The 264,273-nt window shown below is 38.8% G+C and overlaps 6 protein-coding genes across 8 annotated transcripts; 3 read left to right on the top strand and 3 right to left on the bottom strand.

Annotated features, from left to right (window-relative positions):
• Positions 1-55,892: 55,892 nt before the first annotated feature.
• TEKT5 (tektin 5) lies at positions 55,893-82,942 on the bottom strand. The gene is made up of 7 exons (XM_009808142.1): positions 82,382-82,942; positions 81,077-81,160; positions 79,310-79,380; positions 77,450-77,593; positions 74,607-74,829; positions 59,466-59,620; positions 55,893-56,106 (listed from the first exon to the last, which is right to left on the bottom strand). The coding sequence occupies exons 1-7, from the start codon at positions 82,940-82,942 to the stop codon at positions 55,893-55,895; spliced, it is 1,452 nt and encodes a 483-aa protein (XP_009806444.1).
• Positions 82,943-87,150: 4,208 nt separating this feature from the next.
• On the top strand, positions 87,151-92,937 carry NUBP1 (NUBP iron-sulfur cluster assembly factor 1, cytosolic). The gene is made up of 11 exons (XM_059826238.1): positions 87,151-87,184; positions 87,270-87,371; positions 87,483-87,619; positions 87,930-87,998; positions 88,533-88,565; positions 89,326-89,416; positions 89,775-89,929; positions 91,025-91,135; positions 91,257-91,359; positions 92,092-92,175; positions 92,771-92,937. Exons 1-11 carry the CDS (start codon positions 87,151-87,153, stop codon positions 92,821-92,823), a joined length of 972 nt encoding a protein of 323 aa, XP_059682221.1. The 3' UTR covers positions 92,824-92,937.
• Positions 92,938-93,389: 452 nt separating this feature from the next.
• On the bottom strand, positions 93,390-105,109 carry TVP23A (trans-golgi network vesicle protein 23 homolog A). The gene is given in 7 exon segments (XM_059826239.1): positions 93,390-94,086; positions 94,503-94,632; positions 95,921-96,046; positions 99,134-99,223; positions 100,158-100,302; positions 104,893-105,010; positions 105,013-105,109. Coding segments are annotated over 7 exon segments (726 nt in total). The 5' UTR covers positions 105,068-105,109; the 3' UTR covers positions 93,390-94,024.
• A 21,964-nt stretch (positions 105,110-127,073) lies between these two features.
• CIITA (class II major histocompatibility complex transactivator) lies at positions 127,074-146,736 on the top strand. The gene is made up of 18 exons (XM_009819461.2): positions 127,074-127,221; positions 128,892-129,020; positions 129,443-129,502; positions 130,829-130,912; positions 131,519-131,578; positions 134,550-134,699; positions 135,916-136,056; positions 136,224-136,280; positions 138,438-138,503; positions 138,941-140,645; positions 140,759-140,932; positions 141,817-141,888; positions 143,232-143,312; positions 144,012-144,104; positions 144,451-144,534; positions 145,351-145,434; positions 145,923-146,006; positions 146,664-146,736. The coding sequence occupies exons 1-18, from the start codon at positions 127,095-127,097 to the stop codon at positions 146,734-146,736; spliced, it is 3,324 nt and encodes a 1,107-aa protein (XP_009817763.2). The 5' UTR covers positions 127,074-127,094.
• A 14,357-nt stretch (positions 146,737-161,093) lies between these two features.
• DEXI (Dexi homolog) lies at positions 161,094-161,382 on the bottom strand. Its single transcript, XM_059826660.1, has one exon. The coding sequence runs from the start codon at positions 161,380-161,382 to the stop codon at positions 161,101-161,103; it is 282 nt and encodes a 93-aa protein (XP_059682643.1). The 3' UTR covers positions 161,094-161,100.
• Positions 161,383-163,562: 2,180 nt separating this feature from the next.
• Positions 163,563-245,538, top strand: CLEC16A (C-type lectin domain containing 16A). 3 transcript variants are annotated; one of them, XM_059826371.1, is made up of 24 exons: positions 163,563-163,642; positions 170,743-170,871; positions 172,204-172,337; positions 173,124-173,272; positions 173,956-174,061; positions 175,577-175,582; positions 175,925-176,048; positions 176,949-177,123; positions 178,686-178,739; positions 181,263-181,376; positions 186,664-186,892; positions 188,322-188,451; positions 191,232-191,332; positions 195,596-195,718; positions 197,751-197,860; positions 198,359-198,403; positions 199,868-199,918; positions 202,185-202,313; positions 206,070-206,190; positions 221,355-221,506; positions 222,203-222,407; positions 223,818-223,988; positions 234,396-234,542; positions 245,040-245,538. In XM_059826371.1, the coding sequence occupies exons 1-24, from the start codon at positions 163,563-163,565 to the stop codon at positions 245,378-245,380; spliced, it is 3,126 nt and encodes a 1,041-aa protein (XP_059682354.1). In that variant the 3' UTR covers positions 245,381-245,538. The 3 variants fall into 3 exon arrangements, with proteins under 3 accessions (XP_059682354.1, XP_059682355.1, XP_059682353.1); XM_059826372.1 differs by lacking the exon at positions 175,577-175,582 and having other exon boundaries at positions 186,664-186,844; XM_059826370.1 differs by lacking the exon at positions 175,577-175,582.
• Positions 245,539-264,273: the final 18,735 nt, after the last annotated feature.

Below are 264,273 nucleotides of genomic sequence, written 5' to 3'. Positions count from 1 at the left end.
GGATCAGACAAAGCTGTTTGCCAGTGCCATGATCTCATCATGAGAACTTCTTAAAAGCAGTATTTCAGAAAATGGTTATGGATGATGGTAGCAAAAGCATTGAGTCCAGGGGCCTTTAAGTCAGGAGGGTATTTTGATGCTGTTGACTAGTGGGTCATGTCTCTTTAGCCCATTTGCAGAGTTCTTCTATTTAGTCAAAAGTTGTACGGACAATGGTAAATTAAAAATTAGCTCCATAACTGGATCTAGCTATTAAAATTCTTTAATGTTAGGATTTAACAACCCGAGCTTTGTTTGGAAAAGGAAAGGAAATAAATTGGCAAGGACTAAAGGCAAGCTGCAACAAAAAATAAATTGTGGAGCCTCTGAAGTACAGTACAGTATGTCAAGGACTTAATACATTACAAATAAACCTGTACATTTCTTACCATCCTGCCAAAACAATTGCAATAGCAACCCAACCCTCTAAACATATAGCTTTACAAATCAAATACATAAGAAAACAACTTTTAACCAGTCACTCTGCTAGAGATATGACTACAGGAGACTAAATCTTGTTATTAAAGAGGGATAATAAGGACTTGGCCACAGAAAACTTACCATTGTTTGAAATCTGCAGGAGTGTGTGGTTAAAATGGCAGGCCTAGGATTTCATTGTACAAACAAAACCCAAAACAAGGTCAAAGTGCCCTGCAAGAAAACACTATTTTGAAAAGTAGCCACTTGTACTGCTTAGAGGAATAATATATTTTGTCACTTTGGTTACTGACCTTGTCATCCAAAAAAGCACAAATCTTTAATCACTCACAAATTATTAAGAGTGAATTAGAAAATATGCCTGTTTGCTCCCCCAAAAGAAATGCTCACTCTCAGCACATTTCAAATAACATCAAATATTTAGAATGTGAGGAATGAATAAATGACATTTTCATCTGATCTGTAAAGTAAAATAAGCCACTTAGCATTTTTATTTCTTTTTGGTCTCCAAACACACAAGGAGACTTACCCATTTGCAGCAAAAGGTGACTGACAAACAGCTCCACCAGTGAGGATGCTATCTTTCTGTACGAATCTGTTCTGCAAAACACACATGTAAATAAACAGCTCTAGACTCTGACCCATCTATAAGATGGTTCTGCTGTCCTCCCCATGAAGCAAACCACAGCATTCCTGCAGCTTTCTCCCTTACATAGCCAGCCTGCTGTGCAGATACACTTCTCTCCATATAAATTTGTGCACACATACACATGTACACTTCCAAATATGTACGCATAAAAATTCAAATCCAAGAACTGGGTCATCTGAAAAGAATTTTTGGATTAGCGTATTTTCTGAGGACTAGCACACACTACAAAGGCTCTTATTCTGTACCCTGTTTGGAAATTCATCATCTTTGTTTATTATTATGATATGTCTCCATGCATGTAAGTGTTAGCTCCTTCTAAGGCTGTCTATTAGAAGAACACAATATTGTTATTCCTCCTGAATTCTTACCCAAGTTTAAGTCTTTTAATGAACACTTAACTACATCTCACAGGAAAAGCATTACAGAAAAGGGAGAAAACTCAGCCTCTACAGATTTTAACACTTGCTGAAGTCAGTAGAATATGCATTTAACTCTTCATGGGAGCATTGGGGTGCTGCACGAGACACAGACATGGCAATGAACCAGATTCTGCCTGCATATACGCATTTTTTAATCTCATTGATTTAAGTGGATGTTGCCACAGGCAGGATTTGGACCTGCGTACTCTTAAAGTGGAAATTGTTTTCATAGTGATTGCAAGTATTAATGCTAAATGGACACAGCATGAGCCCTGTCGTTAATACGAGCTTAATTGTTGCTGAATTACAGGCAATTTTAATAAAAAATATAAATTAGAATTATTAATGAATCTTACAAATTTTACATTTTTACCCCTGTTACATAAACAGTACATAAGGGTATCAGGAAACAGCAGTGTGTTGTAACTCTTGCAACATTATTAGGAGTCTCAAGGCATTTAGTGTTTTCTCAAAAACAGTCATAGGAATATGAGAAAGCCTTTTACCCTCATATAAAAAAGAAAAGAAGAAAATATATTTGTCACCTAAAGGAAGCCTAAAATTCATTTTTTGAAACCTATCATTTTTTAAGCCAATCATAAAATGTATTGTGACCCAACTCATGGTTTTTGAATGTAGGTACTTGCTAATACTAAGATGTTATCATACGGGTCTTTGTCCAAATTAAAAAAAAAATTAATAATTTCACATAGCAGGTGAAGCTGTATTGTAATAGCTCGACCTGTATATGTATTCTAGTTTTAAGTAAACTTTGGGAGGGAAGTAAATGTTGCAGCATTGTAGCAGACTGTAAAAATCAGGTTGATAGAAAGGGAATGAACAACAGATACTGATTAGTCCGAACAAAAAGACTTAATGACTGGAAGAAGATTTGAAGCTGAGAAGGAAAGTGCTAATGAGAGAGTTAGGTCTGTCTGTACTGGGCTTGCAGACCTGGATGTGTACAGCCCTCCTGCCTTTTCCCTCTGACCCACTCCCTGTTTCCACAGGAAGGAAATACATACATGTAAGTCAAAAGGAAGTCCAAGTGTGCTCCACCAGGCTGGCTGGTTGTCCAGGACTGACATCTGCCCTTCATTATAGGTAATGAATTAGTTGGGCAATTTGAACAGCATCATTGGGAGTAAAATGAACAGTAGCAGGATTTAGATCAAGGAGCAGGACTTTGTTGAAGGCAGGAGTATCATAAATTTTAAGTAGAAATTATTAAAGCTGTGTTTTTATTTTTAATTTATAAGAGAAGGTATCATTAGGATGGTCAGGAAGCAAGATAAGGCAGAGTATGGGATCTGTGCATATAAGTTTTAGATAACTGAAGGAGCATCAGAAACGTGCCTACAAAAGATGGGGAGAACAGCAGTTAAGGGCATAATGTGGTGTTTTGAGTAGAAGCAGAAAGATTTGAGTGAGATTGATTTGCATGACTTGTGCAGTAGCTGCGTTCGGGACTTGGCTTTTCAACGTGATCTGCACGTACTTGTGTTAAGAAAGATGGAGATGTATTTGTCTAACAAAGAGGAGAGCAAACTTAGCTAAGCTGAATTTCACCACTGATGGGAGGTGAAGTGTCCTCTGGAACCAAGTGCACTTCTGGGAAAATTGTTTCTTTCTCCCTCCTGCCTTCTTCCAGGACTTGAACACTTGTAACTGTTCCCTTGCCAGGCAAATGTCATCCACCACACAGTTGGATCCACTTCTTTGCTTCTTGCATTTATCCTGTGATCGGTCTAGACTTGTCTAGCATTGCTTTGCATTCCTGGCAATTTTAAGGAAACATATGTCTTGCTGGCTGCATGTGAGCTGCTCAGATTGAATGAGCTGTGGCTGGAGTGCCCAGGCTGGCCTGTTTTCAGGAAACCACAGCAGCTTCATCTCTCTTCCTTTTAAGAATTCCATCTAAACTGTGTTGTGTTCTTTTCTTCATGGTTAAAACGTCATGTAGGATGCTGTTTACAATCCTATGTGTGGAAAAGCATATTCTCATATGACATCTAGGCTTGCAGTTCTTCCTCTTCCACTTAACCTGAGTGGCTAATAGCTACTAAGATTCAAGGAGGGGCACTAAATATTGAGAGAATCTATATCTTTTTTTTTGTTCCTGTACAAAACTGTTTTGTAGGTATGTATTCATAAAGATTTAATGGCGGATAAAATCCCAAATACTTCAGAAGGAAAGGAATAACAGGAGTTCACATGAGGTTTTGCAATTTATTTCCACATTAATTATGTAAATCACTTGATCTCTTTAGCCTGTAGAGTAACCAAAGGGCCCAAGTGCATCTCCTGAACCTGTCCTGAAGATAAAACGCTTGGTAAAAGGGCACTTGCAGCAATGATTAGAAGCCTCAAAATCAGATTATGATGATGATGATGATGATAATGATTATACTTTGAGATTGAGCAGGTAACCAACCCCCCCACCTGGGGAGCTCATTGAACACTGCAGAGGGTTTTGGAGATTGCTTCTCTTCTATGGTAAATTATTCTATTGGCTAGAACACAAGTTTAAGACTGCAGAGCCTTTGCTTGCTTTACTCTTCTCATAATGCTTAGCTGGTGACTTCACTTCTTCCCTATGAAATGGACTTTATACTTACCTGCCATCCAGACTTTTTATGAAGTTTAATCAGCCCATGTATGAAGAATTCTATGAACTTTTCAAGACAGTGGTTATGATAATTTCCATAGATCCGATATGGTTCTTATTGTAGTACTTTTGCATTACTTTCATGGTGATCCAAGATCCACTTGCATCTGAAGAGTGATATAGTCAGAAAAATGTTGGTAGGAAGACTGAGAGAAGCTTGCCTGGCTAAGTATTTAAATCCTCCAAGGGCAGAAGTCCCACCACCTGTCTGTCAGCCTGTCTCAGTGCTGCACTGCCCTCCTGGTAAAAAAGGTTTTCCGAATGTCCAATCTGCACACTCAGAGCTGCAATTTGTGGTCATTGCCCTTGCTATATTGTTTAGAACTACGTAGGATAGTTTGGCTCTTATGTCTTCACAAATCCCTTTCAAATAGTTGTAGGCAGTTATTAGAATTCCTGTTAGCCTCCTTTTTGCCAGCCTAAACAAGTACTCTCTTTGTAGGACGTGCAAAATTTCCTCCACAGTACAGAATGAAACCAGCAGGGACAGAATAAGCAGGAAAGCCAGATGAGAGTGTGGTGCCACAGCGGCTGCGTCTGGTGAGTAGCACTGCACCACCTGCAAGGGAGAGGTGCACAATGCTTTGCTATGAACAGTTCACCAGAGAGTATCAGGTATTGAGCATGCCAAGAAGTTTCTTAGCAATGACTTTATTTAATGATCTAAGGATCTAGTTATGTCATTAGTTCCCTATTTAGTCAGGTTTTAGGCACAGAAAAGTGAATCATTATATACATACCAGGAAGTTGAAAATTCTAAAAATGACAGCTATTCATAAAATGTGAATAGTATTCACATTCACACATTCACATTCCCTACGATTTCTGTTGAATGTGTTCACATGTGCACAAATTACTCTGTGAGCCTGCAGGGCCCATGTTCTGGAGACCTCTATGTGAAGAGACGAATATCCAATATAAAAATCTATCAGTCAGGACATATGGTAATTCACATTTTTGTATAACCTACAGTTTATCTTAGGAATGAAGAAACTGTGGCCCTCAATGACACAAGAACAAGATTATCTTTCTCCCAGTTATGTATAAATTAATCATTTAAAGCTCTGTGTTTCTTTGTGTATGTAATAGTATGCATTTGGAAATTGTTCCCTGTGGCACAGGGCCATATGTTAGCACGAACGCACTAGAAGAAAGTTACAGATTATTTGTTTGGCTTGGTCTTTCTTTAGCTGAAGCTGTCATTGTGTCAGGGTGAGAGAATATTTCAGTTTTAGTAAAGTTTACACGTTTAAATTGTGTTTACTTTGTCCCTATGCCAGTATGGTTGGTAATACATATAATTCAGTAAATGAAAGTGTCTGCCCTAATCTAATAGGGTTTTGAGAGTAGAGCAAAATTATTTGTTTAAACACAGCACAAAACAAGGAGAATATAGGTGAGATAGTATACTGGAATTGACTTGATGTCAAGGCATATATAAATAATATAAACTAATATAAACTGTATAATAATATAAACTAAACTAATATAAACTGTATGTTATTTTTCCAGTATGTTCTAGTGATAAATTTACAGAAACAGGTTACCTTTAATGATGATTTGGTGTGGAACTGTCTTTGCTCCTTGAATCTCACAACATTCAATGTGAAAAAGTGCAATGGAATAAGTAGAGCTCATAAGTATCAGCTGTTTTTGTTGGAAAACACTGAGAAATCTTCTCCTCTATGCCCTAATAAACTTTCATTTAGCAAGACCATAGTCCTAAATAGCATTCAGTCGTTCTGCTTCGTATACCTCTATCATTTTTGACTGAGAGCTATCCATCTGCCATTTTGTTTAAAGAGCAAGAAGCTCTTTTATTATTTATCTGGCCCATCTACTATATTCATAGATTTTTTTCCCCCCTTCATGCTGGAGGGGTGCTCGGAAAGAAATGCACCAAGATCACATCACAGAGCAGAATTTCTCTCTAGATAGCAAGACTGCATAATGCCTAGTCTGCTGTGGTGCCTGACAGCTGCTGTCAGACAGACTGCATTGTTGAGCAGAAGTTGGAAGAGATTAGACAATACAGGGAATAAATAATAAAGTGGGACATGGACTAGCTTCTTTTTTTTCCCCAGTAATTTCTGCTTTCTGCTGTTGTAATGGAGAAGTGAACATAGAGAATGTTTTAGACATTATCCATCTCCTTTATTCCACTCAAGGAGATAAGGCTGATCTGCATACACAGACTGAAAGGAAGAGTATTGCTGGAAGATCAGACTGTATTGGCATTCAATCTGGTCATTAATAGTGCAATAAATATAAAAATTTAAAATATTTAGATATTGTATGGTAAAATGTCTGATTTTAGCAATGCTATTAATCTACTACCAGTTATACTACAGTTACTACTACAACAGTTCATTTAACCTTCAAAAGGCCAAAGTTCTTCCCATTCCAAAGCTGAAGAGGTTATATCACTTTCAAAGCTCTGGCTATTTTGTAATACTTATTTTAGAACCGTGGATATTGCTATTAATAGAATCATCTAACCCATTTCTGAGTCCAGTGAAGCAATAAACATCAGTGATGTTTTGTGACAGCGAGTCAGCTATGCACTGCTGAAAGGTGTTACTTTTTCCAGCTCTGAATTTGTCACCTCTTCTAAAGTGCATATTCAGTACTCATAACACAAGAAATGTTGCTGAAGTACATTAACTATGTAATTCACTAGATTGTTTACTTTTATTCTGTACTGTCTATTCATCTTTCGATGAGCTAGAGACTCATTCTTTTCAAGTGTCCTCATTCAAGATGTTTCCTGTGCCTTGATTTTTGTTACCTATCTCTGCATTTCTTCTTTCTAAGAGCTTTTACTAGGTAACAAAATCTGGAGTCAAATGATTGTGTGGAGTCTTTCCGTTTCAAAAAAAAAAAACAATAAAAAGGGATGAGCTGTTTTTTTTTTCTCTCACCTGAACTAGCAGCAGATTCTCATGCAGATAAATGTATATCTGATTGAGAGCCAGGCACTGAATTAAAATAGGATTTTACTTAACCTTTCTCTTCCTTCTAGTTTCCTCCTTAAAACAAACAAAAATGTTTTGCTCAGAGAAGTGGTGGAGTCACCATCCCTGGAGGTGTTCAAGGAACGTTTGGACAAGGCATTGTGGGACATGGTTTAATGGGCATGGTGGTGTTGGTTGATGGTTGGACTTGATGATCTTACAGGTCTTTACCAACCTTAGTGATTCTGTGATTCTGTGTGATTCTGTGAAACTATGCGTAGTAATGACCACTTTATACATACCTCTACCAGTTAGGGTTGTCTGTGAATCTGCATCTTCACAATGAACCTACAAGTTACTGACCTTTGTCAAAAATCTTTGGGCACTTTAAGCAGACACACCGTAGGTAATCAGTATTGGGTTATGCTTTGATTCTGGATCTTCTGTCACTTGTAGACTATCTCCATATCCATAGCAGATCCTTGGATTTTCTTCAAATCTTATTCTCCATTTTTTCCTATTGCCTTCTCTTTCTAGTTTGTAAGCATACTTTTCAGTAGTGTTGATGTACAAACTGTGGGTGAATGTAACCTGAAATTCACACATTTGCCAGTCTCCACAGGCTATTCAGGAGTATGATAATGTATTTCCCTTTCTTTGTGAATTTAAATTTTCTCTTATCATCAAGGTCTGGGTAAACTTGCTTTTATCATCTCCTTGAAAGTGAGTGAAGGCTTTTCAAGTGGTGTTTTGTGAAAGAGCTGGGAGTGTTAATTCTAACAGTTTCAAAAGATTAGGGCTGTGCTAAAACACCTTTGTCCAATCTAGAGTACTAGGTAGATACTTTGGGGTTTTTTGTAATACTAGTTTTGTTGGGCTGGTGCAATATCTATCTATCTGATTCTTTTTTCCTCAGTAAGTAATATTAATGTCAACAAGTGGCTCTGCAACAAAGGTAGGAATTTCTAGATCTTTTATCAGTGGTGTCTGAAAGGTAAATCTTCTGTAAGCTAGAGATGGAGCTGTAACTTGTATAGCTGTGTCTATGCTAGGCTGAACCAGTTAATTGGGGTACAGAGAAGGATAATTATGATAGCATACAAGATGGGCTATTTAAGTTAGCTCTGGACCTAGGATATTGAGTACTTGGTGTTTGAAGTCTGAGCAGGTGCTGTTCCTATGCTATCAGGGTACCCCAGCTGCATAGTATAAATCCATCTGGGCAGGTTGAGGTGAGTTGTAGGCTGGGGAGAGGAGGAGAATCTTAATGTCTGTAGCTTGAGTTGATCAGTGGAATGTTAGTAAAGTAAGTAATTTTTTTTTCCTCTCTGTCTCATATGGTGAATGCTGGGAAGGCAGGGGTGTGATAGTAATGTTCTATTAGATATGAAACTTGTGTGAAGTGTGCTTGCTTATAGATTCAGAAGTAAATATTTCCTTTCCTCTGATTAGGAAAAAGATCATCCCAAACATGATGGATACTTTCCAAACAAGTGATGAAAGAGGCACATCCAGGAGCTTTTCCATCTATGAAGCCAGTCATCTTCAGTTTAGTGGTAGTATGGCTATTTGTTGTGTTAATGTTCTACTCATCAGGTAATTCATTTAAAGCAAGTTGGAAGTTTGGCATCTATCATCTTCTCTCAACATAGGTGATGCAGTATTGTATGGAGAAACAGTGTTTTTTAACTGTTGGGGTAAGTACCCCAACATCCCCCTGAAAGAACCTACTTTATAACACAATTAGGATATTTAAAATATAATCTTATGTTTCCTAGAGCAGTTATAGACATATAAATTCACCCTTGCACAGGAATGAGAGGGTGGAGAAAGCTACACCTTGGACAAATGTGTGTTATATACTATTAATTTCTGGAGAGCTTTGTTTGGCTTGAGGTAGTAGAGAACAGTGTCTTAACATGTCCAGAGTCCATGGCACCATTAAGATGTGTCAGGTATTTGGAAGGATGGTGACAGGTAATCCCCAAAAATATTGTACTTGGGGAAAATTCCCCTTAAAGCAGGAGAACAGAATATTTCCTGTCTATCTGTAAGGCTGTGGTCCCTGAAATTCTGCTTTTTCCCGGATTGGGTTGTTGGTTGGTTGATTCTCTAGCTGGAAGGGAGGGAATATTCTTTGCTTTCTTAACCCTCTGTTTAGTTGAAAGGTAGAAGCTTTTCATATTTTCTCAGTCCCTCTGTTTTTTTCCTCATCACAAACAGGACAAATTAGTTTGTTTCCTTACTCTCCCACAACCTTCTAGGACTGCTCTACTCTCAGTGCAGTACAGCTTTGCAGAAGGTGTTGGAAGGTAAAGGTCTTGTCCTTAGCAGCCTTTTATGTATGTGGAAGCTATTGTAGTTAGCAGATCAAAACAGACTTTAGTTGTTGTGAGAATACGGACGTAACAATACTTTGTAGGTGCAAATGGTTGTGGGTTTTGCGGGATGTAGTAACGTTCTGTCATCAGCATTGAAATTCCTTGAGCTCAAAAGCTGTATGGGATTTCTGAATTATTCCTGAAAGAATATGTGAAGTCTGTTGGGATGAGTCATTTATCCACTGTGTTCTCATCTGAGTTTCCCCATTAATCACATCCACTGATGTTATTTGTCTTGGGTTTCTTCATTCAGTTCAAGATGGCACTGCAGAAGCTCCTGGGGAGCTTTTTACCACATATAAAGAAAATGTTGCATTGGCTCTCAGTTTGCAAACTTCTGTTTCTAGGTGCATTTCTCTTTTCTGTTTTGCCAATCTTTGTCTGGTTTAACACAGGATGGATTGACTGGAGACTAGATTTTTGTGTGTTAATTCCTCCCAGTGGGCCCCTGGTCGGAGTTGTTTGTATCTGTTCTTGTGCACGTGTCTCTGATGCAGTGGTACCTGTTCTGCTTGAGAGGCTGCTGTCACAGAGAGGTACCTTCAGTCATTGTCCCAAAGGGAATCGGTTCCTCTCCTGCTTCACCCCACATGTCCTGTTAGCCACATGACCAACTTCTAATCAAGCTGTGATGTAGTTGGGGAGGAAGCTAATGCTACCCATTCAATAAAGAAGCTCTGCTGATTTTTTTTTTTTAAGGATCTAATTGGCATTAAGTGTAGCTGGTATTCTGCCATCGCTATGAACAGGTTTGACTCAACCCAGTAAGAGCAGCAGAAGGGCCTGAATATGAAAGATCCTAAAGCAGCGTTAAGTTTCTTTATATATTCTCTTTCCTTACCTGTTCCAGGCTCTTTTGAAATAGGCTGTTTCCCTTATGTGATAAGAGCAGAATTCATTCTAGTCAATGTGTTAGGAAGACAGTACTGAAGTTCAAAAAGATCTGGGGTCTTTGAGAACTTTGAGCCTTTTATGTTACTGAAGTCTTCTGAATGAACCATATCAAGCAGTTTATTCACCTTACATAGGCTGCCTGTTTCATAGCTTCTTAAATCATAATTGAAAAAATATTCCTGTATTTTCCTCATTATTCCTTTATTAATTATACACAAACTTTCTGCCACCATAGTGACTTATTCCCCCAATTTATCAATACATTTCCAATAATACATAATTATCCTCATTTAATTGCTCGAATATATATTCAGTTCCTCTTGTGTTTAACCTGTAGCATTTGTCTAACTCCCTTTCCTCTCAGGTTTGCATAATTTAGTTGCTGACTGCTTGTCCCACTAGTTACAGCCCAGGAGTAAATAGCTGATCACAGCCGCTGAGACATCCTGGATGGATGCTCTGTGGACAGCCCAAGCACCTCCCTGCCTTGCTTGCTCAACCGGGTGCTGAGCTGGCCCTGGCAGCAGCCTCAGGATAAACAAGGGGTGAAAAGGAACCTGCAGCCCTGAGGTAGATACTAAAGAAGAGGAGACAGTGAGTCCACTGAGGTACACAACACTACTCACTTTCTCCAGTGAGGCTTGACTATGAACAAGGATCTCTACTTGCTAGGACTGCTATCAGCATCTTAAAAATCAGCTTCATCTTTGGAGTTAGCTGCACTTACTGCTTGCTTCAGGCACTAACTTAATCAAAACATGCACAGCGAGAGATCTTACCTCTTTTGCAAACCACAAGATACTGTACAGTGTCAGTTTAACTTCTTCAGCCCAAAGCATGCTGCTGTGTGCTAGCAAGGTGCACTTGTAAATAATTATTTACACCTGAGAACAAAACCAACTTCAGTTACCCCAGTAAGACAAAAGTACAATACTTACAGAAAAGGAGGAAAAAATGCTTTAAAGAAAACATTTTTCCCATAAATAAAAGTCTAGCTATGAGTGAGGGCTGTTGTGAAGTTCTGAGTCCAGATTCATGTGCATTTTAAATGTCAAACTGCTCATCACATTCTCTACAAGATGATTCACTTTTCCCAGCTGCTTCAGTGTTGCACATATGGAATCTGTTGTATATTGTCAACCAGTACTGCACTAGGTTTCATCCCCTTGTGTATATAAACCATGCTGAGTCTTTCAACCATTCCTGTAGTATTCTTACTTCTGCAGTGCTCCTCTTGGGAGATAGAAAGCAAGGCTTTTTGATGTTTTATTTTATAATCCCAATATGGGATCTAATATATTTAACTTCATTGTAGTAGCTACTACAAGGATACAGAAGATTACTTGATGCTGTTTTAACTTGAACAGTTTGACTTTAGAGTGCTTTGCTTGTGATCCTAAAACTGTATTCACTTTTGAGATTGTAGGTGATGGGTAGTTTTTTTAGTCTTAACAAGATTATATTTGAGTTTTTTTAATCCCCTGCAAGTTTTGACAGTCACATTTTTGTAGAAGATAAAAGCTGCTTTCTGTGCTATAAGGCCTTCTCATCTGCCTTAACCTTTCAGTGTTTGGCAAATGAGATTAAAGCTTTGACTTGAATCAGAACAGAAGTTTAATCAGCTGTCAATAAACTTGTTGGCAGTTGTTCCAAAATATTCATAATAGTTTATAGATTGCTATGGCTGATTGGCAGTGCTTGCTGAATTCCTCAAGAGGGTGGAATTGGAACTAGACCTAGTGGGTGTGTTGCAAGGAACGAGGGGGCCACATGGATGTGCATCTTCTCATTTCTCCTGACATCTAACCTGGAACTACAGCAAGCTGTCTTTTTTTTTTTTTAATCAAACCTTTGGATGTTAGAGTTTTGGGGCTTTTTTTGGGTCTGTATGCTAAGTGATAGCAGCATCAGCTTTCAGATTAAGCCTGGTTTTTCAAATTTTTCTGTGTGACTAGCCATTGCAATCTCCTTCCTTTGGCTTATGCTTGTGACAAGTGCTTCAAACTTCTTGTAGCTCTGTCCAAACAGGGAATTCACAAATACATGCTGTAAATTAAGGCATAGCATAATGAAATAACTCTTAAAATATTGAATCTCTTGTGTTGAAAACATTGGGGACTGATTGAACTCATGGAAGAGCCAGGGCTGAAGAGTCGTTCCCTCACCCTCCTCTGTCACATGCACCCAAAACCAGCCTGACAGGTGAGAAACAGGCTTTCTGGTGTGGTTTTTCTGCCTGCTTTGATAGTGCCTGCAGCTCTGCCAGGTGCAAGGTGTGGCTGCATGGGAGCTGAACTGCCTTATGCTGAGTTGTTTATCTTTGGTGGGAAACCTGCATTTACCAGCTGTGGTAGGGAACTTGGAGTTTAGATGTTTTGCTCAAAGACCACCTGTGGTGAAAGCAGCCCTGTCTGCTGCAGTGGAGGTGTGTCAATTAATAGTGAATAACTAAACCCATAATGGAAAAATAAGAATTTGTCCCTTTATACTATCACTTTTTTGTTTTTGCTAATGGCTAAGTGTGAAGATTATAGGATCCATGAGAATCTGAGGGAACAACACTCTCTACCCTTCCAAAAGCAGACATGTTACTTTGTGAACTTCCTATATTCACAATGTTTTCTGCATATTTTGAATAGTAGTGATGTGTTGTTGTTTTCTTAAAAAAAATCCCACAGTGATAGTCTGCCTTGAAGGCCTCATTTCACAGGCCCATGACCAGTAGTATAACCAGCTGAAAAGCAATTCCACTGTATTAAACCCTGTACTAAACTACTGCAGTAGCTTTACTGTTGAATGGGATATTTGCATGTGTCAGTAGATACTGGAATGCAAACTCTTATTTCATAAACAAATTCAGTTTTGATAGAAACAGTTTTCCATGTTTTGTTGTGTTAATGGGCTTGAGGACGTTTTAATTATTTTCTCCTTTTTGTCATCTCTGGGTTATTTGTGTCCTGTCTACCCTCCAGTCTCTCCTTTCTTCTCTCATGGAAAGATAGGATTACATGAGAATCAGAGTTTTCATTTAAGAAAAGAGAAAGAAAAGCAACCTTGTCTGGCTTTTCAGAAACATGAGGCAACCAGCCTTATAGGTTCATTCAGTAGGTGAAGACATAAACCACTTATTTATAAATTACTTTATGTAATGTGAAGAACTGCAGGAGCCTGTTTCTTTTGAAATCTTGCAGAATGTGGTATTGCCTTTCAGATCTTGAACTTGCAGTAGAATACTAATATGAGCTCTTCTGGGGAATTTTCCTAATGGCTTTACCCAAGATGACTGCTTTACATAAAATACATAAGGGAAAATACTGACTTGTCAAAATTCAAATAATTTTGTGGGAACAAATAATTTTCTTGATTTTTGACAGGGAAGGTTTCTTAGTTGAACAAGAAATCTTCTACTGCATGTCCCCCTCTCCATTGAATTTGGCTGTTCTTAAGTCTCTGCTAGCAGTTCTGCTGGCAGCCTTGCCTGGTAACTTGCATCAGGTTTTTATTCTCTCCTACTGAAGTTGTTTCATTTCTTATTTGTGTTAAATATCCTTCAGGACAGAACTGAGACTGACTGACTGTATGTAGTCTGCTTAGGCAACTCCCTTGGTTCGAATTCCTGCACTGCTGTTGCTAGTATATGCCCTGGGAAGTGTTTGCCAATCATCTGGTGGTTGAATAGAGACAGGCTGAGGATAAAGCTCCTATTCCAAACTGATCAATCCAATCCTTACCTCAGAGCAGCCTGTCTCTGAGGCTGTTTACCCTTCTGGGCTGGATCAGCATATACATGTTTGTTTTCTCTCCTGTCTTCCATAAAAAAGCTTAGTGATACCTATTTCATCTGCATAGAGAACAGGGTACTCAAATCATGTGGCATCATGGGATGCAAAACTGTTTCCCTTTCTGAAATGAGCATGATTCCCACCACCTCAGTCCTATAGAATTCAGTAGGATGCTATCAGAGTTTAATTCTGTGCTTTTGGACTCCATCACAGGTCTGAATACGCAAACTTTTTCTTACAGTGCTAGTTTTCAAGTTCATAAAGGTAATAGCTATGCTGTTTTTCTCTTAATTGAAGTCATGTGGTAGAATATGTTCAATAATTTAGGACTGCCTGATACTTTCTGGCCTTCCAAGAAAGATGCAAGCTGTTGGAATAGTTTGACTTCCTGTCAGGAGGACCGGCCAATGAGCTGTTTTATACATTTCAACATTTCAGCATCTTATGTAAAACCACAAAATGGAATTTTTTTCCCCCCTTTCTTGGATAAATTCAAGTCACACACTTGAAATGAAACCAAAGCTAAGGAATATTAAAAGCTGACTGGAGCAGGAGTGTCTGCTCTCAGTTTGTTGCTTCCTGTTCTGATCGTGAAACTTGAATCAAACTTGATTTAAAGATAACAGCAATCCCATAAATCAGTGTTTGGTGTAGCTATGTCTGCTAACGTGTCTTTGAAGAATGGATCACTTAAACTCTGTCTTGTAGGGTTTTTTAGTACAGTTAAGACATTTTGGTTGCCAAGATCATAATTCTTGTTCTACTTTTTCTTTTTTCCTGTTTTGAATCAAGCAAAGAATGAGTAAGTTCTACACAGTTCTCACTAAAACTCAGACTAAGTGTTTTCCTCTTCTGGGAAAAAGATGGTGAAGATATTAGTCTGAAACAAAATTATATTCTCCCTGCAACTGACTTCTTGATTATATTGAAAAATAGCTTTAAAAAGACCTATTTTATGAATATTTGATATTAAAAACTCCATTGATTTGCTTAGCAAGATTCTTATGTTGCACTTTAAAGTGTTTCTAATCAGAGAAGACTTGGGAAGTGATTCTAAAGAAATGTTAATATTTATCACAGAAAAGTGAGAATCCTACGAAATGTTTTGTGGTCGTGAGTGTCGTGCCTCGCCCCCCCCCCCCCCCCCCCCAATTCATAGGCATTTTTCTTGTAGGGTCATTTTAAAAAGTGACTTTGAGTTCTTTGCTCAGCAAGATAAGAGTATAACTTTCTAAAGGCACGTGAATAGGATTAAACCCAACATACAGTTCTCTCTAGGTGTGTGAGAAGACACTTGACTCACTAATTCTTTAACTTCAGTACTTTCTTTGACCATGGATTTAAAAATTCTGAAGCTTAGAATGAAAGATTAATTTGGCCATAACAAATTCTACTTTCAGAAACTTTGTACTTCTGCAGGGTAATCTTATGCTTTTAACTAAAAATCAGTCTGCCCTGCTTGTTTTGGATAAATCCTTGCAGCTCTGTTCCTCTCCCATCACTATGGCTATGAGGAGTTTAATTTGCACTCTTGAATTGTTGCATTTGAACACCTACTAGCTGCAAATCAAAAGTTCTGTAGTGATAACCACATCCAACTTTCACTATAGACATAAAGGCTTGATAAACACCAAGGCTGCTTATGGTTTTTTAAGTGGAAGGGGAGAACAGAACTCAGCTCCTTTTATTGTATGACAATACAGAGTAAGTCTTCCTAAGTGGATCTATGTTTAAAAATTATCCAGGCCAAAGCCTGCTGGCTTTCAGCTGCTGAAGCACATCCACAGGCTATTAGATAGGTTGCAGGACTGCCAGAAGTCCTTTCTGCTTCAATTCCAAGTGTCTTTCTTAAATGGTACATCATCATATTTGAGCTGAAATGTGAGTGGGTGTGGCAAAGTGGTGATGCCTTTCTTATCACACAATGATCTCCAAATATACAACTTAACAAGGCTTGAGCATAGCTCATGGTACCTTCTCAGTACAGAATGTGGTATTAGAGTGTTTTCTGAGCAGCATGAGCTTTTTACCTTTATCTCCATGAGATTTAATAGGACTTTGAAGAGTGAGCATCCTCAACCATTCAGGTATGGAAGCAGAAGAACAAGTAGTGCTTTTGCTAGATGAAGCACAAAAATAAAATTATGTAGAGCAGGACTCCTGCTTCTCCTTTTCACCTGTATGTGTTTTGTGGTTCTAGCCATTTGTTTGAATTTTCTGTAATGGCATATGTGTCTTGGTAGTTATTTTGCAATAACGGAGACTTCATAATTTCTGGAACCTCAGCTTTTGCTTAAATATGTGGTAAAAGATTTGTCCCTGCTGTTTTCTGGTATTATAAATCAGAAGGAATGTGAATATGGTTTCTCCAGCCCAGTGTGAGGACACTGAGCTGTTGACTAAAAGATATGATGATAACAGACTCTTTTCCTGTTCCTTCTATTGATGAAACTGCTTCATGTGTTTTTATCTTTGGCTGAAACTGATTTTCAGTGTTGAAAACTCACACTGGTGGAAAGTTATGGCATGACACTAATTAAAATCCATAGTGTCAAGACTTGATGTGTTTTGAAAAGAAAGCCTTGCCAGTTTCAGCTATGATAACTTTAGTATTGCTGTCTTCCTTTTTACACAAGAAGAATTGGAGAAGATGAAGTAATAAAGCATAGTGGTTGAGTTCTGGGTCTGTAAATCTTTCTGTTAGGCAGGTGGTGCAGCCAGACTCTTCCACTCTTCTGATTTTCTAAGAACAAAAGGTTGTTGGAATTCCTGCTTCTATTTAACTACTGTAAAGAAGAAAAGTGAAGGCTGAGTTTACTCAGTTCAGTGGGTGGCCCACTGGCCCCATGACCCACACCCACCCCTGGGGTTGCAATGCCAAGAGGCTTTTTCAGTTTCTACTATGAAGGAATTAGTTTAAAAAACAAATGAAATAACAGACACTAACTGTAAGTATCCTGCTGTGCAATGCACCGGGCTATGAATTAATAGGAACAACACTTGGATGCCTGCAACTATCCATTTCGCCAGTTGTTTTGTCCTATTTGTTGGTAACTATTAAGTGTCCTGTTAAGTGGTAACAGTAAACAAAAGGTAAAAACAGTAAACAAAAGGGTAATGCATGTCTAAATACAAACAGTAGATCACCACTAATGCAGTAATAACCTTTGAATAATCTTAAAAGAAGACATCTAAATTAATTCATTGTGAAGACAGTGTCCTATAAACAATAAAAAAAATTTGTCTTTATCTCTAACCCAGCTGGCTTCTAAAGTACTGTCATCCTTCTGCTATTTGTAGTCTTTGGTAGTGTCCAGCTTTTTCAGGTCAAGTTCTCCATCTTGCCAAAGTCAGTGACTGGGCTCCGGTCTGTGTTGCAAAGGCCATGTTTGATTTTGATTGTGTGTGTGACTGTTGAAGGACTGGCTTAAACAGCAGGTATGCAATTCCTGAAGGAGGGAACAGCATTAGTATCAAGACTCCTACTGGCTGGTTTCTAGATAATGACTTGAGAGAAAAAACTGTCTGTCATTACAGGAGAGCAAAGAGAGTGCTTCCTTGCTGCTTGCCAAAGCTCCCTCAAAACACTTCCCTCAAACTTAATTTTTGAACAAATCTCTGTATTAAGCTTAATTTGAACCCACAGTGAAGAAACTTAAGCCATGTGTAGCAGTGCCACCTAGTGTAGTCTGTAAGTTCTTGGTTTCCAGGGTTAACAGAATGTTACTCCTGTTGTGTCTTGAGTCAATAATGGTTTGGGAAAACAAACATTACCTCTTTGTTGTAGAAAGTGTTCTAAAGATGAGTCTCTTGAAATCTGGGCCAGAATATCTTCTTACATGACACAAGCTCTTACCTGATAGCTTGTTTCATTCTTCTTCGCAGAATTAATGACAAAATATTTTTAAGTAATCCATGCACAGCAGGTAATTTCCTTTTTGTCATGTCTAGCTTTTAAAATGAAACGGACAGGTCGGATGGAGCAGTGGTTGGATACTACTCTTGCTCAAGAAATATCAGCTTGATATTGTGGATATTCATTGAGATCAACAATATTTTTGTAAAATTATTCATGAAATAAAGTAGCATTTATGACCAAAATTGGTAGAAGTTTTGCTTGCCAATCTACGTAAAACTTGATTTGGGAAGCGGAGGAGTAGAAATAAGGATTAGATTACAGACTTCAAACAGTAAATGGTTTATCCTGTGTGAGAATTCTGACACGAAATGGGTTTAAACTTGCTGTGGCTCTTAGCAAATTGTTGTAATTTAGAACTCTTAGCCTAACAGCTGTTATTGCTGCTGTTTTGGCTCCTAACTGGCAAAGAATAGCCCCCACAAGTCTGAACCCTGTTATTATGACAAACAAAGCCATGGAGTGGATTTTTAATTTTGCTATAATAGCTCTGAAGATTGACTAATAAAATCTAGATAAGTTTATCTGGATTTTCACCAGTTTTAAGGTAACAATTTAGTTCTATGTACCTCTAACCAAGAAGAATTTCATCACTGCATCTGGAGCTGCTGGGAATTGCATGTTTTTTGGAGTCCCAAAGGAAACACTGTCAGCCAAAGTTAGAAATGGCAGGAGGACAGAAAGCAAAAAGCACAACTGCTGGATTTATACTTACATAGAATTTGTGCTGCTTAGCCTTCTGACTTGGCTGCTGAAACTCTTTTCCAGTTAAGAATTGTAGTTAAGAATTGTTTATCTAGAGCTGTCTAGTTCAACACACAGACACCTCTGAGGCTACCCGTGGAACATGAAAAGTCCTGTCTTGAGTTCAGGTGTGCAGATATGCCCTCTTTGTCTGCTGATTCCAGACATGAGAAGGGGAGAACTCTGCAAGCAAGATCTTTGAAGGGAAGATTTATATGAAAGGATACTACTGAGTGGAGAGCTTAGAGCATATCAATCCTCAGAATCTTGGGATGTTGTGCTGTATGAACAGCAAACTGCTCAAAGATATCTCCAGGGAATACTGCCTTAAGTCCTTTCTTTGAAGGGAAAATGAGATTGTGACTACTCCAGTGCCAAGACCCAACATCACCTGATACAGGCATGGTGAAAACTAAGTGAGTGGGTATAACCAACACTGTCTTGTACATGGAGATCTCGCATGTTTCTCAAGAAAATTAGACTGGGGACTTAAAAATTTGGGCACTCCCTAAACTGCTTTTATTCTTAATAGATGATGAGACAAATATGTTCACAGTACTTCTCTAACCATAAGGGTTTTCTAGTATTATGAGCCAAAAAAATGGTAATTAACCAAGTAAATTGGAAACTTACTAGGTTATCTTTTAGATGACTATTTCTCTTATCTGTTCTGATACACAACAGATTTTGTTGAGTCCAGTCCCTTACAATTGAATTCGCCATCAACAGCAGAGTAGTACATATTGCTCTTTGCTTCACAACAAAAGGATCAAGAGGTAATTCAGCAGTTGCTTCAGCTTCCAAGATGACTACTCATAGCAGGTATTACTATATGAGCATGCTTCTTCAGCAGCAACTGCTGGGATTATTTCACTGCTGATGAAGACCCCTTAGTGTGCTGGAGACTGCAGAACCACCTGTCCCAGAACTATCTTGAAATATTGCCTCAAGAACATGCAAGACTGCACTGTGTCTCTTTGTTTTGTGTTTTTACTGAAAGATTCCTTAAATATTTGTATGCTACTTCACATTTCTGAAATATTGTAGTCACTGAGCCTTGCAGAGAGCACTAAATGCTGCTTATGTAAATTAGATTTCTGTGGAACTCCCCAAGTGTTCCCTGTTCCCACAGCATCTTATCTTCCCCTTTCCATGTTATATAAGACAATGTTTGAAATAAGCATGTCACTCCCTGTCATCTACTTTCCATTCTTTCAAAAAGTCCTACTGCTATAACTCGGCCTTGCATGTGCCTCAGTATGGTTTTTGCTAGTTTGACCTAATTTGGAGCTTTGTTTCTACAGCACTTTGATCAAGAGAGTCCTATTTCCAGAACTTTGAGCTGCATCCCCCCCCCCCCCCCAAGGGGATCATTGTTTTGGCTGTTCTCAGTGAAGAGACTGGATAGTTTTTCTGACTGAGCTGAGTTCGGTATTTCACTCACATCTATATAAGGGGGTTTTTATTATTAGTTCCCATACAGTCCATTAATGTAGTTGTTTTGGAAGCCCTGGAGTGGAAGGGCATCCAGGTAGCTTCATGTTTGTATAGCCTGAGTTACTTAATTTTTTTAAAAGTACATAACATGAATTAAGATATCAATGGCCCTGTAGTTGGTGATTCTGGGCAAATGTTATCGATGGCAGGAGTATTTCAGAGTGCTTTGTAGTGCTGATAGACAACTGATGGCTTTGAAGACCAAGGTCTTCAGGTGGAATCTGAAGGATACTGGAAGAAGGGAGACCTTTGCTGTTGATAAATGTGAATTATCTTACTCTGATTTTACTCACTAATCTAGTGTGGAGTAATGGCTTATACAGAAAAGCAGGTGATCCAATTCCTTCCATTATTCTCTGTTTATTTTCTTCTGTGATGTGTGGGTTTTATAACCAACTAATGGAGGAACATTTCAGGGGGCTCCTTGTTAACATGTTGGCATTGCATCACAAGTGCTTTTTTTCCCCTTAAGTCATGCAATAAAAAGTTTTGGAAGTGTAGCAGAGGTGATCCTGATGGCCATGTCTTCCAAAACTATAGTAGCCAACCTGGTTTGTTTTGGTGCCACAGACTGCATTAGGTCCTTCTGCAGACCCCTTCAGGGCAGTCTTCTGCCACAGTCAGCAAAGCCAGTTAGCTTTGGAAGGTGATTGTTTCAAACCCTATCTCACAGCTTTGCTTTTATTCTCAAGGGGCAAATCAAATGGTAAAGGTACTTACATGGTTCTCTTAGATCCAGGGTACACTTGTGGATGCCAGACTGACTATACAGTAAGAAGTATGTGTTTTGGGCCAGGGCAAATAAAAACAAAACTAAACACTAGCACAAGTTGGGCAGCCTTCCAAGAAAGTCCAAAATAATGACTGGTACATACAGTATCTCACTGGCCTTGCATGACCAATGACAGGACATTGTACAAGTTACTGTGAGGTGGCATTGCGCTGAGTGCTACTGTGAAGACTTCACCTGGTGGAATATAACTAAAATGTTTGTTTTAGTATTTTGCAACCTTAAAAAGCCTCCATGGGAACCTAGCAGGCATCTTGTGATTTGAGAAGTTACCAGGTTGTCAGGTATTCCTGAAAGCTGGAAAAGAAGTTTTTAATTTGCTTCCTTCCAGATGAATGTTCTCTGTCCATTTAATTCCTGCTGGTGGGTTGGGCTTTGTGGCTTTTTTCCTTTTGTTCTGCTGTTTTAAGTGAGAGCAAAATACTGATATAATCATATCACAGTTGTAGGGCTTGATTATTTTTAAGGATTTTAAAAGAAAAGTGCAGATAATATGTAGACATGAAGGTGGAGTGTGGCTGTGGTAGAGCTGAATTGGAGTGGACATTTATCTTTAAGGCAGTGACGGGCTTTAAACAGGGAACCTGTGTGGAGCTGGAACTTTGCCATATGCAGTATGAGTGGCTGTGTTATAAAACAGGCCATTCTTACCGAAGGAGTGACCAGTAAAACTCTGACTGCAAATGGAGCAAAGATGTAGAAAACAAATGGCCTATGTCTACTTAACAACTGTACTTGAGTATTTCACAAGCTGATCAGAAATCTGGTCACTTGTAAGAAACTTCCCCTCATAGTCTTCTCAAGTTCAACACTTAGCATAGCTGTTAATGTCCAAAGAGCAAAGTGAATGGTCCTTTGAGGCTACACTCACTTATTGATTTTTATATTTTTATAAGCTTATAAATGTATATAAAAATGTTACACATGTTTATATGTTTTGGGAAAGGGAAACAACTTTGTTCTGCTCTTGTCTGAACCAATTTTTTGCATTTTGAGAAAATATCATTCATTAGCTCAGATATTTGGATGAGGGAATTAAAAGTTTTGAGAGACTTCTTTTGTTCTAGTTCAAATATTAAAGGAAGCAGTGAGAAAACCAGTAGATCACACTGAGAAGGAGAGGAACTGCAACACCGTCTCTAATTTGCTTTTTGAAATCCATGCAATTTCCTGTATAAAACTGGGAAGGGGGATTTTTCTGGAAGAAAATTGCTTCCTATTCAAAAGTCATTCTGCAAACAGCAGGTTTTTTTGTCTTAAAGATGCTGTGAGCTCTACTTCATTTTGATGATAGACTAGGTGACAATATTGTTCAGTCCATGCCATATTTTCTTCTATCGTAGTATAAAATTCCAAAGCTTCTCTAGATTGTTAATAAAAAACATAGACAAAATATCCCTTGTACTTTAGAAAGAAGTTAAGGTTTCATACCAAATAAGGCTGGAAAATGTTTTAGGCTGAAAACCTGATCTTGTTCTCACACTTGTAAGCAGCACAAATGCAGTTAGAAAACTAGACTGACATAGACAGAGAATATTTGTCTTTTGCTGTACATCTAAAGCAGGAATAGGCATAAACAAAAGGAGGCAGTGCCAGTACCTAGAATGCACCTCTTTCCTCTGGCCACATTTGTTTTTTCCTCTGGCTGATGCTTTGATAAGAAATGATTATAATCAAGACCTCATGCTGACTTCAGAGGGAGCTGCCACAATCCATGTCCTTGGCTGATCTTCCATTGCCCCAGCTGGGCTGTGACCTGAACAATTTGACTGTTGCATTTTTTTGAGTGAGCAGAGCTATGGCATTGATACTAGGACTGTGGATAGACTTAGCTGTGTATTGGCTCAAGCATCAGTATTGCCTAGACATAAAAATAAGAGTGGAATGAGGTGAAGCTGGATCAGTCTTCCCTCTGAGTTGGCATTACTTGCTTGCTATGATACCAAAGTCAGCTTTAAACCGCCTAACTTGGGCATGGCTGTGCTTTGATTTTTTTTTTTTTGGCATTACCATATCCTTAGTCACAGCATCTTACTTAGAGATGCTTCTATGCATTCCAATTGGGTGTAACTAACATTAAGATTTTTACTTCAACTTAACATCCCTAGAGGCTTTAGGGTTTGAAGGCTTTCTTTAATTAAAGAATTACAATGCCAGTCAAGCAGTATTTTCCCAGGCTGTCGACTGCTGATGCAAAGTGGCACGCTCAGTTTGCACACAGCATAGAGTAATGCCCAACTAAAGGAATCGCACAATTCGATAGTAGAGACTGAGGAGCACCTTAATTATTAGTCATCTATGTAGTGGGAACTACTTGGAATCTTGACTGCTAGTCCAAGGAACTACTTCAAAAAAAAAATCAAACAAACACCACCACCCCGGAAAAAAAAACCCAACACTCTTACACAGAGAAACCCAGTTATGATATTAAGTAGGCAGAGTGAAAGTATTTTGACTGCTGCATCATGACTGGGTAACAGAATTGCATTTGCACTTTTTTAGTTAGACAAACACAGTTATGTCTATTCTGAGTACAGAAGTCAATACACTTCAGGTTTCTGGAATACATTCAAGGATTTATATTCTGTGCAGAAGGGTTTAAAATGAAATCTGCTGCTTGTTAAAAGCAGCCTATCCCAGTTCCCACTACAGCCAACAGTCCAGAGCAGTGGAAGCCAAAACAGTATTACTGGGAGGAGAAAAGAGGGAGAAATCTAAGTAACAGAAATGCACGTGCAGGATTATGTTGCATAATACCAATGAGAAACATCTGTAAGTAAAACAGAGTTCAATGTAGAGTCTTAATCATTAAGAAATGTTGACACACAATCCCTCTGAAGGAGGTGTTATCCTACATACTGGAAAATAGATACACTCTATTCCAGTCACTGAATAGCACAGCAGGGATGGAAAATAATGTCCACTGTTTATTCTGATACTTAAACCATAAGTGCAGTCTCCTGTCAATAAAAATATTTCTGAAAAAGTGCAACTTTGTCAAAATGTGGATAAGATGCAGGGTAAAAGGAGAAAAGAAATGGAGAATGGGAAACATACATAATCACACACAGGCATTTGGCTTGTTTTGCATGTCTTGACAGTGTAGTTATGTTACTAGAGGTGGGTAAATGTAGTTGAGTCTTGTGAGACCATCCATGGTCAGTCTTAAGTTGTGTCAGTTCTCCTTAGATCTTCACTCTGTCACTTACTTGCCTCTAATCTTACAGGAGATAGGGAGGGTTTCTGTGGGAAGTTAATTTTAATTTTCATGGAAAAAAAAAGTAGGATTTGAACTCAAACTTTCTGGCACAGTGCCAGAGCTGTGAAATCAACTTTGTTAGGATTTACAGGAAACAGGAGTAAATGCAGTCATAGAAGTATGCTCAAGCATTGATGAAGTCAGATTTTCATACCTCTTGTTTTTTTTTTAATCTTATATCATTAAAAAGACTGGAAAGATATATGGGGGAGGGGGGAGTCCTCTTATGTGTATAACATGTCAGCAATCTTCCTATGAGTGAAGTATCTGCATTTAAAAAAAGCAAGCAAACCTATATAGAAGTGTATGTTATAAATGAGATTTCCCTAAATTGCAAATAGGACACATGTTTGTTAATGATGAAAATTAATCCAGTAAAGGTGACTAACCTAGTAGAGTACGTTCCCAAGGTAGTGAACGCTCTCATTTGCCTTTTCGAGTAACTTGTGGAGAAGCAGCAGGAAGATCTTCTGAATGTTACATAAATCTACAATGGACTAGGGCAGAAAAATAATTTAAGGGTTTTTTATTCTTTTGCCTTGCAATACTTCTGGACAATGTGACTTAGGTAAGTTTTGGAGTTTTCACAACTCTTCTAAATGTTTTAGTTAGTAAAGTCCCTCTAAGATGATTCTCTTCAAGTTCTGCAGTTTAAAATGCAAGTAGTTCATGGCTTTTAAGAACACATATATAATGCAATAATAAAATGCTTCTGTCTTCATGTGTACTTAAGGAAGTAACAGCAAAGTAACTCTGAGGCTTCGAATTTGGATTCTTGTTCCTGTTTATTGTTGTAAGTTGACCAGCCAGTGAACAGTTTAAGTTCATTATGCTGATGTATGGGATGTGTTGAGAAACTCTTGATGTTGTTTTGGAAACTAGGGCCCGAGTACTTCTCAAATTTCATCATCACTTTCCAAGAGAGACCAGTGGCCAAGAGTTATACAGAAAATCACTGGTAGCCTATTGTTCAACCTGAATGCGTTCAAGTTCCAACAGCACTGATGCTGCTGGATCTTAATTCTTATTTTTGTTTTATGGCAATACTGTGACCTGTGCTGGTTATTCTGAGAGCGCTCAGTCTGGGCCAGTTGAAATCGTTAACAGATTTTAATAAGTTAACATGAAACCAATGTTCAGTGTTCAAATGATATAGGAGATGGAGGGAAGTAAAAGATAAATCAGCAGTAACTATTCTCCATTGCACAGCAGCCTTGAAAATCAAACTAGATTTTGACTGAGGGGATTCATACTTTTTTTTGGAGGGGGGAAAGCTGGGGGACTTATTTTACTTTGCTTACATCTTAGAAGAACTAAATCTGTAGCTAATCAAAAGAAGCAGGTGGCTGGTCTTACAGTATTAAGTCTTTTTTTGCAGTTCATTAAGGACTATACTGGACATGACACTTGCATGTGCTGGGAAAGAGAAAATGTAGGAACTGCAGTACAACTGCATTTTCACAGTCTTAGTTCCACTTTTCTGTCTTTACAATTCTGTGCGATGGGGCTGAGTACTAAAGCCTCAAGCAAAAAAGTTATGTTTCACTTCTGTGTGGGTGTGGAAGGACCTTGACTGCCAAGGAAAGCATCTAGAACTTAGTAGTGATGGTTTACAGGATATCACTGGTAGAACAGAGATGGTGTCAATTAGATTTGTGCACTTAAGATTGTTTTGCAATCAAGTAATTGCCTGAGCCTTCTGAGTTAGGCTAGAAGAGTTTGGCTGGACTTCATGAAAAATCAGAAACTGTCCCTATTGCCTTGCAAACCCTTGGGAAGACTTTGCTTAAAGACACATGCAGTTGGAAGTGTGCCAACTAATGAAATGAAAGGCTTTTTGAAATGGAAACAGGGAGTCTACTGTATATGTGCTCCTACCCAGCAGTCTTGTTACCAGACATACCCACTACTGGAGGGCTTCTGACAAGTCCTGCCTGCTTTACAGCCTCATGAAAGAAGTTTGTCTTTTAACAAGTATCTCATGCTTAGACATCCCCCACTTTCATGCATAAGTAGGAAGATAGAAGCTTATAAAACTCCCCATGGGAAATGTCACCAGAAGTGCCACAGTTGCTACCAAAGCATTTAAATTTTTAATCTGACTTAAAGAGGAAATTTAAATATAAATCATGCTATATTCTTCAGCAGAAAGAAGCTGTGATGGAACTAATAGTTTAAAATAAATCCTGTTGCTCACAGTAATTACCCAGACAGTATATTGTCTGTGCAAATGCACAGTCGAGGGCCTGCAGCAACTTCGTAGGATATATTATTTCTGTTACCGTCCCCATGCTCTCTTCTCCTAAAAAAAAAAAATTCTAACATTGGCAAACTGCTTCCATATCTTATTTTCAGCTTTAAACACTCGATTAAATTAAAAATGCATTTTTAACACAATAGTTAAATTCAGGAGCTGAAAGGAATGGGTGGTTTTGCTTTCATCAGCACAGTAAATTACTTTCTCATTTCTGTATTTCTTTATTTATCTTTGAGATTCTGTAGTTCAAGTAGAATTCTATTATTCAATTAATGGACTCAAGGCAGCATACTTAGTGTACAATAACTTCTTCCAGATGATACGTGCTTTAATGACCTAGTTAGTGGTGACTTGTTCCTCTGCCAGATTCCTTTGCCACTGGCTCTCTGTTGCTGTTGATGAGCAAGAAAAAGGCAATGGTTTGAATACTAAAGTCTTCAGAGAATAGCAAATGAAAGATGTGCTAGAGTGTCCAAGTAGGAACTGAGGATAGAGGCCAGAGAAGAAGCTCCAAAAGCAACTGAACTAGTAATTGAGAACACACAAACCCTTAAATAAATCACTGTTGGCTTGGTACCGAAATGGGACTCTGAACAGCAATTATTAAAAACTTAATGCTTTAAACATAGATGTATCAATCTTTGTGATTGCATTGTCAAGATAAATGAGACATTCATAACCTGCATGTTGTAAAGGAAAAATCAGCCAGTTGCCAGTGAAAACAAATTGCAGTGCAGTGAGATAAATCCCCTAAACTCAGCACTCCTCTCATTAAGATTAATTAGTTGCCATCAAAACCATCAGAGAACAATGTGCATAGGCTCACTTAGGTCTCCAGGGCATGTGGGAAGATTAGTGGCATATATTAAGTGTAATAATTTTTGTTGAACAAGAAAGAATGTTCTTTATCAGAACAGTGATCCACCTCTTTCTTTACATGATCTCTCTCCATGGACTCTTAAGCAGTTTCTTCCATCAGTCCTGTTCCACCTCCACTAAGAAAATGAGTCTTGTTCCTGTCTCTGCTACAACTACATGCTAGAAGAGATAGTTCTCATATTACAGCCAGTAGCTAGATTACATTTTTCCAATGTAACTTTAAAGTCCATCCACTAGTATGCATCCAGTGCTTTTGGACTATCAAAGGTGGAAGCTGCTATGTACCAACAAGAAGCCAGTTAATTTCTTACTATGTAACTAAAGATACTTATTTTTAAATGGTTATGAGTTCAATAGATCAAATTACTGCTTATTCTTCCTGTCTCTTGCCAGGTTCATTCAGTATAAAACTACTGTATTGAACTTGTTCATCCAGATACTTAGTTAAGGGAATAGACGTTATAAATATTTAAAAACATCAGGTTTATGTTCTCCTTCATTAATAAACTAGCAAATAACTTTAGATGTACTCTCCTATCAAGTGAGATGACTCATACCAAATATATGTTCTTCTACAATCTACATCTCTATGCATACAAAAAAAATTCATTATCAAATAGAAGCACTATGAAATCTTAGTTCAAGTTTGTCTTCCATGAGTAGATGACTCCATGGAACACTTGGCTTCTGTGTACTATTCTCTGTATTGGCTCCCCTTGAATACAAAGCCATACCAGGCCAAAGATGTGCGTGATAACCTTCCACAGGGTTAGTCCAAGTGCCTAAATGTTCAAAGCTCCAATGATGGCTGCACTTTGGAACTAAGGAACTGCCAGCCATCGTGGGGAATGCTAAGATAAAGAGAGAAGTGACTTTTCTGAGAACAAACTTAACCTGTGAATAACGGAGAAGCAACTGGTTGTGTAGCTTTAAATGACAGGTCAAAATTTATTTCTATCACTTTCAAATAGGAGCTTTTTTGTAGCAGCTAATTAAACTGCTAATCAAAGCAACATTGTCCCCACCATCTAATGAAAGTTGGCAGTGCTACTTTGAGTGATTGGAATATATTGTCTTTAACTTCTCTTCATTTAATAGAAGATGTTCTGTGAAGAATAGTATAGTAGGGAATAATATACTTAAACATTAGTGTTAATTAGTAGGGAATAATGCACTTAAAAACTGTGGCTGTGTATATTGTATTGTTGAATTCAAAGTGGCTTTATTTCCTTTTTAATTTTAATTTGTTCATGTTGTTCTTGACCTAGCTACTGTTATCTTTGTTCACTAAAACAATCCCTTATTATGCAAACATTAGTAATGGCTTTTAGATGAATAAAAAAAACAGGTGTGCAAAATATTCCCAAAAAGCTGTTAATATTTCATGAAAGGAAGTCAAGGTTCAACTAGGGTTGTTAAGGAACAAAGCCATCATAGCATTAAAAACACATAGCTGTAAGACAGCACCTGAAGTGTTCAGTTTGTAGGGAGTTGTCTCTTGCCAGTAGTGGATGTAGAACTGTAATGTGTGAATGAAATCAGATGGAATAAGGCACACTAACTGAAGTGATCTTTGACTTGCTGGATGGGGGTACTTTTTGACTAAGAAAAGAGGAAAAATCATTTAGTTGAATAAAGCACACTCATATTTATGGGATTGGAGATACGGATGGAAAGTACCTCTGGGCCAGCCTCTTACATGAAGCGGGGCTATTGCTGTCACTAGATCAGATCAGCTGTAGCGGAGTTGTGAAAACTCCAAAGATGGGGATGTTTCTCCACTCCCTCCAGAGGAGAAAAGATGGCCCTGCTTGAGCAGGAGGGTTAGACCAGATGACCTCCAGAGGTCCTTTCCAACCTCAAACATTCTGTGATAGAGAAAAGTGGAACACATCTTAATTGAAGGCTCATTCCCTTAAATGTTAGTTGTGAACATGTGTTCCCTCCCTAAGTGTATCATCTATATGATTTATGTTGTATAGTGACCTCTCTGAAGATATGACATACTAAAATGTGTTCAGTTAAAGAGTAGATAAACTAGTAGGTAACTACTAAGTGTTGCTTATGAGATGTGACTTAAAGTGCTGTATGAGCCTTGAAGAATGTTATCACTCTTGAAGATTCCCACTGAAGCTAAAAGAATGTACAAAGACAGACTGTAAAGTCAGAACATCACCCAGGCAGAGAAAATATTAATGACATTGAAGTTGGGAACAAAAACGAGGAGGAAGAAATGGATGTTGCATGAAGTGAAGAGAGTAGTAGCTTCAGCTCTGAGCAACCTCAGCAGAGCTAACTCTCTAGTTCCACAATAATGTGAGGTTATTTCTGAAAGTCAAAACTCGAGATTCAGTACAACTACATTACATCTTCTCCAATATCTGCTCCTGGGACATGACTCAGAAAAGTCTTGAGACAGCTGTGAGAATTGAGCTGTTTCAAATATGCTCTGTGTCTGTGTTGTTTTGTTTTTGATAACTTTTTAGTTCCTATTTTGTAATCAAGAATGTAACCCTCTGCTTTGCTAGACTAAACTTACTTGCCTTTTTGGATTTGTGTAGCATTAATCATAGCCTCACACAGTTGTGCCAAGTATAAAGCATCTTGTCTTTTTCCCAAAATAGCTGTATTTACTACAGTGTAATAGAGAACTTGAAATCCAGAAAAGGTTCAGGAAGCTAATTCAGGGTGACTTTCCCACCAAGCTGTAGGGGTTGATTTGATAGCCAATGTGACTAAGAGTTGAATACAAGAGAGAAACACCAGCCAGTAAACATTCTCTGACAAGGACCAGGCAGAATACAATTTCTGACTGCCCCTTCATGTGGCAAAGAGGGTGGTTAAAGAGGGTTGTTTTCATCTTCCTTCTCTTTCCTTCTCCCTTATTAAGATTTTTGCTTATCCTCTAATTTCAAGGCATGTCTCAGTGTATAAAACCTGTTGTGGGAAATAAGCAAACAGCATGCTTACTGTTTGCCTGCAGTTGTGCATTCAGTGGTGCTTATATTAGTCTAGGCACTCAGTTTCATTTTTTCCTCATTAGGCTGAATGTATCCCTTCAAAATTAAACGTAGGCACTCAGCAGGAATGCAAATCTCTGCTATGTATTGGGGCTGCAGGAGGGATATCCCTGTGGAGGGAGACAGTGTAGGTAAGACTGCGCTGAGTTCCAAAGCATAGAGGAAGCACGTGAAAGTCTGATATGTGGTTAGATGCAATGACTCTTAATTTTTGAGGCCCAACCCTTCTGTAAGCGCAGATGATGGAGCAAAATATATCAACAGATATAGGAATCTATTCCTAGCTTTTTGGGTAAGATTTTGTATTGTTCCTTGCAAGCAAACCTGATGTTAAATGTGACAAAATTTTCAGTGTAAAAGAAAAGCCCATGGGCTACAGGTTGAAGTCCTGAAAGACAGCCTGTCAAAATGGCAATGAGAAAAAACCCAGTAATTTTCTTTTTTTAATTTCCTGTGTGTTGCCCTTCTTTTCCTATTGTAAATATGCCCATAGAACTTACACTTGTGGTATCCTGTAGTATCACTAGATAGGTTGTAATATTAACTGTAGCATTTTGTGTGTATTAGTGCTAGTAATGGAAATTAAGGTTCCTGCTCTTTCTTTTTAAGAAGAAATTTAACCCATTTGATTGAAAGGGAGCACCTGGATCAGGTCAGCCTTGCAGTTACAGGTTACAGTGCAGAAATAGCCAGTTCAAAAGGGTATAAAGGACTTAAACATGTAGGCCACTGAGCTGCAAAATTGCTTTTCAAAACTTTCCAGAATGATACAACAAATCCTGTATTGATAAAGAAGATCCCGAAGCCACAGACAGCACAAGAGGATGAGGTTTACCACAGGTTTTTGGGCCATTGCAATAATTATGGTATTTGCTAAATAAAAATTCAGAATCTTCCCAAGAAAGGACATTTCCTGTGCTGGAGAGGACATCTGTATGTCTTTCAAATCCCAGCCTGAAGTTCCAGATTTGTAACCACAGGGGAACTTAGGGATTTTGTTGTACCTTCTGTGATTTTTTTTTTAAACATTAAACAGATAAATTTTTGACTTGCATGTGACCTGCTGTATGTTGGGGGCCTTGTATGTGACTGCTTTTTCTGTTTTCAGCTGCAAAAGGAAGAATTGCAGTCTATAATACTTCGCTTGCAGCACCTCAGTTTGAGTCCTGGAAACTGTGTATTATTCCTGCCAGGTCATGCAACTATAACATCATGGCAATCAGTAACAATACTTCAGTTGTTTGAACTATGAGGTTTTCAGACTGTTAGGAATGCTGGTCTTGCTGCTTCTTTTAGTTATTTAACCTTTTCCTAAGTCAAAAAACAACTTACATTTGCTGTATACTGAAAAATAGTTAGAGGATGTTTATATAAAAAAGTGTCTGGACTGGGCATGGATTTGTAACAAACTTGCAGAGTTGAGCACTACAATACATGAAAGTGACTGAAATCTGAGTTTGGGCACAGACCCAAGCTCACAAACCAGTACTGCTTCTAGACTCTGGAGTTCTAGTATGTGCCTGAGCTCATTCCTTACCTGAGAAAGACCTTAATACCCATGAGTTCCTTATGCCTATAAAAAAATATGTTTTATTTCAGAAAACTGATTAGTTCAATCATGAGCTAATTTTCCCCCTTCCTTGATTTGCCAGAGCCTCTGTAGCTTTTAGAGAAGAGGGTGCTTCTCTCTTTGGGGAGAGGGGTGGTGTGAGGAAAGGTATTATGTGTTTGGGTTAATGAGTTATGGTTCTGTCTGAAATGACCTTGGGTGCATGAGACCTGTGCGCAGGGTGGATGGAGACTGTGATGCAGGACTTAAGAGACTAACACCTTTCCAGAATGGTAGTAAGAGGCACAGTGGGACACTGCACAGAATAAATGACACTTAGGAATACCACGTGTAGGCAGCTGAATCCTGGTCTTAGTGTTTGGTTTGAATATTGTCTTAGCTTGTGATGCTCCTTGGAGTTTACAAAGACAGTAGTGTCACTCTGGAAATAAACAAATGTATTTCAATTTGCTCTTTTTCATTGGGTGCATTGAGTGATGTGTCTGTTTGTCATTTCATAGATTTTCCTGTAAGTATTGCACTTGTGATCTGTTAAGCGCTTTTCTTTTATGTGGGTAGAGCTTCTTTATGATCAGAAAGGTATGGTAGGCAGCCTGGAATTGGGCCCTGCTCTTCTAGGTTCTGCTTCAGATATCTGTGGAGATCCTGACTCAATGCTTATGTGTTTGTCCTTTTCTAGTAAAACCAGTTGTCTCTACACTTTCTCTACCGACACAAATCCTGATGTACAGGGAGCAGCAGTCAGTAATTTAGGGGAACCAAAGGGAGAAGGTAAGATTGCAGAAGCATTGGGTTTATAGGATTTGTCAATAAAAGAAGCAGGCCAGTCATCATAGCCTGTCAGTATAGACCTACCGAAGAGGCTTTATTTGGTTATCTAATGTGTGCATGCATAATTGTACCACTGACAATGCTATCTAGAGGCTAATTTTGATTTAAGGTTCTTCCAGTGGAAAAACAAAAGATCTAAAGGGTTGGTTTGCTTGACAGACTATGGTTAAGTGATGTGCTGTTAGGATTTGCATAGGCGTATATAGGTAATATGTTGGAGATTGCTTTGCCTGAAACCTTCTAGTGATATGTACTGACTCACTCTCTTATGCTGTTAGCAAGTGTGCAGGAATTTTAAAGGTATGCCATGTTTCTCACCTAACCATTGCGTATCTAGCAAGGGTCAGCTTGCAAGCAGCTTTTATCAAAGGGAAGGTAGGTAAGAGTAAGCTTACTTAAAATGGGTGGGTGAACAGGAAGGAGGAGAAAACAAACCCTTGCTTAAGAAGGGGTAACTTCAGGTGTGACAAGATCTGTGAGGCTTCAGATCTGCAAGACATAAGTAGACCCCAAGTAGTACAAGGGGATGGATTCATATGGCTGGTGTGTAAGAACTGGTTTTTAAGCACAATCTAGACACCATCTATAATACTGCTTTGACAAACTGGATGCCTCATCTCAGGGCTGTATGTGTTAGCAAAAGCAATTCCACTTAAAATATATCTAGATTCAGTCTCGCTGCTGCTTCTCCAGCACAATGACATCCAAGGGGCACAGATATCCACTGCCACTTGGCAGAAAGTCAGCACTGACATCTGGGAGAGGGGGCAACGCTACAAGCAAATGCAGACAGTGCTCTGCTCAGCAACTTGCTTGCTTGACCTGGCTGCTGCTGTGGGAGTGCAGACCTGACAGGTTCCTAACCTGGCTCCCTACTGAAGCACAAACCTGTTATTAGCCAGGACTCTGCATTTTACCTGTAAGCATGACCTAGTAGCAGTCCTGTAGGCAGAGCTGGAGGGGAGGCAGAGGCCATCACAAGCCCAGGCCTTGGGAGATGTGGAAAGCTGCTAGGTTCTCGCTGCTGCTTGCTCACCAGTGAGTCATGGCTGGATGTTGTCCTCAGACTGGCAAGGCTGCATGCTGTTCCAGTTTGGTCTGAGTGCAGCCCCAAGTAGAGAATTACTTTAAGGGCAATGACTGATTTTTTTTTTTTTTCTTTTTGTAAGCTTTTAATGCTCTGTATTTAGGGTTTCCTTTTTCAGTTCCATTTTTCTTGTTGTAAGTAAAATACCTCTCCTCTCTTTGCTCTCTATCTCATGAATTAAGCATCATATTTTGTAACAAAATTAATATCCAGTTATAAATTGATACTTGGATAACAGTTAACAGGAAGAGCGCTGAGTAAAATGAGTAAAACTTCAGAAGGTTTTTTGGGTGTAGAACAAGATCCTAGTTAGTGGAAGGTGTGGAAAAAAAACAACACTGGTTTTAACTCATTTTAGTTGTGAGTCTTTCCTAAAAATAACCAGATATTAACAGAAAACAATATTTGACAAGACTATTATAGTATACATGGTGTAATAATCATAAACCTGAGTCTAACCTCAAGATCCTGTCTGAGTGAGAATTGAGATTTTTTTTCGTAACCTTAGCCATTAATACTTTCAGCTTTGTGGGTTAATATCAACAGAGTCAAAGCAGGCTTAGAACCTACAAAGACATTCTGAAATAAACAGAATTTGGACAGTGTGAACCAGGAAGGGGGGAGGAGAGGCTTCAGTTCCTGATGAAGTGCTGAGCTGTATTAACAGCCACAAGGCATAAGGCTTCATGATATCTAATAAAACTAACACAAGTAGTAATCAGTTAGATATGTAGCTCCTGCAGAGGAATGCATATATAGCAAACTTAAGTAGAAGGGATGTTTTGGCTTGTGTTTCTTCAGAGGAATGCAAACTTAAAAAGGAGGAAAAAAGGTGTTAAACGGCAAAATCGGAGGTTTAATTTTTCCTTTTGCTGAAAGTCTTTACCAAAAGACTGCCAAAGTTTTTTGTCTCATGAGGCTGTGATCTGTGCTTTAGACTGACTAATGCTGCTAGGGCTTGCTTGTTGTCTTCTAAATTAATAATATGAAATACCTTTGTTCAGAAGTTTCTAATACGCTTTATAGATGGAACTTTAGCCAGTGCAGCAAAGGCAGAGCAGAAGCCTGCTGGGGTGTCAAGCATGTATATAGGTGCTAAATGGTCAGCATGCAATCTGAGCATGTCATTTTGGGACATTCAAGATCTTAAAACTGAGGATTAGCTCTCCTTTTATGTTGTTGAAGGTGGGATGTAATTAACCTAAATGCACCTGCTGCTTTGTTACCAGAGTTAGCCTTATGGCTGTGCTTTTCACTACCTGAAAGGTTAAGTTTCATTTCTCCTGTGCTCATGGCAGTGTGAAACAACTTTAAGCACATAGTCACCTCCTGTCACTTTCTAACCCTGTGACATTCATTGTTTTGCAATAAATGAAGCTTGCATTAAACCTGTGCTCATTCTTTGTGCCTGTCTGCATTAATTCATGACAGTGCTGCAGAGTTTGGGAGGACAGCCTGACCGCAGAAATAAGGAGGTAACAGGTATGTGCACACATATAGCTGAAGACATAGCATAGGAGGAGTGTATTTTTTCTAAACAGTGCATTCATATTTTCTTTATAGTCATCTTTTTGAATTAAAATTAAAGCATACAGTCAGATCACCTTTGTGGCTTAAAATTAGAAATTGTGGTAGAGTGCTATAGAAATCAAACGGGATGACATGATTTTACTGCAGTGTATATATAGCAGAATATTGTCTGTCCCCCCAGTCTGAGACAGAATTAAGTGGCTGAAATAATAAAAAACTTTAAAGTCTTCAATGAAACACACATTATACAATGTTTCATGAGATAAGTGGGATGCTATAATAATTATTAAAAAGTAGGTAATAAAGAATGAGTGAGGATTGGCAGGTGTAATATTTGTATGTTAGCTCAGTCTAAATCCTATAAATCTGCTTTTCATTCTACTGAAAGAGAATTTTTTAAAAATATGTCTGGGGGTTGTCTCTTTCCCCTAGCCAACCGATGACAACAGCTCTTGGAATTTCTCTGTGCAGTCCTAGAAATTTTTCTGTCAGTGAATTTTTGTCTAGCTTACTTAACCTGAAAAAGAATTCAAATCTCACAGTTTAAAAGTAATCAGTAGCATAGCTGTTGTCCATTTGACGTTAGGCTCTAATAATAACTGAATGCAAAGATGAGGAGATAAAATATGTAGTGAGTAGAAGGAAATCAAACAAAGAAAGCAAAAGAACAGGGCACCCTGCTGTGTGTAAACCAGATTATTGGGGAGGCAGTGAGACTTCTTCCTGAGGTGTGACAGTCAATTAGAAATTTTTAAGTAATAGCATGGTACTGAATGATAACTTGCCTAGTCTCAAGTAACTGCGGTCTCTAGGAAGAGGAGAGTAGTCATCCATTCAGGAAAAGGAAACTTGATTTTTATTTGTAATTGCTTTAGTTTTTAACTGATGGTAGCTGTTAACATCAGTGTCCTCAGGCTCTGATAGTCCATTAAAGAGAGCTCAGTGGAATGGCTAAAATAGAATTGCAGCTGGGAGGAGTATGTGGCAAGACAGTGAGGACTGCCAAACGTCGTGTAATATCATTAGTGTGGCAGCTTCCGCAGATCTGCACTGCATTCTAAAATAGACCCTTCAAAACAAATTTTAGCCCTCGCTATAAATCAGAAGTAGAAATGTGGACAAATGAGAGCTTTTATTTTGTTTTCGAGCCAAACGTATCATCCCAGAAACTTGCTGGCTCCTAATATTTAGAGGAGTTGTTTGTGCTTTTTAGTAATGTGACGTTCTTTCCTCTTCAAGTATACTACATGGTGAACAGCTGAGTTACATAAGTTTCCAAGACATGTGAAGTCTTAAAGACAGCAATGATGGCCTGTAAAATCCAGTTTGATAGTGCTAAAAACACAAAACTACCTGCAAAAAAAAAAAATACTAATTCCTCCTCTCCCATCTCTAAGTTCTGGATTTCAAGACAGCCAAGAAAGCATTCCCAAGAGCTTTCCTCAAAGTCTGAGTCATTTGCAAACCTGTTTTAACTTAACAGATTTAAAATAACTTTTGAGACTATGCATCTGCTAAAGAACACATTGCAATAGTTCATATAATGTGGGTTTTTTAAAAAGGTTGATTTTTTTTTTATCTTGCATGTACAATACTGTGGCCACTTTATGTGGGAAATGGCATTGGAGTACTTGTATTTATCATTGCAGGAAGCCAAATACTAAGAAAACTAAAATTGTAAAACTGGTATTTTATTATATACGCGATAGTAATTAGGCATGTTATGCTGGTTTATGGTTAAGTTTTCACTCTGAGGGCAATTTGATTCCTGAGGGTACCTGTAAGCACAGGCAGGAATTAGGTTCCCAAAGGTTTGCTGACTGCTTGAATTCTAATAAACAGCCAACTTCCAACTTTACAACTATCAGCTATTTGAAAATTAGTCTTTTCCTAGCAAAGAAACATCCTAAATGTTTCCCACTTAAACTGTTATATAAATATTTACATTTCTTCTGTGATGCATGTTCAAATTCACATACTGCTGTTCTAATTACTTAATGTAATCACGGAATTTACATAAAAGTGCATGAAGGGCAGTGCAGCTCATAATTTCCTACTCTCACTGCATCTAACATGCTTTAAATTTGTGTACCAGGAGAGAAATGTATACTTCATAATTCCTGTTAAGGAGGGTATGTTGGCTGGTCTTACATGACTTAGGGTATGGAGGCAGGATTTATAGGCTGCTCTTGATCTGTGTTTATTTGGATTACTTATTGTTAACTGGTTCTTTGTGTAGAATGCAATGTAGTGATTTATGACTTCTGGCCTGCCATATTATAATCTCATCAAGATTAAATAGCATGAAAACACTTTTTTTTCAAAAAAGCCAAAAACTGAAACAAAGTGGGCGTCTGAGAGACTGGAACTTGTTATACCCTATATTAAGGAAGAATTGTACTTTCTGGTATCACTATGGCAATTGGGTTATAAAGGATGGCATAAACTAATATTAATATAGTTACCCAAAGAAAATTATTCCCGTAGGATGTAATGACTGAAGCTTTGTTGAAAATTTGAAGTATCTCAGTTGCAACTTATAAAATATTTCAGGAATCTGTTGAACTAGGGAGTGTGGTACATATTGATAGCTATGTCAGTGGTATAATAAGGGGTCAAAGTGTGAATGTTGAATTTCAACAGCTAAAGTTTTGGGTCCATCTCTGAACTTGCACCTCTTTCATTGTCAGCAACAGCAGAAAACTCTGCCTTGACTATAGTATCTTTAAGGCAAGAACTGTAACCTCCTGAGGCAACTGAGACAGTTTGTACAGTGGGCTAAGTGACTAAGGGGCCATTACAAGCACTACCACAACAAAAATAGATTTTCAGCTACATAAACTTCAGTTTTGACTGAAGACAGGGGAAAGTGGGGGAACAAGGATGTGGTTTAGTATCATATGGGATGAATCAGGTCTAGGAGGACTTGCATGTACTTGCATGTGCCTCCTAATCTGTCAGTTTAATGTCTAGCCTCAGTGTGTGTGTGTATTATAGTTTTAATATAGAAATACTACATTTCATGTTTCTGAAGAGTTATCATGCCTCTGATCTCACTGCTTTTAGTCTGTGTGAAGATGGAGGTATGGACTTGTTCAGGTCAGTCTGACTTTCAGAAATTTGGCTCCTGTCTGTCACTTTTTTCTTTTTTCCCCCCCACCCAAAAGACTTCATAGATAAATAAGCAACTACATAGCTCCTACTGTATCTGCCTTTACTCTGATAATTCTAGAAGAGAAAAAAGACTAATTGTATATTGACTATGTGCTATAGTTTGGTTTTCCTCAGGAAGACGAGAGAATGATCTCAGTTGGGACTCATTCATTGTCTGAGTGACAGTATTTCTGTAAGTAATCTGCCTACCAGCTTTGTCCAGGCAATGGTTATCTTTTATAGTGAACATCTGAAATTATGTAAGGGAGTTAAACTTTTTCTCTCTTTGGTACAAAGCCCTGCTTTACATTTGACTGTGGCAACATTTTAAAGGGAGCTGCGGTCCACTGTTATTTGGATCATTAGTAACAAGTATGTGGGAACTGGGGAATGTGAATCAAAGGAGAGCCCAGCAAATACATGCTGAAACAGTCTGGACCCATTTCAACTCCTTTTCTCAAGGTTCAGTAGCAGTCCAGCCACTTACATATCTCAAAGACCTAGGAAGTGTGGTGTAAAGTAAAGAATAAGGCAGTAAAATGACGTTGAGGCAATGGATGTAGTTGATCCAGCTTAACCAAGTAATGAGCAATAGGCTGAACTGGACTCAAGTAGGCTCTGTATGTTGATGTCTAGTTGCTGTGCTGCTGTTGGGAGGATGGTATTGAATCAACATAGCTGGTTCTCTATCCTGCAAGTTTTATTAACCTGGGTTTCATGCAGCCTTACCAGGGAAGTCTCTTTTTTTTTCTGTGAGTGTAGTCGATGTTATGCTGTACTCTTGTTTTCAAAATGGCAATAATATAAAGGGAATGTACAATTAGTCCATGGAATGTGTATGCTATCTGCTTTCCTTCTTAAGCCTGTGAGGACAGATAAAAGGCTTTTCTAAACTATCAATGGATTTGTTTGCCAGATGCTTTCCAGATGAGTACAGTGAGGGTGGAGAAAGGAGGACTTTTTGGCTCAGAACAACTCCTTTGATTCCTTTCATATTTCTTTCAAAACAAGTTTTTGTTTGTTTTTTAAGGAACAAGAAAAAAAAATCTTGGCAAGTAGAAGGCTTTTTAGGGGGAAGATTAGTTTGAGTAGTATTGTATAGAAGCTTTGGGGCATCTTTAGTGCTAGAGAGATGGAGGAGATTCCTCCAGGTTTTTTTAGATTCTCAGAAGGATTTTATTTTTAAATAAATGGGTGTTAGCTTTGCTAATGTTGAAGAATGTTCTGTATGTGAGAAGTCTAAAAATAATGGAATTGACATTTTAATTACTTGCATAATTTTTTTCCCCACTGTGTCCAATATGTAAGAGGCCGCTTATTCAGTACACTCTGGGAAGCAAAAATGGAAACAAGCTACTACTTTGTTTTCTGTTTACACCCTGACATTTCTAAACAATAGAAGAATGCAGAACACTTGTAGAAGAGATTATTTTCTCTTAGTTTTGCAAAAAAACAAATGAGAACTTTGATTTTTATTTGGTGATGATATGGTTTGAGAAATATTGAGAACAATTAGAAATGCCTAGAAAGTCAGACATTGTAAACCTCTCTACCCAATATAAATCCCAGACTCTTTCTTTCTTCAGAAAGAAATGTCACTCACACTTTCTGTGTGTGACAAACTACTTTAGCATTTGGACTACTGATGAACTAATCACATAAATCATAAAGATTGAAGTGTCCTATGGGTAAAGGAGCAATTAAAGAAGCAATTGACTAATCATTACTGTCACTACTGAAAGTGGGGCACACTTAGGCAAAAAACTCACCTTATTCCTGTATAAGCTTGTTCACAGGCTTGGTGCTGAAAGGCTTTAACAATAATAGAACAGGACTTTCCATCACAAAAATGTGTACCTATAGTTATGGTACTAGAGCCTATTGCATCCAGAATCAATATTCAGCAGTTGGGAAGACAGACTTCTGTAGGGTGGCTGGCTGGTTGATAACAAACATCAACAAAACTTGTTTGTGAGTGATTGTCACTGAGCTATCAATGTCATTTCCTTCTGCTCACAAGGGAAGGATACGTGTTTCTTTCTACAAATTGTACTCTGTATGATTGGCTGACTGCATTATCCAGATCTTCAGCTTCAACAATGCCTATGAAAGTGCTTTAAAACTAGCATTCACCCAGAGCTGTAAACTTAAGTTCAGTGCAGCCTGATTGTTTTGCTGTGAGGGAGCAGGCAAAAATAATTCAAATGTTGGTTCCCCTTCAACATAGTTTCCCTAAGTCTTTCCAAAGGACAGACTTGTTCTTCTATAGTGGCCTGGGAAAGAACTGTAAAACATCTCAACACAAAGAATCATGGGCTAAGAACATGATCTGCTGTTTACTGTACAGAAGCAGGCAAGTGAGGGAACAGGGAGGACATAATAAAGCACATATGGGTTTGCAGTGAGGATGCTTAGCATAACTGTATACCACAGACTGAATTGCAGGTCTGGAATATCTCATTGTCAGTGCTTAAGACTGAAAAATCAGTATATTTAGGCTGTAGCTAATGCAGTTCATTGCAATTCTTTTACTTCATTACTGAGAAGCTGAAAAGCAAAGGTCACAATTTGCTTAAGCTGCCATTGCTGAATTTGTCAGGCAGGAAGGAAATGCCTTCTGCAAGAAAGAATTTGGATGGTAACTACTACATTCTCTACTGGACAAAATTGTGCTGATTCCTGTAACTACTTTTCGAACATCTTCCCTGGTCCCTTTATTGCCAGTATGTTTTCTCCCCCCTCCCTGCCCTTTACAACTTGTTCCAAATTACTCTTCCCAGTTCATGAGATCTGTTCTTTTCCTACCACTTGTCCTTCAAAGGTAGCAGTGTACCCATTTCTTTCTCTCTTAAAAGCCTTCTCAACACTTTCTATGCTCTGGGTGGCAGTCACTGCTTGTTTTGCAAGGACCATGTGCCAGGGAGCAGCAAAGTAAGTGCATGGCTGCAAGTTAGTGATGGAGAAAAAGCGTGTTTTCCCTGATTTGTGACTCCAAATATTAGCCCACTATTAAATGAGTAGGTCTCAGTCTTAACACCTGAGATAAAATGAGCTTGCAGGAAGATGCTTGTGAAAAGCTGTGGGTGGGCAGTTCAGATTTTGAGTCCATTTCAATGTCAGTAAGAAAATTGCAACTACTGTTCTTTTGAATAGTAAAATGATTGGAGGCTAAGAGAAAGAAAAATCTGTGGCACTTCATATGTGTAACTTTAATAGCTTTCTTCTCAAAGTCATAAAGACATTTGCTGAGCCAAATAATGTTACCTTTGATTATTTTTCCCAGTCAAGTCAATCTTTAGGAAAAGGCCAGGTAATGTGATACCAAACACATTCCAGACATCTAAGGTCCATAGCTGTGTCAGTACTGAATTCAGTGGTCATTTTTCTGTGCCTTTTGAATCTTTCTGTGCTCTGTAAAAGAAAACAGTAAGTTAGTCCTGCTCTTGTAGTCTGTATTTGTTGATTACTACTTTTCAGCTGGAAAGAGATACTGATTCCAGTGAAAGGAATCTTAGAGGAGGAAGGCTATGTAGTTGAAGTAGAAACTGTCTTTGGCCAACTTTAGTAGTCTGTATTGGTGTTTTGAGACTTGCACAGCTCTGCTGCTATTGAATCTTAATAAGAGAGAATGTGATGGTTTTAGAGGTATCTTTAAAGTGTGAAAACTTAATCAGCAAACGAGGGAGACTGGTTACTCAACCTCTGTAGGGGCACTGTAACCTGGATTCTGAGCTATTTTGGGAAATCTATTTCAGCTGTTTTGGGAGTATTTAGTCTTGCTATAAGTAGTTCTTCTGGTATTGGGCAGAAGTCAGTCAGTGTCTAGTTCGTTGAAAATTATTTGTAGCTTAGTGCTTCACCATTCAGTACTTAACACAGCTATCCCATCTAGCTCTATGTGAATGTGTTCCTGATAGTTTGGTTTCAGAAACTCCAGTGTGTTCATGTTTTTCAAATGAAATCTTAAGATTTCCATTCTAAGATTAGCACTGAAAAATGAAAGTCATCTGAATTTGGAATGAAAAGAAAAACTCTTGTTGCAGAGCTCTAATTTCTGGGTTATTCTTGGAAAACAATTTTGTATAAACACAGTGCTACTGATGCAGGACTTCATTTGTTTCAGTTTACTGCATGTTTTATTTGTTGGGTTGAATTTTTTCATTATGAATTATTTTGGAGGGTCTTTTTGTGGTTAATTACAAAGCTGAAAGTGTTAAAAGTAGTTTTCCAAAACATGCTCCAAGAGGAATGGTGAGAATAGGTGCTCTTCCTGTTGCCTGATAGGATCACGGCATGCTTATTAGCTCATGCTAGAGTTAAGGCTTTTACTGGCTTCTCTAGAGTATCTGCAGCTCCGTCAGGAATCACACCGTGGGATAAAGCCTTCTCCCTCACAGTAACAGCTAACAGAGTCTTCCTCTGAGCAGAAGTACCAAACCGCCTGATGTAAAAGGAGATACTCTGAGAAACGCCACAAGCTCCACTTCATGCTTTTTAATGCCTACAATATAGAGCAGGAATGCAGAAAAGCAAAGAAAGCCTCACCCAGCAAAATTGATAAAAGCAGATACAAAGGCAGGCTTGGAGCTCTCTTGGGCTACTCCAGCCTTCATGCTGCTTAGTTGATGGAAAATTACAGGAAATGACTGTTCACTGCAGTCCTTGCAGATTTTTTTCTGGAGTTCTTCTAAATCAAACAGTCTTTGCTCAGAAATAAAGAAACTGTAAGGATAAAATGTAGAACAGTTCTAAGAAAGTTCAAGCATGTACCGGGGAGGGTGCTGGTGGTATGAGGAAGATACATAGCATGATTCTGATTAAGTGACTTCTAGGCAAGTACCCAAACATGAAGGAAATCATTCATTCCAGAGGATGCATTCAGGCAACTCAACACTGAGTTATTTGACCAGTTGTTACCACTGTGCCATGGTTGGTTGATCATATGCATTTCTTCTGGGTGGGGGAGAAACCAGATTGGTCCTTGCCTAGCAGCCCAGCCAAGGAACTAGCGGGAGTAGGAAAACAGCAGAGACAAGGGAGGCAGAGTGTAGCATTTCACTGTAAAGCTCTTCATATTAGTCAGCTCCTTACCTAACAATTCTTGTATTATTGCGTATTGCATTCAACAGAGTTAATTCCCCATGAGTTATGAAGTGTTATACCAAAAACCCAGATAGGCTAGATCTACTATATTTCCCTAGTTTAAAAGAAAAAGAAGTTGTCCTCTCAGGGGAAGAGATCAGATTACTGGATGCCTTCTGCCTGTGGTAAATCTGTATCATTTAGTCCTCTTTTCAGTTGCGCTCATATCTGTAGCTGTTCTTTTTTGGACCCATGTTCTAAAGCCCTGTGTGTTGCTCAGCTTAGAAAAACAAGTCTGTCACTGTCTCTTCATTTGTTCCCCCTTCCCCTCATCTGTGCCTTGAGTATTCCTCAGTCAGAGAGCCCTGCCTTTGCTTTGCTCAAGGTATTAAACATCCTTGCCACCAGGCTCAGTGCTATGTGCCAGTGGGCTCTGCAAGACTGACAGGTCTAAGTACAACATGATGGCCTTAAGCAGGGATATCTGGCTGCATAAACTCTGTAAATGTTGTCATACCAAGAATAGTTCTGCTGCTGCTCTTGGAATATGAAAGCTAAATGAACATTAACATACTGGAGCTATCTACTAGTAATAAATCACAGTGCTTAAATGCTTATGTATAGAAATTGTGGAGCTCTCTAATGCATAGCTATAACTTAACTGCAGCTGGGGAGAACCAGGTAGCAGTTATATTTTGCGTAAGTGCTTTCAGTTGAGGTACAAAAAATAATGTATCATTTAGGGCTGTCTGCTTGGCAAGTCTGTCAACTTCCCTGCATAAACTGCAGATGAGGGAAAACAAATATTTTTCCACCCATCCTTGGATGACCTGTTTAGTAGCAAAGCCTTGTACATCACTTGCAAGTTAATGAACAAGCCAAACCTGCTCAGCAGTCTTCCCCTGACACTTAACTTCTCTGCTAGGCCATGTTGTTCCTGAGTTTTTCGTTGTATAGTGTTGACTTCAGTGAAATGCTGTTGTTAGCTTAGGCACTTATTGTCTGTTCAGTCTTGAGGACACAGGAAAACTCAGCTATGCCAAAAATCTTTCATGAAGTATTCAGAATACACTTTTAAAAGATATTCCTCCATCTAGCTGTAAACCTGTACTCTCTCTGCTCAGACTAAGAAACATGAGGAGAAATACATGAAGTTATATTTTTTTGGGGGCAAATCAGTCCATTCATGCTCAATCCAATGCACAAAATTAATTCTGCATCTAAGTAACTTATACAGATTGAGTCTTCCTTTTTTGCAGTAGACTTAAGGAATAAGCTTAGCTTTAAAGTTCTGGAAGAGGTAGAAATATCTTGTGATGTGTGATACAGGGCATTCATTAGTAGTTAGTCATAAAACTCTCTGTTTTGAACATGGGTTATATGTCACTTAATTTCCGTAGCACCCCTGAGCCTGTGTAGCTTGGGGTGGCACTTTCTAGTTGAAAAATTCAGCTGGAAAGCTAATCACATTTTGTGATTTCTCCTCTTCAGAGGAGCCTGTATGTCTTTTGTAGACACTTGGGAGGCTGCACTGTGCAAACAGCACTTGTGACACTGGCATCTAACAGCATTTTCCCTGAGTCTATTTGATATGTATTTTCCTGCATGAAATGGAGGCATGGTGGTGCTGTTTCTTTTGTGTACTGGATGGTAGGAGGGAGGGGCCTGGCAAGGGTTATGCTCTCCCATACATGAGAAAGGTGAAATGGGGACACAGAGCCTGAGCAAGCAGAAAGGAATAGTAGCAGCAGGAAGAAAAGTGCTTGTGTGTTGTAGCTCCCAAGGAGAGGGTACAGGGTAGGATGCATGGATAGGGAGCAGCAGTGGCATAGATTAGAGCTTGCTAGAGGCAGGTTAGAACAAGTAACTGTAATTTCATCAGCCAGTTCAACCAAACTAGACTGAACCAGCAAGAGCACAACCCCAGTTCTGCAATGGCTACATGCATAACTGAGCTTTCTTAGCAGCTCCTCGCTATTCAGGCATGGCTCAAACTCTAACAAGAGTGTGAACAGCAAGAGCATGCCTATCCCCCTCCACCCCAACCCTGCAGAGAAAGATTCTTGTTCCTTCCTTCAAAGGGTCAGAAGTAGGATGTATAGCAGTTATCACTAATTCCATTCTCATTTGAAAAGCAATTTCCTGAAAGGTGGGTGTTTGTTTCAGGTACATAGCTGATGCTGACAATTTAGTGGTGAACAACATTCATAACAAGTCTCCATCGTGGCTAGAACTGTTGACCTGCCAATACTAAAGCAGTTGTCAAGGTATCTGAAGTAGCTAACCAAGATAGCTTTTGTTATCAGGAAACCAGCTGTCCCTTTCGGTACTGTCATGGTTCACTCAAATACATACTCTGCTACAGGAGGATGAAGAGAGGTTTGTTGTTGAAGTCCATGCAGATCTGATGCATTATGCGAAAGTTCATGAGCGCATGTCTCCAGACACCAGTATGTAATTTTGTGTTCAAAAAATGTGTAGATGTGGCATTGTGGGACATGGTTTAGTGGGCGTGGGGTGTTAGGTTGATGGTTGGACTTGATGATCTTACAGGTCTTTTCCAACCTTAGTGATTCTGTAATACCACTGTTCCTGCTTGAGCCATCAGCAGTAGTGAAGCAAAAATTGCTGTTTTCCTCCAGATGAGGTTTTTCTGGTGTCTCTTCACGAGCCACTTCTTGTACCTTTGCATAATTCTGCAAGGGTGGTCACAGTTAACCTTGGCATAGCTGAATTGTAAAAACTTTGTCATAACCAATGGGGGAACTGTCAGCCACTGCAGATCCCTGAAGTACTCTGCATAGTGGTGTGTGATGCTGTGCAATGTTAATGTTGACAGGCTACTGAAAACTAGGACCTATAGCTCAGCTTAGCAATATGTACAGATTGCTCATAAGACAGGCAAGCTCCAAAAGCAACAAAAAGTGCATGCCAAAAAAATTATTTGTGTATGCAAGTATGTATTTAGCCAGTTAGCCAATGTATCTTGCAATCTAGTAAAATGCATGTAACGCATAAAGGATTCTTGTGGGTAGTTCAGTTTGAATTCTACGTGCTTGGTTTGGCCAACCAGCTATTGATAGACCAGCCTTGTGGTTGCTGCCTCTTGTGCTTCCTTAATAAAGGATGTCTGGCTGAGCTCTGCAGCTGGCCCTTTCTGTTCCTCAAAGGTGTGGGATTAGGAATGGACCCTAGAATCAAGGAATCTTAGGGCCAGTGGAGAACAGCAGGACTGTTAGTGCCAGTTATGGGTTAGGATGTTTGAGGTCTAGAAAAAGCTGATGCTGGAGGAGTGGCCAACAGGACAGACTGTAACAAAAGCATTCAGCAATACTGCAGCTGGTGGAGATAATGCAGTAACCATAAGTAGTATGGGGCTCAGTTTTGGTTGTAAAACATATACAAAATCCTTGGTTAACACTTAATCAGCTCAGTCCATGGGCTGAAGTCACAGCAGCATCTGCAGTGCAGATGCTATCCAGCCCTGTGTCCGGGCAGTTTGTGATCGGAGCTCCCTGAGGACTGAGCAGCAGCACAGTCCTTCCCTGAGAGATTCAGGAGTGTCAGCATGTTTAGATCACTGTGCTTCTCTGCAGTGTATGCAAATGAACACGATAGATGCAAATAAAATTCCTGAGTCCATTTTCATGTTTACCTTGTTTTCCTGTATGGCGTGTTTGTAAATGCTTGCTAGTTAAACACAGCTAGTACTGCGTAGGAACATTAGGGGATCACGTACACATTTCTGGCATCATGTCAGGTGCTGGGAGAGCCAGAGCTGAGACAGTTATAGGTGGAGCTGTCTGAGATAGCTGCAAGTACAAGTTTCACAGACTTCTGTCAGAACATTGCCTGCAGGGCACAGATGTGATATGAGGGGATGAATACACTCCTTTCTTTGTTGCATGTTTGTAATAACATGACTGGTTTTGTTTCTGAAGCTGAGCTTTTAAAACAATGTTGCTCTTCCTCCTACAATGCCTTAACTACATGGTAGTGTACGAACTGCCTGGATGTTTAGCCTGAGCCCTACTGTATCAGATTGCCCGTTCAATAAACGCTTTTCCTTCTTGCGTGCTAAAGCAAAGGACCAAACCGGAACACCTAGCCACAAGGAGCATTTTGCAGGGGTTGCAGGATGCCTGTGATGTAGGTGATCAGCAGTGTGCGGGATGGATCTTGTGACCATAACTGAAGTGCAGTTCAGTGTGCCAGTCTGTGCTACTTGGTACTCCGCAGTGTCACTGTAGCTCCCTGCTCTTGCTGTGCCAGCTCTGCTCGCTTGTGAAATAACTGTGATGAGCTTTTAGGCTCTGGAGAGAAGGGACCCACTGACACTCATTGTCCCACCACCTTCCTGACTACGCTTTGCTTGCTGCTCTCTGATCTGGAGATGATTTTCATCACTTTGTTTGGTGAAACATTATTTTCACTTTTGTTTGTTTAAAGCCTGGTTTTCTTGTGCTGAATTTTCTTATGAATGTTTGTTTCACAACATTAAGAAATTTCCCACCAGAAGACAACCTCTGCCTTGTTTATTTAGACATTTCCCTTTTGATTTTTTCCACTTTAAAAGTTCTATTCAATATTTCGTGATAGTCATACAACAGTAAATGCCTTTAAAAACAAAAAAAAAAAACACCACAAAAACCTCCCACAAACAACTGATTGGGAGCCTCATTTGTATAGCATAGGTCTGCCTTATATTAAATATACCAGATCATCATGGGTATTTCATATAAGCTTGAATTTCTTTGCATTAGCAACCAGTGAAGGACTGGTTTGGTGTTTATAAATACTGAAAGAAAATCCAAACAAAAGTTCAAACCACTGTGTTGTCTCCTCTACTTATTTGTCTAATATGGATACAGGAATGTTATCTGTGTTTTTTTAAAAACAAAAATATAAGAGATCAAAGGACATCATAGGAAGACTGGATAAACATTTATGGATTTCAGTTGGAAAAATAACTAGAGCTATGAAGTCCAGATAGTTAGGAGGGTATTTCCTTCACTAAATAATATTTAGACCAGTCTGACCTGTATCTTATTCTCCTGACTAAGTTTTAATAGAAGGTTTGTTTTATAGAATGTTTTTCAGCACGCCTGAGGCCAGAGAACAGATCTGAACTGGTAACGCACGTATTAAGGAGCCAGTGGTTATTTTATGACTTGAGGAGAGCAAGCATGTTCTTACATGATGTGGGATCATAATTCAGTGGTACTGAAATTTCTACCATTCTTTAACACTTCAAAGCAATTTGCACTGGAAGAAAGATTTGCTGTTTTACATCCTCTATGAATTCAAATTCTTTATTACACAGTAAAGCATTATTTATTTGTTACTGGTTATTTATTTTTCATTGTTGGAATTGGTTGTGCCTTTACTGTAAGAACTGAATCCCTTGGTTTAAAGAAGCCTGTAATCTACTTGGGATGGGTTTCCTTCTTTAAAACAGAATTTGGGGGGGGAAGAAATGCAGAAATAAGCCGAAAATTTCATGGTAGTTTGTAAACTACTGCTTTGCTGTCGGAATCCAGGTCCAGAGCCATCTGCTTTTGCTTTTGTTTGTCACTGGTATATCTACTTCTACTATGTTGCAAGTCTCCTGTTCTCATAAGTCTCTTCTATAGAATGTGTTGCCCTGTATTCTTTATCTCGCAGTGATAGCAGAAAATGAGCCAAAACCGTTGTGTGTAGTGACAAGCATGTATCATAGCTGACTGTGGGTTAAAAACTCGATTATCTAACAGAAAATTCTCTTATCAGGATTCAAGGAGACAAAAATTTGAAATCTTATATTTGCTGAACATAGTTTAGATGCAGGCACTTTTGCCATTATTTCCAAAAGCTATTAGGAGTTGTGTTTTATTAGAGAAATGCATGATCATGCTGCTTTAAATTCATGCCTATAATTTCTAGGGGAGAAAAATTCTTTTTGGTCTGTAGATCTGTTGTATTGACGAAAACAGGCTTGGAGGTCAGTTATGCTGAATTGGTGGATCTGTCTTAAAGAAGGTACAGCATATATTCTGAAGAAGAGCATGGAGAAGCGTTCTGAAGAACAAGCTCCAGTCACACTGCTTCACCAATAAAAAAGAAAAACTGTTCGGAAAAGGAGAGCATGAAAGGGGAGGGTTCTCCAAGTTCTTCCACTTTAATGATACCCACCTCTGTTCTTGTGGCGAAAAGGAGAGAATTAGTATTTAAGGAACAGACTTAAATAATGTCTAGGGGTTTTTTTCTGTAGCATTACCATCAGGGGAGAGTTAACTTCTCCTTATGTTTAATTTCAGAGGTTTCACATGAGAGATCCAGGTTGTGGGTTTTCTTATTCCCTTCTTTCAAGGAACATAATTCTGAACATCAGGCTCTGAAAGGAAACAAGACAAATAGGGCTTCAGGAAAGCAGACTTTGGCCTGTTCAGGAATCCTATGGGATATGGTCCTGGAGAGAAGAGGGATCACTGAGATCTTACTGATTTTTTTTTTTTTTTTTTTTTGAGGATGACCTCCTCTGAGCTTGAGAATGGCCCATTAAAATGGGCAGGAAATAAACCAAAGGTGGCAGGAGGCCTACATAGGTAAATGAAGAGATGCTGACAAAGCTCAGGCATGAAAAAGATGTGCATCCAAGAGGTGGAAGCAGTGTCAGGTCACCCAGGAGGTGTACAGAGACACTGTCCAACCATGAGGGGATGGCCAGGAAAGCAAAAATCTCGCAAGGGACAGGTAGATGCCCTTCTTGTAGCTCTTCAAGTGTATCAGCAACAAAAGGAATACTAGGTAAAATGTGGGCCTACTGGGTGAATGGGGCAGGGGACTCAGTGACAGCAATTATGGAAAAGGCTGAGATACTCAGTGCTGCCTTCACTCTTGGTCTTTACGGGTAAGGTATGTCCTGAGAAATCCCAGGTCCTTGAGACTAGTGGGAAAGTTTGGAGCAAGGAAGACTTAGGCTTGGTAGAGGAGGATCAAGTGAAAAGACAGGAAATTCTACTTACCTTAAAAAACCACTTTTTTTTACTATGAGGGTTATCAAACACTGGAACAGGCTACTCAGAGGGCTTGTGGAGTCTCCATCCTTAGTAATACTCAAAACCTGACTGGACATTGCACTGAGCAACATGCTGTGGTTGACCCTGCTCTGAGCAGGGGCATGGCTGGACTAGATGATCTCCAGAGGTCCCTTCCAATGTCAACAGTTCTGTGATTCTGTGAAATCAGTGTTGCTGAAGCAGTTGCAGAGTGAAGACCTGAAGGTTTGACTTCAACTTCATATCTTCAGATTGAATATTGCAGAGGTCTAAGTTAGTGCATATCCTTACCCAAGACAGTTACTTACCAAACTGTTGGCATATATTCTTCATTTGATTTGGGATTTCTTATTACATCAGTAGGCCTGCATGTGCTGTAAGTAAATACAGAACTGGACATTCCTTGACTTTTGGTAAAAATGGAAATGCCAAAATGCACCACTAAGAAGGGGAGGGGGAAAAAACCAGATGTTGAGGTGCCTGCCATGGTGTCCCCCTTAATGAAATTGAAATACAGTCATCACAGAATCACTAAGGTTGGAGAAGACCTGTAAGATCATCAAGTCCAACCATCAACCCAATACTACCATGCCCATTAAACCATGTCCCACAGTGCCACATCCACACATTCCTTGAACACCTCCAGGGATGGTGACTCCACCACTTCCCTGGGCAGCCTGTTCCAGTGTTTCACCGCTCTCTCGGGAAAGAAATTTTCCCTAATATCCAGCCTGAACCTCCCCTGGTGCAACCTGAGGCCATTTCCTCTTGTCTTATCACTAGTCACTTGGGAGAAGAGACCAACACCCACCTCTCTGAAACCCCCTTTCAGGTAACTGTAGAGAGTGATAAGGTCTCCCCTCAGCCTCCTCTTCTCCAGACTGAACAACCCCAGCTCCCTCAGCCGCTCCTCGTAAGGCTTGTGCTCCAGGCCCCTCACCAGCTTCGTCGCCCTTCTCTGGACACGCTCCAGCACCTCAATTGTGCAGCTGTATTAGCAAACTGTAATGGTATTTTAATTCCCAAACTCAGCACTCTCTTGTCTCCATAGTTAATATTCCTTATGTCCTGTTATTCACACCTTAATATCCTGTGCTGGAAGCATATGCCAGGTCTTACCCAGGTGAGTAGCTATACTGAAAAGACTTGTCATATGAGCACCATCACAGGTATTGACTGGGGACACCACCTGTAAATTCTGTGTGGCAAAACGTTTAATCTGTACATGACATTTGGCTTCCTTGCTGTGATTTTAAATTTAAAAAAAAGGAATAAACTACTAGTAGATCTGGGTAAAATAACTACCTTTGCTATAATCGGTAACCTTGTGGGACTGAACTGGGATTATCATTAGTGAAGATACTTAGATCCATTGTTTTCTTACTCTATTTGGAGGTTGAGTCCATAAACTTTTATGAGCTATAGTTTAGATAATGTTAGGAAACAGCTTGTCTGGAACTAAAATTATCTCATTGTTTGAAACGGGCAGGGATAGATTTTGGTCTTTTCTGCATTAGTCTATTTGCTATAAAACAGATGTTATCTTTCAAGTATTGTGGAACTGCTCATTAAATTTCTGGTTTTATACATGGAAATAAAGTAGATCTGGTTTCTTGATGTCTGTGGCTGCATGGAAGTACAATAATTATCTATTCCATAAGAAGAGAGATCTGTGGACAAAAAGCTGAAAAATGTTTGTATTCTGTTGGGTTTTTAAGAGATTCTCAGGTCTATCTGGGTGAGTATCTTTATGATTGTTAGACATGTGTATCCTTTGACGTATTCCCATCACAACTGGGATTAACTTGCATGTTGGAGGCTGAGTGTAAACTCATTTGTGCAGTACATCAGTGACGGAACAAGACTACAATCCAGATTTTCTGCATTATCCATCTATCTTGACTTCCAAGAAGCAAATAGTGACTTATTTCTAGCCTTTTTGCATTTATATAGGTTTATAGCTAAGTCCATGGAAGTCTCCTCCTTTCTGAGAGCTTTAAGAAAACTGTTTGCTGACAGTGTACATCCTCTTTTTAAAAGTAAACTGAAATGTGCTGCATGCATGGATACCACTAATGAAAGACAAGAGCACTTTCTTCACTGAGGTCTTTTTCCACTAGGACAATATACTTAGTATCTTCTGGTCAGTTACAGTTAGGGAAAAAGATGATTTTTGTACAGTGTGATTTCTGTAGTACTCAGTGAAAATTTATTCTTGCTGATGGTAGCTGAATCTCAGGGAATTACTGTTCTCATGCAAAATGATACTCAAAGAACAGTTCTGTCATAGATCCATGGGTTTAGGCAGTCACTCTTAGTAGGAGTTCACACTGTGTTCAGACAAGTTCAGTGTTGTTTGCACTGACAATGTACCAAGTGAGTACTCCACCCAAAAGCAGAGCTGAGGTCTTGGAGAGAACATGCTGAACAAAGGCACAGTCAGGAGCTGGAATCTGTGATGTTCAGAACTGTTGTTCAGCCCCACCATCTCCATGCCAAAGCCCCTGAATTTTCAAATTCAGGGCTTTGATTCAGGCTGACTTTGCGCTGATGTTGATTGATTGTTTTCAGACAAAGATTTTTTCCTTTTTTCCTCTTCTGTCAAGAACTGTTACAAAATTTCAGCTCTCTTAGAAGTGCCCCTCTTATGCTATGTATGTCTTAACTGAGTTCTTGGCATAAGGAGGGGAGAAAATATTTCTAGCTGTTAGAGTAGCTGTGTGAACTGGGAAAGCCTCCAACTTCAAGAGATTTATTTAAAGGCTTGAAGAGGATCCAAATTCCTAAATAACTTTTACTCCTTTGCTTGGTCAGCTGTCAGTATTTGATAAATAGGGTGGGACTATTGTCAATATTTAACAGCTCAACCCAAATATTATTCATACATTGTAAAAATACTATATGAAATGCAAATGAAGTGCTTTATTCTACAGCTTGGTAGTAACAGAAGCAAGTGATAAAATCTCCCTTGCCTCCATACAAAGGCATAGAGAGGGAGGGAAATGTTACCAGTGGTAACAATCTTCCCTGCTGGGAAACAAAACAGTGAGATTCCTCACTCCTCCCACCTAAAGTCATGTCCCAAGGGGGGTTCTGTGATAGAAGTTTGTTGTGAAGTCTTTCCGAGTAAGAAACAGCAAGGTATGGCTATTAATGCAAACCAGATTACCAGTGAAGGTCTTCAGTAACAGAGCTCCTCCCATCTCCAGTGGCATATCACCAGGACCCCTTGAACTGCTCTGCAGTCATATATTACAATATAAACACAAAATATTTCTGGAACTTTCCCTACATTCAGAGAAATTCCTACCAAAAAGCCACTATTTGGTATCAGCTTGCTGGATGGAGTAGCCTGCCCTGTCTACAGTCATGTCGCACCTGACTATGGTGTTGTCCTCATCTAGAAATTCAAGATGCAGTGTAGCCAATGTGAGATGGGTTTAATGACGATCAGAAGTAGGCCTGGATGTCACTTCCCAATTGTGTGTTCCAAAATGGTTTCCCATAATATTAAATCTTTAGAAACATATCACTATGTAAATGGTTTGACACAATAGCTAGAAGATACTACTTTTTGAACTGAAGGAGAGAAACTGACTGTCAAATGGCTCAGCCACAACCATGCTCAGTGAAAACTGAGGTTAACTCACAAGGAAGTATCAGCACTGCTCAGCTTGGTGTGCCTCAGCAATGTTACTTCTATTGGTAGCTAGATTAAGCCACCACCCACACAAAACAAAGGATAAGGAACAGAGCCAGTTTATTCAGGAGACTTTCAAATCTAGCATTGTTTTGGATTTGGCTTTGGTCCAGTGTAAAATGTGTTTTGTGTGTTCCTAGAGCTGCCCTGTAGAGAGGACCCTGAGTTAGCAGGAAACAGCTCCGTTATTAGAATTGTAGTTTGTCAGTTACTCTGTAAATGAGTGTGAGTAAATCCAGGAAAGAAACATAAATAACAGTAAAACGTTATTACTCCTTTTTGTCCAAAACAGTGAGACTGCTTTACCATTAGTTAAAACTAGTTCTTCCTCAAATACTTTATTAGGATTAGTGTACTATTAATGTGTTTCAACCATCATCCAGAAAAGTCAGATCTCAAAGCCCATTCCATCCCTCTCCTCTCCACCACACTGAGTAGTGCTCCATTGAGAACTAAAAACTGAGCAATCCTGACTTAGACTGAAGGACAACTTCAGCGCACTTTAAGCACGTCATGTTGCTGTACGCTGGTTCCAGTTCCACTTTGTCTTAACTTTCTCATTAGTCACAACAGAGCAATGGTTCTGTCTTTGCTCATAAAGTCATTTGAGATCTAATGATAGACAGTACGTATTTATAAATAGTTAAGACCTTTCAGACTTAGGAATATATCACATCAGTCACAAATAGTTCATATAAATAGACAAATTTTCTTCATACTTAATGATATGAAAAATCAAATTAAAGGAAAAAGAGGTAGAGATGGAAAGATTCCTTCTCAGTGAATACAGGCTACATGTGTACCTGAAGTGGTTGCACTGAAATTGCCCTTCATCTTCTGTGAATCAAGTTTGTTCAACCTTCTCTAATGCTAAACATCAAATCTAGCATTGCTATACAGGAGGAGAGTGTGTAAGGAGGGAGTAAGCATTTAAACTGGACTTATCCAGACTAGGACTGAAACACAGATGGCACATTATCCTCAACAGTTAAATCCTGTATTGTATTAATTCTGTTGAAGTATGGCGTTTCGGTCTAATGCTTTCTCTAGCTAGTAACTCACATGTCTTGCAATATTTGTCTGGTTATTTTAGTGTGGTCTGATTCTGTTAGAATGAGTCTACTAATTGTGTTTGAATTAGTAGAAGCTACAGCTGAGAATATGAGGTTGTTCAAAAGAAAGAGGCATGATATTAATTTTCATTGGTTTATTTCTATAGGACTTTATTTGAGAAAACAGAATAATAATTTCCTGAAGGAAATATCTGCAACCTTTGCAACTTCTCTATCATGCACTAAGATATCAAAGGTTACTATTCAAGTGTAGCCAATGAGCCGTGGGGTGCTGGGGAAGACTTTGCGCATGTCCATACACTTCCTGTCAATGAAGAAGGAGTTTGCCTTCACAGAAATTTCATGTTCCAGCTCTGACTTGTTGAGGATCAGCATCTGCAGAGTATCATGGGCTTCTTGCAGACATCGCTTTAGGGTCTGTAGCGTGTCATCTATAGTGTAAACTTCAGTGACAAGCCTGAAAAGAGAAGGGGACAGGTTCTCAAGTAACTTTAGTGGTCCCTCACCTCATTCCTTTTTTGGCAGCAGACAGGTCACTCTTTTAGGCACAACTTGAACAGCTGTCTTGAACTGAATCAATATGAAACCTATTTGCCAAACCAGCTTGCATAGCGCCTATAAGAAGTGATGATTTCTTGCTTGTGTTGAGCTTCAACAGCAGATTAAACCACTCTGCTTTGATATATCTTTCCAATTGCTATCTTCACTTGCAGCCTCTCATTTGTGTAGCCTCTCTAGGGCTAGCATGGCTGTGTTGAGCACTTACCGTATATTCCTGTAGAATACGTTTGGGATGAATGTTACTGGAGAGTGTTGGTGTAGTTCATGATAGCTTCAACTTGTGCAGCAGGATGTGCTACACAGTCTAGAACTAGCACAGAAGCCTGTCAATCAGTACAAGAATCACTTGCCAGAATAATCATTACATGTGGAGCTCCGAAATCAAGGTTTTGTGTGAGCTGGTATTAGCCACATTTCTTCCAGTGGCTTATCAATGGAGATGTGGCAAATCTTCTTGTACAGTCACTGAGCTGGTAAACTCTCTTTAATACTGTTAACTTTGTGTTTTGTCTAATGTTCTATTAATTGCTTAGTGCACTATAGACTATAAGAAACATTGAATTTTTTTATTATTATTATTTTTCCCCAGAACCCACTTTAACTTGTTTTGGGTTAGTCCCAGTTGTTTCAGCACAGAAAAACTAGACTTTATTAATTTGTTTTCTGTCTAATCCCTTCAACTACAAAGTTGGCAGCACACACAGAGAACAAGTGCCAACATCAGCACTTCCTTTTAAATAAACAGCACACTCAGATAACATTTACATGTTACAAAGAAGTGGTTCATTTGATATTTTCTTTCCCTATTACAGTTGAGCTATTGGGCTGAATTCCTTCTTGCTTTAAACCACATGAGAGAAATATACTTAAGCATTTTTTGCTTTTAACTAATTTGTTAAAAAGTGAATTAGCAAATGGTTTTACTTTTTCAGATAGGATTTTTGTCTCTCAGAAAATACAGTTTTATTTGAGATGTGATCTCGGCCAAAAACTGTGATTGGAAAAAAGTATCCAAATTTCAAATACCCTGTCAGAATTTCTATTTCTAATTGTGGTTATGATGAGCACATAACATTCAATGATTGGATCAGGTAAAGCATCCAAAATAAGCAGGTCTGGATTAGGGAGCTGTGATAGAGCAAAATTCATATGCATTGGAGGAAGCAGAACAGAGGATGGTAATTATCTGTCAGTATAACTACATCTAGTAAACAGTGTACTTGTATAAACATTTTGGTTAAAATATTAGAAATCATATTAGATTGACAAAAAACTTGTGTGTATGTTAAGCCTAAAATACCGGTGAATAGCTGTGCAACAGCTTGTGAAGCTCTTACAACCTATAACCTAGTAGGAGTTAGATTAACTCAGAACCCCTACATACTTTTTGTTTTTAAGTAGGTCACATTTATGTCATTTCACTCTAACTGATGAAAATATTCAAAGACATTCTGATGTTCCAGTGACTTCAAATGAAGCTTCCAAACTTTGGAAAATCAACAGCATCACTGGCAATTGTGGGAAGGAGAAGGGATAATGTGACACTCTGCTTCAGCACGTTTTTGATCCTAAATCAAACAAGCGTGTATCTTGGGTACATGCAATCCTGCTGACCAGACTGATATCAATCATAATGCTGCAGACATTTCTGTGGAAGACATCCTCAGGGAGGAAATAGAAAGAGAACAAGACTCAGAGTGAGTATAAGACTGGAGTTGTGTATTAATAATTAAGGCTATCTTGTTTTGTTTTGGGTTTTTTTAATAAAATGCTCATATAGCTTATTTGCATACCCAGTTGATGGTGTGGTGGTAACTGAAGTGGCAAATTATCTGCTCCTGTAGTAATGGTAACTAAGTGAATGCTACAGTGCAATCAGAAGTTCTTCTGGTTTCTCACTGCTGAACTCCTGTATCTAGAACAGGTGTGATTTATGTGATATGAAAAGCCATGTGAATAAAACTATCCAAACAGATATAAAAGAATTCAGATCCAAAACAATGTTTTGTGACAGAATGGATGTGGAGAGCAGAGTGTGAAGTTGAAGAGATCTAATATATGGATATGCCAAAGACAATGTCAAGATCCGATTAAGCAGGTAGGTATGAGGCTGAAAAAAAAAATATATTGCATTGTACGATTTATGGTTTAAGGAGTTAGAAAAAGTGAAAAGATGCCAGTACAATAAACCATGATTTATTGCCCCTTCCTTGTTTGAATAGGAAAATTAATATAAATACTCAATTTAAGTGTTATGTACTTCATTAATCTCACTGTATGTGAAGCTGTTGTACACAGTGGGATTTTGCTAGAGACAAAAATAAAAGGGAATAGTTTTCTACTTTTCATAGAAATATGCAAAATTCTCTTACTGGACTATGAAATTCATTCCAGCTATGGAAGCAACCCTGGTGCAGTATTTCTTGAGAAACACCGCCCCTTCCCCCCACCCCTGAATATTTTGAAGACAGTATTTATTTAAAATAAGATACACTCAAATAGGGTTATTTTGGAACACTCAGGTGTTCCAAGTGGATTGGAGGGAGATAAATGGGATTAAAATTCACAAGACCCTTCCTCAGTCGTTAGGGAAGGAAGGCTGGTATCTCGGACATCTTGTACATCTAGAAAGACACAATACACACTATGCAGTGGGGCATAGCACAGGGATCACCAAGCTGATGCCAACATGTGCTGGGAAGCCCCCACAGCTATATAACTAAAATGTATGCCGAATGAGCCGACCTGTACAAAGATGATACTAGAGATGATATATAGTTGAAAATTAGGTCAGGCAGTAAGAGGTCCTGCCTCATTCTTATTTGCAAGTAACTTTTTAAGGAGCTTGACCATTAGATAATATTTTGCATTAAATTTTTTTCTGGGATAACTTGTTTCTAAAATCAGGTATTTTCTGAAGTGAAATCTTATGTTTCATACAGAATTGAATTAAAATCAATTCCTAAGTCCCAACTTGGGCATGAGACTGAATGCCAAAAGATACCAGCCACCAACAAGCAACTGAGCTTTTAATTGTCCTAGGAGAGGAATGCTAAAGGCAACTACACACACAAAACATTAGATGTTTTGGCCTGTTATTTCAACATAGCTACTTGGATTTTACTAGTTCCAGAATTTGTTTCGCAATGTAATGAAGGCAATTCTAATCTCATCAAACTGATTCACGCTGTCATTAATTTCCTGTTCTTGAGTGGCTGATGAAGGAAGGGACAGAGTAGTCTGGCCTTTACTTACTGAAACTGAGGTGCATCACGGCAAAGTTCTATATTGGGTCGTCTAGTTCTTCCCTCCAGGCGGGTCTGAGCCACTTTCAGTGGGTACTCCTTTGCCTTTATGGATCTCTCCAGTAACATGATTGTATCTTCTGTCTGGAAGATTTCTTGAAGTATCTGAACAAAGCAGAATGTTTTTGTAAGCCTTATGTGTGTACAAAATCAGAACTCAGCTCTGCTTTTAAGCACTCCTATTGGAACTGCTTCTATTCTGGCATGTCATTTTGCTTAATTTAGGGGAGGAGATTACTATAAACTCACATCAATCGAATGTATTTGTATAATATGCTGGCTTGATCTTGATATTTCTTTAAAAGGATATACAGTAATCAAAGCTCACAGGAGAGCTAGAAGGAGGGGGCCCATATAATCATACATGAAATGAAAGTATTTAATGAAGTTGTTCCTGGAAAACAGGTAAACAGCTTCCACTAAGAAATGCACCATCTCTTTCCTGTTATAAAATTAAGAAATTTGTAGGCAAATTGGAATATAAATTTATTACAAACAGAAGAGAAGCAGTGAATTATTGTGATGGGGGAATTCCAACTGTGGTTTTGTGATAAAGCCATTTTCATAGGCAGTGCTTATAGCTCTACAGGAACTTATTTCCATTTTGCTTCATTATCTAATTTTTCTTAGAAATGAAAAAAATCTGCTTCTTGATCTATAAATATTTTGCAAAGGTAAAATTCCAATGAACTGCCATTTTCATTTAAACCTTCATTCAATTCTCATTTCTTTTGGCCTCATAAAAATTCAAAAGTAATCAAATATGTCCCCTCTTACATTTTTTTTATACTCTAAGTGTTTTGGGGACACCTGCTGCAAGAACATATGAACACAAGTCGTATTTTCATACTGAAACTAAATTCTCAAAGTTTTTTGAAAACTCCACTGGGAACTGTAGAGGGAAGACCAACTTCCTTTAACAGCTTATTTTCTGTAAATGGAGAAGATATGGAGTGAAACATCACCAAAAAGGAGAGGCCCATGGAATTAGTATAGCATAATTTTTAGTTGTAGTGCATGTTATTATATAATCATATTATCCCTGAGAATCCTGTAAGTGCTTCTTATGTTTTAATCTGTATGAAAAAAATGAGATAAATTGCAAGGGAAAAGCTTTGCTCAATCTTAAAAAAGAAAGGACGGAGAAAATGTTTATATTCAGGTAACATTTCCCAGCTAATTGATTATTATGTTACTTTCATTTATCAGGATTCATTACAGCCAATGCAGTGAACCTATTCAAGCTTTTCCTATAGACAGCTTTAAAATGGAAGAGAACAAATTGAACTAATGTAGTTTCTCAGCCAGTCTACTAAAATCAATGCAACTTGAATTTCAACATCCACTAAAAATGGTGTGATGTGATTTAAATTATGCTGCTATTTAGGTCTTGCCTACCCACTAAGTTGTACCAGGTTTGCTAATGATGTGTGTGGCTTGAAAATTCAATTAGTTCCTGCTGCTGAAAAGTTATTTATAGACAAAACCCAAAGAGTTAAGGATGCCAGGAACCTGCACCCCAGTCCAAATCCTTAAGGGCTTGTTGATGTTGTATAGTAGAGCAATGTGAAAGATCGCCTGGCTAGCACTGTCCAAACCAGTTCAACCCTTACAGCAATGCAATTTTTCCAATAGATGAGTCACTTGGACCCTGAAGCAGCAGCATATGAACATGACTGTACTGATTTCAAGCCAGGTCTCCACGCTGTACTGAGCCCTTTGGGTCCAAGGCTGGCTCTCACAGAGCTAGCCTGAGAGCATCTTCACCCAAAAAGAAGCTCTAATTGCTTATAGACTGCAGGGGAAAAAAAATCTGATTTGTTATGAAGGGAATGCAGTATGGAAGAAAGTGAAGCTAAGGGTAGTAAATTTCTCCCTATAAATTTTATTCTGCAGTAGGACCTTCTTAATTAATTAATCACTGTAAACTAGCTGTGTTTTACAGGGAATATTTATGCAGGTAATCCAGCCATTTGTTTTGCAGAGGAACTACTTAAGAGTGCATTGTTAAATACATGATTTTACATCTTGTCTACAATTTTACCCGTTAAACATACTTACTGTTAGATAAAAACCAAGGGAAAGAGACTTAATAAAGTTAAATGTCTTCATTATGTGTCAAGCCCACATCTTTCCTTTTCCCTGAAAACACCAAGGATTTGAGTCTTCTGCTACTCAGAAGCAGAATTTGAATAGTTTGTGCTGTTGTCAAACTTTCTTTATAACTTCCCTAAGAGAATCCAGTGTGTGGTCATTTGTACGTGACAAAGGTGAGGTCCAACTCCTAGGTAGGCTGCTGGTGATTAAGCAGATCTATGTCAGGGAGTTTTACAAGCCTGTCAATCCTATCCTTTGCTCCCACTGTTCACTATCATTGCTAACCAAAAACATCAACCTGTGGGGATGTAATAAGGCTGTGAGGCAAAGAATACACAGTGCTTTTAGAGGTCACCCGCTGCTTAGCAGGGTCCTCCTTTCCTGTGTTTATGTTGTAGCTTCTGTCATTACAGTGGTGTTTCCCATGCTACGCCTTACTGCGTGCAAGTGAGCCAAATTCACTGTGGCGTAGTTCTGTTACCTGCAGTGGGGTATTGTGAGGATGTTGGCCTCTTACATTAATTCTACTTAAAATCTGGAGCAAGTTGTAAGCAGATTATTTCTTCTATTAAAAAGTGTAATTCAAAGTAAAAACAATGAAACAAAGCAGCACATATCTCAGCCCAATAAGAATTGGGCAAAGTTATGTCTCAGTTTCGGAAAGGATTGAGTGGGTTATTTGTTTTCTATTTATGGTGGGACAGAGGATTTGCACTCCCAGTTCAGATCCTGGGTAGGACCTTTGTGGTTCAGACTTTGAGCTTTATTGGTAGTAATACTTTCTCTCTTGGGCAGCAGGTAGAAATGGTGATTCACCTTTGTGCAGCAAACCTATCAATGAAACAGCACAATTAAAGCAGCCCAGAGCACTTGCTTAGAAATGAACCATGACTCTGAAACCAGCTCCCCAGAGCAATGCTGCAGTTCACAGATGTACTCATGTTATGGTAAGCATGTAATGTAGTCCCTGTGCTGATACTTTCTGTCCTGTGATAATATGAGTCAAAACAATTTTATTTAGTGAATGGAGTTAGGTTACAAGCTCTTACGCTGAATTAGTGCTAATTGTTCTAATCAGGTTAGAGAAGAGGATGAAATTAATATTTTCTGCAAGAAATCTTTTCCTGCTCTCTTTTTCTTTGAAAGCAGTATAGGTATCTCATGTTTCAATAGGTATCAAAGGGGATGCACCATGTACATGGAAACATACTCAGCAGACTCTGGAAGCATTACACAAATTTAGAAGAGGGCCAGGAAAGAAATTTAGTAGTCTTCAGTATTTCAGGTAACAGTGCCACTCCTTTGCCACAATTCCTTATCATATAAGGCTTGCCTATAGCAAACCATGGCTATTCCAGTGCTATGTGACAATGCTTCTGTAATGGTTGGGTGCCCTTTACTCTTTCATTCTGCTTGCGTGAAAAAATAATTTACATATCGGATGTTTTTTAAGATGCAGAAGGAACAAGCCGATTCTAGTACAGACAATGTTGAGCAGATTGCCCATGTATAAACTGTCCTCAGACTCTTGGAAAGGCCATTTTCATTAAGCTTGGCTAGCAGAGAACTTTAGAAGAGTGGTTTTCTGAAACCACACTTTTCTCAAATCATCTTCTGCTGCATTCATATGTGGCCACAGTGCAAGTACAACTGCCAGACCACAAACCCATGTATTTCAAATTCAGTAATAACACTTCAAGTGCATGAATGTTGGTAATTATCAAAACTGAGGTTTGTTTCTGTTCTCTTACAGCACTTATTGCCTGCTGTACACATAGCAAACAGACAGGTGTTCCCTTAGTGACACAGCAGTTGTTGACTGTATTGTCCTCTCTTAGAACAGTCGTGTATGCACTTGCCTCATAAATAATGGCATATAACTGACATAAGACAATAGTAGTCTTGTATCTAGAAGTGACTCAAAGTATTTAGAGCTTACACAGCCCACAAATTCACACAATGTTAATGTTTGAAAAGGGCAACCTCTGAAGTCTAAATAGAAAATGTTTCTCTTTATTGAGAATCCAGTAGTTCATTAGTTGTGAAAAGAGAGCTTTCATCTAAAATTCACTGAAAAATCAGTTTTATGTCCAACTCTTGTAACACTTTGTGTTGGCACAATGTGCAGTAACTACACTCTCATGCCACACGACTTCACTAGGTGCTCTGGTGTCCTGCTTATAAAGGTCAGAGTAGTCTGTGAGCACATCATGCACAACCAAGGCAATTGATTAGTGCTACTGAGCAAACCCCTCATTCGTTCACTAAAAAAAATACTGTTTAAACGTGCCTCTGAACTCAAAATTCAGAAGTGAAACTATGCATCCATCTTTAAGCCCTGCTTGGCTGCATGTAAGTGGATGTGGTTTAGGTTCATTGTGTGTTCTCAATTTTTTTCTTTTTTTTTTTATAAAGCACTGTCATTTAAGACATGCAAAGAAAAATGGCCTCGGGGGAACCACCTCCAACATATCGCAGAAGCTTTGTACAAACAGTTTTTTCAATTACTCATTCTGGCCACACATTGGATAAAATGATTTAGATAATTTACTATACATAAACGGATTGGTGGAAAGAATCACCAGATAGTGTTGCACCAGTCTACGTCATTTCTGGATGACCTCCAAAGGCAGGAAGCAAAAACAACAAATGCTGAGCAGCATGTTGCTAAGAGAGCATGGTGAGGCATTGGCTCAGGCAGCTGCCCATCCGGAAACATTCCCTTCCAGGACATGAGTAAAGTTTTGTGCTGCAGCATTCTTGAGCTGGTAGAAAACTGCACTCCCACTGTTCTCTTACTTCACCAAGGCCATGATTTTTACAGGCTGGACACAGTAAGACCAAGAGAAAGAGCTGCTGAGGTCACACATGTTTCATAATGTAATCAAGGTAGTCTTATGTACAACATAAACATTTTGAAAATGCTTCAGTCTGACAACTATTATTTCTTTGTTGTTTCCAAGGTTTGCTCAGTGTTTAGTATCCAAATGTAAAAAGCACCAGCCTGGTAATATGGTGGGAAGAACATTCTTGTGCCTCCTCATCTTGTAAATTTCTTTTAAAAAAACTGAGAGGCAAAATATTAAACTTTTTTCATTCGTGTTTCCATATTTCATACAAATTATTTTGTAAAAGTTACATTTGTTGAGGTTATCATACTTAATTGAATAAATAGTGTAATTGTGACTGATGTCACAATTAAGTTTAGGGTATATGACCGCATTATTTCAAAGTAAAACTATGATATCTTGCAATCTTGGGATTACAAGTATAACCCAGATCTCGAACCTGAAGTGAATTTGGACCTGACAGTTTTTACTGTCATGTCGCAGACAAATTCTTGATAGACATTACCATGTCCCTTCCTCCTGTTTCTAGGGTTTGTTTGTTTCTTTTGATGCTTAATTGCAGGTCACTGTTTTATGATTTATCGAGTTTTGTTTTTAATCAGTGGTGGTGAGGAATAGTCCAGGAATCTTTTAATTTAAAAGAAAAATCATACTTAACAAAATGTGACACCAGCAGGTAATGCATTCAGATGGCTTAACTGTGTTGAAGCAGAGTTAGAATCACTCTGAGCAGTAACTTTTGTGCGTTTGTTATATATACTGATATGGGATGACTGAGTTTCATAGTTAAGAGAAGCAGCAGTTTAGTTTGTGCCCAGGGAAAATATCTTCAAACCAATGCATTGCACAATTCATCAAGCATATCAGGAGTGGAGAGATTGCTCTGAACTTGGGAATATTGCAAGCTTTTATTTATAAAGCTTTACAACAATGGGAACAGGGCTGGCATAAATACAGTCAATAGATCTGAAAGCTAAAGCATACTGTAAGTTCTATGCATGCCAAAGGATACTTACAAAATCCCCAACATTTTCTTTATAACTGTCTTAAACATGATAGTTTCACAGAAAAGAAGAAACTATCAGAATGTAAATACTATACTTTTAAAACAAAGAAGGCTTTAAATACACATCTGGACATTTAATCAGTGTTCTTATACAGATTGATCTATTCAGCATAGATTTAAACAGAGGACCCAGGGATGCTGAGCCTTTCATTTGGTCAGTATAACAATTTATAATCTTACAAAAATCTTCCTTCCACTGCATTTTTTTACTTTAATCTTTAAAAATAATCTAATCAATTTCACATTTATATGTAATCAGTTCCTATTTAACTTTTCCACTGGTCCTAAAAATGTACAAGATGTTTATTTTAAAACAGTTTTATTAAAATTAAAGGGGGAGAAAAGCATGGGATCATTTGACTTGGCCTGGATTTTCCAAAATATTTTTAAAATAACAGAGGAAGCGATAACTATATGCAAGGAAATGCTTAACTCTTTGCATACCTCCTTGCTACACTTTTAACTATTGAAGAATAAGAATAAGCCTCAGAGTTCTGTTGTATTTGCCCTCCATTTTACACTGTACCATGCTTTCAGATGGTGTAGGACCAGCAATTTTAGAGTGCATCATCATTTAGCAGAACAAAATTAAGTGCTATGTTATTAATGTATTTTTTGCTAAACCTGGTGAAAATAACAATAAAACAGGCAGTTTGGGCTTTGTGTATGCTCTGTTTTGTCTCGAGTTACCTCATCTGAGAAGGGTATACCTCCCTTTTAACAGAGAGATGTCTTTAGAAAGAGGTGGTGCCAGAGAGAAACTGCTATGGCTCATGCCGCTGCTCTATAATACTGTTTCTTGTCAGGAATGAGATTTTTTTTTTCTAGTCATTAATGAAACTTCAACCCAGTCATGGTAAGATAAATTTGCCCTGGCTATAGAGTCAATGCAATGCATTTGTCTCACGATCCTTTGGAGCCTGAAAATGCTTCTTTTCTAGACAAGCTACTACATATGTTCATTTCTGTTTCCTGCATGACAGACCTTTCTGAGAATAAGGAACAGTTTTATAAATATGAGTACTGCTGCCTTGAACTAAATCCTGTTTCCTTTGCCGAGTTTATATGAGTTGCCTGAGTGCAGATGGGTTGCAGGGGAAGGAGTGGTAATACTAGCAACTACCTCAGTCTCTCACATGTAAATGTTGTGGCAGAAAGAAGTTACCTTCTATATCAATGACAGCCAAGTCTGACATCCATTCAATCCAGGCTGCCTTTACTTAGCAGCTGTGTGTCCCTCAGTGTTAGAAGAGATTTCATTTTGCAAATAAAAAGACTTGGATCCATGACAACCTGAATACATCCTATTGTGCAATGGCTGTCACTTGATGATAACTCTAGCCTTCCTCATTTCATGTTCCCTCTAGGCTAATCTGAAGTGGAGCATTGCTGCATGGCATGCTGAGGAGCCAGGTTCCTCCACTTGCCCATAGTTTGTAATCTGATGTCGTCTATGCAAGTCTTCATGATTTCATGAGATTAAGCAACCATTTCAGGAGAGAGAAATCTGGTTTTGTCTTTAAGTGAGTGCCTTAGCTTTCATCTGTAGTTTCTCTTGGTTTGTAGGCAAAAGTCTATTCCCCCTTCAGAGGTTTTTCCAGGCAAGTTTGAGCTGCCTACACCAACCAGCACACACCTTCCCAACCACTTCTGAGTCACTCTTCATTAATCATTTGAAACCTTTACTCTCAAACAAGTTCCAATATTAAATAAGATTAACTATATACCCAGTCACCATGAATGGGCATGAAAAACTGTAAATAACCTGAGATTTTAAGGCATAAAAATAGGAACGGAAAAAAGCAATCAACAAAAATATATTTTAAAAGTTATGTGAGGATATACTGGGGTCTGAGATGAAAGCCGTTTTGTGGCAAGTGCCCCAGGAAAAGTATTCCCTCTGCTATACCCATACTCCTTCCTGCTGCTCACAACACTGCTGCACCTCTCCTACATGCTGCTTGCATGGGCACCTCCCATCATATTTTAGTGTTTCTTTATGTACCTGTTCAGAGGAACAGGCTGTGTCCTTTTCAACAGCTGTAGGAGAGCTCCTTTCAGAACTTCTCAGATAAGAAGTTTGAAAACTATTTCAGAGGCTGGTAGGCAGTTTCTGGTTTTATTGTCACTGAGGTTTTCCTGGCTTTTGTTCTATATTTTAGGCTAGTTGTAAAATTAAGTAGGTTCATCCCTTGAATTAGAAGAAAGTTGTGTAAATATAAAATGTATTCAATTCTTCTAGCCACCATATAAACATACCAATAGTCGCTAAGACAAGAAAGGGTTTTTTTAAATTTATAAGAAATTTAATAAAAATAATGTGTGAAGGATGGAGACTCTGAGGGAGTAACTTACTCTATACCTGAAGAGCCTACAGTATTTTGGTTTAGAAAAAATATACCAGGCAAAAAGGAAAGTGAAAGTTAATTTCTACCGTATATTGATGTAATATACTGGCTTTTTGCACCCCAGGGTAAGAAAAAAGAAAAGAGCTGTTTCTGAAAGCACACATTCTCAGTGAACTGACTGAAAATAGTCAGTGTCATGACTACTCATTTATTGGAATGGGTGGTTATTTTTTCCTGAGTTTACTAAACATGTACCTGTTTTCCTAGTATCTTTCTGATCCCTGTGCTCCTGGGTAGTGCGATAGCAAGGCTTGCAGGAAGGGTGGTGCTGGGCACTCTACCTCTGGGCATAGAAACAGTTCTGAGCACAGTACAGGTGTTGGAGCTGGCAGGGATAATCTGGTATTTAAGTATGGTATAAATACTGGCCTGTGTAAACATGGTCTGACTGATTCCCAGAGCTAATGTAAACATCCTACCCTATTGGTTATTTCCAGGAGACTGAAGCCAAGGTAATTATTTATGTTACTATTAACTTTATGGAAAAGAGATGCAAACTTACTAATGAGGGGCTGGCACCATGATTAAAGGTTTTCCTTCTTTTCCTAAAGGTGTAAAACATATTTACCATAACATCTCTTGGCATAAACTGAGTGTTTCTTGAGGCAATACTGAAGACAACATACCATTCACTTTTACACTGAATTGCGTACACTATTTTCTGTTCACCAGTCTAAAAATCTGGTCCTAGAGCAGCTCTAAGCCTCACCAGGGTCATATGTTGTGATTAGATTCTTGCAGAATATTTGCATCCCTGAACAACCACATGCTCTGTGAGCTCAGTGATGATGAAACACAGTGGAGCTGTAATACCTTCTTTGGTTTGTGATCTAACCCTTGCCAAATACCTAGCTAGGGCTTCTGGGTTTCTGCCTCCAGCACCTCATGTTTCCAGGGTTCTGCTGTCCAAATTCTGGATGAACCTCACATTGTTATGACCAAGATTAATGCCAGAATCAAGTAAGATAAATTAATCATAGACTTGTGCAGTTGGGACATGAAAGGAAATGGTATATTTTCAATCTTAGGGTCAGAAAGAAGTCTTAGTTATGCACTAAGTCTGCACTGCCTGCAGGTCACTAGTCTATCCTGTAGAAATTCCTCTTTGTAAGCCAGTGCCTATAGGGAGATCAAAGCTTTCAGGGAGAACAGGGATCTTGATTTTGAGTTTCTGATGCTAATGAAGCCATCTATATGTGGTAAGCTGTTGTAGCGATGAATGCCTTTGCTCTGAAAAATAAGTGCTTATGTTTTCCATCTAGATTTGACTGGCTTTTGTCTGGCCGCTGATTCTTCTTTTGGTTTTGTTTGCTTAAACAAAAAGTCTTCTATTATGATTCTTTTTTCTTCTGTATAGATACTTTATGGATTTAGCAAGTTCTCTGCCCCTACCCCAACTGTTATTTGGATAAGCTAAATAAAGCAGTGTCATCTACTGCTACTAACATCACCTTTTTCAGCCTGCTAAAGAGAAAGTTGAGGAACTTATTCTATCAGTTGCTTGCTTTCCAGTCCTTCAATCATTCTTGCAGCTGTGATGACTTCCAGGCTTTGGACTTGCAGTAGGAAATGCTTTATACCACACCCTTGCTCCCACATACTCAGTTTGATTGCCACTGTAAAGATGGTAAATTGTCTCAGTCCTCTGGAAGAAAATCAAGCAAGAGTGGGCAGGGAATGATTTTACATAGAAGGTCTACAGCAAACTGGACAGGGACACTTAAAAACCAGGTTTTTAAAGACAGCATTTCCCTTCTGCATTTGATAGTTTGCTGTTCAAAATTATATAAAAGCAATTTAGTCCTTTTTTACTGTTCCCCTATGCAAATCACTTCCCAATCTTCTGATATACTTGGGGTTGTCAGCCTGACCAGCCCGTTTCCCCAAAAGAAGTGGCAGGCAAGAAAAGCCAAACAGCAGACAATGAAAATCTGAAGGGAAGATAACTCAGACAATTTCCTGAATACATCAATGAAGTAACAGCGAGAGCACACAGTGGCTGGACTGAGAATGCAGAAAAGCAAGTGGGAATCACTGACAGCCAGTCCTCTTTGGAGACTTCCCTTGTGCTGTCTTGGTTACTTGATCTGAATTTGGAGCCTATTCAGTATTGGGATTTAGAGCAAATTCCAATTAGAATAAAGGGTAAAAATACATCTGACGTGCCCCAAGACAAGACATCTGTAAGTTGCTAAACCATCCCTCTATCTAAATGCAAATTGTTGGAGGATTATAGTAAAAAAATGTGATGGGACAGGCGATATCTATTATAAAATGTTAGCATGTGCATGTTTTCATCATGTGTGTGGTCTGATGACTAGAAATTGAAGGCATTTGGTCTTGTTTGGACTGTTTTAGACATGAAAAAGAGGCAAAGGCTGTGTGCCAAACAGCTTGAATGTTGGTGTTTGAGAAAGCTATTTAAGGAGAAAAAATCTGTTTTTCAAATGCCTACCAGGCAAAGTTCTTCGGTGCATCTCTTGGCTTACCTGGAGTGGAAAGTGTGTATAGTTAAGGCAAACTAGCTGAAGTCTTCTGAAGATTGTATTTTGTTCACGGGCTTCTAAAAACGATGTGTGAACACTCTGTAGTGTGAACCTAGGTTAAATTCTATGACAGAACCTCAATCAGTTACAACAGTAAAATTGTTGGAGTCTATTATTCGGTTGTATTTCAGTAACATGTTCCTGCACCATTTACCTTGAATTAGAAACTGAGGTGCAAGCCCACCAGCAGTACTAGAAGCAGAAAAACGCTTATAAAAACAGATGGACTGCTGTGCAGTTATTACTCTGAGACTTGTACAGTTTGTAACCTGAAATGGAGGCATCATGTCATTGAGGGAGGAGGTCTTGGCAAAACTCCTGGCATAATGCTTGATGGAAGTAAAACCAGGATACCTTCATCACGTAAATACATTCTGTGTATCTTTTGGTATATAGAACACACTTGTCTAGGCATTAAGGAAGACAATATCCTAGAATAAAATTAAACAGAATAATGATGGCTCACTGGTTTTCTTTACATTTTGTTTATATGGGAAATAGAAATTTGGTGGTACTTAGGAGGAGAAGGAAGCGCTGGAAGGACTGCTGTAGATTGTTCATACAGTGCCTTTGATAAACATGACTTATCAACTACTGTTGAACTAGAATATCAACCTAGCAACCTTCTCCCGAACAGCAGTCTTGTGAAGGGCTGCTGCAGACAATAGCACCCAGGAAAGGAGGTATATGATGCAATATGTGCAAATGCCTACAAAGGGGGAAAATCCTAGCTCTTTAGAAGTAACTAATATAGCACACAGCACATGGAATTCCTCAGCTTGCCTGGGTAAATTCAGAACTGACTAAATCTTGTCAGTTCCTTGTATATTATTATTCCTGTTTATTGTTTTCCAAACAATAAATGAAAAGCACTCTGCTCATATAATCTCACATGTGATAAAATACTGTCATCGAGCAAGGGAAAGAAAGGCAGTAAGAGAAAGGCCCTTTACTGTTGGAGTACAGCAATGCCAGAATGTTCCAATAGATCATTACCAGAGCAATGCCCATGTTCCTTTTGGTAGTGGATTTCCCTGAAGAAGTTTGAAGCAATGACATTCTTGCACAGCAAGTCAGGACTGTAAACATGTGGCCATAAAGCCATTATACATATAGGCAATATAAACTAAATATGAAAAAAATTCAGGCCAGGAGAAACACTTTAAATATGTAGATGACAAATGCTAACCATAGCACACAGCAAAATTGCCACCACAGTATCAATGACAGACACTAGTACAGCATACCGATCCCAGACTTTAAATCTAATTAGATGAGTTTTTATAAAAAGCTTCGTTCCAAAGGAAAACTAAATTTTTCTAGGGCCAATAGATGAAATCTACAATGTAAGACAAACTGTTCTGCCTGCTGCTCTGTGTTGCTAAAGAGCATGCAGTGGACCATGAGCTGAGGTATTAGGCATTTGGTTTGTAATTTTAACCAGCTGATCTTTTACATACAAGTGAAATACAGAAGAAAATGTGCCATTTCAATATAGGATAATTTTTAGATCATCATCATCTTCACACTATTTACTCTTTTATGTATTTTGATTCTTTCCTTTTTCAGGGTACTGATTTAAGAAACAAATGGTTGCAGGACGTTCCCTGTAGTTTTGTCTAGGAGAGATTTTGCTGTTTTATAAATTAGAAAAGTATTTTTCATTCTGAAATGGGCTCCAGATCTCATTAAATTAATAGCTTTTCCCAGTTCTAAGATAGCTAATCTTTTCTATGTTCATTTTCCTCTCATTTTATGGAGCTAGCCTGCTTATCTAGGAAAATAATTTGGCGGAAAGAAGGATGTCACAGAGTGGCATTCATTGCTTGAGAAGTCAGTGCAAAAACAGCCTTTGAAAGATTGACTGACTTTTTTAAACACAAAAACCAAAATTGTGGTACCCATTGTCTAATTGTTAAATGTGAAGGGAACAGGAACTGTAGTAGCCACATTTGACTATACTTACATCCTAATGGAGGAACCAGAAGTGTGAAAGAATTTGAGACAGCCATTGGCTGTCTTATTAAAGCATATGCTAGCAATATTTTTTTCTTCAATTATTGCACGCTGTACTGCAAGCCTGGAGAAAGAAGTAAGGGTACTCCGTTATGCTTACCTATAGATAGCTTTTAAATGAGCACTCACTCCTTACTCCCTTCTGCCCTCACTTGCCTTCTCCTTTCTCTTGTCCTTTGAGGTATGGTCATAAGCAAGAGAATTAATAGGATTTCTACCATACAACTTCACCCACATCTTAACTAGCAGTGGTTTTGCTCAGTAAACCTATTGTATTTTCTTTTCCTTTGACAACACTGACCAGCCTGAATTACTCCTCACCAGTATATGCCGTTTTCTTCTCCTCTAGCATTTTGTTATTCTGATGTAATGACATTACTATGGAGCTTGCGATGAGTAAAGTATCTCTGCTATATATGTGCTAACTAGTAACCCAGCAGTAACAGCAGCATTAGTTCAGAGTGCCATCTTATTTGATACTTTTTTTATCTGTGTATACCATACAAACTAATTATTCTTTATACAAATATGATTACTCAAGTTTCTCCAGATAGCTTATCATTGCTATTTAATGGTGTAACAGTATAGGGACATAAACGCTGTTGTTTCCCATTATATACCAGTTGTCAGCAGTTATGTCATCGTGTCAGCTGGACTCCGTGACAAAAAAATCACTGCTCGTATGTTGGTATCTCACCATGTACTTTGTGATTCCATATGTGCACCCTGTTCTACCTTATGCTACCTGTTCTTTGATAAAAGGGGCACTAGAAAAGGTTAATAGAAAATGTGAAGCAAATGTTCATAGATTTAAATGCATGAGAAACTTAGATGGATGGACAGGGATAAAGTGCTGTAGTTGGTTAGATCATATACAATCTAAAACACACAAAAAACTACATTCAACATCCTTCATGCTTTATAAGCAGAGGCAGGGTGCGGGGGGAACATTATGTGCTGTGACTTCACACATATTTACCTGGTTAGTTTGTGCTTTCCTAAGAGTCCCTAAAAATAGACTGAAAATGTCTTAAACTACTTATGGCAAATCGAATGGCAGGAAAACTCTATTGTTTCCAAATGTGCATTGAAACAAATGAGTGAACATAAGGTTCCTCTTAAGAGAAAGAGTCTTAACAGAAGAACTTACTGAACTCTGACTGAAGTCATATGAAAGTAGTAGTGAGTCTTGCTACCTTAACAAAATTTTATCTGTCAGTACAAAGGCAGCATGTCTTGTTAACTTCGGAATGTATGTTTCAAAATTCAACCAATACACTTACACCATTTCACTTATTTCCGCAAAAACTTACTGGAAAGGCAATACAGATAGAGATTAATACAGGTCTGTCTCCTTCTGTGCCATTTCTGCTTTGTATAATACGAAGACAAAGGCAGAACAAATGTTTGAAAAGGTCACTGTCTGACGCACTCCAAAACATCAGGCTGTTTCCAACCACAACCAGGCCAAAATTCAGGTTAAAGATGTGGAAATGTATTTATCAAAAGGAAAGGAAAACTTGCAACTTAGGTGTCAAAGGTAGACTAACGACATTCTATATGTAAATTTTAGTTAATTTAGGGCTCTTCCCTTGCTGCTGCAAAATGAAAGTGCAAAAAGTTAGTCTTCTCTCTCCTCTAAAACAGATAGATGTGCTGCTGTTTGTGGGCATTTTTATTTGCACACTTTCCAAAGTTAGTTCACTGTTTAAAAAAAAAAGGAAAAAGAAAAAAAGTAATTCATGTACTATTTCTGTATCAGGAAAGGGCCAGGGAATATAATCTATAAATGTAAAATAGAAAAAATACCATCTAAGATATCTTTCCCCACTTTAAACATGTAAGTTGCAAATGAAAATAAACAGTGTGTGATTGTGGACAGATGTTGCATAGTTCCTTGTAAAACCTTGTCATCTTGTCAGTCTGCCTGTCTCCGAGTGAGCTGTTCTCAGGCTGTGTGATTCAAATGCACTGTTTGAGGACAGGTAATGCAGGTATATCTTTTGAGGAGGTGCTTATTCAGGAAGGATGTAAACACTGGAGAAGATTTCTGTGCCTTTCAAATACAACTAAGATAATATGCAGCTGCCAACTCTTAGTGAATCTTACCTTGGCCAGTTGTGCTTGGAGTTTGTTCTTTGCATTAGCTACTTCAGCAATACGATTGTTAAAGGCCAAGTTGGTACTGAGGAAATGATTCCACATCTCCTCAGATGCGCTCTCCAGTCCAAACTCTGCATCCTCTCGAAGCTTGACAGAGTTGGCCCTTGCATGTTGAGAGCACCTGATATTGTCTTCACTGTATTTAGCCCATGTTGCAGGAACTGAAACGCTAATAAGAAATTTAAAATAAGAGGAAAATTTAAAAAATAAAAGCTTAGGCAAGCTATTTTCTTTCAGTGATAATTACACTGAATTACACTAAGTGTTCTTCCATTGAACTGAGTTGTGTGTCACCAACCACCAGGGAACATGAGAGCCCAACCTAGTTTAGGGAAAACGAGCAAGAAACCAAAGGAGAAGGATTATTACACAGCTCTTCAGACAGCTCTGGTCTGCTATCAGAGCAGCCCTACCTCGTCAGATAGGTATGACTTACAAAATAAAGCATGTGGCTCTGACCTCAAGTAACCTTCATCATCAGAAGGAATGATAGCAGGAAAATGGATGAAGCACTGACTTAGGTGTAAGGAGAACTGAAATTTTCTCCCAGCCCCAACACTGTCCTGCTGTGTCATCTGGATAAGTATCTCCATCCTCTTACTTCTCTATTTATTAATATGAACACCTCTGCTTCAACTTATAGGGCTATTACAGTTAAATTTAGTAATATTTATGAGACAAGCAGAAATGGCTCTATTATGGCAAAGCCTATGAATATACAGAGAAAGACTGAATAGAGGGCTCCTGCACTGCAAAATGCCACCCATGAATGTTCCTGCTGCAATGTCCTGTATGTAAACAAGCTTTGAGATGCTTGGTTTCATGTCCAAGCTTCAAAGATGGCCATCACTATCATAATTAGTTGAATACAAGTCCTGCATTCAGATCTTTCCAAACCAGGAGTCTGTGGGGCTCTAAACTTGCAGCCTGAGCCCCTGGCTTGAAAACTGCTGATGCAGCATAAGCTGTTCTCTTTGGAGATAAATTCACTACTGAAAAGGTACAGATATTTTGCTTGCCAAATTGAAAGGCTGAGACAAACTTCTATCCGCATTTAGACTTCTTTCTCCACACCGAACTTTATTCTAAGAACTATGCCTGTATGTTAAACTCTGCAGGGATGGGTCACTATTTTTTTTGAGTTTCACATTTACTCTAGATTTTAATTGAACACAGAGTAAATATTAAGGGATGCAAAAATAGAAAGTTAATTTTGTCAGTGCTTGCTTTCTCAGTGGCCTTTTTTTTGGTTTTTCATAGGCTATTCTTCTCTCTCTAAACTGACGTACTGATCTTCCCTAAATGATTTGGAATTCCTTAGCGCTACCCATTTATTTAGGGAGTTGCCCTGAAAAGTTTCAGGTAACCAACCTGATACCATAGTAAAGTGCATAAATCAGTGTACTAAACCTGAGCTGACATTGCTTACAGCTACTGATCCAGACAATCTCAGTGTACTTTCTGCAGGGTATTTGGTTTGGGTTTTTTCCCTGTATGGTCTGATGGATTATATTCATTTTTTCATCAGAAAATTAAATTTCCAAGGTTTCCATCTTGACTATCTGAAATACTTATTACTTAATCTGTTCTTTAACATTGCTTTTTCAGACTGTCATTTATCCGGCTGGCTCTGCTGAGGCAGACGACACCTGCTCTGCTCCTGAGTGCTGCAGGTATGTCTCAGTCTGCCAGATGGTTTCAGGAAAACGTTAATGAAAAAATGGCATTTCTTTGGATAATGGTTGGTGAGAAAGAAAAAGGGCTGTAAAACTTATCCACATGAATCTGCTTTTTTACTAGAGCTGACAAGAATAATTTTATTTATTGCTAATCCTAAAAGTAGGTAGTGTTATTAGAGTCAGCAGAATGCCTGCTAAGTTTCCTTCGGATATGCCCTCATTTCAGTAGTGAATGAGGTGATCTTTTAATGAAAAGCAGAACATAAGTAAACAAATAATACTGATTTTTTTCTCTCCTTCCAACAAGACAGAGTTGTTATCATTTGAGATTGTGAAGTACATCCACCATTCAAATACTGCTACATGATAAGGGAACTAACAAGTTGTTAGCACAAAAACACTGCCCTCTATTGCAAGCTGCTTTTCTTCTGCTGTTGCTTTTGGATTGGATGCATGTCTTGATGAGGCCACTACTAACAAACAGTTTTAAAACGGTATACAAGTGGGACATTTTAGTTCAGTCTGTAATGCTAAAGCTCTGCCAAATCTTTTTGATCATCCTGTTTAATACATATCTCTGTACAGCTTGATGGACTAATTTCCAAATAATCCAAGCTGTTTTTACAGAAAATATATATAGTCCTTGATATACACTTGCATGCTGTTTACCACATTGCGCTTAACTGCACACCTTAGCTGAATTTTAATTTGATTGGACGTGGTTTTGAAACCTGAAGGCCACAGAACAGTATAAATCAAAACCAAAGGGAGACATCTGTAGAAAGGAGCTTGAGAGCAAGGAATGAGCTGCAACATGGCTGTAAATGATTGTCCTCACTGAAGAACACAGCTCACCACACATCAGTGCGGTAGGTGCTGCAGATTGCCAGATTCTGCCTGGCCTCCAACAATAGCAGCTGTTAGGAGGCAGGGAATAATTGAGGATGATGGAGGGTTCCACACCAAGGAAAAACAGGGCCATACAGAGAGAGAAGCCACTTCTTTCTATCTCACTTCTCAAATATAAGGCTAGAACTTGTCCTATAATCAGGCCCCTACTTACAGCAGGGAACAGGCAAAGAGAAAGCTACAATAGCCACTCATACTTACGTCCCATCTGCTTTTTCCACTCCATGGTAAAAGCTGATGCTGTCTGATGTGTTCCTCAGGTTAAAGCACTTCTCATCAATAAAATGGGCTGAGTTTTTGTCAGAAAGATCCTGCTCCAGGGCATGCTGTGCATTTCTGTTGATGCTGTGAAGGGGAAAGAATTACCTTAATCTGAACCACCTTTAATGCTGTTGTGCTAAATAGCTAATTGCTTTCATTAGCTTCCTACAATGCTTCATTTTATAGTTTGTTGGCATTTACAGTGGCTTGAAAATGCTTGGTGTTGTAATTTAGCTAGAGGGAGCTGCTGTCCCATTCATCCCTTTTAGCCTCTAGTGAGTATTCCCCAAAGAATTGCATTTAACTCACTGCATTTAATAATGTTTGTCATTTTCATCACAGGCAACCGTAAGGGTGAAAAACAACAGGTAGTTGTCGTGTGGCATGAAGAAAAGCCTCAGAGCAAAAGGGAGGAGGTTTTCAGTGATAACCTTCATGTTAGCAAAGCTGTAAGTGAGAAAGAAAAGGGTAGACTAGAGTTGTGGTTTCCCATCTCTCCTGATTTGGGGGACAAATACACTTAGCATAATTCAAGTTGTACGTCACTGGAAAATATGTTTAAATAATTCTGCTCATCTTGATCATGAGGAGGGAAAAACATTGCTCCATCTCTGCTTTCTTACCCACAAGGAATTTTTGGAGTAACTTAATGTTCTTTGGCTCTTCCAAAAGGGGGGAAGGCCTGGCAGACCTTGGGCTAGAACGGGAGTAATATGGATGAAGAAAGAATCAAAGTCTTGCTTTCCAGTGCATCAGGAACACAGCAGACATACCGAGATTTTTTTCAAATATTGCTGTTTCCATGAGGCACTTGTCAATTAGCATTACTATTGGCCTGCCTGATGTGGTGACAGAACTGAGCCAAAGAAAACTCAGTCAAAAACTGAGACAGAAATGCCAGCCTAAAGAGCTAGACAGAGTTCATGCCACCAAATATGAACTTAGCTTTTATCTGATCATATACCCAATCTATTACAGTAGTGGGATGAACTGCAGAAATGCATCTAACCTGCCTCATATGAGTCCTGAGTGCCATCAATAAGAGCAATCACGTATAAAATCTACTTATGTCTTTTTCTCCTATAATCTGTTAATCAAGAACTGTACAATTTTATCTTCCTTGTGAGTACTTTAACTGTTTCTTTTGAGAATTATATCATGTCATAGAAACATGACTTTTAAAATTTGTATCAGTTCTCTGTAGTTAACAGAACACTGTATTCAGAATAGTTTTACCTAATTAAATGATAAGACTTAAATATAATTTGCATTTACTAGGATATTTGTGTACTCTCAAAGAAATAAAATAAATTCCAAAGCCTCCTATAACAGAAACCTATATAAATATATATTAAAATAATTTAAGCCCATTCCATAACTCATCTCATACCTTATGATGTGCTTTGATTCCTGTTTCTTTTGTCAATAATAATTTTCCTTTGAATTTAGTTTTGTAATTAAAAAAAAAAAAATTTCCCTTTGAACTTCTCTCCAATGTGCCACATAGCAACATTGGCACAACTAAGCTATAATTTTGGTGTCCCTAATTTTAATGAAGGATTTCAGATTAAACATGACTAAAAATTGAGTCACACTCATCTTTAAATGGTAAGTATTGCTCTTCTGCAGTTTAACATACGAATTCTCTCATTGATAAGAATTTGAAGTGGAGGGCAATGAACATCTAAGAGGCTAGGTCTCTGATTGTGCCTTTGCTATTTTCAATCTGTCATTAGATACTAGCCAACACTGAATTCAGCTTTGCTGTCTTTAAGACAGGAATTAAATATAAAGTCTTACCCCAACTGTTGAGTGATTTTCTGGGCAAGTTTTGTCAGTATTTCTTGACAGTCCTTGAATACATCAACCTCCTACAGTGGAAAATATACAGTGTCAGTGCATTCATCAAACTTCATTTGTTTTAGTGAATTTACCCTTTTTATTCTGCATTCTTGATGTTGCAACCGTCTCACATATCTAAAATGCAATGTAGGTCGAGAAAGGATGTGTTTTGGTCCCTTTCTTCCTCAAGTGCTACAAAATTGTATCTTTTGACTTGGTTTTGTATGTCTTTTTTTATTATATCAAACATGTTTTATTGGATGGAGTCATTCTCATAAACATAAAGTCAAGTTTTGCTTGGCTTAAGTATAATGACAATACTTGAAACATGAACCTTAATCCATTAAACTACTCTTCCTAACTACTTCTACATTTTCCTAGAACAATAGAAATGTTTTGCTAATAATGGAGTAGTTCTGATATATATCTGATTTCAGAAACAGAGTCCCTAAGGAAGTATATTGTAATATTCTTCAAAACTGTAAGTATTAGCCAAAGAAATTCAAAGCCAGGTTCCACTCAGCTTAAAATAAATAAAAAATACTCAAACCAACCACACTGAAAACTATGCATACACAGTAATTATGGTCCCTCAAACGACGTTATGATGTTCCAGCCTCTTTCCTTTTTAAAAACTCTGGTTTAGCCCAACATACCCTCTTACCTAAGTGTGCACAGTTCTGTGAGTTTTGAAACAGGGAATAAAGTGTTTTAAGTTACTTGGGAGTCATTAAGACACTGCAAATTTAAAAATGCAGTCTCTGTCTCTGTACTTGTACAGTATGTGTAGGAGTGACAGCAACTTTAGAACTGGCTTTCCTGTTACTACAAAATGAGCCTTTGTTGTCCTTTATTGTCACTATCTAGCTTGCTCCATAATCAGGGAAGTGCATGGGGAGATCAGGCAAATAGCCTTTATTTTTCATTTTGAAAAAAAATTTTTTTCTCATCTCTTCATGTGGAACATTTAGTGGTATTTCATCCTACCCTGAATTCTCATGCTAAATTAAGTGCTGAAAGACTTAAGCTTATATATTAGCTCCTTGATTCTTCATTAAAACTCTAAAACTCCAAGTTGCAGGCTCTAGGCTCTGAACAAGCATCTCGGTTATCCAAGTGGTCTGCACATCCTTCTGTAATCTATTAATCCAGAAAAGTGCTTGAAGCAATGCTATTGTCCCATAATGTTCTTTCCTAGTATTTTTGTTCTCATACACATCCATACACATCATACACATACACTTACAACTTCTTTCAAATATGTTAGCAAAATGTTGATATTTTTATTTATTTAAAAGATTTAGCAATCACTACTATCCATCTCATTTGCTTTGTTCAGTAACACTAGATATATACAGCAAGGCAGTAAACCAGCATTTTATATTGTAAGCCCTAAGAACTTCTGAGATTTTATAGACCATGGCCCAGAAAACAATCCTGAGAAATGTTTCTTACTTGTTTTGTAGGATCAGGGAAGATAGATAGAATTGGACAAGACCTCACAAGGATGCTAGGCTATTCTTTTTGCTCCAGGAAGGATGAATAGAACATTAACCATCCCCAGTATATATAGTTTTACCAAATTTCTTCTTCTTTCGCCCCGCCCCCAGTCTTCCGAATGAATGAAAGGAAGAAATTATTGCAATGTTTTTACCCTGATAAATATTTAGTTAGATTTTAGTTATTTCCACAGTTTGAAAAATCAGCTGGTAAGTCTGATCTTACCTTGATGAGGTTCTTTTCCACATCGTCATGAACTAAGTCTATACCCTTCCGCTTCTCACGGTGGTATAAGCATTCTAGGGCTACCTGCAAGCAAACCAAGGAACATTTGAATAGGCTCAGTACAGCATTGTGGAGTGAAACCTCGAATTTTGCTAAAGGGGCCACCAAGCTGACATGTCAAGTAATGACTATCTATTGAGGGTGGAACGGAATAGGAGGTGGCTTCGTTGTGCTCAAGTGATCCATCTTAGTGGTTCATTCCTACTTACTTGTTAATACATACTTCTAAGGATTAGCTGCCACTGTAGCAGCCATTTGATTAGCTGCTTATTAATGTGCAGGAAGGTCTACATCTCAACATGCCCGAGCTTTGTTGTAAATTGTGTGGATTAAAATACCTGTGTTGTTCTACACTCATCCATAGCAAAATCCTTTAATCTCATCTCCCCTCATCCTCCCTTACCCAGTGTCAAAGTTTGAAAGTTTCATACCTATACAAGAGAATGACTGCGTAACTACAGTCATCAAATAGGGAATTCAGTTCACTGGCCCCAGCAGGTTAACTTTACTGTTAATGTTTCACCCACTTGTTTAGAACCATACTAATAAATTAAACAGCATTAGCAGGCACAAAGCCTTTCAGCAGAAATGTTCCTGAATAGAAAGCATCCTCAGCCTGCCACTCTGATTCAGTACAGATACAGACAACGGGAAGAGTCATTCTTGAACACTGAGTTTTGGTTTTGTATTTGTACTTGCCTAGAAACATTTCTGATACACATAGCTTCCATCAGCAATACTCCAGATGTTTGTGAGAGAACTTTGACTCTAGTTTTTGCATGTTTTGAGTTTTTGTTAGCATCATTCATTGACTCATATTCTGTTGCAATTAATTTGCCTTTAAGATTCTGGAAAACTTCAAAATGTAAACAAATGATACACCATCCTAAGTGAAAATATTTTCACCAAGTAATAGCAGAAAATTCAGAGCTAGATAAGAATATCAGGATATTGCAGCTTAGAGGGCCATCTGCTCTCCTGTAATGTACTAAGCTGACCTACCAGTGCCTGAGGGAGACTCAGCCTCCTGGACCCTCAAGTAGAAAGGAAGGAAAAGAGGGCATAGAAGTGTCTTGATAGGTTCCTTTGTTGACTTTTATATCCCTTCTTACTGAAGTTAACGTTTCACCAAGATCTGTCTTGATACTGACAGTAGAAGTCATACTAGTGTTCAACAGAGTTAAAGCCATTTTCTTTACCCATTCTGCAGTACAGTCATGAAATAACTAGCTATGTTAAACCTACTTTCAGTGGTCCTTGCATTTCATCTACAGCACATTCGAGCCGCTTCTTTGTGGTTTCCAAGGCTTGGGTCTCTTTCAGCAGGCACTCTAGCTCATAGGTGAGCTCAGATCTCCAGAAATCAATGTTAGAGATCCTCTCTCCCAGGTTTCTTCTGCTGTCTTCTTGCATCTGATAAGTCAGTTGATCCTTATTTTGCATCAGTCTCATTGAATCAGCGTTCAGTCTACCAGCACGGCACCTGGAGGCTTCAAAGCCTTTTAGTTGAACCATGTTCGTATGGTGCCAGTCATGAGTGCTGTAGCGGGCATGCAGACTAGAGCGTAATGCAGGCAAAACAGTGGGTGGTGGCCTAGGGTGATTAAATTGCTTGTCAGAGCTCGGAGGGACCGAAACCACTTTGCGAAGCAGACCGGGCCTCTGGGAGCTAAGGTAGCGGTAGCCTGGTAGGCAGTAGGACTGATAGGTGTCCTTGGTGGTGCTGGTGGGAGCTAGATCCGGGAACAGGCAACTCTTCTTTGTGCTGCAGTAACTGGCCAGCTGTGTGGTCCCCAGAAACTCCATCCTGCACTGGGCTCAGGCAGCCGCCCTCGGGCTGTCCAGCAGCCGCTCTGAGCAGCCCCAGGGCTTCTGCCACCCTTCTCGGGGCTGCGCAGTGCCTTGTGACACAGCAGAGGTGTCACAGAACTCTGAGGGCTGTTCCACCCCACCAGCAGGCTGAAAGCCGCCTGGGTTCCGGCATTCCGGCAGGCCTCTCTGTTCATACCTCCTCTCCTAGGGCACGTTGTTTTTCCTGCAAAGAAGCAGTGCTTTCCCCTGCAGAGCAGTGCTGTGCGTGTTGGCACCCGGAGGTCTAGACACGGTGTCAAACCATTTGCTTAGAGTGCAGAGGGGTTTGCTGAAGGGTCACTCTGGATGGGTGTGTGGGTTTACCTTCGGTGAGCTTACCTTGAGCAAAATGAAATAGAAATTTTACTTCAGAGTGGTTCACGTATATCAGTTAGTGGCTGCAGGGAAGTGCAGCAGTGGAGACAAGTCTTTTGAACAGAAACACAGACTCTGGGAGTCATCTCTTACGATTGTCTAGTGATCTCTGCAGATGGTTTGGTCCAAATGGACACAAAAAAAAGTATAACTATCTCAGGCTTTGCTCTCCCCCTCAACTGTATTCGTCTTCCATAAAAAGTATAAAAAATGGGAGAGACCTTCCTCTGATGATGATTTTTGTCCAGTTTAAAATGTTGAGTAACTTCTTAGATAACTTTTCTAATTTTTCCTTCCAGCCTTCTGGCCTGTCTGGCAAAAAACTTTCTGAAATTCAGCGCTCTAAAATTGCATTGTGACCCATCTTCTATGCCAAGAATTTTGAACTTAAGTAATTATTTGTAATTAGGCGCTGTATTTCACTATCCTAAGAGTTCTTAAATCAGCACAGATTTCTTCTAGGTTGAATGCAAGACAATTGCAATCGTTTCTTCTTCTTCTCCAGATCTGTAACTATGAAACAGCTTGTTAATCTTTTTTTCAACCTGGGGAAATAAAATATACATGTATATATGCATTACATTACAGCATATCTTGTCTCAGAACGCTAGCATGACTTTACACCGAAGCTAAGAAAAGTAGAGGTAATTTGTAAGGTCATTGTAAGTTAGCTTTATCTTCTCATGATGTTTAAAATATATACAAATGTAAGTGCTAACTGTAGGGAGGTGAGGTACGGGCAGTGGAGCCACACACAGTGGACAGGCATGAGACTGGGGTGTATAAACAGGAGAAGATTGATGCTGCAAATGCTCATGCACACAAAAAACTTTCCACTTGCAATAACTGATGGAACTAATTCTCAGCAGCTGCCCAGGAGGGTAAAGTTATTCCTGAGCATGAGAGATTGCAAGAGTGCTGGCAGAGTTCACTGCTGAGTTCAGCCTGACTCGAACACTATAAAGCCTATTTTTTGCCCAGATATCCCTGCCCAAAGAGCCCTTGCTGGCTCGGAGGAAGAGGGGTGCTGAGGAAGAGATTTACTTTTCCCTTTTGGTGCTTTTTGTGGGGAATGTTCTGTATAGCCTTGGGAACAGGAAGTGATCTGTTGGCCCCAAAAGAAAAATATTTGAACACGTACCTCAGCTTAAAATGTGGAAAGGCCTGCTGACATCAGTGAATCTAATCCATGTGTTTGAAAGGAAGCACGGACCTAAAGTGCTGTACTGAGCTGTGGTCTAAAACAGAGCCAAGTTTTTCACAGGGAAGGTACAGGATAAATTTCTCAGATACATCTTACTGGCCAGTTCCTCCACCCCAGACATTCAAATTTGCTTAAACATTTGGATCCACTTCCACATAACATTTTTTTCATTAGTTTCCCATAGAAGATAATTACAGAGCAGTAAGTACAGAAGTTGTACAAGCATCAAGTGGTGATGAGCATTTACCTGAAGGTAAATATACTTGAAATGGAAAATGGGTAATAGCCTATTTATTAATGACCGAAAAACAGAGGCCGAACTCCTCAAATACCTTAACTAAATGTATTTTAAGAATTTTTTTCCTAGGGTTTTTTTGTAGGTGGACAGTTATTCAGAAGTTTTTGTGTTTCAGGTTTTTTTTTTTCCCCCAGAGTGTTCTTTCTAAAAACCTTGCAGTTGTTGAAGAGGAGAGTGTTCATAAAACGATAACTTTGCAGTATTTTTCTCTCAAAAAGACAGATTTAACACCAGGATGTGCTGGTACCTTTCCAAATACTACCAGATACTCTTTCCTATATATTGTGCTTCCAAGGTGAGACCGCCTTAAATAGTAACTTAAACACTTGTATGTTAAAACAATCAAGTTTGGGGACTAATCAGTTAGTAAATGGGACTACTTGAGACTTCTGAATGTGCTCAAATCAGAAAAATAAACTTTTAACAGCACCCTCAACCAAAGCAATAGGAGTCTCTGCAAGCAGGAAACATGCCGGTTCACTCACGGTTCCTCCAAAACCACCACCCGGGCCTGCCTTTCTCTCAAGCTTGAGTTGCCATCAGTGGGTTTTTAACTCAAATTCACGGGCCCTGCCTCAGGACTAAGTCAGGCTGTCTCACGGGAAGTAACCACGACAAGAGGGATTGTGGTTTTCAGGTTCATGCCTGTTATATGCATCTCCTGGAGAAAAACTGGAAACTTCATTAAAGGGCGTGAATGTATTGTATGCATTTTCCAAAGCAAAGTGGTTACACTATTTAATGCCTTATTCTGAACACCTAAGTTTTACTCGTGTAACAGCCATTCAGATGGCCCTTGCTGCATCTACGAGGGTTGGGACTCAGCACTGTTTTAATCATAACAGTATTGTGAGAACTTTATACATAGGTAATGGGAAAATGAAGGGGGGGTGAAAAGATTGTCAAAGATCCTGGAAAAACATTTGCCTCCTCGTAAGACTAAATACGGTTCCGTGATTTGGTGCTTATTTCTGTTCAGAGTGGAAGCACTGTGTTTGCTGGATGTTGGTAAGGTATCCCCTGTTGGGGACTCTCGGTTGGTCTCCTTAAGTGATTCAGTTTTACAACTGCAGTTTACACACGCAGCTTTTAGTCAGCTGTGCTGTCAGCTTGTGCTGGGGTGATGAGCAGTACAAGGAGCGATCTCTGGTGTTTGCAATCTGTGATTCAGTTCTTTGGCTGCGATGTTACGCATGGAAGAGAGGACAAGGCCATGCTCAGGAGAAGTCACGGGAGAGACAAAAAGGGAGCAGCGATGGGTGTAAGGTGGCCAGTAATAAGGTCCAGATTACATCACAGGCTAGTGCACACTTCCTTGGGTTGGAAAATTAGTTTATTATTAATTTCATTAATTTTTATGTACCAAATACGGTGGCTATCCGATTGGTCAGAAGTTGATTGGCCAAGTTAAGGTAGAATAATCTTCCAAATGAGTGTACCCATTAAATTAACGGAGATTGTCTACCAGCAAGGTACAGAGATTCATGTAGTCAAAGCAGCTGTGAAACATATCAATGGCATGATTTTACTGAAATGCTACCTGACCTCCTGGGTATAAAACCTCTCAAACGCAGCCGTGTGTTGGTCTGTAGCACTTCCCCGGCGGTTGTCCCACCCTGTGCTGTGAAGTTAAGCTGACCGAGCTCTTGGAGTACACCTCCTTCTAGTGACTGACCCGAGCGCGGGGCACCGAACCCGCACGGCTCAGCGCGGAGGACGCGCGGATCCTCCCGTGCACAGCCAGATGTGGGTACCGGCACAGCTCTGCGGCACTCCTTGTCAATCGCTTCTACCTACGGCGGGTCGAGGGGAGAAATTTCCCTGCGGCATTAAAACGGTGCCGCTGTCACTAAGGAATCTCGTTGAGCTAATGGGCCAGACACCTGCGCTGCTCTCGCCGTGCCGTGCCAGCCGGTTGCCGAGGCCGGTGCTCTCCGCTGGCGGAAGGGCCGCCCGCGTGCGCGCGCGCCCTCCGCAGCTGCGTGCCGGAAGGCGCACAGCCGACCTCACACTCCCCGTCCCTCCCGGGGAAGGCTGCGTCAGGCGCCTGTTAGTGCTCAGCCGCGCTTCCCCCGCACCGCTCCCGCTCCACGGCCGGGATGCGGCCCCGGCCTGCCGGCGGCCGCGCGCACCGCCTCCGCCACACTCCCGCCGCGGGTCGGCCCCGGCGCGGAGCGCCCCCTGGCGGCAGCGGGTACCGCCGGCGCATGCGCGCGCGGCACGGGGCGCCCTTTCCGAGCCCCGCCTCTTTCGCGCCCGGCGGAAGTGACGCAGCGGCAGGGGGTCATGGCTGAGGCGGCGGCCGGGCCGCGGCCGGAGGGTGAGGGGCGCGGCGCGGCCGTGCGGGGCGGGCGGGCCGCGGCCGCCACCGGCACTCGCGCTCCAGCTAACGTTGTCTGTTGCAGCCTGCCCAGGGACCAGCAGCGCCCAAGCGGGCAGGGCCGCCGCCTGCCAGGGATGCCCCAACCAGAGGCTCTGCGCTGCCGGCGCCACGGCCCCGGACCCGGGTGAGGGAGGAGCTGAGGGGGCGGGCGCTGAGGGGCGGGGGCGGGGCTTGCGCGGGGCGGGGCCTGGGGCGCGGTCGGGCGGCGGCTGACCGCGGCCGTGTCGCCCCGCAGCAGAGGCGGCCGAGCTGCGGGAGCGGCTGCGCTCGGTGAAGCACACGATCCTGGTGCTCTCCGGGAAGGGCGGCGTGGGGAAGAGCACCTTCAGCGCTCTCCTGGCTCACGGGCTGGCGGCGGACGAGGCCAAGCAGGTGGGCCGCGCGGGGCGGGGCGGGGCGGCGGTTTGAAGGCGGGAGGCGGAGGGTCCCCGAGCCGCGGGCGGGAGGAGCTGGCAGGGGCGAGCACCTGCGGGTAGTGCCCCCGGGCTCCGGCCCTGCGGCCCACCTGGGATAACCAAGCAATGGTGTGGCTGCGCTGATCGAGTTCCCCTTCTCCCTAAGGGTTTGAACACATTTCCCGCATTAAGTGTGCGAGAGTGCTTTTGTTGCGAGATTTAGACTTTGGGAGCAGCCCTGTGCAAGCTTGTTTCCAGTGGGGTGGGTTGGTGTGTTTGTTTCCCAGGTTGCTCTGCTGGACATAGATATCTGTGGGCCATCAATCCCTAAAATGATGGGTCTAGAAGGCGAACAGGTAAGTGAATGCTTGAACATGTTGTTTAAAGGATTTCTGCTCAATTTGTCATTAATGTGTTAGGGTTTTGTGGCCTTGAAGCTTCTAAAAGGACAGCTTATTGGGAAATGAGTGTGGCAGTGGGTAGGGAGATGATGAAGATGAGATGGAGAAGTTCAGCGTAATTTGGTTTGTAAAAGAGTTATCTGCATTCAGGATGACCAGTTCTGTAAATCAGCATTTGCTCCGTATCAGCCGCATATTTGTGACTACTTAAAACTTAAGTAATGTTAACATGATTCTCTTTATCAGCCCTAGAATATTTTATATAAATATATAAAGTCATGGGTAAATTTCTTGTAAAAGGGTTAACAGTTGTTATTCACTTACAAATGGAGGTCTGGCCCTTCTGAAGTTTTTAACTCAGCTGCTTTAATAAAGCAGTGTTGTACCTATAGGCAGGACATCCGTTTAACCAGTTTTGACTTACGTTTGTGTTTAGGTAACGTCTATATTTATTTCTAACCTAACTTTATGCATCACTTCAATTTTCAGGTTCATCAGAGTGGATCTGGATGGTCTCCAGTGGTAAGCTGGTGCTGGTGCAACTGTTTCAGAAAGTTTGTTGGGTTTGTTTGGGTTGGGCACTGCCTTCCAAGGTGAAAAACGAGTGAGGGAGGAGCAGGGGGTACTTCTGTTAATTCTTTTTCTAATGACATAAACCTATAGGCTACATACATCAGAGTATTAAATTTCTTTTGTTAAACTTAATAATACTACATTCCTAAAAGAGTTTCATTATTTTAAGTATCTCTTGTTTAGTGATTTTCCTACTATACTATGGGCAATAAATATAAGTTACTTGATTTCATTATTTTTGGTTGTCATGCAGCTGTACAGTGTGTCACCTTTTTTGTGACAGACAAAAAGTATCTTACACCCAAGGAGAACCTCATTAATCTTTAGAAAGTGCAGGGGAAGTTTTGCAGGAGTGTTGTTGTCTAAAGATCACCTTTAGTGTGTATGCTGTTAAAAAGACAACTTGATGCTGAGAGGGAAAGCTGCTTCTATCCTTACGCTGACTCCAGTGATTCTATAAAACACTGTCAATCCTACTACAACTAGATTTTTTTCAGTCTGTGAATGTAGTTGGTGAGCATTGCACAAAAATTGTAGTTTTTAATGCCCTTGGATAAGAGAGAAGCATAAGGTTCTCCGCCTTTATTTTCTTAATGTCTTCCCCCACCCCCCAACTGCTTTTTCTATAAAATCTGGGTTTAGAGTTGGTTTCTCTACTCTCTCTTTACTGTTTGGTATGCTCTACTGAGTTTCTCTACTTTTCTTTTAGTACGTTGAAGAAAACTTAGGTGTTATGTCTGTGGGGTTTTTGCTTAGTAGCCCTGATGATGCTGTCATCTGGAGAGGACCGAAAAAAAATGGTATGTATCAAGTGGTTTCAACAACAATTTATGTACTTGAAAGATTTCGTATCATGAGCTTGTTTAATTAATAGCATAAATATAGTATAGTAAGCTATAGAAAAAAATGAGTGAATGGTTACTTATTTTCTTTAGTTGAACATAACCATTTGATGAAGTTAACACGTCGAATGCTGTATTGGGTTTGTGGTTGGTTTTTTTTTTTTTAAAGCTTTGGCAAAACAAACAATTCTGTGCTTAAGTTGACAAGTCAGAAGAATCTGCATACCTAGACTACAAAATTTGAAGTAGGCCCTAAAATTTGAAATATAGGGAGATACTTTTTTTTTCTCTTCCACGTTCTTATCCTTTCTCTTAGGGTTGATCAAACAATTTCTTCGTGACGTGGACTGGGGTGAAGTCGACTACCTGATTGTAGATACGCCTCCAGGAACATCAGATGAACACTTATCTATTGTGCAGTATCTCAGCGCAACGCACATCGATGGTGCTGTTATAATCACTACCCCTCAGGTATGAGAACTTAATTTCCGTTGGTAGAAGCATCATGGCAGTTAAAGCCAATCCTTGGTTTAGAGTCTCTGTTTAACTTCAGAGAAATGGTGGTGCAGAAACTAAGGGAATTGACTTTCTTGTTTTGTGCCTACAGCTGGCCGGTTTATGAGTTAGATGGGTGCCTCAGTGGAGTCAGGGATCTGAGTGGTTCACTAAACCGCTGAGCAGTTCACAATCAAAAGCTGTGTGGTAGAGAGAAATGCAGTATTTCGCTTCCTTCTTAAAGACTAGGGTTTGCATCATTGCAAATTTGTAATTTACTCACCAACGGCTTGATGTTCAGAAGTCAGTAAGAAGTTCAGTTTTTAAGGGATAAGATGTGCACTGTTTGACACAGCGTGAAGCAGCCTGTTGCCCCCAGTAGGCAACTTTGTGATGTGCATTTTTAAAAGAAAAATCAGCCCCTGGAGAGCTGAAACTCAAAATAAATCAAATTCAAACGTAGGTTTTAAAGCCTGGTTTGGAAAGGAACAGGAGCTCAAACTAGCAAAAGACATCTAGTATTTCCACAACAGCTGAAAGAATAAAATGTAAAGGAAGTGAAACATTGAGGGCGAAATCAGATAGGTGGTGAGGGAAGGAGAAGGGAACAGGAGAACTGAATGAGGTCAGGCATATATGCGAAAAGTCTGAGGGGATGATAAGCTATTCGAAAAGAGGTAACAAGCGTAAGCCTGGTGGTTCTTGCCCTTGCCTGGTCTATTAAGAATGCCAAGGCCTTCTGTAAACTGAAAATGTGAAAAAGTTACATTTAAAGAACTAAAGATATGCGATTAATACAGGAGTAAAACATAAATACGGCTGAATCTTTACTGGACTCGAGTCAGATTTCAAAGCAGAACCACATTCAGTAGGCTAGAGCTGCTGTACCTGTTCTGTTGCTACTCAGAGTTGTTGCTATGGCACATAACACAGGTTTACGTTCTTCAAAATACAAAGAGAGCGCTAATAATTCATTATGAACTTTCTTTAAAATAGCTCTAAGGATGTAACTTAATGGGTTCAGCATCAAAACATTACAGTCAAAATAGCAGTGTTTCCTAATACTTGTAGGAAGTATCGCTTCAGGATGTTCGGAAGGAGATCAACTTCTGTCATAAAGTGAAACTGCCAATCATAGGTGTTGTGGAAAATATGAGCGGCTTTATATGTCCAAAGTGTAAGGTAAGGCTATCTGCATCTTACAGCATTTTTTATCTTGACGTTGTTTGTATATAAAACATTGCTCCAAAAATGCCTTGCTCTCAGAATTGCGATATTTTAACTGATTTTCATGTTGTCCCAGAATGAGTCTCAGATCTTTCCCCCAACTACTGGAGGTGCAGAGAAGATGTGCCAGAACTTAAATGTTTCCCTCTTGGGTAAAGTGCCTCTAGATCCTCAAATAGGTAAAGTTACTGTATTGTGCTACATTTAAAACAAGTTTTTCCTCCTATACTGATGTTACTACTGGAAAACCCTGGCTTGGACACTGATAAATTAGAATATTAAACATTTTATCTCTTAGGTAAATATCCACTTTTAGACAGAACATTTTTTTTTGAATCAGAAGTTACTGGAACTGTGACATAACACGGTGTGAAAAGAGGGAAGTGCTAGGATAATTTTCTTAGCCTGAAACTTGATTAAGATTAGATGGTGCATCTTTTCAGCTGTATAATCATACTGGAAGTACAACATGTCTTTCTCTTTGCTGTAATCACCTGCAAGTGCAGACTGAATAAAATCATAACCACTATGAAGAATAATACCTTGTAGACGTTAAGCATTAAAACTAGTGCTTTAACTTCACTGTTACTGGCACCACCCAAATTCTGTTGTGGGTAGTGAGAAGGCTTGGTTCCTTGCCCACCAGCTATTAGCAATTAATGCTTGATTTAGTGACATCAAGGAACAGGTCAGTACTTCCAAAATAATGACTGAAGGTTTCTGCTAATAGTATCCTTTGTAAAGCTGTAAGGTGTAGTTCTAGTTATGCTACTGACATAAGGACTTCTCAAAAGGAATAGATGCAAGTGGCTCTTTGGAAGGATATAACTGGTAGCGGGATAAAGGGTAAAACAAAGAAAACTTCATCTTTTCCCGTTGCTTTGCTTTCATGTTTTTCCCTGTCCTTCAAGGAAAAAGTTGTGACAAAGGCCAGTCATTCTTGTCTGAAGCACCTGAGTCTCCAGCTACATCGTCTTACAGGAATATCATTCAAAGTAAGTCTGAAAATCAGTGTGCAGATGAATCCTCTCGGTTCTGAGCACTTCTGCAATATATGAAGGTGCTAAACAGAATTATGTTATTCTGCCAGAAATACTAAAAACAGTAGATGTGCATAGCAGTTTTGAAAGTAACAGATGCAAATACAATCTTCCCGTCTTCTGGGCATCAGTTACGACAGGCTTGTAAAGGGATAAGGAAATTGTATTCAAAAACTGGTTTTTATGTTTGGCTTCAGTCATTCCTTTTCAGAACAGATGTGTGTGTACTTGCTCTCACAGAAAAGTTCTAAGGTTCTCAGGCAGCCCTCTTGAGGGGTGCTCACTATAGCTGAGGGCAATACAGCTGGCTAGTTACTGCCTCCGCTTCTAATTGTAATTGCACAAAAAAACATATAAAAACTACCTAAGAAGCCGGTGATGTGCAGCTTAAAAATACAAACAGCTGGGAAATTCCTAAAGCCATTTTCACTGTGATAAAGGCCCAACTTGTGATATTTGTGCCAACAGGGGACAGAGTGATGCAGCAATAACGTAACTCCTGCTGTGCAACTGAAATATTATTTGTATTACTTTTTCCCTGTCTTCACAGGAATTCAGGAATACTGTGACCAACACCATTTTCAAGACGAAAAGAATATCTGATCTACGAATGGAATAAAAATGTAGTTTGTGTTTAATTATAGAAAAGTAACTTATGCCTTGATTTAATAGAAGGAATGTATTCTTTTTGTATATTGCAAATAAATTCATAATATAAATGTTCTTGCCTTAGTTTTTTTCCGTAGTTTGAGATTCTTGTAGTTTACAGGTGGTCCCAAAGCTTGCTAGAAAGCTATAAAACTGCGTCTTCATCTGTTTTACCTAGGTGCAGTCTGCATCTGGTGTCATAGTACTAACAACCTGAATATGAAGTTGCTGTTTGAAGACATGCGTATACAAGATTTTATTTAGGAAGTTGAATATAAAATATGCTTTGCTGACATCGGGAATTGTGTTGAATGTATCTATAGTGCAGATGTCATAGGCTTTGTCCTGCCTTCTGTGCTAGGATGAATTGTAATGCCCACTCTCTCTCTCTTACTGAATAACATCATTTAAGTATCTTTCCTTTCAGTGGAAAAGATCTAAATTTAGTGTAGTATTGTCTCCCTTTTTTATAATTGACATCAGTTTTAAAATAAAAACCTACCAGGGTTTAGGCAAGTTAATAATAGTAGAAGTACAATATTTTATTTATTACAGATACCGGAATAAGTTTATCATACTTTAACTATCCATACGTAACTGGCTGCTTCACACAAGTACTGTGTGAATGTGCTACATGACTTCTGTTCTTTCTTCTACTTGACCCTAAGCCTGAACACTAGAAAATAAACATTCAGTATCTTTAAGAGGCCCTTTATGATTGTAATTCCTCTTTTTATTGAGGAATTAAAGCTTTGAGAAATAAGTATTGTGTAGAAGAGGGAAAGGCAGTTTGATTTCGTTCACTGTAGTTCCAAATTAAACTAATGAGCATCATCTTTTGATTACATTCTAATTCTTGGTTAAAGTAATCCAACAGTTTCGGGTTAGTTGACAGATTTTTTTTCTTAAGGAAGTGTGCTCTGTATAAACCATAAGCATAGTCTTTGTGCCTGTACAAACTGCTTTTTGATGAAACTTAGGTAAGTAACAAAGGCTCTAAACCTTTCAGAATCTAAAGACTCAAACACAAATGACATAAACCCCTTATTATTTCATGCAGGCATAATTCTAGAAGAGCTTTACTTAAATATCTTCATATGAAGAACACCTTTCGTAAATTTTTTACTGATCCTCCTTTTAGTTCTTCCTTATTTGACTATCTAGTGCCTGTCTTCCCATGTTCTTCAACATGGTCTTCTGAAATTCTCCTCGTCTGTCCTGCAGAAGGAACACAGGAAGCGTGGCCGTTAGCATAACCTCCTATGTGAGAATCTCTTACAAAAAGCAGGGAAGAGCCTGGGGGTTGAAGATAGCTCTCCCAGCTGTGCCTAGGCAGAGGCGTTATAATACCTCCAAAGGCATTCCTCTGAGGATTTAACTTTGAGGGCATTCCTCATGGGGCTTGGAAGCAGCCCAGCTGCGAAGCTTCAGCAGGCTTCTGAACACAGAGCAAAGTGACATGGGGCACAGCCTCCCCCAGCGAGTTCTACAAGAGAGGCTTATTGGAGAATCAAGAGAGCCCTGCCAGGAGTCTTTAGGAGCTAAGACCTGGCAAGAGCCAAACCCAACGGCATGAGGCAGGTCAGTGTGTGATACTTCATGGGCTGTAGCTGCCAGACCAGCTCAGTACTTACTCTTGGGAACACCTGCTGTGGCAAAAAACCTTGAAGTTACTCTGCTGATGCTTTTTTGTCCCCCTAACTTGCAGTGGATGTAGCCATATAAATTAGCAGTCTGAAGGGAGATCCCAGCTATCACAAGAGCCTGTGGACAAAAAAAAGTTCAGCTGGGACAAATACACCACTGTATATAGACTGTATGTCTAGAGTATATATACACATGTATGTATATATATGTATACATACTATTTAGATAGATATACATGCTATAAGTTGGGGATATTCCCTCCAATAATAAATGACCTTCAGAGAGATCTTATCACGTCAAACTTAAACACAATAGTTCCTTTCTACAAAATGCCTCTCTTATTAAAACACTGATACAACTATTTTTTGTCATTCTGTATCTTGAAAGACTTCATAACTTTTCCAAAACACCTATTCAAAAAAGGACCTATTCAACAGATTCTGCAATCACTTCACTTTGTTTAAGCCTGATTTGTATCTAAAAGTTTTGCATCCAGATACAGAGCAAACCTGCAGGCTTGTTTAGCTGACAAATGCCTTATTATATACAAATAAGATCCTGTAACTTCCACATTTACAAAGAGCATCGATAGATGTGAATCAATATCTGGCATTAACAGGCAGCAAGTAACATTCAAGTCCCAAGGAGTGACAGGACTAGAGGAAATGGCCTCAAGTTGCGACAGGGGAGGTTCAGGCTAGACATTAGGAAAAAGTTCTTCACTGAGAGAGTGGTGAAACACTGGAATAGGCTGCCCAGGGAGGTGGTAGAGTCACCCTCCCTGGAGGTATTCAAGGAGCGTGTGGATGTGGCATTGTGGGATGTAGCTTGATGGACATGGTGCTGTGTGGTGTTGGGTGGGTTGTGGCTTGTTATTGTTGTTGTGTGGCGTGGGTTTTTTGTGGTTGTGTTGTGTTGGGTTTTTTTTTTTTTTTTTTTTTTTTTTTCCCCCCCCCAGGTTGGACTCGATGATCTTACAGGTCTTTTCCAACCGTACTGATTCTGTGATTCTGATTCTGTGATTCTGTGAAAACCTGAAAACCAGCATCACTGGTTCATTTTTTGTCCTCTCCTATACATTTCCCTTGACTGAAATAAGTTGGGGAAAAGTAAGTTGCTACAATTAAAAAGAAGTCCGTAATTTTGCGAACCACTTAAGGTTCTCAAGTTAGATGAAGGAGCTGACATCCGATAACCTAGTAGAAGTGGGGCTAAAAACTACTAACCTGTTCCAGAGTGCAGGGCTTGACTGCAGAAAACTCCTCTGATTTGTTGAAGCTATTAGTGCAATTTTTGTACTGTTGGAAGAGTTGGTTCAAAGACTGTTGCAAAACTAACAGATCTGGCTTTTCCCTCTACTAACACTGTCTGTCAGCCATAGGTCTTTCAGTACCCCCAGACTTACCAGCCATTTCAGCTTCAAGGAGAACAAGGTGCTAAAGAAAAATACTGTCCAAATAACTGGACAGATAATGAGACCAAGCCAAAAGATTCGAGCTTCAGCTTCAGTTGAGGCAGCTATTGTAGGCACCTACAAGGAAAATTATTAAAACTACTAGTCACAAAGACAAAATCCACAATAAATAACAAATCAGCAGAGGAGGAAGAACGGACAAAATTACTTCTTTACCTAAATTTCACTTATTATATGCATGGAAGGAAGACTGAATAAGAAGAGGAGTAGTTTTCTGCCTTCTGCCCTACTGTACATGACAGCATTTTCTTTTCAAAATGTTCTGGTCTCTGTTCACATTTAAATGAAATAATTATTCCTTTTGTCAATAATAGCTCCCACTAACACTACAGGTTAGTAGTATTTTAAAGTCAAAGTTCTGTTACACTGACAATTGCTTTTAAACTTCAGAAGTACTAAGTTAACTTTGAAATTAGATTCAAACTTTACCAAGGCCTTAGAGAAGTCTGAAACAGAAGACAGTGTTACAAACAGAACTTTAGTGCAAGTACTTCACTGTCTGTAGTGCAGATTCGTGACGTGTCCTGTTCACAAATCAAAAGTATGTGGGAAAAAAATAAGTCCAGTATCAGAAAAGCTATTGTATCTAATGTGGAAATTGTAATGAGCTGTTGCAAGTGCTAACAAGCAAACTTTAAAGATCGCCATCAGTTGGTTCCGGTTCAGACAATGGAATTCTCACAACAGCGCCCATTTCCATACATTTTCCTAAAAACTTGCGGTATCTTCGCTTAATTTAAATCTTATGTGAAGCTTAGTTTTCTATTATGTAAACTCATACTTCAATTTTGCTTATTAAGTCCACTGATATTCCATAAATTAAGAACTGTGGCTGTGAAAATGCCTCTTCTGTAATACCAGTGTTGGACACTATAGCAACTGCTGGTATCTCTCTGAAAGAGGCATCGTTATTTACGGTGCTCTATTTGTGTTCTTCGGAGAGAGCAAAAAAACCTCAAAAGCAGGCTGCAAAAAGCCCTGGTTGGAGATTTCTTCAGGTCAGCACAACTCATACATCTCTATCTACACTGAAAGGCTCATTGTTAACTCCCAACACTTAAGAGAAATTAAAGAAAGAGAATTGTTCAGAAGGTTCTGATCTTTCCTAGGAAACCAGAATTCAAAATCTCACTCTAGACCTCAGACCACTCAACCACCACTAGTGCTAGCTTCTGAAATACAAGCTTCACAAGTGGAAAAGAAAACCCTGTAGACTCTTCCACTCTGAAAACTGAAAAGCCTTGTAGTTCATTTTCAGTATCTTGAATTCTCCATGTAAAAATAACTCATCCAGCCATCATGAAGCAGACAACGGCATCCAACTTGTAAACATGGTTAAGTTATCTACCTTGACTAAAAAACAATGTGCAAGATGCAATAATTACAAGGTGTCTTTAATTTTTTCACATACCCTCTAAACCAGCTGTCTTGCAGAGGTCCAGAGGATAATGTTCTATGCCTTTGCAGTTACAGAAAAAGACAGATGTTCTGAGTCAGTAAAAGGGTTTAATCACCTGTATCCCAAATTACTGACAAATTACCCAACAGTGACATTGCACTAGCACTAACTATTTAGAAGAAAAAAAGTCAATACACCTGAGAGTGCCTAAAAGACCTAATTAATTTGATGAGCAAGATTACAAAAGGCTGCAGTCGTCCTGAAGAGAGGAGAGGGGGGTTGTGATGTTTGGAATCTAAGTGTAAGAATTACTTTTCTTCTAGCAAACCTCAGCAGAAGATAGGATTTCAAGGGTGAACTTCTGTTACATCAGCAGCTCCCTGGGATTCACCTGCCTATTGTTGGTGAGTGACTTGGAATATTTCTAAGCAAATTCACCCATAAAGGAAGAGATCTTAAAAAGTTGCCAGAGGACTGGCAAAGGAGGTGGGGAATGCCTGACTCTGGAAAGTAAGAGAATTGCAAGTATTCTAGGACCTTGCCATGACAAAGTACTTCTCACGGATAAGCCATGACAAAAATACAAGCCACTATAATTGTATGTTCCTTCTTGTGGTACTATGATTTGAGCATTAATCAAGCTGCCATTTGGCAGAATTTTTGGAAGGCTTTAGCCCATACAGATAAATCAACTTTGTATTTTGAGGCTAGAATTAACAAACTGTAACAGGTGGGCTGGGCTTGCTCCTTTCACAGTGATTTTGAGACCAGGAGGTCATGTGATGGATGCCATTGCTTTTAGGTATTAAGAAAGCTCTTTTTTACTGTCTCGACTTGAGGGAACTAAGAAACTCTGAAGGTCTTCTAGTTTCTTGGCTTTCACGCAGGCTGGCCTATATTCTCTCTTTAGGTTTCACTCAGGTTGCAGAAGAACGTTAACATCTGTTCCCCTCTCGACGGGGCGGCCCCCCGCCCCGGCTGCGCTCCCATTGCAGAGGGCTGCTAGAGGGCACCCCAGACCCGCGCGGGCCGAGCGCTTTGGGCTGCGCTCCGCACCCGGGCTGGCTGCACTGCTGGATTGGCTTGGAAGGAACGTCCCGGGGAGTGGGCTTGAAGTGCTGCTCTGCCAGGCTCTTGCCTGAATGGGGCTGTGGAGAGAACGTTAGCAAGTGAAAGCAAAAACCTGCCGGCCTGCCTCTGGTAGCGATGCCAAGTGACATTTTATCGTGCTTTTGCTCAGGGTGTTTGGGGGAGCACTAGCAGTGTCAGAATGCTCTGTGATCTGGGTTCGATTCCCCACCGTATTCCATCAGCGTGAATAAAACATTCTTTTTAAAATGCTGAATGGGAACTATTCAGCATTGCTTTCAGCATAGATCTTTCCTGAAGAGGATTCTGTGTTGGGATTAACTATGGGAAGATGTGTTTCTTACAAGATGTTCTCGCTAGAAAATAAAATAGAACTACCAGAAACGTTTCATACCAATAGTACCATGCTATGAATATTTATTCTGCTGATGCATATGATGACAATGTTGCGAGACCAGTTTTGTTCTGAATGCTTCCAGGATGTGACAATCCGGTGCGCTTGCAACTGAATACTTACATTACCTTCTATAGAAGCTGGATAAAAAGTAACTGTTACAAAGGTGCTCTATTTGTTACTTTATTTGACTTAGTATCAGCTTTACAAGCCTTCCTATGGATTCCGTTTGTCCTGTGCCTACTCTTATTGACATACTTACCCTTTTTGCTTCGAACACCCAGTGGCTTTTTCCATCTTCATCAATCTGGTTCCACCAACGCAAACCAACCAAGAGTCTTCCTGTCACGTTCTAGTGACAGAAACAATTATTTGCATTAATCAGTTGCGTAATTCACTTGTCAGACTAACATTAAAAAAAAGACAAGCATGTGTGAAAATCATATTCTTTTATCAAACACTAAAATCGGTTCTAAAAGCTGTGCCAGCTTGAGCACAACAGCCATTAAGAATGGATGTTACCACAAATTTAGAGGCCTGTTCTCTTTTAATGTGACAATTAGCACAATAACACTGATTTAGGAAAGAAATTACAGGATGTATCTTTTCTAAGTTAGTCAGTTGGAGAAGCCCCCAATAAATGAATTTCCTCAGTAAGAGAGGAGAACTGTGAACAAAACCACACTGAAGAAATGAAAGATTAATGGTGAGCAAGTAAGCTGCATGGAATCAAGCAAACAAATTAAGAAAATAATTCTGCACCTGAATAAATACTAGAAGTTTTCAGTGTACTGGACATGCATCAATGTATCACTTCCACAAAACAAAAGCCTTGTTCCACATGTGGAGCCTCTGGGATTCTGGGCTGGCCTGACCCACCTGCCTGCATGTGATTAGGGTACCGGTGCCATAGCCGGGCTTCCAGAAGCCTTCTGCAGCTCCTGAGTGCTGGGTCTGGGCACAGTATTGCAGCTTTGGACATCCATTACTGAAAGCCAGTATTACTTTATTGCTTTTTATTTTTAAGGGGGAAAGCATACAAACAAATCTACCTATGGCAAGGCAATTTTCTCACCATATTAGAGCTCCCATCAGCCAGAGAGAACATGGTGATAAAAAGTAACAGTAAGTGAGATATGTAAATGTCTTAAAATGGATAGACATTTAATAAATCAACAGATCACAATGTTTTTGTCACTTTTGTCAGTATACATATTTCCTTTTTTGTTTTATTTAATGGCACACAAAATATTTTCAAAGGTCATTACTATTCAGGGTCATCTTACCTTAACTGACCAAAAGTCAAAGGATAGAAGGAGAAGAATAGTGACAAAACAGGCAACAAAGCTGTTGCTGAACCAGTCACAGAACAAGTAGGTAATAATAGCACTCACTCGGAAAAACAGGTGGAAAAAGGTGGCCAGTGGGTGCCTAGAAAAAAAAACAAACACACAGAGCACTTAGGAAGTTATGGGACAAGAAGAAATATTGCAGTATTTACTAACAATGTAGTATAACACAACTATTCCTAGTCTATAATGGTATTTTGGTTTGTAGCAGCTATTATAGCATATCTTGATGTATATCTTCATTATCAAAGCAATAGTATTTCCAATAGCCAATCTTCAATCTAAAGCTAAAAGATGGAATGTGTTGTTCATGTCAAAACTTTCTCAAAGATAGAACAAAATCTAGAGTCTTACACCAGTTTCTTTGGTACTGCATGAAGGAATTTAGTGGTTGTGTTCAACACCGTACCCTAAAATCCTCACCATTTCATGAAATAAATCAGCATTGCAAGGCACAAAAGAATTGAGATAAAAATAAATACAGCTGTTGGGTATAAGTCAAAATGAACCTTCATCTGTAATGGCTGAAACCAAACGCTTGCTTTTACAGAGGGAGTACGATTTGGGAATCTAACAGTTCTTATGAATGAATGTGCATTACTTTCACTAGATATTTCTGCTTTGCTCATCAAACAAAATTTTGTCTGTAACAAAATAAAGGGGAACTTCAGTGGAAGAAGTAACTATGTGGCATGGAATATTGGCATGTACAGTAAGACAGATGGTTTGGGGAATGCTATAACAAGCACAGTGCAATTTTCAGGGTAATATGCCAAGTACAAAAACTTATTCTGTACAGTTGTGTTTGTGTTACTTAATTTAAACTGACAATTAACTAGAGGCTATTGCATTTAAGTAAACTCTTCCCTTGAAGGTGAGTGAATAAAACTTGTTTTCTGAATAAGATTTTTTTAAGTCAGCAATTGTCTCATTAAGCTCCTCTACCTCTGTAAACAATTAACAATAGTACAGCCTAGGTCATAATTAACTATTCAACTATTAAATTAGTTATTCTATTCTGTATAATAAATTATTCAGTATAATAAAATGATACATGTAATATACACAAATATAATTGTTTATTATAAACTTAAATTATAATTACATTTAAATTATAATAGCTATTATATTTATATCTTTATTGTAATATTATCATTCTATAGCCGTTTAACTGTTGTAGTTTATTCTATAATGGCAATATTGTGCTTATAGTACTACACACACGACTGGAGAAGCAAGAATGACACACAGCTGTAGCTTATATTTACTCCTGAGTATGCCCATGTTAACCTCAAACTTTGCAAAAACTACTTCTGACTTAAAACTAAACACATGACATCTTAACTGAGAGGTGCTTTTTCTGCCATAAGCAGACGGGTGCGTGGGTGGACGGTGCGGAGGGAATATTGTGAATTGTCAAAAACGGGTAGTGTCTTGCTACTTAAAGTCTTGATCTCATTCAAGAAGTTCTAAGAGTTCATTACATAAGTGGTATCTTGTGTCAATACAAGCTATTCATAGATGACAACCCTAAAGCACATCAGGGTGGACCAAGCTTTTAACTGTAGCAGTGCTTCAAATGTGAAAGTAACTTTGGAGAAGTAGTGTTTCATTTTGGAAGTCAGATGATGAATTACTGTTTGGATGCTGAATCTGTTCCAATATCAAACTTTGAAGAGTGTTTACTAAAAAAACAGCATGTGGGCAAGAGGCTCACATTTATTACAGCACTAAATACTTTATTGAGGCTACGGAAGATCAGTCCTCTCACAAGGATATGGCTAGCCAAGCCAAAGACAGACTTGCAGGTTCTTGTCCTAGGTGAGGAATATGGAGATCTATCAAAACTTGCACATCATTCTTTGGACAACTCAATCTCAGAAAACATCCACCTATTTATGCTTAAAAAAAAAAAAAACCCTGAAACTAACAGAATCTGGTAAGTAAACTCACTTCCTCACTTAACAAACAAATGTGTGGTTTTTTTAATTCACAGCCATCAGATGATAGTTACAGCTCCTATCATATACAAACAGAGTTTTTAATATGGAGATAATCCCAGATAGATAACATTGTCTTTTAAAACCTGAAGCTAAACCATCTGCAGCCTTTTTGAAACAAAAAACTTTACAGCTTTTCTTAAGTGAATGCATTTATATTGAATTCAACTGTACTATATAATATTTTTTAAATGCTTATTTCCAGAAATATGATGGCATTAAGAAATCATTTTATAAACTAACATGATTCTTGTACTAATGGAAGATAGTATAGGCTTTAAAACATGATAACTTTTCTCCTTTTTTCTTTTTTTTTTTTTTTTTTATTCAAATCCAATAAAGGATAAAGGTAACTAAAACACTGCACTGGGTCTGCTTGGCATGTATTTGTTCCCAAAAGCATAGCAACCCACTTGCTTGGACTTTTAGTTATCCTGTTGCATCTAAACATCCATATAGTGTAGAACTGGAGCCTTGAGGCTAAATGATTACCATTTATCTTGTTACAATAACCTCCGTTCAGTTTGCAAGTATAATGCCTGTTAGGATAGGAATGAGCTGTTGTGAATTTAGTTGCATCCCACATTACGGAATCAAACTGGGTCAACCCTAAGGTACACCACTGACCCACAGGAGTATCATTCCCAGTACCTGCTCGGAAGTGCCACGGCAGCACTCTACATGCTGGTTTTTATACCTCTGTCTGGTACTTCAAATGTACCTAGGCTCTCTAGCTTGATCATCTTGTGTTACCTGGCTGATATGAAAAAGGTGTGATCATATGCTCCTAACTGTTCCAGATCAAATGTTCTGATACTGCAATAAACTGCAAAAATGGTGTAAGTTATCTTTTTCCTAACCTTTGTATGAAAGTAGCCCCTAACTAAATCATTATCCACATACCTTTTGCTTTTAAGGAGCACTTGCATATACCTTGGAGAATCACAAAAGCACAACTTGTCATAGCTTATGCAAATTCTAACCAAGTTCAGGATATATGAAATCAGGATAAAGTTAAAGACAAATGATTGAAACATGTTGTTATGCCCTCTAATAACACAACAAAATTTTGCAGCACATGGGTGTGTTCCAGACTTGTTTGCACAAGATTCTGCAGAAATATAAAACCAAACTTCTCTTTGAACAATGTAAGGAGTTTCATTTCTGTATTCTACAGCAGAAGATTTTTCAGTATGAGATTATCTTTTAGTATTATCACAATCAGGGCAAGAAAGAAGAGCAGTCTCTAATGAAATAAGTATCTACACAAAGTGGATCAACTAACAGTATGGTTTGCTGATACTTTGCCTGTCTATATTATGATGTAGCGTGAACCAGTAGGAACAGATCTCTAGAGTAAAGTAACTGGTGCTGTGGATATCCTACAAACACTTCAGAGTGGTTTCACTTCACGCTAACTCTAGTCTGGTCCCATAGACTGAATTTGTGGCTTGCATGCTCAGGATGCACTCCTAAGCTGTATTTCCCAGTTTAGTTTAATCCTTTAGCCGTGTTCTCCAAGACTGCACCAAAATATAAACCTTCCTTTAAAAGATGTGCTGCTGCTAAAGCACAGAAACAAAGCAACTCTGGGACTGTTAATTTGTGTCATGGCTGACTCATCATGTAGTTGCAAAGTTCAATGCACTGGAAGGGCAGAAATGCTTCACCAGACAATAGTAAAACAGTAATTGCACTGTAAACCTATGTGATTGCTTGTTTGCACGTCTCGGATAAGAGCTGTTAAGCCTGACATGAATGTTATTTTTCTTTGTTTACACCTACAAGAAATACTAACATTGTAACAGACCAGAGTAAACTGGGGCAAGGTGGAAGGGAAGAAAGCAATAAAAATCAAAGCTGATTATATACATTATTGATGAATGCATGCATATGTATAATTCTGTTTGACAGAAACTTCTTCCTCGACAGTCTTTGACTGGAGATTCTTCAAAAGGCACTGATGGAACAACAGCTCTGTCGCCTGGGTCCTCGGTGTGGACAGAGCTGCAGCGTGACACCTCTGGTAACATAAGGGTAGATGGATCATTGGGTTGGGTTTCTTCAGGTAACAGCTACAAGGATGAGATATACTATGTTCCACATAACATCACATCCTGTGATAGGAAAACGTGACAGGTTTATCGCAAATAACCGGCTGTTTCCCTTCAGCCGGGCGTGCAATGCAAGGCAATGCCAGAGCACCCTGCGGCACAGCTTGTTTTGCTGAAGACGAGAGCTCTCCCCACTTCTCCAGCTCTAACAAAAATGCCGTTTGCTTGGGGCGGGGGGCTGGGTTGTGATATGTTGGCTTTGAGTACGTAACATTTCTGTTTCCCAGGGCAGGACGCCGCTGGGCCTGCCGAGCAGCGGGGCTCGGCGCGGCTGGGGGGGCCACGGGCCTCGCCCGCTCCCGCCCGGGCAGCCGGGGATGGCTGCCCAGCACCGAGCGTCTCCCGGACGGGCGGAGGCTTCCCAGCCTCCCCAGGCAGCCTGTTCCGGCGCTTGACCTCCCTCCCTGTGAAAAATGGGAATTAAGCGTTTAAATGGAGTTTCCTGTATTTCAGTGCGTCAGTCCAGCTGGAGCGGTAAGGGCTGCCCGGGCCCGGTTACCTCAGGCGGGCGCCGCGACGCTGAGGCCTCCGGACCCGCTCCGCTCCCCGCGCCGTTACCTGATCTTTGCTTTCCGCAGCGCCAGCTCCTCCTCGCTCCCGAAGTCGAGGGACACATCCTCGGTGTCATCCACCAGCGCCTGCGGCGGGGAGCCCGTCAGCGGGGAGGGACCGGGGGAGCCGCGCCGCCGCCCCCCCGCCCCGCACCGCCCGCCGGCGCCTCTACCTGCTTCATCCTCCACCTCAGCCGGCCGGCCCGGCCCTGCAGCCCGGTTGCCAGGCGCGGCGGTTGCCAGGGCCCGGGAGGTGTTTCAGGGAAAAGGGTCCGGGCTGCCGCCTGCCCGGCGTGAGCCCGCGGCGGGCCCGGTCCTGCCCGGCCCGGCCCTGCCGGGGGGCCGAAGCGCGGGGCTCCCCCTCGCCCAGAGGCCGCGGCCGGCTGCGCCTCACGCGGGCCGCGCTCGGGGCTTGGCAGCGCCCGGGAGCTGGGCCACCCCAGTCAAACTGGTGCTAGTGCTGGGCCTGGCGGGGAGAGTTGCCTCCTCCCTCGCGTCCCTGTCGCTGAGGTGCCTGTAGCTGCCACCCTCCTCCCCATCGCGTTTAGGCTCCCAGCGGTGGCCTTGGCCGAGGCCAGGGCGGCCGGACGGGCTTCCTTAGTGGGCCATGCCGCAGGCGAGAGGGGCCGGAGTCCCCCGTGAGCCGGAGCCCTTTGCTCAGCGTTTTGAGGTGTCTGCTCCGCTGGCAACAGCTGCTCGCTCACCAAACACCCCAGCCTGGACCGGGCTTCTTAGGTCCTGTGCTGAAGATAAACCCCAAAAGGAAAAAGTCCTGGAGAGAAAGGTGAGCGTGCATGTGTGAACGTGATACACACCTGCATGTCTCGGTTGAGGACTGCAGCTGATGCCAACGGTCTGTTGTCCTGTCCGTGCTGGGCCAAACCCCGTGTGCTGTCCCCTGCCTCGCAGTGGGCCCTGCGCCCCTGTTGCGATACGGCTTCTGGGGGGCAGTCCGGTATGACTGTAATACTGTGGATGTACTGCTGGTGTGACGCGGGTAACTCAGCCCTTTGGTTAAAGATTTCTCCTGCTTTTATTTAAATTGCAGATGGATTATGCAGCGGAGTTAAGGAAGTGGGGAAAGTGAAGTGAGACCACTGAGCTTCAGGATATGGGTAAGGGTTTCACAATAATGGGGGGAAATAGTCCAGTCAGCTAAGTATGAAGTGGAGGATCAAGGAAGATCTGATAAATCACAGTCATCTGTAGATCTGACTAGCTACTAGCATTAAATAAGCCTGCAAAATAGCAACTTCCTAGTCTTTTCTGAAACATCTAGCTAAACCAGAATGTATCTGTTGAGTAAGTACAGAAGTTACTAAGGTGAACATTTCAAAAACATTTATTGGAAAATACCTTTGTGCAAGACCTGTTATTAGAGCAAGACAATACCTAATGCATCAGAAAAACTGGTAGAGCTGTTCCTAGTAGGGCTTGTAATTGCGGGGGGGGAAAGGTGTATTTCATGACTAATAATTTTAACATTGTTGTAGTCGTATTTTGGCCTTGGTAGTGTTAAAACAACACTTTATAGTGGGTCAGTAAGTACAGCAGACTTGCACTAAAAAACTGAATAGGCAGTCTGTAATTTGATGGGATGGCTCACTATAGCCTACAACATTAAAATATTTAAGTAGACTTTCACTCCCAAAGAAGATATAAACTCTTTCAGAGCTATCATGAGATATAATTATTACATAATTATGTGCATACTTGAAGCTGACCTCTACTTCGCTTACTGTATCAACATGCACTTCTGCTTACAAGCAACATATTAACAATAACTCAAACAGAACCGGCTTCTGACTCAGAGGCAGTTCCTGGAATTGCACTGACAGAAGCATTAAGCAGCGGAGGGAGGTCTCGCATCTTCTTGACTGCCAGATTATTCATCTCAGCTACTGTATCAGCTCTTCTTTCACCTCTCAGCACAGTTCTGCTAGCAAGTGTGATGGCTCAAATTTTCTAATTCTGTAACGTTGCTGTATTGTCTGAGCTGTTTCATTTTTGTTCTAAGGCACAGAAAACAACTGTGTGCTATGTTCCTTATCAGATAAAACAGGACTTGCTTCTATGGGAGGGGTGACAATTGGCCTGTCACCACATTAGGTGTCTGATTTACTACTCTGGTGCTGCTAACTGATTTCATTAGAGATTAAATGATATAACTAGAAAAGAAACAGAACATGTGCTTTGTTTTTTAATTTTAAAACAGATAAATGTTTGTTTAATTTTCCCTCCTTCCAGTGCTTGTCTCCATTGATTCACTGTGGGGATTATCTGTTTTCCTAACAAACTCTGTTAGATAATCCCACAGAAGATTATCACTATACCATGCAAATTGTTTTAGTAACATTCCCTAAAAAGCTGCGTCAAATTATGTTGTATGATTATTCAAGGTATTGTATGGGTTATCATTTTCTTTCAGAGCAAATTAAGAGCTAGCAAGAATCCTTGGTCAATAGAGGAATTGGTCAAACCAAGAATTTCTTCATTTTAGGATCATTAGAAAAGCATTCTTCCTTGTTTTAAAATAAATACATCCAAGCGAAACCTCATTAGAAGTTTCCGGTGTCTTCTAGAATTTTGCAGAACAAACTGTCCTATTTTCAACGTTTTTTCAGTGTTCTAACTACAAATTATTTGAACATTGGAAAGATTAGCAACACCCTAAAGGTGACGTAAGTCCTCAGATACTGCTTCAACAGCACAAAATTTAAAGATAGGTACACTGAATTTATGAATTGTGGTTTGGTTTTCAGGTTTGTACACAGGAAAACCTTGAACGTTTATGAAATGTATTAAGATTTCATTTAATTGCTAACTGAAACTTATAGCATAAAATAGTTCAAAACTGTACCATTTGCTGCTGTTACTTTACAGGCAATCCTCTCCCCAGAACAAGTAATGGCCTTTTTATCATAGAGCACTATCAATGCCAAAGGCTTGGTATGAATAACTGAGAGATCTCTCTCGCTCTCTGTTTCAAGAATAAATAGAACCTCCTCTAAGACGAATATGGTGTTTTATTCACGCGATTAACATGAAGTCAGCTGATTTCTCTTTTTCTTTGGAGCGTTGCCTGGAATCTTACACTGGCATGGTGTCAGAGACTTGCCCTGTAAACTGCACAAGGATGTTTTTAATAACTCGACAGTTGTTGCTCTGGTTTAAGTATCTCAGTGGTGTTCACAGTTAAGTATTCTGTTCCTCTGAATATCGGAAAATATTGTTAATCCAAGAATAACTCTTAGCTGACTCGCATTAGATACACTTACAGGATTTGTTGGAGGTTCAATAAAATGTTTAAATATTGAGGAGATAGGCCAGCTTAGAGAAGGTGTTAAGGAGATAACTTTCTAACAAACAGCATCGCCTTCTAGTTAATTTGTAAAAGATGATATCCTGCTTTGGCCCAGAACCCATTTCTGTGGAATTTTTTGGTTGTATATACCTGAATTGTTGTAACCGGCAGCTCTGTATTAACAGGGGAGAAGCCACAGCGTTTACTTGACAGATCACAATAGTGTCTTTTAGTTGGGTGATATGTAGCAATACGCTCTCAGTAGAGATCAAGCTCTGCCATCAGTAAGAAATGGGTAACCAAAAGATATGTCAAAGCTGATAGAGGTTTGGGCCCTAAATATAAATGGAGATTAAAAAAAAAAAAAAGGTTGTATGATCCTTCATTCAGTTATGTCTAAAGAGATGAAAAATATTTTTTTTAGTATCTTAAGAGAGGCGTATAAATACCCATTATTGCACAGTAACTGGTTTTGATTCTAAAAAGTGCAGTAGTATCTGTATTCCTTTCAGTTAGGAAAAAAAATCAAGAAAACATTACATATTTTTATTAAATAGCTTATTTTATCCTCTGTATTCACTGTGTGGCTTTAGGCTGTATTTAACTCATGCTGTAGGAATCTCTAGTATGGTTACCTGGGAGACAAAATGCTTTGCAATTACTAATGAGTTTTCTTTGATATCTTTTCCTGATGAGGCTGTGCAGTGGTCACTTAGAAACAGCCAAAACAAAGGCAGACCAAAGCAAAGTCATCAACTCTCTTCCAGCTTGGGGTGCATTGCTTCCCAACATTTGGATGCAGACTTCTTAGTGTGTTTAGCTTTATCTATCTCTTGTTATGTTCAAAGCTTCAGTCATTCTTAGCTGCAGTCCTTGGTACTTGTTACTTCTGCAAATCATCTCTTATTTATCAATTTGGGAACTCCAGAAATAAGGAACTTGGGCTGTTTGGACAACTGTCAAAAGTTTGGTTTAAGTGACTTCATAGATCCACTGTGGTAAGCAGGGATAGGATCCATTTCCCAGTGTGGCAGTCTTCTGATTTCACCAGAAGAGGTGCTTGGGGTCCCTTCCCTCCTTTGCTATATGAATTTAAAAGGCCTGTACACACTCACATAAGTATCCAATACCTTTCCTGACTTAAGCCAGTTGTCTATAGGCTTGCTGAGGAAAAAAAAAACCATATAAAAGTAATCTAAACCTATTAAATAAAAGACCCTAACTGTTATCAAACAGTTAAGAAACATAGTACAACAGGAGGTTAATACAAAAAACTGAGTACTGTTTTTTCTACTGTTTTCTCTGCAAAAGTAAAAGTTGAAGTTGGATAAGAAGCTTATTGCTTTTATAAGCATTAGCTTTTTTTTTTTCCTTGCTGCTAGTAATATCTATAGGCTTGTTCAGATCCCTGAGGTGCTTGCTGGACAATTCTTCAACCACTGCTTTCACTGGCAATGTCTACTTCATCTTTTGTTGTGGAAGCTGTGGTTAAGCAGCTTTTGCTATATCTGCTTGCATTTGTTGGTCTTATTTATTCTAAATTGGTGTCAGAGGCAATAACTTTCTCAGAAAAAAAGTAGAATATAGACAAAACACAAAAAAGACAAGTAAGAAAGGGTTCCTAATCTGGTGATGCAATGAAGTGAAAAACCTGTACCTACAGTTCTTAATTCTTTTGACTTGCAGATTTTTGTGAAGCAGACTGTGGTCCCTACTTCTACAGCATTATTGTTTGATAGTATCTTTCTTTAATTTGTTAATCCATTTTTTTTTTAGGTCACTGAATAGCTTCAGCTCCCTAAAATTCCTTGTACTCAGCCACAGAGAACTTGAAGGGTTGTCTGAGGAACTAAAATTCACAAAATCCATACTGTTTCTGTAGGCCTGAATCATACAAAGAGGTAGAGGTGCTCAGGATTGGTCTTTAGGTAGCTGGATCCCCATATAAGCCACAGGAACATTAAGTGCCTTGGAACGGGGTCCAGTACATTGACTGCATGTTTTTTACAAGATATACCAGGTGCTACTGGAGATAACTCACTCTATACGCAGTACACAGCTCTGAGCCTCTCCTGGAGGTAGGGCCCCAACTTCTTTTGGCAAAACGGAAAGCAAGGTTCATGTCTGTGGCCTATGAGCCCCTTTCACACTGGAGTCTGTGCTCGGGAAGAGACCACAATTCCCTCTGCTGCCTGAAAGGTGACAAGCCTCAACCTCCCGGCTTAGGAGAGGAGGAAGCTCTGGGCTGTACTGGAGGAGGTATCCACAGCTGTTCCTGTGAAAGCTGTTCTGCCTGACTCCCCAACTGGAGGGTGAAGCATTTGTTTCTCCTGTGAATGGGCCTGAATTCATGATCCACACATCTTTAAAATCTTTAAATAATCACCAATTAAAAATACTGACATGGAAGAAGGACAAGGACCCAAACCTGTTTGTTTCTCAGAGAATGCACTAACTGTCTGGTTTTCATCCTTCATGCAGGGTAGAGCAGCTTCAGCAGAAGGGTTTGAGAGTTCCCCTTGCCGTGGCAGAGCAGCCCAGAGACCACACTGCAGGACTGCGGAAACACAGACCTGAAGCTCCTGAAAAAGAAGGCGGTGTGACTGTGTCTATGATACCACATTCACTGTCTGCAGTAAGAATAACAGCACAGCTACTGGGATGAAAGTCGTGATAAGTGCTGGGGTATTCAAGTGACTAAAGGTAGAGCTACTGTGTCTGATGGGGATTTTAGTATCTTTTGTGTCTGATGTGCGTTTTAGTTGACAAAAATCAGAAATGCTCCAGGGAAGCCCCTAAAGTACATGGTTTCTTCAACCGTCAGTGTGGTTTTTTTGCCCAGTTTTCTTGCCTCCATCATTCTGAAACTTGAGACTGGCTGTGGTTTTGCACACATCATTTTCCTTGTTCGTTTGGGTTTGCACTTGTATTCTGTTTCCCATTCTTGCTCTATTTTATTTCAGTGTAAGGGGAACTACAGGGTTTTTTGTCACATGCTCCAATATACCAGTATACACAGGTTTTTTCTGTCACATGCTCCAGTGTACTGTACTAGTTATATGAAGTCCAGTGGTGGTGACAGAAAGGTTATGAATTTCTTTTCTTTCCCTTTTTTTTTTAATTGCTCTCAGCTATAGATAAGTGACAAGCCCTTCTGTTAACAAGATGAATACTGTTGTGCACTGTCTGTCCCAAAATTACTGCTAAGAGATCTGTGCATTTGTGGTGCTCACAGATTTCTTGAAAGCCAAGGGAAGGATTAAGAGCTTTTCTCAGTGTCTTTTCCTTGTCTGTAGGCCAGGCAGCAGCAGGTCCTGGTGCTCGTGGTGTTCTTGCAGAGCATGCAGCTGCAGCCAACTGCTAGTGAAAACGCTTCACACTCCATCCTTGGCTTCCTGATGAAATACCTTTTGCTAATAAAAATAGAATCATAGAATGGTTTGGGTTGGAAGGGACCTTAAAGATCATCTAGTTCCAACCCCCCTGCCATGAGCAGGGACACCTCCCACTAGAACAGGTTGCTCAAAGCCCCATCCAACCTGGCCTTCCAGGGTTGGGGCATCCTCAACTTCTCTGGGCAACCTGTTCTAGTGCCACCCTCATGGTGAAGAATTTCTTCCTAATACCTAACCTAAATCTACCCTCTTTCAGTTTAAAGCCATTACCCCTTGTCCTATCACTACGTGCCCTTGTAAAAAGTCCCTCTCCAGCTTTCTTGTAGGCCCCTTCAGGTACTGGAAGGCTGCTATAAGGTCTCCCCGGAGCCTTCTCTTCTCCAGGCTGAACAACCCCAACTCTCTCAGTCTGTCTTCACAGTGTAATAAGAGAAAAGCATGGTTATATATCAGCAGTGTTTTAGCAAAATATTGCTAAACCAGCAATATCTTGTTAATTTTCAGTTGTTTCAGGTTTTTTTTCCACTGGGAAGTTCAAGCATACACCATAGCACAATTATTCTAGTGCCAGTGAAAGTAATGAATCACTGGTATTCAGATGAGGAAGAAAGTGGTGGATTTCAGAGTTTAAATGTGGGCCTAGAAACACAAAGGTAGTTTAAAAAAATATTTGATACCCTGCTGCTGAAACAGCTTCATGTCTTTGTCTTCATATATCTGCCTAGTTTTCCACAGAGAGCTTTGTGGTAGCTGTGTTCTCTTGGCACAACAATGAATCTGGACTGCACAAGCCAGGCTGGCAAATTGATGTTGTTATGTTGTTACTGTTATGTATGTTACTAAGCTAAAAATGCGAGGGCTATGAATTTTTAAACTCTAATGTTTCAGAGAAACAGAAGAATTCCATTGAATGTTTATGGCAGACTGGCAGCAAACTTGCATATCCCAGCCTGATAAAAGTAGAAATCAAGGTCATTTCTGCAGGAATGCCTTTTGAAGTTAGGATTTTGCAAAGCAGTCATCTAAACAGGTCTTTTGTTCAGCCTGCCTTGCTCCATCAGCCTTTTGTGAATGCTTGTCCAAAGTTCTGTGAGATTCTGAATGACCACAAATATTTGAGGCCCTAATCTTTCTTTGCACCTACTAGCTTGAAAATTCCCAACCTTTTGAGTTCCTAACCTCACTTGAGAAAATTATGTTCTGGGGAAGCTGCCAGTATGACCAGCAGCATTACAGTGCATTACCTTGGTCTCTGTGCCATGTTGCACCTGCAGTGTTCATGCTGCACTACTGAGGCTCATCATAGTGTTTGGGAAGCAATATGGTAGGTGATACTAGAAGTGTAGGTATGAAAGGACTTTTATGCATCAATGGAAGCACAGCTAGTTTCTGAGGTGAGGGATCAGGGAAAAGATTTGATCAGACAGTTTTAAAAACAAGCTCTGGGGAAAAAACAACTACTCCACAATCCAGAAGACAGACCTTTTATGTTCAAAACATCTTCCGTAGTGTCACACCTTTACTTTCCTACAGGAAGTAATTTTCATAATAGACATAAAAGATTTTACATTAAGAGCTGTAAGCCTTGGCAGAATTACTTAGGAAATCCTGTGTGAGTGTGTACGCACGACCAAAGACGCAACACTGGTAACCAAAGTCTCCATTCTAAGATTTACCCAAAGTAAGTTCCTGCGGTCCAGCTTTGCAAAATCTAACAGAGTTAGGAGATAGGCTGGTAATTAGATATTCACTGAGAGCAGCATTCTCTAATGCTCATGGGCATTGATGCAAAGTCCCTATTGATTTCAGTAGATAGTGTATTATGAATGAACTGTACTTCCTTGAAAATTCCTTTCATGATGTCTGAGCTGTTGGCTCTATATTCGAGCTCTGGTTTTCATCAGCTAGTGTCTTTGGCCTCTCTGGCCATAAATTGGATTCAATACCAGAATTTTTGTCTGGGACTCCTTCTAGCCAGGCTGAATAGCTTTGACGTACTGCTGGTTGAGCAATTTTTCATAGACTGGAAAGTCTATTTAACAAATTTCCCTACTTTCCTATTGTAATAACTCAAGCCTGTATAATATATAGGCATCAGCGTTTCAGTACTTTGCTTCACAGATGAATGTATGTATTCAACTGCACAACTTCCCTTCCTGTTCTAAGGATTATATTTAACTGACACACAGCTTAGGTAGATAAGAGTGATATTTCATAGCAGTTGTATCTCTTTTTAAGGATCGTCATTGTAGTCTTCCTCTCAAAGTCCAAAGGAAAAGACATGCCTTAGCTATAGAAAATGCTAAACAATAGCAACACAAGAAGCAACAAGTAGTAGAAATGTACAGCCTGCCTTAGTTCTCTTTTTCACACACATTGTTTATGCTATGATACATTTTAAAGAGGAAAGTTAGTTAAAAAGGAGAACTCGTGCTTTTGATTTCTCTGTGTTGAGGGGAAGTATCACTTCTAAGTAAATACGATGGTGTCCAAAGCCTACAGCTAATTTTGAAATCCAAATAATCTTAGTAAAATCTTAGCAATTCATTTCACTGTTTTCCCTAGGGACAGTGAAGCAGCTGAAAGTTTACCAATGTAGGCCAGGTTATGTCCTTCAGTACCTGGCATCTGGGTATGTCATGAGCCTTAGTAGATTTTATCTAGTGTCAAGACAGTAAGAATTTTTTTTTATTTATACAGATGCAAAAACAAAAGCAGAAATAGAAATCACATTTAATTATTTTCTCAAAATTGCAAATTAGGACTGTAGCAGCACTAGAACTCCTAAAAGTTGTCAAAGCTTAAACCACTGTAGTCCCCTTTCCCTTATTTTGGCCTTAGCTATAAGATAATTAGTTTTGAGGTTAAAGGCAGAGTACTTCTAGCACATTATTGCTTGGTGTGTTTGCCTATAGCCCAGCAAAAGCCAGGGACAGCTGTATAGAAACCATGCTTCCTCCCAGATGATGATCTTGCAGATCTTTTTGGAAAACTCCTCAGGAATCCTTAAAACATGTGGGAAGAGTAAAATGGGAATCAAATTGAAATCTTTGTATCTTAACACCTATGCAAAGGCAATCCCACTTTTGATCTGTCTCATATCTAGACATAACAGAAGAAACAATACCGTATTTGGGTTGAAAAGCCTGTAATCTCCTATTCATGATGAACTTTTCTGGGCACATTTGCAGGTGGAAATTGCATAAGGTGTGAAACACTTGCAGAAAATCTGCTTTTCTCATGCTTAAGTGGCAATCATGACGACATATCACAAGGTATTAGCTCACTTGCTTGTCTGCTTCTGGAGGGAACTATCCTATGGAGGGGAGTTCTTTGCCCACAAAAAGAAATCTACCATTTCCACATTATTATATCCCCTCACAGTCAAACACACGCCTTGGAGCACTGAGCAAGGCTTTCTGTATCTGGCTTTTGCAGGGCTAAGGTGCAGCAGGGCTAAGGTGCAGCAGGTCAATAAGTTGCAGAGACTGGCTGAGGATTACAGTTTAAATTGAGTTTCTTCTTTTAATACACAGCTTCTCATGTGGCTTGAACTCTCCACCTCCTGTCAGTCAGGAGAACTGCTGCCTAGAGGGGCTTTGAGTGTGACTGATGTGCTGAGAAAGGTTTCTGAAAACCTCCCTGGCCAAATAATGGAGACAATACTTTTTTTTTTTTTTTTTTTTTTTTTTTCTTCTGTTGAACCCATTCAAGAGCACACTGATTGCAGGAGAAGCTGAGATTGAGACTGTCTCTCTTCCCCAAGCTGTGGTAAACTCATTCATATTTGCCACGATAGCAAGCAGTTCTCAACTTTCTGGAAGGCAAACCCCTAGCTGCTTTTGGCATGTCTTCTGCTCCACAAGGTGGTGAAGTACAAGTGGAGGCATCTTATTCAGTGCAGTTTCATGTTGATAAAACAGAAGGAAACAGTCCTTTTCACCTAATACCCCAGGAGCAATGCTACTCTGAATAAGCAGGAATAAGCTCATACTTCCTACCTAACAAAACTAATGTTTGTCTTCCTATGTCAACAAAACTAATGATGGTTCTTCTGTTTTGAGTCAATGTGGGCAGCAACTTTAAAGGAACATACGTTTAAAAGACAAATTCTGAGTGAGATAAGAATACACGTGAAAGATCCAAGGGATTTACTTTTCCATAAGGGAAATAAATTAATCTGCTTTTCTCAGTTGCCATTTATATAGTTACAGTAAAACTCGTTACCTACCTACACTGCAAGTCAAAATCATACTATTGGATAATGAAATAGCTTATTTTTCCAGTGTTTTGCATGCGCTTCCTGATACTGAACATAAACATGAATGTTTGGAAAAAGCAGCAAATTCTTGTTATTCTACAAAGATATTTTGGATCTTAACCAGAATTTGCAGTAGTGTACTTAAAAGTTTTATAAAGATTTAGAAAGTTCCTGTCAGTGCATTGTTTCTTACTAGGTGGAATTATTGCTCCACTTTCAAATGTGTCCAATGGTGAAAAGAAATCACTGCAATATCTGAGGTAGTAAAACCTAGTAGCAAATAAAGAGAAAAATAATTTCGATTACATTTGAGTACTTATGCTGTACTCAGCCTACAGGCTTGTTTAGGCATCCATGTAGCAGACTAGATTTTAAAGATCTCTTCTGTAAGCCCCCAGACAGCCCTAGAAATTTTGCCCCAGTATTTCTTTCAAGGCTGTAGATTCTGCTATAACAATCAGGTATCTAAAAGCAAAGTAGAAAAAAATCTATAGTGTAAAGTGAATTGTTAGTAGTTGGTAACCATTTATTTAGCCACTGCCATCTTTATAACGCTGTTGCTTCTATTCCAAAACACTGAAGTACTCTTCCTCAAACAGTAACAGTGCCTAAACACAAGCCATTGCAAAACACTGTACAGATCATTAAATAGAAATTTTTAATTAGGCATGAGGAAAATAAATCAGAATTAGGAAGCACTGGATAGAATCTGTTTAATTTTAGATATTAATTTTTATATATTTGAGCCTCATAAAACATATTTTCATCATCAAAGATCTGGAAATGTAGAACATACTGCCTTCAAAAAGTTGTATAGATGAGAAAATTAGTTTCATTTACACTATTTTTTAGATCTCAGCAAAATTGGTAGTTTACTTTGCATCTTTAACAAATTGTTGTGAGCAAATGTAGCTACTATGAATAAGAACCATGTTAACAGAATGTAGTTAACCCAGCTCATAGATTATATACCTTATTTTTGCTTACAACATGACTGATGTTCATATTTGGCTCAGAGGTGCTTATGTTAAACACATTAATGTTCTAGTAACTAATGATATTCTCCCTTTTGATGTTGGCTTTGTAGATTTATTCGGTGTTGTGCAAGCAGTCACAATATAGAAGACTGGTTAATAATCTTTGCATTCTTAACAAGAAAAAAAATACTTGTAGATATACATTTTACTGATCTGATCAAGATAAATTGCTGTGTTCCTTACTGAAAACTTGGGGGTTTTCTTTTTAAAGTTATCCAGTCTGAGGGCACCCATTCTTTATTTTACTCCCTGTTAAAAAATATTCTTATGACAAAGGTAAGACACTATTGATTGCATTTAGAAGTCTTTGAAGAGCCCTAATTAGACTGCCTAGTCTTGAGCTCTACAACAGAAGAGCAATAAATGACTCAAAAAGGCAATATTAAAAAAGACTTCTTAATAGTTTTGAGCTGAATTGAGGGCTCAAGTTTTAGTAGGTTTGGAGCTGTATTTTAACATTGTCTTTAGTGGTATGGAAGATTTGCTACTTATTTAAACTGGGGACTTGAAAACTCTTCTGTTTAAGGGATTTAACTTCAAGTGTCTGCCCCTTGGAATATAGGTATGTTAACTTTGAATAAGAATATATGGAAGTCACGTCCAGCTTGTTTCCTAGGTTTTTTTTTTCCTAATAACTTCAGATGTGGCAGAAACCAGAGCCAGATTTGGGACAATTTTTTACCCCAGAGCTTTTATCCTGGTTCTAACCCATTTGACTTTCATGAAAGCAGAATTTATTCACAACCTAATCTCTAATCTTACACTGGAGTCTCCAAGTTTTAAACCCGTACCTCTTGCAGAGGATGTGTTTTGTGCTGAAGCTTTTGGTACTGTTCTGATTCAGCAATGACCTTGCGGAGCCCACTAACGGGCCCAGACTCCACCTTGGTGAGGACACAAAGATTCACCTATAGCAATCCTTCTTTAATGGGATAAATACTTTTTTAAATTATTTTTTCAGGTGACCATGTTGCTGATTGGAAAATTGTGTTTTATGAATGCTTGGAAGGATTGTGCTGTTGTCATTTCATCAAGAAGATATTTTTTGTTGGAAATGTTATTTAAAGGCTTAATCAAATGAGGAAATACCTCTGCTATCACAGGCCAAAGTCTCTTAACTTTTTTTTTTCCACTTCATCTTTTTGATGATGACTGAGTGGATTTTTTTTATTTTATTCAAACAGTTCAGATTTTGCTCAGACCTCCTTCAAACATCTTCAGATGCAGGTATGAATCTCTTTAAAGAAATCCTGCCTGAAGTAAGGAAGATTCTTTCAACTGCTACAGCTTCTGATGATCACTCATTGCTTAACCTCATGCTGAAAGAAGATGTGATATCCAAGGAGTACCATGCTCCATGAAAAAGACAGAGAGGACCTTGCAAGGAAGATATCTCTGACATTTGTGGAAAAATGGGACCTGTACTTGAACACTTTGGTTCCCCTCTGTTGTTTAAACCTCTATGGCACTAAATCTCAAAACATGACAGATAATGAGCCAACAGGAAGCAAGTACATTTCTGGTAAATCAGCTTTTTTTTCTTTTTTGCTTTGTTAAAGATTTACTTTTGTTTATTGCATTTTGAGATTGCATTGTGGCATAGTGCAAAGTACATCAGTGGAGAGCAGGTGGGGAAGAGAAGAGAGCAGAATGTAATGCAAGAGCAGCTAAAAAGAGAATCACCCATTCAGGGTAGCTACCGGATACCCATTTTCATAGCCAGGCCATAATAAAACCTGTTCTTTGCCACCTTTTGCAGAACGAGAAATGCAAAGTAGATTAAAGAGACCATGATAAGGTCAGTTTTTTCTCAACCATTGATAGTCTGAGTAGCATTTGTTCATGGCACATGCTGGCAACTCATGTAGGGAAATCTCTTATCCTTTTCAATCATATATGGGATGAATGCTCTCCACTTTAAATTCCAGATGTCTACAAGCAACAAACTTGCACTGTCTACAAGTGACTGTTGCAGATTTAAGGATGGGACATACTTAATGACTTGTGAGGCTGGATTCAAGACTGTTGAGGTTTTTAGCAGGCAGCAGGAGAGATAAAAATGCAGACACCTTATAATTCTGAGGCAGTAAACTCACTTTTTTAGTCTGACCCACCAGAGGATTAATGTATATGTTGGAGAACAGGGATAGCTCTGGGACAATCCTAACATTATCCATCCTATGTAAAATGACAGAACCCCAGCTTAAATAATAGCATTCAGAATTACTTTTATAAAACCAAGCAACTATAAAAGGAGAGTAAAAGAATACTTAGTAGAATATTGGGGTAGTCCTGTAAAACTGATTCAAGGACCTTGGGCTGCAACGTAGTGAGGGGTATAAATTTTTTCCTCTCCTAAAATACAGTATTGGACATAATTTCTCAAGACATGGAGGAAAGTACGAAAGGAAATGCTGGAGTAAAAATTAAGATAGTTCACGAGAGTGCAAAATACTGACCTGGAATATTTTAGCTCTGTTATTACACACATTCAAATTAATGCCAGGAATTCATATTTTAAATGTAGAATATCATAGCAAGTGGCCTAGTGTCACTTGTGCTGGGAGTATATACAGTCTGGTTTCTACTTTTAATTAAGTCCCTGAAGTGCTTGAAAAGGTATCTGCTCCTTCTCATTTTTGTAATGGTAGCATCTAAAATCTCTATTCAAAGACCTTGATCCTGTCATGCCTGGCTCTGCATCTCTGTCACAAAGTCTGCATTTATTTGAGACATGACAGAGGGAAGGTGAAGTGCATCAGAAGAAGCATTAGTCTTCACCCATCACATGTTCAACCATTGTCACTGTTCTCTAGATTTTGTAGTAGAGATGGGCTTAAAAAAAGTGGTTTCAAAGACATTAATTCACCACAAAATGACACAAGTTGTGTTAGAGACTTCAGCTTCCTTTGAAGCAAATTATTTTCTGACTTTCTTTTTGAAATTTGTTATTTTTTCAGCCTTATGTTCAATCATTGTTTCACTCTGAAGAAACCTTGCAAAGAAAACTCAGGTCAGGAACAGATTGACATCAGCAGGTTTCTCACTGCTTAATAGTTTTGCAACTATTTCTTCTACCACAAAACAGATATTTACAATTTCTGGACAAAAAAGTCCCAGCTTTCCCCTTATTGCAAAGTGCACTATTGACATCTGTTTTGCAGTGCTTCCGATACTAATCAATATGTTCTGTTTCCTCCTTTTGGAGTAGGGCAGCATACCAGCAAACATTGAAGCAAAGAAGCTGGTGGTTACCTGAGAGGCTTAGGCAGTTCTCAGCTGTCTCACAGCCTCTTGTTTTCCAGTCTGCTTTTCCCTCTGTCTCTAAGACCATCTTTATAGACTAGTCCACTAGATGAACCAGTACTCTGATTTGCTCCAGCAATTCCTTTCTGCTGTTTCTAAGCAGCTGTGGGTGTTGTACAAAAAGTGGACAATCAGTCTTTGCTGCAGTTATGAACTGGAATCACAGTAAACATCTGAACTTTTGTTCCCCAAACTTCCATTCTTGAAGGAAAAGAACACCTCATGGGATTACAGCCTCACAAGGTGGTAAAGAAATCTGCATGCAGGGCTGGTAAAGGAGCTTGTAACTTGTGGGGTTGCGCTGCACATTAGAATAGGGCTAACAAATAACCCTCATAAATTTTGTAGGGGTTTCTCATGCAATGATTGTATTATTGTCTCCTATCAAAACAGAGCACTAAAATACAGAATCTGTATTTGTGCAGCCTTTCATTATTTTCTGCTCTGAATGCCGTTATACCGAGATGTTGTTTTTCTTCTAATGCGTGTATAGGAATTCCAAGGACACAGCTGCCTGGCTGGTTAGAGAGCCTGAAGAGGCTCGTGCTCTGCATTGCGGGCTGGGCGCTATATCTCTGTAAATACTAGGAGCAGATCAGCCACTCCCAGGAAGGAAACAGCTTTATGTCTTCTCAGTGAGTGTGTTCCCGTGAAACCTGGTGGAAGTGGATCTCCTCTGCAAATAGAAAAGGCTTACACAGGTCAGCAGCTGCTTTGTTTATAGGACCTGCTGCCTTGTGCAGAAGCTATTTGTTACCAGGCAGCTGACTAAAAACTTGCCTTACTGCAGCAGCAGGTCCTGGATGTCATTGACTTCATCAAATCCCACTTCCTTCCTTTCCCCTTCAGACTCTGGTGGAACTTTTATTATAAGCTATAGCCAATGGAATAATACTACAAAAAGTATTTGCTCACTTGAGAATATATTATCTTTCATAATTAATTTCTAATTTGTATAGGTCTATGCATGATAAAGAATGGAAAAATAGGCAAATAAGCCTGCAGAGCCACACAGAAGCAGCTAGAGGCATCATGATAGGAACGCTCATGAATGAAGTTGGTTTTCAAAATGTTGTTTGTCTTAACACCAGGTAGGCACTGGCAGGGTAAGCGATGATTAGATGAATAAACATTCTGTCAGATGCAGCTACAAGCAAACCCTGAACACCATGTGTAAGCCAGACAAGAGTTACGAGCTCCTGTTTCATAGAACATCCTACTTGTCATTTTGGGCCAATGGCAAGAGACGCTGGCATGAGATACCAAACTAGTTTTGTATTGGTAGAGTCTGTGAACATGTGAAAGAAGTATTTTCACTTCTGTCAGACCAAATGGAGCTGCAAGGTTAGAGTGTCTGCATGCGGCTTGCTTTATTCTCACCGATGGACTGTTTAACAGCATGACTTTGGGGCAGATTTGAACTGGAATAAAAAAGGAGAGGAAGAATTCCGGGGAGCACCGGAAATTGGTACAGCCGGCTCTCATCCAATTTCGGTTTCCAACCGAATAAATCAATCTGTTCCTAACTCGCGACAAGTGCAAGCTTTTCGTAGTGGTGACAAGTGACCGGTACAGGTAACAGTGCTTATTATACAGGGGTTGCTAGAAGGGAGGTTCCTCTTAGTTTTCCTGTTTGGAATTCCCCCTGAGCCTTTAACTTTTCAGTTTGCAGTGACTGGTCTGGCTTATTTCCTCCTTTCTGGTGTCACTTTCTATAAACCCTGGCCAGTGTTAGCAGCTCTCCTCGTTTTTTGGTACTGAATCCAGACTGAAAGAAAAGGAACTGTCCGGTTTCCTAAGGTCAGTTTTTCCTCAACTCTTTAATGCAGTGCTTTTGTCATGGTAAATTAATCCTATCTTACCTTTTGTACATGTTGGTGACTACAGTGTGTCAGTATCTGGACTTGTATTGCTTGAAATATTAGTAGGATGAAGTCTGAATGCGGGTGAAATTTTGGAGAATTTTTAGCGATTTTGTTCTGTGGCTAGCCCTGTTACTTGCTCAAAAGGTTGCTGTAGTTTGTTTCAGACTTTGTTAAAGATGTACTTGGGTTTTTTTGTATAAATGTTACTCCTATAGAAAGTGAAACTGAGGATCACTGGAAGAAACTGGCTTATTTCCAGTTTTTTCACAGATCTGGCAAGACAGCCTTACTTTCCTATTTAGGAGGGCTGAGATTCTGTCTTGAAGAAAGTCTCTGAGTGCAAATGTACTTTTTCTGCCAAAAAAACTTATAGGCAAGGTGTCTGCTGTGCTGCTTTATTTCATCTTACTGCTGGGATGGGAGAGCTAGGCACAGCTGTGACACATGAGGTGATACTGGGTATGAAAAGGCAAATTCTGCTCTCAAATCACAACTCTGACACCTGCAGGACAGTCTGCCTGAACTCAGCTGTCCCCAGCGCAAGGCTAGTAACATTTTTTTTATCTGTTGTGTCGGTCACTATACAACTAAGTTTATTGAAAGGCAGAAGCTCCTTTTACCTGATATTTATACTTTTTCTAACTTTTTTTAAACTCATCTCTAAGGGAGACAAAGGAGAATGTGGCAGGATATAGAGCAGCTTTTTTTCCAGCATCACCTCTCTTCTTCTTCCTTTTTAGACTATAAAGCCCTTGGAAAGTAACACACCGCTCCATCAGCAAGATATAGACTGTCGGTAAAAGTAGTATCTTCTGTTACATCGGGTAATACAACAGGAAATGTTAAACTGGCTTCCACAGAGCTGAAATAGAAACTAAAACCTTCAAAGCAAAATATAAATTGAGCACCGTTACTTGCAGTTTACAAATAATCAGGCCATGTCTGAAAGGAAAATCTGTTTGGTACCTGTGGAGCAGAGGAATTGTTAGTGATGGATGGAGAGGAAAGGAAGACACGTGACTGTAGGATGGAGGGGACTTCATCCCCCCTCGCTGTTGGCTTGCCCCCTCCCAGAAAGCATTGCCCCAAAACACTGCCTGTGGCAAAAGCCAGGAAACACATCCCTGCCTTCTGGTGTGTGTATTGTGCACAATGACATAACCTTTGGTGGGCACAGAAGAGAGACTTTCTAAAGTTGTTTGAAAAAAAAAAAAAAAGGCTTTAAAATTGTGGCTGATGATGCTGAGCTTTTAGCTCAAAGTACCAGTGTTTCATCTGACTCCTTATTTAGAGTTTGATACAGTTTTTGTGAGCTTGCTTCACTCAGATTCATGTGTAGCACTTAATGGGTCTAGGGTGTTGCACATTTCTTCAGCAATCTTTCTGTTTCACTTTTCAACCTCCTGTCTTCACAGCAGTCCTGCTCTCTTATTAATGTAATGTAATGTCATCCTCTTGTTAAGAAATGTGTGATTTGCATGGCACTACTACTCTTTTCTGTGAATTATCCTCAGCTTCCTAAACTGGTACAAAAATTAAATTGGGGGGGTGGGGGGTGGTTCCTCTGTTCCTGAAATGACTTTACATATTTTCATTTTCTTAACTTCCATACTCATGTGGGAGATTATTTTATTACCTGTCAATTCAGATGTCAACAAAGTTTTGGGAAGGAAACCCCCTAACAAATCTCCTTAGAAGCATCCACCTTATTTTTGGAGTAAACGTTACATTATTGTCTGTAAAATCCTTCTCCGTTCTCTTAGGTACCATTTGATTTTAGTTAGTAGCAGACCCTATTGCCTGGAGTCTTTAACATGTTGTTCCTTTAAAATATAAGACATGGTTAAATCAAATTATTGGGGCAAAATTATAAATAACAACAACCTCCCTTATCTTTAGAAATCCAAAGTGCCCCATCTGACTCTTAAGACTTGTATGTGATTTGAGTGAACACCTACTCTTTCTTTAACTGGATTCTTTGTCCTGGTACAGTGATGTTTACTACTTCCTCTACCTCTTTTTCAGCATTTTTAATTTATATGGTATCACTTGGACTCTAAAAGAGCACTGAAAAAAAAACATTGAGAGTCTTGGGAATGAATCACACTGTTATGCTGTATATGCAGAATACAGTGCTAAAACAAATGCATTCTGAGTAGTAACCTTGCTGTAGCAGGTATGCACGGAATCACCGCAGAGGTAATACAAAGGGAACACAGGTCTACCGAATATAGCAATGCAGCTGGAGTGTATAGGCTGCTGGAGAAAGCAGGTGCTATTTAAAGAAAAAAACCTGTCTTAACCAGTGTCCAAACAACGAAGTATTGAACTTTCTAAATGGCACAGAAATATATTGGGAAGTACATCCTGTCTTCCCCCCGCCCAGCACATGCACTTTGTGCATGGAGGCCTGCCGCAAAGGAGAGCGCAGGCATCCCTGGGGACTTCAGTCCTTTGTCTTGCAGGTCCGTGTGGGGTCTGTCTTCCTCCTGCTGAGAGCTGGCTCTAGCGTTCACAGCCCTAACGCAGAAATTATTATGAAATTTTTTAGTCCTCTGATGTGAAAATGTGCCAAACGCACATTTTGGCAGCACTGTATGGGACACCAAAGGGAATGTATTATCAGTAAACTAAGTTAAAATCATGTATGAAACAACAGAGAAAGTGCTGAGCAGTATAGAGATTATTCATCTTTGGTCTCAGACAGGGAACTGCTGGGATCCTGTGAGAAAAAAGGGGAAGCCCTGGGAAAGGAATTGCTGTTGTCAACAAGCTTGGTAACATCTGGTTTTGTTTTGTGTGCTTCAGTTACAGCATGCAGCAAAACACTCTCTATCCCTGAGGTGTAATTCTCCTTACCTCTGGCGCTCTCAGTGTAGAAATTTTCATCTTTCAAAACCTCACTTCTTTTTTCCTGCACCCTTGGACAGAGTGCTTTCCACAGTGGCACCATCATTTTAATGCAGCAAAGCACGGCTGCTATTAAGAATTTGTTGGTGCAGCATCTCAAATCCAGTGTAGTCAATAGAAAGACAGCTATGTTGTATAGATTTGTGTCAAAACCAAAGTAATGAAGAAAAAAGAGGGTAAGCTGAGGGCCATTCAGACCGGTGAAACAAAAAAGACAAGTAATCAAGTTTTTAATTCTTGAAAGAGTGGCAATCCTCATTCTTCCCAAGGTAAAAGGCTATGTTTTTCTCGCTCCTGCACTCCTGGATTATAGCACCTTTTACGTTCTAATTTTCAGCTCTCTAGCCGGGCTTGGCACCAACGAGGCTTCCTCTTGGTTGCTTCCTGACTTCTTGACCATTGTAGCTGAAAACATTTTGCATTACTTATGTATTAATCCACAGGGAAATGCTATTGAAAGAAAGGTTTAAAATAACAAAAGCTCTTACAACTATGACTTAATTAAAGCTTAGTATTTCCATGAAGATTAAGTAGGCCTATTTAGTCTCTATCCATAGGACTTGCCCTTTTCTTTGTCTGCTGTAATCAAGCAGTTTACTAACCACTAAACTTGGAGTGATGCATTTGTCGGTCTTGAATTCCCCTTACAGCTTCTGCCCAATTACTTCTCTGTCTCTAACCCCAAAATTATATTGACTCAGAGATAATGCTTCAACAGCATTATTCACAAAGTCCGGCAGCCTGGCATTCTGTAAGGCCCAACTCTGTTTAGATTTTATGTTAATTCAGTAAAAGGAAGGGGCAAAGCAGAACGTTGCAACAAACTGAAAATTTAATCTGGTATGTTTATAACCTCATTCTTGGTTCTCATGCAGGCTTGTCAACTTCTGCTTTCCATTTATAGTACAGCAGGCAATAATACCAAATTTTTGTAATCTTGGTAAAGTAATGAGGCCACACAACATGAAAAAGGAGAACTACCTGAGTGTAGGTTATTCCTCTTCATTTCATGCTGGCATCTCAATATTACAGTGGAGTAAATTATGTGAATCACCAGCGCAGGTGGCATTCATATCAGTGATCTGTGAACACTGAGGAGCCAATATTTGTTTTTGAAATAGTTTGATAAAGATGATGAATAACCAACTAGTGTTATTCCACTACCTGTGGAATAGCCAGGAGGAATGTATGAGCTTATTCTAGTGCCTGCTGCAGTAACTGGACAGAAATAGAAGGGATTTAAAATGAGGTGGAGGAAGAGATAAACTTTTTATCAAGAAATGTAGCTGCAGCAGTCTAAGAATTTCTCATATAAACATGGGTGACTGGAGCAGGGAGCACCTTGTATCAGTCAGATTTGTCTGGATAGTGCATGGCACTCTGCTTGAAAGGCTATAGCAATTCCCAACTCATGAGTAGGTATGGACATAAGTCCTGAGGGGGAAAGAAAATTGATTAAAAAATAATTGTGATTGATAGATTCCAAAATGCCAGTGAGTGCCCTATTACCAGAAACTAATTCCCAAGGTGACCGTGCCATTCTGTACACAGTCAACCATATGGTTTGAGAAAGAATTATATAAAATAAGTGTTCCGCCTTTCACTGTTCCTTCTTGTGCTGAGGGGATGTCTCCTAGCGCCACCTCCAGGGCTTAGGAACTGGGTGTAGCATCCCAGCCAGAAGCTGCTTCCCCTGAGAAGAAATTGTCCTGACAGTAAAAAATGGGATTCTTTTTCCATCTTCTTCACTGCAGTCTTCTCATTTTCCTGATACCTGCTGGATCTGTGCTTGCATCATTTATATCCTGATAAAGATACAGGAGTTGCAACTTATTCAAGACTTGGTACTTTTGGTCCAGGTGGTCAGACTGCAGTATCCCACTCCCCTGATTGGAGTAAAAAAATAGATAAGTCTTATTGCAAGCTGTATCTGGATCTATAAGTTTAAGTAACTCGGGGTTATCACTCAACACAAGACTTGGTAAGCAATACCAGTTCCACAGCCTTAAGATCTCGATGTCTTATCGACAGAAAGCCACAGTGCGGGACTTGTAGTTTTGGTTGACAAAAGCTGTGGTTTTGTCATAACTAACTGTTTTGCAGTTTGATTTCAGACAGCAAGAGACAAATCATGGATTCAGCATTTGTGTCTGAAAATGGCTATCTTGATTTGCTGCACAGTGATATCGATCCATTGCATCTGTATACTCTCCTTGATCCTAAGTCATCTGGAAATGAAGAAGGTAACTTCTCTGCAGGTTAGTAAAACACTTTAAAAATGCTTGATTAGTTTAGTCATCATGCTATAAGTTATTACCATCTCCTCTCAGTTATGTAGCAATCTAACAGCAGTTTATCATGGTGGCTGGACTAAATTCAACAGACACTGGGTGTTAGGATATGATAACTTTGTATGTAAAATAGTGACTGCTTCCAGAAATTTACATGTTTTTAAAACTGTACATATTTACAGCTTCCTGCTCAGTGAGTCTAACAAAACATACTATACCTGTCACTCATCAAGGTGTGAGGCTAATGTCTTTGGTTTGGATATCATTGCTTTAAGTAATTTATTTGCAAATGTTCCTCTCATAAGCTGGTCAAGTGTAGTTGTCAACACTTTTGTAGTTTCAAGCCAAAAGCTTTGCAAAACAGAGACTTTTAGATGAGTTTGTGATGAAGCCAGTCTGCATGCAAACTAGCATTTAATTTCCTTCTGAGCTCCTAAGGCACCAACACAATGGACTTTCATTACCAGATGCCATTTTACATCTTTTGGGGACACAGACCAATTATTTTATGATTCTGTGATAGAGGAGGAAGCAGAAGGGCCAGGGTGCAAAGATGATAGTTTCTTGCATGTAAGTTCCTACAGGTAATCAGATTAGGAGGTTGCCCTGGCTCTCAAACTTTCTGCTCCTGAATTTGTCGGGAGGTTGTGGAACGTTCTGCTCTCTCTCTGAGTTTGCTGGCATAAAAGTATGAAAGTGTATCTGTGCTGCTGACTGTGTTGTGGAGCAATAGTTGAGCCTATTTTAAACAAACGAGCTGGCCTGTGGCAATGAAAGGAGAACAGATGTATGTCCTATAGCTCTGTGCCTGATACGTATAAAACGTTACTAAATTGGAGCATACCACCTCGCATCCTTGTTGCTTTCATGAGTGACCAGTGTCAGCAGATACATGGGCAAATCAGGGGAGAACTGAACACCAGAATCTGGAATCATCTGTGTGATTAATTATTTCCCAGGTTGAGCTTTGCACGTGCAGGAGTGTTTCTTCACTCCCATGGCCTCACTTGCTCAGTGACTGAAAGTAGGATGAATTAGGGATCAGGGACTGACTCTTGTACCACTGAGATATTTCACTGATTTGAGCCTTAGCAATATCTGAGATAATGTAGATAAATTGAACATTGTCAGGACATGGTGCCAGTTATTGGAATCTGGACATTTCTGCCGTGAAGGTGTTAGCATGGTCCCTAGCATGTTTTTAGCCTTGGCCAACTAGCAGCTTCACGGGCAATTTGTAGCTGCAGTTCAGGGGTTAGCATGGACCCAGCATTGTTCTGAAGAGGGAATTTGGATGGCACCACCATATCCTGAAGAAGAAGAAGAAGAAGGTTTAATAGTATGGATGAGTCTGGTCCATGTGTGTAGGCTTTCAAGTCATAGAACGGGTTCTGGAACTGTTTTATTTACTAGAAGAGATGAAGTCTTAGAGTTTAGCAAAAGAAAAGTCTTGATTTCTGGGAGACTATAAATTAGTGAGAGTTCAGTTCTGTTCCTACTTAGCCAACATACAATAAAGAGCCAAAGCCGTACGCTGAAGTAACAAATCTGCCTTTTCTGCATGTCTTGCTATCTGGTGTTTTCACTCCTTGGTTATGGTATTCATTGAACCAATGCATACTCCTTTTTCATTCTAGATCCTGAAGTTGATGCCAGCAACTATGATCAATTCAATAATATGGATTTCCTGTGTACAATTGAAAATGGTGAAAATGGGGATGAATTGTATCTCTGTTCCAACACCATAGAAGCTTATGCTAGAATAGGTATGAAAGCAATTTTTGGTTTTTAAATCATTATTTTCCAATCACTTGCTATAGCTGTTTCTTACAAACTCTATATTCAGTGTAAACCAGTGGCATATACTCAAGTGGCCTGTTCCTCATGCATGGTAGATCTAGCCAGGTACCTAAACTTGTGTATCGTGTGGAAACAGATGAACTGTAGCTTGTGGTTGTTGAGGGAAAATCTCTCTATTAATGGCTCCTTCTGCTTAATACTTCCTGTCTCAACTTCTCCTTTCTCATGTTCTTTGTTTCCTGAACAACAATTTACAAGAAAAACTTAATTTAACTCTTCAATTTCAGTTATAGTGCAGCATTCTGTTAATGAGGGTAAGCTTACAAGAGTTTTATTGTGAAATTCATTGTGTCATTACGCTGTTCCTTTCTTTTTTCCTCCCTGCTAGCTGAATTAGCAGAATATGTCCTCAAAGATCAGCAGGAGAAGCAGGTGGAAGACACTTTTGGTAAGATTGATGTGACAAAGATTTATTTTCTCCATGACAGTGTTCTGGCTAACATCTGCACTGTACTTCATCTCCACAATCTGAACACTAGTAAGGTTTCTATACATCTGGTATCCTCTTCTTTCCCTCTGGGAACTGTGTCCCAGGATTTTCTTGGCAAACTTTGAGGATTTTCTGTATTTTCACAGGCCTTTCTCAAAGATGGCAATTTTATCTCTGACCAAGTTGCTGATCATGTCACCATGGCCATAGTGTAGGCACAGCTTAACTGTCTAGTGCAATATATGCCCACAATTAGCATCAGACTTATTCTGAGCACAACACAGATGATATGCTTAAGTTCATTAAACCAGACCCACCCAGAGGACTTAGCATGCGTATAAATGCAGTTCATGCACACTTATTTCTGTCCAGGATGCACAGAGCTGCCTGAGGAAGTGCGTCAAATTTTACTTCTCTCCCTGATCAATGCAGCAATGATATAATATACATGTAGCAAACGATTCCTTCACTCAGTGCTTGACCAGAGATAATAGCTTTGCTTTTGGTAAAGAATAATTGTTTCGGTAGTGACACAAATGCAGCTGTTGGGAAAATCCGTAGAATCAGAAAGATTCACAGAATATCTGTACATCCTATTTTATGTTTGAGCAAAGTAATTTGGAATAACTTACCAAAGGTCAGTCCTTCCCTAGGACAATTCTGGCTACAAGAAGCTCACATGACTTTTAAAATGCTTTTTACTGCTCCCTGGTGTGTTTAGAATTTGGGGGGTTTTGCACCTAATTTATATTGGGTTTAGAGGCAAAATTTATATTGGTTTTAGAGGAGTATTAGTATTTAAGTATTTGCCAGTAGAAGAATGGTATGGCTAATTTCACAGTTCTTACAACACAAAATATAAAATCTGTTTAGAACCCTTTAATCTGTCTCTTAAAGGATCTAATCCTTTTTGTACATAAAATGAGTAATTAACTTTACTAGTACTGAGACCTCACTGTGATACAGCTGGGATGTTTTATCCTTTGCTCATTAGAGCATTGAGACGTATTTATGTTTTATTAACCACTGAATTTATGGCAGTAGATTAATATTTTGCAGTTCAGAAGCTAACACAGGGTGACAGAACCTGCATTCAGAGCTCTGTGGGCTTTGTAAATCATGTCCATCTGGATATATGGTTTATTGCATGATTTGTTTTTTATCTTTTATTGGAGCGCACTTCATCTTTGCTGCCTGTTGGTGTGTTTCTCTTGCTTTTACCTCTTTCTATAGTTTTTCTAGGAGAACAAAGGTTGACATTTGGCAATTATTTCATGTTTTTAGCAGGGAACCTTATTTTGGATGAAATGGCTGCTGAAAACACTGAGAAATTTACTGACATAAAAATGCAGAAATGTCACAAACGAAGTAAGTGAAAAACAGTGAGAGTCTGAAGGGCTGTAGTGTTTGAATTCTAAATTTGCATTACGGTACTTTGGTTTTAACACAGCCTTAATGCATCTCTCGTGTAGTTCTTCACTGATACAACCAACCAGATGTACTTCCTCTGACTTTGCTCATCCTGTGTGGCTGGAAGCGAAAACAGCTCCCCCAGGCACATTATTTACAATTCGCAGAATTTGTTTTCCTGTAACATGACATTAAGCATGTCATATTTCTTCCCCTTTTTTATCATCTGTGTGACAGTGTTAACTTTGTTTTCAGTGTGTCTATAGCTTAGCAAGCATTAGCTGAACGATTCCTTCTTTAACTGCAAGAACAACAGCAAAAATCTTTGATTACTGGCACAAAAATCTTCAGCCTAATTGAAAGTTCATGGTCAGAGTAAAATAATATAAGGATTTTCACATTCATGTTTTATACAGTGGATCTGTACAGTTCTGAAATAGCTGAATTGAAACTGATAACACCCCTTTCTACTTTAAAAAGTTAAAATAAGTTTCCATGGTGGAAACTTATAATTATCAAACTGTTTCAATTTTTGTCACTTACTATCACCTTTCTTTCTTTCAGCCTTCTTAGGCTCTGCAGAGAGTTGCTCTGATGCTTCAGAACCCAAATACAAGAAAATTGGTAAGTTATTGGCTGAATAGGAAAAGATTATTGAACATATATTGTCTCTGGTAGGTATTGTAATTCTACCTGCTAGGGAAAGTTTACTGTCATAGATTGGATGATACAGCATTGTTGTGCATTTTCATGTTTCTACTTCCAGTAGAGTAGAAAATACTGTAGAATCACGTTCTTATACACCTCTGACTAATTCATGATGCAACAAATCCGTGCCCTCTTACCACTAGCTATTAAACAGTGCATCTTAGGACCAACTGCATGGTAGCCTGGGAACAGCTGGATCCTTATGCTTCAAAAGCACATGTTCCTGCCAGGTGATAGAAAAATTTCTTCCTTAGCATCAGCAGAGGCATATGTTGAACACATTCACAAGTTCACATTCAAAAGTTCACAGTTGACCTTTTCTAAATCCATCTGAGAGAAGAAAGCAAAATGGTGGAGAATTGGGTCAGCGCCAAATTTTCTAATTTTTATCATGTACACCTTTTGTTTATGATGGGTAATGTGACTCAGGCCATAGTTTGGCATTTCCTGGGTTTGATCCTTTGTTCTAAGTGTGACACCTTCCAAAAATCCAGTGAAACGTCCTAGTGAAAATAGCAACTGTGAAGAGAGCTTCTTGGCCCAGCCCATGCTATACAGTCCTTTAAACCAAAGTAAGAATGAGAGGAAGGGAAATTTCTAGGTGTTGCATGCTGTTAGACCATCTACGAGGCAGTGCCTGTGGCCAGCAGGCAGGCTGTAACTTGTTCCCTAGGTGTAAACTGGTGCTAAATTTCTTACCCAGCTGTAGCCTAAATGGGTGTCTCAGACATAGCTAAACCAGCAAAATATCCTCCCAAAATCCATGTGAGAGCAATCACCTTTGGATGAATATATTACACTGTGTTTTGAAGTGACATGTGTTACTGTATGCTAGCACACTTCCCAAGCCTCCTAAGGGGAACTCTGTAGCAAACCCCATGGGCCGTGTACATGTCAGGGTGGGCAGCCAAAACCAGCATGTAACCTAGAAAGCCATCCAGAGAGTGCTTGGATCATGGGACTGCACCTCAGCAAAATTCAGGCTGGCAATTGCCCAGCAATTGCTAAGGAACTGCCAGACTGGACGAAAGTCATAGAGAGCACACATATGCACTGGGACTGTGACCCAAGTTAGTTTTCCAATGTTCATGTGGACTTCTGTGGGGGGATTGAGCAGAACTAGCTGTGGAAAAAAATACATTTGCTGGATCTGGAAAGGTAATCAGAGTTCCTACTGAACTGGTACCCGCCGGTTGTAGTTATTCAGACACAGATAAAGTTCGTGGCAGTTAATACCCATTAAAGGTGGATTACCTTCTATCTGCTAAAATTCCTTTTTCGATTTGGTGCTTTTTAAAGCCTATGTTTATGCCACACTAACAATGAGAGTTTTCAATAAGGAAATGGCACATCAGTTCCTGATTTAAAAAACAAACCAAAACAGTAAAAATGCCTCACCCTACATAACTTGCATTCCAGTCTACAGTATCATCATAGAGCTAACAGGTGCTTTGTAAAGCTGCACCTATCCTTTTCCAGAAAGTGCCCAGAATATTATCACTCTCTCTACCTTACTTGACCCAATGAAGGTGCTGAAGGAAGGAATATATACGTAAGGCGGTATAAATACTGGGTACAAAAAATCTAATTGACAGAAAGATGAGCTACATGACAAAATCAGGAATTTATTTAACCTGTCATAAAATGAGTATCACAGTATGATCCTGCAAAGGCAAACACAGAACTCTTCAGAAGTGTAAGACTATCTACAGTAAAGAGGATTATGTTCAGAGTGGTAAGCCAAGGATGAGATTCTTTCAAATGAATTTAATTAAATTAAACTTTAGATTTGCTCAACTGTTTGTGGCTAGCTATAACAGTACCTGATCTTATCTGACTGTAGCAATGCAACAATCCTTGGATAGGAAATTACGTGGGAATTTCACATGCTGATTTACACACAAGCTGAAAAACACTTTTTAAAATCTGTTTTTATACCACAGTAAAAAGAGAAAGATTCCTATAACAAAGTAATACATCAGTTACTGATAAATAACGTTAACACATCCCACCCTAAAGAGTGTGATCCAGACGGTGGTGTACGCTACAATGGCACAAAACCCGCACAGGTTTGTAGCTCCTGATAAAACATCAGACTGTAGAAAATGATGAAATAGAGACTTAATTGTTGCTGCTAGGCAGGAGGGGAAAGGAAAAGCAAAACCAACTCTGAGAATAAGGGTGTGGCAAACCCAAGGAAACTAGCAGACTGGTTCAAAATAAACAAGTGTATCTTATTGATTTGTAAGAAACTGTCAATAAGCAGATGAAAACATACAATGCACATGAGCCTCCCTCCCCATTTATCCTCTTCTTAAAAAAAAACAAGTTCTGCAGGCAAGTTGCATATTTTAAAACTCAGGTGTTTGTGACTGTTCTTTGGGAACCCCTCTTAACACAGACTAGTTATCCTTACAAGCACTGTAGTGTCTAAATAGAGAGTCAAGGTCCTCAGTTTATTGTACTTGGGCCTCTCTAAACTTGTGCAATATTAAGGTAACAACCCGTGCTTGGGAAACTTAGCACAGCCAGTGTAAGACCTTGTTATATCTTCTCTGTGAATCATCCATGTGTAAGATCATTTACATCTAAACACATCTGAAGGTTTCTAGAAAGAAGACAGGCCAGGAAAGATGAAGAAAAAGAAAATTAAAAGAGTGAGCTACTGGAAAAAAGTGTTCTACCACTGAATTTCATAAATATATTTTAGATTTTGAGACCTGAGTAGATTTCAGAAAGCTATTATGAACTGTTCTTGCTTTTGGAAAACCAGAACACAACTGATCAGAATCAGGTGGTTTATGATATCTGTTGAGACCTCTTCCTTGGGCCCCTTAACTTCTACCAATGAAATAACTTTCTCTTTTTGTTTTGCTTTTTTTTCAAGTGGAAGTCCCTGCAGTGTCTGCAGGGAATGGCAGTTTCTTAGCTATGCCTCTCAACAGCCATCCGGCTAGCTCCACCTCACTAACAAACCAGCACATATCCTTTTCTGTTCCTGCTACCAACGCATTGGAAAGAAGTTTTGTAATTCCTGGTATGTACAGTACAGCTCTAGGTGTGCACTTCCACACAGGTTGATTTATACAAGGGGAAAACTCTTGTAAATCTGGTCATTGACCATGAACAATGGTGGGGAAAACAAGTGTGGTAGCTGTTTCAATCAAGCACTTAAAAGTGTGGCACTCACTAAAAGAATGAAAAATATTCAAGGGAAATTAAAAGTGCATTGCCCCTAATGAAATAGAATGAGTCTTCCATTTAATTGGTGAAGTGCAGGTTAATAGAGAAGAGAACAGAGTTATTTACTGTATGCTAATCTAAATAATTACTTACTTGTCTTAAGAATAGGAAATCACAAAATTTTCATTAATAAACTTTGGCTTAGTTCCAATTTCTTTTTCATCCAGAGGCTTGTAAAGGACTGCGGGATAATTATATTTGCAATAGTGGAGCAAAATCTAGGTTGGAATTTTGTTCACAAAAACTGAATACTAATCCAAGTCATGGGCTGTGTAGCCACCTTGCCTTGATCATGTTGTGTAGCAGAGGGTGCTCACAGTACACTGGCAAGTGCTAACGACAAAGACACAATTCAACACCTTTCACTGTTAAATCTATGCTGGAAAGGAACCAAAAAGCAGTGGATAAGTTAGAAGTCTTGAAGTATCTGATGCTAGCTGAAACAGCACAAAGTAGCAGAAGAAATTCTGTCACACTTAAAGAAACTCAGAGCTATGGCTGATTAAATTGCAAGCACTGCATCATCAAAAAAATTTCCCAGTGCGGGTTCAGAGGGCTGATGCTTGCTAGCTGCTTGTACAAGCTGCATGATGTGCAATTATGTGGGAAAGATGTAGTGCAAAGGATGGTAAAATTAATTCAGATACATAATATTTACACATTTTCTCTCTTCTAGATCTCTGGTCCATACATTTACAGACTTCACCTTAAGCACTTTTCCTTATGTTAATAGAATTTCTCTTTAGACTATTGAAAACCAGTGGTCACTAAAAGCTGGGTAATCCCTTGTATTTCACATTCATCGTACCCTTGAAGAGTTTTTGTTTAATGGATTCTGTAGATTTCATGTGATCCTATGAATTCTGGTTCATAAACTCTCCACTGGGAATATTTGCCCAGAAGCTGCCAGGAAGGATAAGTAGCTTTTAGAAATCTTTTTCTTTCTTAGAAACCTTTAGAAACCAGGAACCTTTAAAAACAGAAGAGTAATTATTCTGCACTCATTTCAGGATCTTCAGCACCTTTGATTCCAGAGTGTCTACCTGTCAGTGTGAAAGGGAGCCAAGAGAATACAGGCTTTGCAGATCCTCCTCAGCAGATACTTAACTTTGTTCTTGGAAATGGCACATCTGATGTTATAATATATCCAGGTAAGAGCAATAACCTTTTAGCCACATAAATAGGCAGAAAGTACTGGAAAATCAATGCTGTCAACAAAGTACTAAGGTCCCTCATGATAGTTTGATAGTTTTCAGCTTTCAACTGAAAGTTACTGATAGCTATGATAGGCTGAAAACTATCATTTGTTTCTTGTCAGTGCTGACTTCTGCCACGAAAACATTGATAGCCCCAAGTTTTCCCGTTAGTTTATGTGGTAAGTAGAAAATGAATTTTTATATATACAGTACTTTGGATTGGGAGAAGGAGCGTATAGCTTCTACCCAAAGCCAATTCTCCTCTCCAGGCTTTACTCATATTGACCTTATTGAGAAAAATAAAAATTAATGGCATTTCCTTCTTTGTATTGATCACTGTCTGCTTAGTCTAGTCCAAAATACAGAGCAGATAAGGGGTTGTAGAGCTACAGGTTCAGCTATGTATTAGCAGCCAATCCACTGTGTTTGCTATGAACTCCAGTTTCTGGAAGAAGTCTTCTTGTCTGCTTAAAACAATACAAAAGCCCAGTGTGCTTGAGCACCATCAGAAGTAGAAGTTGTGCTGGTACTGGCATGGCCTGAGCATCTTAAATGCTCGGTGCTGGAAGCCACACTGCAGTCAGCTCACATGGAAGCCCCCAAACCAAAGTGATGACGACTTATTTAACGAAACAATACATAAGCCTTATATACAGAAAAGCTTATAAAGAAACCAGAGCCTTCGTCAGAGTATAGCAGTCCTGCCTGTGGTAGCAAACTTTCCTCAGACACTTTTTTCCCAGCCCTCACAGAGCTGTTAGAATAGGGAGTTTGATTTCAGTGGTTATTTAGTTTCTGATCTCTGTGTACCCTGGTGATTACAGCTGCTTGCAGCTTAGTACAAGTGTTTTGTTGCCCTCTGGTGGGTAACACCACCCAAAATAGCAAAAATTTAAGGTGGAGATTAATAGGCAAATACCCCTAGGTTTGGGGGAGTATTTGTAAGTGATACATACTGTTTGTGTGAATACTCAATACTAACCATTTCAACTGATGTACAGCACTACAACATGTGTGAGTATGTCGCAAACCTCAGAATTCCAAATGCAGCAGAAAAATCAGGACATAAGCTACCAAGCCAGTCTCTTTTCCACTTTTAAAAATTAACACCTGATTGATTTGACCAGTGCTGCTTCCCATCTAAATGTCTCTTGACAGCTTTTCTTGGTTTTCCATTCTGTTGTTTTTATTTAATAAAATAAATAGTAAACCAAAAACAGATACTTTCCTGAAAACAGTCATGTCCCCTCTTTATTTAATATCTTTCGTTGATTTTTATTCTACAAGGAAGAGAACTATCTCTATATCAAATATATTCTTTCACTGGAAAAAGGAATTGCTTATTAGAAGTCTGTGGGTGCTTCCCTGCTAGAAGCCACTCTGAACTCTAACCGTTCCATCTGTTGCTGGCATGCAGGGTAGGAATTGATTTCCAGATCTCTGAAACTTTAAGATTTGTATTTTTTTTTAAACCACATTCTACATCAAGATGTACCAAATATTATGGTAATAAATACATTTGTACAAATCTAGGGAGATTAACCTGTTTTGTTTGGGGTTTTTTTTCCACATCTCTGCTGTGTGGTTACCATGAGACTACCGATGAGGTTTCTGTCAATTCAAATTCTTTTTTTCTGTCAATTCAAATTCTGTCCTGCATCTGCAAAGCTCTTCCTACCAAAAGTTTTGTCAAAACTGATACTCTGTCATTACCAGTCTGTAGAAAATATGCTTTCTCTGAAAAATTCCCAATTTCTTTGTGTATGGCAGACACTGCTCATCTGACCAAGTGCAAAAGCCTGCAGTAGTTTGAAATCAAACAGGCAAAAAGAAAGAAAATTGGACAGTGACGGTACTTTGTCAGGAAGAGTAACAGGTAAATTCTGTTACCAACAGTCACTACTCTGTGACTTTCATCCTTAATGCTGGGTTACAAGATGTAGAATAACAAAAGGAAGCTATTGCTTTTGGTGACATAAAGAAGTCCTACATGTGAATGTGAATTTATGCAAAACACTGACATTTGAAAAGAACAATGGATGTCACCTTGTTATGATAGGTCTTCTGCTTCATACAAGTGTCGGAACAGCTGTCATCTTGTTTGGTGTCATACTGCCTGCAACAGTTCATGTCAACTGAATTGTACTTGTGTGAGGATTTTTTTCCTTTCCCTTGTAAAATAAACAAAATATCTCTTTCTCTGGATGATACTATGGGATGATAATATATGTTGCAATGAACTTGAAAATTTGCATTAGTCTTATTGTTAAAATTAGTGAAGCTGAATCAATGACTATCTACGTGTCTTCCTCAAGTATATTGTTTTGTTTCTCCAGGTTTAGAAATGTTCAAAGAAGTCCAAGTTCCCATAATTCCGCCTGAAGAACCTTTCAAAAGACCAAGTGAGTTTAGATCTCTTGAACTTAAAACGTCCAGTATTTTTTGGCTAATTTTTCTGGTTTTGTTTCCATACAGAAAAGCTACTTGTTGTAGGAATTGTCTGAGTGTCTGAGCACAATTCGTGTTTTTAAGATGTTAGACTTGCCTACGTTTAGATATCTAGCTGTAATACCTACTTAGAAGGTCAGTGTACTTAGCTGGTTTTATCATATGCATAGATATCTCCAAAAGTATTCAGTTCATAGGTCTAACAGGGTCTATTGTGCCTGCACTCCCAATTTAAGTACCTGCAGTTACATGGAATAAATCCAGACCTACATGCTTTCTGGGAACTGATATATTTTGACCATATTACAATTATGTACTTAAACCACTGTGAAGCAATGTTGTAATTTGTGGACCGGTTTCTTCAGTTTGTGTGTGCTTTTTATTTCTCTAGAGCCAGTGGAAGCTTTCTGTACATCACTTATGGATTATTTCCGAGACGTGTGCAAATCCGTGGCCATGGAGCGTGAAGTAACTCTTGATCACCTGTTTATTGATGGGACATTTGTTCAAAGCCAAACTGAAACCAAGACTGGGAAAAATAACGTAAAAGCAATGGAAAAGGAGCTGGTAACTTGCAGTCTGCAAGGGAAGGAAAATGCAGCCCTTAAAATAAGCCAAATATTTCAAATCCTGGGAGGTAAAGACTTAGAGACTAAAGTGATTGTGGTGCTGGGAAAAGCAGGAATGGGCAAAAGCATTCTTGTTCAGAAGATCTGCCAGGACTGGTCCAATGGAGAGTTTTCTCAATTTGAATTTGTATTTTGGTTTGACTGCAAACAAATAAGCTTGCCTGAGAAGCGATACAGCTTGAAGGATCTGCTTCTTGAATTTTTTGTAAAACCTCAAGAGGGAAGCAAAGAGATCTTTGAGTACATATTGCAAAATCCTGCTAAAGTCCTTCTGGTTTTTGATGGGTTTGAAGGGTTGCATGATCATGAGAATTTTCCTCGTTGCTCAGCCAGCCAGCCTGAAAAAGACTTGTGCAGTATAAAGGAGCTGCTTTCAGGACTCATCCAAAAAAAGATACTCAATGGTTGTACTTTATTACTTACAGCAAGACCAAAAGACAAGGTGTACCAGTATGTATCCAAAGTGGATAAGACTATTGAAATAGTAGGATTTTCCCCTCAGCAGAGAGAATTGTACATAACCAAATACTTCAAAGGATTACCCTACTGTGCTAATGCACTGAAATTAATCAAAGACTCTGAGTACTTGTTCAGTCATTGTTACAGCCCTGTTATGTGTAGATTTATTTGCTTTCTCTGTGAGAAGGTACTTGAAATAGGAGACAAAAGCCTTCCTTCAACTCTTACTACAGTCTTCCTGAAATTTGTTCAGCAAAAGATAATACCTATGCAAACAGATGTTACAGCCATGCAAAATCAAGAGAGTCTTGCTATGCTAGCCCGTATAGCCTGGTATCTTGGAGAAAAGCACCAAAGTGCAATGAAAAGTGATCTTCCTTCTAAGGAAGTTAAAGAGTTTGCTCTGAAATATGGATTTTTCCTGCCATTTGCATTCCCCAGACATTCAGGTAGTGAAGAAGAGGAATTTGGGAGCACATTCTCTGATTTTGTCATTCAGAATTTCTTGGGTGCGCTTCACCTTATGTTAGCAGAAGAGATCAAGGATAAAAGTCTAACAAAGTACCTGTCTTTTCCATCCAAGAAGAAAAAACCTTATAACTGGTTAGATTTAGTGCCTCGATTTTTGGCTGGCTTGTTGTTCCTCCAGGATGACCCCTACTTCTGTTCCCTTTCAAATAAGGATGTAAAACAATCAACCAAGAAGCAGAAAACACTCTTGAAATATATTAGAAGGCTGCAGATAAATGAGCTCTGTCCAGAGAGGTTACTTGAGCTTTTACATTGTATTTATGAAACGCAAAGCAATTATCTTTTGCAGCATGTGGCTTTAAGGCTCAAGCCAGACCTGTCTTTTCTGGGCGTACTTCTTACACCACCTGATGTCCATGTGCTGCACTCTATTTTAAAAAGGTCAAGAAAAGAGTTTTCTTTGGATTTGCGAAACACCAGCATTGACATGCAAGGGCTGAAGGACTTGGTTGGCCTAAAGAATGTGGCATCGTTCAGGTTGGTCATTCTTTGTAGATAGTAGTGTCATTCATTGGACTGTATGTAGATGACACTTTCATGCAACAACAGCAGTCATATCTGTTGATTTCATATGTTTTGTCACTTCACAGGGCCTCCCTCAGTGATACAGTCAGGCTCTGGAAATCTTTAGAACAGACAAAAGACTGCGAACTGCTGAGAGCATCAACAGAGAAATTTGTTCTTGATCCCTTTAAGGCAAAGACAATGAAGGACGTCAGTGACCTTTCAGATCTTGTAGAGATGCAGGAGAAGATGATCAATTGGTAGGCTCATTATGATCAAAAGTCCTCTCAATATACTAGCAATTTAAGAAAATGGGGGTTCACTGACAGTGCTGGAGAATGGAGTCCTCTGCTTGTCCAAAGGAGAAGTCACTAAGGCAGTGCAAGCTCTTCTGTGATCTCAGAGTGTTCTCCTATGCCAATGTGTGGTGCTTGTCATGGCAGGGGGGAGCAGTGACAGCACTATGCAGAATATTTATCAAAACTGCCAATAAAAAAGCCAGCTGTTATTTTTCCTTTGGATTCCTTTTTAAGCTCCAAGTATGCTATCTTCCAATTGCTTTCAGTTACATAACTTGGGTAACTGATTTTTCCACCCTGTGGCACCTGGGCCATAGATGAAAGCTTATTTTGCACCGGTCACAGACGACTTGAGTCAGTCCTTTAGCTCAGGAGGTAAAAGCTTGTGTTATGTGATCTATAAACCCTGTGTTTCATCCCTGCTCATGATGTGGCTAGGGGATTGGTTGCAATTAAAAGCATGCATAAATAAAGTATTTTGGTTGGGTTTTTTTAAAATAAAAATGGTGACTTCCATTTTAACACGGGCAGAGTATTTGGGTTAAAATATACACAAAATAAGTTTTGTGTTCAGCCAAAAATACTTGATTTAGAAGAATGTATTTTTAAGTTTTATTGGAAAAAGAGCAAACAACTGCACTGTGAAAGGCAATTATCAGATTGAAATTAATTAAATGAAGAAAGGTTGGAGTAGAAGTTATCCTGAAGTTTCCTGATTCCTCAGTTAATGCCGCAGTGGTTTATTTCCTGTAAAAGTTTACCAAAAAATTATTTTTATAGCACTGTTTTACTTTAAAAATTGCTAAAGTATTTATCATACTCTGGTTCTACTATGATTTATTTAGTGTGCAAGATGCATCTGGTTGCAGCACCTATGAAATTCCTGCCATCAAAAACCTCAGAAAACTGGAATTTGCGTAAGTCATACGCCTCTCTGTTGATTGATATATGATTACATTTAAGGCTGAGAAGAGTCATGGATATTGGCTACAGTCATTGAATTGATGTGTAGTTAGTTTATGGTAAAGCATTAAGTAAACCCCGTTTATTGCTATTTTGCTTTTCTCAACTAGATTTATTAAGTCATGGCCAAAACTCAAAAAACATCATTTCTGGCTCCTGCGGTGATACAGATCAACATGGTTCTATCAGTTTTGTTTGATTTTACTACAAGTTAGCTCCTCATCACCAGATGTATATCTTGTGCAACAAGCTATAAAATATCTTGATTGTGATCTAACTACCTGGGAAATATTTTTTCCCCAGAAATGCTCAACTTTTCTATCTGAGTCTTCTGATGTAATTTTATGTCCTATCAGAGCTTAGGCCATGAGAGAAAAAGGTCAGAGAATGCCTCTCAAATAAAATGTTTATCACCATTTTCCTGGAAGAAGGAAGGTTGACTTGGAAACACTGACTTTAAAAATGAGGTGTAGTAACATTTCTGTTTTCCTGCAGACTGTAAGCAGCCTCCAGGGCTGTTCTATTGTTTAGAATATCCTGCCATAGTATGTGAATTAATTTGAGCAGAAATTGCCCCAGTGCAATGGAGAACTCTCATCAGGTCTTCATCTGTTTCCTGCTCTTCGTATCTGACCCAGTCTAGAACTGCTGTGCTTGGCCTCACTTCTGATTTTATGCTGCTTTCTCTTCTCATTTCCTCTCCTACTTTCCCTTTGTTTTAAATTTTTGGTTAAAATTCCAATCCTCTTAACTAGGCTGAACTTGTTCTAATACCAAGGAAACTCCAAACAAGAGGTTAGCGTCTGAGGGACAAATGCTTAGAGCTGCAATATTAAAATTCAATTTATGTTTTAAGCTGCAGTAAAATGTTGATCTTAAGTTAGTCTGAATTGCCAGTAGTTGGGGGGAAGAAAAAAAAAAGATAATTTTTTTCATCTCATTTATCAAGATTATAATACTTAAATGAAAAACCTGAAAAAAATAGAAAAAGAACAGAAATACAGGAATCTAAAACAAGTGAGATGAGTCTTGCAAAGAGTAACAAAAAAGTGGCAAATGCATGTACCACTGCTTCCATGCAAGCAGCTCTGCTCTGTCTGACGTTAGCTTTGTGGGGTCCTCATCCGGAGGCTTCAAAGCAGAAATCCTTGCTACAGATTGTAGGGAATGGCTGCTTCTGAGGAGTGTAAACTAGCTTGCATTTGGGGCTGCAGGGGAAGAACTTAAAAATTCATAACTTTTGCTGTTTCTGAGCATGTGAAAAAACTGCTGCATGTCTGTATTTGCTTTCTTCCAGGCTGGGTCCAGTATGTGGCCTTCAGGGATTCTTAAAACTCGTGGAAATTCTTGCAGCATTTCCATCACTTCAGCATTTAGAGTGAGTAACACTAAAGATTAACTTTGCTAATGTTGCTTCTCAGCAGCCCTTGATGATGGGGGAGCTTAGGTACCCAAGAAACATTTTATTTGCCAGCAAGACTACTTGCTTTGATGAACAAACTAAACAACAAAGACATTCAGAGAATGTAACAGCAGACTAAAAACTAGTGCTCTTCATCCTCCCTTAAGACACTTGGTAGTCATTTGTTCAGTACCCCTTCAGTCACTTCTCCATGTGTTCCTCAGTGGTTAAAAGCTTGTGGGAAAGGTTTAGTGCAGAGTCCCACTGGGTGCTTCCACTTCGTGCCACGGCACTGATCAACACTGCCTGCAGATTATTTGTTTCTTCATTCAAGCTCCACAACGTGCCTGAGCCCCACGTTCCCTCGTGGTGAGGTTTCTGAGGGACTCACGGTCATGTCTGCCCCAGGAGAAAACAGGCTCCCTCCTTAACCAGAAGCAGTGTTAAATTTGGGGGTTAACATCAGTATTTGTGCTGTTGCTGTGCACCTTCCAGTAGAACTTGTAAGAGATTGAGCTTTGTGGATTTGATTCATATAACAGATACTTCTCTGCAGTAGCCTCTGCAGAGGCTTGAGAAGGAGCTTCTCAAGTTAGATAGAGTGGTCTCTGAGGTGAATACACTGCAAAAATTTAGATTAAAAGGGAAGCTAATTCTCTCTTTGTCGTCACCCAGCCTTGACGCTCTGAGTGAAAATGGCATAGGAGATGAAGGAGCAAAGAGTCTATCTGAAGTCTTTCCAACCCTGACTTCACTGGAAACATTAAAGTAAGTGCAAGGTTAACAGTTCTGGGGAAATTTGGAAAGAAATAGATTAAACGTAGAGCCTTAAGGGACTGTGTGTTAACAATTATGGGCACAACTAACTAACCCATGGGCCTGGAAGACCAATGAGTCTAAGGACATACTTAATCTGTACATTCATTAGAGAAATAGGTTAATCCTATGGCAATTCCTCATTTCCCTTCAAGGGCCGTAATTTGTCTTTTTCCCTGCATTTGGTCTAAACAGACTGTCCAAATTATATAAAAAGACATCAAAAATTAATTTTGCCCACATTGTAATAAATTAGAATAAATGTGCTCAACTAACAAAGCAATCTCACTTTCTGTAGCTTATCACAGAATAAGATAACAGATGTGGGTGCAGAGAAACTAGCTACAGCTCTTCCTTCACTGTCTTCATTAAAGACACTAAGGTAAGTAGTTGTATCCTGTTCAGTTGTTTTATACAACAAACTTTGCTATCTCTGTCAGAAATTACTGAACATGGAACAAATATGTACACTGTGCAGCAGCCAAGCTTTTGACTTCATTCTTGCATAAAGCCTTTAGAAAGAAGTTAAGAGGAGAGAAATGTATGACCCAGTGTAGGCATACAGAAGGATATCTCAGGAATATGACAAGGACTGTACTGATTTTTAAATCTAATCCATAATACCTGGTTATGAATAATATCCTGTACAAATGTGCACCCAGGGTCATGATCTACTGCAAGCTTATGCGGAGCTTGCTAAGCGCAGTGCTAAGCCCTAAGCCAGCAACAAGGTGGTATGTGTTTGCTGATATGGGACCAAAGGTCCATCCCACTTCATTAAAATGTCTGGCATAGGCCTGGATGAAGTGTCTCAGTAGGGAATGCAAGAAACCATGGTGTGCAGTTGTGGAATAATTTACTCATGTGGCAATCTTTTGAATGCTGTGCCCCAAATCTTTGAGCTTCATTTTCTTGCAGATTTTTAATTTGATCTAATGTAGAGAGAAATGTTCTCATTATTCATTAAGAATCTAGACCTATTTTTGCTGTAGCTGTGCTAGCTGAAGAAGGGATGTGGCCATTTGCATTACTTGATACAGAAAATACGAAACCGTGTTTTAAACATTAACTGCAAATAGACAAGGATAAATTGGAAGTTAAGATGTACCAACCATATCCGAAATTCCTTGATATAATGTATAACCTGTTTACATTACCCATTATTCAATTGTGACTGTATCGGTTTGGTTTTCTGCAGCTTATACAATAATAGCATTTGTGATTTTGGAGCAGAAAATCTTGCGAAAGTTCTTCCAGCGATGGCATCTTTAAGAGTGCTAGAGTGAGTATGAAATCTTTTGAGATGGTCCAGGAAAGCTTACTTGCTTGGATACTGAAAATTCAAATCTTCCGTGCTCAGGAAAGAGGAGACAGAAATTGAAGAAGAAAATGTCAAGGAAATTTCACATGGAAAATGTGCTTATGCAGAGTCCAGATAGTCAGTGGTTGGAAAGGATTAAGGAGCAGTTCACCATAAAAACTGAAAAATGGGTTTTAAGATGGGAGAATAGGATCATGGGGAGTTGGAAAAGGACCTCAGGTACATAGAATAAGGAATCCCTCACATGAACTAACTTAATGAAGTTCCCATTTGACCCTTTGAGTATTTTATTACAGGTTTTTTGAATCAAGGATCTATTTTGTTTTTTTTTAATTTTCTTTCTTCCCCCATCTGCAGATAAGCCCGTATAGTATTTTTGATTTTTAATGAAATGTTTGATTACACCACTACATGATGTGATCTGGATTAACAGGGTTTTTTTTCCTCAGAGTTCAGTATAACAAAATAACTGGCGTTGGAGCCCAGCAGCTGACTGACAGCTTACGAAAATGTCCCCATATAAAGAACTTGGTGTAAGTCTCTTGATAAGCTGTTTGCTGTATCTTTGTTCTGTAAATTGGGTTAGAATTCATGCTAAAGCTGTGTTCTGTATTTGACAGATTTATAAGAGGCACAAAAAAAGACATCACCAAAATACAAAAGCAGTCACAGAAATGTTAAAAATGTTGTCTCTGGTTTCAGCTGCATTAATTCCCAATCGTCCCAGGCAAGCAAGCTTGTCCTGCTTTAAGTATGGTTTACACTGTGCCTGCCTTTGTTAATCTCCTACCCTTCCAGAGCACCTGACCTGATCTGTGCTGGAGGACTTGTATTTGAAGGATAAAAAATAAGCAGCCATCATTAGAGGTTAAATAGACTGAAGCTGCCAGTACACATTCAAGGCAAGGGAGTTTGGTAGAAAGCTAAAGAACAGTTATGGAGACAGGACTGTAGTGTGTCCTATAACCAGAGTCAGCCAGGTTATGGAGGAGTGAACTGCTTTCTTCTAAATGAGAATGCATTTTCATTTGTTCCATAGCTTAAATACTTTTATAGAATGATATTCAAAAGAGAAAGGCAACTTTAAAAAAAACACAAAACAAAACACAAACATACCAAACACACCAAAAAAACTGTGAAGCAAATTCTGCTTCTTAAAATCTCTTTCCTTTCTGAATTTGCCCTTACAGCATGTGGAATCCCACCATTCCCTATGGAGTTCTCGAACACCTTCAGCAGCTGGACTCTAGGATCAGTGTGTAGATTCAGATGATCCCATACAGGTAACATAAACCCTGGTTCCCTGAGACAACAAGATTTGTTTCTGTGGCAGCTGTTGATTCTGGTCTCACTGACAGCAGGCACAGTAACAGCATCAATGCATACATGGCTAAGAAAAGAGATGCTGCCATAGAGTGGCACAGATCAGTATCACGTCAGGCCCCCTTTCCCCCCACTCACCTTGCATCCCCCATCTCCCTGGCACCAGCACTAGCAGACTGCAGGAGCTGCATCAACAAGAATGGACTTCTTCCAGGACTCAGCCCAGTTCAGTGACTGGCAGCTGGCCTGCTTACCTTCTCTTTGCTGATGCAGGAAACTAAATAGCTCTGTGTACTTCTCGTGTTTAATAGATGAGTTCTGTACTCCTTCGAGATTGTTTTGTGTTGATTTTCAGTAAGTCCTTTCACATTTCCTTTGTTTAATACAAATCCTCCACAGCTGCTTGTCTCGCTATGAAGTTGTGCTTCTACTGTACTCAGAGCAAACCACCGATTCCTACGTTCCTTGTTCTCAGTCTGTTTTGTGTGATTTAGCCACTGGCAGACACTTTTACTTCATTGATTCTGCCTGCACAGTTTCAAGGAGCCTTGAAATAATTGCATCGTTAGCAATTTGCTAACAGTTTGCTGATGATCACCAGGATCTGACTGCCTTGGTGCTCCTGGACTGAAGGAGCTGCAGCAGGCATGTGAAGTTAGGGTTTTGTGTAGTTCTGCTCCGTTTTCTGCCATGTGCTTCCTCTTGCTCTTAAAAAAAATTACACAGGATGCATCAGTGAAATGATTCCAGTGAAGAATGAGAAGCCAGAGTCAAGCCAGCCACCAGATGCCCTCCAGCTTTCTTTCAGATGGCAAAAAAACACCTTGCAGAGCTATTGCCAGCTGGTTAAGCAGTGGTTTGAATGGTCCTGGCAATGGCTGCAGTTGCCAATGGCTTCCTAAGCCATGCAGTGAGCCAAGCTTTTGCATGACTCTTGCTCTCACTGCACTAATACCAGATGTAGACTGGGCTATATATATGGCACTGATCAGGCTACAGGTTGTGGAAGACTCAGGTGCCATACCAGCTTCACAGACTAGCTTTATACAGCAGCAGTGAAAAATTGTAGTGATCCTTAATAGCCTACAGTACAACTAATTCTTTGTCTTGTTGAATAACCGTACCTACTTGGGAAAGAAGACATCAGGGATATGAACACTGCCAGGAAACCTTGCAAAAACAAAGCTTTTTCTAACCTCCTGTGTCCATCATTCAAGCGGAGCATGCAATAAGCATCTCTGAACGTGTAGGTCAGCTCTGAAATGACCTTTCGGACTCAGAGCAATGGCAGTCAGTGGTAAAGAGCTCTGCTCTGTGGAAGTCTGCGATTCTTGGACACTTCTCAGCTTTCACACCAAGCAAAAGATGTGTTTAATGCAGCTCTGCGTAAACAACCCCTTGCATCTTCCTCCACTGCTGTTCTCTCATGTTTGCAGCACATGTCTTTGGCACCGGTTACCACATTAGTATAGTATCTGAGTGTGTGAGGAAACTCTTCTTCATTAGCGCTGAGGATAAGGAGCAGCAGGAAGTCTGGATCCTGTCTGCCAAACTTGAAACATCCAGCATCTACCAGTCACTGTTGTCTGTTTTCAGAGCACATCGAATATATGGTTTTGGTGATGTTAATGGTGGTTAAGCTGATGGGCACACATCTAATATTCTGTTTTCATCATTTCACAGGTAACATAAAGAAGAGGGGAAGTTGTCCCCTTCTTGCTGCTTTATGAATCTGTGGCTGATTTTCAGGGTAGAGGCAAAATGAAAATAAGTCACATTGAAGCTTCTGAGTGGTGTTTGAAGTGGGTGAATGATGGAGTTTAAATTTTTTAAAGGTCATTTAAAATGCTATTCAAAGACTCAGTTGTGTTTCTACTGAAGTGATGAAGAGTTAAGCAACGTCAAGTTTCAAAGATTGAAAGAGCATCTGGATATTGTGATAACCATTAAAGGTGACCAGGAATCACCAGGATATTGATAGTACAAAATTCCATCATCGATTCATCAAAGACTAGACTGCAAGCTGCTGAACCTGCACATCTGAAGTAGTGACAGATTGAATCTAATTGTTTCACGGTGCCAGTGGTAACTGTGACCAAATTCAGTTTGATGACTTTGGATTTCCAAAGCTCAATGTTACAGATTCCACCTGTCTGTCTGGACTGATTTGAAGCATTAGGATCAGGAGCATAAATAAGAATGATCAGTCTTAGAAAACAGTCTGATATTGCAAGATTATCCACAAGAATCTAGAAGTGGCTCTTTTCTTGACACAAATCACCAATGCTGTCTTAAGGCATAGAAAGATATTTTCTTTCACTCTCTTGTTATAGAATCCTTCAAAAAGATTGGGAAAAAAAGAAAGAAGTAAAGAGAAGAAAGGAATTAAAACTGGAAAACTATTAGGATTTTTCTGACATTATTGCAGAAATCCAAATGCATACTAATAGCTTCAGTTTATTGCACAAAAATCTTCGAAGTTACAATCTTCAAAGGTTTTTACTCTGTCTCAAATGAGAACTTTAAATTCATATACCTGGATTGGGATTTAATTTCTCAATTGCAGGTGGCAGCATAAATGTGCAAGCACTGATTTTCTACTTGACAGTGAAATCACTACTGCGTGTGGTTTATGTGGCCTTTACAGAGTTATGAATAACTAGGCAATGACACACAACAACATATTTCAAAGCATTATCATGTGTCTGTGCTGCTAGTCGCAGTGATTTGTGAGCCAAATACTGGTCCTGCTGACTGCGATAGCAAACCAATTGTCTCCTTTTTTCTTTTCTTTTGGTTCAGCTCTGTGAACATGGAGAGAACTTATAATCATACGGAGACAATTGTCAGAACTAGCGTTCTGGCTCCCTGTCCAGATACAGTCCAGAGACAGAAAAACAAAAAGCTAGGAACGTTCAATATGCCACAAATCGGGAAGGGAGGTCTCTACTTCACAGTTAGCTCAGGGTTAGCTCAACAACCTCCTTGAAATCTCTTCTGCTAGGAAGCACTGACAATACTGACCCAAGGATCTATGCAAACTAGAATCTCTCAACTAACCTCTCAAATACTCTGTTACTTGGTTTTTAAAAAAGTCCTCAATTTAAATAGTTCAAAATCACAATCTTTATGTTCTTTGCAGCAAACTATACTTCTCTGCTAGAATTTCAGTGCCTGCAGAGTCTTGACAGCAGGGATGGAGGGTGGACAAATTAAGGAAGGAAGGAAGGAACGTCGGTCTGGTTTGTTGTTTCTGTTAATCAAAGGAGAGCAGGGAACCAGACATAGTACATGAAGGGAATAGTACAAGAGACCAAGGTGGAAAAACTCTATGGAGAATATGATTGTAACTAGAAAGTGGTAATTTTCTTAACTCTCTGCATGGTTGTTCTCTCTAGCCAAACTCCAGCCAGAGTCATGGAAAAAAATCGCATTTACACTCCCCTGTTTCAGCTGCTTGAATGGGAGGTAGTTTGAGCCAAATCTTGTGTGATGTTCCCATCAGCCTGCAGCACCCCAGCCATGCAGATCTATCATGAGCCTTTGTCTTGGCTTCCCTTAACTAAGCTTTGGATGACAAATGCCCCTTCAGGGGTATACTCTGCAGCTACACTTCACTGTGACTGAATCTGAGAATGTGCTAAATATTACACAGGCAGCTGAATGGTACAGGACCCTGTCTGGACTGATAAAATCATGTTGGGTATACCGCTGTTCTCTTTCTATGAGTTAGTGGGAGATGTATGTTTATAATGTACAGATTGTAAATTGTGATACAGTGTTTTGGTGGTCTTTATCCATCTTTTTTAAAGTATTAATAAAAGTGAGTATTCCTTTTTACAGTAGCTTGTAGTACCTGTTGAAAATTATTTTTATTTCCTTTTTACAGTAGCTTGTAGTACCTGTTGAAAGTGATTTTGATTTTTCTCTTGGAAACACTATGAAACCACTGCTGGCTTCTGAACATAATGACACGCTCAGGGCTTTGTATTGTAGGTTAACGGAAAGCACTGTGTGCGAGGGAGACAGGTTGGTCCTGCTGGCACTTACCAGTTCAGTGGTCTGGAAATGGAGAAATAATTCTTTCTTAACAGGCAATGGGATCTTGCAATGCCAACTGACAGACTAAGTCCAGAATTAGAAGATACAAAAGCGCTGACTGAAGCTGCCTGCTAATAACAGCAAAAAGTTTTTCTCATCCTTTCAGACTTCTTGCAGTTAAAAGTTCTAAAATGAATCAAAATTCAAACTCTGGATATTCTTGTGGCACAAAGCTCATCCAAAACGCTTTTGTCAAATGAGTGCCTTGTGTATAGAGGACTGAATTCACTGGCTACCCTGAAAAAGCTGTTCTGATCAAATCTGTGTTCTAAAAATCTTTCAGGATGAGAAAAATGCTACTCTCTTTATGCCCATGCTCTTTTTGTTGTCAAAGAAGCCTTGCTAAAATGCTAAGGCTTGTGTTATGATGGTAGTCAGATGCTGTAATCTGAGTACTCTCCCCATCCTTTAAATGAAGCTGAGCTGTTCTGAGAAATTAGAAATCTTGACTTAAGATTCAGAATCTCCAAAGTGAATGACTTGGTGGAATTTGTATTGTTTGATCTATGCATTGCGTGGCCTAAACCCACTGCAGGGAAATTCTTACAAACTAGTAGATACTGCAGTAAGTACTGATAATGACAAACTGAACCATGTTCTTAAAATGGCATACAACTGACCCTGAAAAATTAGTGTAAGCCATCTCTGTGAACAGTATAGATTTCTTATTATATAGGCAGCAGGAATGCCGCCTTCAGTGGCAAAATTCAGCCTTTCTTGTGTTAGTACCAAATGGGCATGTGAACACACGCTTAAGAAGTTTTTAAACTTGGCTATTCTTTATATAGGTGCCTAAATGGAGATTTAGTTCCCTAAACGTATCTTTATGTGTTAGAATATTGTGCCTTAAGTGACTTCATCCCTGAATTGCAGGTCAGGGGTTGTACGGAACAAAACACTTGTCGGTGTTTTATGGCCCCAAACTGTATCTGATGGAACCTATCTTGGAGAAAAGCTACTTAGTTCAGTGACAGTGCTTCATCCCTTACAGGAGCAGATGAAAATTGCATTTGGGGCACAGAATCTTGGGGACTGGGGGCTAATTTCTACTGCAGTAGGAGTTAAAAAATGCCATTTGAGTGCAACACACTGAGAGCATTAGGAAAAAAAGATTTTGATACGCAAGTTTATTTGTCATTGTTTCAAGGGAGATCTAAACCGTCACCCTCTTGTTCCCTCATACTGGCTGTTCCCTCATACTGGCTGTCAAGAGGCTCATGACACCATCTGTCTGGATCTGAAAGCCCAAGCTGGGAGCAGATGGTAGAGACATGGACTGCAGAGGACAGACATAATGCATAGAGAGAGTTCAGGAGAAATGTTTTCAATTCTGCTTTATCTGAAATGTTCTTGATACATCAACTTGGCTTAACAACTGCACAGTTACAAAAATTAGACTTTTCTAAAAACTGTAATGAAAGTAAGACAAAACCGGTACAATACCTGCCCTCAATAACATGTGGGTTTTCCCTCCTGCCACAGTGCACAGTTCCTGGTGTTTCATTTCAGGTCTTATTTTTTAAGTAGTTGTTCATGAGTAGGATTTCCTACATGCTGGCCATCTCAACAACCCAGAACTATTTGCAGGTACCTGTAGGAAAACTGGAATTTCCTGTAAAGTGTATTTCAATTACTTTCTGTTCAAATTGAAAAAGAACAACTCCAACACATGACTGCTTAAATTTTTCATGAAAAAGGTCAGTCTTTATTGTATTGCTTTCACATCTGTACATAGAAACATGAGCTTAAACAATATGCAAAGTATCCTGTGTTAAATAATGAATCCACCTGACTTATATAAAATTCACTCTCTGATCTATTTCAAAACTCACAGTTTAAATAAAATACCTTACTAGCACAGTTCTTGGTGTAATACTACCCTGAACAGAACCTCCTTGCAGTCACTCCTGCATATTTTCCCCTGAGAGAGCACTGTCTTTGAACTACTGGCTGGTAGAGTTTTCAATGTGTGACTGTAAAACTTGCTTAAGCAGTATGTAGAGCGTGTCCATTCAGGTGACATGGTATTTATTCAAGAGTTTATCAAATCTGAGTAACATCTTGATTTTCTGTTATAATAGAACATAGCTTATATTATTTGTTCATACAGTCCATCCCAGAATTACCTATGGAAGCCCAGTATGGTGCATGAATCACTGCAGTTAGTGCACACTCAAGAGGCAATGACCATGGAGAAAAGTCACAACTGACAAGGTCTGATGACAACTCTTCTCGTTGTCCTCTTGTCCTTCTTTTCATCTCTACATTTCAGAGTATAGTTTCTTTCCATGACTTGATCCATTAACCTGGTTATAATCCATTTCAGGTGTTTAATGAATCTGTTTAAAAGAAAACACATACATATAGAGTAATCCTCTATACCTAAAATGAACAGAGAAGTCACTGTGTATGTTGGGTATAGCACCATGCCATTGACTTCTTTAAAAAAAAAAAAATCAAACCCTTTTGTGACTATGGATAGTAATTCTTTGAGAAGTAAAGGCTTGAACAACCTTTCAGAGAAACCAATGTAACAGTTTCTGTTAATGTCAGAGCACACTAGCCCTTAGTGTAATTTTAACATAGGCGTGAAGATACTAGTGTGAGGGGTATGAGAACAAACTGCCAACCACAGTCTATCACGTCAATTAGTAAGGGTTGCTCTTAGGAGAGTACAACCAGCTGTGATGTATAGTGGGATAGCCTATTTTATGCTAGGTTTGATATCATTAGACCTACCTATTAAAACTGATTTTTCAACTGGCTACATTTTCTTAACCAGATACTGTTCATTAGACTGTTGTTATTTTTTGTATAAACGTGTTAATTATGTATTGCCTATGTTTGATGTAGCCTCTGATTTTGGTCATTTTTTCTTCTTTAGAGTCACTTTGTTCAAAGCATTTTGGATCCACTGTAAGTACTTACAGAGTTAAATAACATGTTGGATCTTACTAACCCAACTTCTTGGTCTTACTGACAAGCATAAATTACTGTTATATTGCTTTATCCCAGTTTATCTAATTTGCCTTGACTGGGTCAAAGTATCTGACAGCTATTAAGAGGTGATTTTTTACTGTCATCAGAGGAAAACACAAGGCCTGAGAAGCCTTCTTTAAGTAGAACCAGAGCTGTGGATTATGAAGGTGTTGGACAGTAGTGACCATATCCATTTGGTTTTGTGATCTTGGAGGTGACTAATTAATATAGCGTAGAATGGTGCAGCTCTGAGAGGGGATGATTGTCTGGGGATGAATCTGTATTGAAGAAGAGTTGAGGTACAGAGCAGGTCCCCTGGCTGCCTGCAGCTCAGGAGGTCATCTGTGCTGTGTGGATCAAGTCTCTGGAAGGACAGCTCTTTCCTCCTTCCCCTTTATAGGTATTACAGGCTTCCCGCGCAGCGTGGGAAGGCAGGGGACCTACACAGTAAAGGTGCTACTCCAGTTGTATAATGGGAAGGGAGTTTGTGGTACAAAGCTGAAACAGACCTGCTAACAGATCTGCTTTAAGCATGGAGCTCTATGAAAAGGCTCTCACTGGGCTGCAGGGCAAAACACAGCCTCTCTCCTGTTCTTCACTTTCTGTGCTCGGAGCGGAGACTCAGCAGATTGTATGTCAGGTTGTCTGGCACATGGGGTCCTGAGGCAGGAGGGCTGCCACCATTTGATGCGTAGAAGGTGTAACAGAATCTAGGAGGAGTCTGAATGAAGAATGAAATGCAATGGTCGCATGTTCTGCATGAGCATGGACAGACTGAGGAACACGGTATCATTGACAAAGGCGTTACAGGAAGCCAAGAGCGAACAGGTTGATACAGTAATGGGGTAAAGGGTCTTCTATGGATTGAAAGCAGATTAAAAGATTGGAAGCAAAGAACAAGGCTTGGTAGGAAGGAAGTCAGTAGCAGGGTATACCAGGGAACAATTTTTATTCAACATCACCATTAGTGACCCTGAGAAGAGAGTGAACAGAGAAATCTTCAAGACTGCAGAAAAGAAGCTCTTTCAGGTATTCAGACGCTGTACTGAGAGCAAGGAACTCCAGAAGGACTGGAGTGCCCACTCTGAGTGGGCAAAAGGTGGCAGGTTTGGAAAACATTTGCTAAAGGGCTGGGCAGCAATGTGCCCTCCAATATCCCTCATCCTACCATTGTGGATTCTGGGAAGTACAAAGAGAACGAACTGCAAATTTTGGTCAGGGTCATGTGCTCTCCCAGAGAGCATCCCCTGCCCCTGTCAGAGGCAGAACACAGGGCTGGGTGATCGTGGTCTGACTCATCATGCCACGTCATATGTTCTTTTCTGCCACTTACTGTAGATGCTAGGTCAGAAACAAGAAGCACTTTTGTGTCCAGTGAAGTATTTCTGTCAAACATCTATCGGCTACAGCACCCTGCTAACAGTAATCATATGCTCAAAATCCTGTCTCTTAAACTAAGAACAAGAAAAGGGGAAACAGCAGCTCTAACAGGTTACTCATTTGATGTTTATCTGAACTAAAACCTCTGATCTACAGCAGACAATGCAGGGAGATTGTTAGTATTCTCCGTTGTAGATCAAGTTCTAGACTGACTTAAAAATAGCACAGCAAAATGTATTCCAAAGCAAAGTATAAAGCTGTCTAATGGAAGTTCCAAATATTGCTGTAGGGCTGCTAGTCCAAGACAGTAATTTGTAGTGACAGATATTAAATGGGGTGTGAATGATACAATTGACCAGGATATTCAACCTTGCCTTTCTATTCAGCTGATTAAAAGTCTGTCCTTCAAATGTCATGTGAACCTAATTTTTAACAAAAAAATTCAAAAATTTCAAAAAACAATGGAAGATGAAAAGGTAGCAAATATTTTTAAAATCTCAAAACTACAGTCTTCCAATAGACTAAAAGATACCTGTCAGCATTTAACAGTATGGCTATTATAGCATAACTCTAGCATTAGAAGAAGAAACTCAGTCATGATATTTTTGTTAATACTGTCTGTGAAGTTATTGTTCTTCACAATTCAGGCTGGACCAAAGGAAACACGGTGACTCTGTTTCGCATCCAGACATTGTCTGCTTTCTGTTTCCTGACTTTCTGCAAGAGTGTGTTTCAGATCTCATGGCCTGTTTGGGCTCTGCTGTCTGAGCAAGCCTCGGGTCTTTTTTTCTGGCTCTTTAAAGAGTATATAGCCTTAAGTCTATTAACCGAACTAGAGCTTTACCCAGCAATAGATCATTCAATGCACGTCATCATTTTCCATTATACCATTATGTTCCATATATGGCTGCTATTAGTCTTCACCTTTTTTATCACACGTATTAGAAACATGTTTGTGTCCTCACAGGGCATCATTCAAACTATTCAGCTATTTTGTTCCCAAGTTTGTGGCCAAAATACTAAAACTCAACCGCGAAAAAAAAGACAGTTTGACAGTTTCACTGAAGAAATGGAAAGATTTAGCCACTTCTGTGTACTATTTAATTCTTTGGGACACTTGTACTCCATATAAACTAGAATCATTAAGACGGGACAAATGCAAAGAGTTGGACTGGCCAAATATACAAACTCAATGTCTCTAAACAAATTATTCTTTTCTTCTATTTTAGGATTGCTAGCTGCTAGCTGAACTATAGTGTCCCTTTGCTGCTCCTCCAGAGGAAACAAACATGAAGAATTAAATTGGATTTGTTTCTTAATTCCTTTGACAGCTTAAAACTGGTAATTGGCTACTGCCACCTATTGAAGCAAGTTGATTACAGTAAGCTTCATTTTTGTAGGGAAGAAGCACAGAATTCTTTTTTTTAATTATTCTTTAAAATCACTTCTAGCTGGTGCTTTTAACACATGAAATACTCAAGCCTGAACTATTTCTATCCTAAATTGAATATGTCTTTATTTTCTATGCCTCATTTTAATTCTGCCTCCTCTCTTTACATTATATAAATGAATGCATTTGGTAGAAAATCACTTAGTCCATGGCTGTGGTTAATGAGTCTGTGTGGACAGTTCATCAGTTAACCACAATTTTGTCTTCCTTCCATCTAGGATGGACCTCCTGTTAAGAAGAGTCAGAGTACAAAAGTCTCTTTAAAGCACAGCTATCAGGTGGGTTTGAGCACTCAACTTGTACTAACGTTAATAACATCTAAGAATTCAAAACAATTTTAATAACATCTAAGAACTCAAAACAGTTCTAAAAATCACAGCTATTGCTCTTAATCCTGTTGTTACTGTAACTCATATAAAATAGCCGACTGATCTGTATAATGGAGTCAACAAGCTACCTTTTTTTTTTTTCCACATGGAGATTTCTACAACTAAGGGAAGAGCATAGTGAAAAATGGCAAGGTAAAACAAGTAACGGATCACTGTGCTCATTATTTTCAAGATTCAAAGTCTGAAAAGGAAGAAGTCAGGAGGTGGATTCTGATGCACTTAATGTATCCTGACACTGCTAGTGATAACATTCTTCTGATCTGTTCCTTTACGTGGCATCTCTGTTTTAGAGAGACCGAACGGAGGCACAAGTGAGTTAGGCTCACAGAAGACATCACTGGCAGACACAGGAAGGAGTCTAGCATGCTTATTTCCCTCTCTACTGGGCCATGCTGTCTCTCATAGACACTGAGCCGGCATTTCTAATTGGCATTATATTGATGAGCTAGCGAGTAAAGCTGTTTCTTTGATTTAGGATTTAGATGCTGGCATTCAGAAGTGCTGAGTCACAAGTTTTTGAGTGATGGATTCTGCTCACTGAAGACAGTCATAATTCACCTTGATGAAAAAATACAGGTAATACTTGTACTGTAAGATTAAATAAATCCAGTATTTCCTATTCATTTTTCATTATTGATTACTTTTGCTCATTTTCTTTCTGATTAGAGTACTTTGTGATGAGTCACATCTGATTTTAAGAAAGTACAAAGAGAACAGTCATATCACCTTATTCCAGGGACTTCAAATACAATAAAGGACCTGGCACACTCACACTAGAACAGTAGATGACATGAGCAAGCCCAATTCTGCTCAGTTTACACAGATGGATTTCTCCATTTGAATAGGATAGGAAGCTTCTTTGAGCTGCTTATTTCTCCACCTTCAATCTCTACCACCAACTATGCTCAGAAACCTGGACATAATTTTCCTCCTATTGAGTTTATTCAAGTGAGGGTTTTGCTGCAAGAGAGAACAGAGCTTTTCTGCTCCACATGCTCTTTTATTTTGACATCTAAATTAGCCTTTCCACATTTTGCAGAATCGCCTCTTGGGATTTCCCCCCTTTGTTTCCCTGTCACGCATGCCACTCACCTCCGGGGTGCAAGGCATCGCTTTCTAAATGCAAGGAGCACACTGCAAGGTTTCAGCTAAGGCTAATCATAGCTTTGTAGTTGTTCTCTGTAATCACTGGTGAGTCACATGAAGAACACGCCTCTTATATTTAATGCAAAGAGTATGCCTATGCATTTTTCATCTCTGCTGGTAAAACTGAGGCCCATTCTTCCTGCAGTGTCTTGTGACTCCTCAGCACTTCTGGGTCTAAGCAAAGTGGGCAGGTGGGCAGCCGTCCTAGGCCCATGGAGAGCACAGGTTAACGCTTGCACAGAACTCGGGCTACTGCAGTGCCTTACTTCTGGTCCCAAAGCAGAAAACGCAGCTCCAAATTAGGGCCCTCTTCTGCCTGCCTTGCTAGGGAACTGGTGAGGAGGAATGGCACGCAACAGTGAAGAAACCTGTAACCAGTATATTAACACAAATTCCTTTACATGGTGACATGCTGAGTCTTTGCCTGGTAGCTAAATAATTATGCAATTTGTGGCCGGTTGCTGCGTATATAATTAAATATACAAATAGATGAAGCACAGTAATAGTGTATTTTTTGCCCTCTAAGCATTGATCTAACTTCAGGGATTTGTGCTTTGATTCTCAGTGGAAACCACTATCTAACATGACAATTTCCAAATTGAAGGATGAAGGCAGGAGCTGGTACCTGTGCAGAACTCCATTAGCTCAAGGTGGATATAGACTGAGACTTACTTCTGAGCTTTGCGAAGACCTCTGCATTTTGATTTCTACCTATGCAGGTGACATGGTTTTATGGTTAGAATATCAAGACATTTGCAGAGCTGCTTATCCTATTAGTATGAAGGAAAATTTTAAGAGGCCCATTTATCTACACTGAACAGAATTGTGCTCAGACCCTATGCTTTATCAAACTGCGTGTTCATGTAGTAGGAAAAATCCACTGAGGAAAATTATGCCTGTTGTTCTCCTTAGGTCTTCCTGAAAACTAGATGCAACTCATCATGACAAATCCTAGTCAGCAAAAAAGTGATTAAAAAAATATTTTTAATCCCTGTATTAGATGGTGTTGGAGTAGTAAGATTTGGGGTTTGGGGAAAGGTATTTTGGGGGAGAAAATGGCTAGGGCTTTTTGCACCAAAGAGTTTATTTAAATTTCCATTAGTTTTTGTTTATTTTGTTCCTGGAATACAGAGTATGTGTGTTATTTGCCCAGCTGAAAAGGGAGAGGAGGAGAGAGCCACAAAAGTAGCCAACAGTGTTTTGTGGGGAGTTCAGTTCTGCTCCAGACCTTCTAGTCCAGCAGAAGTGATTCTAATTCAGCTGCTTGGGATGGACCACCAAGTGTTGGCACGGGCACTTTCATTTGCAGTAACTATATGCAGTGGGATTTCTTCAGTAGCAACACAGATCGGCTCCCCCCACACGCTTGTTATGCTCCCATGTGCCTTTGGCCAAGCTTTGTTCAGTTGTGTTTGTGCAATCAATGTTACCGAGACACCAAAACTTTCCTTTTTTTTGCCTTCTAAACTATTGACCAAAATAGCTACTATTGCTTTATACAGAATCTGAATAGAAATATTTAGGAGGTAGTTTTAACCTGTATGAAAGACAGCACTACAGCTAAGGTTTGTTTTTTTTAAATTAGAAGACTGATTGAAATAGCTTGATGTTAAATGGTATTTGTATAGTATGTTCACCAAGGTTATTTTTGTAACCTTACAACAGAATTTCCTAATTTCCTTAATTTCAAATAGAAAATAAAAAGGTATCCTGAACTGGTTTTCAAATTTACAGACAATATTTTGCTAAAAATTCTACTGGCAGATTTGCTAACATATTTTAAATTAAACTGTGAATGTTTTCATTAACATACATTTGGCACAGAAAGTCCTAGCTAGAAATAGTGATTTTCTTCCCAATTGCATTTCAGTGTTTTAAAACGCTAAATCCTTACAACATTTCCAGAGTTTTAGTATCACTCGAAACTACAACAATAAATTGGTCAAGCAAACCCTCGTGCTGCGATTAACACGAGAAGAATGGTGCGCAGGGCAGGTTTCTCACGATGCAAGACAGAGGTTTTAAAGGGCATCTGATTAAGGTGTATTTCTGGCTCGAGTATGGTCTCTGAATTTTAATAAATATTAGCCTGGACGCTCATTTAGGTTCAAGACCGGATTAGCAAAGTTGCTGACCGGCTGTAAACGTAGCACCGAGCCTAACAGCTGCAGCGGCTCAGAACCCTGAAAATCAGTCCTCAGGGCGAGACGTCCTCCTCGCGGCGCAGCGGAGGACACGGAGCGGGGCCCCGCCGGCCCCCGGGCTCTGCGCGGCGGGGCCGGGCGGGCGGGAGCGCCGGGGGCGGCCGGGCAGCGCTCAGCGCCCGCGGGCAGCCCGACCCCGGCCCTCTGCCCGCGAAGCTCGCCCGGGCCAGCCGCTGCGGCGGTGCGCGCCCCCGGCGCGGTGCCCGCTCCCTGCCTCTGCCGCCGCCGCGCTCCCGGGGAGGGCTGTCCCCAGCCCTGCCGCCGCGCCCGCGGATGGCGTGCCGGGCGGGTGGCCGCGCCGGGGCACGGCGGGCCCGCGCGGGGAGGGCGGGCGGAGCGGCGCCGGGAGCGCCCCGCGGGCCGCTGCCCAGGAGGAGCCCGAGGAAAATTACTTACTGCCCTTGCGAGCCCTCTGCGTGTCCGCGGCCCTGCCCGGCGGCAGCGGGTCCCGGCCCCCCCCCCGCCCCCCCGCCCCTGCACCGGGGAAGGGGGGGGTGGCATTTGGAAGGGAAGATGCTGCGCAGAAGGAGCCGAGACGCAGCGAAGGCATCCCGGGGCCGCGGCGGTCCCCGAGCTACGGCCATGCCGGGACACCGGGCCCCAGCCCCGGGCCGGGCGGCGTCACCCCGCAGTCGCTTCGGAGCGCCCCGGGGCGTCACTCCAAGTAGCCATCAAAGACATCCAGCTCGCTGTCCGTCTCGTAGAGCACGGAGCCAGGGTCGGAGAGCACCCCCAGATCCACCAGAGCCTGGTCCATATCCTCGGGCAGGAAGACGATGCCTACATTGAGGACGATGTACTCCATCAGGAAGGCATAGTACAGGATCAGCACGTTGATAAAGAACAAGCCCACGTAGAACATATAAGGCAGCACCAGCAGCGCATGGAAGGCCCAGGACTCCAGCGAATCCAGACGTGCCGAGACCGCGGCGGGCATGCAGCCGTGCGGCGCTGCGGCGGGCTCCGGCGGCGGGGGCAGCGGGCACCGACCTGCCCAGCCGGCGCGGGGGGGCGGCGGGCGGCAGGGAGCGGCGGGCGCCGGCGCGGAGCCTGGAGCGGGGCGCGCAGGACCGCACTCCGCAGCCCCGGTGGCAGGAGAGGGCAGAACCCCAGAGGCGGACCCGGACCCGGACCCGGGCCCTGGGAAGAGGCGAGCCGCGCAGGGGCGCGGAGGCGGCACAGCCGCAGAGCGGCCCGCTCGGTCCCTTCCTTCCCCGGAGGAAGAGGGGCCCCGGCAGGCGGGCGGCCAGCGCGGGCTTCAGCGGCGCTGCCGCAGCCCCGCCGTTGGCAGGAGGCTCCTCAGGGGCATCTCCGGCCCGGCTGCTGCAGTCCCGCCGCGGCTCCCCGCCTCCTCCCGCCCGCAAACTTTGCGGAAGGGGCCCGCGGGCGCCTTGTCGCGGAGCACCTGCCGCCGTCCGCCTGCCCGCCCCGCCGCACGCCGCGGCTGTTCACCCGCGCCGCGTCCCCTCGCAGCGCCGCCCGCCCCCGGCGCCGCCGGTTGGCCGTGACGGGCGCCGGCGCCTCCGCCGCCTTTAGCGGCAGCCCGGTCCCGCTCCGCCTGCCCGAGGGCCGGCCGCCTCGGGCGGGGGGGGGCGGACAGGGGGCGTCTTGCGGTGCGCGGCCCTCGCCCCCCCGCTCCTCGCCTGCCCCGAGCACTTCAGCACCGGCGGCAGCCCGGGGCGGTCGGCGTGGGCAGGTTTTGTCCGTTCCCCTGCCCCTCGAAGCTGCTTTCCGTTCCCCTGGGGTTGAGCAAGGCCCGCCTGGAGCAGCCGTGCGGGCCCGGGCCCCTTTTGACTTCGGTGGAGGCATTTCTCCGCTGACCAAGGTTTTACCTATATCAAAGTATAATCAAAGGCATGATTTTAAACTTTTTTTTTGACACTGGCTGACAGACTCTTCAGCTTTTACTTAGGTGTAGTTTATTTATCTGGTTAAAGCAAAACGAAAAGATCTAAAACCCGGTCAAGACAGTCATGAATGGTCCCGTTCTCTTTGTTCTGCTTTAATTGTTAGCTTTTAAGCCGATTCAAAACTGAATGCGCAATCCCTACTGGAAAGGCCTCAGCCAGAAGCGCGGCAGCAGCTGAATTTCCATCACTGCATCTTGCAGCACCCCGTTCTCTGGTCAGAGCTGACCCCACCAGAACGGCTAGATTTTGAGTTACGTAAGGTGAACAAGGAATGTCGGGGGCCAAATTTTGTCACAAAACATATTTCGGAGGTATACGCACACGTTAAAAGGCCATTTTTTGTTTAGACTAAATTCAGTCTTTTATATTCTTCTAACTTGAGAGTCCCACCTCACGACCTGACAAGACCTGATTCGTAACCCCTGAAGCAGGGGAAGCCGTCGGTCAAACAAAGGCTTGGGCCAAGCCCTCCGGCCCCAGGGGCCGCGGGCGCCCCTCAGCCCCCTCAGCCCCACAGCCCCCTAAGCCCCACAGGCCCCTCAGCCCCACAGGCCCGCCGCCGCTCTCGGGCTCAGGCGTGGCGCTCGCCAAGGGCTGAGCGCCCGCGGGGCAGCGTCACGGGCTTTACTCTGGGAAACGCCGCCCCAGCGCGGCCCTCAGAGGAGCACGGCTTAGGGCAGGTGTTCCCCCTTTCCTGCGGAAATCCTGACAGGAGAGGAGAGAACTCCGGGCTCCCCGGGGACTCTCCCGTCTCCTTGCAGACGGCAGGCGGGGGACGGGCCATGACGGTGGCAGGCCGCGGCAGGTGCCGGGCCCTGGCGGGTGCTTTCCCAGCCCGGCGGCCCGGTGAGCACGGGCGACCCCAGAAGGCGCCCGGCTCCGGCCCGACGAGCGCGGGCGGCACTCCGGCGGGGATGGCGCCCCGCGCCCCTGCCCCCTCCCCGCCCGGCTGACGGACAGCGGCCCCGCCCCGCCCCGGTGCCTGCTGGGGCTTGCAGTCCGCGCGGCGCTGCCGGGGCGGGGCGCGGGACGGCGCTTCCCAGCGTGCCCCGCCCGCGCATGCGCCTTGCCGCTTGTGTGCGCCGGTGGCTGCCGCCGTTGGGGCTCCTTCCCGGTCTCCGGGCGTCGCTCGCCCCTCGCCCGGCCTTTCTCGCGGGGCTATGAAGCCCTAGAGCCCCGCGGGCCGTAGCAACCGTTCGCCGCCACCATGTTCGGCCGCTCCCGCAGCTGGGTGGGCGGCGGGCATGGGAAGGCCGCCCGCAGCATCCACTCCTTGGACCACCTCAAGTGAGCGCGGAGCCGGCCGCGGGCTCGGGGACAGCTGTGAGGGGACGGAGAGGCGGGGCTGGGGGCTGTCGCGGGAGCCGTGCTGTGGTCGGCTCTCCCAGGTTGTGAGGGGACCGGGAGGGTGCGAGCCGGCGCGGGGGGCGGTAGGGGGGCGGGCACCGTCAGCGGAGCTGCTCGGGGAGGGTTTTCGCTCGGAGAGGGCTGCGGAGCGGGGCTGGGGCGGCTCGGAGGCGTCCCGGAGGAGAGGGGGTGAGGAGGGAGGCGGCGCGAAAGGCGACGCTCCCCACTCGCTCGCTCTCTCCTCGCCTCTGCGCTTTGGCGCAGCTCCGCCGAAGCGAAAGCTGCCGGAGCGATTCACCAGCGGCGAAGGAGGCTCTCTGTGCGGGCTGGGCCGGAGTCTTCCTCACGGAAATCTGCTTCTTCGTCCCAAAATGTTTTCAGGGCAGACGCTGTTCCGTGATGTCATGTCACACTCATGGCTGCGATCCGTGTTTGTTTGCTTTTTAATACTGTCACAGACTCATTCAGTGGAGTAGAGCGTAAGAGGTGATAAATACAAGAAATATCACATTCCTCTTGGGGGAGAACTTTGATTGTTTCCTGGTAGTGGCCAGGACGGGGAAGCAAGGAGCCTGGTCCCAGCCTGTAAACAATATAGACCTTTTGAGGTGTGTCTGTGGGGATCTTAGTAGTCCGCAGTGATTCATGGTAGTCAGGATGGTGGTTTTGCAGGTCCGGGGGATGTACCCCGGTTAGAGGGCTCAGCAGCTGGCGCAAAAGTAAAGCCATTGAGCTTGAGAATTGTAACGTTAGTCTTTGGAGTCCAGTATCCTTGCGTTGCTGCTTACTGCAGAAGGTAGAATAGTTTTTTCTAGCTCTGCCACTGGAGATTTGGAAGGATGGCAAGGGATAAAACAACTTTAAATTCTCCTTTCCATTTTAAGGGTTCTGCTATTGCGAGAAAAATGAGATCCACTGTTATAGCTTCTCTTTCTACTGAACAAGAAAAGGAGGTTATTCATTTCATTTTCTAAATGAAATCACTGTGAATACATAGCTTATTGAGAAAAAAGTGGCTGCTAGTTTTTAATGATTAGTCAGATTACAAGGAGGACATGAATGGGGTCTGACAGTAATGAGCAGGATGCCCTTATACAAGATTTGGATCTTGCAATTACTTTATCAAGATGATTTATGGGTTCTGGTCCTTGTCTCTAAACTGGAAAAATGTTCAAAACCAGCAAGACTAAATGAAATGCATTACGTTTTACCAAAGACAGGGAAATCAAGTCCATAAATACAAAACTAATGAAGCAGTAGACTGTGGAAAGTAATTTTGAAAGCATGGCAGGTCGGACTAGTAAGTCAACGCAATCTGGCATCACAGGAAAAATGGGAAAAGTCGTGCTCAGATATAAACATAGGAATGTTCTGTTTAACATACGAGGGGTAGTAATTTGCTACTACTCAGCGCTAGTGGAGCTTTAGATCTGTCTGGTTTTGATATTACACCTGAAGACAGAGCAAGAATGATGATGCGTGATGAAATTTGAAGACACTGAGTTTAAGTTTAGAAAAAGTAGGCTGGTTTGAGGGAGACTTTAGGTTGTTAGAATCTTTCAGGCAAGAAAAATGTGATCATATGTTCTCTCAGGGCCACGGAGGGTAGAAAAAGTGATACCCTGTTTGATTTGCAGCAAAAGGGAATTAGACTGTAAGCGTTGTGGCTTGTGCTTGACTTCTTATCTGAGAATTGAAGTATATAGTTCTCTACTAAAATACTGGCTTTGGTTTGTTTGCCTCTTTGCATGTGATTTCTTTAATTATGAAATCTAAAATGGTAATATGTAAAGGACAGCCAAGAGGTTTGATCTGTTTATGTATATTTTAAGTGTTGGTTTAGCTAGGCTGTATGAATTTCAGTTTCTAGCTAGATGTCAACAGCAAAGGTAGCTGCCTAGTGGTAAAGTGAAATTTAGGACTCTTCTAAGATAGCAGTTGAAAAGGGTAAAGCAACAGAAGGAAAAAGGGCAAAGAACCTTCGTTTCGGGGTCACAAAGGAAAGTAAGTCTTGATAAACTCACGATCTTGTGAGCTGTCTGCATTCTCATCTTTTCACATCATCAAAACCCCATGTTGTGTTCCATGTGAATGAGTTGAGTCGAATGCACCAACCTTGCAATTACAGGTTAGCTTAGCCTATAAAAGGTGTATTATGCTATGCTACAAGAGTGAAATTAGCCCGGGCTATCCTTATGGGAATGTTTTTATTTTTCAACATGCATAATGTAGAGTTTAGTCTAAACAACAATACACCTGTTTAGTAATACTGAGAGAGTTACTGCTTTTTGTCAGTAGATGTTGGATCTGGAACTTCCTTTCCCATCAGCTTTAATGCAGATTGTCTGAAGCTTGCTTTTGAAATTTTACTATTCAGTCTTTCTGCAAACATGCTGTAGAGTGGATTGGCTAAAGGAAAATTGTGAGGTTGTTTGTATTTTTTTGATACAATCTCTTGGTCTGGTGAAAACAGTTACAATTTAATCCAGCTTTCTAAGACCTGGCTGAATTGCGATCTACAGAGGCTATGAAACAGTACTGTCCACTGCCTGAGTGCTTCTGACTATTATTTTTCAGAGAACTTGATATTTTTCTGCCCTTTGGTTAGTAATTGGGGGAATGTCAATAACTTAATAAATGGCAAAAGCCTAAATATTCTGGAAACAGGAGCAATGTTAGTGATTGCTTGTGAAAATGGTCTGAAGTGACTTGTTTATCTTTACATGAAATCGTGTCTGAAACAAGACCAGAATCCACTTCTTAAAGGTGGCGTCCAGCAGTTTAAAATGAGACCTTTTTTTTGTCCCTTTATATAGTCCTCTGCTCTGTTTATGATATGCTTCCAGTTCTAAAAGCAAATACATCAAGGCTGTTTTAGGCAACAGTCTGTCTTGCTACACAAACCTGGAGGTTAGTGCTTTCTCAGGAGCTGCGTGTTCTTCTCTTTCTCTTCTGGCCTACCTTTGCACGTAAGCCAAGTGTTCTTGTGTAGGTCAGGGTTTCTTAATGGTTCTCCCCAGCTGCTGACTGTGATAGTCGCTGTACTCTGCTTCTGCAGCTGTGACTTATGGTTTTAAGTACCAAAAAGTCTTTCATATTGCCCAGTTGAGGATAGTCTAACCTTAGCAGATACATGGTCAGATATCCTCAAGAGCATAACTGTATCTTCTTTCCCCATCTCTCTATAAACTTTGACTTTGCATTGGAATGGAAGAAGAGGATTTATGTCTTTTTTTCCCAGTATTTAGTTGGTGATATCTTATCAGATGAACTCTTCAGAAATGGTTGATATCGCTGGTGTTCCTGCTAAAGTGAAAGGCTTTGGAACTTAAGCTTTAGTATCTTTGTTCCTAGATGCAAATTTTTTTCCTACTTTTCTAAGAGGTATTTTACATAGCCCTGTTGTTACCTTCAAGTATGTTTCCCATTGTTGCTTCTACACTTGGTATTTTAGTCACGTACTGATTGCACCAAAAGTTTTTATATCATTAGAGTTGGGTGCTGAACATTTCTCATGACTTAGTCAGATGCAGTGTCCATAAACATGTTTTGTTGAGGACTTGTTTCACAGCTGATTCATTTCTGGAAGTACTGTCCATGCTATACAAGGAGTTTCCTCTATGAGAAAAATATGTAATTATATAGTTACAGGCACAGTGAAGAAGCATGCATGTTATGGTTAAGTCTGGGGTTTTTAAATTTGAGTGCTTGACTTCCTAAACTCTTACCTATTTTAGTGTATTTTTGTAAGTAATAAGTCGGAAAGTCATTAATACACACTTTCTATATTCATGAGTTATTATGTTATCCCTTTGAGCATGGTTTCTTACTAGAAAAATACTCAGAATTTTGTTTGTCTTGTTAAGTTGCTGGCAAAATCTCCCACTGATTTTGATGGTATCATGTGCTTTGACGCTTCCTGCATGGTGGATTTTTGTTAGGTGTGTGTTTGAACCCAGTCTTCAGATACAGAGATGGAGATGACAAAAATCTCCTCCTTGAGGGTTTAGCATTTTGGAGCACAAACTTGACCCCTTTGTAGTTAGCGTTTAAAGATAGGCTTTAAGGATTTATGTAAATATATAAAAACACTGGGTTTGTGTGATACTTTCTATTCTTATGGTATGGTATGTTGCACGTCTGCTAAGAGAAACAAGTATGTGCATGCTTTCTCATTCATTTTCAAGTAAGTAGATAAGCAATAGCTTGAAACTGAAGCCCAGGTTTTCTCTAAGTGTATCAGTGTGTTAGCAAATGAAGGAACTTTGCAGTGATGTTGGTATTAAGTAAATTAATTTAGTGTTAATGTATTCCTGACTATTAAATGTTTCTTGCTTTTTGCATCTGTAATGATCCATGTTCCATAGACTCCCGAGGTGAGGTAGTAGAATGTAATTCTTCCCACTGCTTCCCATTTCCAGAGTTCTCCTGTTGGAGTAAACTTTATTCCCCGATTCGCATAATGTAACGTTAATGAGGAATAATGTTCACAGATGCAGTAATTTCTATATGACTTCAAATAAATAGGCTAAAATATGTGAAGTAGTGTAGTATTAATTACTCTCTTTAACTCTCTCAGGAAAAATACTTACTATACAGATTGCTGTGGAATGAACTGTTCTGATTTAATTGCCTTCTGTCTTCAGCTGTTCACTGTTCCATTAACTGATGCATGCTCAGAGCAGTAACTTAGTTTTTGCTCTGTCCTTTGATTCACTGTCCTGATAATACATATAGTGCCATAATGGGAAGTCTTTGCAGGGTTTGTGTGCCATGTGCTCTCTTAGAAAGCCCTAGGAATTCTCATAGGTGGTCAGACTTAAACTCTCACATCTTCACTGTGAGCTATCACACTGACAGTCTCCATAGAAGGAATCTTGAATTGTGATCCTCAGATTAGTTGAAGAGGATTTGCAGGTGCTCTTTGACTTGCTATTTAGAGACTTCCGTTACGGTACAGCACGTGACCAGGCAGTTATGACTATAGGAGATAGCTATGAATCAACTTTTCCTAGAATGGTTTCAATCTGAGCAGTTTCTGTTCTGGATTTGGAAAACGAGTGTTGATTTATGAGGGGAATGAACAGTATGAACAGGGGGAGACTTTTTTTTTAACTGAGGAGAAAAAGTATGAAAAAACAGTCTTTTTCCCCCTCCTGCCATCTCTTCCCTTTTCCTTCCTCTTTCCTCTGCTGGTAGGTTAACCTTAATGTGATGTAGGCTTTATCACGTAGCTGATTTGGGGGGGAGGGAAGGGAGCATGTGGTATATCAAGTTTGTCAAAACTGTGAACTTCTGAGAGTTGTTTACCTCTTGGTCCTTGTGCAGTACTCAACACAGTAAAATGGTTATTTGATGATTAAGCAATATCAAGATGAACAAGCATATAGCATTTTACTATAATGGCATAATAAACTCTGAAATAGCTTCTGCTTCCTGCATGGCTTACGAGGACAGACTATGTCTTGCAACAAGTCCTGTGAAGCTCTGGCCAACTGAGTGGCAGCTCAGTACTTGAAGAAGATTTCCCAAACAAAATTTTGCAAATTTTTAGTAAACTGCAAATATGCTCGAACTTTTTTTTATTGAATTCAAGCATGAAAAAGGTTCTGAAACTACATAATATCTTGTTTTGTCTTCCTAAGTCTGATAAATAGTTGGAACAGCCTGATAAGTGTGTTCAGTTAAACGGCATTTCAGTCTCCAGTAGCTTGGCAAAATTGGTATTTTTATCTTTTACATAATAGCTGCTTGAGGTCTTTGGGTCTGTTGCTTAAACATTGGCTTCTTGAACTTCTAAACTCCTGCATCATACCAATGAGATTTCTAAAACTTCAACCTGAATCACTGAACAAACTTTCGTGAAATCCAAAACAATAATGATAGGCTGCCCCAGAGTTAGGACACACAGGCTGTTTTCCCAAAAATAGATCCTGGGAGTTTTGATTAACTCCGCTTTTCATGGGAAGGTTGATCGTATGGAATATATGATCTGTGTTTAGTAATCTAAACTCTTGTAGTTTTAAAATTACATGAAATTTCTCTGATTATATTTTTTGTTTAATTACTTTCATAATTGTGCATCTTTCCTATATACATCCTTTTTCTTTGTTACTATATAAATGAAAAAAAAAAACAGGGAGAAAAGCAGTGGTGATTCTTGTGCTTTTAGTAGAATTTGCACACACACCACACCACCACCCCCTTTTTTTCTTTTTTTAGGACACAGGGAAGTAATCTTTGATGTAACATCTTATTTTGGAGAAAAAAAGAGAGGAATGTGCTTCCTTGACTGAGTAAAATTCTGAGACTTACAATATAAGCCTTTCAAATTTTATTTAGCTTCCTTTCACCTGTGTATTATAGACATAAGGTTTTTTTAATTTCACGAGACAACCTTAAACTCTTGACCTTTGAGATGGTAAAGCTGGAATTTGCTGCCCTTCCGATCAGTATCTCTATGCTTGAAGGGCCAGAGACCTGATGATTAAGCTTTGCCAAGATGAATGAATAGTCTTTGACAGTCCTGATTATTAACCATCAAATTGACATGAGTCTGTAAAGTGTGTCTGCAGACAAGAGACGGGATCTAACTTTTCTAGTTAGATCTGCATGTGCCTCTTTCCAGAATTACACTTTCTCATGTCAGCTACTGCATGCTTACCTGCTGCTTCTATTTCTCCTTTTTTTTGCTCATCATCCATTTGACTTTAACATACTTCCAAAGAAATTCACTAATTTGCCATAAGAAGCACCATGGGACAAGTGTTACATAATTTCTAGTTCTATGTTAACATACGCATAAGCATTCGTAACTCACCTGGCTAGTTATGGATTTGTTTTGTTTGTTATCTATTCTGTTTAACCATTACTTTTCTTTCTGCATCAATATTAAAAGGAAATTTTAGGATTTTAAAATTGTACAATGATTAGACATAATGTGTGTCTGTGTCTACATTAAGTTGGAGCGACTATAGACAAACGTGGTCCATGTGAAAGTGGCAGGATTGCACATTACTTGTAATTATTTTTTCTTTTAGGTATATGTATCATGTTTTGACTAAAAATACAACAGTAACAGATCACAACCGCAACCTGCTGGTAGAGACCATTCGTTCTATAACAGAGATCCTTATATGGGGGGATCAGAATGACAGCTCAGTATTTGAGTAAGTACTTTTAAGCATTTTTGTCTCTGGTTTTGTTTTTGAAGAATGATGAGAGTTTCATAGAGATGTAGTTCAAAAGGTTAACTCTTCCCAGACTGTATTTCATGAATGTTGGTAGAAAGCTATGTCCTGTAGTAGGCGGGTAAGCAGGATCATATTCTTGTCATAGAAAGAAACAGAGAATTTGCTTCTGTTAACAAAAAAGTGCTCCAAGTCCAGAGCCCCTTTCATATACTGCTTTTGTTTGACTTTCAAATATTTGTTAAAAATACAAAATCTAACCTATTTTAGGGCCCAGATTGACTCAGTACATCTATTACTATCATATGACTTTAATTTGTTCACTTCAATTTATATAAAATACTACAAATCTTATTCTAGCTATGATGTTTAGAGTTTTTGTTCAGATGTTATTTTAATCTTCATAAAAAAGTGTGATAGAAAAACAAACTTCAAATATTAACAGTTGCAAATCTGACTGTATTAATGCCCATTGCTTGGCTGTTTGTCTCAAGACACTTGCTCTTTTATAAAGGCAATTTGTGATTGAGATAAGTAAAGCTAAGGTGTTTGGTGTTTTTAATTACTTATTTAGGGAGTGGTTGGTTTTATTTTTACAACATGATTTCAACATGATTGGGTTATGATGTGGACTAAGAAAATTAACTTATTCTGATTATTCATACCTATACTGTAACTCTGTCACATTCCTCACTGTCTTCTCTACTTGGGAGAATTTTGGGAATGAGGAGTTTTTTCTGCAGTTAACATAAAAAAATTTCATAGATACATATTTGTGATGTCCTGGTAGGAAAGAGTCCACACTGTTCTCTTTAGATTGCATGTATTTCTGGTTTAAAAACACTTCTGTTTGAATTGTACAATAAACCATGAAATGCTTGCTTCTGGTGTGCAGAAAAATAATTAAAGTGGATCAAAAATAAGGTCTACAGTGTTGAAGACAAAAAGTGTGTTAGCTTAAAAGGTGCAAGTGAACAAAACATAACCTTCGTTTAGAGGCTCTCCCCTTCAAAATGATGATTGCAAGGTAGCCAAGCTGCCTGATAAATTGAATATGCTAAAAATAAAATAAAAAAGGCCCTGATTTCTTGACATCCCTTTTCTGCATAATTTGAATGTTTAAGTGCCCTCATTAGTATTTAAGGTTTTTGGAAGGTATTCTTCTGTTGTACAGATAAAACTTTGCAAAATAATTCTTCATAAATGTAAAACGCTGTTTGTCAAACTTGCCTAGAATAGTCCCTGATCCCAGTAAAATTATGTTCTGTTAAATACAGCAAGTGACTTAATGACACCTGTATTTTATTTCAGCTTTTTCTTGGAGAAGAATATGTTTGTTTTCTTCTTGAACATCTTGCGTCAGAAGTCTGGTCGTTATGTGTGTGTACAGCTTCTGCAGACTCTGAACATCCTCTTTGAGAACATCAGTCATGAAACATCACTGTGTAAGGGCACACTTTTAAACAGTTTAGGATTAAGTGATCAAGATTTGATTGAATTCCCTTTCATTTAATGACGTTTAGTCCTAGTGATGCTTCACAGAACTATATGAATTCCTAGCAATCTTTTTAATTGAACACTACTGAAAATACAGTGTAATTTGACTCCAAAAGTACCTTTTAATGTAAATTTTCAGTAATACAAAAGTAGTTGTTTGGTACTACTGAAAACACTTGCTTAGCATATTTCAAGAGGTTCTTTAAGTCAGCAAATCAGTTGTGGTCTGAAATGTTCGCCTTGCTGCCGCAGATTATGTAGTGGAACTCAGAACTCCGTTGTATAATTTGTACTGGAACTGTTCTGGCATCATTGGGGCTGGCATGCAGCCACTTGCATTTACTTCAAGGGTTTTAGAAACATGTAAAGAAGACAGAGGATTAATAGTTTAAAGTACTGCACAACTATCATGAAGAGAAAGTCATATACAAGCCTTTGAGAGTTTATGACTTTGGGAGGAAAAGAGAGTTGTTTTAAGTGTTATTAGCTGCAAAGCCTGCATAAATTGAGGAAGGTGAAGTATATTCTCAGTTGTCTTGTTCTTGGGAGCAAAGACCTTTGTAGGGAACAATTTCCTTATACTGCTGCTTGAAGCCATCGCTTGAGTTGTTTGGCTAAAAAATGGGATCTTTAAGCATCAGGTAGTTTGTTGCTAGCTGGTACTTCAAATATGGCTAGTTAGCATAATGATTTTCTTCTTTCTGTTAACCTGTGTAATGTGTCTTATTTTTCAGACTACCTGCTCTCTAATAACTATGTAAATTCTATTATTGTCCACAAATTTGACTTTTCTGATGAGGAGATCATGGCATATTACATATCATTTTTGAAAACTCTTTCCCTGAAACTCAACAATCATACTGTACATTTCTTTTATAATGAGGTAAGTGAAGAAAGAGTTGCAGTATAACGATAAGAGGACTTTAATTAGAAATTGGTAGCAATTTGGCACATACTCTATTTAGTGTCTTGTCTCAGCGTGTCCTGCATTTATTTTCATAACAGTAATACCGGTGATTGAGAATTCATTTGTGGGGATCTCTTCAAAAGCATGATAAAGAAGGTCTTTATCCTCATACAACTATAATAATAAAATCAAAATCTGGAAGTTAGTGTTATATTGGACTGTTTCAGTAGTTCTGAAGTCTACTTCCCTGAGAATTCAACTTGTTTATGCCTTGTTTTCTTGTGCGTTTATAAACGGGATCTTTTCTGTTGCACCACTTGGTTCCACGGGGCTTAGTCAAAGTCTAAAAAGCCTGAGTAATCAAAGGCCAAAGTCGAAATGGGTTTTTCCTCGCTCCATTCCACTTTTTGCCAGAAGAGGGCATTAAAGCACTGAATGTGTGCAGACTTAACAAGGAAAGCTCTGACGCTTAAAGCAGTTTATTTTAATGCAGAGCTACAAGTGCAGCTGACTGTGCATTGTAAAATCATTTTGATTACTTAAGAAGAAGGTAAAAATATCAGAGTAATACACGGAAAGCGTTTTTCATACAGAATCCCAACAAATATTCTGTACATGTTTTGGTTTATTCATAAATACTTTCTTTTCTCTTGTTACAGCACACGAATGACTTTGCTTTGTACACTGAAGCTATTAAATTTTTTAACCACCCAGAAAGCATGGTCAGGATTGCTGTTAGGACTATAACTTTAAATGTCTACAAAGGTATGCTTTTTATATATTAAAAAAGGCATGGTATAAAATGCTTGTTTCATTGTAGTTTAATTTTCAGTTATTTACATTTAAGGGTTTTCTGTCTGTTTTATGAGATTGAAAAAGCTTAGCATGTTGACATGCTTCAGATACACTTTTTGGTTTTTATGAAGCAGAACCTCAAATCTACAGTACGTATGTGTAAATAGTATTGTTTCCTCACAAATGAAACTGGTTTTAAAAAAACCAAGACTATCAAGCATACATAAGGAACTTTAGCTTCCATTTCAACAGAGATCAGAATGTGAAGGTATTTAAAAAACAAACAAACCCACCCCCCCCACCACCCCCCCCAAAACAAAGTGCTTTAAGAATATAAATTATTTATTACTTATGAACTTGAGCTTTATAATGTATGAAGCAGTAACCTTGCTGGCCTGATCACTTCCTTTTGGATTTGAAGTGCATTAGCATATGACTGTAGAGCTTCTAGGTGCTGCAGTCACTCCAGTCTAAAGAGAGCTAGACCATTCCCTGATGTGCCTAGTGAATGCCAGGAGGCTGCAGTTGCAAATTCCAGTACTGGACATTGCAGTAGGACATAAGGAAAAAAAAACCCCAAAACTTCACTGTGAGAATAGTTAAGCACTGCAACAGATTTTCCAGAGAGGCGGAGGAATCTATATTGTTTGAGATCTTCAAAACTCAACAAGGCCCTTAGTAAACTGGGTGAACTTTGAAGTTAATGCTACTTTGAGAATGCGTTTGGACTAGACAACGTCCAAAAGTCAATTCCCCCTAAATTTTTCTTGGGGTCTATAAAATCTGTAATAGACTGAAAATATCACAGTGATCTCTGTAGAAAAATTGGTGTGTATTCAGAACATCTACTTCTGAAATCAGCGTGCTGTAAGGTAATATGTATTATGGAATATGTTCACGCAGGGCTGCTTATTCTTTAATCCATTTTAAATTACGTTCTGAATTTACACAACTTTCTATCAATTAAGAGAAGTAGTGATTTCTTCATAGAAGAATATAAGGTCTTTTTTAAAAAAATGGACAAGTGGCTTTGCAGATAGGTTCTTTATAGTGTTGACTGCAAGAGACAAAATGTCTTTCTTCTGTATGTTGAGAAATGGACACTTCATATTTGTTTTCTACTTCAAGGATCTGTAAACCCAAATATGAGCTCACAAAAAGAGCCAAGTGCAGGCTTCATATCCTATTTGTTATATATTTATGTAACTAAATACTTCTATGGTAAAAAAATGTACTTGTCTAGAATTTTTATTGAATGTTGTAGTGATACAAAGGCTCAGATGTTCAGGTTTCATAATTTTCTGACTATCCATTTGCATATATTCTGATCTAACACCTACCCTGTATGTTCTAGTTTAGATGCTTTGTGCTTTAGCTTTTTAAACCCTTTTGGAGGATGTCACTATCCCAGTTCCTAATCCTGTTAACCGTTGTCTGTTTCTTTTGCCCTTCCTTCACTGATGATTCCTGTGTTCCTTAATGCAGTGTCATGTAAGTCTAACTAGCTTGACTTTCAGCATTACTGCTTTATTCTTACGCTTTTTTCTCTTATTTTTAATAAAGAATGTGCTAAAAAAAAACCTTTCTGAATTCCACTAGATTCGTTTATCTTCAGACCTATATAAATATATCAATATTAGGCTCATTCAAGCCAATTAAGAATTGATATGACGCTTTTGTAGATGTCCATTTCATGCATAAGATCATGTCAGGTATATACTCATATGAAAAGCTAGCATGTAGTCAAAATTCAGAAGATACTTTGTTGTATTTCTTAAAAATGAATTTAAAAAAATTGGCAACTGATTGTTCTTCTTAACAATTTCTCTTCAGTGGACAACCAACCTATGCTGCATTACATTAGAGATAAAACTGCTGTCCCTTATTTCTCCAACCTCGTTTGGTTTATTGGAAGCCACGTGATAGAACTGGATAACTGTGTGCAGACTGATGAAGAGTAAGCTTTTACAAATGCTGGGTATTGGATGAAAAAGCTTTTGTTGGATGTTGATACTCTCCTTATTTTGTCTGTAGTAGTCCAGTTAAGCTAGTTTCTGAATACATTCCCCTGCAAGAATGAAAAGCTTGTACTGTCTACAAAGTTTTTTAGTGATTCCCTGAATTAATAGTGGTTAGTGCTGTGTGCCCTATCTGTGCTGATATCCATACAAGTAAATTCGTGTTTGGCAACGTGCTTTTTCTTCATCTTTGTTTTAATTCTAAGTTTAGTAGATATTCAGAAGACACAAAAGGTATTTTGTGCTTCTCAATCTTAGTAACTTTGGTTTTTTAATGTTCCTTTTCTGTGTATCATCTCAGTAGAACAGCTTTCTGAAAAGATCCTGGGAACAAAATTCAAACTGGAAAGCTGAACTTTATTAAATATATCAACTGTCAGACCTGGCATTCCTGTGTAATGTTCCACTATCAAATACAGAAATGTTTTGTTGATTCAGGTTATTCTTGGTTTGTCTTCCCACCCCCACCTTAGGATGGGCAGCTGTTTCTTGCTTTCTTGAAATGAAGAGGTAGATGTTAAATACAACATAGATTTCTTCTCTTATTTTTGGAAACAAATCTTACCATTTTGTGAAAAGACTCTGGTAGTGGAAAGTGATGTTTTGTAAAAACACTGCTGCTGAAAACTTGGGGAAAAGCTTCGTATGTGCATCCTAAAGCACATATAAGCCTGAATACTGTTTGCTAGCTGCATTAGTTGACTTTACTGAAAACATCTTTAGGTAGTCAATCTGCGCAAGGTGATCTGTGGAAGGGATGCATGTTAATTCTTTCCTTAAGTTTTTAAGACTTTGACAATTGATTATATCTGAGACTTTCTTTCTGCTCTCTTATTCAGGCACAGAAATAGGGGCAAACTGAGTGACCTGGTAGCAGAACATCTTGATCATTTACATTACCTTAATGATATCCTTATCATTAACTGTGAATTTTTAAATGATGTGCTGACAGACCACCTACTTAATAGGCTCTTTCTTCCCCTCTACGTGTATTCATTAGTCAATCAAGATAAGGTAAGCTAATACATGCAAACAATTAAGTCTTAAAGGCATTACTTGCTTTCGGTATGCATAATGATTTGTTCAGCAGGTGTATTTTGTGGTAGGGTTAATGCTGTCGATATCTATGTTTATGTGTTTTATGTGAAACAGCTTAAATAAGGTGACTGTAGGGGGAATACCCTGCCACTGAATTTAAGGGCATAGATGAAGGAAATTAAGGAAATAGATGAAATTTTAGTCACCAAACAAATACTGTTTTGGATGACATGGTTGTTAAATGCTAACAATAGTGGAGATGAGAAGAGCTGCAAATTTGGAACAGGTTTTAAATTTCTCTGGTGCTGGGAGATGTGATTTCCTTTTCTGATATGGTAACTTGTCTCCTGGCAAAAGAAGATTATAATACCTTTTCCCAGTATGCATGCAAATTTTCCATGTTGTAAAAATCCACTCCAGGTAGAAAATAAAAACTTTTGGTTTTGATACTTGATTCTTCTGTTTGCAGATAAGCTGTGTTTCAGTGTGATATAGTTGAATTTATTTTTAAAGCATATCCTTTAGCTTTAGTGGAAAGCTAATTCCTGTATTCACTTGTCTTTTAAAAAAAATAAATTAACTGTTCAGTTTATTTCTGGTATTTTCTATCCCTCCCCCCCCCCCCCAGCTTCTCTAGCAGTGTTTGTTCTTAAGATACACAATGCTTTGTGAATTTCAGCATGCTTTTATTAAACAGAGGTCAGGTTTCTTGCAAGTTAATGAATTCGGTATATTGCATGTGCAGTGAAGATTGAATAACAATGAGCTGCTTTTCTTGACATTGATAAGGCCATTGAAATAGGGTGAAGCAGACTTCCTGACTTTTATTTTCATTGCAGCTATTCTAACTCTTTCCATTCATGCATGTACAAAAATCTGCTTGTCCTCCTGATTTCAGGCAGATGTGAATGTTACCATGAGGACAGAGATATTTGCGATTGTAAAATTGTGCTGTTCTTATGTCTTGAGAAAACCAATTAATTTATTTAGTGATGGTTTTAAAGTGTAATTTATTTTTAGAAACATTTTCATTACTACTGGTTTATAAATTTATTCCTGTCATGCTCAAGTTATACTTCAAATATTTTTGTCCCCTGTGATTTACTTGATTTAGAGAAGTGTCTGTCAATGTGTTTTTATTATGTGGGTAATATTTCATTGTTTCTTAATAGCTAATTTTTAGACTTCAGTGAATGTTAACTGAAAAGTACTTTTTGAAGGAATAGTAGCATAGTGAAAACCAACATACTTCTCAGATAGTCATCTGTTAAATTTAAGTTACCGAAGTGACTATGAAAGACAGTAATCAATAGCAGTTTTTAAGCATGTAGAGTAAGGGATATGCTTATTTGGAGTCTTCATTTGGAATAGTTTACAAGAAGTGAAGGTTAAAGAGCATGATGCTTTCTGAACATTTTGTAGCAGAATGGGGAACAATACAATATTAGAAGTTTAGTTTTAATTAAGATATTAAACAGTGTAGATGCTTTAACTTTGTATAAAAAACCCCAGTGTTTTTCATAACGTCTTTTCCATAGGGTGGAGAGCGTCCAAAAATAAGTCTCCAAGTTTCTCTCTATCTTCTTTCTCAAGTAAGTATTTTAAGTATTTTGTCCTATTTCAGAACATGTTTTGCAGTAGTGTTATGATTTATAAATTCCTGTGCTTTCATCTATTTTGGCAAAGCCATTAAAGACAATTTGGCAAATAAAGTTTTAAAACTATCAGTTTCCATTAAAAAAAAAAAAGGCAAGATCATTTGTCTTTTTATGGACAGACCAAATAGCTGCTTACTTAATATTATTCTTCTGAGAATCGCATAGCACAGGGTAGCCTTTAGAGCATTCAGTGGTTCTAGTTTATGCACACCACCTGACAAATGGTGCATACTAGAGCCATGCAATATGCTAGGACAGAACTTAGTAAAACGGCAGGTGAAATTTAGATAGATGCTGTATTACACTTTGAATCTGACTCGGCTATGGAAGATTCCAGATTTGAATTTTCCTCTTTAAAAAATAGAGGGAACAATGATCTCATGGGTTTTTTGGATTAAAAACCAACCAACCAAACAAACAAAAACCAAGCAAACTCCAAAAACCCCAAAAAACCCACCGCCACCAAAAACTCAAACTTTCTCACAATTTGAATTTCATTATGCCTATGCCTTAAATCTAGAATTAAGTACTCGATATTTCTTATTCTTACCAATCCCACCTCCTTTTCTTTCTGGAACTTATTTTCAAATGAAGATAATTTTACAGTGGATTTTTTTTTTTATTATAGAGAAAAATAATCTTTTTCTCCCTGTAGTTTTCAGTGCATTGATATGAGACTAGTTTTCTTAAATTACATTCTCTGAAAATAGTTTTTACTTGTATTCATAGAATTTATATTTTCTTTTTCTTTGAACTTAAGATTTTACATTAGTCATTTTATTATGGTCTGGCCCATAATTTCATCATCTTTTTTTTTAAGAACTTTTTTGAAAAATGTGAATTTTCAGGATAATATAATTTGATTTCATTTAAACCTAATAAATTATGATGGTGTGGGAGTTATTTACCACAGATAAAACCTTGGGAGCAACAGCTTCTTGTAACTAAAGGGATTTGCGTCATAGGGTTGTATATGTTGACCTTGTGTAATGTCTTTGTGGAACCTCAGTGGAAGTATTGGGTAGGTATCACTTCAAGATTTGCATCTATGATCTTTATTGTTTTCAATAAAGTAAATGGAACTTTTTTCCTAACCATAAAGAATTGGGAACAAATTTTGTGTATTGGAATGGGATGTGATGTAGAGAATCAAGCTACTTTTTCTGTAACTGGCAGAAGTGCATCTTTTTCCACTTCTTTTTAACGTAGAGTCTGTCTTTGATGGAGTGGGATTTGAAAAAGTGTACACTGAGTATCTTCTTAACTGTTTGTTATTGACACCAGATGTATGCTTTAAGCATTACTCATAAATTAGAGACAAGTGCTTGAGAGACCTGTGCTAGCATCCACTGTTCACAAAGTGAACGTGTAACGTGCTTATACCAAAACATGCCTGTGTGTAGTCAAGCTACACTTTCTGAATTAGAAGAAGCTTGAGTGATTTGTGAGGTTGTTCAAAGTATTTGGGAAGCGACTTCCCAATGTTCTACGTAAGTCACCACCACATGCTAATAATCACTTCACTGTTGAAGGTCTGGAATGGTTCTGACTTTAATCAGAAAACCTGCGGAGATCATGTTTAGCTAAATATTGTCCAAACAATGATTAGGTTTACTGATTTAGAAATTATTTGGGGATTTTTCAGCTAGAACCACAGTTTAGGGATCCAGCTTTGATATTCCTGTGAAGAGGATAGATATGAGCAGACATAAGGCTATTGCGGCTGGACCTGAGCCACTTCTATTTAGAAGCCATTTGTTTGCTGGTCCAGCCTTGTAAGCCTTGCCTCAAAACAGAGTGGTTAGCGTAAACAGAGAATTCTGTTAAAGTACCCAATCACTTCTGGATAAGTGCTTTAATGTTGTAGGCAGTATGGCCCTTATTCCTGTGTTATGTAGCTGCTTTGTAGCTAGACGTTGCGATTTGATAGCCAGAAAAGCTGCTTCTGATCCAGTTTAGCCTATCACATGACATTCACTCGTGAATCACTGCAAAGTAATTGTGCACAACACAGAACTTGCTGGAGTCCTGCCAGTTGCTGGCATGCAAGAAGGTCAGTGGCTGCTGTGTACCATAATCAGTTTGTGTAGTTTCCCAAAACAGACATTTTCTGGAGCAGTTTTAATTTGGGTTCCTTGCTAGAATATCACACAACTTGCATCTCAAAGCTGATGAGGAGACAGAATTTATGTTTCTCAGAAGGAGGGAAGAGTATGAAGAATTATTAAAAGTAGGTAGCTTAAAATGTAGAGAAAGGTCAAATACCTCTAGAGAGGATTATGGTCGCCTGTGTTTTGAAGTAGATTTCATGAACCATCAGTGTTACCATTTGTGCTTTGCTGTATGTGTAAATTTAAGATACCAGTTTAACAAGGACAAAGAAGTATGTTCAGTGACTGAAACTGTATGTGTTCTGTACTGTATGTCTGATACTTCTTTCCACCCTTCTTTTAATAGGTTTTTCTAATTATACATTATGCCCCTTTGGTGAACTCATTGGCTGAGGTTATACTCAATGGTGACCTTTCGGTGTTTTCTTCTAAAGTTGAGCAAGATATACAGAAAAACTCAGTAAGTGGCCGACTAATCTTTAATTTTTTTTTTTAGAGGTAAACAAAATATTTGAATAACAAAATCAGGTGTCTGGAAACTGGTAAGCAAAGGTGATTGTGTTTATGAGAGAAGAGCCGCAATAGGAGATTTCACCTTTTGTTGTTGGATATGATAGCAGAAGAATGCTCTGTGCAACTTACAGTATTATGTTCTTGTCAAAGTTATAATATTTTTGTGTATGCATATATATTTCAGGTAGTGGTATAAGGTTGTATAGGACACAAATTAGAATACTTAGTTGCTTCTGCGCGGATCAGACACTGCAAAGGCTTCCATCATTTTGATGGGATGCTTTTGTAATCCAGTCTTCTGTGTTCAGATTTTGTTATCAGCTCTTTGGTAGTGAAATAGAAATGAGTCATCACAACTTCCTGTGAAATTATTTCCTTACGCAACTTGCAGTAGAAATGAGAGACTTAGAAGAAACACCTGGCCTTATGGTAAATCCTTTGGATATAGAAGGAAATAAAGATTTTTGTCTGAATATTCCCAATGTTTTAGCAGTGAAACTGATCATCTCTGAAAGTGTGCATCAGTGTGCATAAGAGAATATAGACCAGCCACAAATACATGGGAGTGTTATCCCTTTGTAATTGCCCATGTACCTTCCGATTTAATCCTGTGTAGATGTTGCTCGATGCTGCTGTTAGTGTTTTTCTAAGTGTGTCATGTTTATGATTTTTTCCCTTTTGTTGTGGGTTTCACAGTTTGCAAAATGCTTGCTTGTTACTTTTTAAAGGCCTATTTGGGGATGGTAATAAGAAGGGGGTATGTCCTTAATTTAGTTAAGAGGCTTCTGACTGTAGTTTTTCCCAAAGATTAAACATCTCCCCCTAATGTCTGAGTGGTCAGCAAAGAGTTACTGACCGAATGTTTAATTTATAACAAGCAGTAGATTGGTTCTTATGTACGTTCTTTCCCAGCACTGGCTATAGCTCTGAGAGTTTCAAGGGGGAGATATGCTTCAACTCCTCCATGATACAAGTCAACTTTTCCAAATTTCTTCCTACTGTGCAGTGGAAGCTGTGTGGGCTGATCTTAGCCAGTAGCTTTTGGGTTTTGGTATTTTGTGCTGTTGACCTTGATATTTAGAATCTAATCTTTTTTAGAAAAAACTATAGTGGAATGGTAGAGCTGACTGAATGCTTTAAGATAAAGCAATCTCTTACTTGCGTTAGCAAGTGTCTGACCTTCTGCTAGCTGCGTACTGAATGTCGTGTGTTACTTGTGCAGAAGCAGCTTTGTTACTAGGAAATTTGTGGCGAGAGGGTGCGGCACCAGTTGTTGCAGAAGTGAGATTTTCTTTTCCTGTCATAGTTACTGTACAAAGTTACAAAATGTCTGTAGCGTATGTGTGCTTGCAGTAATGTTAGGAATAGTTGGGGTTTCCTATAAACTTCTGTTCATCTGTTCTCTTATGTTTGTAATACTATTTAGGTTGCTGCTTCTTATTGGTCTTAAAGATGTGTCCTCATGGCATGTGAACTGAGAGTTCTGTCATACCTGAACAGGTAGTAAATAGGAGGGGTATTGTCTTTCTAGGATAGACGCTTAGCGAAACTGCTAGAAGTGGAGCTTTGTTACAGTGAGAGCAGAGTGGTGGCACTTTTGGTGGACGAGGAAGGATCTTCCATGTGAGAAACTGAAGTTTTTAGTAAATTCAGCATTATTCTTCCATGAAACCTTGGAGGGGAAAACCTTTACTGTCAGAAAGCCTATTGGTGGAGGTTGGTTATTTGCAGGAAGAGCAGGGAGTAATCTTCAGCAGAAGAGCTCCATGCCCTACTTCCAATGAGGGGAGCTATCAAGTGCGCTGCTCTCAGTTGATAAGTATGAACAACTACTGCATATATTGCATGGGTTTTCTACTGATATACAACTTGACGCAGTGAGGCTAAAGTCAGCTCTGGATATGGAGGCATAGACAATTTAAGTAAAGGTGAAGCAGTTTCTTGTTGCTCTGTGATAGGACTTCTTAGAGCAGAAAGTTGATTTTTGAGCATTGCAGTTATTACTGTGGTGTATTCAGTTGCAAAGAAATGACAAACCCCAACTGAATATGGAAGCTGTTTCAGAAGGCACTTTAGAATTGTTTTTTCTGGCATTAGTAGAGAAAAGTGATGAGCACGTTTTTTAATTTATTTTTTGACTGAGTTTAGAATTGTGTTTGTTCTTAAGTCAGACACAAATTTATCTTTTACTACTTCCTTTCTGTTATAATTTCCCATTGTAATCACTCTGATACTCTCCTAAGCTTGTTATTTTGGGGATATCTCTTTGTTACGGTGAGCCCCAGTTACTTTTAAACCCCTGCTCTGTACCTAACACTTCTCATCTCTTGCAACTGAGATGTCTTGATATATTTAAATTGAAGTGTAACTGTTAGTTTCTAACATGTAGTTTCTAAAACCCAAGTTAAATAGAACCTCATGTTTATATTCGTATTCCAAATAAGGTAAGTGAAAGTGGAATGGGGTGTACAGAATATGGACTGAGATGACCAGAAGCAGGGTCATGTGGGCTCATGATAGGAGACTAAATGAGTAAAGAATACTTAACAAAAATAAAAGCTGAGAAGGGTTGCGGTTGCTGTGTATAAATGCAACATATCCAGAGTTATTTAGGACAAAAGAGCAATGGTAGTTGTCACAACAGGAACAAATGGTACTTTTTACTGGAAATCAATTTGTGGAGGAAATCACCAGCAGATCTAACTGCTGATACCTTATGAATTGGCAATAACCCACCCATGTTGATCTGCTGAACATCATAGGGTAGTAATGATTGCCCAACCTCCATTGAACAGGTTCTCCACCTCAAAGTATAGCAAATACACTTTTCTTTCCATATTTTTCCCTGTATTTCTGTTTTCAGGTGGCATCAGAAGAACTACTAACTCTTATCTCATGATAAAAGTTGAATGTGTGTAGCCGACAGAATGTATTTAAACTTCTTAGCAGTCATCACACTAAGGTTTACCTTATTTCCTGTGAGATCTGTTTTCCTGCATAATTCGGATGTGGGCCGATTCTACCTATTTCATGTTCCATGGTTTCTTGTTTAACCTACTTTCTCTTTCCTATAAAAGTTGTTACTGCTACTGCCTTACTTTACCAGCACGCATTGCAAAAGAAAAACCATAATTGAAAATATGCTTGAAAGACATTCTAAAAGTATAAAATAGCAGTATCTCAAATCGTATAATCAATTAGATAAACCATGTACTATGTAAATTAATTTTAAGTCTGATTTTAGAATGTTTTAAATATATAGCCTTGTTACATTTAGCAGAACAGAATATATATGTTGACTTTTTCTCAGCATTCTTTCTTGAGATGGACCAGACCATGGTTCAGTGCTTATGAGCTGTCTACTGGTCTCTTCTGTTATTCTGCTTATATGGATAATGGCATATTAGAAATGCAAGGATGTAAGTACATGCGTTCTTCATAAAAAAAGTAGCTACAGGATTCTAGGAAGCAATTGTAAGAAGTGAATGCAGGAAGGGGAAAATGCATTATGCAACTTGCATGCTACTTTGCTTTTTTTTTTTCCCTGAAGAATAGGACTTAATGGGTTCTTCCCTTTTTCTTAGCACTTTTCTGACCAGAAGTCATCAATAAAAGGTAATCTGGTTGTAACTCTGGTTGTTTTATACCCTTCCTATGTTGCAGTTTGATCAAACTAAAAATATATCAGAGAGGTTACTGGGGGACATAAGTGTGGTAAATTTCACATTGTGGGTTTTTTTGGTATTGTGAAAGATTCCTCCTACCATATGGTTTGTTTCAGTGCCAAGTGTAAGGTGACTTTTGCAAGATTTCTATAAAACCTTCTTTAAAAAGTCAGAAGATTCAGAGAAGCTTCTTTCCAGATCTTTTCCTAATATCTTATTTTTTATACATATAGGTGTTCTTTATTTTATACATATAGGTGTTCTTTATTAAATGGAGAGGGATTTTTCCAAACTTTTTCTCTGAGGTCTCTTTGATGCACTCATCTTCGATGCTTATTGTACTTGAGTCACCTAAGGCAAGGAATAGAATCAGTTTTGTATTTACTCTAGTCTTACTTCTTTTCTCTTGCTTGCCCTTAAATTTTTAACCCTAAATGTAATTGAGGTCTGAAAGGTAATGAAGTTCCTGTAGCAGTCTTGTTCAGCATAAACCTGTGCTGGCAGGAAGCCCCCAAATTATGCGTTTCACTTCTCAGTAACAGAGAGGTTTGGCTGATCAATGTTTGTAGCTCTGGGTGAGAGAGAGCATGTACTCTGGTAATCCAGCTGGCAGGCCTAACAAGTGAGAAGGGAGCTCAAAGCATCACAGCTCAGAAACAATCTGCAAAATTGTAGGAAAACAAATTTTGTTGGTCCTGCTAGTTGCAGAACTTGTAGCGTCTTGTGTCTTTCTGGAAGAATACATTGTTCTCTGTTCTTAGGATGGCACAGACTCTTGGGAATACTTATTTCCTCTGGGAGAAATTTGTCATTGAAATTCATTTTCTTGCTTTATAAATTAATAATCAGGAAAATCAGATATTGATTGAATACTCTTTGCCTTCTTGTCCAAACCCAGTGTTTTGACTTGAAAGACAAACAACTGGTATCTTTGGGTAGAACACAAGTATATTAAAGTCTAACAAATGAAGTGGTTTTGGTTTTCCGGACTTGGTAAGTCTATGTCTGGAGGCCCAAAAAAGGTTGATGTCAGTGCCATTTGTTCCTGGTTGATACAAAGACTAGTATGATGTTGAGGGAAGCTTAAGATTCAAAAAAAGCTTGCGGCATAGAGCATTGTTTTTTGTCGTTGCCACTGTCAAAGACATTTAAAGAGTGTATTTCATATTAATACATTCCTGTCAACTCACACTTTGGATTTTGCTGCTTTTATCTTTTTTACAAAAGGTGTCTTAATTTTGTATGTACTAGCTGTCTCATCTCTTAAGAAAGTTCAAAGAAGGGAAAAAATATTAATAAACTTCTATTGATTAAATAGGTAGTTCAATATCTTCTCTCAAGATGGCATACCTTTTAATCATAGATCTTTAGGATATGTTACTTTGGAGATAATTGTTCTGCTGATGATTTGATACAACTTGAGGTCTTTTTTTTCTTGTATTTTAAAATGGATTTGAGATTTGTAAGTGGTATGCTAATTTACATTCTTTTATATGAACTGAAGTTTCTTTATCAATTAGAGTTAAAAATGTCTTTCTGTAACTGAGTGTAAACTCTTCAAATTTACAGGCAAAGTCAAGTATCAGATGTTTCATAAAACCAACAGAAACACTTGAGAGGTCTCTTGAAATTAACAAACAGAAGGGGAAGAAGAGGGTGCAGAAAAGACCCAACTATAAAAATGTTGGTGAAGAAGATGAAGAGGAGAGAGGATCTGAAGATAACCAAGATGACCTAGATAAAACTAAAGGTACAGAAGCGAGTTCAAAGGGCATCAGAACAAGTAGTGAAAATGAAGGTGAGTATACCAGCAAATAAAAATTATGCTTACAATTTGGATACTTTAATTTACTGTGTGGACCTAGTTGTGGTCTGTTATGTGACTTGTTCTCTTGTTGCACTAGGTAAATGTGGGACTATTAAATTTGTTTCAGTCTTTGTCTGTATTTTTTCTCATCTTAAATCATTATGTCAGAACATGGACTTCTAATTTGATTAAAAACTATGAAAGTGTTTTCATATCTTCCTGTAGTCTTTGGCCTTTATCACAAATGTGTGCCTTGTGCCTAGGTGTACGTGATTATGGGGCACTTTATAAGTAGACTTCACAACTTTGTAACTTTTCCTTCTGTGGTAAGGCAAATGGTATAGCCACTTTACCTTTGTAAGATGGTTGGGAGTATTTTATGCGTGTTTCAATGATAAAATTTAACAAATGTGCTAAAAGTGACAGTACATGCTAGAAGATGATATTAAATAGTTAAAAATTGAACAAAACATCTTTAACTTTTTTAAATTTTTTAATTGCACAGTTTCAGGATTTTTGACATAATGTTAACCTTAAGAATTGGTTTTATAGGATGAGTGGTCTTACAGCATTTCTTAACTGTTTATTTTACTAGTTAGTAACTATTAGAAGGATGTGCATCAGAAACTAGTCTTTACTTAAGACATAAATTGAGAAAAATGTGGCAGAATTGCCTGCAAGCAATTGAAAACAAGACCTTTATGCTTTGACAGCCCTCTCCAGACATAGTTGCATTTTGATTTAGGTAAACAGTCTGAGAAGGCTTTTCTTAAATGGTGTCATATAACTGATGATGTATTGTCTACCAGGGTTTGAAGAAAATATGACATGATCTTCTGTTTAAACTGGTGCATTTAGTAGTCATTTTTGTTCAAATTCTTAAGCAAAAGCTAGATTTGGTCCTAATACTTCTACTTAAAGACAATAGGTATGAAGCACTCCGGACCAGGTATCCTGTTTGGTGTAATTGTAGAGACTTATTTATACCCTCTATGAAACTTGATATCCACCTATGCCCCCATCTCACCAGCATTTTCACTAATTTTTTTTTCCAGAAAGATGTTCTATGTTTCTTTCTTCCTGTGATTTGGAGGGGAGGGGCTTACTCTTGCTTGTTTATTTGCCAAAACAATCTGTATATTTTCTTTACATATACTATCTATATGTATCGTTTTCCTATAGCAGTTAAATTCCTTAAAGAAATGTAAGCAAACTATTTTATTGGGAGGCAAATTTGCCTACATCTATTCATTCATTAACCTTTCTGAGGTTATGGTTATACTTCTTCCATATAGTTTCATCAGTCACTTTTCAATGCAAAACGGAAAATACAAAAGAGCTTGCAATAACTGTTTGTTAAAAATATCAAATTTTGGTGGTGGGTGTTTTTTTGTTTTTTGTTTGTTTTTTTTTGTTTTAGAAATAGAGATGGTAATCATGGAGAGATGTAAACTGTCAGAATTGTCTGTCTCTACTGTGACAGAACAGAATACAACAGATGAAGAAAAGAGTGCAGCTGCCTCTGGGAATGAGATAACAAACTGGAACAGGTATAAAGGAACTGTAATATATTTTGCTGGATTGCTTCCTTACTTGCCCTCCCATTAACTCTCTCACTTCTCTTAAGGGATGTTTCAAATCTGCCTCCAATTAAAATTACAGGTGTTCTTGTGCATCACAAATAAGTGAGGCAACAGAAAAATGGGGTATGGCCTCTCTACTGATCAATTTCAGAAATGGTCCTGTTCCTTTGTAAAGTTTGTGCTTTCCTTTATGGCAGTTGTGATGCTTTAAGTTGGTAAGGTTAAGTTACAGAATATTAAGTCTAGAAAACCAGAATATAAATGTTTTCATTCCAGAATTTTCTAAACGTCTAAATTAAGCCAGAAGAAGTTTTCTTAATGATATTTATGGTCACATCTTTCAATTTTGTATACACCTATAGGGAAAAAAACAAGGAAAAGTCCTCAGTTCAGGGCTGAATTTTGCAGAATTTTAGTAGTAGTAGTAGTTATGAATAAACCCTACTAACCTGTGTACAGTTTCCAAGGTCCATTAGTATATCCTTGGGCTATCGAAAACTTCTTTTGGAAATGCAGTTATTAAGTGTTTCTGGGAGCAGAAATTGTCCTGACTTCAAAATCTAAGTTTGGATATATTAAATACCCAAAAAACACTTTCTCAGTAAGAATTTTGCATTCTTGTTATTAGAATGCTAAAGAAAAGAAACTGAACGTGCTATCTCTGACACAAAAGTAATTGCAAATGTGTCCCTTGGGGAAATGCACATGTTTAATAGGATTTCAAATTTATTTTTAAACTTGGGAAATGCTGCCTGGTATTCCCAGAATTCCGTTCTGTCTCCATTACAGCTTTGATGTAGCTTAGATTACATTCCTTAATAAAGATAACATTTAATTTCTTTGTAAAAGTAAAATTGAACCTTGACTTGAACTGGCTTTGAAATACATTGTTCTAATTATTGATATTTTGACTAAAATATGTGCCAAATGGCTTTTAGAAAGAAATTGGCGATGACGACATTGAATACTAAAGCAGCTAGGATGCTCAGGTCTTGAAAAGTGCAAAGTACTTGTATGTGAGATGCCAATGCATTTGACAAATGTCTGCATTTCAGGACTCTTATGTATTTTAATAATCTTGAACCTGGATATCTTGGTCCCCTCTCTTCTTTAGACCTTGAAGCTGAACTCCCTTTGCTATACGTAAAGCACCCCGTTTCAGGATGCCATGAGGCTTGTAGGGCTTATTTAATGCTTAGGAAGGCTGAAGGCACTCTTGGTTTGTTTTCAACATTGCTGATTCTTTAGGCTGGTTTTGCTTGAATAGTTATCTTCTTTTGAGATCTACAATAGGAACATTGTGTGGGAAATTTGGCTTAGGTCTATACAGCAGTGTTGAACTTGAGCAAAGAGGGATCATAACTCAGTGGCATTTAAGTATACTGTAGAGGATGCTTGTAATACAGCTTCAGAAATGCACAAACATATGACTGCAATGTCATGAACTGAGCAGCGGACCAGTGTGTTCTGTTACTCTTGTGATAGCCTTGTTTTAGTAAAAGAGAGCATCTTGTTGAAATGTGCGTGGAGCTGATGGGAAGTGTTAAGTACATCGTTATGACTTCGGTTGAGTGGCTTACTGGGATACGTTAAGTGTGACCATGAGGGTGCCACAGGTCTGGAATAGCTGTAGAAGTATGTTGTGTTCTGATATTTGATAGCCCTTCTGACCCATAGCTAACCACAACGATGAGTTTGTAGTGGATGCTTCTTGTCTCCTAGGTCTGCAGATAGGAAAATGTATTTGTTTTTATGACTTTGGATGTTATTTTAATGTATTTTATGCAATTTAGGTAATGTAAGGATTTGTTTTCCTTTCACTGTTAAAAAAAATACTTGGAGAGGTAGGAATTATCTCTTTTTAATCAAGGTTCTCAACTCTTCTTCTGATGACTCTGACACTTCCCTGATTATTTTTTTTTTGTCTGTCTGGGCCACCTGTGAAAATGGATTTAATTTCTACTTTTGCTCTGAACTGATCGGACACAAGCCAGCTTAATACAAGAAGCCAAGTTGCTTTGCCATCAGGCTTGTGCTAATATTAGCTGAACCTCAGCCATATCTGATCTGTCCAAATGGCTTTTGGGTTAAATGGACTCTGCTGGTCTCTTCAGGGTATGGGTGAAGGCTGAACTTGGCACTGTTTGTAGCTTCCTGTATATGTGTCATAGGAAAACAAAGCTCATCTGCAGTCTGAAGTTTTCTTTTTTTCCATTTATATGTTCCCTCCTTGTTCATTTTTCTTTCCTGTAACTGTTTGATGGTAAAGTTTTTGACTGATTGTTTCAGAATAACCTACCTCCCTCCAAACTGTTGGTGAAAACTGCTTTCTTGTAGTAGTAAAGACTTTTCAACTCCATTTTGTAAATGAGTTTTAAGGTAGTCTTCTTTGTTTATGCAACAGTGATAGCAGCTCCTTGAAGTTACTTATGTATACACTTAAAACAAACTGTACAACACTTCCGCATACATCCAAAACGTGCTATAAACAACCCAGTAACTGTGTGAACAATCAGTTCTTGGGGAAAGTATTGTGTAACAAATCCCATTAAAACATAAAAATTAATGTCAGAATGGCTATAATCTGAGTACTCTTAAAAAGGTTAATTTTTGTTTAATGCCTGAAAATGTGCATTACTGGGAATTTGCCTCTTCCATTAGCTACATGTAGAACAAGGTAGTTACTCATTTTTCTGTAGATATGGTCTTTTTCTTCTTAACCATTTTAAAATTACTCCTTTCCACAGGCCTTTTCTTGATATGGTCTATAATGCACTGGACTGTGCTGAAGATGATTACTATGCCCTCTTTGTGCTCTGTCTTCTATATGCAATGTCACACAACAAAGGTAAGGAATTCTTGCTTTTTCCAGCAAAAACTAAAGGAGACACATGGTTTTAGACAGGCGCGATCTGTTTGTAACTTATGTTTATGTATGACTTAAATGGTGGGAAATTCTTTACATGGGGGAGGCAGAAATAAGTATGCTGTAAGTAAAAACAGTTGCTAAGGATCACCTTTTTAAGAACGATTTGGTAGAAAGCTTTGTGAACATCAGATAACTTTTCTTCCATAGGTTTCTTGGAATTGGAAAAGGATTATTGTGTTTCATTTTAATCTCTTAATTTCAGTTGAAGCCCATTATATTCAATCTACATATATATGGGATCCAATTCTTTCCCACCTTGCGTGTACTGTGATTGCTACATGTAAGCCAAGCATAAAATGTTGTAAAACTTGTCCCCATATGTTAAAATTAAATCTTGGTATACTTTAAACATATAGATAATGCACAAGGCCTGAGAATCAGATGTGATTATGGAAGCCATATATTGCCTATTTCTATCAGCTTTGATAGTCCTTCAGTAATTCTTTTTATACTATTCAATTTCCCAACAGCCTTCTCATCCATTGTGCCATAATTGATGGGAAGCTTGTTATAGTTGTCAGTGTTCTATGCCATAATACATCTTGCAAGTCTCCCAAGGAGCCTGGACTATTATATAAACTAGCAAAACTATGTTAAATGTGTACTTCATTATAAATCAGACAATATAAGAATATGTAACCTTTTCTAAGGGATGATTATGGTTAGCTTTTTGCCGTTTGTCTTCGTGTGCATTTTAAATAGATTCCTTATGGAGCAATAATGTAAACATCTCATTCGTGTTTCAGGAATCGAGAGCTGAATTTAAGTTATTTTCTGCTTATGAGGATAGTTTCTATAACCTACTAGTAATTTAAATGAATCAACTGCTACAGTAAACTGAGCAAAAGAGCATCAGGTGTGATGGCATGCTTAAAAGTAAGGATTCTGTTCTAGCTTCAAGGTACCTCTAATGGACCAGTAGAGTGGAAATGAGTCTTGAGGGAACTAGCTAAGCAGAGCCCCTCCTGTTCTGCTCTGTCCTCTTGATGGCTTTATCTTTTTCCAGGAATGAAGGAATGCTTCTCTGACATTATAATTTGCAGACAATTTCAGGGCTTTCACAGTCTCTTATGACAAGAAACAATAATGTAACTAATATCACCAAAGATAGCATCACAGCCTTGCCATGCTTTAGCCCTCTCTGACTTGCATCTCTGATTTCCCACCCCACCCCTGCAACCAGTATACTTCTTCCAGAAAGTGTCTTTCCCCGAGGGACCTTTGAACATCACTGTGCTAGAAAACCCTGATGTCAGAGATGGATTCTCTTTTCTTAAAATTCGTTAGTTGAAGCTGCGAATAGCCAAAATCATTAGTTGTAACTGTTGCAGCTTCAGAGAGTCCCGGAAGTCTTTCAACATCATTGTAAAAGAGTAAGCCTGCACTCTAGGGTTGTATTTCTTAAGAATTCTTCTATTTAAGACCATAGTCCTTCAGCCCACTGTATTTGCTTTCAGTGTAATTAGTTATTCTTCACTATCCTGTTCCCAGAAAACAGGTCAGAGATCCTCCCTTGTTTCAAAGATGATTTGCTTACACCTATAGTATTGCTGTAAACAGTGAGGAGTACAGCAGATGCAGCCTCTTGCTGCTTAGTTTCAGCAATCTCTGCACTGTTTATTTTTCACCCAATATCCAGTGTTACCAAGAGAAATACAACAGGCAGTGAAATACCTACATTTTAAGAGACTAAAAGTATCCTGGCCGTAAAACTGGAGATACCTTTTATGCATTTAAGAGGTCAAAATCTACACTTCATTCTTCGGTGGTCAGCCTTCCTCTCTAAATGAAAAATTCTTTAGGCTATACTCATTGGCTTTCCTTGTCAACAGTTTACATTAGCCTGTCGTTCTTTGTAAGGTATTTTCCTTTCTCCCCCTGTTCTTGACCCTAGATCTTAGGTGCTAGACAGATAATGACATCCAATTTCACTAACCCACTCCTCTTGTGCCATGTAATGGACTGCTTTCAGCCTTGGGGGCCATGGAATCAAGTGCCTCTGTGTCTTGAAGAGCAGGGGTTTTATCAAGCATCTTATTTAGTGCCCCTGTTTGATGCAAGAGTGGAATGTTCTTTAAAAGCTCAGCAGCTGTATAGCTGCTCCTTTCTACACCAAATTCAGTATCAGTCACGGAAGGTGCCTCAGGATTGAGCTGGAGCCAATGTTTATACTGAATTCAGTATAATGCAAGAGATCTGTCTGCTTACAGACTTTCTCAAGGTATGGGTCGATAATCCTTTTCTTTTGCAAAAGGGCATGAAGGTCTCTCTCCAAACATGGAGAGGCCAAGTTGTTTCCCCAGTTTGAGGAAGTAATAAATCTCTAGGAGTTATGTGTTTAGGATCTGATTATCTATTTACTGTCTATCTGACAGAGATGGTAAATGCTCTACTGAGCACTTGAATCAATTCAAAGAAACAGGTAATGAATTGGAAATTTAGGATGATTTCTTGTGACTGAATACAACACAAGCTTTTCCTCTCTACACCACAGGAAAATGAGTTGCATTTTTCTATTTCAGGATATTGGCTGTTTCAGATATGTTTCTGATTCTCTAGCTGGTCAGTTTGAATTTCCCTCCTATCCTACTCATTCTGGCACTGTGGAGAAGGCTACAACAGAACACATTTTAAAAAAAAATCTGAATTGCCCTAGCTTAACCAAGAACTTTGGCTTCTAAGGGAGCAGCCTTTTCAGTCTCTGTCACTAAACGTAGATGCCCTATTGAGGCTTTTGATTGTGACTCCTTCCATTTGGATACCAAGGCTGCATTTTGCACCATGTTCTTGAACAAGTTTCAAGAAAATGTGCTTGTTTTTCACCAGCAAGAAATATCTGTGTGAACAGGAAGAAAGAATCCCAAGAGGTACACATATGCAGTTAAATATTTTTGTTGCAAATAGTATCTGGGAGATCTTTAATCCCAGAAGGAGCCCTTCGTATATGTTGCTAGAGCATGTACTGTATTTCAAGATGCAGAACTCAGCATCCTTGGTAGGCAGACAACCAAATGAAAGATGCTGAGTATGAATTCTTTCAGTGTGATTTCAATTTGGCCACTTTGAACACCTGCGTGGTCCTGCCTCATTCCTCCCCCGTGTTTTCTTAGTCGTCTTAATGGTTTTCTGCTGGTTAATGACTGTGTCATTCTGTGAGACCTTAATCTGCAAACAAATATTCTCTAAGAAATGTTACTGATAAGCAGCTTTCCTTTCCAGAAAGAAAACTGTAGCTCTTAACTAAACTGTTAGATTGTTGTGAACACTAATACTCTGATATCCCTGGTTCCTTAAACGCTTCCTTCCCCCCCACCCCTTTCTTCAGTCTCATCATGACAGTCTGTATCACTGTCGTTAATCTTCAGACAGACCTTCATTAATTGTTCCAATTACATATGCTTAGTGAAGAAATAAGTCAGATGTCACAAATGGCGTTGTTATATAGAGTTGACTAGAAGTTCAGGGTTGGAAGAAACTATAAACCGCCATACAGTCATCTTCTGTTTTACGGGGTTGTTTATTACCATTCTTTAGAACAAGGATAGGGAGATCCTCAGCATTCCATAAGTATGTTTTGTTCTAAGAGGTCTTACAGTAACCAGTGTATTCTGAGAAATACCTTTGCTATTTTAGAGGAATAGGTTGAAGAAAGATGGGTTTAGTTTCCTTAGACAACAAGTCAGTGATAATCTGTGATTTGCATTGGGGAAGGTACTAAATAAGAGGCTCCTAGTTACAGAATAGAATTCCTGGTTTTTTTAAAACAGATATGAACTGATCACTTACTACCAAAGTCAAATTTAAAATCAGACTTTCATCTTTTCCCCTTTAGCCTTTATGCTCCTCAGATGTATGCCTTGACTTTGACTTGATTTAGATATGAACAAATAGTCTGAGAATTCTAGATGCAGCAAAATGGTTTGGATGTAACCAACCACTTTGGGATTTGAGCGTCTTCACCCAGTAGGCTCCATTTAAGGCTGAGATTTTTCAGTGATACATAAATGTTTAGTCTTTCTGTTGTTCCTCCTTTTCCTTGTAATAGAAATTCAAAACTAACTTGCCCAGTTTTGTATTGCTAATTACATTCTTCTGAGAAAACTGCTATGGTCTATTAAATAATTACCTTGAGGCATACTCCTGTTTTCTAATTTACCTTTCTTCCTTCATCCCCCACAAAAGGAATTGACCCAGTCAAGCTGGAGAGAATTCAACTTCCGGCTCAACATGCTGAAGAGAGAAATTCATATAATCATGTACTTGCAGAAGGGCTCATCAGGATAATGAATTATGCTGCACAACCAGGTATCTCTTTTCCAATATTTGTTTTCTTGCCAAGCTCAAATTTTTGAAGATACAAAAAAAAAAAGCTACCTAGCCTCTTGTCTTTGAGGGGAAAGCATCTGTTTAGCATGTCCTTCAATGAACAATAAGTAGATATGGTCTGTGAAAGACAACTGTCAGGTTTTCCTTGGTTGTTGAGGGACTAAAAACTCTGGATTTCTGCTGAGTAGTTGGTTTTATATGCAGAACTATACAGGGATGTGTTGTCCTAATTCCTACTTCCTGTGTTTTTGAATAAAAAAAAATGATGACATGTATAGTGATTTCAGCTTAATGTAGGATTTCATCCTGAAAATATGATCTGTGGCACCTTTGCTTGTAAAAGTAGTTCCAGTGGAGAAGTAGTCTTGAAAACTATATGGTTCCCTTTGCTTATAGTAGTCCTTTGTCTCTAGAGGTGATAACAAATTTTCCTTTTTTTTTTTTTGATCGCAGATTGTATTTTCAGTACTGAACTGTTTTGCAGAAAACGTGGGTTTTTTTTTTTTCCTGACTTCAACTTTTTTGTGAAATGGGGGATACAGGGCTCAGTGACCTATTCTATGGAAACATGATTTTTGTTCAAGCCACAGCTCTTCTTTCTGCACTTCCCCTCTTAAAACTTCAAATGAGTAGAACTGGTTTTCCCCTGAAACTGACGCACTATCAAATTCCTGATTGTTTGCAGAATAAAATCTAATACTTAAAGTTTGACTCACAAGACTGATCTAAAGAGTATTAACTTGTTATGCTGATGTGCCAGTCACAGATTAAAAGCACGTTTATATATAAAGAGTTTGTATATACTGCAGAAGGGAAGAGTGCAGGATGAAGAAATGCATTTATTTAAACAAAAGCACTTCTGGGGAGGGGTGGAAATAGTGGGTTTTTATTCAACTTGCTAAATGCTGTGTAGAACATCATCTTTTCTCTTCTTTTTGGAGGCCCTGACCTTTGTCTCTATCTTTAGTTTCTGGCAGTGTAGTGCTAACTTGTAAAATAGTAGATGGGAGTTGGAGTCAAAAGCTAAGATGTCTGTTTGTCTCTTGGGCATATTGTCTTAGTATTGATCACTGAGCTCCGACTGCACATTTCCAATATCTTTTTTTAAAACCCTTCTGAAACTATAAGTTTAAAATCTCGATGCATTCTTTCACTCTGACTTCTCTAGATTCTCACATCCAGGCTGTATCTGAATCCTTTGGACTTTTTTTAAGGAAAAGCTATGCCTTATTAGTATGCTATATACAAAACTTCCTTTCATCTTGCTAAACATCTGTGAATCTTTTGTAATTTTAGTGTAATTCAACCTGTGCTTCAGATTTATAATGGCATTGTTTTCAGCTTCTTTTCTAATAGCATTAATCTTTATTGCCTTCTTTTACTGCATGGTTCTGCTCTAAATTGTCTTCTGCTTTAAATTACTTCTCCAGTTCTTTTTTTTTGTAATAGCTGTCAGCATTGTCAGATAGGGTGTGTATGACAGAGAAGCACAGTTGCAGAGAAGAGTAGAAACATTTAAGAACATTGGGTAACTTAAGAACATCTGGAGCACAAGCCTTATGAGGAGCAGCTGAGGGAACTGGGGTTGTTCAGCCTGGAGAAGAGGAGGCTGAGGGGAGACCTTATCGCTCTCTACAGTTACCTGAAAGGGGGTTGCAGAGAGGTGGGTGTTGGTCTCTTCTCCCAAGTGATGAGTGACAGGACAAGAGGAAATGGCCTCAAGTTGCACCAGGGGAGGTTCAGGCTGGATATTAGGAAAAATTTTTTTACTGAGAGAGTGGTGAGAAACTGGAACAGGCTGCCCAGGGAAGTGGTGGAGTCACCGTCCCTGGAGGTGTTCAAGGAATGTGTGGACGTGACATTGTGGGACATGGTTTAATGGGCATGGTGGTGTTGGTTGATGGTTGGACTTGATGACCTTACAGGTCTTTTCCAACCGTAGTGATTGTGTAATGAGAAGAGCAATGCTTAAACTGCTACTATCCTGTATATTGAAATTTTCTTTTCATAGATGGAAAAATCCGTTTGGCAACTTTAGAACTTGGCTGCCTGTTGCTGAAGCAGCTTGTGTTTTCTAAAAATGGAAGCATCATAAAAGATGTTCACCTTGCTTGCCTTGAGGTAAGTGTTTTCTTTCAAGTTACCAGTCACAGCATTACTTGTCTTTGAGTCTTGTAGCATAGTTGAATACAATTGTTTAATTTCTGATTGCAATAAGCATAAATGTGAAATCTGAGCTTCTAGAACATCTTTCCAGTAGTGGCTCTGTGCAGCGAATGTAAAGAATCAATACCCCATGTTCTGTTCTGAGCTTTGCTGTTACCTGGCTATTCAAACTCTAACTTCTCAAGCATGGCTATGTTTAATTTTCTCTCTGAAATTTATATGTCATCGATCTCAACAATGTAAAGAAAAGTGCTTTTGAAACTAACATGCTCACATAAGCTGTATTTTCATAAGTGCAAGAACTGTGTTCTATCAAATTCTGGGCTGAAGGCTATGAGTATCGGGATATTAATAGACAGTCTCTTCTGTATGAGTTTTTGGGTTTTTTTAAATGTGACTTTTGAGTAAATGATGTATTTATTCCCTGAAGCACAGTTATTTTATCTTTCCTAGGGTGCAAGGGAAGAAAGTGTTCATCTCCTTCGTCGTTTCTATAAGGTATATATGCAAAATGCTGTAAGAAAAAATCCTTTACATAATGTGGAACTAGAAGCAAGTCTACAGCCCAGTCTCTATGTAGTGCCCAAGGCAGCACTTTTTTTCAGATGGGAACTCGTATTTGTGGTAGAGAAGGAAATGTTTCATTGGAGGATTCCTCTCCTTTCCTGCCCTTCCCATACCACACAGACATACGTCACAAAAAGGCTGTTAGAAGTCTCGCAGGGTTTGTACTGGAGGTCAAGTTAGCAGTCGTGCTTTTGATGCAACTGCTATGTATTTCATGGAACACAGCCACACTGTTAGAATGTTTCTGGGATTTTATCATTGACACCTAATATGGAATGTGTTTCTTTTTGGCATTGCTTTTTTTTATGTCTTATCTGAAATGATGATCTAAAATTCTACGTAATCTTTTTCTTATTGGAGACCTCTGCAGCTTTTTGCTTTTTTTTTACATTGTAAACAATGAGAGAAATAAAATTTTTAGACCTACGCGTTAACTTCTATATAAGGAGCAGGAAATCCATGACAGATTTCAAGTGTCTAAAATCTCTTCCTATTTTTGTTAGAATTCTCTTGAAGAGTGTTTTCTCAATGTGGCTTACAAAAAATAAGTAACTTGTGGTGGGTTGACCTTGTCTGGGTGCCAGACGTCCACCCAGCCGCGTTCTCACTCCCCTTCCTCAACAGGATGGAGGGACAATATAAGATGAAAAAATCTTGTGGTTGAGATAAAGACAGGGAGATCACTTCCCAATTACCATCATGGGCAAAACAGACCCAACTTGCTGAAAATTAATTTATTGCTAAATAAAATAAATTTAGACAGTGAGAAACAAAGACAAATTAAAACAAGACGTTCCCCCCACCCCTCCCTTTTCCCTGGTTCAACTTCATTCCTTCATTCCTGACTCTTCTACCTTGCCCCCCTGCTGAGTGGTGCAGGGTGGATGGGAAATGGGGGTTCGGGGTCAGTCCATAACCATTCATCTCTGCTGCTTCTTCCTCCTCAGACTTTTCCCCTGCCCCAGTGTGGGTCCTCTCTTCACGGGCTGCAGTCCTTCAGGAAAAAAATCTGCTTCAGTGTAGGTCCTGCACAGACTGCAGTTCCTTCAGGGTGTATCCACATGCTGCATGTGGGTGTGTGCTCCACCATGGTCCTCTCCATGGGCTGCAGGGAAGGAATCTCTCCCTTTCTTACACACGTTTTCCCAGAGGTGCCCTCAGCGTTGCCGAAGGGCTCAGCTGTGTCCTGCAGCGGGGCTGCGGGTGGCGGCTGGAGCTGGCTGGAACCGGCTGTGTCCGGCACGGGGCAGCGCTGGCCTCCCCTCACAGAGGCCCCTGCAGCCCTGCTGCCAGGTTCTGGACAGGAATGCCCAGTACATAATCGAACAAAAACAAACAAGCAGGGCTCCACAGCCATAAGGATTCATGATATGTCCATATCCCTTTTTTTGAAAGGGAGAAGAAATTTTTCTGGATATGTTTGAAGATGAGTACCGGAGTATGACAGTAAGTGACACCAGTTCTGCCCTGCCAAATGCTCAAACCCAGATACAGCACAGGAGCAAGAACAAGTACTTATCGATAACTACTGAGTATGCTGGTATTTTTTACTTCCAGGAGTAGAATAACAAAATGTGGGTGGGTTTTTTTGTCTCTGAGGAGTTGTGTCTACTCTTACATAAATTGTTTATGTGAAATTTCACAGCTCTTTATTAAATAAAAGCCCATTACTTTCTGAAAGTAAGTATACAAAAATTACTTTATCCTGGAAATGAGACATTGGATTAATTTTTTTTTTCTAGTTATTTAAACAATGTGAAAATCTTCCTATATCTTTCTGAAGCCCAGCAAGGTTTCAGTTTTATGTGGTGCAGCTTTACTTACCAGTAGAGAACAGGGTTCTAGCGAGCAAATATCAGGGCCTTTGTCTCATCTAGGAGAGGTACTGCCTGTGCCACAGTACCAGCTGTGAAAGTTTTAACAGGTTACTAAGCTTAATTTCAGGCAGTTCATATTTAATCTGTAAACATGTTTTAAAACTAATTATCTGTTTCAATTCTTAGGTTACAATTCAGATAAGAATATTTTGGGTAGTCAATTACAGTGTTTTTTCCACAGTGTTACAGGGATTTAATGAGCAGCCACTAGCTGTCTTTTTGAAAAAGCACAATCTACAGTTGGTGTGTTGCAATAAGTCTTTTAATATGGGAAGCATCTTGCACGTATCTTACCAGCCTAAATAATAGACTTATTTAGTGAAACATTTAATTTTTTTAGTAGTTAAGTATTGCTGTACTTTTAGTTTGAGAAGTGGCACCGATACTAGCATCATTTTTATTTTGCAAGTTCAGTATATGTACTTTTATGTTGTATCTACATTTCTGAGACTGCATTTTTTTCATTTACCATAAAAGACAGAGCTACACCCTAGAACTTGAACTTTCTTTTCCTTAAAGCGTATTTGTTTGCCTAGCTAGCAAATGACTTGCTGGGCGGGCTGATTTAAGTGCTAAGTAACATGGATGTTGTCTTGTCAGATGAGTTGTGAAAATAACATGGTATAGAACTTCTGTGAAGGCAGAAGTATACTTCCTCTGTCTGAATGACAAAGAAAGGAAAAAGTTGTGTCTTCATTAATGATAGATGAGAACAAGTTCAGAGGAGCAAGTAAATTGAACACTGTAGTGCTTAATATTTTTGCTTTCAGCAACGAGTTTCCTTTTTTAAAATTCTTCACCTTTATGATGTAAAATGCTGTTTAAACCAGTGTACGCTCATGTGAATCGCATCTGCAGTAACTATTTACTTGTTAGAAATTTTAGTTCTGCATTCTCATTTGTTCTCGTTGTCTATGTAGATTTCTGTGTCTTTCTACACATTAATTGAATTTGTTAATCCAGTGGTTTAGACACTGAAAATTAATTGTTCTGAGATCAGAATAATTGGCTAAAGACTATTTTTGAGTTTGTATGTGTGCAAGACAGCAGTTCAAGACTGCGCTGTTAAAATTCTGGACCTTGTTTCAGTCTGCTTCTTTTATGGTATCTGACCATGGCAAAGTGGCCGGGAATGCTTCCAGTTACTGATGGCTATTTTGGAATGCCCACATGACTGCATTTTTATTCTATGCAGAATATCGTAAAAGCTGTGGGAAGGGCTTTTATCTTTTAGACATTCCAGCTGGCTTTCTGGCAAAAAGAAGCTCATGTCTCCAGTGCGTGTGTGTACATAATAGAACTTGGATGAAATTGCCCAAAGGTACAGAAAGATAGATATTTCGGGCATCATTGATTCATGAAAATAAGCAATCATGTAAGACTCTGATAGTGGCAAGATTGAAAGGAATTGTCTAGTGTGAAAGTTACTGCGTTATTATATTAAAGGTTAGAGAGATCTTTTTGGAGAGAAAAAGACATGGGGAACTTTTTCTTGTGATTGAAGTAATTACAAATTTGAGTCAAAACTTAAAATCAGACCTGACAGACTTTGGGTTTTGGTACTCATGAAACAGCTTTTCTTCTGTAATATTTCAGAGGTTTTTTTCCTGTGCTTTTCCAGTATGGGAACTTCAGCAGTGTGTTAGGGAACAATGCGCAAATATAAAATAGAGATTGCATGTAAGGACCTTAAAATAAAACGGATCGTATCAAAAATTCTCAGAACTCTATAACAATTCCTTCCTCTTAAAATAGGCAACCATGCATTAATTTGAAAGTAAAGGTGCAAATGCTTATTGTTCTGTATAGTAATCAGTGTTAAAATATTTTTATAGATTAAACCCATGAATGTAGAGTATTTGATGATGGATGCCTCAATCTTGTTACCTCCAACGGGGACACCACTCACTGGTATTGATTTTGTGAAAAGATTGCCCTGCGGAGATGTGGAAAGAACACGAAGAGTGAGTAAGACTATTTTTCCTACATTCGTTCATGACAGAATGATGCCAAAGCATTGAACAATTCTAGGAATACGAATGTTTTTTCCTTGAAAGCTGCTTGATTGGAAACGTCATCCATAAAATCATAAAGACTTGATGAAGACAGACCTGTGTGTGGAACGCATAATATTTACCTGTCCCAGTGGAGAAACTTTTTCTCTATGATTTCTTCTGTCTAATCAATTCAATGTGTTCTTGCCCTGGCGTTTTAATTTTTCAGACTGTGGAGACATCTACATAAAAAGGCATTTTGATGACACTCATTAATACATTCTCAGTTTCCTTTTGTGATCTGATATCTCAGCCTGTCTTTCATCATATTCCTATGGTAAGAATCTCCACTGGAAGGCTGGCTGGCTTCATATTGCTTGTGTTTCTAGACATAGCAAAAAATATAATTCTACCCAGGAGTGTTCATCTTGCCAAAGTAACGCATGATGGAGATCTTGAGAGTGAGGAGAAAAATAGCAAAATACCTGTTTTTAACTGACACAACCTGTAGAGGTGATACTGACCTGAATAACAAAATCATTATCGGCACTCTTGGGATAATCGGTTCCTGGCCCTTATCTGGCAGTGTCCTATAAGCCTTGCAGTGCCAGTAAGTCTTAAAGATATATTACTGCACGACGTTATTTTTTGAGAAGTGCTGTTCTTCGGGTAGCTTTGCATTTATGTAAGTGTATATATAAGTATATTTAAGTACTCTTGAAGAAAAAAATGTATTTCCAGGAATCTTCTGAAAACTTTTGTTTTCATTAGTTAACAAAAGTTGTGTGGCTTGTAGTATCACAGCAAGTTAAGTTTGATAAAGTACAGTGAATTATCTTGAAAAGTATTCTTAGAAAGCAAAAATGCTTCCTAGAATTCTGTCTGAGGCATTTAACAGAATGATACTTAGAAATGCACATTAATAGAAACTGGCTGCTCCATGGTTTTTCATGTGCTAAATAAGGAATAGCTTAACTTCTGTTGGTGGAAATTAAAAAATCAATAAAAAAATTCCTTTAAATTCTTTGGGAGGGAAGGTTCTTTCTCATCAGCAAGAACTCCCAGAATGCTTCCTTGTTGGTCCTCCTTCCCCTGTTGCATTGCTCTGGAAGTTTTAGAATTTCTTAGAATTCCTATGCTACTTTCTTCCAGCTAGGCTACCTCTCTTAGGCTGAATTGCCATAACAATATGATGAACTTCAGGTGTATCTTGTGACGTTGCTGCTGCTGCTTAACCTGCTGGAGATCCTTTTTGCTGATAGTTTCAAATGGATAGTGATTCAATTCTGAGCATCCCATGGCATGATTCTAAAAGAGTTGGCAAGTTTTATTTCACTAGCAAGTGAAGAAGTCCCATACTTTGATTGTATCATGAGTTCTTAGCTGTTAGAGATCATATCTTCTTAGGCTCTCACTTCTTCTTTTGCTACAGAAAGTCCCTCTCAGTGCCAATTCTTCTCCTCTTAACAATTTTAGGAGGAACTCTCAGAAATCAGATATCTCTCGAGTTATCAAAGGCACATCTGTGAAATCCAGACAGCCAGCCCCTCTGACTTAAAACATTGAAATGACCAGAAGTTGTTAGGCTGATTTCTGAAATCAGCTACTACTGCTTGATCAAGCCTTCTGCACAGAATCAAATGCTCTTTTGAATTGTTGACAGTCCAGTTACTGCTTGTTGGTTGCATCTCTTCCTTCTGATTTCTATATTCCTAAAGATGGTACTGCTTACCAGTCGCCTAGAATAATACAAACTCATTTACGTGCTTATTTGGGAAGTAATGAACAGTATGGGTCTTGAACTCTGCACCTTGGAGTACATAGCAAGCAAAGACTTTGAGAGAAGGTTTGGAACTGCCTGTGAGAATGCTATTTCATGGGAATGTAATAAGATACTGGTAGGTTTCCCAGCAGATGGTTATTTCTTTGCACATGGTATTTGTATATAGATGAAGGAATCAGCGCAAAGTATACTTCATCATAATGCATAGTTCTTTAATGTAGATAGCAATTCATATTTGTTCCTACTTAACCAAGAAAACAGAATTCAGCTGAAAAAGATTCTAGGACCCTGAATTGCTCTGCTGTTCTATTGAGATCTAATAAAATGTTACAGGAAGTCACAAATCACATGCTTTTGGGTTTATATTGATATTGCTAGCAAACTGAGGGCTATCAGTATTGTAGGAAGCACAGTGTAGTTCCCTTTTCATCTGATGTTCTTTATTGTTTTTTCTTGCAAAGGCTAAAGTTCTAATTTTTTTTCCTACTCCTGTAGATTATTCTGCAGTAAATGTGATTACATGTTTGTTTTAAACCCCCAATACCATGAATTCTTGAAGCATCTGGTAGTAAAATTGCTTTATATTAATCCTATTTAATTTCAGTAAATCCACAATACATTAGAATGCAGTCTGCCTAAATGGGAGAGATCATCTCCCATTATAAAGTGACTCTGCTCTTACTCATAAGGTAGTGTTAATATCGTATTTTTGTTAGATACCTTTGACATTCTTTGCTCCAAATAATCATATTGCCCTATTAGACTTCAACAGCATACCAGATTCATCTGCTGTGGTGTCAATTCATGGAAGAGCCAGATACACATGACTTCCCTCTCTTCATCCCTGTTCTGCCAGAAGTTTCTGAAAGCATCACCAGTATGATAGCTGGCCAAGCACTCACATTTCTGGTTCACAGGAGTCACAGTTCTGTTGATTTTAAAAATAGAGGGGTGAAGGGTTTTGCCTTAAAGCAGTTTAGATTTGTTTTTCCTCATACTTCCTGCAATCTGGGAGTTCCTGGGCACTGTAGCTGTTCCGTGAATTCAATGCTTTTACTGTAAGGCAGCAGTTAATTTACAGTATGCCACAGAATTGCTATGTAAGAAACTGTTGTAAAAAACAAAACACTGGAAGTAATAAAAAGTTATTTTTCATTTGCTATACTGGAAATACAGTTCTTGTAGTGGAAGAGGATTATAAATGGTGTCTTTCAAAATGTAGCTAATAAAATGATCATTGTTCTTTGGCACTTTCTCTAGTCTTTGCATATCATGTCATTAATTTCTAAATCAAAACAAGAATATTAATTTCACAGAGCAGCTGTTGAAAGTTCCTTGGACTGGTGCAGCTTTCAGAATGCTTTGCCCTGATGTAGACCTTCTGAGAATATAAATTAAGTTCTCCAAGAATGCTGTATTGCACATGGTTAGTTGTGATGAACACAGCAAATTAAAACTCAAAAATCCCCACTGACTTGTAGACATCTTAGCTAGACTCATCCAGAAAGGTTATTACTGTTTTAATTTCAAAATGTGAGAGTTTCTGGAGGTTAGTTGTGTAGTTGTCTGTAGTGTACACATATTGTAAATACAATCAGTCTTAAAATAATGATTAAAAAAAAAAAAAATCCAAGATTGTTTTTTTTTCTTAAACAACTCCTGTAATCATTTGCCTGTCAGTCACAATCTGTGTAAGTGTCCCAGTGGGATAAAAGCTCTGCTGCTTCTACTTCATTGAAAACAAATAGCATGTTTCAACTTCTTCCATATCCTTTTTTAACTAAGCTTGAAATTAGATTCTACTTTCTCAGTTTAAAAAGTAGATTTACTGCATGACAGCAAAATCAGGGGTTGTAAAAGTGAGTATACATTTGTAAGAATCTGATAAAATATGTAGTACTGAATGCAGCAATATTTTAAAATTCTTTTTTTAATTTCTCAAGGCAATCAGAGTTTTCTTCATGCTCCGTTCGCTGTCACTGCACTTGAGAGATGAACCAGAAACTCAGTTACCGCTCACAAGGGAGGAAGATCTGATAAAGACAGATGATGTTCTTGACTTGAGTAAGTAGTCCCTCAATTTCCTAAATAGTCTATGACATGGAAAAATTGCTGTTGTTTTTTTTTTTTTTTAAAGTTAGAAACCCCAATTAGTTATCTTGTTTGTGTAAATGACTACCAAGTTTGTCTTCCACTGGATTTGGAACACTTCTTGTGGTGGTTTGTGTTTTTTTTTTTTTAAAGAGACTGTTAATAAATATTCCAGGGTTTAAATACCAGCATATAAAGGATTTGGAGAACTTCATCTGGTTTCCTGGTATGTTACTTTTCTAAATGAACTGATCCTAGGAGGATTTTCTTCTATTCTGCTTTAACCTATTCAAAATGCGCCAAAACCATTCATGAACTTTAACAGACTGGAGGTAATTACTCCAGCATCCACACTGTGCTGTTGTATCGATACTGGGGTTTGGTCGTCATCATGCCCCACCCCCACGCCCCCCGAATTATTTTTCTTCACCTCTCTTCTGTCATTTTAAAGTTGGTGTATGGAAGCTTTTACTCCTATAGTTGAACAGGATGCTGAGCTATTCCCGAGGGGAATCAGTTTCTAATGTCCAGGATAACCTTGTGATATTAAGTAGTACTTACGAAGTAAAGGCAAAGTACCTTCTTTCTGCGGTATCATAGAATACTACTGCACTCTCCATACTGAAGAAACAAAAAAGTTGGAAGGAATAGAATCAGAAGTGTACTATTTGTCTGCAAATTCAATATGCCTGTGTTCATTTAAGATCAAAATACACATCTCTAGATGACCTTATGTGTTACTACAGTACAATTTCTAGAGTAGCTCTGGCCTAAGTCATAAAGCTGTAGTTTTACTGCCTCCAGCACTGACATTGTTTAAGAAACAGTAACTTGTAATGTTTTAAGTTAATCTTACTATAGTGAGACATTTGCTTTTTGTTTAAAGGTTTAAAATATGTAAAGAAGTGTGCTTTTAGGCTAGAATTGAAAAGAAAGTGCATGATAACATAAATACTATTAATTCCATTTCTTGTAATCAAGACCTAGAAGAATTTGATGTACTGGTGTTAGCTGATAAGTAATTAGCTTCTGTTCAGGCAGTTGTTTTATTAAGAACTTGCAGGTACCATTTGTAGCTTTAGCGGACATGTGATTGCTAAAATAGAATGTGTGTATTTGCTAGGGTTTTAATTTTTTAAAGGTTCTTTTTCTTACAAAAGGGGGAAAAATGCTTGATGTTTCCGACATTAATTTTTTTTTGATTCTCTATGTTTAAGTGCTGGTCGGTCTTACTCCAACTAAAAAACCAGTTGCCCTAGTGGCCTTAGTAGATGTTATGGGATTATGTCCAGTACCTCAGAGACCTTTTTGTGCATCAAGTCCATCAAGAATATTAATTATCTGAGTGAAGGGAGAACACTGAAATCAAGTGAGCTAAGCAAAAGTTTTGTGATATCAGAGCTGCTGTGCAATAGCTTAATGGCTGAAATCCAGATTAAACCTTAAATAAATTATATTAGAAAATTATTATGAAAATTTTATTAAATTTACTTTTTAGAAAATACATTTGTCTGCAATACTGAAAATGTCAGAAAACACTTCCTCTGGCATAAAGTCCAAGCCATGCAGCTTAGAGCAGTGAAAGGTTTTGAGAATAAACTCATTTGTCTGTAAATGTGGAAAGAATGCTTTGAAGCAGTTAACTGAACTTGTAAAATGTACAAGCTGTAGGATATGGACAGGCTTTTACTAAGTAAATGTAAGCATTAGACTACAATAGATGAGAAGATATCGATATATCAGTCCAGTGTTTGCATTTTTGGTAGCTACATGGTCAGTGGTACGGAAGACTGACAGTTGAGTCATCACAATTTCCATTTGTTGAATTTCTGTGTTATTTAAAAGATTTAAGAAAATGTACAGGGAAAATACGTCTTAAAATGTGTTCTTCAATAGTTGTATTCTGTCCTCTTCCTACTTGTATTGTTTTGGCTTGGTGAATTAAGCAGAAGGAGCTTAATGCAAACTCATCACTTTTGGTCTTTCCCAAAAAGCTTTTCCGAAGAGAATGAACAGCACAAGATGATGTTAATTACATTACACAATTTTTAGTTGTCCGGTAAAAAATTATATCCAGAATTTAGTTACTGTTGACTTGCTAAAGGATTAGTACTGTAGAATTAACTCAGTTTCCTGTTTCAAATGAGTTAGGTATTTATTGTAATGTTGGCTGTTTTTCAGAGAGTGAGAGACGAAATAATGAATCAGCTTCTACTGAAAAAAAAGTGTTTTTCTTAAATTAACTGGAAATGTGATTATGAAGTAGTTCTTAGTTTTTTAAGAACATACTGAACAGAAGGTAGATCTGATTGAAATACTGTTTCCAAATGTTATTTGTTCCTCCTCCCCACCCCCAAAAAACCAAAGAAAAAGAACACCTTTTGTCCTTGCTTATCTGCTAGTCTAGAGAAATCACCCTCATTGTAAAATTTAGTGGACTCCTCCGTAGGTATTGTGCAGTTCATTGCAGGTGTCTTTTTATTTATGACTTTTCATTTCTAAGGCAGTTGCTTTTACACAGAATACAAGGTATCCTTTTCTTGGAACATGTAGTTTAGACCATAGATTATTAATACTTCACTCTGTTATGTGTAATTGTTTGTAATCTTTATTACATGTCCCTAAAGCCAGATTATTTGCTATAGTAGTGTTCTATGCTCTGTATATTTAATGGCGTCCAAGCTTGTTTCCTTCTTCCAGTGTGGGATCCTGGATATAAATGATTAAAAGAGTCTATATAGAGAAAAATGTAAAAAAAAAAAAAACCCCAATGTATTTGCCTGGAAATTATCTGCTTCAATTTGAATAAAGTGTTCCAAAATTTAAAGATTTAATGCTTACTATAAAAAGGGTTTTTTTAAGAAGTTGTATTAAATTAAAATTGTACTGTTGATTTAGAACATCACCCTTTTAGATTTAAACTCATTTGCTGCTTTAAGGCATATTATAGTCCTTAACTGTACGGTCATTAACTTAAAATACAAACTTTTACTGTCCAATATGAACTAAGGCAATAATGGTACTGAACTGCTTTTCACGTGGTACTTGTATGCATGTGCATGAAGCTATTATTTGTTTTTATTTATATATATTCATATGTGTTTGCGCACATGCGCATATAAGTAGAGAAGAAAAATAGGTTCCATTGCCCCACCCATGGAACCTATGTGCTGGTGCTCTAGAGACCCTTATATGAGAAGAAACTCTTATATGAGAATCTTTTCTATAATTTATCTGATAACTCACATGTTAATTTCCAGAAGACTTTATCCTTTCCACTACAATAAGCATAAACCCAAGTTTAAAATAAAAAAATTGAAGTTAAAAAACCATTTTTTTTAGATAGGAAGATTAGAATTCTCCTTTGAGTGAGCATTAAGTTGTTTGAGAAGGTAAATGGCGGTATTTCAAATAAAGAACAACATTGGGCTTGACTGAATACTTATTTAGGTTTGATTCATTTAAAGGACTGGAGGTGCTTTTCCTTTCAGTGACTACTTACCTGTGCTTTTCTGCTTTCTTAATGGAAGGCAGCAGTGATGCCCGCATGACTGTAGTACATCCCAGGAGAGAACTGAAGTAGTTTCATATGAATTAACCTATTTTATTTCTACCTAAAGTATTGCCTGATAGTCTTCCCAACACTAAGTTGCTAAGTTGTACTTTCCCAGTGCTCTTTTTTAGAAGAGCTCGTGGATTTCTGGCTAGTGATTTCGAGCTTGTCTTTTTAATCTGCAGACTATTCTACAATGAATATTTTATTGCTATCAAAATTATAATAGTAACAATGGAATTCTTAACTGCATTGTTTATCACCTGTTGTGTTAGGAAAGCATTCAAGAAGTCTCACAACTGCAGTATAGAAGCAGAAAGACTCAAAAATGTGGAATAGTGCTTAGAAATCATCTTGTAGATGAGAATCTGCCAGGCTATACTCATTTTAATTTTTTTGTAATACAATTTGAATTAAACATATTGCCATATGCCGGTAGCTCTTTGATTACCAAACCAGGAACTCACTGAAGACAGCAATTACAATTTATTACATACTTAGAATTTGGGACAGCAGATCCATCCTTCTTTGGAGGAGAAACCCAAATTCTCAGTAGTGTAGATTTCAGCAACTGAGTTTATCCTTACAGAAGAAACCTCTCTAAACTGTTTCTCCTGGAAGCGGACATGTCACTCAAAACTAGATAATGTGTTACGCGTCCCTGCTGCTCATTGTGTGTTACTGTTGCTGGAATGTTTGAAAAGAGAATTTTTTCCTCCCAGATAATCTATTTTAAAAATTTAGTTGTTAACTTGAGCTGATTTTTTTTTTAATTAAAAATTTTTAATTAATAGTTAAGATTACTGCTTATTTTACCAGCTAGGTGTTAACTACCAAGCCGGTTTTCAGTACGACACAAATCAGAAGACAGAAGGATCGATACAGGACTTTTAAAATATCTGAATGCACAAATATATGTGTATGTGTTTATACTCTGTGGACAGGTGGGAGGGTGTTACATTAGGGTTAAACATGAACCTTTTGCCAGAGATGTTTTGGTAGCTCTAGGTACACTCCTGAGATACTGTTTAGTAAATATCTAGTGCAGATAATAGACTTCATAAACAGTATGAATTGTAGTAAGAAGTGTTTACAGACTCGAAGAGTATTACAGTTGTATCTATTCCTTACCTGTGCTGTTGTTACATATTTAAATTTAAATACAGAGTATCAACATAATGATGGCAGTTCTGTGCCTTAGTGTATCACTGCTTTCTGATCTTTTCACGGAAGGTTTTAGTCTTTTTTTGGGGATCACAATAGCTAATTACAGCCATGGATTTTTCAAAGCATGACTCTTTCCATATACTCCAGCATTTATTAGTAAACAATTTATTTTCTACAGCTGGCAAAGTTACAAAAGATCAGTTAAACACATCGCTTACCCCACTGTTGGTGAAAACAGCCTGTATCTGAAAAGGCAATGAGTCAGTCAGTCTGGGATGTTAAAATTTTGAACGGAGGTCTAGCCTATTTCCAAAAATTGAAATAAACTGAAAAAGGTTGTAAAAAGCCCTTCCTGTTGAGTTTCCTCATATCCTGTCTTTGAGTCAGAATCTGTCTTGAACAATCAGTGCCTGATGTGGAGTTTCATATGTTGGCTTCGAAAGACTTTTCTTTCCTGGTTAGCTAGAAAGGCATATTTCATCTTCAAATCAAGTTGACAGGTGTTAGACCTGTTCCAAAGAAGTGGCACTGGTATCTGTGTCCCCAAAATATGATCACGTTTCAAGTGTTTCCTTGGGAAGAGCTTTTCTTGCCAGTAAATTGCTAAAAAAATACTATGTAGTGCAGATATTTGGATCTGATCCTCACAGCAAATAGAGATAGTATTTGGTTTTAGCAAGTTGCTTGCTGGCTATCCATGATTATGGGGTTGGTCTTAGCTGTTTTTTCCCCTATTTTGTTCTGTTGTTTCGGGGTTTTTTTAACCTTTTCTTTGGAACGTTTACCTTTTTTCCTCCGTTGCTTCTTCCCATCTACAACACTGCACACTTTCTTCAACGTCATCAGAGTTGTATTGTGATTTTTATCTTTAATTTTTAATATTTTTAAGGCTATTAGCAAATACTCTGCATTCATTGGGGCCTTTGAGTGAAGTTCCCCATTTACATGTATATCAGTTTATGTATTTTAGCTGGTAACACTTTCTAAACTGCTTATTACTGCTATTGTTACTTAAACTACCTGCACTGAGGTAGTACAGTGATGAAGTTCTCGTGTGTGTGGTAGCATAAAGACATAGTTTCCAGTTCGAGTCTTTTCATTGCCCAAGAAAGAGAGACAAGAGAATATCAGCATTTCAGCATAAAGCATACAGGATACATGCCATTGCATAGGTGCCATATCTTGGGAGGAGACTTAGCAGTTGGCAAAATGTGACCCAAAAAAATTATGATCGTGTGCTGTTTTTAATTATCACTTTGAAGATATTTTCAATCTAACAATTTTTCCTTAATCTATATTATTACAATGCTTTTTAAATTTTTCTGAAGATTGAGATGCCTCCAGTGGTTATGCTCATTCGTATATATATAGTGTCAGGGAGGAGTAGAGGTTAACAAGATCCAGTAATTATTTCAGCTACTGTTTTGATTTTGAAAAATCCTGCAAAACTCACTTTATCAAAACTACTTTTTTTTTCCCCTGAGTGTAATGTTGGTGTTTTATGGGAGCTTGATGAGAAAGTTTAAGTTTCTTGTAAAGAAGCATTTTAATATTTTGCACATATGTTCATTGTAAACCTTTAAGTATAGTTGCAAGGTTGTCAGCACTATATGTGACTGTATGTTTAGAAATGAGTCAGGTATTCCACAGAAGGTTCATTCCATATTGCTGGGTATGCTGCCACCATTACTTTTCAGTATTGTTTTTTACTGTAAGTAGTTTTGAAGCATCTTGGGCATTGTGATAACTGCCTGCCTTAGACCGCATGTTAGTTTGTAGGTGTCTCATGTAGGTGATTTCTTTAAGTTTTTACAGCAGCTCAAATCAACAGCCTTGGTGTTTGGTTTCAGGCTGCTGGTTTTCTTAGTCACAATGTTTTAGCTGCCATGACCAAGAGGTAAATGGTGATACATTTAAAGCTGTTATTTTTTTGCTAAAGCTGAAAAAAGTAACATAATAGTCAAGTCACCTTGTTCACTCTGTCTCTACCAAATAGACAGGCTTTATAAAGGCCATCATAGTCAAGATTTTTTCAATAAGTTTTGAGGAAAATATATCATGGAATAATTGAGGTTGGAAGGAACTTCAGGAGATCATCTAGTCTAACCCCCCCTGCTCAAAACAGGGTCAGCTAGAGCAAGTTGCCCAGTGCCCTTGCCAGTCCAGTTTTGCATATAGTCAAGGATGGAGATTTTGCAGCATTGCTGGGCAACCTGTTTTATTGTTTGACCACTTCTACAATAAAAAAGGTTTGGGGGTTTTTCCCCCCAATGTTTTTGTGGAATTTCCCATATTTCAATTTGTGCTCACCGCTTCTCATCTTGTTATGGATACTACTGGCTTCATCTTCTTACTCGCCCCAAACAGGTATTGGCAGATGTTGACAGAGCTTTTATCATATGGCATATAAATTTTTCTTCTATTAAATACCTTCCAAGGAATATAACTTATCTTTTCAGTCTTTATCCAGTTATTTTGCAGGTCTGTTCGGTGAACATAAACAGTACACTATGGAAACTTAGTTCAATTTATTTGCATAAGTAGTGTTTAATTTGAACATAAACTGCCTCGGCAAATGAAAGCTTCCTTCTATAGTTTAGTAAGAGATTTCATTGTGGGTACATAACACTAAAATTTTTAGCTTTTAATTCTTATGAATATTTTTGAATAACTTGATTTCAAGACTATGTTATGTATGCTAAAAGAGATTTTTGTTTAGTTTTCTTTCCAAAGTACTGATGTTTGGGGTTTGTCTATCTCATTCCTAAATATGTTGTCACATTTGAGGAAAAGAGTGAGCCAAAATGTAGGGCAGGTGCATGACCTCTAATTTCAACTAAACATACTTTGTAGGAACACCTAGGTAGATGCTTGATTTGTTGCAGTCTTGATGCAAATGCTTCTGCATAGTCTTTCAGTTGCTTGGTCTATGAAGGGTAATGCTGTGTAACAGACTGATCTCCATTCCCCTGATTTCCTAAATAATGACACTTCTGTGAGTGAAATACTGGGATTTTCCAAGCGTAACAGATGCTTTGGAGGTTTTAGAGTGTACGGTTGCTAAGCTTTCTTCAGATGTGAATGAGCGGTATTTCCTTCTCACTTGAAAAGTGAGTTACTGGCTTAAAAAGAGATTATTTTGGAGCAAGGCAAGCATACTTTTCCTGATAAAAATTTAACTGTCCTGTTATGAAGACCTGCATGTAAAATAAGGTCATTGTCGTTCCTCATGCTTCTGCAAGTACTTCCTCTCAGAAATGTTTTCTCCCCACAAGTTTTTCTGATTTGCTCTCTAGATTGCCATATTCAGGAATTCATTACAGATTCTGTCCAGTTGAGAGGTTTGGCAAGTGTGATTTCTCTCGCACAGAGCCTTTCCCTTGGTGTCAGAGTACAGTAACAGCGGAATAACATAATCAGTCTAGTGCTTCTCCAGTTCAATGTTGTCATACATCAGATGCTGAAGTTTATTTATATACAGCTTAGTAAACAACACAGTTTGATTGGTTTTTTTCTCTCTGTAATGTCACAGCTAGATGCTTTCTGTAAGAAGGTGTTTAACTTTCGACATTGTTTTCACAATGGCAAAGCAAATATCGGTGAATTGGATTTATTGATTTGAAAACTGATCTGTCTGAACTTTATGCCAATGTTAAAATTCAGATACTCATTACAAGCTGAAAATGAAGTTTTTATTGGTTCTCATTTGCTGCAGAATCATGTGGTTTTTAGATAAATTGAAATGACAGCTTATTTTCCTGTATACTTCTCTATTATTTTTATAATGAATTTAAGAGACCAAAATATATTTTTAAAGGCATCTATTTAAATGCTCTTTAAACATGCGCGCGCACACATATATGTGATAGAATTACATATACAATTTTGTTTAAAAAAATGCAGTTTGAGCAAAAATAGCTAGTCATTCTAGGTGTACGCTTTGCAGAAGAGAATATCATACCTGGTTTAGCCTTCCTGCATCACTGTAGGTGCTAGTGAACACTAGTCTTGAGCATTTTCCAGATGGTCATGAAACACTGAGGTGAGTGTGAAGGTTTCATGATACTCTGACAACTAAATTTTTTCACTAGCCTACACTAGTAAGTTGATGAGTACTAGCACACATGGTACAAGAAAATGGATTATGTTCAGTGTGCTTGAAACTTGATAAGCATCTGAGAGGAAATAGCATCTTTTGTAAGAAATTCCAGGAAATACTCCTTTTAAATGCCAACATCCACTTGTTCCTGAATATCGTTAGGAGGCAAGATTTTTTTCTGGACATAGTAGCATAACTCATCTGTAGTGTGTATGGTGTTCAAATCTTGTATTTATTGATGGTAATGTAAAAGTGCTTAATTGGACTGTTTTGCTTGTTTACTAATAGTTAATTATTTAATGTTTTACTTGTGATAGTGATCTTTTCTCTTTTAGATTTATAAGTACTGGTTTGAAATATTTTTAAAATACACCTGCCTGGTAGGAGCAAATACTAGATTTGTATTTAACAACTTGGTATCTGTTAGAAAAAAATATAATCAAGGTACTTAAATAATTAAAAAATAATATTACATTGTCAGAAGTGCAGTGTGACAATCTTGAGACAATTCAATAAAATGATGCTGCAATACAGAGTCCTTCTGCCTGGTAATCAGTAGTCTTGTGTTTACAGGAAAATAAGTTTTAGGAGTAAGCGAGCTTCTGCTTAGTTGCAGTACCCTGTGTGTCATTAGCATTTATAATATGTTGTTATTTGGAGCTGTTGGGAAATAAACCTTCATATTCAGAGGAAAAAAATTACCAAGAACAGTAATAGGGAGAAGATGTGCTCTTAAAATTCTGTGATGGCTGCTAGAGTAAATGTTATTTTTGTAAACGTGTTTGTTAGCTACTTTCTTCCAGTATATTTTTGTTTGAGTATACTCAAACCCAGTCTGATTATTGTTTTTTTCTCTATGCTTACGGTGATGGTTGTACGTACTTATGTCATAGTTTTTAAAGTGATTTTTAAAAGAAAGATTTTTTTCATCTCATATTTGGGGAGGGGGAAGGGGTGGGGAGAAAGGAGGAAAAAAAAAAATAAAAACCAAAACCACAAACACAACCCTAAACATCTTTAACATGGCTTGTCCTTTGGTTTACATTCTGAAATGTGTGCCCTGGGTTTCTCCTCAATTTATCTTGCCTTCTCAATTCATGTATATACAGTTCTGTATTTTTCCCCTCTTTCCAACATCATCTTAAACCACCTTGCCTTTTTCCTGAATCTTCCTGAAAGTACATCTTGACATAGTCTTTTCTAAAAAGTCTTTAGCATTAAAACTGTCTTTGAGACCTATTTGTTTATCTGAAACAGGTGGTGAGAAATCCATTAAACAAGAATTCTTCTTTTAAAGTGGTTAGTATTTCTTGCAAGAACAGAGATTTCAAGTCACTCTTAGCAGTTATTCTTGCTCTCTTCTGCTGTTCCTGATGGGAACAGTGCTTCCCTGCTCAAGAAGGGTGGTGGCATCCTGTCCTGACGAAGAGGAGAAACTAATATGTGAACTGAGATTCTGACTTTCTACTGGACAAAAGAAAGATGGCAGACATGGCGAGAAAGTCATTATAAGCCACTCTGAAAGAGGACTGTGTATTGTGAAGAGTAACAGAAGCAATTAATTTTAAACTACTCAACAACATGGTCAAAACATAGGTTGTCAAAACCATTTTGGATAGAGAATATGGTGCAGATAATTGTTTCACAGGACTTACGTAAAATTTGAAGTTGGCTTTGTAAACTCTGAATATATTTGGGGAGTATGTTGTAGTTCTGTTAAGGATAGTACATTCCTGTATAAACTCATTTCATCAAAGTGCAAAACTTTAATTGCAAAGAACTTCAGAGTTAGGCTGTCACAGTAAGTAGCAAAGCATAATACCGTACCAAATGGGCTACATTCTGTTGGAAAAACTTCTTTACATAAAAGTGGGAGGTGGTGCATTAACTATCTGTAGCCTAATGCTTATCTTGGACTGCGAGCTATGCACCCAAAGTGCTAAAAGTTTTCTGTAAGAGCTTTTAATGTTTGCAGATGATTTCTAGAATTGTGATGACTGTAAATTATAAAATCATTAAAGATCAAGCCCTGAGGCAGGTCAGGTAAATTTAGACCATCTCCTAAAGTAGCTGTTACATTCATAAAGACTTCATATAATACAATCTTTCCAGGTTAAAATATTTGCCTGTGTTCATGCAATATTTTCACCTCATTTAATCTTCGCTGCAAGCAGCCGAAGTCTTTGAACTCCCCTTCCTAGGCTGTATTTCCTAAAAGTTGTATTTTTCTTGGAGAAAGTCCAGAGAAATCTTGGATCCATGTCTTGGAGGTGTAGTGTCCGAACTCATTACAAGCTTCATTTTGCATGGGTAAAAATTAAGCATTGCTGTTAATCTCAGAAATGACACTACACTTTTTTGCAGCAGTGTCACATCAGTGAACCATTTAGTCGGTGGTTCACTTTACTCCCCAGATCGAATTTCAATAGTACTGAAGTTGACTGGGCTTGAAATTCTTTCATCTAAATGTGGTTGGGTATCTGTAACTGTTATATAGCGTAGCTGTAAGTATTCTCAGATCAGTTCACTGGAAGTGTGTTTAACCACACTTTCTCTTCTGTTTTTGTCATAAAGGATGACTAGCTTACAACCTTTCAGCAGCTGTGAACTAGAAACAGTCATGTAAATGGGCTTCATTCAGTTGTATAAACTCAAAAGATTCCTGTAACAGTTGCCTAATAAATGAGTAATTTTCCTTTCTGTTCTTCGATAATTTTTTTCAGTAATGCTTTGCTTATTGAAACTGCTTCAAAAAAGGTATCGGTTATAAGAGTTTATGCAATATAGAGGACAGGCCATGTAGTAAGTCCATCCTTCTTTGTTCATACCAACTGTTTGAGAATTAATTCCTTCTCAGTTACTAGCTATATTCATAGGAATTTTCTTGTTTTATTCTGTTTCTATGGCTTGGAAGAAAACATGGCATATATCCTGTGCTTTACGTACGACTTCCCTGAAGCTAGTTCTGTTTGAACCAAAGTGAATTCCTAGAAAAATGTTACTTCTTGATAAGAAACTTTTGTCCTGTGAAGGAACAGACTACCAACTGTGTAGTTTCATCAGTCAATTATTTTCACCATGGAACTGCTGCCATTTGTAGCTTATGTCTATTAGACTTGGCCCTGTATTAAATTTCTTATCCGTTTGTACTATTTATGTATGAGTTAAAATCCTCCTGCCTCCCAGCTGTGTACTTCAGCTGGCACAGTGTTACAGTAATACACCAGTGTAAAGCAGAGGTGTTACCCCATTGTGTACATTCAGAGATCATTCTGCCATTTTATTGTAGAAATACATTCACTTTGTTATCAACTAATACCAAGTCTCCTTCAGAGAACTTAAATTCTGGCTACAATCCTTCCTACTAGAAGGCTTCTGTTTTTCATTCCCTGATGTATACAACATTACGCATTTCAAAATAATCAAGTATGTTTGAGTGTTTTATGCCTAAATTCACAGTTGAGAATAAATGACACTTGCATTATTCTTGTTTTCCCATGACTTGGAAACATTGATAATAACTTCAAGCTTTCCAGTTACAAATGAAAAGGTGGAATATTTTAGGTATTAGAAAGTAATTTCTGGAGGTATGTATTACATCTATACCTCTGTTACCACTTCTAGATGTGTATGTATAAAATATATACAAACACTGATACACTTTTGGATCAAAAATTTACATAGAGCCATATATTGTTGTCTTCTGTTGTTCAGATTATTAGAATGTCATTGGTACAATAATATTGGAGTAGGATTCTGTTGGCTAAACATAGCCTACATTGTCATTTTATTTTAGATGTCCTGTGATTTTCTGCCTGCTGTCTTGGCGGCTTCTCTAAAAAGGAATAAATCTCCCATAAGCTCCTATAATAATATTTGCCAATCCGGTACGGATTTCTTGAGCCTTCCAGGGCATATGAGAAGATAATAGCAATCAGTCCGCATGTAACTGAATCGCGTCTTGTATGTCTTGAAGAAAAGTAGCAGTGTCGTATTTATTGATTAAACTTGTTTTCTCAAATTGCAAAAGCTCACACTAAATTCACACTGGATTAGTGTTAATTATCCTCTTTTAATTGTATTCGGGTTCCATATTTCCTCCCTTTCTCTCCTACCACCCAATCAATTTTGAATGGATCCTGCTGGTAAAGGGTAATTGGTAGAATCATAGAAATGTTAGTTGGAAGGGAATACTCGGTTGTGGTATGGTGGGGAGGGGTTGGGGGGAAGAGGAGATTGGTTTTGGGAGGAGTGTTTGTTTTGGTTTTTTGAAACTTGAAAATCTTTGGTGATAGAAATTCCACAACCTTTCTGGGTAAGCTGTTGTGCTGTATTATGCACAAAAGAATTTCCTCCACCTCCCAAACCTTATTTTATGGCTGTTGGCCCTAGTTGACCTGCCACTGCAAAGAGCTGTATGCTTCCACTTGTAGCTTTTATCTATCCCACAGATGTTTCTAGTATGAAATATGGTGTTAACTACTTGTTTAGATGTTTGGATAAGTAAATTTAAGTTTTACTGTTATGTATAACCTGCAGCCTCATTCCTATTCATTTAACTAATTCTTCTAGTATTATTTTTGGGGGGGGGGTTTCCCATGGGAAACTAATGAGGAGAAAAACAGTAATCAAATTTTTTTTCCGTTGTTTTAATTCAGATACTGAACATAGAGTTGAACTTTATCTGGATTATTTTTAATGCATTGTGTAAATAATGTGAAAAATGCTACAGCTGGGTTTCAGGTGCAAGAGCATCTAACATCAGTGTTCAGTATGGAGATACTGCTATAAGTATTAGAGATACATGGAATTCTGTGTGTCAGAATAGGTCCCTTCAGACAGATACAAAAAATCTGAATAAGAATGCAGCCTTTTTGAAAGATTCTTACCTTACTGTAAATGATACCATTTATCAAACTGATTTCAGTATATAGACACATGTCTAAAAATTCAGCATCCTTAAAAATATTATGGGTATGTGGAATAGGAGGGGGAAAAAAGTCTCATATATCTTAACAGCAGTTGATGCCTATAGCATTGAACCTTCATTTTAGGAAAGTCTATTTGAGCAAGTAACTCCAAACTGCTGAGTCTATCAATGCCTTAGCAATACTAAGGAATGAGAGCGCTAAGGAGAATGAGTGGGTTGAAAAACTATGGCTAAGGTAGAAGCAAAATATAGAACTCAACGTTTTCAAGTTGGATGGTTTCTATCCGGAAAAAAACCAAAACCCAATCAAAACTTGCAGGAAATAATTAAAATGCTGCAACTTAGCTGGCTAAATTAATCAAGTTATGTGGAGTGCCATCTAGAATTGCAAAGATGATGAACTTGGTAGGACAGCGTGCATGGTCATAGAATCTTTTACTTGCTGTAAATTATACTAGATAAGAGAGAGGAAAAAGACCTGTGTATATTAAGTGTGGGAATGAAATTATCAATTTGAAGAAAGGGAAAAGCAACTCTATTAAGATTAGCAAAGGTCTGCTAGGAGGTGTCAGTGCCAGTTTATGGGGTGCTCAGTAGACTTCAGCTGGTGTAAAGAAAGTGATTTAGTCACTTTTCAAGAATGATGGGTTTGAACTGGAATAGATGCAGTGAGGAGATGCAGGAGGATCAGGGAGGTAATGGTGTATTTACTTCTTGAGATCTGTATTCTGGGGCTTGTTTGAGGGGTCCTAGAGTAATAGTTAAGAGAGGATATGTTTGTTCAATATAAATGAATAAAATGGGTGGGTAAAGGAAAAAATGTCACCTCATTTAACAAATATTGGCAAAAAACTTATACAGTTTACCTGGAGAGTCCATATAGTCTTGAAGTTGAAAGGCTTCCAACAGTCAGAACAGTCAGGTTTCAGACCTCTAGAAATGTAACTTGTGTCAGAATGGAGCCTACGTTTACAATGAGGTCAGTGTAATTGCCTGCAGTGGTGTAGGACTGTATCTGTGGTCTTTTGGCAAGACTTTTTGAGACTTCCACTTAGTGAGAGAAATCAACACTGTTGCAATTTCACCCCTGAAATGAAGTGACCTTTTATACTTAAAGGTAACGAAGGTGGTAAGAGAAAGCAAGGTGCATATAATACACCTTGCAAGATATCTGAACAGCTGTTGTTAAAATATATCCTGCCCTCTCTATGCAACTATAAATATGATAGGGAAATGCAAAATATGTATTGAAAAAAACCACCTTGAATAACTTGTGTTGTAAAGATGATTACACTTTTATATATTAACATTTTATGTTACATAAAATGACCCAAACCCTGAACCCTTAACTTCAGTATCTGTGTAACTTTTTTGCTTCCTTCCTTCAGATAACAGTGATCTAATTGCTTGTACAGTCATAACAAAGGATGGCGGTCAAGTTCAAAGATTCCTGGCTGTGGATATTTACCAGATGAGTTTGGTTGAGCCAGATGTTGCCAGACTTGGGTGGGGTGTAGTTAAGTTTGCAGGCCTTCTGCAGGTAAGAGAAGTTTTAATCTGGGTGGTTACCTTTTCTCAGCTGAAAGTCTACATTTATGTTGGATAAATAGCAATACCAATATTAGCTTATATATTTAAGCTTTGTACCATGCTTACGTGTTTCTTCTGTTACTAGTCTTTTTCTAGTTCCTGCCTTTTAAGCTATTTCTGGTTTTCTGAAGAAGTTTACATAGCTAACTAGAGGCACACTTGAAAATTAGGTAACTTCCCCAATGTATATTGGGCTGTGTTCATTTGGACACTGGAATCATTTACAATTAGGGTTGAGTCTCAAGCACTCTCCTAGAGTTCTGGTCTTCCTACACGGGTAGTAAAGATGACAGGTTGTAGTTTCAAAATGATCTGTGCTCATCTAATTGATTTCAAAAGCTTTAAGAAGTTTCTCTCATTTATGTCTCTTTCTTGCCTTAGCCAACACTGTTTGCATTTCCTGAAAATTCACTATGCTCAAATAACTTAATTGAATTTTAAACTGACTTAATCTCTACAAGTATCAATTTCTGAAGAACTAAATCCAAGGTTGTACAACTTGCATTGTCCTTTTTTTTTTTTATACGGAAACTGTTTTAGGAGCTTTAGTGAAGCGTTCATAGGGTTTCTTTTAATGTTTGTATTTAATCTATAGTTTAAAATCGCTGACTTTTTCATTAGCTTATTGCCTTCTGTTTCTTTTTAGGATATGCAGGTGACGGGAGTAGAGGATGACAGTAGAGCTCTGAACATAATAATTCATAAGCCTGCCTCAAGTCCTCATTCTAAGCCCTTCCCTATCCTTCAAGCTACGTTTATTTTTTCTGATCATATTCGCTGCATTATTGCAAAACAACGTCTTGCAAAAGGCCGTATCCAAGCTCGGCGTATGAAAATGCAGAGAATAGCAGGTGAAGGTTATTTTGAAATTATTCTGAGAAACAAGACTTGTATGTCATAGCAAGTCACTCTGTAACATAAGGATGTGTTAGAAAAATCTAAGTGGTGTGCCACAGAAAACTGTAAACCAGTGTCTAGTTTCCAAGCAACAGATTTTGTTGGAGTAAAATACGTGTTTTCATATTTAATGATAGACACATCAAAGAAAGGATGAAAAAAGAGGAATCCTGGCTTGTTACTGCTAACTGCCAATCATTTAACAAAACTCAGCATTTCTTTTTAAATGTGATTCAGTGATTCAAAATTCAAATGCCCCACTTAAAAAGCAGATGTTCTACTGCCTTAGGACTAAATTGCAGCTCAGCTTGCCTGAGTCCTGAGTTGGATGGTGTCCTGATGGTGTTGATGATGGTGCTTAATGCTTGGATGTGGTGATGATGAGCAATCCAAAATGTTAAGTGGAGTATCAGCAGCTAGATTTCTGTGTTTGGAGGAAATGCATGCGAAGAGATGCAGGAAAGAGTTAATTTGAGTAAATAGCAGAGAGTGATAAAATATTGCTTGAATATTAAGTGAGTGAAGAATAAATTTAAGCTTACCAGTAAACTGAATGAACTGGTGAGTATAGAAAAGGAAATTCTGAAATACAGGAAGGAAAATAGGTGGGCAAATGAGAGAGGACACCAGCTATCTCAGTTACTTGGATTGTCTAAGAGCAATAATGAACCAATCAGAGTTGTGAAAAACAAAGTCATAGCTGATATTAAAATTGAGTTGGCCAGAGACTTATTCTCATTATAGATGGTTTAAGATTATTTTAGTGTCTTATGGTTCTGTAGGAAGCTAACTACAGTTTTATACTTTGAGTTTACAAAATAGATATGTCATGCTTTTATGGCTTTCTTCATGTTAAAAGATTTAAAGCAAGTTTGACTTTAATATAGGTCTATTTCAATATTAAAATTTTAGGTTGAATGGTAATGCAAAGGCAATTTTTTGCCTTTAAATGTCTCTTTAAATGTCTTTCTGCAGTGTTCGGTTGTAACTAATGTATGACTTTCTTTATACAGGGGAAAACAGAAGGCTTTTTTTTTTTGGTTTTTTTAATAACATCTATGGCTTGTTTAATGCAAGGAGCTTACTGTAATCCTTTTTTTTTTTTTCTCCCTCACTGTATACTGAGGCTTCCTTAGTGTGAGTGTGGTGTGGACAGCAATGGTAGAAAAGGTTGCCACGAATGTTGTCTCTCTTCTTTTCCAATGCAATTGTAACGATAATTAAGAGGTAAATGCAGGCAAGTTATGTTAAACAATCTGGTTTAGTCTTAAGATCCTGAGCAAACTATCAATTTTTTATTTTCACCTACTCTTCCTTTTATGTACTTTTGAGTAACAAAAATTATCAATTGTGATTAAACATAGCTCTCCTGGATCTTCCTGTTCAGCCTTCAAGTGAAGTTGTTATGGGTTTTGGACACAGCTCTGCAGCTACAGCCCAACACCTTCCATTTAGATTTTATGATCAGTCACGACGTGGTAGCAGTGATCCTACAGTGCAACGCTCTGTTTTTGCATCTGTTGACAAAGTTCCAGGTAAGATTAGCATTCATTATTATGCAATTTGTGCTTTGTGATTTGTATCTGCAAAAGCTGAACTGTAACTTGTATAAGCAAAGAAAAGTTTACTGTGACAGGTTTCTGAACACATAACTCCAGGATGAGGCTGATGGAAAAATTTACTTCTAGAGAAACAAGTAATACCTGGGTGTGTATTCCAGGTACGTTGTGAGCAAAACATCCATGGCAGTTTCTCCAAAAACACTGGAAGTGTCTTAATACTTTGCCTTCCTTTACAAATTGAGTTAGTTTAAATCATGTTTTGCATACTCAGTATTTATGCAACACATCTGTCAGTTGTGTATAGTTCCTCCTTTAATTTGGTTATGATCATTTTCTTGCCAGTTTGTAAAAATAGCTGGGATACTGCGCACTGCTTTGTTTACCTTAGAGCTGGCAAGACAGAAAAGGGACACAGCTACTCCTAAAACATTAGCTTGGAATTGGGATTAAAGGAATGATTCTAAATCAAGGAGCTCTTTGTTCTTTTGTCTCCTTATTGTCTATTTCCCAAACTGACTTCTCTGCAGAGAGGTGGGTTTTTTCCAGATGATAAACTTTTCTCCTTTTGGATTGAATCATTTTAAAGTTGAATCTCATACTGCTTGCAAGTACTTAATTTTGCTGTATTATACAAAAAGATGCAATCTTGTTACCACTAGCTGCCAATCATTTCACAAAACTCAGCATTTCTCTTTAAATGTGATTCAGAATTCAAATGCCCTACTTAGAAAGCAGATGTTCTACTGCCTTAGGACTAAATTGGAGCTTGCCTGACTCCTGAGTCTGGGGAACAGAAATCATAAAAGCATTTATATTGCTGGTCAGGTTTTCCAGAAGACGGGTGTATGTTGTATGATGGGAATGTATTTCCTTATTTGACATGACTTCCATGGAAAAGGTGTGGTTGAAAAGATGCCAGTGTTACTGTTTCAGAATCAACCTTCTCTAAGAAGAGTGCACTTGTGTTCATAACAAGTGACTTCATCTACTAATTCTTTTTTTTTTTTTGGGGGGGGGGGAGGGAGGGGAAGGAGAAGATACTGGGGGTGGTGCAACATGGTAGTTTGTTCAAACAACCACATACTTACTTTTAATTCCAGGAAATGGAGACTTCCACTGTATGCACGTGCAAATCCAGAGAAAAAAGTATTTTGAAGCTTTTATTTCATACCAAGTATGAGAAAGCAGGCATAGAACATGAAGTATTTCAAATGCTGCATTTTTGAAATGCATTTTATGATAGCCAATAATATAAAAATGGATTAATATATTGTTTTACATCTGATTACAAAACAAATATCAAATGCCTCTTCCTTCTCACCTTATCTTCACTGATGAATGAAAGAGGTTTCCTAGTTTCGAGTGTTTTTTGTAGGAATCTGTCTGTCTTTATCCCTTAAAGTAAAAATCACTCCAAGCCCGATTAAGAGAAAGATTTTGGGCCTTTTGAAAAAATTATTGAACAAGTTGCAGTTAAATTACTAGCCTCATGTATTCATTTCTTAATGCTACAACTTTAAGTGGTGTTTAAGAGTTCTGCAAAGCTCATACAGTCTGTTAATTTGATTGTAATTGTAAGAAACAAGTTATGCTTTCCCTTGGTGATGGTGCTTCTTCTTGATTTAAAGGAGAGATATGTTTTTGGCAATATTTTTAGAAGATTAATCACTTTTTTAGTAAGGCCACATTAGCTGTCAGTGCTGTACATCATCCAGTGTGGTTTTTAAGAAATTGACAATGATATAAACGTTTTCAGCCCTTCTGAATATTTCACTCTGTGGAGAATTTTAGTATAACTATTGAATCAGTTGCCTAATTTCTCTCCTCAGTGAATTTAGAACTTTCAAGAACATTTATTTCAGTCGGGTCTGGTTCAGTTTCTGTCGTAGTGCATACATAAAGCTCTATATATTTCATTAGAGAGCATGCAGTTATGTTATTGTAGTTAAACTGTGCTTCACTTTGCTTTATTGTTTCATGGTCCAAAGTTAAAATCTGTTTTGAAAGCACTTCTTGATATCTGGGGGCAAGAGGGTGATGGTTGTTATAGCTTAAAACCAGATTTTGTGCAAGACAAGTAAAAGGTGACAGACCATGCTTCAGAACATCCCTGTTAATACTGTTTTTATAAAGTATGGGTTATGCAAATGCAGTGAGATGATGTAATCATCCCAGATGACTGGCCTGATAAACTGGGCAATTCTTATCAGAGAAGAACAGAAGCAAAATCCTTCACTTGATCAATTTTATCATCATGAAGTCATGACCATTAATATACTTCAGGGTCTATTTTAGGTTAATGGCCTTTGCCAGAATGTTAGAGCATTTTAAGGATAGTTTAGTTGGCTGGACTGTTCCCCATCTTAAGTATTAGCTATGTATTCATATGATGCTTTTGAAGCACTCTTTATGTAAATAAAGGATTACATTATTTTCAAAGAAACAAGCAGATTTGGTAGGTGTCCTGTGAACATAGGTCTTATATTGAAAGTAAGTAAATAATAATTTCCTCTCCAGGGAAACTCAAATACTAGTTTCAAATACCAGCTCTATACTGAGATTTATATGCTCAGTGTGTCTTAAGGGAAATTTTAACAATTTCCTGCAAAACATACATCTAAATATTTTAACAAGTGTGGTTGCTTTCCTACTGAGAAATTGTATTTTGGAAATCAAAATGAATCAACAGATCTCTCACTATTTTCTCCATTGTTAGTACCTTAGTATATGATGATGATAAGATTTTCGTGGGAAAAGTTGGGAAAAAAACCCTCTTCTTAATATTAGCCATTGTAAGCAAAGTATAGCCATCTTCATTTTTTTCCTTTGGATTTTAAAATTGTCTTTTATAGCTTTGTAACCCTTTAAATGCAAAAGAAAATGTAGGCAAGAATTCTATATGAAGTTTGCATCACTTCTTGGGAATAGGAAAGCTTTAAACAAAGCCGAAGAATTGTTTAAGCAGTGTTTGAGATTGTTCAGATCTATGTGAAGAAAATTTATTTTAGTTTTGTCAAATATTATTCACTCTAAAAGCATATTATACACTGTAAAAAATGGCGTGCCCTTCTTTAGCAGGTCGCCACATTTGGGCATAAAATCATAGATTAATTTTTTTAAAATGAAAAATATGAATGTGTTATTGAAATGTGTAACCTTTTGTAATTTAATTGCCTTCTCCATCCACAGTAAGAAAACAATGCTTTTGATCAAAGTACTAATGAGGGGCTTGACATTAACAGCTGGTGAGCATCTGCACTTATTACTGATTTTATGAAGTTAGATTGCTCAGCACATTTGAATGTCATATGCAAGTTATTTTGGAACTGTACTGTGGGACTCTGAGCAACCCTTTCATGTTCATCATCAACTATAGCTAGTGTAGGAACATCCGATTGGGATCGTTTACTTAAGTAGTACTAATTTACTTCCAGTGTGAGATAGCTGCAGTGTCTCATGCTTCATAATTCTAGGATACAGTTGCTTTTATAGCCCGTAAGTATATTTAAAGTATTTTTTGATTCCTTTGTTATATGCAAGAATAATGGAGGACATCTGCTAACTCAGTTTATCACCTCAGTTTGTTTTTTCTTTGATTCTTTGAACCATTCCAAGTTTGATATTTAGTTATGGCGGCTGCTTTTAAAGACCCAACTCTGCTGCCTTTTTTATACGTATTTATATTGCCTGGTCATCAGAATTGTGGGGTGTGAACTAGATACTAATCTTCCTATCATCATCAGAATGATGTAGAGCTAAGTCATTTCTGTGCAGAGGTATTCAAGCAGAAGTGCCTAAATAAGGTAGTTTGACAGCACTGAGATTACACAAGATACAACTAACTTGATTTATGTAATATGAATTACTGCTTGTGTGCAAGAAATTAAAGATACCATTGAAACTGGGTTAAATATGCAGCGCTGCTAGTTAGATTTTTTTTTGTAATAAGAAACAGGTTTGAAAACAATCTTTGACTGTTACCATTTGCGGCGTTTACTATTTACAAGGATTATTTTCAGTAAAAAAAAGCACTTCAAAATAGCACATTCTGAGACTAAGAATTCTCAAGTCTTGTGTTTTAGGGCTGACATGTGCTTTAGCTCTCTCCATGCCCATTGAACTACAGTAACTATTCTAATTTCTTTCAACTTGTAGAAAGGTCTTCTCTGGTTGGTGGAAGAAATTGTGGCATACATAATATTAGTGTTCCTTTGTGCATGAAAGGACAGTCAAAATAAATGCTGTCTCAACAAAGTATCACTTATAATGAGCATGTGCTGGCAAGGCATAAAGAGTATCAGCCATGGCAAAGAATTAAGTACCCTGATCACTGGGCTTGAAACTAGTCTGTTAAGTATACTAAATTGATGAGAAGAACCATGAATAGAGCTACAGTTATCATATATTGGCATTGCATGGCAAATGTGGAGACTAAAAACGTCAGTTAATCCATTTTTTTTTTAATGCTGGTTGAAGTTGCAGCAGCTACTAGCGACAGACCTGCAAGGGATTGATTTGTTTTGTATGTGTTTTTTCTTGGCAGCAAAAACATTTTTTGCATTAAAACAGTTATTCCTCAGTTTTATGAGTTGTAATGGAACTCCTTAAATGTAAACAAGTTTTCTACAAGTTGGAATTCTTAAAAAGTGCATCAGATTTTCTGAGGCAGAATAGCACTTTGCAAAGATGCAAAATAACTGGTGAAAGAAATAATTTTCAGGCATGTAAAGGGTTTTTTATGCACACTTGCAAAAAAGCTCAAGTTTAGCATTGCCTTGATTTTACTAGGGACCCACACATGGAGAGACATGAGAATTTTTTATGAGAAGAACAGAATAGGAAGAAATCGGGATACAAAAAAAGACATTGGGGTAATGAAGATAGGGTTTGCAGTGAGAAAACAGTTTCTGCTTTCTTGGCCAAGGTGTTATTTCTACTTCTCAGGCTTTATGGTTTTTTTTCTTGCTTGTCGTGTTCTCTGCCACCACCACCCGTTCCCCTTCTCCTCACCTTCAGATTTTGTTTTTAGGAGATCATAGAATCATCATAGAATCATAGAACGATTTGGGTTGGAAGGGACCTTAAAGATCATCTAGTTCTAACCCCCCTGCCATGGGCAGGGACACCTTCCACTACACCAGGTGGCTCAAAGCCCCGTCCCACCTGGCCTTGAACACTTCCAGGGTTGGGGCACCCACAACTTCTCTGGGAAACCTGTTCCAGTGCCTCACCACCCTCATGGTGAAGAATTTCTTCCTAATGTCTAACCTAAATCTACCCTCTTTCATTTTAAAGCCATTACCCCTTGTCCTATCACTACGTGCCCTTGTAAAAAGTCCCTCTCCAGCTTTCTTGTACGCCCCTTCAGGTACTGGAAAGCCTCTATAAGGTCTCCCCGGAGCCTTCTCTTCTCCAGGCTGAACGACCCCAACTCTCTCAGCCTTTCTTCATAGGAGAGGTGCTCCAGCCCTCTGATCATCTTTGTGGCCTTCCTCTGGACTTGCTCCAACAGGTCCATGTCCTTCTTATGTTGGGGGCCCAAGGAGCTGGACCCAGTACTCCAGGTGGGGTCTTTGTCATGAGTAGAGGGGGAGATCTTATAGTTCAGGCTGTCTTTCATGTGAAATCTTTTATAAGACAGTAGGAAGGTTTTCTCCAATTTAGGAGGAAGATTGGCATTAAGAAAAAGTTCCTTTAAAGAAAAGCTAAGAAGCTATTTCAGATTTTGGCATGAGATTTTGCTGCTGTTCTGTAAAACATGGCAAAAGGATGACTGTTGATATGTATTTTATGAAAGAAACACAGCCTTATGAAACATTGTGATTGTGGAAATAAGATCTTTTTCCAAGGAACTGGGAAGGTATGTCTTTACAGTAATACCTTACTGAGTCTTAAATAGAAAGTTATTTTGAAACAGAATCATGACTACTGGAAAGGAAGTATTTGTGTTTGTAACTAACCTCTATCACAACTTGAGAGTCATAAAGTAGTAACAAAGGCATCTCTAGAACCTGTTGAGTGTTATTTTACTTCCTGTAGCCATGATTAATTGTGCTCACTTTTTCTTTGCAGATATTTCCTGCAGGAGTTTCCTGGTTAGAATATTTGTTCTTGGTCAGTAGTTTCCCAGTTACAGTATTTTGAATGATCTAGACTAACCTTTGCCTCCTATCTAAATTACCTTCCTGTAGCACACTTAAAATATTTCCTTTGCAGTTGTATTGGGAGAGAAAATATGTTAAGATCATTTGCAAGCAAATGCTTCAGTGTAAGGACATGGATTCATGAGCGCTGTTCTGCAGGACCTTTAGGCAGGCAATCTTGCTGAATCAGGCCAGCTTTTCTTATGATAGTCACAGCAGACCTTGTTTACTTTTTCTGCTCTTTCTAGTATTTTGGTGAGGATGGAAGATTTCTCCTCCCTTGAAGTGCAAACCTTTTGTGGATACAGAATGCCTTGGATGGGTACAACTTTTTCCAGCACTGTAAAGGAAACAAAATATATTGATGTAAGCACTTCTATACCAATGGCTTTAGTAACTGTGCCAAAACCAAGTTTCATTCGCTTTAGCAGATGGTTTGCCTCACTTCTGTGGTCAGAAGTGCATTGATTATTCCTTGTTTCCCATCCTAACTGGTATTTCAAAGTATGAAGTATCTATGAGAAACCTAATGCACATTTGCTATATTAAAAGCTATACGTATCAGTGGTCCTGAGTGCTATAGAAGTCTTTCATGTTTGAGGTAGTTTAGTTTGCGGTTAACTTTTTGCAGACTATCAGGCGTCGCTGTGTGTAACCTCAGTTTAACTTGCCTAAACGATTGTAGAAGTTTGGTTTCTGAAATAAAATACATGGATTTATTTACATTTCTGGAATAATTAGCTGCTTACCAAACTTACTTTTTCAAACTAAAATAGATGTTTCCTGCCATGGTGGTTATTTAATTCTTTCACGTGGTGTTCATCTTGGGCATAATGAATTGTAACTTAAAATAAAAGCTTGGTAGAAGTGGCATTCACCCATCTAAAACTATGACGCAAGTACTACAGCAATTCAGATAGCGTTGTGTTTCTGCAAGTGGTTTTGAGTCTAGTTCTTGAGTGTAAGCATGGGAGGTAGAGGGTAAGAGGTGGGACCGTAGATTAAGTCAGATTATTAACAGGACTGACGTTTGTTAGCTTTTTTCTGTGTCTTCCTTTCTTCATTCGTTCTGGTTTTTTTCATTGTAACACAACCTGTCAGTATGTGTTGCTGCTAACAGCATTTTCCTGACTTATGTCTGTGATTTAAAGCTCTCATATGCTTCTTGTAACAAGCCCATTTAAACTGAGTTTTGACAGGCTGCCTGCTGCATGGCACCAGCAAATTCCCCATATAGGAGATTCTCTGCGATGAATGAATCATCCATCCAGTGCCATGGGAGACTCTCCATATAAAAGAATAGACAATTGTGTGGTGCACTTGCTTTCTGTCATACGTGATTGACAAATACTTTCCTTTTCAGTATTCACTATGCAGTGAAGGCAACGACTAGCATATTGTTAGGTTTTTCATAGTGCACATCGTGGCTACTTTCAATAAATCAGGGGACTGCCAATAAAAAGTAAACTTTTGCATTAATGCTTTCTTATGGGAGAGCCAGGAGAGCTGCAGAAGCAGCTGTGTACATCACCTGACATATAGCCCATATTGAAGATACTTCTTTTGCTGTAAGAAGTGCTTCAACTTCTGAAAAGCTGCTTGCTATCAAAACCTGAAGAGATGACTAAAAGCTTCCACATACTAGGAGAAATGTCCTCCAAAAGAAACTCTTACTAATAAAATCGAGGAATTGCTATAAGCATGTCGTTCTGAGGAAGGTTGCCGAGAACCTCAAGAAGGGTGTAATCTTCTAAAGAAAGTAAGAGATCAAGGAAGTACGAGCAATGTGTAGTGGTAGTTGTCTTCACAGGACTTGTGTGGGAAAGGCAGTTCATGAAATTTTCTTTCAGAGCATGTTGTAAATTCTAGCAGGTAATTCCATAGCATTCTAGTGGTAGAATGCTACTATGCTAGTAGTAGATGCTAGACCTTTAAGGTTTTGATCCTTCTGCATTTTTATAATACCGATGCAGTTCAAGATCAAATCATTGACTTCTATAAGAACAAAACTATGAAAACTATAAGTTAAAAATTCAGCTGAAAAATCGGAGCAAAGAGGGAAAACAACTGCTAATTGAAAGATACAGTAAAGGGCAACTTACTGATTTTAATCTCACGGAAGATGTCCTGACTTGTTCAAACTGTCTAATCACAAGTGAGTTAGCAGGTCATCACAAAGCAGGGGTCATCAACATATGGGGGTCAACAGAGTGTGTGAAAATAATTTATGAAGTTTTTCAGAACTGGAGTATTTTCACTGCAAGTCTTGGTATTCCACATTATGGGTTTTGTGCAAAAGCAAACTTTTTGTCAAGCATGGACCTTTTATAGTGTCACTGAACATTTTTTTTTCTGATAATCTGGCAGAGGCTTGATGCAAGAGTTAGGTGCTCTGACTTGCTTGATCTGAAGTCTGCTGGAAGCCAGAGCATGCTTACTTGCTTTTGTCCCAGCAATGATAAACTCACTTTGTTGTTAAATGGAAATACAAGCTTTAAGAAAGTCTTAACAATTGCTGGAAAACACAAGATGTTTTAAACAACAAACAAAAATGCATTTGTCAGATATAATAGAACATGACTACTTAAGGAAAAGAAAAAAAAAATTGAAACACCAAGTGTTTTTTTTCGTTTTGTTTCATCTGCTCCATATTCCAGCTTCTCTTCTCAAATACAAACTACATTATTGCAAGACTGGTGTTGTAAAGTGTTGTAACTCTTCCAAAGATACTCTTGTATTTCTGTTTATGTTGAGGTGAAATAATGGTCAAGTGTATGCCTTTGGCATTTATAATCTGTGAATGTCTGAAATTTAGTGTTAAATTTAATTTGAAATTGTCACAAGTGAATCATGTCAACCAGACATACTGCCATAAGGCAATATAAAAAATAAGGGTGTTCATAAATAGAAGCTAGTTATGTCAATAAGTTTTTTATGTAGTATTGGTTTTGTACAAAGTTACCATATAATCATTCTCACCCATGAAAGAAAAACTTAATAATTATTTACTTCTACTAAATGTTCAGCATGTGTTTGCAGTGCTGCTGGACTTACTGGAAAGACCTTTGTGGGCACTTATTTTAGTAGGATATGACTGAATGGCAGCATAACACATTCACCAGTAACCTAAAGAATAAATTTCAGTTGTCTTTTGGCTCGTAGCATGCTTCTGCACAAAATATTTTGCACAACATACGTGTAATAACTACTGTTTACTTTCTGATTTAGAGTAGTCTTATGCAATGAATGCACGATGGAGATTCTGTGTACTCATGGCTTCTCATCTTGACTAGATCAGTGAAATTAAATATTGCAAAGTATGTCATTCTCAGGTTATTCAGTTCTGAGATGTTGGGTTTGAGAAACCAGGAATTTTAATTCCTTCCTTGTGCTTCTTTCCCAAATTGCATACTTCCAATGGATTTCCCTGTGCCGCAGGTCCTCAATACTTTCTGAAATTGCATCTTGAAAGAGAAAGTTCATGAGTCATCGTATGTGAGGAGGGAAGGAACTAAAATGAAGATTTTTATTTATTTATTTATTTTAAAAGGCATGTCAAAGACTGAAGTAGGGGGTTGCAGAGGAAGGAGAAAGGAATGAACGCAAGATTATGTTAGGAAAGAGGAGAATGCTACAATGTAAAGGATTTGAGGAAATATTAGACTGAAAGCCAGAAGAAGAGTTATTTAAAAAGTGCTGTCAGACACTGTATAGACCTTTCCAGTCTTCAGACTGGAAAAAGTTTGAGTTGTGAGAAGGTGGATGAAATCCAATGCCAGCATTAGACTGAATGATTAAAATTTTCTGAAGTTGTTCTCTCTGCAGTCAAAAATGTAGTGCAGGCCTTCTATCCAAGAGTTTTTTTGTTCATTTTTGACTTAACCATTTTCCGTATGTTAAGGTCTGTGATCCATGAATTTGTTGAATATATCAAAAACTGAAGAGTTTTGACATGTTTTGACTGTTTGTGCAAGCTCTAAGTTTTAAAATTTTTTTAATCCTTTAATCTCTACTTTCTTGTTCGTTGATCAGCATTTGTAGCATGTTTTCAGTAAGATGCATTCAGATTTTCAGGCTTCCGAGATGAAGGTGGGAGAACGTGCATCTTCTGGGTCACTACACGCAATTAGCACCACTTTGATGCAGTATTTGCTCTTACCCTTTCTCAATTTGTTCATATAGGTTAACTCTTCCAAGCTAATTATTAATCCGTAAACTTCATTGTCCTGTTTTGCAGGCTTTGCTGTAGCCCAGTGTATAAATCAGCACAATCCATCACCACTCTCATCACCATCACCTTCCAGTGGCAGTGGGAGTACAGGGCGCTGTGATTCAGTAACTGCAAGCTCAACATCCACTCCTTCTGCTGCCCAGAGTCCATCAGGTATTAAACCAAGATTTTCAGCCTAGGCACTAAGGGATGTAGAGTAGTTTATTGTAAAATTAAGTTACTATGTTATCGGATTAAAAACAGTAGGGCTTTATGTTTTTATATCACTTGATCATTCAACTAAACCAGTTAAAGTAAATTGTGGTGCAAATTTTAATGATCTCTTCAGCTTTCTGGAACTGTAATAAATACTTGGCATCTTTCAGCAGTGATTTTTAAGTACTGGTGAAATAATGTCCAGCTTGTCTGACTTGTCTCCTAGCACATACAATTTAAAATGTTGATGTTGATTTTGTGTTTGTTTTAAAAACTGAAGCATTGCTTTGCATAAATTTGTAATCTAAACTGTTAGCCTTTCACCATAGTGGGTAAGTTAATCTCTACATGAAGCATCTTTTTTGAACTGGATGACATTTGCTTTTGTATGTTTACCTGATACTTATGTTAATTTGTAAAAATGGCCCAAATATGAAATATTTGAAAATACAATATTAGCATCCTAAATAACTAAAGCTTTAGCAATAACAGTCTTCTGGCTGAACACCACCACATTTGAGGAGGCTGTTTCATTGGAGCATAAGAAGCTGCCATATAAATAGACTGACAGTATAACTTTCACAAATGTAGCCACCATGTGTTTGTGTTGGTCAGTATATTTAGTGGGAATGTTTATACTGGGACTTCTTGTTGCGTTGGAATGCCTTCATTCCTGCTTTTTTGGTGTAGTATTAGTAGAGTATCTTGTAATGGTGTTTGTTCTGAGTGCAAATTATGTGTGAGGTAAAGCCTCAAGCTGGAGACTAAACAAGAAGTAAATCCTGAAGGGTGCATACTGAAACGCTTTTGTGCTAGAACTGACCTACTGTACCTCATTTCAGTTATAAAACAATAGAGGTAACTTGATTCTCAAGGCTTTTTCAAACAGCCCGCTCATTTTAAGTCACTTCCAATGTTGATCACTCCTTGAAACGGTTATTCTGGTTCCCTCTTCTAAGACATACCATTTTGCCTTTATTTGAAGCCTTGTGTAGATCTAAACTTTTTTGCAGTCCTACAGGAAATCATGCGATCGTTGTTAGGCATGTAGTGTTTTGTAGGCTTCGCTGAACAGTGTCAGGAGATCAATATATGTTTTATGTCCAAAGTGACTATCCCTGCAAGAAATATTGCTGGAAAGGGTAAGCAAAGGCTGCTTATGAAGTTTATGAACGATATGTAAAGCATTCTAGTACCCAGACTCTAGATTAAAAAGCATCTGTTACTGTGAGAGACTAACATATAGTAAAAATATTCCTGCAATATGTGTAATTCCAGAATAAAATTTTGAATATTTTTCTACATGCAATCTATTGAAAACTTTAGAAGGACCTCATTTTATTTTCTTACCATTACAGTGGTTGCTGTTATCCAGGCTCTTGATGGCCTAGATAATATGTGGTGATTACACAGACAAGTGGTATCATTTATCAAAAGTCTCAGTATGTATTGGTACTACAAGAAAACATGTGTTTGACTATATGTTTCTCCTTGGCAGTGTAAAAAAGCTCATCTACGATGTCCTTTGCTGTATTTGAATCCTCTGTGATTAGGAAGTGAAATGCAACTACAAGTTCTTGGCAATAGTGGCTAAGAGAAAACTGTGGTAAAGGAAATGAAAATAAAAAATCTGAATTATTTTTGTTGCTGTCAGCAACGTGCTAGTTCACAGAAGTATCAAGCGAGAGTATACTACGTTTTTCAAACTGAGGTCTTTCAAGTGCATATAATCTGGCTTGTATGAAAAACTGACTAGATCTAGAGCACATAATTCCTTGTCTAGCATAAAAAAGGTAGTGCCTTATTGAAGAATAATCATAGACTGTAGTTAGTGAAATTCAAATCTACTTACATAGTATGTTGGCATTTGTATAACATAAAATTCTGTTTATTTTTCCTGCACTTTAAAAAGCCTGATGACAGGAAACTGCTCATTGGTTTAAAAAAAAAGCAATAAAAACAACTAAAAAAAAAAAACCCACCCCAAAAAACTTTTCCCTCACCTCCCAAAAAAAGTCTAAAACAAAAAGCAGAGGAAAGTTGGTTTTTGTTTTGGTTTGGTTTTCTTAATGCCTGGTTTCAGTCTGCATTCTACCAGTTAGGGTGCATGAACTGTCCACACGTAGCATGAGCTTTGTTGTTGCTTAATCATAATGTTCAAAATGCCACATGTCATGCAGGAAAACAGTCTTTGGGTGGGTTTTGGTTTTTTGCATAGGATCTAGGTGCACTGTTGTAGATGCTTTAGCAAATCTAGTTGTGAGGATACAATTCTGTGCCCTTACCACTATGGGCACAGTAACCTTCAGCAAAGTCAGTGGATATGAACATGAGAATCTGCATCAGCTACTTCAGTCCTAAGTCAGCAGCTTGCATTAAGCTACTGCTAACTCTGCTCGGAGAGCAGTAACAAAGAGGAAGACAGTGACTATATATGCATGAGCAGGTAATTCAATGCAATAGGACAATGACAGTTGGTACTGAGGTGCATGCATCTAATCTCCATGTGGCTTAGGGATTTTGCTGTGGACTATATTTACTCTGATGTTTAGGACCAAGCATCTCTGCCATGTATATGATTGTCTGAAGGACCAATTATTAGTTCAGATGTATGTTGCTGTTAATATGTGAAGTGTATCTGGTGCATAGTTGCAGCATATCTTATAGTTTGGTTCCCTTGTGAAAGAATCTCATTCATGCACAGAAAGTGTTCCTAAAATAGGACTAAAGCAGTAAGTGTGCATAATTCTTCAAAGCTGCTCTGTTGTTCTGAACCAAACTACTAATGTAGTTGCAGCCAATACTGAACAAGTAATGTTTTAAATAGTTATAGCTGAGTGGCTGACAGTGTCTCAAGGTCCTTAATATAGACTAGAGAGGATTCTGAAATCCCTGGAACTGGGTCTTTGGGAGGTGGGGGCACGGGGAGGGTTTTCTCCAACCCAGGAAGCTTTGTTGACACTTCTTGCTAATCTTTAGTGTCAGATCAATACTATTGTCTATTCCTGGGAACAATGTTTCTGCATTAACTGATTTGACCACTTTACTGCAAGTTTGCAATGAAAAGTCTTATGAATGTTCTCCCTTTTATAGTATTTATATGTAATTGTGATCTTACTGGAAACTGTTGCCAGGAGCATGACCATGAAAGAGATTATCTGTTTGGTATGTCCAGGTAGCTGTTCCGTAGGCTTCTGCATGAACAGAAGTACGTTGCTGAAATAAGCGATAGTGTCTTGACCATTGTCTGTGTCATATCAGGTCTTACTGACCACTCAGCTGAGTTATGGAAACAATTGTTGGTGTTCACCCACTTCAATGTAAACCAATGTGATATTCCCTTAACCTGTTGAGGACAATTGAAACTAAACTGCCTTACTGTGCTGTGAAGCAGAAGAGGAGGCTTGCATGACATGAGGAGGATGTAACAAGTAGCTGATGAACAGCAAGCAGTTACCAAGATCTGTTTTATGGCCCAAGGTAGCATTTGAGTGCTGCCACCATCTGTCACATTCGAATCTCCCTTCTCATTTCCCATTCCATTTTAAACACACTCCTGCAAGCATACATACATGCTCTCTGTCCCTCCCTCCTTCCCTGCTCCCCTGTTTGTTCTGGCAACTGCTCAGGTTGTTGACCATGAAGAACACACTAGGTTGCTCAGAAACTTCAGTCAAGAAGGCCAGACAAGATAAAGGGGAGATGTGTATGTGGACTTCAAGGAAACTACCTCAACTACCTTCCTTAAGAGCAACGTCTTAAACCACGACAGCTGTTTCTACTGTAAACTTGTGATTAAAGTGTCCTAACCTACTGTCTATTGACAGATTTAAACTGTTCAGAGCTTGATGTATTTGAGATGGTACTTGTAATCTTCACAGAGTTGTTTCAGGAAATAAGATTTGGAACATACACACTGACATTTACATAAAACTGATAGATGAGAGCAAAATAAAGACAATTTGCATCATTGTTAGTTGAGAGAAAACAATGTTACAAGATAGAGCATATATTAATGGTTAAACAGTAAAAGAGCTTTCAAAAATGTATCACAGGAAAAAGATTAATTTTAATTAGGTGTTTTGTAAAAATACTTTATGTGTTATCACTCCTACCTGCATCAAACAATCTCACAGTATCTTAATGTGTGGAGGAAGGTTAACTGAACTTGGATAAAATCATATGACTGCTGCGCATGTTTCAGTCATTGTAAGAGAACAATAGTTGCATTAACTGCTTTGTCATGAGTAAAAAATTCTTACCGATTCCTGAGTTTATGAGCTATCCTACCTAATAATTGTCACAATACTTCATGGCAGAGATACTTTAAAGCCTAGCAGCTCTTCCATTTGCAGTATTTGGGAATTAAGTTTAGCCCTTTACAAGATCTCTGTTCCTTAAAATTGAAAAAGCAGAAGTCATCCCTTAAAGAAGGCAGAATCCCTAGCAAGACTGAAAAAACAGTATCAGGTTCTGCAAATGCTGCTGTCAGGTTGGTTTTTTCTTTGTATTTACATGAATTATTTTTTTAAATTAACATGTCTGTTTGAAGTGTTGCTATGCATAAGATAAAAATGTTCTCTTGCTAGGCAGATTTTAATCAAGCTTCTGAGCTTAGAATACAGTCTATTCTAGGCTACGCTTGCTGGAACCGTGCACTTCTTTAAAGTGCTTATTTTTATATATGCCAAGGATTAAGATAAAGAAGCTCTCTTTCTCTAAGTTAGCAGTCTTCCATAATTATGTATGTGTAATGTCATCTATGATGTATTTTGTGACTTTTTAAGTTGTCTTAAGTTTTAAAATGCAATTGGCTTCAATATTTAAGAAAATGTTTACATTGGAGCAATGGATATTGAGGACTTCAGAAGGCATTGATCTTCCATGCCACTTATGCTGTATTTCACACTTCTGGCAGATATTGATGGTAAAAGGTCTAAAATAAGTACAAAGAGCTGTCCCTTGTTGCAGAGAATATGCTGGATTCCAGTCTGTAAAATAAAATTTATATATTCCAAGGAGAGGATGATTAATCAAGCATGGAGAGCCTGTAAGAGCAGTGCCTGCCATCTTACTGAAACCATCCCTGTCTCTTCCGTCTATAATCAGTAATGTAAATGTGGTTTGATCTCTTCTGTTCTATGATGCTAGTAATTTTCTAAATAGGTGAGGAAGTACTTTTGTTTCTAGAAAGTTTCTAGACAAGAAACTTTCTATGCACTAAGCATCATCATCTGAACTGCTGCTATCTTTTAAAACACTCTGTTTGGCTTTATTAAAAACCAAATCTAATACTTCAGTTTCATGTCATAGAATAGTAGAGCTGAATGGTCTGAAGTATTGTCAACTGCACGGTAGTGCATCTCTTATAATTTATGGCCAGTGGAAATCAGAATAGTTCTGTGTCACCAGAATTTGTGATAAATAGCTTCTCTTAAGATTTCTAAAGCATGTGAATAGACTGTAATGCAGATAAATGCCTGCCAGTCCCTCCTCAGAGTAAGTGCTGTTGGTATTGCCAGACATAGCCCAAACTCTATTATGAACATTTCCAGATAGGTAAGCAAAAAACGAAATTCAGTTAAACTTGTTTATTTCTAAAGAATGAATACTTCCAGCTTCAGAAGTATTTCACAAACTTGTAAGACTTGGTGTGGTGTCAAATTGTATTCAAGATACCAGCAGTTACGGATGTGTCCTTGTCACTTATTCTTGTTGCTACTCTAACATTTATCCTTTGTCTTCATTCCAGTTTCCCTTCCTTGTTTCATTGTTAAAGCCTTCGTATGATATATCACTGTGTTTTCCTCTAGTAAGGTCTGGCAGGAAAGGACGTCGGCGGGTGTTTAGTCTGTCGGAGGCTGACAGTCACGGTGGACACTGGGTTTAGGTCTTCAAGCAGCAGCTGCAACAGAAACTCGCGCAATATCAATTCAGGCAGGTTCCTCCATAAGCTTTCAAAAGCCCGTAACAGTTAATAGAACGTATTTGGTTTCCATGTGACAGCAATGACAGTGAGGTAGGAAACTGAAGAAAGCATCATCAATATTTGTCTCTGCTGTTCTTTGGGGGAGAATTGTAAAGCAATAATTAGCTGTTTCTGAAAGCCTTATCTGCAGTTTCTCCCATGTTTCTTGGCCCTCTTGCCAAAGATGGAAATTCTGCTATCAAGCCTCCAGCTTCAAAGCAGCTATGTCTTCATTTGCACAGGGGCAGCCATGGCTGTAGTGGAATTTAGTAAGCACAAGCTCCTGAATGGACAGTAATGCAGATACTTGGCTAGCAGCAAGAAATCTATTTATAACTCTGGTAAAATGGATAAGCATTCGGCATAAGACTGTCCTTGGACTGTGATGGCACAAGCTTAATCTTTCTATGATCATCAAACTCAGACAGATGGCTTTATGGACTGTTTAATTGCCTGAAGCAGATGCAGAAAAGATGGAAATATGCTTCAGACTATGTTCTTATCTATATAACCTGTTTTAACTTGTATCTAATTGATTTCTTTTTTTTACTGTCATGGCATGAAGATATTTTATTCTGTTAATATTATATAAACACCCTTTTTCATCTTTGTAGACTTACTTTGCATCTTTTCACTTACTGTCTTGTTCTTTTTATTTTTGTTATCCTTTCATAGTAAGTTGCTGTACAGCTTAGGACACTTCTCTGTAGATGACATTCATTCTTTCCTTTTCCTGTTCTTTTCTATCTTCTTTCACTACTAATCATCCTTAACATAAGTTAATATAACAGAAATTGAGTGATTTCGTTTGGGATTTTTTTTGCTTTAATGGTAGCATTATAGAAGTGCTGAAAAACATCTAAGGTTACTGAAGCCACTGCAATCAGAGAAAGCTGCTAATACCCAAAAGCTTGCAAAATGACACCCTGTTTTCAAACCTTGTTTGGTATTTAAATTTGGGGGTATATGGGGGGTGTTTGTTAGAACTAGATGTTAACATCACAACTGTTTTAAGAGACTGACTTCACTCTCCTTGGTTTTGTTGCAGATCTGGCTTTTTTTTTTTTTTGACAGAACACTCTAGCTTAAATACATGGGGGTTGGGGAGAGGTAAATAGAAATGCTGTTTTCCCATATTAGGTGATAACTTTTTGATATTTAAGAGTAGAGCATATCTTAGTGACTGGCGATTTTATTCAGGTAAAAATGACAATTATTTTTGCTCTTTCTATCCAAAAGTCAAACTGGAACCAAGTGTTAGGAGTTTGGGTTTTTTTGGAAGCCAGTTAGTATTTTTATGTGCAATATAGATAGAAGTTCCAGATAATGGGTAGAGAACTTAATCTCTAAACATACTGGGTGCCTTGAAACTCTTTTGAATTAAGAACTTGGTACCTATCTGGATTTTAAGAGACAGGCATTCTTGTAATAATCCCTTCTTGAGCTTTTTTTTCAGCTAGGGTGCATCTTTTTGCCAATTGTTTATTCTAGTTTCAGAGACTTAAATAATTCAGACCGTACATAAATGTGTATTTATCTACTTGGATCCTTCTCTGAATTGAGTATGACTTCAAAAGGCTTTGAAATTTTGAGCCTCGAAGATTTTCTCATTAGTAATTGTTGTCCTGAAGCCATGTATTCAATTAACTGGGAGGTGTTACATGTGAAAACTTCTTACATCAAGAGGGTGGTCTGATTTTTTCATTGTAATGCCTCTTATATACCAAATTTTCATTCTGAGAAGTTGAATCTCTGTATTCTATTTTCTATTTAGTTTCCTTCATCTGTACTCTAGGATTGTTTTCCTCCATCCTTGTATCCAAAAGATATGGGAGATCATCATGCCTAAAAACTTACCTAGCACAAGCTTATAGTTGCAGTTTCAAGCTAAGTAGCCTATGGATTTGAGAGCTTGGTCACAAAGATGTAGGTACCGCTCTCACAGCTGTAGTTCATAGCTGTGTCTGAAGAGGAAGATCTTAGTTACATATTAGTCCAGAAGGGATACTATGTTGCAAAACAGTAGTGCAAACTGTTGACCTTTTCTTGACAATGTTAAAAACTGTCCCTCCCCTGCCCCTTTGTGTACTGGTATTTGATTTCTGCCCCTTGCAGGGCCTAGTGGCACTTTGCAAATACCTAGTCATTTTGGCAGTTAATGCCATGCTGGGTTACAGAAATCTGTCACCGCTACCCTTAAATACGGTAACAGAATAACAGAAGCGAAGCTTTGACAGTGACTAATGAAATATTGAAAGTAGAGGAGAGAGACTGACTTCTATCAATAGTAAATAAAAGCAGGACGGAAGCATAGAAGTTTGATTTTGTATTCTCTAGAAGTACTGCAGCTGAAATACTGCACAGAGTATGTTCTGCTTACATTTTTTGATATTTTTATCTTTTTTCTGAATGTTTTTTCAGGCTTTAGATAGAAAAATTGGACTTGTTGACTCCACATAGTTTTTCTTAATGGACACTTTTTTCAAATACTTTTTCTTTGTGGCATTAAGAAGGGAGTCACTTTAGCATTAATTTAGATCTTACACAGAAGGATTTGGGGGCAATACAGCACAACAAAAGAATATGTATGTCTGTCATGATTTCAGTAAATGAAAGTATTGAGAAAATATATTAATATTTTGTTGGGAGAGGAGGAGGAATGATTTAAGAAATGAATTGCAGAATCAGAAGTGAAATAGCAGAACTGCAATAGAAATGTGCTGTACATAAGATTCCTGAGCAGAATGCCATTGATTGATAATGCTTTATTTACTAGAATGTCTCAGGTTTCTGAATCCTGAATTTTGGTGAATATTCATGCTATAATTAAGATTAAAAATAATCTTGGCAAAGAATGTTTTATATTCTTCTAAGATTTTGTAAATTCAGAAAGTAAAATCACTGCAAAGAGACTCACTGTTTTGTGCATACATAAATGTTAGTATTTCTCTTGGAATTAAGAGAAATGGGGCTCTATTTCAGTGGTTTTAGCAGTTCATTTTCCATGCAAGTCTTGCATCACTTCCTCTGTTATCAGTCACTACATTCTCACTAAAGCTTCTTGACAGCTAAAAAGAAGAATCGGCGGAGTTACTTTGGGTCTGTTCTTATTTTTCAAAATTAACCAGTGATGTCCCTTTTAAATAAAAAGGAGACTTTTTTACAATCTATACATTTTGTTTTTATTAAAGCAAGAAGCTTTAGCCACCGATTCAGCAAAAAGTAAAACTGAGTGGTTTTCTGAAGTGATGATACAGCATTGTTTGGGGTTATCTTACCAGAAAGGTAAAAAACCCAATAATCTTACTGTTATCCCACTGATACCTTACTGATATCCGTTCCATTCTCACCTTTGTCTTTTTTTTTTTGCCTTATGTTCATGCTTTCTGTTCTTTTATAGGATTAATTGGAATCATATTGAAACCAAAATATTTTTAAGGTCACTGTGTATTAAAACCAGAACCTAATTCTTAGCTTCTGTATTCACTACATTGCCTTGTAGACTTTTCTACAGATGCCTGTCCACTTGAACACATGCTGTTTCTTACAAGAGCTCTAAAAATGATCTGTCTTGAAGCTGGATACATGTTACTTTAATGGCATCTATTACTCTAGTCTGAAAAGACTTTTCTGGGCATACTTGCTCATATAAGGCTGTATTGCTTCATCCCCTCCATTCACTATCCATCTGAGCCAAATGAGCAGTTTATGTGATAGTTAGCTAGGATTTTAAGGGGACAAAAGGACAGTACAAATAGCTGTTAATGTTTTGGGGTTTTTTTAATTGTGTGGGAAGGTGTAGTAGCATATGTTTTCTGTGGTGTGTAATGCTTATTCCCAATTTAATCTGTGTTGTATGCTCCATGCTTAGGAGCACAAAAAATCATATAATGCAAGCCTGTATAAAAACAGGCCTATTTTGCTGCACCTTTCAGTTACAGTAAGCACATTATCCTCCTTCCTGTTCTTCCATAGTTCTGCATTCTGTGGTTGAGGTGTAACTTAAATGTGAATCTGGAGAATGAAATGAGAAAATTACTTTCAAGTTTTTGTAAGAAACAATCTAGCTCTTGGGAAAACTAGTTATACAGGGAGTTGTTTGTTGTTTTATTTTTTTAGCTTCTAAAGAGCTTTCTGGTATGGGGTGGCTATTCATTTTAGTCTATACTAAATACTGGAGAGGTTTCTTATTCTTCCCCTCAACTTCCTTGCTCTAGGAATATATCTGATATTGCTGCATATTCTAATATTGATTGTGTAAAATTTTCTGGTTCCTAATTTGAACAGATTCCTGCTAGCATTTTACGTTATGCCTTCATAGTATTTTGGTTTATTTCTAATTACTAAAAAGTGAATGTGTAAGCATAGTGCTTCACAGAACTGCATTTTCCACCCAATTGTTCTTAAATATTAATAAATAATAGTATACTGTTATGCTTAATGTACATACTAAGTTGAATATTGATTGTTGGTGTTTTCTTTATTAGATGACGCTTCAGCTCCAGAGCAGCCTCAGATGACCATTTCTGGTCAGACGATGTTGACTGATGAAACTCTTTCTGCTGTCTCAAAACCTAGCAAGAATGCTGTAAAAAACAGTGACATAGAAACCACAAACCTGTCTCCTAGCCTGATTCCTGCACAGCAGCCCACAATATCATTAATAACAGATGACAATACGGATGCACTAAGCGTGGAGTCGCTTACACTGGTGCCACCAGTTGATCCACACAGCATTCGAACATTCAGCTGCATTCCTCAGTCCTCTTTGCAATCTGAAGTTGAAGTTTGCAAGGTAAAAGAGGTAGAGGAAGAATGTTCTGACTAAAGTCAACCTGCAGAGTGTGATAAACAGTTGAAGCAAATGCAACCAAATTCTTCATTGTTTTTTCTTTGGGAGTGCAGATACTTCTTGAAGCCTGAGAGGCCATCTGGTCTGCAAGAAAAGGCCCACTGATGAAAGAGAATGTGGGCAGCTTTTAGAGTAAACATCAGACACTCAGCATATTTAAACTGGAGAAGAAAAAAAAAAAAAAAACCCAGCTTTTGAATCTGGACTGGTTGTTTCCTACCATTTTCTGTTATATAAGAACATGAAAGTATTTCAGAGCACCTACTTTCTTTCTGTCATAAAGTTCCAGCTGCAGGAACTAAGTTAATTGTAAAAGGTCTACAGTATTACGGCAAAGTGAAGAAATTTTTGGATACTTGGCTTCAGGATATCGTATCATTACTTCTCTGAAACTGGAGACATACTATTGACCAGAAAAAATTATATAATGTAGTACAGAGATAACATTTCCATTTGAGACATGGTGTGTTTTTCAGTTTGGTTGTGGTTTGGGTTTTTTGTTGTTTGTTTTTTTTTTTTAATCCTGATCTCATTCATCTTTTGGAGGTCTGCAGTCTTGCCCACTTTCAGTGTTGTCTTTGTAGGACTCCAGACTTCAATGTTGTGTTTTCCGTGTGTAATATTTATTTCAAGGTTTGATTCAAAACAAGATCTATATCAAGCAATTTTTTAAAAGGTAAAAGCCTGAAATTTAATGACAAATGCTTATTCAAATTAACATAAGGGATTTTTGAGACTACTTTAGTCTTTGCTTAACCACCTACAGAGGAATGTGAAATATTTTAAGAGATCGCTATAGCTTGTTTGTTTGCTTCTGACAGTCAAATTGCTGCATCTCTGAGGACTGATGATATCCTTTCTACTGAAGGACAACTAGAAGCAGACGGAAGCAGTTTTACTCTAAAGAGGTTTTATAAATTTTTCATCTTCATGTGGGAAGAAGGTCACCACATCTAACTGATAATACCTTTGCAAGTCTGAAACTCAAAAGGAAAGGTATTGTGTAGGGTTTTTTTCTATCTGGGATAGTATCACAGTTAAACAAAATTACTACATAAAAGTAATTCTGAGTTTATGCTTGCTTTACCTTGCTTCCTAGATCCTGATACCAAGTTGACAGAAAGTAGTGGAGAAGTGTTGATTAAAGTTTGGAATGTCCTTTGCTGATTTGATAAGTCATTTAACATGAATGGAATTTAAGATTTCTTATCAATTTCCAAGTGTGTTATTTAAATTAATAGTAAAATGAGCAGAATGTCATTACTGGTCTGCTCATAACATTGAGTACTTTCTGGCTCTCAAAGATTGAAGACTACTATTTACTTCACTTGGTATTGTGATTTCAGTCACCAGTGCAATCTGTTTCCTCATTCTGTCTCTACTAACATGGATTTCATATAAAGTAGGTGAATCTGAAAAGTTTTTACCTACTTCCCAGTCTCTTATTGTACCTCTTCCTGGCTGTCAGATGGAATACTTGAAGTGATTTTAAATGTTACATTTATATATGAGATTGACTAATCCACAAGTATGACTTTGCTTGCTTTTTCCATCTTTCCTTTCACGTAATAACTTAATCTTTGTAAAATGGGTATGCAAGATGTCTGCTGTTGAACACCAGTATTTTGTTTTTCCCTTATTAGCTTTTGCATGCAGTTTTGTTGATTTCTAGTTTTCTGTGACTTCTCCTTTGTCTCAAATTGAATTAACCAATATTCTGACCATTCCAGAGTGGCCCAAACTCTAAATGAATTCTGAAAGTTAGGTGTCCTCAGCACTGCTATGGATATGGGGTGAGAATTTGGCATTGCTGGAGTAAGAGTCTACCATTTTTTTTGGTCATATGCTTAGGGTGAGTTTGCATTGCAGTCACTGTTGCAGCTAATGTATGTGCACCTAAACAGGCCTAGACATCAGTAGCAATTTGGGCACAAAGACCACATAAATTTTTATTAGCTCAACTGATTTCAGTCTAGACTTCCTCTAGTATGCCGCAGCATTACACTGTAGCCCCAGTAATATTCTGAAGGTCATTATAAAAAAAGATGCCTTACTTAATTTGGAAGCATTTTACATTAGTTGTTAACCTTAACTCTTGACCTAGATTACACAAAATGCCACTGTGCAGGCTGAGTTAATTAGAATTAATTTCAGACAGGAGAACCTTGATCTGTATTCATCTAATTTCAAATTCAGTTCTAGCAAGATTAGGACCATGCATAAGGAGTCTTTTTAATGGGTATGCATAATCTCAGCTTTGAGCCGTACTGCACAATAAATGGGACAAAGGGAAAGAAAGCTGACTTTGTGCTTTTCATTGGCTTTTAAATCTCATGACCAGTAGTCTACTGAAAGCTTCACAGGAAATGACTGAGATAGATACTATTATTAGGAAAACAGACTAGGTCTGCTGTCTAGTCTGCTGCTGGCAGAGTTTTGCTGGTCAAGGGGTGGTAAGGTGGGATATCTTTTAGCAGTTCTATCAAAAGCTCTCTGCAAAGATGGAATTACACTGACTGCACCAGCTCTACCAATGTTGTGTTGTTACACAGATGCTACAACTGGTAGAGACCAACCTGAATCTCTTGACTGGTTATGCCACAGAGGCAGTTGATTTTTTACTTGTTTGCTTCTAATATTAAGGCATATGTGTATACAATTTGGCTGTGCTTCATGCTGCATTAGGACACTTCATGATGTAAAAGCTCTGGAGATGCTGAAATAATCTGTCATCAGCAAGCTTTTATCTCTGCAAGTACAGTGTTACTCATCTACAGTTCCTTGAAAAGTATCTTATCTATCTCTCCCTTATCAGAAAAACTCAAAGGCTGTTTCCTTATCCCCCTTTCACTGTAAAAAGGAAACTCAACCAAGAAAGCATTAGCACATCAGCCACAAATTTAATTTTTTTCTAAACAAAAGTTGATTTAGTCAGTGTAACATCACTCTTTCTAACCAAACCCAAATACCAAGCTGCAAATGAGAGCAGCAGCTAAACAACTGACCATTCAAAAGGCTCACTATTTCAGTGTAATACTGCAGAGGGAGGCAGAAGCACTCTAAAATAAATATAGCAATGTTCCAGAGCAAAATGCCAAAATTTTGGAGAGATGCTAAATTCTCAGTGTTTTTAGAGGCTATGCATATCTTCAGCCATATTCTGTTAACATAAAACAGTTCTATTATTCTTTTCCTTTGGAGAAGATAAGCCAAAGAAGCCAAGGCATACCGAATGTTACTTTGCTATTTTATGGTCTTATGTGTCTCACTTTATCAAATTTTACCAAGATATTACTTCAACAGAACTATGTGTTGCCTTCACTGTTAGGTCTCACTGCCTCTTGCTGGTCCCCTTTGCTTTTCTGTCATGCAGTGTACAACAATGAACAAAACTCGAGCTTTTCATTTGTGAAGAGAATAATGGCAGCATACACTTGATAATTTGGTAAAGGAGAGGGAGGAAACATTGGTATCCAACTCTAATGTCTCCTTCATCATGGAAGTAATGCTTGCAGTGTAAAACTTGTGTGCAAAAATTAATTTTTTGCAGAAATTCTTTGATATAGAAAGAAACCAAAGGTTAAGCTTTCTACACTTCATTTTACAAGCTGTGTGGATTAAACCAAATTAATTAGAAATGTGGTCACATATATTAATACTAAAAGCTGTATTTTGTGTGTGAAGTCATGAATTATATACAATATAAGGATTGAGCTCATTTGTATTCTCCACTGCTAATTCATCATAAACTAAAATTCTGACTTCTCTTCCTTAAATTAAGCTGAGCTTAAAAAAAAAATATAAAATTACACCTGTTAAAGAAGTGCCTCAACGTTCTTCACTTTACAACACAGTTGGAATTTTCCTTGAAGTCACTTGATGAGGAAAATGGGAATATCTTCCAGAATTCATTTATTCTTTTGCAATATTGTTACTAAAGGACAGGTATGTGACATTTAAAAACTCTTCTTCCATATCCAGAATTTAAGACTCAAATCTAGATCAGTATTCAGAGTTTAAGTCAATGTCCAGTGATTCCTATGAACCCTCTGCCCAATAGAGACAGAATACAGGGGGTAATAATGTTCCATTGTGGATTTGAAGTATTCTTGTGTGTAGGATTTGAAAACAAATGATTGAAATAGTTTGTTTATAGCAAAATCAGCAATCTCTAGGTTTGAAATTTCTGTGATTTTTTTTTTTTTTTTTTTTCCTAATTATGCAGTAAGACATGAGTGACTATCATTTCCACACTTACTGCAAGTGGCCTGGGATGATTACTTTAGGCAATCTAGGAATTCAATAATTGCCCTGCAATTGTCAAACTGTATGTTTGAAGACATAGGTAAGCTATTGGACAAGCAGGTCAAACTGTGGGTGTGAGTATGAAGCCACTTTATAGAAGTAACCCGTTAAATCACATGGTGCTGTCGGGGCTCTAGTGTAATCAGTCACTCTTCACTGCACGTTATAGGTAAATAACTACAGAATAGCGTAATGAATAGTTTCACTAACCTGCATGTAGTACTCTTCAAAAAACCCCCACCACACTAAACATTCTGATGTTGGTACTTCACTAATCAGCTAAAGTTAAATGGGCACTTGCCTTTAAAAGAACATTGCACAGGCAACTGTCGTCTAGGAAACTAAGTGGTTTAGTCCTATAGTTAAATCAAAGATTTGCGAAGAGATGTCAAATGGGGACATTGGTGAGATCTAGACATTTTGCCTGAAAGATAATGAGTCTCCTTGATGAGTGTCCTACTTATTTTCAGGCAACGTAATGTTAGACATCTAAATGTATCTTCCTGTTACTGTCATTATTCTTGAAAGAGTTTTGTGGTATGTCACTGTTTAACCATCACTGGCCTACCCTAGGATATCACTAACCTGTGCACTGCGCTTCTGTTATCTATTAAGTCTTTGGAGTGGTTCTCCTGTGCTTGCCTGCTCTGTTGCTCAGACCTTTCCCAACATTTTCAGCATTAATTAGAAACAAATATAATAACTCTTACTGTCTCCTCTTGGCTTCTGAAAAGCAGATGGTGATTCAAGCAGGGCTTGCTAGGGTGGGATGTTTTTAGGGGGTGGGAGGGGGGAAGTGCTACAGGTTTTTTCCTGCTGCTCAGGATTTTTTGGGCAGCAGCAAAGACATGGGAGATGCAGTTCTGGACTGGGTCTCAAACAGAAGTTTCTTTCATACAGAAACATATTTTTATATTACATTTGTACAGAATTTTCCCTATTTTGATCTCCCAAAATTTTTAGATTTGCGCATTGCTCAGATTTGATTTTTTTTGCAAGGTGTTATATGTATTTTATGTTTGTTAATGTGTTATAAGTGTAAAGCTAAATTTTGCTTGTCTAATAAATGTGCACTGTGGCAGTATCTGTTTTATTGTTTTGCTAATTTGAATTCATGGGTTCTTAATATGAAAAGGAAAAAGTTGAGTTATTGTGACTGTCTTGTTAGCATAAATAAATGTGTGGAGTGCATTTATCTAAAAAAAAATAACTAAAAAGGGGCTTCAGAAGCAGGTAATGACTAAGAATACTTGTTGATGACAAAACTTAGAGTTAAATAAGGTTCAGACTAGTATATAGTGTTCCCAGGATTCTTTTAAGATCCTAATCTTAAGATACATGAGATTTTTTTTTCATTTTGTTCTCCATTACTTTTGGTTATGGGTACTCATACTAAAGTGAGTTCAAGACATAGTAATTGCAATCTCATAAGTTAAGTATGTATGAGGAGATGAGAAGGTCTGAAGTTTTGTGTTTGGGTGTGTTTAAGGACTAACTGTGGCAGAAATATTCACAACGAAGACAATTTTGTAAAGGATTGAGAATAGATTCAAGTTTGTGAATTTATAAACTATTAGAATTTCTAGGAGCTTTGTTTCACCCAGCGATAGCATTAAATAATACATTGTTACAACTCTAGGGGACCTGCTGGAAACATTTTAAACTTTAGGGGATAACTTTAGGCATCTCCACTTGTGAATAGGTGTGTTAATATTTTTGTTGCTAAGTTTTTACTTCATTTTGAGCTGTTTTGTAAGTTTGATTGTTTTAAGTGCAAAGAGGAAGAAAAGTATTTTTCTAGAAGAATGAATGTACGTGGGATTTAAACACTACATAAAGCATTTAATGAACATGAAGGACTGTCCTCCTATGAAATATATTTCAATAAAGTTGTGTCTGAAATGTACTTCATTTGGGAAAAAAAAAAGTCCTCAATGTGCACTTACATTTACATGGAAAAAAGCCCAAACACGGGGTGAATTGGATTCTGAAATGTCTTTCTACAGGCAATAAGTATTCATTATTTAATGTAAGTTATGTTAGACATTTGGAGTAAATGTGACTATCTTATGTTAATTTAAAAAAATGTAAATAAGTGTCTGGGAAGGGAGCAAGATTAGAGAATATTGGTGTATGTTTCTGAAATCCAGATTTCTATAGCTGAGTCTGTATTTGCTGGCGTTAATCATGTGTCATGGCTATTGAAAACCTGGACAAGAATGAACAATAGACCTTTCTTTGTAAATGGAACTTGGCAATAAAAATGGTGTTAATAAGAAAACTTCCTTCCCTTTCATGTTCTGTTGCTGGGTTTGATGCACAAAGACATTCAATAACAGTGAAATGCAAAATTTGCGGAAGCTTTCTTTTGTTAAAAAGAATGGTGTGCATATGTGAATGTCAGGCATTTTAATCTTCAAGCTGAAAACTGACATAGCCAAGGTATTTTTGCATTGTGTATGCAGGAAAGACGTAGCGTGAGAGAGAGAGCGGAAAAGAAGCCTGTAGAGGTAATGGAAAGTAGATGAGACCAAGGGTTAAGAGTGGCTGGGCAACATTTAAAATGTCTGCGAACCGCTTTGAAAGTGCCTGTCATGTGTGATTTCTTCCCCAAATATATCCTTGCACCCTCTGCCTTTTTCTCTGGTGCGTGTTGCCAGTTCAATATATGGATTAAATCCAACCGAGTTTAGTTGGATTTTTGTTACTAGCCTCTCCGTCTATAGGAATTGATTACAGTCAGTATACATTCCTTGTGAACTGTTATTTCTCAAACTATGCATTGTTCCAGAAGCTTCCTTAGGAAGAAATTACATCACATTGTACTGTGAAATAAGCAAGCTTAGGTATCATAGGTAGGAGACAACACTGTGATTTACTCTAAGATGCAAATATTAAAACATGGGGTATTGGGGAAAATTAACTTAAATCTGCTCCTGGCAGTCAGACTTTCTATATCATGCCAATAATACTGCTTTAAGGATACCAATTTTATAATTTGTGGCCAGGAAGTTCCCTTCTGTTTGAAACTGGTTTGTGGTTTCGGTATCCTTCTGATGCCTCAGAACTTTTGCGGCCCTTTGTCTTGTCACTTTTCCTCTGTTTCTGTACAAAATCTTTTTAGACTTGGACATTCAGTCAGGTTCAGCATCTTGCCCTGTGTTACTAATGGTCAGAGATGGAATGAAAGCACAGCCTTAAGCCCTCCCCTCATTCTGACTGGGATGAAAATGAACTTGACAGAAATGCAATGCTGTATTAGTCCACTCTTTTCTTAGTCCCCATGAATATGTAAGTGCAGTCCTTCAACAGATAAATCCACATCTTTATCATTAAAATAGTTCATTCCAGCATAGTTATATAAATAAGAATGTTAAACTATGTCAATATATGTCTTTATCAAAGTAACTCTTGTCTAAGTAAAGATGCAGTATTTGGAGATTGATATCTTTATTCTTTGACGCCTAAACTGCTTGGTTTGTTTCTATATCAAGAGTTCACTGGGATTGTAAGAATGCAGCTGTTTGGAAGGGGGAAAGAAATTGCATCCCTAACTGCATTTTTGTGCTGCCATGTTAGAGCTTGTGTGAAGACAAAAGCTGCATTGGCACTTTCTGGTGATCTTTTTGAATATGCGATGCATACAACTGGGAATGCAAGCTCACTATTCATGTGCATGTATTCCCTGAAAATTCCGTTGGATTTTAAGCTGATACCTTTTCTCTCTCAAATAAGGAGAGATGGTGAGAGTTGCAACACCTAGAGTTGCAACTCTCCACTAGAAAAATTAAAAGAAAGGTTTCAGGCAAGCGTTCACACACAGTTAAGGCAGTCGAGCTGATGGGGAGTAACTCAGTCAGTCTGGTTGGATGATTTTCAGTTGTGTTTCTGTTCTTAGCTCAAGGATTCTACCAACAGCATATCTGCAAACATGTCTAGGTCTTAAAATTATTATTGCTTTTGGATGCCAGTTCTCTAAAATGGATTTTAAGAGGTGAAATTTTTAGATTATCAAGTGTCTTATTATTCAGGCTTAGATTATGAGATCTTTTGAAATACATTGAAAGCTTTTGCCTGTCCTCAGAGACTCATTCTACAAAGTTGGGAAATACTGTGCTTGTTGAATGGAAAATACTGATCTCATCATTCCATCCTCACTGTCTTGCCCCCAAATAAAGGTTTATATTTCACATAGGCCACAGTTTTTAATTTTTTTTTGGCCTGTTTGGATGACCGATAAGGACAGATGAATACTCAGGCTCTGTTTCCTAGTTACACATCATTTTTCTCAGCTTTAGTATGCAATAAACATTGTGACACAGGATGGGAAAACAAACTGTTGTTTTACTGCAGAAACAGATTTTGACTTTAGGTTAATTGGATGAAGAACATCTTTGTGTAAATTTGTCCTCATTTTTGGATCATTTATTTGAAAAAGATCTAGGTTGCTGAGAAGCATAGAAAAATGTCTAAAACTACAAGGTACACTTAAAACTTAGATAGATTAAATGAGTACTATGAACAGTTGTAGTGACTCAATTGTCTGAGCTAAGCTGGTTGCAATAGTTAATGTGATCGGCACAGGAGCAAAAAATGATAACTTATTCTAGCCTCTTGCCAGAAAGCTTATTAAAACAGTTGTTACAAAATCTGGAGAGGAGGTTTATTTTAGTACAGTTGCTAATAGTAGAGGGTTTCCTGAGACTTCCTACCTCTGCTGCTCTTCCAGAATGGAACACTTATTCCCAGGAAACATTTGGCTCTTTACTTCAACAACATTGCTGTTGTCGATGATTTAAATGGGCTGTAAACATGACTTACTTTGTAAGACTTCTGTATAAAGTTGAAACAATAGAACAAAAGTCTGCACAAAACTAGCAGGTTAACTGGAATCTGAGCTACCTCAGTGTATGTACCAGCACCAGCATCCCCATAAGCTCTTTTTGGAAAGCTGTAGCTGTTGCAGTAATATTTCAAATCTATCAGCTTCACCCTATTACTAAAGGGCTGGGAAGTGTCATATTGTTCTCGTGGTAGTTACCAAACTGGGGGTTATGGAAAAGTTGATTACACAGTTATGCTAACTTGCTCTTTATTTCCAGCTGTTGTTTGAAATTGCGTGTTGACGGGACAAGTGAGTCAAGGAGGCAGCTAGTCAGACTGTATCACCGCTAGAGATATAGTCAGAGCTTGCTTTCCCTCAACAGCTAGAGCTACCAGAAGTAGAAAAAGGAATTTCTGAAAGAGGAGAGAGGCAGAACCACCATGTCTTAGAGAAAAGAATTTCAAGTCAGCAGAGGGAGGCAGAGCCTACAAAGGACAAAAGTAGTCTCTCTCTTCCTAAGAGAACCTGGTTGTAATGATAATACCCATGTACGCACACTTCTCCTGCCTGGAATAACAGTGAAAACACTCTGTCCAGCCTCTAATATTAAGGGGAAGTTGCTTGCATCTGTCCTCTCTTAAAAAAAAGCAGTAAAGAAACCAGTAGGCTATGCAATAACAATCAGACTTACTCCTGGCAGTTGCTTGTGAACTGAAATAACTGTACTCACACTTATCTCATGTGCTTTCCTCCTCTGACACATTCTGATACACTACTAATTAATACTATAATATTGTTAATATGCTATTAATGCTAGTTGATAAGGTCTTTGAAATTACGTATTGCTGAGAAGGGGAAAAAAGAAGCCGAAGTCATCCCAGTGGATGATGATAGGTACTTCTGTCAAATTTTGATAGTTCAGAGGCAGAAGTTGTTTGCAGGTGAGTATGCCTTACCACCAAATGCAGCATTTTGCTGCCCTCTGTCCTCTTCATGCCCCAGTTCAGGCTGAGGGAGGTGGAGAGGCAAGAGGTCGAGGATGATTCTACAGTGTCTGATCAGTGAGGAGATCCCTCACAGCAGCATGAATTCACTCAGAGATTGTAGAGTCCTTTGTATTGATGCTCCTTTGTGTGAAGATTTCAGTTTTTGTTTTGGAGTAGATTTCTGGATCCTTTTTTTTTTTTTCTGACCTGTCAATAGGAGATGGGGTTCTCAGATAATACTGTTCCAATATGAGGATTCTAAGAATCTTTCCATAATTAAAAGACATATAATAAAATCACAAGAGTTGGCAGGACCACATAGCCTGTTAGTGCTCCTTTGACTCTGTTTTGCATCTTGTCTTAGGTTAGGTGTAGGAAGGATGCAACTGTGTATTACTTTCTTATTGCAACAGATTTTACACACTTGATAAAGCAGAGTTCCTCTTGCAATTTTTGTCAATATCAGGGTGAGATGAGTAGTAGCATGCACAGGAAATTCTACTCAGTAACATGTATCAAACAGTCAGCTTTGGAGGTGGATTCCTCAGCAGGGAGATGGCATGCTTAGGACAAGCTGTCTGAGTAGTGGGTAGAAGCCGTGAATTACGGAGATAAGGCTTGCTTTTTGAGTATGCGACAGTGAGTATATTCACTGGGGGTTTTTTGGTGGCTAGCATTCAGTGTTTCAGTTTCAACAACTGTCCTTCCTAAGATTCCTTACAATCAGAATGGTCAAAGTGGAAATAATAGAAAATTCTCTGTCAGCCTCTTTTATCTAATCTTCTTCTTCTAGTTTCTTAAAGGGGGTTACTTAAATTTCTAATTGCCCTTGTCCTCTCTGCTTTTATGTAGTTTTTTTAGGACGTGGAAAGGAAGCTTGATTTTTTTGTTTGTTTGTTTTGGGTTGTGGTGGGTTGTTTGTTTTTTGGGGTTTTTTTTGTTTGTTTGTTTAAGGCTTTAGAAAAATCACAACAAGATGGGAATCCTTTCATGTAGGCTGGTAAAATTAAGAGCAGAATCTTGATCCTCTGATATTTAAAACCTTTCTCACATAAAGCATGATAGGGACTTTCTGTTATGATTTTAAATCATGCAGTTCAAGAAGAGCTGCTTTTTCATTTTCTTTTTCTACCAAAACACTTCATTCTCTGAGTTAATTTTAAGGAAAAATTTAGGCCTTTCTCAGCTTGTTTAAACTACAGAGAAAGTACTAAAAAGGAGAAAATATGATAAGAAGCTAATAAAAAAATACTTACCTGCAAGAGGTGGTGAGGTTTTTTTAAATACCTGAAAATGGCTTTGCAAAATTTTCCTGCCAATTCTGGGCCTTAGTAAATGGATTGGGTTTGCATAGTTTTGCTTTAGGATAATATTCTGAAGGTCAAATTCAATTTTGGGTGGCTAAAAGTGAACAAATACCCTAATAGTTCTGCCGCAAAAGGGAGGTGGGAAGGAATATATCCTCATTTGGAGGGAAGCATCTTTCTTAATAGTAGATGCCCCTTTAATAACAAGCACTAATTGAGAAATCATGGTTAAGGTGAGAACTTCAACAGTTTTTGGAAATATCTGATGATAGGTAAATTTACCCTCTGCTTTTATGAAGTACAAGAGTTTTTTTGCTGGGGAATCAAAAAAAAACCCAGCTCAAGAAAACTGAAGAAATCACCAATGCAATTGATCTTTGAACAAAAAAGCCACTGTTGCCCATGATTATTTCTTAGCGTATCTAAATATCTATCTAAAAAAGATTTTTTTTTTCCTTTGCAATGTTGTGTCATTCTCTGGTTTGTTAGTCAGAGTCTAGGAGTGTTGTGACTCACTGTTGATTCAGCATGTGAAATGGTTTGTCATTTTTATTATTGGTTTCTATTTAAGATCTTTATCCTCTTTTTCTGGGGACTGAGAGTGCAGCGTCACAAATGCAAGTAACTATATTGTTCAGGTGTGCCTTGACTGGCATGCTGTTCAGTGGAGCGGGTTAACTGTCTTTTAGGTCTGCATCCATTGTGGGGCAGGAGAAGTTGCACAAGTGGTTGTTGTACCACATCTGGTGAGGGGAGGTTACCAATGAGTAAGAATAAAAACATCAATAAAAAGACTACAAAGTAGATTCAAAATTGTGCTGGTCTACCACCCAAATGTTTCAGATTTGGTGAGACTGCTGGCTTTCTAGCTTTAAGGGGGGGCTTAGGATCAGGTAAAGAACCTGCCCAGGTGTTTGCAGAGAACAGTGCTGGAGAGCCTTGAAGTACTTTGTGATATAAATTATTTCAGAAAACTAGTGGAGTTATTTTTCTAAAAAGAAACCAGACATTTCTGTCAGCAGCGTTCTCTACTCAAGTTGAATTGAGTTTGAAAAGTTTTAGGTTATTGTACAGGTCTGCTGTGATTGAGTGATCTAATAGGACCCACTGCATCTGGTCACTGCTGAAGCTGTCTGCAGCTTGATCTCTTTTGTCCTTGTAAGAGTTCACAAAGCATCAAAGCAATCATACATAGCTTAAAATAAATTTTAATGCCCTATTCTATTAAGGGGAGGATTTTTAAGTAAGACAGTGATTAGATTTTAATTTTAATTTAATTTATTTTTATCTATTGACATCCATGTGCAGATGGAACAAATTAAACAAAAATAACTGAAAGCAAAGCGCAATAAAAAAAATCTACCTGGCCAGTAACCATCTAACCTCGTATTTCCAGTATGTGTTACCCTATTGATACATCTGTTAATCTGTATGAATACAGTTTGGGATATGTTACAATTTGGGAATACTTCCTATGCGCATCTTGTGATTTCTGTCTGATATTCTAATTAAATCAGGGTGTTACAGAGGGGTGAGATTTACAGGCTGCTTGTTAGCTAACACATCCCTTACCAGCTAGTTCAGCCAATGGCATTGAAAATAGTAACCGTTGGTAAGGATTGCAACACTTTAGGATATAGAGCTGGCTAAAGACAGAACAACTGACTTGCTTCTACCTCTTTTTATAGAGGCTGTATGCAAAATGAGAAATCATGAACGAACTCTGCCTTTTTCTATCCATTATTCCTGTTTCTCAAAAAGGTTGAACAAGCGAAATGGGAATTGTTAGATGGGAGAGACAGTGACCTGAGAAATGAGCACGTCTTGCTCAGTGCTTGCAAAATAAGGATAGAAAGGAGCAAGTTTCTGAAGTTCACTCTGTGTAGTTATTCTGTTCCTGCCTCCTGGTAGCTCTGGCCATCTCCTTTCTGCACTCTCCTGAAGATGGCAGAGTGGAGATGCTTTACCTAAGGCCTAAATGGTTCTTGCAGTGCGCTATACCCACTGATTCATTCTTGCTAGTCATACATGTTAAGAGCCATTTAAATGTTTCAGAATTATTTCAAGAATTTATACCAAAAATCTTGGCTACTTGATGTATAACTTTGGTAAAATGGAAAAGTCTGATGCAAAATTTGAAGTTAGCATTTTGGGGCTATTTTTCTGTGTAACGGACTCGGGAGATTTTTACACACATTTCTAGTGGATGAGAGTTCAAAAAGTTTCTATGTTTAAGAAGAAAAGAAAAGCTCAAGTGTCTTAAAATAATACAGTAGTTTCCAGAATCTTTAACAAGATAGACATATAATGTTGCTTATGTGCTTACAACCTTTTGAATGTTTAGGACTGCCCGCATCTCTCAAACCAGAGCCGTTTTCTCCAGCTCCGATGTGTAAGCATTAATTTTTCATAGTAGGTCATACCTTAAGCTCCAAGTAAACTCCCTGTGCTTTGTCTGACTGGTCACAGACTGTTCCGTTTTGGCTTCTCTGATAAGAAATTTGAAACCCTTTTGTTACTTTTATGTAACTAGGTCTTATTTCAGGTATTAAAGTTTTGAAGCTTTTAGAAAGAATTTGAAGTCATACAAAGAATGAAAATAATAGCTAATTTGACAGGACAGTCCAAGAGAAAAGAAACATCAGTATATAGCATTTTATATGTAATCTTGACCTCTGTTCAGGGTATCAGTTACTTAACTAATACTATAACAAACATATGTCATCTGTAATAATATCAGATTTAACTGTCCACAGCCACACTTGCATTTAAGTCATACTCTTTCTACACCACATGCATATTATCCTATGTAAACACTGTTGCTGATGTGAGAAGGGTGTAACTTAATTCCAAAGTTCTTGGGAACAAGATGTGAGCGGCTTTGCTTTGCTGCTTCTCCATCATGCAGTTCACTTGAATTTGCTTATCACAGTTTATCAGCTTCAAGGCTTTCCTGCGAAAGTGTTGTTTGCAACCGCTGTCTGCTAGATAACTTGTAGTTCTTACATAGCTGCCAAAATGCTTTGGAGGGAAATAGTCTTGCCTGGCTCGGCTAAATTTTGGTTAAAATAGGTTTTGCAAGCTGCTTTATGAGTTTCTGAACAGATCTTCGTATCAGATGTTTCGTTGGGGAGGGAAGCTTGTCAAATTCTTTAAAACCACAGATCTCTTTGAACCACAGTCTTGGAGCTAAGCTTCCTCTGTTTTTTCTTTGAATATGAGAAGAAAATCAGACCTGTTATGGGAAATCAGACCTGACTTTCCACTTGCTGCATGTAGATTAGTTCACACTGAGTGCACAGTGGGTGTGTTACCCTGGCATCAGCAGGCTTCACTTTTGCTTTAACTTAATAGGACTTTGGACAGGTCAGCAGCCTGCCTGTTCCTTAGTTCATCCTTTTCAAATATATTTATATCAAACAATTAATGGTGCCCTTCTGAAGCTTAGTTCATGTTTGTAAAGTGCTTTGACATTGATGCTAAGCATTAATCTTTTTAACTCCTTGTCATAAAGGAATGTTGTTAAAATTATCATTCCAGTCTATTGCTTGCTCCAGGTAATATAGTTCCTGGTGAGTACCTGTAACTTTGAAAATCCCTGCAAAAAAACTTTTTCGTTTTTTCGTTTGCACCATAACTCTGAGTCATCTGAATAACTTCCAAATGTTAAGAAAAAAGTCTTCCTCCTAGCTTCTAGGATTGTTAGATCTAATTTTTTTGGTCATAATTTGCAGTGGTTCACTATTGTCCAGTCTGATTACTTCATGGTAAAAGTTTTGATGTTTGAAAAGAAGCCTGGTTTCTTTTTAATTTAAGAAAAAGGAAAAAAAAAAAAATCAGTATTTATAGAATCTTTTCCATCCTTTCTGATTTGTACTAATGATAGTAAGGAAATTACTTAGCCTCTAAGAAGTCAAACAATGCGTAAGTCAGCCTTAGAATGTCGAAACTGTTTTAAGAGTCTATTTCTATATAGGCTAAAAGTAGTATGAAACTTAAAGAAAAAGAAATTCATAAGAACAGCAAGATACTGTGAAAAGTTTGCCTTAAATTCAGCCATAGCAGTATGATGTATAGGCCATCTCTGCAAAAGCCTCAGGTATTAGTTGCACAATTATTTTTCTCTGAGTTGCGACTGTGACAAACTTCCCTCTAATAGGGCAAAGGAGGAAAGCATTAAGTGTTGGTAAGCATGAAGAAACCTTTAACTGCTTGAGCTTGATCAGTAACAGTACTGAAAATACAGCATCCATGAGCATAAGAACCCACAACAAAGGTCAAATACAATATATAACTGTTCATCAGAATGACTGAAAAATCCCACTTGATCAGCCTGTTGCACAGAGTATCTGTCAAAGACCATGGAAAGCTTGGTTTCTGTACAGTTTTTCATGTGGATCCTTGTCTTTGAGAAAAAAATTTCTCAGGAAACATCTGAGAACAACTGGAATGGGAATAGAAAGTCTGTATACAGAAAGAAACAGAGAATTCCTTGTAAAGGTTTTTAGATATTCCAAAATGAAGAACCAGAAGTGGCTAGCAGTCCAGGTCCTGTATAAGGCACTATTAGCAATGAGACTTAAACAAGACTCACTCATAATGTACTTCTTAGAACAATGATTTAAACTTTATCCTGAGTGAATGAGGTGAATGTATCTGAAGGAAACTAGTCTGTTTATTTTCAGTATTTTCAAGAAAACAAACGCAGAAGTCACCATAGCCCGGTGTTAGAATGTACTCCATTTGTTGGCAGGATTTCCTCAGCTCCCTGGTTGATAATGTACCGTTCATTCTGGAAGTTGAAATTTCTGGATAGTCCCATCACTAACCTTATTATTGTGAAACTCTTAATGCTGTATTATTTCTTAATTCCTTACTGACTCTGAGCTGGGTGGCCAGAAGCTGATTCAAGAACTGCTCATTCTCCACCGCTGTATTGCACAGATGTCCTTGATCACACTGGAATTGTGTTGTACTAGGTGCTGTACAGACATGAATTAAGAGTCAAACCCTGTTACAAAGAGTTTACAGTCTGCAGTGATGACTTGTGTGTAGGGTAGGGTGTGTGACTTGAGTGTAAGGTAGTGGCATCTTTTCTGAATTAAATACGAGGAAAGCATATCACAGGCTGATTGCTCAAAATTGTACATAAAGTCTGTGGATGACTCAAAAACTGAACGCAAAGCAACTGCCTTTACCGATGACTGCTTTGTATTTCCAGTGGTAAGAGAGATTATATGTAATATCTGATGTTAAAATACATCTTCTAGACAAGATTTTTTTTTTAGTATGTATGAGGAAACTTTTCTATGTATTCCTTAGAATAGTGTGTTATGATGAATAAATAGATGTTTTAAGAAAAGTAATAGGATAAACCCAGAATGACTGTTCAGCCAGTCTGGATGAGGATCATCTGGAATATTGCCTCAGCTGCCAACAAGAGTTGATTGAAGAGCAGTTTCCCATCTCCTCTGTAATCTGAAAAGTTCAGAAAAATATTAATGTTGACACAAAGTGATGATCCCTAATCAGGCCAGCTACACTTCTGCAGAGCCTCATGGGAATAGTAGCTGAGAAGTCTTCATACCTTTATGATCATTTATGTCTCCTCTTTCCTGTGCAGACTATGTATTTCATGCCATGCAGTGTGTTACACGCAGGGAATGGTGCTGTGCCCAAAGGGGGCTATAGGTAAGTTTCAGACATGACTCATGGTTTGGTTACTTATGAAGTGTCTAAAGCAACAAATTTTAGGGGACACTAAATGAACAAAATCTATGATTTCAAGCTTTTTGATGAAGAAAATGGAAATGGATATTTCAGGTTTTTTAATGAGACAGTATTTCATTCAAAGTGTATTAAGTGACTTTCATGCAAGCCTTCCTTATCCAAAATTACTCTACCAGAAATCTTGCAAGAAGTTAGCTCTTCTATCCAACCAGACCAGAGACACAAGGTGTCTTTCAGAGTTCAGTAGGATACGCTTTTCCTCTCGAGAGCCGTGTCGGGGGGGGAAAGGGAGGCAGGCAGACATACAGGCCGATTTAGTTCTGGCTAAGGACATCTCAGTGTTAGCTCTTGTTACTCTGTTCTATGCATGGAGCTGTCATGTCTCTGAGTTGCTTCTACATTAGGGAAACAATGGGAAAGAAAACCGCAGTATTTCTCAACTCTGAGAATTAAAGTATAGTTAGTTCCACAAACGGGTAATTTTCAGACATAGCAGTATAGTCCACCCCACCTGAAACCAGACAGCTGGGACATAACTTCCACAAGCTCTGAGCTGGGCCTTTGTAAAGACACGCTTATGCGCTTGCACTGGGATTTAGATCTGCAGCTGTATCCGGCTTCAGTCCACCCAGAGAAGTAAACTTGTACCTGTTCACTCAGACACTCCTTTGACTGTGAGAGAGCCAGCCTTCCAGGTGCATTTGGCTTACAGTGTGGAGGGTTCATTTGGAGCAATTCCAAATTTATCTGCACAGTAACATGTTTCTGTAAGATGTTTTGTTTTATTCTTAGGTGGTAGATCTCATAATCACTTCTGTGTAGTGAACCAAGAGGATCTCTAGCAACTCTAACCTGGCAGGCAAGAAGGAGCAGCTGCACCTTGTTTTGTTAGCTTTCCTCCTCCATTCCAGGAGACTTGGGAGGATGGATCCTCAGCTCAATGTGCAATGTGAAATCCTGTTCTTTATATTAAAGTAGGCAGGGAAGAAACAGAGTAAAGTGGGAATCTGTAATTCAACCTGCTTGAGCCAAGATAGAAAAACAAAATCCGTATGTACAAGGCATAAAATAAGTATGTGGCCCTCAACGAGCTTTGCAATCTTGGCGCAAACAAAGCAGCTTGTTGCTCCATGCTGCTTCCAGAGTCAATCTGTAACATGTAGTAATGGGAAGGTGGTTGGGAGCTGGACACTCTGAACAGTATGCGTAGAGATAGTTTGTAAAAGGAGAGGGGATTATCTCCCTATGCAAGAATATCATAGTGCTGAGCAGCACTGCAGCAAGGCAGAGGCATCCTAAATTGTACTATCTACCATGTCAGGAAACTCCCGGACTTCTCTACTACCTCTTAGGCTTTGAATCTGCAGAGTATCCTAGCTCTGTGGCTATTGAATAAGCTTGTGTATAGCCCCGCTGATTACAGGACCTAAGTGTGTAAGTATTTTGCTGTCTCTTTCATTCACAGGACCTAAGTGTGTAAAAAGTATTTTGCTGTCTCTTTCATTCACTGAGGACTTGTTGCCTGTCGCAGAGGAGCGTGTTTGGAGCAGTCCACATTCCAGCTTCCACAGTATGGTCACTGGCCTCTAATGTGAGATCCAGGTGTAAGATTTATGCAGGGACGTTAATTTCAACATTTTTATTAATAGAGGCTATTTATTTCTGTTTATAGTAGTGCAGTAACTTTAGTAACACTTTTTTTTGCCTTGGGGTAGT

The sequence above is a fragment of the Gavia stellata genome, chromosome 18, assembly GCF_030936135.1.
Source record: "Gavia stellata isolate bGavSte3 chromosome 18, bGavSte3.hap2, whole genome shotgun sequence".
Lineage (NCBI taxonomy): Eukaryota > Metazoa > Chordata > Aves > Gaviiformes > Gaviidae > Gavia > Gavia stellata.
The sequence above is the reverse complement of the archived record's forward strand: the minus strand, read 5'-3'. Positions and strand labels throughout refer to the sequence as shown.

Bases quoted from the DNA above. Each gene is read 5' to 3' on its own strand.
- TEKT5 (XM_009808142.1), bottom strand. From the start codon at position 82,942: ATGGAGTTTCTGGGGACCACACAGCTGGCCAGTTACTGCAGCACAAAG. The intron at 77,594-79,309 runs GTAAGACTTTAT...TCCCCTTCACAG, and splicing joins AAAATCACTCAACAGTTGGG to CATCAACAGAAATGCACAGC. The intron at 59,621-74,606 runs GTAAGATTCACT...TGCTTTGTTCAG, and splicing joins TCCAAGCACAACTGGCCAAG to ATACTTCAAGAAATCTTCCA.
- NUBP1 (XM_059826238.1), top strand. From the start codon at position 87,151: ATGGCTGAGGCGGCGGCCGGGCCGCGGCCGGAGG. The intron at 89,417-89,774 runs GTATGTATCAAG...CCTTTCTCTTAG, and splicing joins GAGAGGACCGAAAAAAAATG to GGTTGATCAAACAATTTCTT. The intron at 91,360-92,091 runs GTAAAGTTACTG...CTGTCCTTCAAG, and splicing joins GCCTCTAGATCCTCAAATAG to GAAAAAGTTGTGACAAAGGC.
- CIITA (XM_009819461.2), top strand. From the start codon at position 127,095: ATGGATTCAGCATTTGTGTCTGAAAATGGCTATCTTGATTTGCTGCAC. The intron at 129,021-129,442 runs GTATGAAAGCAA...CCTCCCTGCTAG, and splicing joins AGAAGCTTATGCTAGAATAG to CTGAATTAGCAGAATATGTC. The intron at 144,105-144,450 runs GTAAGTGCAAGG...CACTTTCTGTAG, and splicing joins ACTTCACTGGAAACATTAAA to CTTATCACAGAATAAGATAA.
- DEXI (XM_059826660.1), bottom strand. From the start codon at position 161,382: ATGCCCGCCGCGGTCTCGGCACGTCTGGATTCGCTGGAGTCCTGGGCC.
- CLEC16A (XM_059826371.1), top strand. From the start codon at position 163,563: ATGTTCGGCCGCTCCCGCAGCTGGGTGGGCGGCGGGCATGGGAAGGCC. The intron at 176,049-176,948 runs GTAAGCTTTTAC...TCTCTTATTCAG, and splicing joins TGTGTGCAGACTGATGAAGA to GCACAGAAATAGGGGCAAAC. The intron at 222,408-223,817 runs GTGAAGGTTATT...GATTAAACATAG, and splicing joins GAAAATGCAGAGAATAGCAG to CTCTCCTGGATCTTCCTGTT.